Consider the following 288,358-nt stretch of genomic DNA (forward strand, 5'->3'; position numbering starts at 1 on the left):
TGGGCACACCAGTGTATGGCCATGGATAGTAAAATATTTAAAAAAATCGTTAAAAGAGTATTTTAAATGCAATTTTTGCTCATTTAATGGATCTAACTCATTACCTTAAAAGTCGGGTAGCGTAGCCCAGAATAACTAGATTTTTTAACTATTGAATGGTGGATAAACCTACTCAACATAATTGTAGTTTGGAATTCCGTGCCATTCCATAGTAACGCTCTTATTTTACACATCCCATAAAAACAAATTTTTCACATACTACTACGTTTCTTTATATGGCTAGAAACAACATGGAGAAAAATGACAGGAAATGTTTTTTTTTCTTTATGCGAATACTCCGTTGTCGACTTGTTTTAAAGTCAATCCCAAGATCGTTGAATATAGATAGGATTACAATTTTATTTCTGAATCAAAGTACTCATGAACTGAATCAATTTATATCAATCGTTTGAATTCTTATGCCTCAAATAATCGTCAAATTGAAACAAATAGGGTATAACAAGAAAGTTCGGAGATCAAATTTAAACGTATCTTACCACAACTTATCGTAAATGGTTAATATTATATTGAACTCTTTGATTTATTTTTAATTTAACCATGCTGACTACGAAGAACAATTTAAAGAAAAAAGAACACATAGCCAAAATAGCCAAATAGAATGAATATTACAAAAAGCAATATCACCAGACCACAGATTGACACAATATCTGATCCAGAACGGTGTTTTCGAAATTTCCATGCCATCGTTTAAGCAAAGTTCATTTTTAATTGTCTTCTCTGGGCTTCCGATGTTACGAGGTAGTAGCCGTAGTAAAAATACACAATACAGTGGGTGATGCATCAGGATGATTTCGGGTTATACCACTCTTTGGTTGAAAGTTTGGCAAAAATGATCGGCAAGTAATTCGAGCGTGTAGCCCTGCCTGGAACCTTCTTTTTTATAAGTTTCTTGGTCGGAACCACTGCCCGATTTTGTAAATATATGGATCCGCCAGGGCCTGTTCTTCCAGTTGGTACTCGGCATTCCTCTTTATATCTTATTTCTATGATCGATTACTATTTATAATCTCGCAGTGTTTTCATTTCTAGCTAAACATCAAATGGTTTGTTATGCGTCTTTAGCTAAGAATAAAACATTTGTATAGAGAACGTGAATTTATCGACAGCGAACGATTGGTTTATTCGGGTAGACACATAGAAATAAAGTACTGATAAGAGGTTAGATGTTTAATTGAATCGTTGTAAATACAAACTAAATTAATCAGCATATTTAGTTCGCAGTAAAAGTTGTTTATTGGGTTTGTTTATTACCGTAAATAACATCGAATTAAATATGATATATAAGAAATACATATGAAGTGGATCTAACTATCTGCATTTGAACCAAATAGGGTATGTCAATGGGACTATTTTCCTGCGATAGTGTAAGATAATTGTAGATGCTATCAGGCTTTACAAATCTAAAGGCTCTGGCGACTGCTATATCAATTCTGATCTTCAATCTCAATTGATATAAACCTAACATTAAAATAAAAATACTCGTATGCACCAGAAAATGTCTAATTCATGCTACTAAATCCTTATCAAGTCACGAGCAGACGACCTATAACAAGATCAGATATCTGGTGTGGAGTTCAGCCCACAGAAGGTAAGATTTTTCTAGCAAGACATTTTATACATAACTGCTGTCAGCAACCAGAAAGAAACAGATACTCTGAATTTCATATGGAAATTCTAAGTACCGTTTCTTTCAAAGGCCTAAGCAACATTTGCATTGTACCTTGTGAGACACTTATCTCAATAAATTTTTGTTGTTTTTATTATTTTTGCAGAAAATGAACCCACTTGGTATTACTGTTTTGGCGCTTCTAACTCCTTTCATTTGTGCGGAAACCTGTCAATCAAATCCATACATAAATGGGTGTAGCACGCCTCTTCATGTTCCTTTCTTCTACAAGACACACTTTACACCATCCTGCAACCTCCACGATATGTGCTACAAATGTGTAAGTAGACATCACGATATGTTCAACAATTTTGTGAGTAGACACAATTCAAACCATCCTGCAAAATTCACGACATGACCTACAAATGTGTACGTAAACGCGTTTTAGTCATCAGAGCTGGCACGTGCACATGCTGAACTGCAATCTTATTGCTAGGTAATGTCGAGGTAAAGTGCTTATGACGTCGCAGACACAATCGTAGATTATGACGTAGCAGACACCCTTGAGACATGACGTCATCAGACAAACACCATTATTTATAAAATAGAACGGGAGTAGGTATACATATGCCAGAGACAAGAGCCCCCGCACCTGGATGAAAATGTCAACCCAAAGCCACCTATTGGCCTTCGAGCTGCATCTGATTATACACGTGTACAGTGGAAGAGTTACTCCTATATACTCAAGTAACATCAAAATAAACTAAAGATGAAAACGAAACAAGACATACATAGGCCAGAAATTCTGACTTTAGACGGGCATTAAAATGCCGCGGAGTTTAAAGTGCTTTGGCGTGATCACATCACCCCTTTAAAATCTGGCCACTGTGGAAAATAAACACGCCTAAATCAATAAAAAATTTAAGTTCTGAGTCCCTTGTTACAACTGAATATAAATTTCACAAAACAATACACAAACTAAGGATTATTTAAAGCTACTAGCAGTTAACTGACATGCCAGCTCCAGACCAGTTTGAAGGTACAAAAAGTTATGTCCCCATGTTAAGTATGGATAACCTGCATTGTATACAAATAACAATGCAATCAAATGAAAAAAAAAACTTACTTGAAGTTGTATTTACACTAGTTGAAGAACTTTTAGTGTATTTACTATTTTTGTATTTAGGTTAATATATATCGTCACATGTTTTCCATTTTCCATTGACTTCTATTCACTTCAAGTACGATCTTGACGAGCCTGTCAGATGGAATTACTGGTAATTGTTTAAAGAGCCTCAGTAATAAATATACATAAATAGCGTGCCATTTGCAAATATTATAATTCTTCATGACGCGGTACAGCCTTCAAATAACGTCTTTTTTACTTACAATACCACAATTTCCGTGAAAATTACATCAAGTTACGATTTTCTAGCATTTTCAGAATAATGGGTTAATATTATCCGTTTTTTTTAGGGTTCAATGTACGGCAAAACAAAAGCTACTTGTGACACCGAATTCTACAACAGGATGAAAAAATCGTGTGACAGTGTGAAGAGGTTTTTACTGCCAGACCACGCCGGTTGTAAGGCGGCTGCACTTACTTTCTACGAGTCTGTTAAAGGATTTGGCTCGCTTTTCTTCCAGAAAACGTCGCCATCCTGGTGCGCACAATCTTGGGCAAGAAGTTGTGTTGTATAATCACGAATAAATGATTTCGGATTTTTTTTTGTCATTTTCGTTATGTTGTCCTTTGCTTTTTGTTTGTTTGTTTTGGGTTTTTTTATCAGATTGCCGGCTTTTAGAATGAAGTGAATATCTCATTAGTGAGAGACAATGGAACTTCAGTGAAAAAATAAAACGCCGCCAGGAGAAGAAAGAAAAATGTTTAAAGAGAAAGCAAGATAAACGTCTTTCAAACTGCCATCCTCGTAAATATTAGGTCGGACATTGTTTAGATGTCATAAAATGCAATGAGCATAGCGAGGCAGAAAACCAAAATCAAGGAGTAAGTTTTCTTAAAATGACTTATCAATCGATGGCAAACAAATTTTCCGTCTATTTGTAACGTATCGATGGGGTAATAGTTGGAACTTCCTAATGTATGTATAATGTATGATTAAGGACATTTTGTAGTTTGGCAGATTGGTGCCATGGGTAGGTCTTATATTTCACGGAAAGTGGACTAAAGAATGGGTCGGATCTCTCAGAAAACATAGAAACTAGTGGTAGTACAAGAAATTTTTTTTTTTGTGAAAACGACCAGAAGTTTATATATATATATATATATATATATATATATATATAGAAAGATCTGAAAAATTCCCAACGATGTTAGAACTCTCAAATTTGCGATGCAAATTTTTTGTCGTTCCCTCCGCGGGACTCGAACTCGTACTGCTGTGGCATCTATGGCAACACCGCCTGCACGAAGTCCAGCGCCCTAGACCACTCGGTCATTTTTTATATTTTTATATTTTTATATAGCCTAGCTGGCCGAGTGGTCTAGGGCGCTGGACTTCGTGCAGGCGGTGTTGCCACAGATGTTACAGCAGTACGAGTTCGAGTCCCGCGGAGGGAACGACAAAAAAATTTGCATCGCAAATTTGAGAGTTCTAACATCGTTGGGAATTTTTCAGACCTTTCTATACGTTTATATATCTTCCCTGTATCAATTTGATCCGATGGAGCAGTGTAGCAAATAGAGTCGTCACATTCTGAGACGTTATATATATATATATATATCCCACGATTTTGTGGCAACTTTTGTAAATCAACTATACTTTAAGATATAAGGTTATTCCGAGATAAGGTTTACAATGACCACAAGAACGAAAATAAGAATGTCATTACATCAGGATCAACAGAAATCCTAAAGTTCAGAGAGTTCGGACTTTATCACGACTTACTAGTTCTTATTTGGTCACATTTAAAAATAAATTTCCATAACAGAACATGGTGAGTATTAAATATATTATGATTTATAATGATACAAACTTCGGAAAAACGTAGTTTTTTCTATCGTGTATGCGGTAAATTCGCCTCATTAAAGAGGGTAAGAAGAGAGTCAAATCACTGATTTTCGTTTAAATATTTGTTTAATCTACATGTAGCTGGTAAATTACATGTATTATACTGGGAATAACTGATAACATATCTATAAACTGTTTTATCATATATACATATAGATATTTTAAATTATGTATATTTTACTCCACATTAGTTTGACCAACGAGGAAACAAATCTGTAAAATAACGTTTCAACTCGAATTGTTAACTTTCCATTTAATCGTCCCAGACAATTGGAACTCATCAGCCTTTCTCGTTGCACAAAAGAAAAAAAAAAAATTTTTTAGTGTAGCGGAAATGGCCGAGTAGTTCCGATTGCGCGCTTAGAAGTAACCTTTTTACACGGAAACATTGCATTCATATAAATAGTGCCAGCCTGAATATGATGTAAAGCAAGTTCAGCAAGTAAGAACAATGAGCACTACATTTTTGACCGCGAGCAATGGTTCGGACATCATTAGAACATGTACACATGTATGCTTTACAATTTGGATAGCAACAACAATGAAGCTTAAATTAAGACTTTAAATGAAGACAAGTAGCTTACAACAGAAAAATAATGCGTTTCCTTTTTTTTGTTTTAGCGAACCACTTCAGTACTAAATGCTGTACTGTTGTCTCTGTTGGTACAATGTACCGCGGCTGATAGATGCCAAACCAACCAATATGTTAATGGATGCAGCATCCCTCTTGGAATCCATTTCTTCTACCAAGACACATTCACACCTTCGTGTAACCGCCATGATATTTGTTATTACTGTGTATGTACATTTTATCCTTTTCAGCACACAATTCGCAAATTATCGCTTTATTTTTAGTTGTGAGACAAAAATAGTGTATATTTCCAACAAACTTAATATAAATCAAAGGTATGGTGTTTCTCATCCTCGTTTCGTTCAAATAACAGCCAAACCCAATCAACGATAAAACTTGTATTAGCTTTCTTCGTTATTGATATGAAACACAAGTAAGTCACATGACCCTGTGTATAGAAAAAAATTACAAATATGACACATACTTGTACTGATTTTTATAGATTTTCGATTATTTGCACCGATTTGGTGTTTTTTCTTTATAACATCAACGCCATTTTGATACTATACTATGGCTTCTAGGTGTTTAATGTAATTTGTATTTCTTTTTCAATTAATATAAATCTTACATGCTTTTGATGTCGTAAATTTAGAAGTTTCAGTGTCCTTTGATGTTGGAAGTGCTGAAAATATATTTTTATATCAAGTCGGTGTAAAAAAGAGTGCTTTCAACTTACCATGCTCGAAATCTTACTTCCATCATTAGCTTTTGTTACTATGTATGTATGATTTTAGTTACTTTATGTTCTTTGTTGTGTATGTCTGTTTTCCATGTCTGGTCTTTGTCCCTGGATTACAATCTTTTTGATTACTGCTAGAACCTTGGTTCCCTTGATTACTCTTCCTCTACCCCGGACTTGACTTTTTATGAGCAACTCGGCGGGTGTTTCTACAAAAGCAGAGGACGCTTACCCTACCGGTTCACCTGGTCCATGCTCCCAGTTTTTAGTGGAGTCCGACTTGCTCATTTACTTTTGTTACTTTGTATGTATTATTTTAGTTACTTTATATTCTTTGTCGTGTTTGTCTGTTTTCCATGTCTGGTCTTTGTCCCTGGATTACATTATTTTGATTACTGCTAGAACCTTGGTTTATTTGATTACTCTTAGAATCATTAGGGCAAATAAAAGGACAAAATCGACGCAAATGCCAAACGTCGATATCAAAGGCCCTTGTTTCTATCTATGTAGGGACACACTATCAAAAGGGGATTGGCTATCAATGGCCATGTACTAGTAATTGGTCGATATTCTTGATATCATGAAAAACAAACAAAACCCAGAGATTTAGCAAATATGCAAATACTATCCACAAAAAAAAGAAGAAGGAAAACAAACAACAGCTATTAATAAGCAATTGTGTCTATAAATTATAACATGTGTACCTCATTATTTTTTGTAGGCAGATTTTATCGGAAAAACAAAAGCAGATTGTGACCGTACCTTTTTAAACAATATGTACAGTGCATGTATCAATGCAAAGAAAAGATTTATTTTCCCCGACCATGCCGCTTGCAGAACCGCGGCACTGACTTATTATGAAGCTGTCAAAGGATTCGCTGGCTTCGCGTTCGAACAACCCTCTCCGTCATGGTGCTCCGAAAGTTGGACGAAATCTTGTATGTTCTTGAATTAAAGTTCAAAGAACGCTAGCTGGTTTGTTTATGAACTTTATATATCTTCTAAGAGTGTATATAATAGACTAGGTCCCAAACCTTTTTTTTTGTTAAATAAACATAAAATGGTCCTTTTACACATTGAAAGAAAAAAAAAAAAAAAAAAAAACTTTTTTCATCCAGAACCCAATGTCCATAAAATTCACGTACAAATTTATATTCTTTTCAAGTTTGATTCGTATTAGATGCTGCCGAAATTAAAGGAGTTTCTTTATTCCTAATATACGGATCATAGGACTAATGTAAACAAGCACTATCTTGCAAAAAAAAGATAGCTGACGGAGTAAAATAAAATGTGTTCGTTCTACTTATAATTTTCCACATTTCATTCAGGAAATATCACATTGCATGTAATTTCAATTTTCACTACAGTTTTTCCGATCGCTACTAAGTTATCAGTATTTGGCCAATCGGGAAACAGAATTACGATCAGGTGACTTGCGTTTCCACGGAAGAGCGTCTTTAAGGTCAGAGGGTAAAAAGCGAAACTATACCGAGTGTGTCGGGAAAAAGTTAGTCAAAATATTTTTGTATGGTAAAAGGTTATCTGGACTATCATTAGCCGCCTAATTTGGGTGAAACTATACTACCGATACCACTAAATTATACTCCTTCAATGATGCATTTAATGGAATAGGAACGGATGTTGTGAAACGCAACGAAACCTAAATCCAAAATAGAAAATATTGTCAGAAATTACCAGAAGCCAGGTCTTCAACAAGAGCTAATACACTGAAAGGCCCCGACAAAAAAACATTAAAATTAAAAATAAAGTCCACGGAAACAGAAAGATGACAATTTTTCCAAATCAAACTAAAAAGTAATATAAAGATATAGATACATTAATGACTAATATCTCCTGACTGTGGATAGACATCATTGGCACATACCAATAACTATAATGTGCGGAGTAAGAAGGGGCGGATGCAGGCGGGGCATGGCGGGTGTGCGCCACCCTAAAAATTGCAAAGCATGGGTTGTCGGGGGGGGGGGGGAAGATTTAGGCGGTTTTAGGTTGAAACTTTTATTTCAACAAACCTCATCAAACTCATCGACAAGCTCTGTTGTACAATGAACAATTTTCTGTTCATCTGTGGAGACATTCCATCCGCTATTGCGAATGAAATTTTTGTCTTAAATAAAATATATTTTAAATTCTGCTAGCAAACTCAAGCTGTTATAGTTCCACCGCTGAAATTATGTTCATCACCAGATTAGAGACCGATTCATTTGATTCTTTTCGTTTCTTTTCGTGAAAAAAAAAAATGGACATGGTACTAACAAATCAAATACGTACTGTTGCGAGACAAGCGATGCATGATGACATCCGGATTGTGTTCATTTGCTTTCAGTTTTCTATGACATTGTGTTCCTGTATATCGGTAGTTGTTTCTGTTCCATAATCTTCTGTCCAATGGATAATGCAAGCTCTTAATAGTAAGAGACACCATTCAAACATCGCTCATGCAAGGACCACTTTATTTCCGGGAAGGGGTGGGTAGTGGGTGAACGGGTGCAACTCTGTTTAAACATATTTTGATATTTTATTTGTATAAATCAAACATATGTACAAAATAGATCCACAAATTTTGACAAACGTAATTCGGAAACAAGCGCTATTAAGCTTTTATTAATACGTCTTCATATAAATACTGACAATAAATACATTTAAACATACAACAGGAATGTGCTTAGGAAATAAAAAAAAACATCATGTACATCAGGAACATGGAACTATTTGGAAATAAACCTCTAGATCTGAGAGAATAATCAAAGGAACCAAGGTTATAGCGGTAATCAAAAGAATGTAATCCAGGGACAAAGACCAGACATGGAAAACAGACCTACACAACAAATATCGATTTTCGTAAAAAAAAAAAAAAGGAAAAATGGTTTAATCAGCATCTGAAGCGTATATTAGAATTCCGAGGTTTCCACCAGCCCCCCCACAAAAAATCAAATTGCCTATGTCTTACGCGTTAACGACGAGTAGACTTTATTTTACCCCTTTAAGATGCAGATACGATAATTTTTATAATATATAACTTATAGCTATCCTGTGTTCGCTGGGAAAAATGATGCATATGTACAAGTGGTTGTATAGAATGAATACATTAATTCGTACAACGAATTAGTTTCAACCAAATTAACAAGATGCAAAAAAAAAAATGTATTCGATATAGATATAGATGCGATCGAATTCACATATTTTTATAACCATATTAGCGCAAACCTGGGAGCGCAGAATTCACACATTTTTTTATAACCATATTAGCGCAAACACACGAGCGCAACACTATTAATTTGCGTTAAGTATGCTTTTTCTAGTTGTGTTCATTTTTGTGCTCAGGTAGAACGAAAAGCAGGATTTTTTTTGCAATCACTGTGTAAATAACACGCAAAACCCATATTTATTTAGAGCAGTGAGGGCTAGGAGATAGTACCATTTGAATAAAAAAGTCACCCTTTGAGGCCAATATAGCAAAAATCTAAAAATAGAAATGATTATCATTCAAAGAAAATTTCGGCATCTCATCATGTTTAATATAGAAAATATTATTTTAACTTGCCATTTATTATTGCCGGACGTTCATATATGAGGCTTATTTGAATAACGGTACCTTAACCCGTACCCTGTCAGCTGTTCAGACCTTGACCTAATTTTGACCAAACATCGCACTGTTTACTTCGAAAGAAGCGTCCGGTAAGTTTATTTTCTTATAGTTTCTCAACACCATGAGTGAAAAGAAGTAGAAAATCAACTATCGTTAAGTTTTATAGTACATTACAGGAACAACAATGTTTGTGGTCGAGAATAATCGCTAGAACATGTTCGCCGCATGGTTCTGACTTTTTCAAACTTATGTCAGCCGGGCTGCCATTGTTACTCATAATTAGGCAACAAAATTAAGTTGGTTTGGACACACTTAACCTTTACATGGCTAAATATCCTCGTAAAAAGTTGAATATTGTGATTATCCAGTGAAAAATGGCCATATGTTGGTACATTTTCTGTGAAAATTTTACGTATTTCAGGCGACAAGGCGACACGTGTAAGTATATACTTTGAAATGCCGAGTGCAGTTTAGAAGCTGAAAACTCTCTGTACTTTGCTTGTCAGAGTTGTATGATAGTTTCAGCTAGTTTTCTGTTAGTGTGGCATATCACACATTGCGTTTATTGAAAAATAAATTTCTTTTTAAGTCTTCATGTTATTGGTTTCTTTGGTTTGTTGTTATTTTTCGGGAAAAGAGAGATTGCGCAGTGTCGTCAGAATTTTTGCGCATGGATTTTGAACAGAAACATGTGACCCTTGCTGAAGTGTACGACACGTCAGATGTAGTATTAAAAATAAATTATGAAAAATTTTTAACAATTTATTGCTTAAAATTATTTGAATTGTCTTCCTGTGAACTGTTTTCGTACTTAATGTCTCGATCAGCTGTGTTGAAATTGAAGTTGACACCTGTTATAAAGTGGTATTTTGATTGGTTAGTCTCTTTGATGGGGACCAATTGGGTATTAAGAAATCGACATAGTCATACTAACAAGCCAAAAAAAAAAAATACTTTGTTGCAACAACATTACCTTGTTATATTAAATAAGCTACATTGTAGAGAGGGAAAAAATAACATATTTGTACTATTGAGAGAAAAAGAATTGATATGGACTTGTATGTATGAAGTAAGAAATGGTTTTGAAATATGGGTGAGGATTTTGTAATTTGTGCATTAATCCTACAAATCCTTTGTAAATGCAAAAAAATTGTATTAAGATATAATAAAATGAAATACATGTTAAATAAAAAAAAATCAAAATCATACTTATTTTTTTTCAGTATTTATACAGAAATTACACTATTTAAAAAAAATAGCAGGCAGTTTGTGTTATTTTAGTTATAAAGTAACACTAAATAAATGTTCCTTGATAAGTAAAAAAAAATAAAAATATAGCTTAATTCTGTCACTATGAAAATTGAAACCAACTATCCTCAAAATAGAATTACATCATAAAGTGGTCCAGTTACGATCCATTTTAAAGTACCATACTAAACCTCATTGTTTACTATTCCAGTCATGGATGGGGATCCAGATCTTGACAAGAAGGATGTTCGACGCCCAATGAATGCCTTTTTGATTTTCTGTAAAAGGCACAGGACAATGGTAAGAGAAAGAAATCCACACCTTGATAACAGAAGTGTGACTAGAATACTTGGGGATTTGTGGGCCAATATTGGTGAAGAAGAAAAAGTACAGTATACAGATTTAGCCAAGCAGGTATGAAAGAATCATACATTAGATTATGATTAGATATTATATAATGAATTCATAGTTAAGCAAGTTGTGCATATCATATCTCAACCAAGTTACAAAAATACTTTTTTGATTTTTTTGGGGGCTAAAAACAAATGTATAATTCTAGTTTTAAAAGTACTCTGTATTTTTGTGTGAAATCCTTGGTTTTTTTTGCAATGTCTCTTGTGAAAAAAGGAAAAAAAGAAATTTATGATATTTAGTATTTAATACATTTTTGCTTTCCCTGGTTGCCATGAACATCAATTTTCCTACAAAAAAAAACATACGAACTTTACTTTTCAGTATAAAGATGCCTTCATGAGAGCCAACCCAGATTACAAATGGCACAACCCTGAGAGAATGAACCAATCAAATCAAGTTCCAGGTGTAGCCAAGGCAACCACCAAACCAACCAATGAAAGGCCACCCACAGTTGGTACTTGTCTTTCTGGTGATGGCAATCCAATTGTTCTTGGAAAACTTGCTGGTAAGAAAAAATGAACTTATGACTGAGCAGAAGTTTAAGAATTTAAATATTTTAATTCTTTCCTTGTGTATTGAAAACTGTCCTTTGAATTACACACGTTTAGTCAAGTATATTACAAGTTAGATAATTATGATTCAGTAAAAAAGTAACCAAAAAAGTAATTAAATTATGTTTTAGTTAAAGAATGACTTTATCTTTTTTATCTTCATCATTTTCACTTTTGATCATTACTTGAAGGAAATTAGGATGAAAAATTAATTTATTATTTATTCAAACAGATCCATCAAATATGGGAGGGCTAAGTTTATTGATGGAAGGAAACCAGGTGAAAAATCACCAGTTTATGACCAGCAAGGAACCAGACCAAACTAACAAGACAGTTATTTCCCCTAGTACTACAGGACAACCAATGTATCAATGGCCAACACACCAGGTAGGATTTCAGTAGAGAAAACTTATTGATCCCACTTAACCTGCTTACCTTTTAATATGACCCAAAAAAAATGCCATCATATGATGGTAATTGCTGTTACCAGTCTCATCCTGATTGTCCGACATCTGTAGGCAATTTGGTTCCAGACAGTAGCATAAATAAACGGTATCAATCTTTATTAAATTGTACCACAAGATGTCATACCACAAAAAAAATTGGACTGATTTTAGAGTTTGTGTCTTGAATTGATTTGGAATTATGGACCAAAAAGGGGACCAGAAACAAACACTTTACTGATGTCTGGATAATAATTTTAGTCAACTTGAATCAATCTCTTAGAAATTGTATGCCGAAGTGCCATATCCCCTCAAAGGAATGCTCAGATTTATATTAATGGTTATGACTGAAACCATGATGAGATTAGGAGCCAAAAAGGGCCACAGTGATTCTTATTAAATTCTTATATTGAGTCAAATATTAATCCCAATCCAAATTCAGAGCTGTATCCAACTAGAATGGCATGTCCATACTTGACTCAACTATTCAGTTTTTGAACTGTCTTGAGTTATACTGTGCTGCACCATGTGAATCATTTTATTTGATAAGGTTTGACATTACATATTATCATAAATAAACAATTTCTTGCATAAATGTGTTGGTGATAGACAACAGTACTGTAAAATGCAACTGCATGTAAGAATTTGACACTATTTTGATTGTTAAGGGCTCCTGAAAATTTTAAGAATAAATTATGCTGGAAAAATTGATTCTAAGGGTGGTTATAGTGTGTGTAGAATAAAATTACAATGATTTATATTTTATTGATATATTTTCAGGGATTGTCCATAGGAGTTGAGAAGCAATTATCTGTTGAAGAGAAGACAGTGAAGATAGAAGAAAATTTAGGTATGCCTAAGGCTAAGAAATTTAGCCCCTGTGAAACTGAGATTGGACAATGTCAATTTCAAACATAGTATAATTTTAATTATAATTATAATGCAACTGAAGTACACGGTTAGCTTGATATTTTTAAATTGCGTGGAAAGCTTGCAATTTCATTCTGATACTTCTTTTACTACTTTTGTGGGTTGCATAGGAATAGCTAATTACCAAACGAGTGAAGCACACATATTTTGGGGTTTAACTTGGGTTAAAATTTTCATTTTTTCTCCATTTTAGATGAAGAGAGTGAACATCCTGAGTCTTCCACTGAAAAAAATTAATATATGAAGGTACCATACTAATTATGGTAATTTAAATACTCTTTAAATGGAACTATAGCAAAGTGTTTTTATACTTATAGATGCAGCACAAAATTTGTCTGTGAGACAAACTTCAAAGATGGACAACATTGGATTGAGTCCAAACTTGCCTCCAGCTGTGCAAGGTAACCAGGATCAGTGTGTTGATGAGACTGATAATTCAATTTATTCCTGTGGAAAAATCGTCATGGACCATATTATAAACAAACTTTATCTATCCACATTTAAAAATGTGGAAGGGAACCAGACTACTATGCCACCAATGGACACAGGATTGAAAAAGCAGGAACCAGCAGAAGTCCTGCAAAAACCCCAAATGTCTTCTGCTAAATTTATTCCACCTTCTCAGGGCAAGAAGTCCTACCATACCAGCATTGCAGTAAGAAACCTATTGGAATTTACTCGAAAAGCTGCTGCACAACAAGAGGAAGCTAATATAAAAAGTTCTACTGCTGGGCAGATGCTTCTCCCTAAGACGGAGACTAAATTTTTATCTGAGACTAAACAGAGGTTAAAAGATTTCTGCCTGAAAAAGGAGAGTAGACCAAAAAGTCAAGCTGTTCATCCAAAGCCACCTGAATCTTGTGAGGTGAAAGAATACAAGAGGAAAAGATGTTACTCAGAGAGCATAGCTGAATTTTACAAAAGTCAAGAAAAAAGAATAAAAATAGAGTCTGACCAGTATGATAAAAATGGAGGAGAAAAAATGCTAAAAGATGAGGATTGTCAACCAACTAGAAAGTCTAGACGGCGTAACCGAGGACAGAAATACCAAGAGTTAATAAATGAAGGTATTATTCAACCATCTAAAGCAAGGCTGGCAGCCATGAAAACAGATACTGGGTTTAAAGGAATAAAGTAAGTTTTTTTTTTCATCCCAATGGTGTTGTTGTCTCTTTGACATATTCACAATATTCATTCTTGTTATATTATATACTCAGGCATTCATTCCCTTATTGAATATTTTTTAATGTTTCAAGTATTAACTGCTCTGTCTCTTATGAATATGCATTAGCACGTATTTGCATTCCTTGAAAATTTCTTTACTTCAGCTTAAAAAAAAATAAATGAAAAGCTTCCTGCCTGGTATATATTTTACAGCAGAAGTGTTTGAGACTAACAGTAAATTTTAATAAAAAAACATCTTCATTGTAAAATTGAATGTATGTTATAACATCAAAACGCATGTTATTTCTGTTGTGATGTCATTACTTATGATAAATTTTAAACTTACAACTTTTGTGAAATCCATGCTAGAACCCCAACAAAATATCTGTCTTAAAAATACGATAAAATTCAGTGATTAAACACTCTACTGTAATGACCACAAAATTTATGTATATCATGTTTGAAATACTTTCAGGTTTTGATCGTTTGATTATTTATGCCTTTTTTTATTCAGTTTTAAAGAATCTTTTCTGGGGAGGAGAGCTGAAGACCTTGGTGATGAAGTATTATCTGTGTACCCCCGACAGATTCGAAAGCGTACCATGTCAGAGTCTGAGAAAAACAGGACGACATTTGATGTATCGGCCAGGTACAGAACTGGGTAAGTAAATTGTATTGCATCATATGTACAGATAACAACATGTTGATTTGATGTATTGATTACAGATGTCGATATTATATCGCAAATGGTTTTATATTTTGCATACCCTTATTCTTGCCTTTTGTGATAGATACTGGGTCTCCAGTAATAAGTATCTGATGATAAACGAGTTTATGGTTACTGTGACAATAATTGCTATGACTCAAAAGAAATTTTTTAAATGGTATTCTTGCAATTATGAAGTTGTTGTATTGAATGCCCAGAAGTAGAGTTAAATGTACAGTGTATTTTTTAGAGATTTTGATCTAGAGGCTCATATAAAAACCCTTCCAGCTTGCTCTATAGACAAAGTGGTGAAACCAAAGAGAACTATTGGAAGGACCAGTTCAGAAAGTGAGCCCTGTTATTTTGGTCTGGAAAATTCATCATCAAAGTCAGGTATGCCATATCTACTCACAGTTTCTAAACAAACCATGTGTAATATGATGTGTACAATCATTTGTTCTTGAATTCACTGAAAAAAAATGATATTTTTACTTTTTCAGTTGCAAGTCTTTTTAAGCCTCACACAATGTACAAAACTTTACAGTAGTCAACACAAAGCCACTTGTTCTGACAGTTAATTACATAATCTATGCAATGTGAAATAATTTTGCAGGATTGAATTATAAGTTCTCTGCTGTGAATTGCAAATGTACAATTCGGGAATGGCTACTGGTAATTCTGTGTAGAAGATAATATCTCTGTGACATTCTTTTGGAAATTTCTTAATACAGTCAAACGTCGTTAAGTCGAAGTCGAAAGGACCATGCAAAAATGTTCGAGTTATCCGAGGTTCGAGTAATCCGAGGTCGAGAATAAACCGGAAATACCAGTAGTTTGGTCCATGATTGTTTCTGTATTTACATCATTTGTTATGCTTGTACATGTACATGTGCTTCACTTAACACGGTATTCGTAATGTCATGCGTTTCATATCGGCAGATATTTTTTTTGTATGTATATCATGTTCGAAATACTTAATGGCAGCGAGCGTTTTAGTGAAATTTCCTTTTTATTTTTTTCTATATTAAAAACTCCATAGTTCATGACATGCTGCTTTGTTTGATTCACAATCAGGAGTATCGTCAAACCATGTGCTCTACAATATTACGAAAAAATTTCAGATTCACTTGTAAAACGAGTGTAGTCTATGAAATACTCTTACTGTCATATATTTGATGTTTCATTAAATAGTCAGATACCCTTACAATTCATTTATTTAAAAAAAAAAATTCAAAATATCAAATTATGCGATATCACTGTTAGTGTAAATTCCGACGAGTCATTAATAAAATTTGTTTCTTTTAACAACACGCGCAATTTTAAATTAACTAAATAAACAAATCAAACAATAAAGAGTTTCAACAAATTAATTCAAATAGCCACGCTAATTGTTGTTAAAACACACTTCGATCATGGTTTGTAATAAAACAATCAGTTTTCCGACTAATTAGTTGACTTCGAGACATCAGGGTTAATTAACCTCGAAGTCCTATCGAGGGGACTGATTGATTACCTCGAGTTATCTGAGATTTCGATTCATCCGAGGTAAAATTGTATTGGAGTAAAGGGAGTTTTGTTGGGACTTCGTAAGTAGTTCGAGTTATCCGAGATTTCGACTAATCCGAGTTCGACACATCGAGGTTCGACTGTACTTCTACTGAAGTCAGATTTGATATAAAGTTTCTTGATTACTTCGTGATATTCTAGTGGATAGCCATTGCCATCCCCTTTTCTTTGAAATGACAGGATTGTTCTGTTTTACAATGAGTAATAGAGTTAGTCTTATCTTGATTGAATGACCCATTACATGATGAAATATCTTAGGTACCGGTAGTTAACTGGACAAATGACAAGAGGATTTTAACTTTTTACCATTTCAAATAGTAATTTTAGTCTACCTTTAGTAAAAGCTTCAACTCCTTTGTCAAATTTCCAATTAATTGTCTGAGGAAGTTCATCAAGTGTTATTTAGGAGTATCCCCAAAGGTTATATAGTTGCCATTATGTTTTTCAGAATTGTTGATATTGTAAATATACTTTCTCATGTTTGTTGTTAGAATATTAAAGCAGTTTAATATAAACTAGTATCACCTTCATGATAAATCTGTACCAATATATTTGAATTACGGTCAGTTATGGTTAACTGTACCTACAGGTAGTGCAAACTGCCCTTTCACATTAGAGGGTAGGTAAAATTTAAATATTAAGGTCAATATGTCAGCTAATCATTCTTGAAAGTCTGTCCAAAATATTGCACAGGTGTAGTAGGACACATTGGTATAATGTAGGAGGAAATTCTATTAAGAGAGCTATGCAAATTCTTCTGAGGCCCACTTGTATTTATTTTACCCCATGCAATGGAGGGTATAATGTATTTAATGTGTTCATTGTATTGAAAGAGGTATCAGTCCATTTCGAATTGCTATAATAACTGAGCATTGTTATTCATAGGTGCTAAGGAAATAAAGTTAACAGTCCCACCACATATTAAAGCTAAGTGTTCAGAGACAGGTGCTCCTATGGTTGGTAGTAAGAAAAGAAAAGCCAGGAAACACTCCATCACTCATTTACAGCCTGTCAAAACTGATACAAGTACAGGTAAGGTTAATAAGGATGGTTCAGAACTGTCAAAACTGATACAAGTATGGGTAAAGGTTGATAAGGCTCATCCAGAACTATCATAACTGATACAAGTACAGTTAAAGGTTGATAAGGATGGTTCAGAAGTGTCAAAATTGATACAAGTACTGGTAAAAGTTAATAAGGATGGTTCGGAACTGTCAAAACTGATTCAAGTATATACAGGTAAGGCTGATAAAGATGTTTCAAAACTGATACTAGTACAGGTAAGGTTGATAAGGCTGATCCAGAACTATCAAAACTGATACAAGTACAGGTAAGGTTGATAAGGATGATTCAGAACTGGCAAAACTGATACAAGTACTGGTAAAAGTTAATAAGGATGGTTCAGAACTTTCAAAACTGATACAAGTACTGATAAAAGTTGATAAGGATGATTCAGAACTGGCAAAACTGATACAAGTACAGATAAGATTGATAAGGATGATCCAGATCTGTTAAAATTGATTTTCACTGAAATCGCTCTAGGGGAGGGGACTTAGGGGAAAAATTAATGATTTAGGTTGTCACATGGATGAAACACAATTTTTTTTAAGGATTTTTTTCAAACTCAGGTGAATAGTTAGTAGCTACAAAAGCTTGGATGGGATTGACTTTCACAGATATCAGTTGAAAATCAAATGAGACCACTTTTTCATGGGAGGGGGGTTTAATCAATGATTAAGTCTTATCACCTGGATAATGCATAATTTTAAGATGGATTTTATTCGTACTTTGGTGAATGGTTAGTAGTTATTAAAGCTTGAATGTGATTGATTTCTGCAGAAATCTGTCAAGGGGCAACACTTTTTTGAGAGGTTGACATGGTGATTTTAGTGACACCTGGATAGTGCCTCCATTTTTTTATATAATTCCTTTACATTTTAGTGAATGGTTAGTAGCAATAAAAACTTGGATGGCTTTTATTTCACAGAAATTGGTTAAAGGGGGCACTTTTATTTGGGTACAGGGATTGAAGTTGTTCTAAGGCCTGCAAATGTGTGCTTGAGGTGTATTGTGAGGGTGCTCACTAAGATTCTTAATCCTCATGTTTTTCTTCAATACTTACCAGTAGTAGTAGTTATTTTTATAACCCTATAATATGAAGAAACCAATCTTTATTTTATATATTTTAGGAGTAGCTGCAACACTATTATCTGGAGTCATACACCAGAGATTAAGCACAGAAAAAATGGTAGAAGAATTCCTACCTGTGACCAAAGAAACCTGTGAAAAAACTGAAACTATTAACCGATCTTGCTTGTCATCAAGTGATGAGCCAGTAAAATCTGAACAAATTAAAAGGGATGATGCTTTTTGTATATACTCCAAAGATAAAGAGAGACTAAGTTGTGTGGATATAAATGTGGACAATTGTGATGTAAAAAATAAAACTTTTTTAAAAAATTTTGAGAGTGAGATAAGTTTTGATTACGGCAAAGGAGAATATGACAAATCTGAAAATAAAACTGAAAATGTTTCTTGCAAGGTGGAAGATGACAATTGTAAGGCTGACAATAGCCATAACAAAGTGGCAGATGCTTTTTGTGGAACAGGTAACAAGTCAAGTGCTACAAAGGGTTTTGATTCTAGAGACATTGAAGAGTCTGTGACACATTCTGCAGAAAATGACGACTCAGACACTCATTTCACGAAATTAAAAGAGTGTTCTTGTGATGAACTTGAAGACACTGATTCTTGTGAATCTGACAAAGGCTTTGAAAATGCTTCTTTGTCATGTGCAAGTTCTGATGAGGAAAAACATACATCAGACCCAGATGAAAACTTAAATGAAACAGATTTTGTTTGTAAGATTAAGACTGGTTCATCTGCAACAAATGTTTCTGATGGAGGAATTTCAGATTTTTCAGAAGAACTGCAAAACACATTTAGTGACAAAGAAAATTTTACCAAGGTTACTGCTGTTTCTGTTGCTGTCCCAATCTCTGAGGCAAACCAAAGTTCAGACAGAGAACCAGGAGTTCTACAAGTCACAGTATCATCTGTTTCTGACTGTTCATCTTCAGTTGCCATAACAACCATGCAACCATCCCTAACATGCCTTTGTTAATATTTTTTGTGCCAGGAGAAATATTCTCACTCATTTTTTTTCATAGCTTCTTTTATGTAGCCACACTACTATTGATGTTAAATGTTCTATTTTGCGCTGGCACACTATGAATAATCTGTTAGAAACACACTTGTATATTCCAACCGTAATTCAGCTGGATTGATATTACTTTATTTATTTGAGAATTTACAGACTTTTCTGTTATGAATATTGGTTTTGAGTAAGATTTTACCTCAAGGGTCTTCATCACCATCATACCCATGTATGGTGAGAATAAGATAAAAAATAAGTAAAATTCCTGAAACAAATCAAGATATTTCCAAATAAGCCAATACTATCCTTGTGATATCAACTGTGACTCACCATATATTCTTATTGCATGTGACAGCAAACACTTTTATTGCAATATTTTAGAAGTAGGGCAGCAGTAGCATGCATTAAGTTAAAATTCTTATTGCCATCAATGAACTGTTATTCATTTAACAGTCATATTATCAACCTTTACCAGTATGAGCTAGAAGTTTTTGAGATATGATTGATGAATAATGGCGTAGTGGTAACTTTAATGAAGACAAGATTGGTAGGTAGTGGCAAAGAAGCAATTTTTATTTTGTCTGGCCTATTACACAGCCATAAGCAAACATTATAGAGATCATGTGTTCCTCGATTCAAATGATACTATTGACATATGATATTTATATGTAAATAGTGGCTTACTAATATACATGTATGTTTATCATGTGATAATCATATGTAAACTGAAACATGTGAATCATTTCACACTCAGTGCATAGGATAATCATGTTGTACTTCATTTGATTTTCATGTGTAGTTACCATGTGTAGTTGGAAGAAACTATAAATCATTTTATTTTACTTTACTATGCAGGGTAAAGAAAATGCCTATTTCTGTTGGAAGGTGACATTTTTTATGTTTTACAGTTTTTACATTTTTTAGTATCTATTGTTGGTTGGTGCGTTTATTATTTATTGTTAAATATATATTATTTGTGCTGTCAGATGATACAGTACTGGTACATGTATATATTGTGAAAATTATATTTAATTCTAATCGTTTTGTTACAGTGAGTAGTAATGTTTACTTCATGGGTCTGGTCTTTATTTAAATGACCTTTACCTGATGAAATTTTATATTTTTTTAACTGGACAATTAACAGGATGATTTAAACTGTCTCTCCTTTCATTAGTAATATAGTTTCATTGTAAGTTTCAATCTTTTTGTCAATTGTCAAGTCAACTACCTAAGAAATATGAAAGTAGGAGATGTGGTATGACTGCCAATGAGACAGTCATCTCCCAAAAGCCAAGCAACAATTAAACTTCTATAGGTCACCACAGTCTTCAATGATGGACAAAACTCATACCATAAAGCAACAAAAACGACATAAATGTATTACAATGAACATAAAAAACATGGACAACCACTGGACCGTAGGATCATCATGTGATGGTCATTTTATCATGGGATGACCAACTCTATTCCCTGAAGTTAACAATATTACTTACTTGAAGAAGTTATTGGCAGGCCACTTCAAATTAAGTGTAGTATTGCAGAAACTTTAAAAATATATTTTTGTGACAAATACAGATATATTCACTGATATTACTTTTTACATCATCAAAGGGGATGACATGTATTTAAAGCTATGTGATGGTACTTTTTCATGCCTTTGGTTGCTTAAAATGTAGTAATACCACAAACATATTACATTTTCAGACTACATTTTTATATTTGAAATACTAGAAATTGTTATGCTAAAATGTTTTTAATCATACATTTATTGACCTTTTTTTTTCTTAGTAAAAATCCAGAATGATTCACATAGACAGTAGAATCTGGCATATACAATTACTGGTTTTGTTTAGTTTAAGCTGTTAAATTGATATTGTTATGTTACAGTGTATTTGGTGCATTGGAGTAAATGCAGATCTGTTGACATTGTTGAGTTTCTGATCCATTTTAATATCCTGTAATAAAAAATCACATTATTCATAACAAATTTCACAAAAGCAAATCCTGCAAATTGATTCTAAAGGGTGTCTAGTCTCATAGCAGCATTGTAATCTTAATGAAGTACATAATATACATTGTATAAAGTGACAACATTAGACTGGACCAAGTTTTGAAAAGACTTTGTTCCATTAAATTTGTTAATAGCTTATTATTGTGATGCAGAGTTGTGCTATTATTTATGATGTATAAAAATGAAATATTGAGGACTACTTGCAATAAAGGTAGATAGAAAATGACAATCCATTTTTAATTACAAAGTCCCCTTCCATGAGACATTTCTGTTGAAGAGGACAGAATGCAAACTTCATGCATAGCTTGTTAACAAAAACAATGGATTATTTTTCTAAGTCCAAGGATAATAATGACCTTGATCTATAACTTGTCAATGTACACAATGTACCAAATTTTAACAGCATTTCTGCAAACAAGGAAAAAGGTGCAGAAAGCTGAGTCATTGTGATAATTTTCTTAGACCAAATGCTATAACTCCACAAAAAAATCAAAGGACCATACATAATTCAAACTTGAACTGTAACTTGCCATTGTTAAACAATGTACCCAATATCAAGCATGACAAAAAAAAAACCCGTCAAAAACCGATTTGCTGGACTGACAGATGGAGAGCTAACCTAAAGTCCCCTTCAGCAAAAGTTGCTGGTAAAGGACTAATAAATATCATTTAGGATTAGAAAACCCAAAAATAAAAATCAACTTGATTTTCTAATTGTGTCTTTCACATACACATATATGCACTGAACTATGTTAAGATGAAGAATATCTGGGGTTTCGGTAATGCTGTCAGACAACATATTTAGTCATACTGAAAAGCAAAATTTTCCTTATAAACATAAATGCAGTAATGAACTCATGGAATTTAAAATTCACCCACCATGTAAACTGATACCACCAAACCCTAACACAGCATGATGTTATATTTCAATCTCGTAATTTGAGAGATTAAGGAGGTAGACCAAGGGTAAGGAACACAACTCTTCAAAATCATTCAAACATTTGTATTCAGCATTTTACATCAATCCTATGTAAGCATCTAATTAACTTGGATTCATTTTATGCTGCTTCAAACAAAAGTTTGTGAAGATTTGGTGAAATTGAATATAACACTAACATATCACTGATTTCATAAGTTATGTTCCTTACCCTAGATCTACGTCCTTAAGGGAGCATAAACTTTCTTTCTGACTGGATGAAAACAAGTTCTCAAAGGAAAGGGAAGATGCAATTATTTGTTAGCTTATCATCCATAAGCTTCCACTGAACAATAAACCAAATCTACATTACCTCAACATATTCTGGATCAAGTAGATGAACAGGTTTGTTAGGGAAGCAACTAAATGATTTTTTTCAAGACAACAAAAAATTTGCAGTCATGTTACACTGCTGACATTCACTGACACTTGGTGCCCATGGGCAATGGTAAAGATCTTTATGGAGTTAAACCACAAGGTGCCATACCCACAAAAAGGAGGATTGGATTGATTTACGGGGTTGTGACTTGAACTATTAAGGAAAGTGGGTGTTTTAAAAGAGTATCTAACATAAGGAACGGTGCTTAACCAAGAGGACATGATCTAATCATGACTCATTCTGACTCGGAACATAACTCGGATAATGTAAAGGTTCAAAAAGCTACAATACCAGATGTGTATGAAAGACTAATTTATTGTTTAGAACTGCCCTATAAATGCAGCTGTTATTTCACTTTTCATTTGAAATACATATGAGCAATAACAAACAATATAATCAATAAATAGGGATTCAAACAAAATCACTCCAGCAATTCAATAAATATCATGTGATCAATGTACATCTGATCATGTGACTTTGTATAATTTCTTTCAACTTACAAAAACTGTTCTTGCTAGAATAGTTCACAGAGTACACTATTTAGATTCTACTAAATCTGAACAACATCAACGAGTTAGAACCTCACTTGCAACAGTATGTATGCAATGAATAAGTTACACAAACCATAAAAAATTTTCATGGGACTAACTTAGGGTCTAACAGTGAAAATTGGAGACAGATTTAAATACTTAAAAATATACATTGTTGCAAGATTTACACTTGAATCTGAACAGGATAATAAGTGACTAAGATGCTCCTGGAACTTCCCAGCCACAACCATGAATAAAAAAATTAGTAATAAAAGTACATTCCATGATTGACATTTGTGTTAGTGTGAACTTAATTTAAATTGAAAACGAAGGTATGGCATATATAACAAATTTCACAACAAATGGACAGACATACAGACAACAAACTATCTGCCAAGCTTTTGCCTGTATAAAAAAAATTATTTCCTTATCATATTAAGCAGATTTTATACTTAATGACAATGGATATTTAAAAAAATACAATGGAAAACTAGGGGTGTCGTTCAATATTTTTTCCTTTAAAAAATAAAGAGTAAGTTTTTTTTTTCCTTTTTAAAATCATAAGATTTGATGATGGGCAAAATATTTTTACCAAAAAAGAAGGATGTCTCCCAGGATGAGAAAACCAAATAATATGTAGTACTATTCATCTCAATAGCATAATAAATCTACAAATGCTATCAATTTACAATTTCAGTTCTTTTCACACACACAAAAAAAAACCCAAACACGTCTGAACTAAGATAATATTTCTGAGTAGGGAGAAAAAATACGTCACTATTGATATGGAAAAGATTTTTTTAAAAGTTCTTAAAAATCAGGTAATTTGGTCAAACAAATTTATGTAAATTTACATACGATTCAAATGTCTACATTGCAGTTCCTGAGAAGAGTTTCACAAGAATCTATGCCAATCAATTGTTTTAAAAACAAATAATTGAACCATGAAAAGTATTCATATCCTGATTCCAATATATCATTCCTTTCTTTACATTACCTATCCATACAATGAAAAGCTTAAGTGTGTTATATGTGAGCCCTTTAGTGGCAAGAATCAATGATACAAGCTTTAACAATAAACAAAAATCTAAATTAAAAACAAATTGATTCAAGTAAAAAACAACTTAATTCCATTGGAACAGGTATAATAAATATGGCTTGTATTTACACAAATGCTTACGATTTAATTATTTACATATCACAGCTTTTGGTAAAACATTCATTTACAACCAGTAACCATTCAAATTTAATATAAAGTAGAAATAATATCTTAAAAAGTCACAACACTAATGGGGGAGCACTAACAACATTTTTAGGTAAGTTGATGTAACTTCTATCCTTTGTTTTTATACCATGCATATATATAACTTTAAATGGATGAAGAAAATGGTTCATACACATATATTACTGATTTCTGCCAATGCAATTTTCCAAATATAACTCTTTCAACAGTTATGCAAGTATAAATGTAACTGTACCCCCTCCCCCACCTTTCACATAAAAAAAGAAAGAATACTATGTGATTTTTTCACAAATCAAAATCCACATAAAATCTGCACAACACTACAGGTATAAAGCTAAAAATAGATTTACCTATGCTGGAGATCAATCAAGTACACCCTGGATTATACAAAATATCGATGGGTAAAACTTTCACAGCACTAAACTTTCCATTACAGTATAATCATCATAAATAGTTATAATTAATAAAATACATGATTTTTAACAATGCATAGTGTAATATCTCCTGAAATAATATATTAAATGCTGTGAAGGATTTCACTCTACCAATAATCAATTTACTACTAATACAAGTCTAGCCATTCACACTGCATGTTCATTCTACACACACATTCACATGTGAAACATTTGTAACTTTCAATACAGTGGGATGACAAGGAATTCTGTTATGTGAGGTAAGTTTAAAAAAAAATCATTTATTCTTCAAAGGAATGAAAGGGTTGATGAATTGTTGGTTGGTGCATAAACTTAAAATCCTACATAAATTTTCAATATTGTGTTTCTTTTTAAAAAATAGAAACAGTACTCCTCGGGGAGCTATACAAATTTGATGGTATGGAAAGAATGACTCTTTAAAGCTGCTGCCATTTACATCCATTCGTTGTTGTGAATATTTGGCCTTTTGACAAAAAAATTGGAACATTTTGCTTCACAATAGTTTAGGTATGAGCAATTTTCTATATATGCTAGCAGCAACAGGCTTAATACTGCAAGAAGGAGTGCAATGCAAATTCTTTTCCACAGCACGAAAATAACTTTACCTTGCCAAATATTGACCACACTTAAAAATATATCAACTTTCCAAAAAGTCACACAAGATTAACATGAAAATTGTTACAAAAGACTGTTATTATTTTTATTGAAATGACTTAGAATGAGTTATTTTTTAACAAAATGAACATATGTATACATCTCTCTGATTCAGAGGTAAACAGATTTCACATATTCTAATAAAATAAATGGCCAGGAAAAATGATTAAAAACATAATGAACATACCAATAGGCATATCACTTTGAAAAAAAAAATATGTATGATTTACAGAAAAAAAAACCATAAAACTGTGAAGTGTGATGGCAAAATAGAACTAAAATCAACAAATAAATATGTATATCCTGAATAAAAATTTATTTCAGCAAAGCTGGTTAAATACAAAATGTAATGAAACAAAACAAATTAATCATTTGAAAAAAATTCTTTCTTCAATGCCCTTTATAATTCAACACATTCAAACAACACATTTTCAAAATACAACAGTCATTGCCTATCATGTCTGACACATACTTAAAAAATTTGAATTGGAAGTATTCCTGCTCAAAACCAATCAATTTTCAGAATATACACGAATAACTGAACAAGTAGAGTATTGGGTGTATTAAATGGCTCGGATTTCACACACCAGACTGCCTATGTCTGAACACATAACCTAAGTACAAAATATAACAGACTATAGTTTAAATTAGTAAAATACTAAGTAAAACCGTATACAATGAACTACACAAAGACTGGGGATATAGTAATAAATAAACTAATATAATGACAGGTCTGTGAGAGTACTGACAATACTAAAAATAGCTTAACTGTCATAAATAATAGCAAGTTTGTATACAAACATTGTATATAACCATTAAACTACTTCATCATCATGAACAATGAAATCTGTCTAATTTCATTAACATCTTTTTACCAAAAAATTGTGTCCTGCAAACTTTACTACTTGGTTCTTATGCCCTCCCTCGTCTCTTCATTAGCCATTTTTTATGACAGGTTGTAAATAAGCAATGGGGTTTACTTTCAGGCCAACAGATAAACTGTCAGATTTCACTGACTTATTGGAGGTGTTGCCTAAGACAGATTCTACAGTACAGTGTCACAGTGAAGTGCTTGCAATACACAAGTGAGGAAATCTTCTTTAATGACTATACACTTTCAAATTCAATATTTTTCAACAATATTATTAGAACAAGATATAACATTCTATTAAATTGTAACATAATTAAAGCAGTTTAACAAATAACAACAACCCAATATGTTCTCGTAACAAAGGAATCAACCCTCACACCAACAATTTATCAATTACACATAACACACCGAATACACATTCACAACCATTTACACTTCTGATTTTTACACCATTTTTTCTAATTTTATTGACTATAATCTAGATGACTTGGGGGTGAGTTCATAAAATACCAAATAAGCTTCTGATGATACAGCACTTCGTATAGAAGAAGAAGAAGCCCTACAAAATAATTGAAAAAAAAAAAAAAACATTTTAGTAAACAAGCAATAATCCAAACACATTTTTTAAGATCAATTTGCCAAATTTAGAAAAGTGGCAACACAATGTTTATTTTCTAAATACATGTATGCAAGTCACTATTTCTTTTTTCACGCTCTTTCAAAGGAAGCAGCATATCTATTAATTAACCAGAGTTACTCACCAACACTATGTAATGATAACCTTTTTTTTCAGTTTAAATTTGGTATTTTTTATAGGGTTAAGTCAAGATCTGCGTAAAAACTATTAAGAGATTTGTGATTCAGCTACTTGTAGGTATTTGTTAAGAGATTTGTGATTCAGTTCTTGTAGATATTTCAATCTTCATTCCATTTAAAGGTGAAATTATTGCATGCAAGTAAGTTACACAGAAAATCAATTTGACCACAATTTCCAATAGCAGCATATTGCACCAGAAATCCACATGGACCATAATCAAGACATAATTACATGGGTTGTCATGTAAAGGTCAAATCATATAGCACAAAAACTGATAGCAACCCAAATCACATAAAATGTATGTCACATCTTTATAAAGCTACAAACAAATTACAAATCCATCCATCCAATAGGAGTAATGCAACGAAATTCACCCAGAGAGATGGACGGACAAGGTGATTTCAATATACCACCAACTATTCAGCTGATCATAAGTACTGCCACATACCTCTGATCATTAAACTGGAACCAGTCACCACTGTAAGGATGTTTACAGCAGGCTGTGTAATGACCCGAATGTACACTCCCTGAATGGTTACTGACTCCATACAGACTATATACAACCTTAGGACCTGAAACAACCAATAGTACATGGTAAATAGTTCTTATCAGTAAATTGTGACATTTTCCTTTGATGTGCACAGATCAATAATGCTCGTCATAGCGTACTGGCCCTGATACAAAAAAAAATAAAAAAACTAACAGGTCAGTTGAAAACCAGGCATGCATGAAAAATTGTAATGTCACAGTGGGGTTGAATGATGTTGGCTCATCCCAACAAAATAGGTCATTTGAAATTTTTCTTTTTCCAGGTCAAAATTTTGATTTTTGTATTTTATTAACATACAAAAAACGAAAATAAAATGTTACCTATAAATTACTGATGAACAGAATATAAGGCTATTGGTTTTTGATACCAGCTTTCTCACAGGAATTTCAGGCTTGCCCTAACGGGCTCAAGTTGAAATACCCTTGATAAAGCCAGTATCAAAAACTAATTGCCTAATATTCTGTATCAACAGAGAAGAAGGGTGTTAATAGCTACTATCTCTCTGCACTATTTATCAGAACTAAATGTCATATCTACAGTAATAAGTGTCACTTTGAAAACATGATTGTTTACAGTAGTATTAAAATGTGGTATATGCTATGTATTATTTCAAGCTAAAGATTTAAATGCCATTCATAAAGGAATAATTTTATGAGTGAACTTAACACACCAACATTTTGAAATGCCTGTACCAAGTCGGAACCATTGTGGTGGTTTTTCTAACTTTCCAGTTTTTGCCCTGATGTTGAAATTTCTTAAACATACTTTCATTTTAGACTATTCCTTTTGACTGCTGTCTAGATTTTATCAGTTCAGTAATTTTGTTAATACCCTTCAAGTAATTAATAAAAAATACATCCTACACAATTTTATTGGCTGAGGTATAATTATTTTTCCTTTTAATAGAATAATGAAGTTAATTTTAAAAAAATTGACAGTTAATAATATTTCTAGTGCAACAGTTTCATATTTGCCATCAAATGCATTGACAGTGCATTCACAAATAATATCCTAATTGAGTAAATAAGATTTGGAACCACTCCATGCAGACTATTGACACTGTATCACAAACCTCTCTCAGATGAGTATTCAGATAAATCTAGAGTTTCTGGGAAGTTAACACAAGTTGACACTTTCTGACTGTATCTTCCTTGACTAAACCTTTTAAAATGTATCACTAATATCTGTGGAAATCTTTGTATTGAGAAGCTCTTTGTGCAATCACTTCGTTTCTTACATTTAGAACAAGTCTGAAATTAGAAGAGTTCAATTAAATTAATATGAGGCAGATACAACTTGTAAGTGAATAAAGTTACATGCTAATGGGGCCATAATGATTTAAGTTGGGTGATGATCTAGGTCCTAGTAGACTTGGGATGACTTGTCTGTCAGTCAAGTTGACCAACTTTCATAATTGTATTACATAATTTGCAGCAGATCTACTCCTGCAAAATCAGCCCCTCATTGGACATAAGTTATATTCATATAACTTACCATTATGAGAACTTTTCTCTATAACAATGGATAAAAATAACCTCATATTTGGGTACATAAAATAGGCAGTAATTAAATTTTCTACAACCTGTTCAGAAACAAATCAGTTGTATTTTCCATTATATGGTTCATTCCACTTACGCCACAGATTTGTGTTCTATCAAACAACTTACCAGACCAAGGGGAAAAGTCAATATAAAACAACCCTGGCAACTTACAAACTGTACATAGGTATAAATGATGTAAAACTTTGATAACATTCTGAAGTTATAAACTTACTGGTCTCTCATCATGATCTAGCTGTTCTTCTTTCATAAACAAGCTGATACAGTTTGAAAGTGTAACATCTGATCTACTCTGCAAGAACAGAGAGAAAAGGGAATCAGTAAGCAACAAAACACATTAATAACAAAACAGGTGTCAAAAGTACTATTTACTGTTTTAATCAACTTTGAAATAAGTGTTTTATTAAAATAGCTATATACTTACAGTTATAAACAGGATCAATGAATTAACTAACCTTTGGTATAGGAACAGATAAATCCCAGAAGGGGTCAAAGGTCGTGGATGTATGTCCGCAATCTTTGTATTTCAGTGTACTTCGTAACTGGCCAACAAAAATATCTGTCAAAATAAATCATTCAATTGAACATGACCTATTTATATAACTGCATAAACCTTTTATTTATTCAAGCAACGATTCATTTAAAATTCAGACACTACCAATTGCAAGTAATTCTTGGTAAAAAAAAACACCAAACAAATAGTGCTTTTTGGTACTACATACACCATATTTTTATATCACTATAGCCTTCCTATATACAGATCTGTATTTAGCAAAAAACCATATTTATTTCCCACAAAATCAACCAAATTTTATGCACACAACCCGTACAATTTTTATCTAAAAATTGCAACAACCAAAAGAAACTGTTTTTAAATAAGAAATAAAAGTGAACTTAGTAAGTTTTAGACATCCATGAATCATCTGTGTGCTACCGTATATACTTGAGTATAAGTCGATCTACCTGTAAGTCGGAGCCCCCCCCCACTTTTTCGGTTCAAAATCACTGGAACCTAGCCTTGGCCCGCTTGTAAGTGAGACTGATTTCTGACAGCTGCATCCCTTTACAATGAGTTAACATGTTTGTTTTGATATCTTCAATAATTACAAGCCAGAGTTGTTTTTAAAGTTTCTTGACAAGCCATGTGGATTGTTTTGATACGGCCATTTTTTTCATTCATTCCAATTTTGGTACAACCAATAGACCAAATTAAATCATAAATATAGTGAACAACAAAGAATAAAACAGAAAGTTTATGATACTCTAAAAACTCATTTTTTAAGATATATCAGTAAATTAAGAGGTTTATACTCAAGGAAAAGGCAATTCATAAAAAGAATTTCCATAGCCAACTAAAATATTGATTACTTTTTTCATGAATTATGGTATGTTATCGGGTCATGTTTCTATTACACCTATGGATTTTTGGCTATATCAGTATTTGCAGGTAAAAATATCAGTGTACACAGGTAAAATCAACACACAAAATAGATGAGTGGGAAACACGAATAAAATCATAGAAGGTCAGTACTGTGGCAAAATAAAGACTAAACAGTAAGCATTCTTTTACTGCATCATATTTTAGCTGTAAAAAGTAAAAGATGAAGACAGTCTTCCTAAAACTGACATTTACAATTCAAAATTTTAAACATTGTGGTAAACAGCACTGGTCTGGCTGTTCAATATTGGTGTCAATTATCAAGCTTTTCACATTTTCAAGCTGAAAATTTCAGTTCATAAGCTAGATCTTGTCATAAAGTTGGAATCCTTTCCAGCAGTTAAAAATTTAGTCCCAAAAATCTGACTTATAGGTGAGTCTATAAGATACTCATAAAGAGACTTCTACTTCATTGTATCTTTTGACTAATACTCATTCCTTAATTCAACACCAATATATGTCATCGTATTCATGGACTGCTTTTCAGTTAAAATTCTAGCTTGAACTGGCCTGTAGTAAGCATGCGCACCATTTATGTGGCTAAAGTGTATTTTGTTACTGCAAAATGAATCTACAAATTTGTATACAAGCATAAAAAATAACTTACTCTAAGACTTATAATTAAAATACCCAACAGTGTACTGGTACTCACCAACAATATGACTCTTGTCATAAGTAAGGTAAACTCTCCAATATTCCTGTCCTTTATCTCGGTCACTGAAAACATATACAGGTAGATATTAATGTTTAAAAAGTTATAGCATGTCTAAAGTTTCAATATCATTATAGATTTGTTTTTTTTTGTAATGATTTAAAAATAATCTATCAAAAAATAATATCGAAATTCCACAAAAAAATGTTTTGCTGAAAGAAAAGATAAATTTATACAAGGCTGACTTTATTTGCTTTTGTGAAATGTAAGGAGATATATAAAAAATTGTAGGTACGTAAAAGGAAATGATCCTTATTAATCATTTAAAATAATAAAAAAAATTTTAAGTCAGTATATTTTAATAATTACTCCCATTGGAGAAGATGTCTAGACTCCATAAAAACCAACTGATCAGCTTAAAGGGGAAATTTACAGCTAGAATGTGATAAATGGCACATGGTCCCTTCTAATCCTAGTCACTGGAGGTCGGGGGTGTTCATTCACTGTCAAGAAGGTACTGGGTTCGATGAAAATTTACAGAAAGATCTAATAAGTGACAATTAAGTTCTTTTAAGATCTGTTTATATAATGGATGTTCCTGGATGTAAGAATTATCGTAAACTTCTGATCCTGTTTAATTTGGTCCCCTTCCAATAAGTTGTAAACTCACTTTTCGAAATCTTCATCTTTGATGACGGTTGGTTTTGGTTTCTTCGTTACACGATTAACATCTTCATGGAGACCTTCTAACAAGTAGCGTAAAAATTCTTGAGCATCTTGTTGGCTACAAATACAAAGTTAAAATAAGTTTGACAAAATGTCATTATGCTCTTTTTCAAAATACTTTGATTTTTGGTAACATACTTAAAGTTTTCCTAAAGAAATGTTCACTTTTTAAATTTCAATCAAATTAAAAAAAATCAACTACACAAATTGTGAGAAAAGACTATTGTTAACAAATAAAATGGAGATGGACAAAGATCAAAGATCAAAAGTATACAATAACAACAGGAATCATAACATTTAAACCAAGTCTTTAAAAAAGTGGCAGAAAATCAAGTTAATTATATGTACATACTATACCATTTCCTTGTGTCAGGATTTTATATGTTGTGTCGTTATCATTGATTAATTCATAGCAGTTGAAAGTAAAAAAAAAACCAAAAAAACTGACAAATATTTGAAAAAGAAAAAAAAAAAAAAGTTCTGTTTTCTTTTGTAAAATTAAGACTCAATCATTTTATACTGGTGACGATTTGCCACACCAGAAATTTTCTAAGTAAAATTCTCATGAAATAAAATGAGGCATTTGAAGTAATATATACTCACGCATAGCCCATAAAGCGTGGTGCAAATCTCTGAATTTGAGTCTTGAAAGAATTTGGTGAAACAGAGGAATCTTTGTCTTTCCACATTGATTCCATTAATTTGGCATAGGCTGTAAAAGACAACAAAAAATGTCAGAGTCAAGCTCAGAATCCAATTTACATCATGTACTTACATGTACCTCTGTAAATTTTATGAGAAAAAGTCAAATGGCAGAAACTTTCACACAATACACATAATTATTCACATGTATGATTGAACCATTGACACTAATCTATATCTCTGGTAGATGATTTACTAGATAACTGTATTGTCATTGAAGATTGAGAAGTGTCCATTGTGGATTTGATAGTGACAGTTTACTTAACAGTGCAGCCAATATCATAAATGTGTATTTGCTACCATCAAATCCAATGTCTGTGCATGCTTAAAAAATCAAGGTACATGTAGTCAATCAGGGAGTTAACATCCTAAAATTTACTATCTTATAAGATGAAAATTCAACATTACAATGAATGTCGCATTAGAATTCCAATCATAAAACTTATTCTTCTACAAATAAGGGGGTTATGTCTGAATACTCCAGGTTTAAAGACATTCAAGTTTAACCTACTCCACTTACAATGATTGGAGATGTTCAAACCAGAATATCATTGTCAGAACCTACTTCACAAAATTGTTCCCATTCAAAACTGAAAATTTAAGTTTCAATATAAGCTGTAAGTGAAAGCACCTGATCACTCACATTTACACTTCCAGCTATGTTCCATAAATGTATAATCAAAAATGCTTACCAACTATGGCATCATTCAGAATTTCAGACACCTTCTTACCTGTAATAAGTTGTCCTTTCATAGAACTTGTTGAGGTATTTTTATCATGTAAGTAATCTTCTTTTAGACAATACTCTAGTAGAGGCCTGGTATTGCTAAGGCACTGAAGAACACAATTCATAAAGCATGTGTTTCCTAGGTTACGGAGACCACATTTCCCGGACTGGTGAAACTTAGCACTTAAGTTCTGAAATTGAGAAAAGAAAAAAATGCACATGTAGGAATAAGTTTTAAAGCCTTATTCCTTTACCTTTAGCTTATAATTGTTGACCAGTAAAAGTACTTATTACTTTTTCCAATAAAATAAATTTCAACATTGCATTAAGAAATTTTCACTGAATTTCAAACAGGAATTTTTTTTACTACACTCATATGCATAGAGTAAAAATTATCACACATTTAATGCACAGTTCCATTTTGATAAAATTCATGATATGAATTGATTATTAATAATTTGATTTAATAAAATCCAGTTTTTTTTTACCCACAGTTCTTGCGCTTACTAAACTTACAGAAGACAGACTAGAACTAGAATTAGTTTCATGTAGCAGTTCTTGACTGCTATCTCGTCGTCGACCAGAGGGCGGTCTTCCATCATTCTTCAGTGAGCCATTCTCAAATACAGAGGTTTTAGTTGATCGTGAGGAAGTAGCAAAAAAATCATGACCTCCACTGTCATACACAGTTTCATTTTTAGACCCTCTAGATAAAGTCCTGTCTTTTGGCCTTGGAGTAATATAACTTTCCTCCCTTCCCCCATTTAGTTTCATGTCTCTTGTAGCATCATTTAAACTTGAAATACTTGATGATCTCCTTCTAAGTGAACTACTGGACATGGCTGATACACCATAATTTTCATTTTGTGGAGACCTTGCTTTTACTGATGTTCCATATGGAGTGTATGAAGTTCCATAAGAAGTAGAATAGTCAGCTTTAAGTGGTCCATTTGTGCGAAGAGTCGGGCTTGCCTTGTTACTGGTACTTCTAATTTTTAAGTCTGTTAGTTTTCTTCCATTAGCATCAAGAGGACCAGGACCACTAGGCAGAGGTCGAGAATTTGTTCTAGGCAGAGTTCTACTGCTGCCACTTGAGATGCTGGAGGTTAAGCTTGACTTTCTTCTGTCAAGACTTGCAGCTCTACTTGAGGGATTTGTTACACTAATATTTCCAGTGCGTCCAATTGTTGAAGTTAATCTAGATGTTCTTGTTTCTCCTGGCATGGTGTACCGAGTGGGACTATATCCTGTACATCTATGTAATGAAGTGACAGACATTGAATCTTACTCGACAAACTTTCTATTAAACATTATTCAAATATATAAACACTATGAATAAGGATGAGCTCATATATGGGATATGTACAACGTCTTATCTATATCTGGAACTCTGTCTCAACCAACATCTGAAAAGACATAAACAAATCTAAGTAAAACATTATATCTTTTTTAAACATTGTACAATGTATTATGCAGTTTTCAAAGATATTTATATAAAAGAAAAAATTAACAATTTTCAAAGGAACTCCATTGCAGGTTGGGCTCCGTCCTCATCATAATTTTTGTTGAATTGAATTGTCCAAGCCAATTTAGGTTAAATAGCCTTATTTTATAAAAGCACTTCTCTTTCTTATTCAAAATGTAAAAAAATTGTATTTATTTTTTGGTAGTCAGTGTCCGTATCAACAATAAATCTCTCTAAATATATGTGCATGTAGTCATTTGTACATGACTAACAGGTTTTTTCTATACGGTTGGTTTATGGTTTATTCACTCGGCTTGTATAGGGTACATTTATGCTAGTCTCTCAAGTGACTCCATGGTTTCATGAGAGTAGGTCCCAATGCATGGAGAATTATCATTAACTTAGTGTTGAGTTCAGTATTAAAAGCAAAAAAAAGTATCTAGTTCTACATAAAATATTGAGAAAAGCATAAAATAGATGATGTTGCAATGTAATGCAGTGTTTCCTGATCCCAGAAGTAAACAATAAAATGTGAAATGCAGATCTGGCTTCAGATTTCAATACTTTCCACATAAAAAATTCTGAAAATGAAAATGAAACGAGAACAAGACTAACTAACCCTATAATCATTATAGTGCTCAATTCTAAACTTGTCAGTGAATAGTTATTTTCATGAAGATGACTGAAACAATTTTCACTTCACAAATTTTCCTGTAGTAGTTGATTGGTTAGATTGAAATGACTTGACTTGGTTGTTTTTTTGTAAAACATCGACAAGTATTACTCAGTATTTCTGACAAAGAGTTACATGTACATGTGTACAATACTTTTATCTTTATTGGTGTTACATGAAATGGCATTCTTTCAATATTTCAAAATTAGCATGAAGTATGGTGAGATGGTTTAATTCTAATCTGAATTAAGTTCTTTCAAAGAGTTTTTAGGGAAAATAACAAAAAGAAGACATCTCACAAATGTAATTAGTATCTACATTTGTTATGCATCTTAGTGTGCCAAATGTGTATGATGCTAAATTGCTGATGGGTACATGGATTGAAATTTCTTGAACTGCACCTCCTTGATGGCACTTTCTTAATTCCTTGGATCAAATATATTTTGATATGCTGTACATGTGTTTCAAGGAGTAACCTCTCATCAGCAGCATTAGAATCAAATACATTAGGAAGATCAAAATCTGAAATTTAATTGTGTACCAGCAGGGGCTGCTCTGGCTTCCAAAATTCTGTCGCCAGACAAAATCACCAGCTGCCATTTTTTGTCATCAGTTTTCAGAAAGTAGAGCCAAAGGGTACCAAAAAAATTATACTTTTTAAAAAAAAGAGACAATATAAGTCCACTGATGAATTATCTTTGTCAATTCATCAAAGTAACCTCACCATTCATGACATATATGTACCCAAGATTCACTCTTGATGCATGTATAAAGTAGGTTTTTTACTCTAGTCTGTCACTTTCATATGCATAAAATAAAGAAGTACTACTCCAGAAACAGGTATTTTACTTCTATCAAAGACTTTATATTACTATTCTCATATAGTCAATGATTTTAAAACATGTTCACCTTTGTCCTTTATGGGCTAATTTATTCTAATACAATATTAGCTGCGAAACGTAGCTCTAACTATTTCTGTATTTTCTTAACGTTAGATCGCAAAATCAAAAAAAAAAAAAACTATCAAGAGCTACGATTTCGCAGGTAATACAATATAATTTTTTTATTTTTAACAAACTTGATTCTTTTTCTCAAGTGGTAAAATTTCTATCAAACTACATTTTGTACCATGGACCATTAACTGTGTCATTGTTTAATTATCTTGATATCTGAATAGCAGTTCTTTAATTAGATTTTGGGAATCCCCATTCTATTTGCTTACCAATTTTCCCGCCAAAAAAGTCAAATGGCAAAAAGTGTAAACAAATGTCATCCATTTTCTTTTACCAATTCTTTTATTTCAAAGTATTTAGACACTTCCTGATGGGATAATCATTGTTAATTGGATTTAATTTATTCTGTTATTAGGTAAGTCTGTTTCTGAATGTATTACATGGTTAAACAGGGCTGTGAAACTAGTGTGTAGCCACATGCACATGGCCTTAATTGTGTTTACCTTTGACCAGATGATGAGAGTTTTGATTGGCTCAATAATATATTTACATTTGATTGACACCTGCCATGAGGATATTGTCAGTCATGGTCGCCTGGTCTAATTACCTTTAATTGCCTTCTGTCTTAAATTGGTCATAGTCAATTAACTCTGACCAGGTGTCAACACAAAATTAGAGAGAATATCCGTTGCTGATAAACTTCCTGTCAATTTTAATATACAAAACCTAGGCGCCGAGAAAATCACCAACTGGCTTTTTTTGTTGCCAAATAAAATAGAAAATCACAAATTGCGACATTGGCGAAGCCCAGTGCGACCCCTGACAAGTACTCATTTCCAAAACTATCGAATATATGGAGCAAAAATCATCATCAAGAGGTTCTACCATGTGCAAGGATGAAGCTGCAGTATATTACACTATATAGGTATTATCAGATTTGTCATACTGCAAAATTTTCTTGGGATTTTTTTATAAGCATTTAATAAATACAGAAAATATTGAAGTATTCAGTTGTCATGAATGTTTATTTCTCGATATGGACAAACAACTTAGGCCCTTCAGGTAAGTATATGAGTAGTTTTTAAGGTTTTAGGATTTTTCTTCATTTCAAATTCATTTTGGGAAAGAAGAGGTTGCTTTCTGGGCCTGTGACGTACTCTTTGCCAAGTGCAAAATGAAAATGATATTTTCCAAGTGTGACTTTGAATGTTCTTGTTTTGGGTTCCAGTTTACCATCTAAGTATAGGTGATTAATTAATGGTGCATGCATTACCTATTATATCTTATGTTTTACTGTACTCTACCATTTACTAGTCAAATAATAGATCTCACTGTTTTTGAGAAAGAAGCAATTCTCGTCAATCTGCTCACCAAATATGCATTCATCAATGAAAATCGCTGTTAGTCCGAATTTCCTCTGACCCTGCAACCCTCCTCTTTTTTATTTGGATATTGATATGTTGGGTTGGGGTCAGAACGATGTGCCGTACAAAAAGTTGGAGATTTAGCGGTACCATGGAGTATTGCCCTTAACCGCTTGTAACGACTTTCAAGTTGAAATTGTGCATGTCACACCTACCTAGTTTGATTCCAGAATCATTTTCCTGTATGCTGATACCAAATTTGCTAGAAAGATAACATTTATTATTGAAGTTTCAAAACTTTCCACGAGAGACCCTGTTTTGTTGACATTTTGAATCGTAATAGAGAATAGGACGAGCTTGTTACTTTTGGAACGAAAGATAGCGGGCACGTAATTTTTCAATGGAATTTTGAAATATTCTGTTATATTCTGGTTTTAAAAATCGTTTCTGTTCCGTTCCGTTCCAAATGTAACAAGCTCCGCCTACTCTCTATTACGGTACAAAATGTCAACAAAACAGGGTCTCTCGTGCAAAATTATCGAAACTTCAATAATAAATGTTATCTTTCTAGCAAATTTGGTATCAGCATACAGGAAAATGATTCCGGAATCGAACTAGGTAGGTGTGACATGCACAATTTCAACTTGAAAGTCCTTACAAGCGGTTGAAGGGCGATACTCCGCGGTACCACTAAATCTCCAACTTTTTGTATGGCACATCATTCTGACCCCAACCTGACATATCAATATCTAAATAAAAAGGAGGAGGGTTGCAGGGTCAGAGGAAATTTGGACTAAATCACTGTATGATAGCTTATTTTGAGAGCAAATTATCGGCAATCTATTGGACATTTTTTCTTACATGAATTACTTTCTTACTAGTGGACGAAAAAATCAGTGGGTGAGAATCACTTGCTGGCAAGAACTACTTATAATCTAGTAAATCATATATACTGTGTTTGTGGTGAGTAGAAAACTTTCTTTAAATGTTTGATAGTGAAAAGGAGATAAAAGTTCAACAAAATATATAAAAATAGGCCTATTACAAGCCATTTCTTCTTAGCACACATTTCTTTTTAGTCTTAGTGCTAATAGTAATACCACACAGAATATATGTGGAATCTTGCCAAGTAACCAAATAATTTTCTGTAGAAATTGACGATCAATGGCCTAGAGAATGTCTAGTGTTTAGTTGCTAAATATTCAGATTTAGTTTACTTAATACAAAACAGCCAGAACAATCGAATTTACAATAAATATCCTTATATAGTCAACACACGGGTGTCAACAATCTCTCGAAGATGGAGAGCTCGCGATCAGCCTTTTCGATCTAAAGTTAAGCAGCGAAAATATTGCAACGAAATATACGACTTGTGTCTTTGTTGTACATGTTACATATAAATATAGTTATTTAGTGGAAAAGTAAATGCAAAACACCCAAAATAACCTCTAATTAACTTGAAACTGTCAAAACTTCTAGCCGATGGTCGCCATTTTGATTACGTGATTTCGGAAGTTGTCATAACAACTACATTGTTGACATCGATATTTGTGTTTGTATAAATAAAACGAAATGAAATATTCATATTCAACAAAATAAAATGTATTTCCTTTATTGCGCCGATTCTTGAAGTGATAGATATTTCTGCAAGAATAAAAAGATGTAAGTAGATGGAAAAACGTAGAGAACCTCGAATAAAATTTCGGGTTTCTTGTTTCTATACCCGCAGCTAACGTTGGTGTTAATTTTTACCCCCTTTGTTTTATTCGGACAATGCAGAGCGGTATAAAACATGGGGAACCATTGTTTTTGGACGAAATTGTACGTGATTCCACAAAATTGGATGGATGTTGCGTCAGAGTAAATGGAAGGTAGGTATTGAAAATAGTTTTTTTTCTGTATTATTTTCCCGCCAAAAACTTTTTTGGTACGTGGGTGTGTTTGCCATATTTCTCAACACCATTGACTTGATAAACTTTTGACGAGCAATACAACGAGTTCAGTGTTAATGGTCAAAAAATCTACTGCAATTTTTAATTGACTATATATATTCATATGTGTTTACTACATGTATATCATGGATATAGGCAGAGACGTATGGCAAGCCAAAGTGAACAAAAATGAGCATTTTCTAATGTTAAAAAATGATTTTTGAATATTACAAATTCATTGTCTAATATTACAAATTAGATTTCTTATATCACAAAACACTTTTTTTTATATTAAAAAGTCATTTTTAATATTAAAAATTCCATTGAATATTTAATATTAACAAACTATTTTTTGATATTAGAAATTGATTTTGTAATATTAAAAAATGTGACTGATTTTCTAATATTACAAATTCATTTTCTAATATTACAAATTCATTTTCTAATATTACAAATTCAATTTGTAATATTACAAAATGTGTGATATTTTATAATGTTACTGAATCAGGAATTTGTAATATTAGATAATGAATTTTTTAATATTACAAAATCAATTTCTAATATTAAAAAAATGATTTTGTAATATTAAAAATTCATTTTCTAATATTACAACATATTGATTTTTGTCCACTTTGGCTTGCCATAGAGACGTGTAATCATAACCCTGTAATCAGTTACAGACCTATTATATTATACACATGTATATTTTATGTTTCTGATATAGAGCCTATGGCCAGTATTTGAAAGTTCTTACTTGTGTTGTCCTTCGTTTTTTTTTTTTTTTTATGAAAAATGGCTGGGTCGTGGATTTTCTTTTTGATACGGGTTGCTAGACCACCAGGAGGCGTATCCAGACAGGTTCTAGGGTAAGGAGCCAGGGTTGCGTTTACAAGTAATCTCAGAGTGGAGCGAGACGCGAATTATTTTGGGTGTAACTAAAAATCCAAATTTCAATGGATTTTTTTCCATTTGGGGGGTGGGGGTATAGGTCGGGCAGGTGACTGACCTGTTGAATCTGCTCCTGATGTTTCATTATATAATTTCCCTGTTGAACTGCCTGACAACTTAACAGACAGGGACTCACAATTCTAATGCAATTCAGCAGGACTGAAATGAGCAACAATTTCTGTTATGACACATATAACGAGACACAGACGCGAGTTTGTTCCCAATGGTAAACATTTACAGGCGGTTTGACAGGGTTTCAAAATTCAAGGCGAATTGATGTCGGTAACCGTTATCTTTCGAAAGAACTTAAGCCGAGAACAACACATCTTACGTGCGTAATAGTCGGTGATTAAGCGTTAAATTTGTTAAACAAATATTTCAGTCGATCAAAGTTGCAGTTATATTTTTGCAGAAAAGGACGTGCGGATGTTATTGTGTTGTCTGTGAAGAGACCACAGAAGCGGCAAAATTAATATATGTTAACGACTTCTTGCACTTGTAATTTCAGTACTTGACATTCGCATTTGGTTTACATATTTATATATATTACTACTCCTCATTAAGCTGCTGATCGGAGCCGTGTTTACCGCCATAGCTTCACATTTCTAGCTTCATACGAGAGTACCTCTTAAATATCATACACACGTGTTCTACGTCTGTTTTTTGCTTGTATGAGAAAGGGAAATTTATCAGAATATAATAGCATTAAAACTTATGATTTTTCAACACTGTATGCTTCTATTCCACATACTCAGTTGAAATCCCGACTTAAAAACATTATACATCGTTGTTTTTCCAAAAAAGATGGTACACCTAGATACAAATGTATAGTTCTTGGTAGAGATTCCTCATACTTTGTAAGAAATAATTCCAAATCATCTTCCTAATATACAGAAGAAGATTTTTACAAAATGCTGGAATTTTTAATTGACAACATATTTGTCCAGTGTGGTGGACGCGTTTTTCAACAAACGGTCGGCTTTCCAATTGGAACAAATTGTGTACCTCTACTTGCTGACCTATTCCTTCACTCTTATGAGGCTGACTTTATAGCTAATCTGATCCGAAAGAAAGAATATCGTTTAGCTAGATCCTTTAATCTCAGTTTCCGCTATATAGATGACGTATTATCTTTAAACAATCCTAATTTTGGGGATTTGATACATCGCATCTATCCCAAAGAACTTGAGATAAAGGATACTTCAGACACTGTGAAGTCAGCCTCATATCTTGACCTACACTTAGAAATCGATGGTAAAGGAAAACTATTGACCAAACTTTACGACAAACGTGATGACTTTTCATTCAAAATTGTCAACTTTCCTTTCATCCGTGGCAACATCCCTTCAGCACCTGCGTATGGAGTGTTCATATCACAACTCATACATTATGCCAGAGCTTGCCGAGACTACGCCGACTTTTTGTATCGCGTTAGAGCTCTAACAAATAGGCTTCTGGAGCAGAGTTATGTTGCTACAAGATTGAAGTCATCACTACTTAAGTTTTATGGTCGTCATCATGAACTCATGGATCGTTATGGTGTATCCATCTACGCCATGAAAACGTATTCAACGTTTTCCTTTCCTCTTTCGTCTACCCCGGAATTGACTTTTATGAGCAAATCGGCGGGTGTTTCTAGAAAAGCATAGGACGCTTACCCTACCGATGAACCTGGTCCATGATCCCAGTTTTTAGTGGAGTCCGAGTTGCTCATTTGCTTTTGTTACTTTGTATGAATGATTTTAGTTACTTTATGTTCTTTGTTGTGTATGTCTGGTCTTTGTCCCTGGATTACATTCTTTTGATTACCGCTATAACCTTGGTTCCCTTGATTACTCTTACATTAAAAGATGAAATGATCGGTACGCATTGAACATTACCCAGTTTCTGATTCAGACACAGGGGCTCGTTACAATCGACTCTATAGGTCATATACATTATCAGGGCCCCGATATAGCCTTGGCAGTTTCACTGGTCAGTATCGTATGCGACCCAAAGATCGCTAAAAATTTTAGAGAAAATTGTAGAACGATAACATTACCCGCATTTCCTGGTCAGGGACGGGTGCAGGTGAGGGCGTTTCAAAGAAACAAAAAAACTATTGTAATAGCTTGATCTGGTTTCCTTTTACCGATTCTCGTAATTAAGCCTCCCTTTCATAAATCATGGATCCGCGCTTGCTGGTAACCGGTTGTTTTGATTGAAAAACAAGGGGAACCAAAATTCTAGCGGAGGTCACCCGATTTTGAGCATATCGCATTCGTGCCATTCCGGATGTTGAAAGCAAGCCAGAATCAGTAGCATAGAATGCTAAGTATTTTACAATTGGCGACTTTGGAGACTTCAGTCTTTCATTTTCTTTTTTCGCCAATCGACATACTAGTATAAAATATAAACAAGCCTGAGCCAGTCGAAAATTTAATAGCTTATTCCCTGTAACACGACAGCCTTGCTCTCACGGGCTTGCACTGTGGATTTATTTATAGTTGGATAGTGTAATATTTACCATTAAAAACTGCTTCTGATGTACAAGCATCGTAAAGTTTTGTTTTTAATACGTTTTGTATGTTTTTCACACGTATCTTGTTTTTTTTTTTACATTATCGGAGGTGACAATTCATTACTAGCCGAAAGGATTGTCATCCACGTATGTTAATATTTAGCGATTGAAATCCTTCTGACTTGACCATTATGCTACGGAAACACAAAGTTACACGTGATTTAGATTTGATTGCATAAGTTTTCTTTTTACACATATCCTGAAAATGACATTTAGGTACATGTAGTGTACAGAGTATATTGGAATGTTTTAGTCTTTAGAACCCAACCTTTTGTAAAGACATTTAAATGAAAAAAAAACCCTAGAATCCTTCACATTCTAATATATTACGCCGTGAAGGGAAAACTCACTTCAACTCTCTTCTAACTGTTTTAATAAGACAAGACTGTCCTTTTAATTTATTTTCAGACTAGAGCAGCACGACTTCGGAACTTGCCAAGCCGTCCTTACAGACCCGTCGACAGGGTGTTCCATAATAGTTAACACATCTTTGATAGAACCCTTAGAGGAAGTCGGCTCGTTGTTTCAGCTGATCGGAGAATTATCTTGTACAACGGGGGCGGCCATCTTGAATGCCCGTTTGATTAGATGTATTGACGGAATGGACCTTCTTCTTTACAGAAAAGCCCTAGAACTTCAAAGACAGTACTTTAAAGAAAGACCGAAACTATTATAATGACTATTTATGAAATTGTAGCTATTCGTTGAATGTTAACACATGAGATACGTAAATTATACATCTTTAACTTTGCTATATAGAATTTGGACTACAGATAGATATACAGGTCCAAATGTGTTGACTGAATGTATTTTGAAATGATTTTAACATATTTGTTTGATTTATGCAGTTCAACAACATTAAGTTGAACTGCTGAGCATGATTTGAATCTTTTCAATTAAGACAATCTATGTGACTGTGTTCTTTTAAGTCGTAATGCTGTTGACTTTATTTATTAAAAAATAATAAAGTAAAAAGTTCTCGTTCTCTACAACTAAACCTAACTTTTTCATGGGCATATTCAAATCAACCTTTTCATCCATCATCATATTTTGTGGAAACAAAACAATGAATGATGGACAGCGTAAGTGACAAGGATATAACTAACATGGTAGTGTCATTTTTTCATGTCTGTTATCATTCCTTCAGCGCCTGTGTATGGAGTTAAACATATCACAACTCTTACTTTGTGCCAGGGCCTGTCGAAGCTACATGAATTTTTTGTTCAACTACATGCAGACAAGCTATTCCAAATAGGAACGAGGTTATGTTGCTGGAAGACTTCAATCGTCACTTGAAAGGTTTTACAGTCGACACCATGAACTCATCCATGCTTGTTTTATGGTGTGGCCAGCTAACCATGGGGCCAGAATTTGTTTACAAATTAATGTTTTGTTTCTCTTTCGTTTCCAAACCCGAATATGACATGTGAGCGATTTGGATAGAGGGTTTCTAAAACGTGTTATTTACACAACCAGTGCGCCTGGCTATACTCGGGTTGCTCTCGGTATATTCCTTTGTGTGTGTTAATTCATTTGGTTAATTTGTGTTACATTCTATTTATATTGTGTTTCCTTTTTTCTTGGTCCAATCTGAACATCCTCTTTCTTACTCTAATTATAGTCTCCTTGTGTTTACTCCCAATGATAAGCTTGCCCTATATTACTGCATTGGTTTTTGTCACGTGCTTTTGATACTTATTATATGTTAAATGTTTGAAAAGAGTAAGAACAGGGGCCTTACAGTATTCGTCATAAAAATTTGGTCTGGGAAGAACCCGGGGTTAGACATGGTAAGGTATGCACATATTTTATAGTGACTGTTTTCAAAAGAGTCCAAGTAATAAATTTTTAAAATTCAAAGGTGAAAAAAAATATGCCAATTTTCCTCAACTTGAAGAAAGACATTTTTAGCAAACGCACTAAAAATACGTTCATTTTGAAAGTGCATTAAAATACCTGCTGAGTTCAGACGCTAAGTTTTGAGTTTTTGGTTACGATAATAACAATCATAGATGGGAATTTTCAGTATTTCATATTTTCTTCCAATTAACATGTTTGGCATTTGTTTTAATAAGCTCTATCCTTTTGGCAAAAATTTGAATCATTGGAAATATAATGCACCTGGAAATCATGATGTTGCGGGGTTGTGGTGTACAATGCAACCTCTAAGTCTATGCATAGGGACTTAATTCAAATTAAATAGAGGAACTGTATCGCTGCAATTGTCTTGTGACCTTTTTTGCTGACTATAGAAATGTATTTAGTTCTAATTCTATCAAATAGATCACAGGCCAGTATAAGCCTGTGAACTTATTGTTAAGGAGCAAGGTACACTCAAACTTAATGATTCACTTGATTGTGTCATCCAGTACTTTGAGTATTTGTCTCCATTTTTGTTTTTGTGATTGCCCAGCTAGTGTCAGGTAAACTTTTTGCTCAAAGGTTACCTATATCTTCTGGTCTAATCTCCCTTGTAGATGCATTTCTGTGATTTAAAACGGGTTAGTTCTTTCTATTTATCTACTCGAATAGCTTCCTTTTCACAGAAATTGAACTGATGGCCTCCTTATATTAATTCTTAAACAATCTTAAAGCAGCACAAATTTTAATTAAACAACTTTTGACAACATGTATAACAAAGTATTTCATGTACATACTTAAGGAAAGTAAAAAACACGGACACAATGCTTTGAAATGGTTTTCTCGTATAAAGGGGTTTACTTCAGTATTTGAGCTTGCATTGTATGTTAAGGCGAAATAAAATTATTAGGCACATGTTCGGGTTTCTTTGGCATACATAAGTCTCTGCATCGGTTTAAGTCTGAGCACAAATAGAGGGTAATACGATAGCGTATAACCTGTGGTATTGAGCATGCATGTCTTCCGGTTCAAGTAGTCTGTTCACCATTTGATATAAAGATTAAGATATACAAAATTCATTTTAATATACATTGGAACTATACGTACAGAAATGCCTGGCTTAACTGGTGTATATGTCATGAATGTTTGTGCCTTAATAAATGTTCTACGTTTTTTATCCTCTCTCTGGTAATAACAGTTTGGGTCAGAATCTATAAGATAAAGGACCAACCATTTGTAGAATTATTAAAGAATGAGAGTAATGGGTACTTCATTGGGCATTTCTTCCTTGGTGTTCTTGTGTTTTAGCCCTTTTAGTCTTTCTATCTCCGGTATAATCCCAACTCCACAAGTGAATTTGTGTTCTTTCTGTGTACCAGACCCTTGGTTGTTTGACTTTTTTTGTTCATGATTCGGTGTTTTGTTTAAATGCATTTCTGGTTCCTTTTTTGACCCGGAATCGCTTTTATCTAAGCCTAAATCTGGTATAAATCCTGCGTTTTCATAGGAATTGAATTTCAATGCCTTTTCTAAACCTGGGTTTTTTTTTCCAATCTTCCTCGAAGATATGTTATATTTAGCTTCCCAATTTTGAATAAGGTCTGCGTCTCGAATCTGTTCGTAGTTGTGCTCTTCGTCTGTTGTGTCGTCTGATTCGCTGTTTGATCGGTTCCAAGTTACGAGTTTTTGAGGACCTTTATTCGCCAATGCCGAGCTACTGATTAAATCTGTATAAATATTCTCAATTCTGTTCTTTAGAATGGGTCGAATCCTGACAGACGATCGCGGAAGTGTTGATGACTTTCGTGCAGCCTCTCTCTGAGAACCAGTTGTCCCTTCAGATATGTCTGGGTCGATGTTTTGTTGTGCTGAAACAGTTATTCTATCGAGAGTATGTCTCTTGTTTTTATTAGCAAGTATGCGGGTTCTGTCAAAATTTAACATTAGTCGTTTTGTTTCATTTTGTTTCACCGGCTCCTGGTCATCTTCATTCGGCATTGCTTCGTTTTCAGGGATCGTTTTGTAACACATGGGCAGACTTCCATATTTGAAGTTAGTAGGGATCTCTTCTTTTCCGACCTCTTTGTTGTTCGTTGCCTGGTTCTTGACATTTTCCAAAAGAGTCCATGGATAAATCATCTGGTTGTTTTTCAAGGCACCTGGGGATTTTATCTGGACTTCTGAATCAATACCATTGCATTCCCAGATCGTGTAATAGTCGGTCTCGGAATCAGACGAATTGCTTTCGTCATCACCAGTAAGCCACTTGCTCTCTGCATCAGTTGTTGACTCCCCAACGTGCATCCTTGGTAAAGTAATGCCACGTTCCTTCAGGTAATGGTGTTGGTTTTCCGACAGTTCATGCAAATGTCTTGAAGTCAGGTCAGTTCCGCGTAGACTACCAAACACTGGCAGTGGTTTCCGCTTAGGAGCAGCACGTTCTGGTTGCAGTGAGCTGAATCTGTTAGTAAAGGTCGGTCTCCCAGTAATCAAACCTGCTCTTTTTTGACGGAACGAAAAGTTATCCTGCTTTTGTGGTTTTGGTTGACCAAACGGCATCATAGAGGACATACAGCCACCAGGATATCCCGAAAGCTTAACATGGATGTGCAGGTCACGGTTGCAGCATGGTAATCCACATGTATGTCCCGGAGGACTGTGTGCAAATGGTACTGCATCTGAGAAGTAATAGTTGCTTTGGTGGAGTTTAGCTTCGAATTCTTTGGATTTTATCTGTTAATGATAAAAAATGATTAGATATGAGCAATTTTGTGACATGAAATAAGCGTTATTTATTTTATTTTCCTGGTGTTAATTCATTTCAAGAATTTACTAATCTTTTAAAAGATCGAAATATTTTCTCAAACTATCTTAATTCACAGTCAAAATTTCGACGTTAAACCATGCTGTTGACACTTTTTCAGACTGTGAATCACAAAACAGCCAAATAAAAGAATCATTTAAAGTACTGAACAAAATCTGTGATCAACATAAACCAAATTGAAATAAAATATGAAAACACACACATGCTTGTGCATAGAAAATAAAACTGACGAAGAATTAAACAAAATGCATGTACTCCAGTAGGAAATAAGCACATAACATTTTTTTTTCTGGAAACACCACAGCCTTGATATCTTAGAATGTATCAGTGGATATACTAGCCAATGAATGGCACCAGAGACACCATTAAGTGTCATGCCACGTGTATTCTCTATGTGAAGCAGATATGTTCGATTTGCCGTCCACCCGACTAAACTGTTTTCACTGGAAACCTAACTTCATTCCCATGTGTCTTTTAGGTCTTATGCTGGTTCACTGGCCATTCCTGTTCCGATTTCGTTTGATTGATTTACTTACTGTTTGGTAGGGTTGTCTTCTCTTTGACATTTTCCTCGTTTTATCAACCCAGTTCCTTCATTACTAGTTACCTGTCTTCCTATCGCGTATCAATATAAATAATATCTGTTCACATCAGTCTTATTTATCCTGTTTTTAAATGTTTTTTTTTTTTAAAGAAAAATATAAACTTCCTATTTTGATTATTTTTGGTATGTGTTTCATCCTTACTGAAGAAATACAGTACAGCTCTAACATATATCACCATTTCCACTCTACCACAGTTGACAATTTTTGTAATTCTTCCTTTCAGAGCTTTTTTGAAAGGTGTTTACTGTTGATGAATATGTTTTGGTGATTTCTATAAGTATGTACTATTTTTATGAAGATTATAAAATGGTGCTTTTGTTGTGTTTCAACATTCCTGTTCCTCTTTCTATTATCGAAGAAAGATAGTGCAGCTTTAGTGAGTACCACCATTTCCACTCTACCAGAGTGACCATTTTGTCTTTAAACAGTGATTTGAATGTCTCTAGACAGATTTTCATAATACCATTACCCACAAAATAGATCTAATTTCCAATACAAATCTTTATTTCAGAGTGTAGCACTGTGGATCTCGCATTACCAATCTTCCGTTACACAAGGGCTACCCATCTCTTATCCATTATTCCTCCTTCACTACTGAATGGAGAATTCAATGAAACTTTCACATAATCTTCATCACATATTCCCATTGTGCAGCTCCTATTTTAGATTTAGATCCATAATCAATGGGAGGTAAAAGGTGCATGTTATCAAATTGGGGAGTGTGGGTATCAAGTTAGTGAATATTGCTCATAGTTTTTTCTAGTTTTACCCTATCAGGTTAACATATAAGTCAGGAAATTAGAAAAAAAGGGGGTACACTGTATGACATTACATTCCTTTAAAGGCTTACGAAAATAATGTTCTTTTGTGTATAAATTTCCACCATAAAAAGAATTGCTGCATACCTAAAACCCCCAATAGTATCAAGTCTTTTTATTTAGTCCCCACCAGGAAGTTTTTTGAAATTGCACCGGTACATAAAACTATTTTTGTTGTGTTTGGGTACGAGAAACATTAAATAAAATGTACATGTATATATATTTTATTTCTTCTCAACAAATATTTTCGTATAAAAATTAATTATACACATATGCTAAACATTACAAATGAATATATAAAACAAGTAAATGTTTTGTTGATAAAATGATAACGTTTTGAAATATGAACTGTAAAAGTTAAAAATAAAAAGAACTTGAAAGTCAACAGTAAAAATTTTCAACAGACAAAGAATTAAATTGATAACTTTAAACATTTAAAACCTTAAAATATTTAAATTGATTTTTTAACAAACAACAATGTAATAATTTGTTCTAATTTTTCCAAAGATCTGAAATATAGAAATACCAAACTTGTATCAAAATTGTACATTTAATGAAATATAAAACCGAAGTATTTAATTAGTATTTAATTAGTATTAATTCCAAATTTTTTCTATCTCTTTAAAATTCCAAAAACTTGAATAATTGCCCTAATTTTTCATTCACAATATAAATTCATCATGACACTAATGCATTGTAAATGAAAAACTAAAGCAAGACATTTTTGCATGTTATCAGGTATTTCAACAAAACATGAAATTTTGATATCAGCTAATACTAGTATTCAATATTTCTAATTAATTTAACTATAGTCAGTACTCATTCAATAATCAGATACACAATACAACCAAATCATCTCCTCATCATTTTAAGCGACTGTCCATGTAGAAACCAGGTAGATCCTTTGATATGGGTGGTAGAGAGTAAATTTTATCCCACCAATATTTTTGTTCCTACAGAATGTTAACGAATTCTGATGTCATGATGAAAAAGGTTTTTTTAAATTGAAAGTGGATGAATCAGAATATATATTCTAAGTTCCTTGAAAAATTATCAACTAAGTTAACTAAATTATGAACATACCAAAGAGTTATTCCCCTCTGTTTTAAAGCTTCTAATAAATTCTTTGCAATTTCTTTCTTTATTGGCATTTCAGTAAATTACAAATCAACACTCATTTCTTAGAAAACACGAGTTTGTAATCTCTAATGGATGAAAATTTCTTTAAAACAAAATTTTGCATGTGTAACACATTGCCTGGGTCTTCAATGGACACCTTCTCAAACATAAAATTACTACAATAAATTAGTTGTAATAAATGAAAAGGAGAAAAACTTTTTTTTTACTTAAAAGCTAGTACCAATATGCACTGTAGCTGATATTTTTTTTGAATGCCAAAGCAAAATATACAATCGAGTGATCCACATGTTTAAATACAAGGTAGCAGGCGATAGCACTAATATTGAAGTAAATCAATCATGCCAAATTTGTATATCAACACTCAAAACCTATGTCGATAATTACTGAATTTAAATTAATACAAGAAAAGAATTTTCAACAATATTTCAAGTTTCTTTTAAATCCTTTAATAAAGGTTGAGTGTATTTTGATTCACCACCGATCCATACAGCATTTATCCACACACACTGCCAAACCAATTTAGTACTAGTTAAAATCAAAATTATTCCTGAGAGTTTAACATTCTATACACTCATTGTGTGTTTCATCTCTCATACAAGCTTTTTAAGCTCATGTACACTTATTCATAAGCAAGCATGCACATACATGAATTAAATTTTAATAATTAAACTATGAGACATTTAGGAAAATAATGTCATAAGACAGTTCAACAATAAGAAAAAAATAGGATTCAAAATAATATTTATGTGTGTTGGCTAAAAAAAAGAACACTGCAAACTGATTGTGAGCATTGTTTAGTCAATTTAGTTTGAAGTAATTTTCAGGTTTAGATAAGTGGAGACAGGTCACACTGAAACAATAATATTTATTCTAAATATATCAGCACCATAAAATCATCCAAACATCCAACACTCTCATACTTCATCTATAATCTCCATATACAAAGCACCAATACAATCCTTTGGATTCATTTTGTGCAGAACTATTATATGCAAATATGTGAGTCACATGATTCTGATAAATGCATGATGATATTCAAATGAGTTCACATGATGATAAAATGGTGTATTAGGCACATATTTTCCAAAGGAAAATGAATGCATATAGTTTTCTTTCTCTCCATGAACAGGTTTATATATTGCGTACAATTCAACATTTGTTCATTTGGAGATGACCATTCTATGGAAGAAACAGTCAATGTTTAAAATTGCACTAAAGGAAGCCTTGTAATCCATTGCACGACACTGCAGCATGAGTATCAACTCCATCATGCATTAGATTTGGATATTTTTGGCACCATTTCTTGTAGTCTTTTTGCCCTCCATTAGCATTTCATAAGTATGAAGTATCTAATGTTAATCTTGCCAGTGCAAACAACATGTAAGAGGCGCAATCAAAAACACAACAGATGAGAAAATGGCGCTTTAAATCCATAGAAAAGTTACGGAAATCAACATCCATGCCAAGAAAACGTGTAAAAGCTCACAATGTCAATGGTTTGGTCATGGATGGAAGACACTCCAAGAAGAAAAAATAACTGAAGTGTTGCAACAACATCAGTCAAGGGAGACAACTCTATACAACAACTTCATAAATAACCTTTTTCGGTTTTGGATGGTCTTGAGTATTATAACCACTTTCAGTCCCCATATCTCCAATCCTGTCGTCTGAAATATCTAAAAACTGTTTATCCTTTGTTGGTGATCTTGGTGAATTTGTAAATGAAAGATCTGAAAAATAAATATATATGCATTTATAGAAAGGTGTCTTCCACCTAAACCTTCATTTTCATCAAAACTTGATGATATTCAGTTTACAAAGACTCGTATGATTTTCAGTCATACCAAGCATTGCATGTGAGGCTAACGATATACATCTATTCAACTAGAATCAGGGAAGTGGATTCAATTGAAATAAATTGATTTAAAATTTAAACATGAAAACAAATTATTTGCAGCATCTGGATCCGGTATGCTTTATAATTTTTTCTACAATGGACAACCATTTATCTATCCTATCTTATCCCTTTCATCTATCGTACCTTTTTATCAATGACATAAAACATAAAAAGACGTATGATGCTGAGTTGTAGGCCTAACTCATATTAGCTTTTAACCACATATTTCAGTTTTTCACAGATCTGTTTAAGCTACTTAATGACAATGTTTTTTTTACCATATTTTATACAAACGAATCCTGAATTTTGTGATTATTAAACCTTGGTACTATGAAAAGATTTAAAATCCGTAACATGTAATTTGAAGTCAAAATGCATAAAAACTGATGGTGCAACAGACACCTGAAGTTTTGAAATTGACCATCTATATTTTCATTTTATATGGATTCTAAGCATATGGATTCACATATTAATGAAAAACCAAATTTATAACCCATAAAATGCAGTACTTTCACAGTAAAAGAAACATGACTGACATATTGTCACATTCGAATGATAAAGACATAAAAACTTAAGCACGGTAGTTAAGAGTCCACAGCACTAGATTTAGTAAGCTTACCTCCTTCTTTTTCATTAAAGTAGGATTTATCTGAAAGTTAACAAATTTGCAATATTAGTTGGGTTATTCTCACACAGTATAAGTCAACCTGAGCAAAACTAACACACAATAAAAAGGATCTTTCCAGGAAATGCTTACAAATAAAACGATTCCGTTCATTTTCCTTACATTTCTGTCAAATGTAGGACCAAAAAAAAAATATAAGAAAAAATAAATAAATAAAATTGTGAACGAATCCTGGAAAAAACCTAACTGTCATCAGGAGTGGATCCAGCTAGGTGCCAAGCTATCATTTGCTCATTTCTTCAAAGTTTTGCATAAAAATTAGGAAAATTTTCAAAAAAAGGGAGGGATTTTTATCCCCCACCTCCCAAACTTCCCCTGGATCCACCACTACTGTTAGACAATTAGTTCATAAAACCATGTTTTTCTATTTAAAGTTAATTTTTAAAAAGATTCAAAGATCCATGTTATTGCCAGGTGATGACAGATGTAAGGTGAAACTTGTTATTCTGTCCTATTTTCTGCACCTGTGTACAGTTAATAAAGCAGACAGTATGAATTCCCTATCCTTAGGAGGCTCTATGTGTGATATAATGTTTTTTTCTTTTTTTTTTTATATCAGACAAAATTTTAGGTATATCCTTTCTTAAATATGATTATTTTTCATGTTGAATCTTTGGTGTTATACACATGAGATGCAGTTTTGCATACTTTGTTCATCAGGCATATACAATATCAACTTAAGACAGAAACCAATGACAGCTGCTTAAAGCTATAATGTGATACTATGTACCAAAGGTGAAATATACACAACATTCAAACAGTGATGGTGATACAGGTACAAGAAAACAATACATTAACTAATTACCAAGAAAACATCAACTACAGAGATTAACAATAATCTAGGTCAATGATGAAGGATGATTCTAAATATGATATACCTGTACATGTACATGAAGAAGAAACCAAACCAAATAGTCTAAGAAACATGTAAATGTCTGTAACTGCTACAATAAGTCCTCTTACTGACAAAATGTGCTTGAACCATGCATCATAATCACCCCTCCCACTAATGCCCTTAAAATTTGAGAGATATTCACGTGCTTTACTTCAATAGTGTGCCACTGCAAATCAAACATCACACAGTGATAACCCTCTCCTAACTTGCCTTCATTAAGATTAACATAATCTACATTTTCATGTTCCTCGGGTATGTTTTCAAAGGTAGGAACTTGACCTAAAATACACATACTGACTTATGGAATAATTCCACTTTTCAAATTGGTTATGACTTAAAAGGCACACCTTTAAAACTTTATGCATTATTAACTAATGAAGAGGAACCAAAAAAATTAATAACAAACTAAAAAGAAGCAAGTCCTAAAAACATAAATGTAAACTTAAAAACGTTATAGCCCAACCGTAAAAACAGATGACCTTAGATAAAAGGAGCTGGTTCACATTTTAAAACAATTTTTACAAGTAAATCAGAATTCCCATGAACAATCAATAACTGAGTATTGTGACCTTAGTTATATATTGCAAGTGTGTGTATGAAACTTACTGGCATTTCGCCTATTCATTTCGTTTTCGTATTCTGGATCATAAGAGGTATCTAGGTCATGAGAGATGTTTCCATTGGGTCGAGAAAAATGTGGTAAGTATCCATTTCTTGACAGATCATCTGAAAACAGCACGATATTTATAGAACATCAGTTTTATCATGACTTGATGCCATATTCCTATTCAAAGGGGAATAACTCTAAATGCAAAAATTTGAATTACTTTGGTCTTTTCATTGAATTATACATGAAGTTGACAACTTAACTTCAAATGAAACAGAATGTTTGTGAATATGATAAAAAAAAATAAACAAAACAATGAAAGTGCCACAAACAAAAGAAAAAAACAACATAGTTCTGCATAATTTTTCTAAAAATGTTAAATGATAAAATAAAATATGATTGGATATATAAATGTGATGACTAATTTAAATGTGCTAAAATTGTGTTAATAAATATAAGAGTTCATGCTAATGTAAAACAACATACACAAAATTTCCTCTGTGTGGATTTTTAGTTGGATAGGGAAATGGGTTTATAAAATCTTCTCAGCGAGGTATTTTAAGTTGGATAGGGAAGGGGGTTTATAAAATCTTCTCAGAGAGGTATTTTAAGTTGGATAGGGAAGGGGGTTTATAAAATCTTCTCAGAGAGGTATTTTAAGTTGGATAGGGAAGGGGGTTTATAAAATCTTCTCAGAGAGGTATTTTAAGTTGGATAGGGAAGGGGGTATGCAAAATCCATACAACAGCATCAACAATGAAAGCTGTTCAATTCAACATCAAGGATCTATTCCAAGTGAAAAATGCATTGTTTCACAAATTATTATTTTGTGATCCAATGGTGTCTCTGATTAGACAAGCTTCAATGTCAGTCAATTTAGGCCTTTAAAAGTTCCAAAGGTTCAAATTTAAATTATTGGCAAAATTTTTATGATGCAAAAAATTACACATAGAGTTGCCCTCAAATACAAAACAAATATTTAAAAAAATACAGAATGTCAATTTTCAACTGTATGTTGTCATTAAATTGTAATTTGTTCCTCTTTCACATGGGTAAATACAAGAAAACTTGTCAAACCAGTCAAGCAAGCAAACTTTGTTGAAACTGAACAGACCTGGGGTAAAGTTACTAGTCTAAATGACACATTGAATAAGAAAAAAAAAACCATCCAAAATTAAGTAGCCCACACAGCAAGTTCTGTTTGACTTTGGATTTGCACATCAAGAAATTTTGCCATAGGCCAGTAAGAAATTTCTTATTTCTACCCCATATCTCATGTTTATGTGGTACACATTATGTTTCTCCATTATGAATCATCATATGACCACATGAACACTACCCCCCCACCCCAACCTCTAAGTATGTGCATACAGAAGGTTAGAAATGTGATTTTAGTCAGGGTTATGGAGATAAAGCTTCTAACACTACTCACTATCATGAGCATAAGACGGATTAATATATGCAACACCAGCATGCTGTCCATGAGTTTGTACTAAATCTAATCCTTGTATACCTGTGTTTTCTAACCGTGGTGGTTTCGTTGGAGGTGCATGCCCGTTGGCCGAAAGGTTTGTTGACCTGAAAATGAAATGGGTCCATTTGTAATGACAAAGACAATAAATGACATAGCCAGTAGAAGTGATAAGGGCTGTAGAATTTGATAAGGCTAATTATCAGCAGCAGTATTCAAATTACTTCAGCCATTTTAACTTCTACTGAAAGCGATTTCGCATGTAGGTCCATCAAGATGTAGAGGCTCTGTAATTCATATTGCTTCAACAAAACAAATCTATCCAGGAAGGTTCAAAGGAAGCAGATCATACCACAAGTGGACGAATTGCATCAAAAATGAACATAATGAGCAGCTACTAGACCTGCTGTCGCTGTTTGTGACACGGGGTAAAAAAAAAAAAGTTAAGTAACTTGATTTTCACATCTCAAAATTTTTTTTTTAAAGTCAAAGAAAAGCAGAATACAGGCATAAAAGAAAATTTAAATCTTTTAACAATTTTGAATTTGCAAAAACACTTTGAACTGAGTGAATAATAAGAACTATTTTGGTGATATATATAATTTGTTAGTTACAAGACTGTTAGCATGCTACATCAAAATGGACCATACATGTGCATCATCAATGAGTAAGGTCACGACAAGGTCATGACTTCCTGACATTTATAACAAGTACTAGACATCAGAAAGAGCTACCATGCACACACTTTATATGGGGCTTATTTCTGATGTCACATCTGTAGAAACAATATGTATATGTATATAAACCTATGCAAGAAAATACTTGAAATTAAAAACTATACATTCGACTACAAACTACAAAATAAGCATATGAAGGTTAAGTGCAGGATTTTTGTTGAGTACCTGTAGTCAGGCAAGTATTGAAAAGCCACAGTTTGGAATTTGTCATCACTTGCAAACCTCACAGAATGTCGCCTACAAAATAGCAGTTGGTCTTCCTATACAGTTTGTAAAGTTCAGAGATACAAGTCTCTTGAAATCTAGGTGGAGGCCAAGACAAAGGCCATTCTTATTTATATGGTCATTAGAAGAAAACATCTGCTTCTACAATATCTGATGCTTATTAGTTAGCAAAGCTATTAACCTTATAACTGTGGCTTTCAAAAAAAAAGTTTTAAGATTTGATGTGTTTTGAACGTAAGCAGCCATGAATAGCTTGTTCTGATTCAATTTATTGTTTTTCTGTGTAAGTTATAAGTGTTTCAAGTGAGATTTGAATAATGATGATAATCTTTTACACACAATTCCTGAATATTCTTTACAAAAAAAAACTTACGTTGGTGGCGGTATTTGTTTGGCTGTAATAGAAGAGAAAGAACAATTAAAACAAACGAATACAATGCATCATCAACTTCCTTTCAACAAACACTAAACAGTTTTACCAGAAATCTATTAATTTCTTTAGTGCCAGATCAGTTCTTTGTTCTGTGGATGATGTACTAAAACTTATACCCTTTCCTTTTCCTAAAAGGTCAACTGTTAAGGTCATGTGACATAACTTCAGCAGAATATACAGTGATATATGACTTACTAAATTATGTTTGGAGAGAAGATTTTGTATGATAATGGTAAATGGTTAACACTCGTTTAATGTTTGAAACTAAAATAAAGTGAATTAAAAGCATGATTGGTTAAAACAAGTACTTTGAAAAAATTGAAGAGTATGTTCAGGCAAGTTTCACTGCATGAATAGCCTACAGTTTGGTAAAGAAGGTTTTCCAGTAAAAGAGAAAGCAGATGCAGGTCAGAGAGCACTGTTCATTAAGACCATAGAAAATGCAATAATTGCCCTTGGTAACAATGCATGTCAATCTTCCAAGAAGATTCTTAGAAAAAGAAAAGGCGTTCATAAGTGAATCTGACAAAAACACCATTAGTGCCAAAAAGACTTTCTTAACCAGGAGAAGATCAAGCTATTTCTTAATTATACTCGACACCCACATTATTTACATCATCTCTTTTCACAAGAAAAATATCTCATTAACTTCAGAAGAATTCTGTTTACAAACAACTATGTCATAATGCAGCTGTCGATGAGATTATGTAGTTTGCATAATGTTTGCATGTGTAGAAAGTTTCATTTCTATGGGATAAACATAACAGATTTCATACACAGATTTTGGTCTGTCACAAAACTATGTCATAGTAAAAGACTATTTTACTTGCAATCTTTTGTTTGATATTAAAGAAGAAGACCACAAGTAAAATTCATTTCCAACACTTCATCCTTGTCAAATCTTAATCTGACATAAAATTTTTTGGTTTCCAGATTCAAGGGAAAGTTTCTTGGTTAGAAAGAAATTCTTGACACCGTGATTGTTATCCAATTCACCAGGTACAACATAAGATGAGTTTACAGTACAACAATGTAGTAACGGAAAAGGTTAAACAAAGTAAAGTACAGGTAAATGTCCTGTCAATCAGAGTTGGTTCTATACCACACAGCTGGTGTACATGTATCTAAACCCAAAATACAGTCATGTTAAATCCCAACCACTTTTAAAACTAGTTCCACCACTTCAACTGATCCAATCTTAAATTTAGGGAATTTAGTAAGACACAAATAACATCGGACATTGCCTGAAAATGTCTTTTGAGAATGAGGACATATACACCGACATCTTAATCACAAAAATACAAATATTTGAAGGTAAGTTGAATACTATCAGCTTTAACCACATATTTACCAATCAGGCATACTACATCAACATCAAAATGTAATAATTTTTTTATTCTAATACATGTAATTAATTCTGATTAGACACTTACCTAACTTCCGTCTCCTTATTATAATAATGACTAACACAATAAGTAAAGCTATCAGGATAGCAGCACAAACACAGCCGATAATGATGACTTCTGTTTCTGTAAGGTCTGGAGTACTGCTCATATCTGCAAGTAAAGAGGACAATGTAATACTAAGTGTTATCATTTTCTGTAGCACTGACGCATTCAACACGCAACAGATGAATAAAGTTTTCAAACATTAGACATCTTCTAGAATGGTCAAATGTGTGCCCAGTTATTCAAAACTATACCCACTGGATATAAATATTTATCCATGGGACAAGTTTGTCTTGTGGATAAATCTTTTGAAAAACAAGCCTTGATAAATATCAGATACCATGTTTCTCATAAAAATTTTGCTTGGTTGGCATTAAAATTCAGAATCAAGCAATTACAGTCTAGCATTGCAATAGCCTCAAAATACAAGAACAAATTATGCAAGTCTCTGAAGACAAAGGAAAAGTTGAAAACAGAAGAAAAAAAGCATCAAGATCTTAACAACCTTCTATAGTATCTATACAGAAACTGCAGTATAAATAATCCTACATCTATCCTCAGGAGTGTGCATTGTCTGTCACTGTCAAAATCAAACGTTTACACAAAAAAATGTCAACAAACCATTTCCCTAGGCTTCTTGACTTAAGTTCCAATTCAAATAGAATTAAAATCTTTAGACAATGTGAAGCCTCCTATGGGAGATTCTTTTATATCTAGAGAGTTGACTGAGTGCCAACATCATATGTTTTCTTTTGTATGTTTAAGACTTTAAAAGAATTTTCACCCATGTCCATTACTGATAGTTATATTGTGAGATTCTCAGATCTTTGGTTATACTTGATATCTAGTTGTAACTTGACCCATAAAAAATGATAGTGTACCAGTATTTCCTTTATTATATACAACACTACTCTGTTGTGCTCCATATGATTGCTTCAGACAGGACATTCATCCATCAAAAATATGCTCTATTTAAAAGTATATTTCAGCTTTTGTTTTGATTCATCCTTTCAAAAGTGTTTAACTTTTTTTGTAAACTCTGATATAAACAAAAGTAAAAAAATAAACTTAAGTAGATATATTTATGATTCTAATTAAAAAAGCAGATAACGATCCAAAGAGTTCTGCATTACAAATTCTCAAATGGGGTTTAATTTCATATGAATCCACAAACTTTATACCAAGTGTCCAATATCCTGAGTGGTCTGTGTAAATTGATACTATACTACTGGGAACAAAACTGTCCACTTTGTAAGCATGTTCACTAAGGAGAATTATAGCCTCATAAATTACTACATATTGAACATTTATGGTTTATTCCACACCTCAGGAACAATAGCCCTTAACAAAAGGGACATGAGAATGAAAAGAGGCACAATAAGGGGATGACATAATGATCAATATAAAAACATGTGGAGAATCAATTTACTTTACTAAAGAAAAATTGCCTCAAAAGATAGTTTCTGAAAACTGGGCAAAATAATTGGAAAGAGTCATTAAATCAAAACTCAATTTAAATGTACACTGTGACAATAACTTGAAAGGGGAATTGTGTGTGGGGTCCTTTAATATAATCATTGGAATGCAAGGAAGAGGCTAGTATCTCTAAACCATATAGAAATTACTGGCTGAAACAGGGTACTGAAGTGTCTTCCTGAAATATATACTCAGTTACTTTAAGTAATTTACAAGTTTGACATATCTTCAGAAAATTATTATTACATGTCTAGAACACTTTGGGGCTTGATCAAGGCTAGTAACCCAAGAAATACTCAGATACTCAAACAGTGATCTGTTTGAAACATTTATATCACACTAATACATGTACATGTATCTTTAATGGAAATGTACTCAACAAACCAATGAAACTAAAAACAGTTCCAATTCATTTAACAAAGACAAAGTTTCTTCACTGTTTAATACACTATGAAGTAACATTAAAATTTCATAACCTAATTCTGCCCTTTGATCCTTTCCCAAAACATTAAAATTACCTACATTTGCAATATTAAGTGACTTTTAAGTGCCTTGATAAGCATTTCTGCAAGATTAACCAAAACTGCCTTGTAAACCCAACATAAATTTAAATTTAACATTTTCAATTAACTTTCTCACAAAGGGCCCCGTAACTGACAGGTTAATTTGATGTAAACCTTTCAACGTGCAAATTGGGAATATAATTTTCCGAAAAGTAATCCTACACAATTTTAGAAAATTGCTTGTTGAAAGGGTAATGACCTCAGTTACCTCTATGTCTACAAAGTTCATAATATACATTTAGTAACTTAAAACACTGATGTGTATGGATATATTTTACAGCTTTATGAACTGTTCTTTAGATATTGGGTTCGAGAACATTTCTAGATATTTGTAGATAAACATGAACAACACCTACAGAAAAAAATAACACTTGTATAAATATAACGAGTATAGGTATGGTGAATATGTCAAATAAACAACAAACCCACCAGTATACATGTACAAAAAAATGTTAGGATTAATTTCTCATAGTCAATATAGTGCAATTATGACTAGTGACAAAGACATTAAAATATTGACAACAAAAACCTAACAAAGCACATGGTCAAAAGTCACATGATTCAAACAAAGGACAAAATGACAATGAAATGTACAAACTCACCAGAATTTTGGACATCATTTTCAGTTTGGTAGGCCATGTCTATTTCCAAAGTTTACATTGTTTTTTCACAATAATAATACCAGGGTAACAGCCATTTTACATAAAACTATGTAGTTTCCCATGAATGGTTCATGCATGATATGTTCTAATTTCAGGGGCTTCATAAGGGGAAAATATTCAATAAATCAAATTAAAGCAGCAAATTTCTCCTCCTGAGGTACAGTACAGGGACTAAATCTGATAAATCAATAAACCAAAATATTTCGAAATGTATGAGTACTAAACTTGTAAGTTGAGAAATAAATCAGCCCAGAGAACAACAAAGAACATGCAATATTCATCCCCAGGGGATCATTAAAAACTAGCCCCTGTCAAATTACATGTATGTAGTGAAACTCTTATTGTCAATATTTGAAGTATGTGCTAACTTCATTAACAGGTCCATTATGAGAAAAGTATGTAAACACACTAGTTAAACAATAGTGATTATTACAATAGAAAGCTGTCAAATTCTGCCATTTTACCAATATTTGTAATTAAGTAATCAATGAATCAGTGATTTCATGGGTTTTCCAGCCTAGGTTTGACAGTCAACTTAAAACTGTGATTCAAGCTTTTACAAGTTAACTTTTAGTTGTTAATACATACATGTATATACTAGTATGTACCTAATCAAGTATGTGATAACTACTTTGTCTATTGGTTCTTGGGTTCTGAACACACTTTTAGTTGTGAACAAACAATGCCATAGACTACTGGCAAATCTTACAGTAGCCATTAGTGTGTACTTTGACCTGTACTTGCACCTAGAGGAGAACAATTTGAAGATGCAGTGTAATTATCTCCAATTAACTTTATCATGAATAGACATACACCAGATACTATATATCTCTTAGACTTAAGTGAACAGGGCAAAGCCTCATTCAAAACTCACTTAAGAAGCTACTCAAGACACAGTGAACATGTATATCTTTCTTCTGTTGTTTTTTTTTAATTGTGTTTCCTGGTCCCTTTACTGAGCCCCAATGAAATTGATTTTGAGCTTCATGTTAAACATATGTTCAGTAATTACACACACAGCAGGGAGACCTTTTAGGTCACCATGTTAAGTAGATAAAAGCATTAAAATCACAGACAATTCTGTGAAGGAACATTGTTGGAATCTTTCATAACAACAACACCAGTACTTAGGAAATTTCAGTCTGTATATCACAACATAAATTATAGTGCTTCTGTGTGTGCGTCACATTCTTTCTTTAAACCTTTTTAAATTCAACAAATTTCTTACCATGAAATACATGTAATGCAAGAAGGCAAGTAGAGTGTACATATAGATATAAAATTCAATGTTCAATTCTTCAGACTTGCATACAACACGTAACCCTCTAGATGCCTTCGTCTGATAACATGTCACATTTTTCAAATGTTCCCTTTTGAATATATAGAATTAAACCATGCCTTATCCTTTTAACCTAATCCAAATGATTACCCTGACCCATGATAAAAATATTATATTAAGGAGAGTTACCATACAGGGACCATAAAATGTCATGGCATTTCATTACCCAGTCATAATGATTCACTTAACACCTACTGTTTATGGGAAGGATTGTAGTAAAGTTGGCCATTAAAGGAGAAAGTGTTTGTTATGGACATAAAATACTACATAAAATTATACCTGAATGTTCTCATGCTTTGGCATAGAATAAAGTATAGATTTTGGGACTGGTTCTGTTGGTCGGCCACAATCAAAGCTGATAAAATGCTGTACCAGTAACATCTAAAAGGAATTACACTCCTGGCCTTTCAAATGTACCTACATGATCTTAATTCTGGTGGGGACTAGCCAGAACTCCCTCAACCCCAGAAAAAAATTAGGTTCAATTATTTTTTTTATTGTTGTTGAAAGTATAATGCAGGGAAAGTAAAGAGAACTACTTTGTGCATGAACATGTATTACAATGCTATCATGTGGCTTAATGGTCCCAAGGAAGTTGTCAAAAATTCCATTGGTTTGTACAAATGTACATGTAACTCTTCCTGGGATCATGATGCTGCATTAAAGTTAATTCCATGAAGATTAAAATCTTGATGTCTGTTATGGTATGAAATTGCATTCATGAATTTTCAAATCTATAATTTTAATCCATCTCATCCTTATTGCAATTAATCCTACAATTTCATGCTTGTTGTAAAAGTGTATTACGTCAATGTTGTATAGGTTAAATCAGTTATTTCCTAAAAAGGAACAAAAACCAGAAGTATCATTTTTATACTCTTAAAGGAGTTTCTCACGTCATGTTGAGATTTATCCATCAATATTCCCACCCTTAAAATCAATTTTGGTAATGAAATAGAATATGGTTTCAATAGATAACAATTGTAGATTTATTGATTGGATTCTAAACATGTGCATGTCATGACTGAATAACACGACGAAGTAGGTAGATGTGACTAAACACCATTTACACATGTTGACGTAAAAATTGAACAGTCTTGACATGGCCTAAAGGGACCTATAGAACAACATGCAGGCCGTATATTCTTCTAATAAACTTTTTGAAGAATAAAAACAAAATACAGTCAAACCTGTTCAAGTGTCCACCCATAATCAGCATTAACCTGTCTCAAAAGGCTATGATTAAAGTATTTAAAAGTAGCGTATTCTATGTAAAAATAACTAGTATATAAAGTACTGGAACACCTGTCTTATGTGACCATGATTTTGTTCTCCATTGAAAGGTCACTTAATACAGGTTTGATTGTACGGAATACTGTCACTATATGAAAAGGCAGAGGACTGCTTTACTTTCTATATCTATGTATAAATTAATCAAGATCATCAGAAGTTTTACATTTGCTCCCTGAATTATAAAGAATACTGACTAACCAGAAAGAAATGTTTCATTTGTTTTCTGTATGATTGTTCAGCTCTGCTTTGTATGCTCCACCCTTTAAGATTTTATAGATGAAGCTTGCGGAAGAGAAGAAGTAATAAAATCCCCTCAATCTTCCTATTTATCACTAAGCTATTTTGTATTCTTTTGTTATAAAGTCAGATAAATTGTAGTGGTATATCTAAACAATCTCACACAACAAAACATTGGATGTCAACTTTTCTTCATCCAATAATTCAGGTTTTGACAAAAATCTACCTTTTCATGTGTTTACCTATTTGTAATGGGAGGATAAAGCAATACGAGATCAATCGTGTTATTTTTGGACGGTAGACGAAACAATGGGTGGGCACAAATACAAATAATTCCCTGGATTTTAAGTACAAAGCTTTACGCCTGAACAATCGGCACATAGCTACACAATAAGTTCACATATTCTATTTTGAGGTACGCTATTGGAAGAATGATTTGTGGTATACCCTATTGTTGGCGTCATTTGTTGATATTTTTTCTTTACAGCAAAGTGGTTTTTAAATCGTCTAAGGGGGAATTTTTATTTAAGCCTCGACCTTAAGAACAAAGTTGTATAGATTTATATGTAGTTTATCGCGTCGTGTTCAACATTTGAACAACTTATAAATGAATATTTCAGTTCCTTTCAAGACTGTAATTATGTGACATTACAGATTGTTATAATCAACCATTAAATAAGTTCAACAAATTTAATATGAATCATAATGAATTCATTGCTTGTATGAAAGTTTGCAAAATACATCTACTTGTAGCTTTCACCATTATAGATTTGAAATCTACATTTGTGTTGGAATGCACATTTAATTCCTGAATGAATCAGAGGTTAAAATGGAAGTCACTGGTCCACTTGAAGAAAATCAGATGTTCACAACAAAGTGTCAATAAACAAAAGATTGTAGGTCTAGGAGGAAATTTCAAAAGTCCAAGGTCAGAAGTTCAGGGGCCCTGACCTCAGGTTACCACTAATTTGAACCCCTGTGAATGATATTAGAACTGCTATGACAAATAACAAGGTCAATGGTCAAAATTAAAGTATTAAGGAATTTGATCAGCTAATATTAATACAGGACTGAAATTTAATGAGGCATTCAAACTGTATTGTTCACCCACAAATTAGAACGGTCTAAACCTTAGTCCATTTTACTAACAATAGACCAAGAATCCCAAATATATAGTCCATTTGTTTTTCAATTGTAAATAATTAAATGCATGAAAGGGAAAAACACCTTGTCCCCCCCTTTTTTATCGTCAGGATATCTTATATCCTTTAGTATGTACATAATAATGTATTTGGACAAAGGCCTAAATATCAAATCATTCTGTAATGTAATTGTTTATCTAACCTTTGGAAATAAAAATTTGCCAGTAGTTTGAATGTTTGAACAAACTTTCACTTACAAACTCATCCAGTAATTGTCGAGTTTTGCCAAACTTTTTCCTCATCTTAAGCCATTTAAAAGAACCCTATACTTCTTATTTTCAATTTTCAATGAAAAGTTAATTGAATTTTCACTGATAATGGTCATGTTATAGGGAGAATTCTAACCTTAGTACTACTATCAGTCACATGCTTCATTTAACAAATTTAAGTTTTTATCACTAACAAATTAAAAAGTGACAGTTTTATAGGTAGAAACCAAGGAATTTCCATGACCAGTATTGACAATCCAATATCTTAGTACTCCAGCTCCTCTTTGTTGTGTGATAAAATCTAGAGCCTCCCCCTTCAGGCTGTTTACATTTCGGACAGATCTGTATTAAGACTTCTTCTGATAAAGCATATAAGGAGAGTACTCTTGTTTTCTTTAGAGTTAAACCTATCTAGATTGGGTGATCTTCAATTTTCCTATGCCTAACGGTGAAATTTCAATGTTATGTTAAATTCCATCAGATCAGACTCTTTAAGTACACAATGTACTAGATTTTGCCATAATCAAGGTACATATACATGTACTCCTGACATAAGTAATGGACATTGTAGAATTCATTACCCAATCACAGTTTTTAAGTGAATTTGTACTGGTCTCACATTTTAAATGAAGACAAATGACTGAATAATAATTGTCCCATTTATAAGTAATCTTTTCCTATCAAGTCAGTGCTAAAACTTTTTCTTACAATTTTTTTCTGACTAGACCAAAAAGACAGCCATAATGACCAACACCTGTACTAGGCTGACTATGACCAGCAGACGACAAGAAGATGATATTGCCAATAAGAGTGATAATAAACCATTCAGGCCAAATGTTCCCCACAGCTATTTTCCGACACCAAATCATCATAGTGACCAGTGTTTTCCATTACAGTGGGATAACGTTAAATATTTCTACTATAAGTTGGGTTAATATGGACAAAATAAAATCTTGGTTTATTTGCTGTCAATTTTATAAATGCAAAAGTTAAATGGAGCCTTTGTATAACATGTACAGATTTTCTACAAAGTTTTAATCCACTCACTGAAAAGAGTGGTGCCATATGCAGTAACAAACTTCAGAACATTTCAAAAGTGTAGATGATCAAGAAATTTTGCTAAGCAAACCATCTGTAAGATAATGTACATTTGTACACTGTACATGTAAGTTTCCATTTATAACTTGGGTAATTCAGAACACTTTAAAAGTGACTAATCATTAGTTATAAATATTAAAATCATTCCAAGCCTTGGTAGAAAAATGCCTATGAAGAATCAATACTCACAAACACAGGCAGTGTTTAATTTGAACAGGTAAAAAAAAAAAATCTTAGCAGAAATCTTATTTACATGTATGGCATATTTGAGGGAAAAACCTTAAAATAGATGGAAAAGATGCTGTTGCCACTAGCAATAGAATAGGACAGAGTCTAAATGAAGACTTTTAGCACATACATAACCATGTGCAACTTATCTGTACAGAGCTTAAAACATTTCTACATTGGTGTAAATGATTGTGCAAAACAGAGAGATTTTCCCAAAATCGTTTCTGATATAAAATAGTCTATCTTACTCAATTCAAAAGACATTACGCCCCATTATGACAAGATTAAAAGTCTAATCCCTCTTTTCCTTATCCACAAGGATTAAATGTAATCATTCATGGTCTTGACTTACTTATTGATACTAAAGGATTACATCACAGGAGATTTAAATCTGGACCATACCCCCCTCTTTTAACATTCTTGGGAGGATTATACACTTAAAATTGTCAAAATACTCATCTATAATCCCTGAATTATGTCATTATAATTACAAAGCATGGTGTGTCTGACATAATTAGTATGTAAACATCAAGTTACCCAAGCTTAAAATAGAATGCTGGTAGGTGTACATTAGTAAACAGACATGTCTTGTATTTTACACGAACATTTGTAGATTTAAAGAATACTTGAATATGACAGGTCACGATAATGAAAACAGTGCATGCTCTCTGTCAGACTGTAAAGTTAAAACATCCTTCAAAGTCTTAATGCATAGAATCCATATTTTGTCTAAGAACAGTTATAGATTACATTGAGAAGTTGAGACAAGGAAAAAAAAAAACATTTAAGATGCCTCTTCCATGTGAATAATTAATATAATGAGGCAAAACTCTTACAATAACACCATATTTCTATACAATTGTATGTTACTATTAGGTACTGCATTATATTTGAATAAAACAGCTGATGTTTGTAAAAATCTTTGTGAAAGGTTCTGATGACTAATAAAAAAGTACACAGTAAAATTGATTGAACTGTAGACCAAGTAGAATTTTACCTACCTTATATGAAAAGATATGTTTTCTTTATTGATTAAAGGTAAATTTTCTCACCTGACATTGTGTACTGGCTTTGAATAATTCAATAAGCTTTGTGTGAGTTATCCTCAACAAAATCTCCAATAAATTCACTAAAAGTCTTTTTCACTTGATTTGAGTGTTAGATCCATGTAAAATAGTACATAAATTGTGTAAGATCATCATATCTGTTCAATAGTTGCTTCTAGTGTGAAACTAATATCTGTAATTACCCCTAAAATTAAATCCCAGAGGTCGAAAAGCAATATTGTTGAAAGGTTTTGTATAGAGATAGATCACAAAGTGAACAAATATGCTTTTCCTACTGGCTAGAATGAACATCAAGCCCAAATCTCCATGTTGTGTGTTTTTCTTCCACAGGAAACCACCACTAATTACTATCTCTCAAGGTGTACTGCTTTCCTCAGCACTAATTAGTGTCAGACTAAATTATCAAATACACAAAAGAAGGAAATTAAAAACTCCAGGAATTAATTTTCATCAAAAATAAAACTAAATTTCACTACCAGCTTGACACATACACACAGGTGACCTGGTTTACTTCAAGGTTGAGTGAAATCTACCCAATCAACAAACATTTCACAGGTGTAACCTTTCAACCCTATTTAGGACAATAGACTCTTCCTAGAGTTAATTGATTTAATTGTTTTGAGTTGGGTTGATGTTGACAAATAGGGGTGGTCAATAAATTTAATCTCCATAGGTAGCTGGTAGGCACTGTTAGAACTGTATAGGTGTGAAAACTTGATATGTCTTGAATTTTAATGGAAAATGTTTCATATTTCACACTATCATGAATTAATCAGAAAACAATCAATTCTTTCTGATAAAAATTAGTAGATAAGAGCATTTATTGGAATTGTTTCATAACCCAATGGCTCAATTTTAAACTAACTAAATCAACTATAAAGTAATAAAGCAGTGATGTAATTATCCTTTTTTTTTAAATTACTGTACATTCATCACTTTAAAAAAAATGTAAATACTGACTATTTTTCTCTAACAAAATCCACATTGAGGAGCTTGGGACAGAACAGTTCAATGGGCAATTCAATCTTTAGTTTCAGGAACATGTGTAATTTAAAACCTGCTTGTGGTACAGACTGATTTTCAAACAGTACATGTCAAATTTAACCTTTCCAAATAACATAGATCTGTATCAAACAAGAAAGTTTGATGTAAATAGAAAGTTAGTCTAAACATTTATCCAATCCCTGGATGTAATCACTCTCTGCTGGAGGCCATATGTATGTTTTATGTAACATAAACAAAACTATCTACAGTTGGGGGCACTTCTGGGGTAACTAAACAATAATAATGGCAGTCCCCCATTTACTCTTTGTACCAGGAACCCCCCAAACAAAAAAAAACAACAAAAAAAAAAGAAGAAAAAAACAGAAGTCAACATTTCTTCTATCATAAATTACTGATAATAGACAGTTAATAGTACATATTTCAGTCAATATCTTATCATAAATTCAAAATACTGCCTGAATTGTAAAATTGCTGTTTTAAATGACCCACTATATTTCTTTCCTTCTGTCCCAAGTAAGTTTACATCAAAGCAGAACACTGAAGTATGCTTTGTTAGAATATAGTAGGCCTTGGAGTTCTAAACCATATATTATAAAAGCCTAACTGATTGTCCTTTCAACTTCTTTGTTGACACACTTTAAATCGACTTATGCCTTATCCACTTGCAGAATGATGCATCAGGTATAGAAATGGAGATAAATTGCCCCCAAATCTCTTTGTGATTTAACTAATTCTTCTAAAATCTCTTAACCAAACAATAGTGGACGGTTCAATGGCTCAGGATGTTGCCATTGAGTCGAAACAATTTTTCTCTTGATCAGATTATAAATCGAATGGCCATATTAAAGGTGTGTTCCGGTGAGAGAACAACATCAATGGACTATTTATTTAGAATGGGAAGAAAATTGAATTTTATTACAAGTATGAGTAAAAAGAAAGCAGGGCCAAAGACGTAAACATGATTTCAAAATGTAACTTTGGACAATTTTAAACAGTTATGGACAATTAAAAAAATTTCTAGCTTCCAATTCAGAAATTAATACAGACTAAATCAACATGTTTCCCTCTCTATGAAAGAGGGGAGATCTCCCACCAATTGAATCAAGGTCCATTTCTACATGTCAGGGCACCACATCTTCTCCAACCCAATGGATATCGTCCAACCCTCTGTGTCAGGGCACCACCCCTCCTCCCATCCAATGGATATCATCCATCCCTCTGTGTCAGGGCACCACCACTTCTCCCATCTGATGGATATCATCCATCCCTCTGTGCCAGGGCACCAACCCTTATCACACCAAATGGAAAACAAGTCCATCTCTCCATGTCTGGGCATCATTTATCTCACCCAATGAAAACCAAGGCCATCCATTCATGTTAGGACAACCCCTCCACCCAAGCTGTCCCATACCTCCCATCCAGAAAGATTTTGCATTTAACTTTCTGAACATTTAGACAAATTGGCAAGTATGGTTTCTTCACTTGCATATCGTAACGTTTAATAAACTGATATTTCTCTCTTAATACCTATGCCAAGATATTAGACGAAGCAGTAAGTGTATGCCCAGAGAAAATGAGTAAAGCGGAAACTGACCTGTGTTGTAATCACACAGGTGTCTTTATTGTGGTTTTCTTAATCTGTTAACTTCCTTCCACAAAGTTAACAATACCATGTGGATCATAAAGTAACAAACATACATCTTTATATTTTATTTTTATAATAGAAGTTTAAAATACAAGATGACAGCTTCAATTTCATTTTCTTCATTTTTCTAGAGAGTATTTTCTCCCCTATTTCCTCCTATAAAAAGCTTTTTGTGAAACCATGTTAATATATAATGACACATTCATGTTTTTGTTACAGACAATGACAAATTGTTATTTCCTTACATGAAACATTTTCATTTTCAATTTTTCTTTATATTGATTGATAAATCATACCTTCTTCATGTCCATCACAGACTTAATATTTCCTCTAAATAAAAACAAGTAGAGGTTGGGGTTATATACAAGTATCGCATAATAATTTTTTCTATATCCATTTGAAAAATAAAAAATAGGGCATTAATAGAACATTATGTGACACCCCACCATGTAATGGTGGAAAAGGGGGGGGGGTGGCAAAATGTTCAAAATGGCCTAACTTGAAAACCACTTTGGATTTTGCCGAAAATTGAACTTAACTTGAATTTTATGATACTAAAATTGATCTTTTCTTAGGTTATCATCTGGAAACTGTGAGAGGGGGGGGGACAGATGGACACAGCAACTTTTTATAGGGTATCACATAAAAACTTGCCTCATCATGTAGCAGGTATAAAAATGATCACTTCCTACTAAGATAACGAAATTGAAATGGAGACATTTCCTTATCAATAGTGGGTTATTTTCTCAACTCTTCCTGCTATTCTTGCAGGAATACTAACCAATTAACTGCACTACCATGATATTTGTTATTTAATACCCCTATTTGTCTAATAAATCAGTCAGTTTTGTGATTTTTTAAAAATCTTTTTTTCTACAAAATGAAAACCAAACAATACATTCATTCAAAGTTAAAGTAAAGACAATTAGTACTTTTTTACATTTTATATGATTTTTTCCTTCATTTGGCAATTGCCAGATATAGTCATCTACACTTGCATTTACCATAATGTAGACCGACCCCCCCTCTTTTATTTTATTACAGAAATCATTGCACAACATGTAGATGTTAGGTAAAGGTGAAGTGAGTTAACTGTAACAAAGAAAGTTCATCTCATGATCATGCCCCATTATACTGATACTTCCTTGGAACAAGAGAAATAAAACTAGTCATTACAGCATTGTGTATTGATAATAGATCTGATTTCCAATATATAATCTCATCAAAACAAATCAGTGTCATTGATTTCTCATCGTTTTAATTGCAATTTTATTCTGAGAATCAACTGAGAACATATGAGAAACACCTACAAGGATGATATTGGTCTGTGAATATCTGTTTCATATTTTACATGAATAAATGATTATAAAGGGCTATCAAGATAAATGTTTCTTACATGGAACATACTGAATTTGAGACAGAAAATATCACCGTCTGCCAGATAGGGTTAGATGTGATGGTTTGTTGAGATGTTCAAAACTATAGTTATTGGTATTTTTGTTTATTGGTGACATCATGCTTCATTTGGCATATTTGAAAATTGTTGATATTTTTAGTATCACAACAATAGCCTGAGATAGAAAATATCAGACAGAAAGAAGAATTCAAAAACATAAGATATGTAAAAAGTAAATGTAGGAAAAATATGTGCATGAAAAAAAGCATAAAATATGTGCAACACTTCAAACTTAAACAAAATAACTTGCAGGATGTTTCGTATTGTTACTTCTTCATGTTAACAGAAAATAGCATGCTAAAAATGTTCACATTGAAAAACCATTGAAAACATGAAAATCCTATGGAAAATCCTCATAAATACAGATTATATTCCTTCATTTTCAACAGAAGTGAAAGAAATCCTGGATTTAAAGTCTAAGTATTTCACTTTCAAACCTTAATGTTACCCCCTCATTACATCAAAGCTACCACTAGGTCTGTTATAGACAATATATATACCTTAAGTGTCAGTCTCTGTAAGAATCAGGCAGTAGGTGAAACATGGTATGAAAAAAACCATCATTTGAAAGTTTAATTTGATTATTTGCATCATCAGAATCAAGAAAAAAAGACATTTTCCATTCATGTTGGTACTGAGTTATAATTTCATTGCAATGCACTGAAAATGAACAATTCAATGGCAGATAACTCTGTCAAAAACCTCATTTTTCTAACTTTCTATTGAAAAAATTCTGAGCAAAGCCAGTGATGCAGAGATTAAAGAATGGACTTTTCAAATAGAGAAAGTATCCCTGACTGGTATTACATTGTCAGATCGGTGGGGTTTTGACATGCATGTTTCTGATTTTTCCCATTTTGCCTGATTCTTACACTTACAGTTAACAATTTCTTTTTGAACCATGTCTACATACAGAATTAATTGTTTTTCCATTAACCAACCCTCGCTAATGATGGAGTCAATGAGCAGTTTAACTGAGTCATATTTCATTAATTACACTTCATTCTTCATCACATACTTCAAACATAAATTTCTGAGTAATAGTTTTTACCTAAGTAGCTTTTCATGCATGAGTAATGAAGAGAAGTTATAATCTGTTATTAAACATGCATCTAATTTGAGTAGTGTCACCTACATTGGTTTATTAGCATGTTATGTCATAAATTAAACCTTATTAAATATTAATTTATCATCACAGTCATGGGAAATGCTTTTGATATGCTTGGTTGAAATTCATTACTAAATTATCCTATGTAAGTATTTTTCACTTGTAACAGACAAGTGCGCTTACAAGACTGACAGAGTCATATCCCTTTCTTTACGAGGCTAATAGAGTTATCTCCAATATAAAGGAAAAATAAAAGGCTAAGTTCTAAGTCTTAAAGCCAGATAAAAGCAAAAACACAGCCAAGTTGGTGTAATTTTGGCCACACTTTTCGCCAGTTAGTGAGGTAAAGAAAAAAAAATCTTGAGTGAGTAGCCACCATGTAATGTTCAATAAAGATGTATTCATATCTTGGGTACATAGTGAAACTCACCAATGGCATCAAAAGTCACATTTCTGTCTGCTACAATTGTATTTGATAATTGATGGTTAATGTCTATTACTTAATAATCATTGCATTAAGAACATAAAGTTATACATTTTTTACTAGATTTATACAATAATATATACTGGTTCTACTTCAGAAACAGGAGATGGCATCTCAAGGCATAAATATGGACCATCTTCAGTTGACAATGGATTTGGAACAAATAATGTCTTAAAAAAGATGGCTAAAAAAAAGGAGTGTGGACATCATACCTTCTGTGGGTGATGCAACAAGAACAAACAAAAAATAAGCTTGTAATTGCAAAATAAAAAACTAAACTAATGAAAATGAAATTTTGAAGATAATATGACAATAAATTTGTTGCCTTTACTTCAATTAACCTAAAAATTAATATATTCCCCCTTAAAAGTTCAAGTCTGAGAACAGAGCTAATCAAAGTATGAACAAATTAAGATAAAATTGAATAAAATTCCATCTGAAGTCATATTACCTTTCCTTTTATTCAACAAGAACTTACTAATTTTAACAGAAACTGGGACACTGCAAACATCCTTTCTTTGGACAAGACAGAGAGAAACATTCATTCGATTAACTCCCTCTGTTGTAACAGCTATTCTAGCTGCATTAGCATCAAAACAATCAAGATTGCCTTCTGTGTATGTTTGCCACGAGTTTCCACCATTTGTGCTTAACTTGACCTTAACACAAAAGGTATTATTCACATTAAGATTGAGTTCGAGTTGTTTGCTTTGGTCTGAGTATTGAAGTGATCCTCCTATAATTGGGAATGTATAAGCTGAAAATAAAATATACCAGTAAGTGTATGAATATCATTTGTAGATATAAGGGTATGTTCAAGGGGGTTATCATATGTAGGAAAACTATTATACTTAACCTCTGCTCTTAAAGATACCATTTTTTTTTCACACTTTGGGGTTAAAGACATGGATTCAAACTGATAGAGCTTGAACTAGACAGTTTTATCTTAATGGTATTTCAAAAAGTGTCTTTTATGAAAATGAATAATTACTAGTTGTAAAAATAATCGCACAATTCTATCTATTATTGCTATTCCTCTGAAAGTATTCTTCAATATCAAATATGTTTGATGATCATGTAAATATAATGTTAAGTCCCCTTCCTCATTTCATGTACACATATTTAAGAGGATGCCCATGCACAAAACCAGGCCATGGGTGGCACTTGACAAATTTTGGTTTCAAAATTTTTTCATCCATTTCATTTCACAAATGCATCCTTTTCTCAAAGTTAAATGTTAGTTTTTGAATTAACTGCAATAATTAATGGGAAATAAATTACATAGAAAGCACTGAAATTCATTGAAAATGGAGATAATCCTTAATTTTGTGCAAAATTTGTTTGCTTCGTTTCGGCAACTTCAAAATCCTTTTCTGGGCTATCCATTGTTGATTAAAAAATTCATTGACATACTTTTTGAATGATATAAAATCATACATTCGAACCAAAAATTCATAGGGAAAAAAAATATGTTGTGCCACCCAGATCATAGGATTTGGCTGATCTTTACATGGGCAGTCTCGTAATCACTTCAGAAATATCAAGTTAAGGAAACAAGTAACTTATACTTTACTTAATAATATACATCCTTATTACACTAATGAATACTATTTACTTACAATCAGTTGAAACTGTAATAGACTCTGACATTTGACCGTTTCCAAGCTGGTTATGACCATATATTTGGAATATGTAAGTAGTACTTGGAATTAAGTCTGAAAAGAAAAGTTGATAAACATTTCATAAAGTAGTAGTCATACAGCCATAAAATGATTTTGCTGAGATTCTTTATCTTTGTAATTTTTTAACCAATCAAATTTAAGTGTGTGGTTATCAAAAGAAATTCTGACATTAATGGCACTAGTAGTATGTAGATGCATTACATTACATTTCATCTTTATAGATCTAAGGGGACAACTCAATCATTTCACTATTTGCAAAATCAAAATTAAGGGGAAATAACAAAGAGATACTTACTTGCAACAATGAATTGTGTGACATTTTCTGGTTGAACTGCAACAGTTTTTTCTATAGGATTTGGTGGATTGGTTCTGTATCTAATCATGAAATACTGCAGAGACCCACCGTCAAACCCTGGTGTCCAATGTAGAGTAATTGTGTCCCATGATTTTTTCAGCCAAATCAGATCGGTTGGTGCCTCAGGTTTGCCTACAAATGGAAAGGAACCATCCACAGGTTAATGGAATGCCATCAGACTTATAAATAAAAGAAAATTGAATTAATAAACATTATCAATATTCTTATTATGTAATTTTTTTATATGTAGAAGCTTGTACATATATTCTTTTCATCCAAGCTTTTAAAAGTAAAAAAAAAAAAAATGACTACCATGATTGTTCCAGATTGAGTATCATTTCCGTATCAGATAACTGAAGAACCAGCAAATTTTTAATCCTATCAAAACATAGACACAATTTTGGTAACACTTGAAATGATGCAATTATCTCCTTTGAATTATTTTTTTTTATCATCCCATGACATCTCTCAAAATATTATCTTTGAAAAAATCCCCTCCCCCTTTTTTGTCTGATTCTTCAATCCCTTATACTCCTGAAAATGATTAAATTACTCACCCATTAATGTGTTGAAGATGATAAAAATGCCGAAAAATTTCCGCATCCAGGACGGTGTAATAATTTAAATTAAACAATATATATAGAAATGCATGCAAAAAGAGGTCATTCATGAAGTGACTATGTAATGCGAGAAATAAAGGTTTTAACATGCAGTAAGAACTTTCAGGCATTTAATTATTATTTTAAAAAATGCAGTAAAATGCAGTTGGAAAATGTAATTGGCTTAATTGAAAGCTGCTTTTAGAATAGGATAAACTTCAGATTCATGCTTCTGTTACAAACATAAATATGTTTTAATCCTGAAAAGAAGTCTTTAGCAACAACATCATAAATTTGAGTGACATGCTTTGTTCAAAATAATATTGCAGCAATATACAATACCAAATAAATTATGATGTCCAATGGTTGCAATGCACACTCCTGTAAACCATCAATATTTGCCCTGAAAAACACTTATGCCAAGGGAAGCAACTACAGCTCACTACATCTACACAAAATATGAAAACAACACCTTGATACCCCAACACACATAATTTTAAAATGTCTTAACAACTACAGGCATGTCAACAATATGAATCTTATAAGTCCAAACTGAAAGTGACATCAAAATATTGATTAATCTATCTACTTACTTTTAACAGCAAGAGTCAAGGTTTTTGTTGTCTGTCCATACTGGTTTGCAATTTGGCATGTGTAATCTCCATAATCAGGGCTTTTGATTCTGTCAATCTGTAGAACACTCTCTGACTTCGTTACACTGATAAATTTTGGCGGGTGAATGATGAGACGGCCTCCTGATGAAATTATTGCATTATTCCTCCTCCATGTAAAAGATGGGACAGGGTAACCTTCTCCAATACACTTGAGTTGAGCAGTGCCGCCATCGACTGCTGGAACTTTCTCATGAGGGGAAATGGTTGGAGGGACTAAACAAGAATTAAAATATAATCTTCTTAAAAATATTTTATTTTTCAGTGAGTACTTAAATTAACTTCCCTCCTAAAATTCTCCAGTTTGACTGAGAATTTTTGCAATATAAGGGAGGTAACCTTAGTTTAACATGTATATAAAAAATATACAATAAATATTCAAACTAAGGCAGCTGCAAAAAAAAATTGACATCAATACACATTAGTACACAAAACAAAACCCTGAATGAGAAAAAAGTCACATAATAACCAACTACCTTCCATTTTTAACAAAGGTGGCTATTCATTTTGAATTTAATGATTGCTTAACACAGATAGTCTGGAGGATAAAGTCACTTACAGTATATAAAGAGTGCCATGGTATGTTCAATGTTGGCAGTCATTTCTTTACATGTATAGTTAGCAACATCTGAGATCTGAGGGTTGGTTGAACCATCTCTATTAGACCCTGAAAAAAAGATATTTCACAATTATTAACTCATGTCTGATGCATCTTACTGTTTCATTTCTACCATTGCTTTCTGTGAGATTCCATGTGATGACTTAAAGCATTGACAATGCTCAATATTAGTAGATTTTTAACAAAATTAAGAAGTCAAAGAGAATGTCAAATCTGCTGGAGTGACCAGTTCACGTTCTTTGTTTTTAGTGAGGGTTTAGATGCTACTAAAATTCAGCAGGTTTTCAATCAGTTACATCAATATGTATTGTTTCTATACCAGTCAATGTAATTAGACCTACTAAATGTTAAATTCAATCACTGCATGCAGCATCAAACAATACTCTACTTTCTGTTCAGACGACCTCTACAGAATCCTCAGGTTTTCACCTTTAAGGAGGTAGACCTAGGGTAAGGGACATAACTCCAGGAATCAGTGATATGTTTGTATTATATTCAATTTCACCAAAGCCTTTCAAGCTTTCCTTTCAAACAGAATGAAATCAGTCCAAGTTACTTTGATGGTTACATGAGATTGATGTAAAATGCTGAATACAAACGTTCCAACAATTTGTAAGAGTTGCGTCCCTTACCCTAGGTCTACCTCCTTAAATAAAGTGCTTTAACAATCATGATTATGATTGGCTGATCATAAAGACCACCTGAACAGAAAGTAGAAAGGAACAATAGGTAAATCTTAATTACCTTGTGTTCAAGTTCTAATGGTTTTGAGAACTATTTTTTTTTAAATGATTTCCTTGAGTACAATACTACAATACCTTCTAATAATATCTGACTGGTGACAAGATAACTGTAAACATCTGCAGGTTGTGTTGTTGTTTTCAGGGTATACATTGTTCCTGTTACATCCAATAGTTTCCCATCTTTATACCATTGAATCCTAGGGACAGGACGTCCTCGAATTCGACATTGCATCATATAAGTAGTCCTGTTGTTGGAGATGGTATCTTTGTCTGGGTGAACACCAACAAAGGCTGGTCTCTCTGTAAAGGAGAATTATATCTTGCAGTTATTTATATGTCTTTTTAATATCTACACAGAAAAATGCCTACTCTTTCAGTGAAGGAAGAACTAAGAACAGATTCACAGAGCTTTCTTTAAGATTAATTGTTAATTTTTATCTTTTACTTGACATTTTCATTTAATTAATGTTCAAGTATTTACTAAAAGTCAATTCAGCACTCTGTTATTGTAACTGCTAACGAGAGAAATTAGTTCTTCAGTTTATCATAATATTCAAGATTTTCAGTTGCTGCACAAAACCCAATCAAATCATGAATTCCTACCATTGACTTGCACCTCTACAATACTGGGAGCACCACTTCCCATAGAGTTTTTGGCTATACAGGAGTAGTTTCCGTTGTCCTGTAGTGTTACACCACTAATGACAAGCTGGGACTGACTGGTTGGCATCAGTTGGTTTGTTTCTACCTTTCTCCATTCATATGAAGGACTAGGGTAACCTAAAATAGAAAGTTTTGGAACATTATATCACAGCATCATTTTGATTGAAAGTGCAAAGTCAAGTCCCATTTCTACTGCAAGCAAGTTTTAAAGTATAATACTCATCTGGAGTTTAAACATTTAAATTCCACAGACCCAACTTTCTTTAAAAAGTAATGAAGGCCCAGCTAGATTTTCATTCATATAAGCAACTAAGCCCTCATCAAGTTTTAATCCGATCAGGGGAATCAAAGTTATCTTTCTTGGCACAGTTCACTAAGATAAATCTTTATTTACCTGGATCACTAACTGAGCACGAAACTTCTAATCGATCTCCAACATATACAGGGTTAACTGAACTTATGAAAGATGAACCTGGTGGATCTGTAAGTACAAACAAATCATAGTTTAAATTTCATCCAATTTTGTTTTTAGACTTATATATTTTTCCTGCCTCATTGCAGATTAGTCATAGTCAAACAATGCAACTCTACAGAAATAAATCATTATTAAAAAAAAAACAAAACAAAAAAACAACCAAATAACAATTATATGAGAAATTCCAATACCAGGTCCATAATATGTCAGATTTGGTTCAAGCATTGATTGCAACATTAAGCCCAATCTAAGACAAAAGAATTTGGATTAAAATTATTCATGAGGTACAAAAATATTTGAGATTCCAGACAACGCAATACACGACTTACAAAATTAGTATCATCACTAGTCAATACTTTGTCATTTAAAAGAACAAAGTTTGGTAAAATTCTATAAAATAGAATAAAGAAATTTACTAACATTAGACTTTAAACCATGAAATTATTAGCAAGACCTGAACATAGAAATTAAACTGTTGTCATAAATTGCATTAAAGAACATGATAATGCATCCTCCCAAGTCAGAATTTTGAGTCCACCTTCAATCCCTCAAACCCCTGATATCACTCATTCATATTTAGCAGGTATCGTCCAGCGCCTTCTAGTGAGTTACTTAAATTTAACCTGGATCCAAAATCCAATGTAATCACTCGTAATAGAAACTCTTCGATATAACTTACAAAGTGGCTACACATAACATCATTTTTTTTTCAGTAAAGACTCTAAACAGAATATACTGTTATCATTTTTGCTCATATTGCATCATTTGTGACATCATACAACTTTCATTTACTATATCGGATTGTCCATTACCTCGTATTATTGCTTACCTTTCCACAGACATTTTATGTTAAATCGATTTTCATTGGTGCTTCTCACCTGGAGAAGAAACCAATTGGAATTGGCTGGATGATACCCGCTAAATATGAATGAGTGATGTCAGGGGTTTAAGGGAGTGAGGGAGGACTCAAAACCCTGACTTGGGAGGATGATTATAATGTAATTGAAGAATGATTGCAAATAAAAAGCTGACAAAAAAAGATAGATTGCAGAAACTGCAATAAAAAGACAGCACAAAAATTTCCTGATTTACTCTATATAATTACACTTACATCGAACATGTATATATGTATACTTGATTGTTTCTTCAATGCGTTGGGTTTCACCTGACGGCTCAATGTAATTCCTAGAAACACATGAGTAGTTTCCCTTCTGTGAACGTTTAATGTTGTCTATTCGGAGACGGTTGTCGATGGATTCCATATTTCCAATTGTGTTCTGCCATCGTGTGTACCAGGCCGCAGGGTTAGCTTGGACATTACACACAATGTCTAATACTTCAGATTCATTCACTTCATAGGTTGACTGAATGTTGATGATGGGAGGATCTGGAAATATAGATGAATATTCATTACATAATTAATACATGGATATTCATTACATAATTAATACATGAATACTCATTTCATAGTAATCCTTAAATGAGGTTGGTTTGTTTCTTATTATTTAAACATTTACTGGTAAGGCTGCTCAGTAAATTTCTTAGTTTTATGGAGTGTGGCAATTTATAAATTTTCTAATGAATTTAGAAATACAACATTCATAGACACTAAGATCTGCATTATACAATTATTTTGTTCTTCCTATCATATTCCATTTCAACTTAACATATTTTTGGTGAATGAATTTACCATAAAATATACATATTACGTATTGAATACATTCCTCTTTTTGGTATGTTCCCATTGCAAATTTTTAATAGTAAGTATGACTTCATACCAAATATACATGAAATAATTTTTCAGAGAATAAGAACAAATAATTAAAGGTTAGTAGAACTTACAAATGACATTAACAGTAGCGGTCTCCGTTGTTGTTTTTGTTTGACCGTTAATGGTGTTGGATGTAGAACATGTGTAGGATCCACCGTTGGCTTTAGCCGCTGGTGAAAATTCTATACGAGTGTTGGATGCTGAAAACAAAATAATCTCATGTTAAACTAGACATTTCATTCTTTTTTGTAGATTTACTTAATACAGATGTATGTTTTAAATATATATTTAGTCTGGAAAAAAAAGGTTTTTTTATTGACTGCTTTCTACTAGGTATAAAAATTGAGAGGATCAATTTGAAAAAAAAAACAAAAAAAAACCAAAAAAAACATATTGATAGGAAACTTTATAAAAGCATCCTTACTATACAAAAGCCTAGTAGATCTTTCCTTTCAAAAATGTGTCATTAACAGTGCTAATACAGTAATGATCTTTTTTCACTACACTTCCCTTATTAATTGGTTTTAATGGTATTGATGGCAGGTTACTCTTTGAAACATGTTTACCAAGAATGGAATAATTTATCATGAAATTTACCATGAAAACTGATTGATTCAACGGGTCATAGTTTTCCTTCCCTCATTTGTCTACCCCGGACTTGACTTTTTATGAGCAACACGGCGGGTGTTTGTAGAAAAGCAGAGGACGCTTACCCTACCGGTGCACCTGGTCCATGCTCCCAGTTTTTAGTGGAGTCAGAGTTGCTCATTTACTTTTGTTACTTTGTATGTATGATTTTAGTTACTTTATGTTCTTTGTTGTGTATGTCTGTTTTCCATGTCTGGTCTTTGTCCCTGGATTACATTCTTTTGATTACCGCTATAACCTTAGTTCCCTTGATTACTCTTATCATTGATATTTTGGTATTTACTTACTTTGAAGAGGTTGTCCATCTTTTGTCCATGAAACAGATGAGACGGCAGGATTGGCACTGACGTTACATAATAAAGATCCAGGTTTTCCTAACTCTACTGACAAATCTTTGAAGGGACTAAATACAATATGCGGATGATCTGAAAAATAGAGTTAGCTCTCTTTATACATGTCAGTTTCAAATTTAATAAAGAATTGTAAAATCTTAATATTTTTTTGATAACTTGTATTCTGATATTTACATTTTCTAAAAATACAGTTTTTGGTGAACTTGTAAGATTTTTTTTCTATGAATGTGCATGTAGTTGTACTCAATGTTAACATCTTATAAATAAAGAGTTCAATTAGCTTTTCAGGCAACTTTTAATTTCATGGCTTATTATTAATTCACAAGTTTAAATCTTTCTGATGGTACACACAAGAAACAGAACCATAGCAAGTAGTTATAACCATTTAATTAATAATACAGTGGGTTCCTGTAAGTCACATGTCCTATTTGTCAGAAAAAAATATGCAATTAACAGGAACAGGCAGTTTAATAACAGAAATTGTCATTTTAAGAGAAAATAACAAATGTTTTCAATGATTAAGTAGAATATGTAAGTTAGTGTGTATTCAAAGGAAAAAGAAAATATGTTGTAAAAACAAATTTCTTTAAAAAAAAAAACTGATGGTTGGGATGTATTCTTGTTTCACCCATTTTTGTACTTTTTAAAGTAAATTTCCAATAATATCTATGTAATTAAATGTATTTTTTTCCATGGATCAGATGGGAAATGGTTTTGGTTTTTGACTTCCTATGCAATTAACAGGTATGCAATTAAATGGAATCCACTGTACTGTAATTGTACTTATCTTCAGGAATTTCATGATCAGTAATTATTGCCACAAAACAGTACCCACGATAATACCAAAAAATGGATATGGTGAATATGTCAAAGAGATAACAACCCCACCAGGATGAAAAATGTCAGCTCAATGCAAAAGTAAGTACAATTCAGTAATGATTAACAAGGAAAGTATACTTACATAGCACCGAGAATTGATATGAAACAGAAAATGGTTGATCCACATTGACGGTATTATGAACATTACACATATACATGGCTAAATTGTCACTAAAATCTAAATGTACAGTTAATTGACTAGAGGAATCTCCTTTTGGGACTTTTGTTTCAACAATGTTTGAATTGAGCACTAATCCATTTTTGGTCCATGTGAACGCTGGAGGTGGATTGCCTCCCTTTGATAAACAAGTCAACACTATCACATCATTTTCAACTTTTACTGACTGTGTGTTGTTGCTTGATATTACAGGCTGACCTGGTAATACTGTAAAAGAAAGAAAAGTACAAATTTACTTAAGATTCATTCAAGTTGAAATATTTAATCAGGATGTACACAAATTAGACAAAAAAAAAACTGTATGAAAAAACATTAATACACAACAAACAAAGACATTAGAAGTAAAAGAAAATTTTGTTAATTTAAACAATCCAAAATCTTTCTGCTTAAATATTTATAAAAAATTAATAAGTTAGCTCCCCTACACCATGATCATCCGTCCATCTCTCTTTTTTTTTCTAAGCATATTATACTTCCAGCAACTGTAAAACTAATTCATAAGCAAAGAAAAAAAACAATTTAAATACATGTAACATGTAAATCAATATCACTATTGATCTGTTTAATTCTATTTATCAAGATAGATGTGTACATTCTCTTTAATTTCATTTCAGGGCCATCAGAATGTGTTTCTCCTGTATAATTTCTAATAAATGTGAAATTAAAAATTACATACTTAGAACAGTTAAATGCACTGTCACCGCTTTCTCCGATTCTGGTGCAATGTTCTGTACGGTGCAGGTATAGTCTGCATCATCACTTTTCTGCAGATCGGTGATGATGAGGTTATATTTTGAAGCATTTGGAATGGATATTCTGTTTGTATCCCCAGATATAATATTGGTCCCTACTGCTAGCGTAACACCGTTTTTATTCCATGTAACGAAGCCTTCATCTCCAGCCACTCTACAAGCTAATGTCACGGTGCTACCGACAGCGGAGGATACGGCTGTTGGCCTCTGAACCCATGTCGCTCCTGTCACAACTGAAAAAGAAACAAGGTGTTTGCAATAATCTGTAGTGGATATCATGTTATTTTTTTTATATCTCTATGACACAAGATAAAAATTCATTATGACAAATTTTTTAAAAATCTTTCACCATTATAATAGACTCTTTAAAATTAAAGTATCCATTGTTATGACTTTTGATAGGATTATACATAGACATGGCAAAAAATGAGAAAAAAGTTTTAAAAAAAGGGGAGTTTAATAGAGAAAAAAAAAATACATGAAAAGTCAAAATAAGGACGGAAAATTTGATTCAATATTTTCAAAGCTAAAAATGATACTTTGTAAAAGTGAAATATCCATGCCCCCTTACAGCATATCAGTATAACTGGCAACATTTTGTTATCGTTGAGTCATAAATAAAACCCATAGTGTTTTTATAATACAAATCAAATTCCAAATTGCATGAATCTTAGCAAACATAAACTCAAAACACCCAGGACATAAGCTTATCGGAAATAAAACACTATCTAATGTCCAAACAAAACACTATCTATACTTTTGTTTACTAATCTGGACACAAGGGGCATAAGCTTGTTGATACTAAAACTTTATTTACAGTCTAAATCCAACACCAGCCATATTTTTACACTAAATCTAAGTGCCTAGAACATAAGCTTATCGGAAATAAAACACTTTTTAGTGGCCAAATAAAGATGTATTATGACAGTTCAAACTTGCATAACCCCACCTGGATTGAGTATCTTATCTTATCCTAAACCTTTATCTCTCTATATGGTCTTTGTCAACACAATATACTGATTGTCATGTCACAGGGAGGGGGACAATACATTGAGAAACTTCCTTTTGTCGAGAGGTAGCCCAGAGAAAAATCGTTAAAATCATCAGCAGGTGGTTACCTAGGTTTTACAATAAGGGGAAGAAAAATAAAGTATAATGGGAATTTTTAGGGTGATAATTTGGCTCAAATAATTTCCTGAACTTTTATGGGTAGCTGTGAATTTTCATCAAAATTACTCCATGATGAGATTTTGTCATTCAAGTTTCTTTTGTTCTTTTATTTACTTTTGGTAAATAATAAAAGTTTAAACGGAAATCATTAAATCAATGAGAATGAACTTGGAGATGTGACCATTGGAATTTAATTTAAATGGAGAAAGTTTACACTGAACAGCGGAGGTGTCCAAAGTCCGGCCATCATAAATCAAATCAATTCTGAGTAAATAGTATGTCATTAACGAGTCACACCTATTTTCACCTATCCTTAATCAGAAGTTAGAAAATCAATTAATTAACCCATGGATTGAATAACTGGGCACATGAGATTTTTTATAATGACCAAATATTCTTAGGTTTTTTGGGTTAAAAAAAAGAATAATCAATATACAAAAAAGTACTTTAATTCCTTTATGAATATTCATAGAATTAAATGTTCTAAAGGTCAGAAGATACATCCTTTTATAAAGGAACCTTTTCATTTTTTCTTGCTTGTGAAATTAACAAAAAATAAATTTGCAAAAATTAGTTGGTTTTCTGATAGGAACCATCAAGGACATTGTCTCGTTCATTTACAACATATCCACCATATTGTAAGCAATGAATTCACTATGCATGCCATGTCCCATAGAAATGCATTATGTGAACATTAATATAGAACATATGAAAGGACGAGAGTAAAATATTGATGAGAGACCTTCCTGAAACTACATTAGTTGATAAGTGCATACGGTCATAGTCGCATATAATATAAATACTACACTGAAGTACAGAAACAAAAGTACTACTTTAATATTTATAACATAATTTGAAGCCTTAAATGTAAGTATTTGTAAGAATCAGGCAAAATGGGAAAAGTCAGAAAGCATGTCAAAAACCCACCAATCTGACAATATAATTTCACTGAAGGATGTTTTCTCTATTTGATCACTGGATTTGCTCAGATATTGTTCAATAGAATTTTAGAAACATAACGTTCTACCCTTAAAATATTCATTTCCAGTGCACTTCAATGAAATCATAAAATGATATGAAATATCTTCTATTTCCTTGATTCTGGTGGTGCAGATGGTCAAATTTAACTTTCAAAATGATGTTTTTTTTTTATACAATGTTTCACCAACTGCCTGATTCTTACAGACTGACACTTAAAACCACCTACCAGACGAAAGAAACTATAAGTTCTAGTGCTTTTATACAGTACGTAAGAGAGTCAATAATTTCCTTTAGGTTACAATATGAGTTTTAACCTGACATACCAAAATGTTAAAATATTCAGTTCTCAGCTTTACACCGTTTCTCTCCCTGGATCCACAGAACCAGCAAGCCATAACACAAACATAAGCTTATTTAATGACAAACAGTACTTAATCAGCATTTTTAGGGTAGATTAACAACCAGAGAAAGATCAGTTTCAAGGTATGTTAGTACAGACTGTGCACTTAATTGTTATGCTTATAATACAGTTAAACCTGTTTTACTAGACCCCTGGCAATCAGGCTGAAGGATTAGTTCAGATAAAAATAAAACGAAACTAGGACAAAGCTCACCAAAGGATACCCCCTACTGCCCACCCCAAACCATATGGTCAAAATATAAGCAATTGTCAAAAAGGAGGTTCATGTTGCTGGACACTATAATTGTTTAAAAAATACTGGTATATAAAGCTTCTGTCAATGTATCAACTGGCTGAATGATGATAATGGCAGAAAAAACTGGATCGAAAAAGGTGCAAACAGACGAAAACCATGATCAAAGCTAACACAGGATCTTCATGTTCTGAACTTGATAAAAAAATGTCTAGTTTAGACAGGTTACCAGTTTTATCCAAGGTTCTGTTATTACAGATTTTACTGTACTACCCAAATTTCTTTCAGTAGACCAAGCCAAGGATGGAGAAATTCACTGAGGTTTAATTTGATACTTTTCTAATGAGTTTAATGGGATCATTTAAAGTTAAAATTCTACACTATGGCATTTTTGACAAGTGAACTAAAAACCGAAACACATGTTTATAACACATACATCAATGCAGACTGCTGTGGTCACCTACAGTTTGACAATGACCTTACATGCTGGACACTATTACTGAAACTGACCCATACCTACTGGAGCGGGGATTGTTAACTTGGTGTAATTTGATATTTGGTCATTGTGGTACTCCAGTTCATTTCATTTGTACATATATTACGAACAATTTTAAAGTTCGAAAATATTCAAACGAGCATTTTAAAATTTTTACAGTTACTCATTTATATGAGCACAATATCAGGCTTCACAAATGAAAATGAAAGTAAGATGACAATACAAAACTTTTAGTTCCTGATTGTGACTGTTTTGGAACAATTTGATGAGATGTTTCATTGTAAGATTGCATGGTTGTATCAAGTTCAGGAATGGGCAGTGTTAGAAACTGAATTTATTGTCAACATAAACCCATCATAGTTTTACATAGGCAGCACTGTACAACTTGGGTTAATTTCATCATAGACCTGCTTGATTTTACATAGACTTGTGTATGATGATTTCTTTCACTGAATGGGATGGTAAACAAGTCAAAGTCTATTTCACTTCCTTGAAAATTTGATAACAGTGTAAAGGACCTACGAGCAAGTTAGTAATAGCATAAAAGGACTAAAAAATATCACGATTATATAATGTACCACAGTAAACAGCGATTTAAGTAGAATTCTCCATCCCCAGTTTGCAGAGAAAATAATTCTGTTCTCCACTATAGGGTTTCTTTATGCTATATCTGATTTGTTCTAAATCTATTGTCTTTTTGAAGTTTCCAGCACTGTTTGGTCCACATTATCCCCTCATTATATATAGCTACTTTTTATTTCATGCCCTTTTGTTATCTGGATATTTTGTTACCTATCTACTATATCATATATAGGGTGATCTGTACATGTAGATAGGTAAGCCTAATCAAACCTTTATTTTACATTTATAACCCTCTAATAAATTTCAAATTTCAAACAAGTTGCCCCAAAGCAAACTTACAAGTTGGTACAAAGCAGGGGTCAATAAAAAGACAACAAATTAGATCACATCCAGATTAAAGTTGTTGCTAAATTGCTGGCATTTTAAGAAAAATAAAAGTTTAATTCATTCTATCATTAAAATTTAATCTATCTTTGCTGAATTTCATACCAGTTAGTCTAACTGGCCTAACAGATTCACCTTGAAAGGGTTCTATGTCAAACCTCAGTCAAATGTCGATAAAATCTTAAATTTCAACCCTCAATTTTACAGTTCAATACATACATGTAATGGTAAAAATGCAGCATTGTTGTAATTAAAGGTATTATTTTTCATAGATAACAAAAATTATGAATCAGTTTTAAAGAATTAAAATTCCCCAACTTTCAGTTTTTACAATATGTTTTCAAATGGGCCAATAATTAATAATTATTAAATCATGGGTCTGATTTAATTATTTCTAGATGAACCATGGTGGAATTATCAGGCAATAACAAACATATGAATATCAAACGATTTAAGTAACAGAACCTCCTATTCAAAAACATAACACAATAAACATTTTACTTTATTTTTAACTTTAATTTCGGTGAAATTTCACAAGCCCAAAAGAAGTTTAACTGGTCAGGTCCACTGGATATGTGGAAAGACAGCTAAATCATACAATAATTCACATACAGTGTGTTTCACAAATTCAAAATTATGAATTTATTAAACATTTGAAACATTAAAAAAATAAAAAAGAGGACAACTTAGGTACATAAGTCAAGCTTACATTTACACCAACAAAACCCTAAAACCCAACTTCCCCTAAGTAATATTTAATCCATTAACAAAACAGCACAAAATTCATCAACTAGCAAAAAGGACAAAGTTATCTCTCCTTGCTTGTACCTTTTTTACCTCTTTACAATGAAAACAAAAAAAGTTGTTTTAGATCAAACTCTTGAATTAAGTGGATAAATATGTTCTATTTATTTAAAATCTAACTTTATTTACAAAGCATCTTTAAATAATACCCTAATTTTTTATAACAAATTATTTTTTCCCACATGTCTACAAATATTTTGAAAGTATTATCTCCAAATTTCAATTAGAGGATTATCCAGTCTGAGAGGTGATATGAAGTTATATCTTTGACCAAAACAAAAAGATTAAGTTTAAGGATTAAGAGACCACCATTATCTGTATGACAGTTTTAGGCAGGCTAGAATATTCTCATGGTAGTATGTAGAAAAAAATTGCACATTGTTTACCGTTTCCACATTATTTCATGATTTACTTTCTCTATTTAAAGGCATTTGACCCAATATCTAAAGATCAAATTTTCAGTGGTACTGTTTGTATTACACTTAAATGGCTTTTACAAATTGTGAGAGTGATCTAAAGAGTTGGAGAAGAAGTGACAAGGACACTGCTGAGCTACCAGAAAACATAGAAATGTAGAAAGAAACTAATGTTTATAAAGTGTATGGACCTTATTTTTTGAAAACCAGGATTTGTAGCTATGTTTTTATTCTGTTGGATTATGGGAATATGCTACAGTTTCCTATATTTTTTTGCTTATTCTAAGTAATAAATATAAAAATAAATCTGAACTTTGACATTGAAGCCCAGAACTCACCTTCAAATATGAGCAGAAGTGACAATAATAGTAGAAAGACACAATTCCACATGTCATTGCCTAAAATGTTTGCTAAGTAACATTCATTTGTTGTCTGCTGTCAGCTTCAATTCCCTCCGAAAAAATCCAACAAAAATTTTTCCAGTGAAATGAAAAAAAAAAACACCTGGTGATATATTTATAAAGAAGAACTATAAATCCTCAAAACTGAAAACAAATTCACTAACTTCTTTCACAATGATTTTTTTCCTGATCAACTAATATTCAATCATTGAATGAAAGTTGAGAAATCCTCTCTAAAACTAGAATTAAATCACTTATTTCCAATCTTGTGAAAATCAAAGAAAATTTGTCACTTTAACGATCCACTTCTCCTTTCCACAAGAGACAATATTTCTTTGTCAATATCCTCTGTAGTTTATAGTTTATCTGGAACGAAAAATTATAAACATGAGGTTTAGGCAATAACTAGAGTTTACAGTTTACAACTTTACGACTAGATAATTGGGTAATAATTGATAAGGGTTTATCATCAGTTATCGTTTGTTCAACCTTTGTGACTTTATTTTACCTGTGTTTATTTGTGACTTATTGTACAATTTCTTACTGAGAACATATATCAAGATTTGCAGATACTCTAAGTCAGATTAATCAAAAACTTTGAATTCAGCTTGCAAGTTCTCTCCATGGAGGAATACACCATAATCTTTTTGTCTGTTGAAGTTTAACAAAAACTCTAAATAAACACCAAATTAAAAGTTAATCTTTTTCAACTTCATTTCCAGAAATTTAGAGGAACCAACATTATTTGGGAGAAGGGCAAAAAAAATTGAATTTGAGAAATTTTAAAGAAATTTAAAAGCAATTTTGTTTCACTACTAAATTAATTATTCAAATGATTAAAGAAACTCTGTCTATCCCAAATATTACGTTATTCCTATGAAACTTGTTTCAGAAAGTAAGCAAAATTTCAAGAAGTAAATAAAAGCAGGTAAAAAATTCCAGCTACTCCATTATAGGAAGTTAGCAGGTGTGAAGAAAATTAATCTTAATCCTTCAAAATTTACGATTGATGCTTTCATGACTTATCATCTGGTCAAGCAGACGGTCAGTGAATCTGACATAGTCTTATCAAGTTTTAGCCTCAGAATCTGCAGCTAAATTTATTATTCTGTCATTAACCACACACTAATTTATGTCTACTGCCAACTTTAATTTGTTCAAATGTAAATGATTTGTGAGTAAAATTTCAGACTAATTTTTCAATTGTTTCTCTTCATTGATTAAGTGTACAAAGCAACAAGATAAATGAACACATTCAGCTGATTTCAATAAACAGGTATTTTTACATACTCAAAATTTCACTTTAAGCCAATTCAATTTATCAAATCTTAAAGCAAAAAACAATGGCTAAATAAAACAAAGCAAAAATGAAATGACAAATGGGTTTCAATGATACCATTGGTTTATATTCAATTAAGCTGATCACTAGCAAAATGTCCAATATCACATACCATGTAATATCCCAAAAAGTTTTTTTTTAAAAATTCAACGATTTTTTCTTCCAAACATTGGATGATATCATACCAACTGTTGGATTGATCAATAACAATATCAATAAAAGTACATGTATACAAGCACATCTGTTATCAATGCAATGCACCACTGCATAACGAAGATCATTTTCTACTTCCATGAGCAGACCGGTTTTGTCAATTTGACGTCTGAAGCAGATTTGCATATTGACATAATATTTTGTACATTAAGGGTATAATGACTGTTATAGAAATCCATTTTTAATGACATAAGATTCTCTCACTCCTTTAAAGGTAAATGAAGCAAAACCATATCATTTAAGACATGAAAACTCTGAACTCACAGCTAAAGCTTATCAACGAGTAAGCTTAAGTAAATCTTAAAGTTTACACAAGAAGATTTTTAAGTATATTTCAAGCATAGAATGGATCTTAAACTATACTCTTTGTTGTAAAACTTTCCTGAACTGATTGCCATAGATCTTAAACTGTAACCTTATGGAAACCATACTTGAACTTAAATTTCCTGAACAGGTGACCTTCCTTACTTGTAAGTTTTTTTTTACAGTTTTCAGAGTTTCTTTAAATTAAATTCAATATATATAGACTTTTATGGATATTTCATAACCTGAATGGCTTAGACAAGTTTTTATTTATCATTTTATCATTATTGGGTACTTTAAAGGAACCATCTAAACCTTACTTGTCTTAGCTTTACAAATAAAAACAATACCCTGATGCAAAGACAAAATCATAAAGTTACTTTTAAATTATGTTGATAGTAAAAGAATAGGAAAACACACCTATGTTGTCCATAAAATATAGGAAAAAATATATGTCCACCCCATAATAAAGTATGAAATACACAGGGCTAATCACTGACTAGGTATGCATGAAATTGACATTGTTATAGATGAGAAATGGACAACAAGTGATTAAGTAGGTAATTTACAGACCGATGATCATGGCCAAGAAGTAAAAATGTCTCCAATCACCAATCATGTGGTATTTCACACTTGGTATGGAGGCCATTTTAATGTAAATATGTCTACTTCTTAGACTATTGGTCTGTTGCTTTTTGGGTGGCAGACCTTGGCTAGTTTTGACATTTATACTACAAGTCAATCTTTATTGCAGTAGGACTTATTCTGGCAGATAAGGACATTATTACTGTATTTCTATAAAGGCAGACCATTTTCTTTTTGAAGGGACCTGCTTCTTTTGTTGAGAAGGTTGTTTTTTTTTTTTTGTGCAACAGATTTTTTTTCCCAGTAGCAGTTGGAGATATATTTCTTTATTTGAAATTTGTTAAATAATGAGGAAATATTTAATATATTTTTCTGTCCATGACTCAGTAAATTAAAAAAAGAATTGTTAAATTTTGGAATCAATTAATTTCCACCACCCCCCCAAAAAAAAAAAAAATCCAAAGCCCCACCCCTAGCTAATAAAATGGTTTGGCACATTGTGTTACTTGTTAAGATTTGATCAAAAGATTTTTAACTGGTGGACAATAAATGATTTTAAGTAAAAAAAAATGTGCTTCGCAGAGTTAATGCTCTAAAGTCCACAATTATTGTTAGTTCTCCATATCAATTAATATGTTTGCATATAATATTCAATTTACAATAACTTTTCACTTTCTTTGTTCTCTTGTTCTAATTCTTATTTCCCATTACAAATTTCCATATTTAGAAATACACATCATCTTTCTATGTTAATACTTCATACAATCCAAAAAGTACAAATTTCTTACTTACCTTTAATTTTTAAATCCAAAACATTAAAAATCCCAAAATAATAGTTATCCTCCTTGAATTAAAGTTGCTCTTTTCTTTGGGTAGTTCATAAATCAATGTCACAGATAGACTGACAATCATTGCATAATAGCACAAAATTATTATTCATTTTTTGTCAAATTATCACTTCTTTTACAATAACTTGTTAATCTCCCTAATTTGTCTTTTAGATAAACTGCCAATCAAAATATTTACCTGCCTCAGGTAGACAAGAAATTGATTCCTACCTGCTGGACAGGTGTGCAACATGCTGAGCACAGTTTCTCAAGAGTTAAGTCCCTTGTTTTGATCCCTGGAAGCCATTAAAATCTTAAGATCATGCCATATTTATAGCCCTAAGCAATAAAATATAATTCAACTGAATTACTGATATGATAAATTGAACAAATATTGTTTTTCAAAATAAATAAATATTTTTCTAGAAAACAAAGAAGTTAAATATATCTGTTTTTATAAGGATTAAAAGGTCATCTACTTGATGTTTAAAATATAATGGATTACTATAAACACTAATAAAAAAGTTCCCACTCTAAAATCTGAGTTAAGTGTTCATAAAATAAGGACATTTAACTTGAAATGATTTAATATTAGGATGGTTGGAGATTATGAATTATTGTTCATTCCCACCTTAAAAAAAACAAAAAAAAAACACACACACACACACCCAAGGAGCTCTCAACATAGGGTTTCAAAATGCTATGTAGTATGTACCATCCCATAATGAAAAGCATGAGTTAATTTTGTCAGTTTTTAAAGAAAAAGAACTTCTGCTATAATGCCCAAAATTTCATTTTCAGAAATTTAATATGGAGTTTTTCCAGAAAAATATCTTGAACAAATATTAACTATTAAACTTTCAAAGAAATAAAAGATAAACATGACTAAAAATTCACCTAGAAAGTTACACATTCTTAATTAAGATAAAACCCAATTTTCTCAGAACTTTCAAGGGCAGATGATGTGCAGAAACATGCAGTAGTCTTGTCATCTGCAAACAACAAAAAAAAACAAATCTTGGGCAAAACTGTGAAAAACAAAAGAATTATCAAAAGAAAGACATAAGCAAATGATAGCACTTGCTAACATGCCCAATTAATTGATAATAGGTAACATGTGCAGATAACAACATCATAATTTCACCAACAGTTAGAATTACGATCAGGTAGAATAAATAATATAATGGATGTATTTTTGCAGTTGGATATGAATAATAAAATAGTGCATTATGATAATTACTCTATGTTGGTGAACTAACCATAAAATTAAAGTCCTCCCATGACTTTGCTAAATTAAAGTCAACTTAGTCTGTCAGCAATTATGAGTTCAAAATAACTTTTTTTTTCTTTAGAGAAATCCTTCTTGGTTGTTTCTCCATACTGATAAATATAGTGGAAAAAACTTGACTTTGTGTTGTTTTTTTTCCCAAATAAAAATATGTTTAATACATTTCTGATACAATTCATGGTTAGAGCTGTGAATAACAGAATATTTTTTCTTAAAAAATTAAATAAAATAACTGTTATTTTTTTATGTTTTATTCTTCTGAACTACCAGTATGTAAGGCTAAATATTTATGCCATGAAAAAGAAAAAAAAATTGATCAGTCAAAAACAACATTATCTATCAACGGTATATCTCTGACATATCTACTGGTCCCGAGGCTACGATGATTTCCGATGTTTACTAATCTACTATCAATCACGGCTGTCCGTATTTACTCAAGTACAAATTAAAATCAAATGACATATAAAGAAATAAGGAAATATGTAGAATGATACATGAAATCACCATGGTAAGAGATATATTCAACAAATAAGGGTAAAAATTATTGTGGGTGCAAAGTCCAGAGTCCCAAATTTTTTACCTCTGACCTTTGACATTACATTAACCTAGGTACTGTACCTTCAACTCTTTTCTTTGAGACTTAACTAATGACTTTTGGGATTCCCCAGGGTGACCACTTATTTGAAACTATGAAAAAAAAAACAGGCTTTCCATTCTTCAAAGTAATTTTTAAGCACTATTTACACTGAATATCTATGTAACTGGGTTTCATAACATCCATTGACTTTACAAATTGCTTTTAAAAAGTACAAAAATTTTGAAATTTGAAATTTTTGCCTCATAAATTACTTCAGCTATTTGCTTAAAATAGATCTATTTCTTAAAACTTTTTTAATCAAAAAGCAAAATTAGTTTTCATTAAAAATGAGACTTTTAAGAGTGTTGTTCAAAGACATTTGTCCATAGGCCTGTGACATCAAATTATCTAAAAACTATAAAATAAAACATCTTGGTGATCTTAAGTGTGGTCAACTGCTTCACACAAAAGCTTTAACGGATGGCTAAATGTCCTGATTTCTAATCTATCCCATCAAATAATGAGAAATTAACCATAATGTTCAATATTTTCATACTAACAAGGAGGTTGCCTTACCCCATAAACATAAAGATCCAATCACAAAAAAAGAAATCATAGAAAAAATTAACTTAGGACTTGATTAATCTTACATGGTCCTATCATGTGATAGAAGAACACCCACAAAACGAAAATTGAAATTTAAACTCATGAGAAGTTAAAACCATGACAAGGAAAACTGCAGTCCCATTTAGATAATTGTAGTGGGATTTATTTAGCTCCAAATTAAGCTACTTGTTTGGTTATGAAAGCCGAAACCTGGCAAAGAGTGCATCTAATTAGGTTTTTCAATTGCGTTTTAAATGGCAATCAATGTATTCAGAGATAAATAAATTCAAACACTTCTTGTGCTGATTGTGTAAACTCTCTGTGTATTATAAGCCCTATATGGATCATATGTATTGACATAAAGCTCTAAATAAGGTGTCTTGTCTAAAATTCAACACCGTCCAAAATCTTTTTTGTCAATACAATATTTCTGACAGTTCAAATGTTTATCGTTGCCTCAAGATGTGATAAAAAAATACAAAAAACTTGTGATCAAACAAAATTTAAATAGAAATCTGGCCTTGTCGGATCTGTTCTATTGACAGAAAAGCTTAAAGCAGGGATCTTTAAGCCTACTTGAGGAATCCTCATACCTTACTTGGGTTATTAGTCCTATTTAAATCTGGTTCTTGCTACTATAACAAACTAATTATATTTGGATGATATTGCAAATAGGTGTTCACTATCAGGTCTTGCACACAAGAAAACAACTTGAAGAGGCATTCAACTTATATTTTACTTTAACAGGTTGAAACCCAATGTATCAATTTGCCACTTCTACATTTAAATGTTACAAAAGAAAGTTTCTAAATAGCAAACACCATTTTATAGGGGAAGAGGGTGAGCCTATCCCTCCTAATTCCAACCTAGATAAGAAATACTGTACATTGGCTCAGGCTTCCTGCAATAACTAAAAAAGACCAAAATAAAAAAGATTCCAATAACATAGTTTGTATATTTACCAAAAAATTTTAATGTCTTGTGAAAAACAAAACCTTATAATGACTGCAGAAGAACTCTTCAAAAATATCTACAATAACCCCCCATTATAACCTATTTTCTGCTCTTCAGTCAATACAATATTGGTTCTAAGGGTTACTAACATCAACAGGTCTCAATTACTCATAGATTTCAGTATCAAGCCATCAATACTAAAATAATAATAATAAAGGGCTTCCAATCATCAGTCTATTTGTCCCAACAGTTTTAAGTTTAATGTTTATCATCAATATGGACCAAATACAAATTTCTACCATTCCCAATTGCTAATAGCAAAATAATTGTCTACAACACAACATGAAATATTGATGTCTTGCAAAGGCCCTTATTTTTTAAAGCGTCTTAGTACATATAATCGATTCTATTTAATTTTAAAAAAAGATTTTCACAGGCCTTCCGGAAAAAAAATCTAGGAATTGGTATTAAATAATTTGCCAGTTCAGTGGTCAATGCAAAACCAATTTCCAGAACTAGAGTTAGTTGTAACAAGCCTATTTTTTTTAATACAGAAGTCTTTTCACACACAAATACAACCAAAATAAATGTCGGACAATAAGTGCTACTTATAATGTAATTTTCCTTCAAAATCCGAGTTTTAATTTAGATAAAGTAATTTGTACCGATTTATACTCATAAATAACCTAATGCCACTTATCGTTATTGTGAAAATACATGCAATTTATTTGATAAATCATTTAAATCAAAATATCCTCAGCTTTACACAACGTTTAAATTCTGAGCCATCGGTTGTTTAAAACAAACAAATTTAACAATATTGAGTCATGTGTAAAATGTAAATTTTGATAAATTACTTCAATATTTTGATCGTATAATGCTTACAAACATGCGACAAACTTAGGATTAAAATGGCTGAAATGTAAACTTGGTACTTGAAATTTGTTTTCAACGATATTGTCAAAATGATCTTGGGGATGAACATGAAAAAGCAATTAAGTAAAAATTTCTGTAATAAGTTTAGGTTACATTTGACCCAATGATCCTCAAGGATAAAGTGAAGCTCCATCATATGATATTTATTAATAAATTTATAATAATTTCAATGTCATTTAATATCAGAGGAATTACCTAATAATATTGTTTCCAGCCCAAAAATAAAATTGAACTATTTATTAAAACCTACTGCAGAATTTCAAGACTAAGTTATAACTTGTTCAGCAGTTTTTCTTTAACAAACCCTTGATGACATCTACTAGAAAATGTCCTACAAGACACCATCTTGTTATGCAATAAAAAGAAACAAATGACAGTGCCATGCAACATGTCAGACAGTTACCACCCATGGTCAATCCTCTGATATGTGCATTTCTGAAGGTCAATAAAATGAAAATTAGTTCAGCTATCGAAAGACCAACACCCATATCATTGTGGTTCATAGAATTAAATGTTTTACATTTGACCTTAATAGAAAACCCTTCCTACATCATGTTATTAATTGCCGATCAGTTTATAATGAAATAATTATTTTTCAAGGCACATTGGCTGCGGTGTCCATTGACTAAAGTGTCATTTTTGTTAAAACTTTATACTTGACGTTTTTGACATAGTAATTAACTACTTGGGTCATGCAATCGTTTTGTGTATTGAACCCTCAGTCTGTGTCCCATTCACCTTTGATAGATGAGAGTTTAATACAGGGTTATATCAGTTTACAAACAAATCTTTGATTTCACATTAATTACAACCATACTAAAATATGTCAGAAGTGCACTCATTAAACTTCCCAATTTAAATCTTGGATACGGTCTGGGTCTCGGTCTCGTTCTGAATCCAGTAATGTAAAATTTAACTCTAGTTTCTTAAATACATGAAAATATTATGTAATAAAAGATTATTAAGCCATTCTTGTGCAAAAACTCTAACTTGTCCATGAAATGCAGCTTTTTCAGTTGAAACTGATGTTACCAAGTAATTCATGTTCTGGGATATTTCTGCACACCTACTGCATGCTAACCATAGAGGTATGGATTGCAATTCAAGCTTAAAAGTTACAAGGGTCTTATGCACAACAGGAATACATTGTACTATACAATCAAAATAAAAAGTTAAAATAAAAGTCTCCAAATCTAACAACATGACCGTAACCATTTCCATCTCTAAGCCTAATAATTTTAAAGAAAAACCACAAAAAAGTAAAGTAAGCAAAATTACAGAGCTGCAAAATCACCAAATAATTTCTTTTCATCTATTTCAAAAAGTTTCAAATGAAGTTTGTTATTCACACGGTTTATACATTACTAATCACACATTTAGCCTTCTATCATCCAATAAGACGAGATTTTACTTATTTTAAATTACGTGTTCAAACTATACTTTGCATGCAGTTAAAAACCGTCAACAGCTTTATCAATCTACGGGAGTGTATTAAATTCGTGTTTTTATGGTTGAATTATACGCTTTTGATGAAAGCTCCATGTTATTTGAATTGCAAATATAAATTTCCTTATACCCACTTATTATTGAGTAACTGACTAAAACCGAACTCATCATGCATGAAAAGACATCACTGAAAAGAAATGAAAAACTGTGGCTTTGATATCCATCTTGGTGAGGGAAGTACAGGCCAAAGTCGATCTATTGCAGTCACATGGTACTATTTCTTACCGGCTTAATAACATCAGGTGCTTCAATAATCGTCACCTGCGAAAGGCCATCCCACTCATTGAATATTAAACAAATTAGGTGTATACGAAACAAGTATAAGCACCTAATATTTACAATATTTTCTAAATAAAAATTCAATCAACGATGCAACAAATTTCAAATTATGCACAAATATAAAAGTTTTCATGACAACAACATGAGGTGAACAAGCAAGAAATTTATTCAAATATAGTCATTGGTATCAGCAGCTCTATAAAGCCATATTATTTAATCAAACATACCTAAGAAGTCCATAATTGAGGGTTAACTTGTATCATTAGTGACCATTAAACCACAAAAATCTCAGGGCCTATGACTAGTGATGTTCCCTTTAGATATCCCACAACTGGGCTTAGTTCACAACCATCATCATGAGTATCTTATGATACGATGAAAACCAAATAATGAATAAACCAAAAACTTGTCTAAATCTTTCAAGTACTGATATCCTTCCATATATACTGAACCAAAGCATAAAAACATACCAAGCATCACAAAAGTGAATTTTCAATTAAAACAGTCTTCCAACCTAACTACACAACCATTCAGCATTATTATATGGCAAAAGCCCCAAACAGCTGATCTAAAAGTCAGTTCTCCATAAGATAAAAATAGTGCCATTAGATAAGGATCTACCTGTCACACCATCAAACAAAGTATTATTTGAATTTGGAATTATTTTGGAATTTAGAAAATGGCCAAAAAAAAATTATTTGTGAAACTAAACCTTACTAAGGGGATTAGTCATGCCTAACAAAGTTAGTTAAACAAAAGTCAAGGAAAACTTCCTAACCCCTTTAGTCATGATGGCATGTGTAACCCCATTAGTATGGGTAAGTTTCATAAATAATTTTTTCACTTATTTTCTTAAATCCAAAATAATTCCAAATTCAAATAATACACAGTCTACATATAATATACTCCATATATATATTTTTTCTAATGAAGTAGGCACAGATTATGACAACTTAACTTTTTAAATGTTTTATGACGACTGAAAATTTAATTTGGAGCCTAAAAAAAGTTGTTATTTCATGTTCTAGTACAAAATAGTTTCCTGAACCTGCAGCAAAGTAACAAAATAAAAAAAGTTATGAGATTAATGACATTTTATTTTATTTCATTTGCAAAGGCATAAGCTAACCCTGCAAGATTAAATTTATATTACCTTAAATAAGCTTTCCATAACAATAAAATATGGATGTACATGAGCTATCACTCAATTATTTATTAAAGGATGTTTATATTTGTTAGAAGTAGTTGCTGTGTAAGAAGAATTCAATCAATTTGATCCAGATTCTTTTCTTTTTAATCAGAATTTACAACATAATAATCATACACTTTATAGTAAGTAAACATTTGGACACTTGAGAATACATGCAACTCTCCCAGTAAAAGTAAACATTTTGAAATGTTCAAAAGAAATAAAATGTATGAGAATTTGACTTGTTATACCCTCCCATATATTGGCTGATTTTGATAGTTGCTATACTTAAAATTTTAAAATTTCAAAGACAACACTCCAGTATCTCAAAAAGATGCCATTCTCTGTATGAAATAAATGAATGCTACAAGCCTAGACTACAAGCATTAGAGTCTGAAAGATTTTCACTTCTGAAATGACATGTAATAAATACCAAACCACTCAATATTTTTCCAAATTATCAAGTGAATGAACAGACTGACCAACAAAGCAGACATACAAGCACTGTTAGCTAAAGATACGTACCAGTTTCCCCACAATGAGTCTGGTCCCAGGTTACTGAAATGACAGAACAAAACAAACTTATTCATCTAGTCCTCCTAGAAACACATGGGTGCAACACCAAATATAAACATTTTAAATCTAAAATAAGACAGATGCATTCATTGATAACAACCGAAAAAGACATCACATATTAATATGGTCCAATGAATATCACCAAACCATGTCAATTACAAATTGTAACAATCATAATCATTCTAATCACTCTAATCAGTATAATCAAGTGTAAAACGAACACTCTGTGCTTTATTGTGGATGAAAAACTCATAAAATTTTACCAAATAAAGAAAACTAATCATCGCACAATCATAATGGTCGAACAAAAATTAATAGGAGTTTTATTAGGGAGAAATTGATGAAAAACCTGTTATCCCCTAAGTCCCAACTGTTCTGTATGATTGTAATTGTGAGGAATGATTCAGTTCAATTTTTCATTGTATTTAGTCTGAATAGCATTTTGATCATAGAGTGTGACTTGATGGTGAAGGAATTTTTATCTTCATTCAGAAAATTCAGATTTACCATATTTATAACAAAAGCCTGCATTTCCAAAATACAGTTCAACATGATTAAAACAAACCCTTTTAGACAGAAATTTTGTTTGTTCAGATTAAGCAGGTTTTTAAGTTAGAATCTGATTCATAATGTATAGAAACAGATACTTATTTTGGTATATCCGGATATCAATTCCATTTTTATTCATGGCTATTTATTCTCAAGATTTTTTCTTACTCATTAAATAAGCAAAAATAAATACCTTACTATGTCAGGTTGGTTGGTTGGTTGTTTACTAAAGCGTTTGAAAAATTCACAATGTAAAAAATCACACATTAACCCAAAGTTTTTATAATTTTGTGAGACCACTCACGTACACAGCTTAGCCATTTCTGAGATTGCTAAGAATATTGAAAACATGATAGGTTGTATATGGAATACTTTGTTATCATCCAAAGATCATCATGCTGGCATTTAATACAAATTCAAAATGATAAATTTTGATTTCCTTGCATTTGTGCAGGAAATGCACTTATCTTATCTCCACAAGAGATTATGGTTTATTTCAAACCCTATCAAATATACAATACAGTTGTCAGAAAAAACCATTTTGGAACAGAACTCTAAAAATCATGATGTAAATGTCTAACTTGTTTCAGATTTATTTCAGAGGTCTTTCATAAACATCTTAAGCTATCAAAAAGAGAAAATGTTATGATGATCTATATGACGAGAACAACCCACTTGTTTGAACAAGGGCAATAATTCTAAATTGGGCAGACCAGTAATCAACTCTAATGAACTAATACTAATATTACCTAAAATATATTTTGTTCCCAGTGACTTACTTTGTTTTGCAACAACCCTTTGTCACCATGGAATAAAATAGATTTGATGATAATTTACTCCCATTGATAAATATGGCAAAAATTATCTGGAGATAAAAATTAAATAAATCGCAGGAACAGTAAACACACAGCAATATGATACAGTTATAGAACCTAGTGGAATATGAATTTTAGATAAAAGTTAATGTTTTTATGATGATTTATCAATTCCCTGCAACACCCCTCTGTTTTGATAGCCGATATCACACTTCTAAAGCATTTATCACCAACAGGGATGCTGAAATTTCAATTAGGAATCAGTAGCAGATATTTGTAGAGCGAGTCAGGTGCACCCAGGCCAGGTAGCATCTATATATCATGATAGTGTTTTAAGTTGGAAACAATTAAAAAAGGAAATGGTTGAATTCATATACGCTAGAAAGTTTATTCATAATATTTCCTATTGGCAAAATATGAATAATTTCTCATATCACATTTTTAATTTTGGCTCAAAAATATTTTACTTTTATTTCAAGGTTACATCATGATTTCAAACCTTGAAAAAAAAAGGTACAGGTGTATCAAAGGAATCAAACTAGGGCATACTGTCTAAACAAAACAAAAAAATGTCATGACGATTGAAGATTTAATGGGAGATACACTCTGGGCATGAGATGTCAGGAGACAGAATGAAGAGAGACTGTCTGCTGAGAAACATCACCACTTTAAGGGATGTTAGAAATAATAATATTCATCAAGGCATCAAAGGCACTGATAAAAGGGAAAAATGATACTAAGGACATGATACTTCTAGGTCAGGGGTTAGGTCAGAAGGTCAAGGTGTCTGCTGAGAAACCAAATGCATTACTAATCTCAGTGGGAAGCTGAAACCTATGCAGTGATAAAAGTAGCTTATTTTACTGATGCTATGTCATTTTGCTACTAAACAGATCCTTGGATGAAGATACAACATAGGTCACACTAGGTCAAAGGGTTCAGACATGTAGGGTTAAGGACACCATCTACTGGGAGTCAAGCTTCAAACAAATGGATAAGTAAGAAATCATAAAATTCATTGATACTAAGTCATTATAACTGAAGAAACAAGTGTTTAAATGAAAAAAAATCTAAAATGCTGAGATAAGGATCAGGCATGCAGGGTCATAAGTGACGACTGCTAGGAGTTAGGTATCAAATCAATAGATATGAATAGAGTAGAAATCATCAACGCTAGGTCACCAAGAAAACCAAAAACTGGTAGAGGTTGGTAGTGGTTCAGACATGCAGTGTGATGGGTGAGGTCTGCTGGGAAAACAAATGAAATGCATTATCTCCTACTAAGGGTTGATGGCTGATATGACATACCAACACATTATATGTCAGAATTTTAATTGCTTTTGATTTCTTGTTTTTGCTTTTAATTTCATTGGAGTGTTGTGGTTTTTGTCAGTTAAATAAGTTGTAACTTTTAGTCAAATATTCCATTTATCATAGCAGGACTGTTTTTCCTCCCAGATTTGCCACTGTGCAATATATTTTGACAACATAAAACCTCTATTTTATCACCTAATGTAGCATTGTCTTGAATGAATATCTCATGAACTTAGATATGAAATTATCATTTTTTTCAATTACCAGTACAACCATAATTACATACATGTAAATTTTTAATGTCTGCTAAATTTCTTTTTCAGTGGTTCAAATTAGAGAAAGTCTAAGGACTGGTATCCTAAATTTCTGACCTAAGACCTTTAACATAACATTTACACTGATCATAAACCTTCAAACCTTACTGTAGTCTTTTGGTTTTCCTCAAGTTGAATATTGATTAGAAATTGGAAAAATTCTGAACTTTCAAATCAAGAAAGCAGGGGTTGAAAGTAAATTTAAACCTGCTTTCTACAATATTCCTGCATAAACCCTATGGGTACACCTGGTCCATGCTCCCAGTTTTCAGTGGAGTCCTAATTGCTCATGTAATTTTGTTGCTTTTTATGTATTATTTTGGTTATTCTGTGTTCTATGTTGTTTATCTGTTTTCAATGTCCCTGGATTACATTTTTTTAATTTCCGCTAGATTCTTGGATTCCTTGATTACATGTAAACACAATCTAAACAAAGTCATGTACATATATATAAAACACCACCAACAACAATTTATGAATTAAGGTTCTTCACTAGTTTCATCAGATTTATTTTTGGAACATGGAACCAACACTTGCAGGCCAAAGAACATTTCCTTTCCAAAGATTATGATAACACCTGAGGGTTACAAGTACACATTAACCATGAGTGTGTATTGCAGCCCAGGTGTCAAATCAAAGTTCATGTCAGTCATGTAATACATGTATACATATCACAATGTAAGGGAAGTCGATTATGATATTGTACAGAAAGTTATGACATTTGATCATGTGGTCAACCCAAAAGTCTTACCAAATCAGAACTTTTTGACAACTATTTGACAAACTAGATAACACTTGTCAAAGAAAGCATTTTTACCTCTAAAAAAGGAGATTTGAAATCTTTAAGAAAGTTAGATTGAAAATATCAAAGTGCCATTGAAAAGGATATCGAGATAGTTATAATAAGGTGAAAGAAGAAAATGCTGAGGAAATACTAAGCAATTTCTTTTATTGAAATATAAACAAATACATATCTATGCAATGGGGATGCAATTCAAGATCAGTTTAGCAAAGTATATGACCACAGATGTTATTGAAGCCATTTCCAATACAGTTCTACCTATTGTATTCCATAAACTGTAAAAAAAACCTTGATGAACATATACTTGAAAAAGCTAATCAAATACTGTATTGTGTTTACTATTAATCATTGATTGCCTTCTAATCTTTTTTTTAATATTGTATAAAATCCATGGCAATAACAATACACCTGAAATTAACCTCTTGATCGTGTGTAAGTTCCACAATGACAACCTCTGTATCTATTGTATTATTACATGTTCCATGGTCTTGATTGGCCATTGATTCCAATATGAAGATTCCAGAACAATTAATCCCTTTATCATGCCATCCAGCTAATTTTAAAACTTGACCTACTATGAATAGAAAGGTCTATTTTACAAGCAGTGCTACAGGACAGGAATCGTTTATCACCAAAAAGAGTGCCAGCAAGTAGTGCCTCACACTTTCACAGTAATATTGAAAAGCCTGATGATTAATAGTTTCAAGAATCTCACTCCAAATAATGGTCAGTTATTTCATTCCATTCTATACCTCTACATCTAACCATTTCCAGCTGTGTATACACCCTAAACTTCGCCTCTAACATGGACTAGGTCAAAAGTACATGAATTAAGTTATTGATGAGGGCTAATTTGCCTCTTTCAATAATGCATCATATTAGCCCTCAACTTTGCCTCCATCATACCCCACTTAAAGGAGAGATAATCAATCAGAGTTCTAAATGTATTTATATATCAAAAAAATTAATGTTTTAAATCATAATGACACTATGGCAACTTGTAAACAATGAAACTTTATGCTAAAAATATGTTATCATTATTTTCCTATAATATCTAATAAAACAGATAAGATGAGCTTCTCACAAGCACACATTTATTGATATTCATGTTTTAAATTTCATATTTTGGTCTCAATTATTGCATGGAATAAAATGTGTCCTGTGTAGGGTTACACCGACATGATACAGGATGTCACCAAGGTTTATTGAAACAAAAATGTGACTGGTAACTTTTATGATCCTTCATATGTCTTTATTATGATAAAAATCTACTAAATTATAGAAGAAGGGACAGGTGAAAGGAAGTTTAGTGTATTTTTATGGCAGCTCTGAATAATTGCCATAATCCTCTAAAATGGTTATACTCAGCTCTTTGGTTAGTTTAAGGCATATATACTATGCATCAAACAAGCAGTGCATTTCGTAACAATTTTTCATTTCATAGTAACTATCGGTATATAAATTAGATGCAAAATGATTGAATTAATTCTGTAACTAGCACCATGGCATTTATGTTGACAATGTGAGCCATGACTGATGTACAGTCATTTTCATGTACATTCATGTCAAGTACATTACAGAATATTGGTAATACAATGAGATAATGACCCTTGATAAGACTGGAATATTACAGAACCTTCTGTTGACATTACCACAATCCTTCCAGTAAATATCTGCAACATGCACTGATTGTATTTATTTAAAAGTACAGTGGCTGAATTGTCATTGAGTTACAAGCCTGTAATTTGTCTAAATTTATGATGTCACAATAGGGAGCATATTAACAACTGATTTTACACTTAAGACTTGTTATGAATTCAGAGACAACCTCTAAGGTTATGTAATAATCACGTCTGCAGCACAACCAAAAAAAAAGGAAATTCAATCCATTATTTGTTAATATGTTTACAGGTGCAGTGTATAGAATTTACAGAGGTGATGTCCCTTAACTTATACCCAGCCATCTGTACGCATCAATACCAAAATAAAGATATAACTTTTTACTGAGAAAGATCGAATTTCAAATAATTCTTTTTCAAGTCAGTGCATCTTTTACGGCTGTACTAGCAAGAGCCTCATACATCTGTATCATAATACATCATTTCCTTAATTTCACCGTTGGTACCAATGTTTGAAACTGTAGTAACAAGACAAGTCAGTACCTCCAATAAGGTTGACAATAATGAATGTATAGCCATGATGACACCAAGTTTCTCAGAAAACATCTATTTTACAATTTTATTACTTTTAAGGTGAATTAGGTTAAATATATTCGTCAAAATGATGTATCATAGCTAACATATTATTATTTTTCTTCCACTTTTGTTAAATGGGGAAAAATACTTAAAAAACAAAAATGTCACATTATAGATCATTGGTATACTAGTGAATGGCTTTTCTTTATATAGGAAAGCTTTGTTTCTGTTTTTGGAAGGAAAGTGATCAATTTATTTCATCTCCTCTGAGTGTAAAACACCTAGAGGTGTCACCATTTGAGAAATTAGCCCATAAACTTAAGTTACAGAAATCCCCCATTACAAAAGAAGAATATAATAGTATTTATGATGGATTAATACAAACATTACACACTGTTTATTTCCCTTTGTTTTTGGTACAACAGAAGATTTCTCTTTGAAAATAACAGATTAATAGTTCCCTTCTAACCTTTTATAACATCAAAAATGATTGATGACCAAAACTATATTATCTTGTTTCATTTCACTCTCTCACTTTCAGAAGACATAAGAATTACTGATTTCCCACCATTAAAAGAGAGGGTATATATTGCAACTTCTCAAAAGTAAACCTCATTTGGAAGTGTAACAGAGTTTTCACAATCAAAAAGAGGTTAGGGGGAGGGGTATATAACAGACTTCATGATAGGAGCTTGTTTAAGCCCCTTGATAAAGAATAAAATGGCAGTCCTGACTCATTTTCATTATATGCACCTGTACATCTTTCTAAAATAACTCTTCTCCTACTTTTTTTCAATCCCAATAAATTCCATCCAATATTGTTCTGCTACTAATCATTCACTAAAGTTTGAAGGAAATCCATCAAAAATGGAGGTGCTATCCATGCTGGCAACAAGTTGTGACTGATGAATGGATGGATGGGTCAAAGACATAATACACATGCAACTTCGTTTTGTGGGGTATAATAATTATTTATGGTATACTGTGTTTCTGCCTTTTGTCCCAAAAAAAGAAAAATCTACTACCTACAGGAAACTATGGTAAAACTATGAAAATTTAATGAGTTCTTGAAAGCTGACATAAAACTTCAATATAAAACAAACCCATGGTCCATAAAAAAGTGAAAAATAGTTACATGTACATAAATTTCAATTCACCATAATGATATCTATCTAATAATTCAGAGGATGTTTCCTTTCACCTGCCAAAGCCCATCAAATGATAAACACCAAGCTTGGAGTGAAACAAACACTGTGCATTAGATAAATTGGTGTAAATTTCATGTAAAAAATCAACAAAGATGGACAAGTGCCTTCTTTGTGTCAATAAATTAGGTTTTATCATTTGTTTGATAATGTTTTAGGAGTTGGCAGTCTTTGTTAGAACATTAGAATTCTGTGATTAGGGAGTTGGTAGTGTGTGTCAATTCCACAGAAACTTCTTTCTTCTATGGTTTATGAGATTGAAGCAACAGATGATAAAAATGATACTTAGGTAAAATTTTGACTAGATGAATCATTTTAGTTTTTTTTTCTTTATCAAAATTTGCTTCTGTTTTCTGTAGGATAACGCCTGCTTTTATGCTGATTCTTATATTCAGTGTACAAATCAAACACTTTACCAAGACAATAGTTTCCTGAATATGGACCCGCTGATTTAAGATGAAATTTATCCTTTGGCCAAAACAGTAAAAAATTGTGTGGAGTAACTGGAATTAAGACTTCAATACTATATTATGTCACACAGGAAACATTTCAAGCAGGGGAAGTTTTTTTTATGGTCATAGTTGAGCAGAATTTCCATTTTAGTGAAAAAGTTCCTCAATAAGGCCATTAAAACCATGTTACAATGAGTGTTTATCCAGTGCTCTTAATCTTCTTTTACAAGATGAAATGGTTAAGCAAGTTTTTCAACCAAGCATGTAAAAAAAACTCCTTGAATAGCAGGCATAAGTGTTCATTCAGTTCCAGTCACAGTTTAGAGATAACTAGATAATGCATCTCTTACAAAAATCCTGAAGCATGTCCTTCCAACCAGCAGACGTTGAACATCCATTTCAATACAAGTTCAATTTCAGCCGACGTTGAACATCCATTTCATTACAATTCAGACTAGATGATATGATAAGAGCGACCATTTAAGCCTACTAAACAATATTGATCAACAAACAAAACTCCTAGGCTTTAACAGACTCCATTTGCCAAACCTTAACAAAACTCCTAGGCTTTAACAGACTCCATTTGCCAAACCTTAACAAAACTCCTAGGCTTTAACAGACTCCATTTGCCAAACCTTAGCAAAACTTAACCAGCGCTGGCAATAAACCTGCTTCCTTTCTTCTTCTACTTTTATCTCTTGTATTGTTCTGCAAACAATACTCAGTAATTTATCCCATGATGCAACAATATAAGTATTAAAATTGAAGTACTATTACACTATCAGTTGGACAAACGAGACTTTTAATCGCTTAAAAGATGACACAATAATTTCTTACATAAAAATATGGCCCTGTTTTGAACAGAACAATTCTAGAAAATTGATGGCTAATTATTTATAAATCATTTGTCATAAGTAGATCAATATTATCTATAGACCAGAAACAAAATAATAAAAATCGTGACGATGTTTGTGTTTTCATAAATCAGTATCCATAGCAACCACAAACAGAAAGATGACACACTGCCATAATTAGACATCTTTAGCCAACAGGTAGAAAATCAACCTGTTCAAAGAAATTCAGACCATTTTTCCGCCAATGAGAACCTGGAATTATAATATTTGCTTTTATGAACGCTTATTTTCTGTCTAATGTAATGTAATTTTCATCTTCTTTTAAATATAGTTTGAGGAAGAATTAACACAACCTTGTCACAGATATTTTTTCTACATTTAATACATGCACATGTACAGAGGGTTGAAAAACATTCAATTCAACTAAGTAATGCATATGAAACATTCATTTAACTTAATATTATATAACTCTTTCCATCCGATTTCCATTTGTTTTGGGTTTTATAAAATGAAAGCGACAGTAAAATATGCTACCAGTAAATATTGAAACTTCAATGCAAAGAATTTTGATAAATTATTTTAGCATTCTGTAAAATGTAAAACAACACAATATTAACACACACAAAAAAAAATTTAAATAAACAAAAAATCATAATAACCCATCCTTGAAGGATGCGAACTCAGACATTAATCAGTCCAACCTATTTCCACCATTATTATTTTTTAATCATGATATAAAATTTAATTGTCCTTGCCTACATGGATTTAAAAACTTTTTTTTCTGAAAAGCTGTGTTATTATAGTCTTAGCATATCCTTATAAAGCCAACAGTGCCCTATCCTTTATTACAAAAATAAATGTAAACAAAACATGTGAAATTGACACCTGAAATTTAATTCTAACCCTTTACCTCTAAAAGCTATTCTTAATTTATTTTATAAGCAAATAAATTGATTTTTATAGTGGAAAATTACTTCTTTATGTGCTAAATTTGTATAAATGTTACAAATTCTATAGTAAAAATCCACTTTATTTGTTTTTTTATCTGAAAATGGCCATTCTGTGACCAGACTTTTAAACTTTCTATTCATGAGTCTCGCCACAACTTTCAATGGACAATACACTATCAGTATTAGTTTAATCGGACTATTCACACCAAATTTCATTGAAATCTTATCAGTAATATATACATCTAATGAAACTAGGACATTTTAGTTCACAACAAAAACTAAATCAATTATGGAACTTTATTTTTTTTATCATAATTTATAATATTGTATATTCTGAAATAATTGCTTGAAAATTATTTTCTATTTCACTATCTATGAGCAAACTTTTGGTTTTTGTAATTTTAGGAAAACCTAATTCCCTTTTACATATAAACTGAAAACTTCAAATTTCCAAATAAACTATAACACAGTCTATCATTAGCATATGTTCAATCTACATAGGACCTTATTTGTCCTTTAATTGTCATTGGCCCCCTAAACACCATGACAAATTGATCAAAAGTATGATCATAAAAATCATAATTACCTTAATCAATCACAATCAATTTAATAAGACATGAAACAATTAACACAGAGCCTTCCCGGACAGACTGTACCAGACTGGTTACCAGACTGGTCCAAGACTGATCTTGATGGATGATGTTGTATGGGGCCCCCTGATCTGCCCTTTATTGACAAATCGCCTGACAGATGATGTGTTGTTCTTACACCCAAAAATGTTCTCGAGACAATAGATCTTTCTTTAAAGTAAAGTGGGAGATATATGTTTTCAATGGTCTCCATAACTATTTTTCTAAAGTAGTCAATCAAATTTTCAATATCACATACATATTCTGAAGATAATGTTTTTTAAAAACAAAATATTTTTCAAAATTTTAATCCTTATTTTATCAAGGTTTATTTTTCTAAATCACTACTTGTATCAATCACCAAGCCTACAAAAGAGAATGGGAGAAGGTAAAAAATTTGTATGTTGGCTAAGTTGATGAAATTCTCCAGAATGTTACTGCTAAACAACGGCTTAGCTAAGTAACACGAAAATTTATTTAAAACTGTCAAATTCTGCAAATCAGAGGATAAGAGTGACATTTTCGTTTCTTTAAGAACATATTTCAACATTTAACACACTACCTTTTATAATAAAGCTTTTTACTGAATATTTTACCATTTTAAATACTGACATACCTTCAATGAAATGGAATACTGTCAATCTAACGAAATAAATTTCCAAAACTACTACCGATTTAAAAAGCCTACATAAATCTAAAGATATGATTTTCACCTATCAAAGGGACCATAGACATTTAAACGGTGTGCTTTAGCGGCCTAATAACTAACAGCGATTACTTTAAATGTTGAAATCTCTATCTCATACAGATAAATTATTTTCAAATAACATTCGGAAAATAACTTCAATAGCATGAAAAAGGAGAATCAAAACAGAAAGAAAATATTAGTAGAAATTTTATTGATCTTCATATTCTAAACATGGTTGAAAAAATACGAAAATGACACGATCTTGGTATGGCGAGAAAGAGTGTCATCTAAGTAAACAATATTTTATATCACTTAATGAAAAGCAAAAAAATATCATGACAATTCATGTTGAAATTAAAAGGACAAAACTTTGTCTCTTTATCCCTATGTTTAAAATGGAAATTGAAGCAAATTTTCCACTAGACGTAATGGACAGAACAAGACATTATGATAATGTGTTATAATAAAAACTTATTACTTGGCGTCATAAATGTCACCAATTTGACAATTCAACAACATGTACCTTGGCATTTTTACATGTTCCTACCAATTTATGGTCACTGATGTGGGTTCCCTGAACATGGTGTGAACATTATTGTAATTTGTCTTCAAGAGTAATAATAAGAGTTTTTTTTAAGATCCCACTCTTTCATCTTTCAATTTACATTTATTCTTCTAATTGCTATCAATTTTATACAAGACTTAAATTAAGTTAAAAAAATTCTGTTCTGTTATAGTTAAATCTGCTAAAAATAAGTCACACTTATTTCTTATAAATCTAGAAATATAAATTATTGTAACTTTTAACCCTTGTAGTTTCACTCCTCATAGGCAGCTTGTTATTTTTTCCTAATTTTTTTTATTAACTTTCATTCATTATTTTCATGTAAGTGCCACTGGATTACTTGCCTGAAAATATCTCCTCATTGCAAGTATCTACAAAAGGAAGTGCAATATCTTCAAAGGGGAAAATTCTACAGGGGTAATCAATGAACAATTATTCTGAAAGGAAATGACATGCCAAAAGACAGTTATATTATTATACCTTTCACCTTTGGCTTAAGGATGAAATATTTACTCTTATCGTAATCAAATCATATTTTTTCCATAATTATGCCATTCAGTAATCATGAAACTGCACTTTTTTTTTGTGAGAAACAATGTTTTTTCCTAACATACAATCCTGGTGTACTACTATAGAAAGCCTTCTACTGTAGTTTAATATTTCATTTCAACAATACAATATTTTAATTTTTTTCAAAAAACAACAAATATGCTATTCGTCATAACATAAACAGGGTTCACCCCACCTGTGAATTTTAAACTATCGATTTCAGCAGCCCATAGAAAAGAAATGGCTAAATACCAGTCATCCAGACTCCTGTATTTCAACTGATACAAGAAAACATTTCAAAAGAAGTTTTTTAAAATTCATATATATTTCATAAATGATTCATGTACCATTGAAAAATAAGTACGATATCAAAAATATATACAATGATATAAACTAATAGGGAAATAAAACCACTAACCTTGCATTGATAAATCCAAGTTTATAATAATCCTTTTTTCTTTGAAATTTCAAATTCTATATTTTCTGAAAATAAAAAAAAAATAATAATACACATTCTAATCCAAAATATCACTCAAAATGCAAAAAAATCCACAAATATGTTAACTTTTCAAATGAATGTGGAAAAAATAATAATTCCTCACAATTCTTACACCAAATTTAATAAATCCTCAAAATTCTTAGTTTACATCAATTCTACGGATTTGATAATAAAACATACAAGGGCTTTACATCCAGAGTTCAACAGATGTATTAGGAATAGATGTACTACCTGAAATTACCTGTAAATTGATTGATTGGAACATTCTAAATTCCTATTGAGGGTGGGCAGGTTCAATTTTACAGCCTTGTTTTGTATCACTGAAAGATGTCCAAGCTTATTAGTAGCGTAAAACAGCATGAAATCACCATCATCATGTCAGTTTTAAAATGTTGAACTTGTTAAGCGGTTAGAAGAGTATGTGTTTGTCTGTTCACCAAAAAATTTCTAAATCTTGTTTACTTGAACTTCAAATTTGTTTTCAGATGTATAAATTATGCATATTCTGACATATATGATAATCATGTTTTTATCAAATTATATCTAAGTTCATTATTACGCTCCTAAAACGAAGAGATGAGCATTTTACACAGGTATCAGTATCCTCATAAAATTGTCAATTTATTATTTTTATTATAGTAACAACATATAGACCAATTAACAGGCAAGGTGTTAATTAGATTATAAAAGTGAAGTGTAATACCCCATAATAAAAAGAAAGTAATTGTCAAAGTCTTATTTTCTTATTATGTTAAAAAGGAAGAATTATACTGACTGAGTATCTCCTTAACAATGGTCTTTTTTGATGAAACTTTCAAGAAAATATCAATGAAAAACTATACACTGTGCCATTAGCCAATAACCATGAAAAATACATACCATTTCACAAGCTTGAATCTTTTTTACTAAATGACATAGGCCAAATGTAACTGTTATTAAAAAGAAGGTGACAATCTGCATACTGTCCTTTGACTGTTCAGAAGGAAGTCAAAATACTAGTACAAATTGATAAAAAAATTATCTATTTATTCACCAGTTTTTGAAAAGTAACCTATTAATGTAAAAAATAAAAACTAAAAAAAAAATGTCCTTTAAATATTGACATGCTAGGTGAAACCTAAAACAATTACACTGTGACCCATCTAGGATAGTTCTTATAGTTCTTAAAGGCATGAAAACAGAAATTAAGAAGATGATTTAAGACGGGCTTAAAATTTAATCAAGGTTTCATTATTGGTTTATACAGTTAAACCTTTTTTAAGTGAGATTCTAAAGGAGAGCAAAATTATAGTCACATAAGACAGGTGTACTTTATATACCAGTTAATTGTTCAAAGAATACACTACATTTGGATATTCTAAATATTGTCTTTTAAGAGGTTATTTCTGAATAATCTCAGATGTAACATGCTTTCCGATTGGAAAAAAAAAATTTGTCCATCATCTCATGCAACTGTGATGCCATCAACAATTTTTGTCAATTTACTCATTAAATTTTGATACTAAATTTTCATTATAAGGAATGATTGTTATATTTTTTCAGTCTATTTGAAATAACCTCAATACCCATGTTGCACACTTTAAAAAAAAAACCTGCTAGCAAGTTATTTAGTGTGCACATGATTGAGGTTATTTCTTCACAGACCAAAAAAAAAATAATATAACAGTCATTCCTTAAATACAAGTGGATACTAAGACAGGTTTGATCGTAAATTAAAGAACCTTAGTGAGCGCACTCACATACCCCATGCCTCCTCATGTTGGATACTTGAGTAAATTTGTTCGTAACATAAATACATGTACCCCCATAAAAAACAGGAATAAGAGTGTTTTTTAGGCTTTAGACCTTTATCTTGTAACTAAATTCTGTTACTCAGAACTCCAGACTGATTTCTTTGAGTTTTAGTGAATCCAAAGTAAACATCTTCATAGCGGAACATTATCATGGTGAACTTATATACCAAAAATCATGATATAATCTACAAGCGTTTCGAAAAAAAAAAGTCTGAAAAACCGCCATTTCTGTGAATTTAGCTAAGTTCAAGGCCTGTAATTTTGGTAAAAATCATTGGAGTGGAACTAACTACAAACTACAAAAGAAAAAAGTCCGGAAAACTCTTATTTCTGTGAATTTTGCTGAGATCAAGGCCCGTAAATTTGGTAAAAATCATCAGAGTGAAACAGAAGTTAAACTTGACCTGTAGCTTATCATGGTGAAATTATATACCAAAAATCATATCAATATCTGCAAGTGGTTACAAAAAAAGTCCGGAAAACTGAAGATGGACTGACGGACTGACAGACTTCGTTGCATGGGGTATAATAATCTGGAGAAACTATGTAGTAATAGTATATATATATATAGACCCTTTGATTGACAATATAATCTGACAAATCTATATTACTACAATTACATGGTATTTAATTGTTTGAAAAATGAATGTCTTTTTATTGTATTGACAAAAGAAACTGTTACACTTTGTCAATTAATACTGATTACTTCATTAACTTAAGCAAGAAATGTGTAAATCATTTAATATTACATGTAATAGTTCGTAAATGTTCTATCTTAAATAGAAATCTGGCTGTACAATAGCACTCAAACATGCATTGATTTTCTTTGTAACAAGATTAGACTTACTACAATTATTTCATGGTTATTGATTAAAAATAGGCAGGGCATTAATTAACAATTAAAGAAATTGACTGTTAAGGAGATAATTTTGGGAGTTAATATTTGGAGCAACCATTTCTAGATGTGACAATAGATTACAAGGAAAGGAAAAAAATAATCATCATAAAATTTCATTGGCAACAGAAATTAAGAACATTAACAAGAAAATAGGTCATAAAGACACTAGTGTACTGGTCACTGTGAATCCACTGACGGAATCAGTTGCAGGTTTCCTACGATGGTCTGAATAATAACAGGACATGGCATATACATGTATTTATTAGAGATATTTTTCACAAGTTTCATAATAATGTGTGCTTTCATTTTCGAGGAAAAGGGTTACATTAAGACAGGGGCAGAATGACAGGTGATTGGAGTTTGAATCTAATGGATGGACTAAAAACCAATGGCACAAAATTACCGGAATAACAAATATCCTACAACTAAAAAACACCTATCATATTATCTACCAACACAGACCTGTCTGTATAGAACATCAATAAGTACCTGTTATACACCTGTATACAGAGACCACTCATCTCATCACAGAACATATATAAACCAAATTCTGATCATCGACAACATGAAAAAGTGTCACGTCTCTCATAGTGAAGTGCCATGACATACTAACTACCTTGTTAGTGCGTCTTTAAATATTCACCACATATCATCAGTTTATTATTGTGAATCTCAATGCTTGGTAAATTTCTCCTACCAGAGAGTAAAAATCTAATAAAACGCCTTGATTAAATAGCAATTGACACTTAAAATTTTCTCAATACAGGTTTTTTCACTTATTAAACTGGATGATCACAAGAGTTTTAAGCTGTTTTTTTTTACAGTACAGCAATGAATCTGAGCCAATTATGTATTCATTGAGTAATAAAAAGTTCTCACAACAGTAAAATTATGACATCTTCATTTTTGAACAATTACAAGTTGGAATTTTTATTACATTTTTATTTTCATAGATCTTCTTTCATCAATGCTTCTCCAAATTAAGTTTCTCCAAGTCAACCAAAGTATAATAAAATCATCCTAGGATGACATAACTGGGTTTCATAGCTCAATTCATTCCTTTTACAACAGACTTCAACCCAAAAAAGGCCAAAATCAAGTTTCAAAAAACAGATGAGTCAAGTAATCCCTTAGGCTTTATCATTGATACTTAGCTGTGTTGCTTACCCTACCAATGCACCTGATCATTCACTCCAGTTTTTAGTTCTCGAGTTGCTCATTTACTGTTGTTTCTTTGCAAATGTTACTTTGGTTATTTCATGCTCTTTGTTGTATGCACCTATCTTTATCATTGGAATATATTCTTTTGATTATTGCTCAAATCTTGGTTCCCTTGATTATTCTTCACAGAGTAAATGGCAAAATGTTAAAAGAAAAAGGAATTACAGATTATCTGACAGAAAAACTTGCATCTTCCCAAATTTAACCTAGAGTGTAATTGGAACATGACAGAATCTGTTGCACTGGTAAAATGTTCTTCTGTTTTGAAAATGCATGAAATATCTGTAAATGAATCAATAAAGTTGAATCCAAACAAATAAAGTCAGGCTATCCTAACCTGTCCAATCTAGCTAATTATCTGACCAGCATGCCATCATTAAAATCCCACTGATCATAACAGGAACAACCCTTCCCTTAAAGACCAAGACAACCCGAAACAATCAGAAAATGTTTGACAAATTTCAACAATCAAAGTTAACAGTGTTAGCCATTGTCCAGTACTTAAAGCTCATCAATTATACCCAGCCCATGAACATCACAGTTTCTATATTCCTCATACAAATGTGACAGGATTGTAGATGTTGTGTAACCCAAGTATGGACTCTGTCTCCAAACCAGGAGGGGGTAGTTTATTTCTCCCTGGAGAACTAGTCGTCAATGAAATGGATAACCTTTTAAAATGATCACATTAATTATGACTGTAGAAGGATGTTGAAAATAACAAAACAGAAAACACTTTGTTCAGGAGACTGGTATTGGTGTTGTCTAAATACAAAACTCCACTCAGAAAATATCTGATCATTTCTATGAAATATGAATGCTTCAGTCTCATAGTTAACATATATGTCTAACTAATTCCTTCCAAAAGACTTGATTGATTGATTGATTGATTGATTGTGGGGTTTAACGCCCGAGCAGCAATATTTCAGCTATATTCAGGCGATGAACATGAAAAGGGATGATAAAATGAACATAGAAAAAAATCAGACAAAAATAACTACAAGTAATGTACTAGTAAATAAAACCGATTTTCAACATGGAGCTACAACAATGAAGCTCCTTTGACATACTCAGTAAGAACTTATCAGTGCTGGGTTTGACTTCTTATTTCAATATTTTTGGTTCTGAGTACTTCTTGTAAACAATTTATTTTTGAATCTTCAACTTCTTAAAAAATTGGTACTAATGCTGTTGCTGATGAGAAGTTGAAACATGTACAGCATACTGAAATTGGCAGTATCTACTAGGAAAGTAGTATTGTTCCTGGGGTACCAATTTTCGTGGTTTTCAAGGGTAGTTCAAACCACAAAATTCAATTCCTACGAATAGTAGATTCCCATTGATGTGTATACTGAAAACTTAAAAACCATGAATTCAAGAATCCACAAACTTCCTGATCCACAAAAATTGGTATCCACAAATTAAAGTACTTTCACAGCATGATTTGGTTTTTTTTTTGGTATTTTCATGCATCCCTATAAATCTTTGAATCTTTGTATAAAATGTTGACAAACTTAAATAATCTGACATTCACATACAAATGGTACAAAGTACAAAATATTACCCCCCCTCAAAAAAAAAAAAAAAAAAAAAAAAAAAAAAAAAAAAAAAAAAAAAAAAAACAGTAAAAGAAAATGTGACAATACTTCTAAAAAGCACAACCACCTGCACAAAGACATACCGCTACTAAAGAAATAAAGACAACAGACAACATTGTTCCGACTTGACAATGATTCTTTGTTCTAAGCCTTTCTCCTTTCTTTTCTATGAATAACATGAGGCCACAGTTTTTAAGCTACACATGAACTCCAGACCAATATACTGTCTTTGTCATTGATTAAAAAATCATGTTTTTATGCATCCAAAAACTTTATAGCTGTACTAAAGATCAAAATTGAAAGAACTGCATTAAAATATGCCTATTTTTGTGACAATAAGATGATGGATTTATTGTCCTACTGAAAACCTGCTCCAAATAAAGTCATACTGCTATTTAAGAACTGAGCCATACAAAATGATAATAAATTCAATCTGACTGAGTTTTGTTCAGAATTTAAAAATGAATAATCAAAAATGCTCATAAAATTGTCATAAAAGAAAAGCTTATTTAAACATAACTTCCCTAGATAATTTCCAAGGATGTCAAGCCAACACAACAAAGAGAATGAAACAAACAAGAAAAAAATGGAATGTACTGGTCTTATTTCCTTTCACGTATTTCAAGCTAAGAAAAGAATATATACATAAAATGAAAATAAAAAATTGCCACTCTCCAATACATATTAACATATAAATGCACGTCCAACTTTGAAGTTAATAGGATTCCCGTTGAGACTTTGTATGACTCTCCAGAACGATACAAATTGCTCAACCGGTTGAACTATTTGTTTATTTATCTCTTACGCTATAGTGGAACTAGTGTATCATGCTCATCCACCGAAGACAATTTGATAAGATAGTTGAGCAATTTTTTTTCACACTTGGGTGTTTTAAATATAGATTCAATAATGTCCTCTGAATTCAAATTTTTGGTACAAAAAATCCACAAATTTTATATACAATTCATTAAGTGTATGACACACAAATATGAGAAATTGTTGAAGATTGGCTTCCTATCTCATTTTAAATTTGATTTCAGAGATGATATATGAGACTAATATCCACAGTGTGATGGAATATTATTCAAAATTGGTTTTTAAACTGTTGGTCATCTTAGGGGTGCCCAAGCATAAATCATCTTGCTCAGGTAATTTCAATTAAATTTTGAGTATTGAGTCACTTATGAGAATGTGGTGAAATAAGAAATATTGCCCATTGGAAGATAATTTATTACAAATTATCGAATTTGACCCTTATTCATGGCATATGGTTGAAAATTTTGAAAAGATTTCATTAACACTTGATAGCTATAAACAGTAAATGTTAAAATTTTAAATTCATATTTCATTCTTTTGATTGTGTAACAAATACCACCATAAGAGGAGAAGCAGAAAGTTAACTCCTATAACTCTTCAATAAAAATAAATATGATATTTGTACATCAGTCCTACACAGCTGTCTTACTGTCAACATCACAAATGTATGGGACATTTCTTTTTTGTTGAGGACCAAATTTCATGATTATACAAACTCATGAAAATCATGAAAGTTGGTATTCTAAGAATAACAAGAGGTTCCATGTGTTGTCTTGTTAGGCATAGCCCCACTCAAACAGGAAGTTGGTATTCTCAGAATTACAAGAGGTGCCATGTGTTGTCTTGTTAGGCATACCCCCACTCAAACAGAAAGTTGATAAAACGAGCAACCAAAATCTACCTCATCTTAATGAAGGCACACAATTCATTTGGAGCCGAAATTTTTGTAAGGAAAATTTTCTGTATTATTCCTTATAGTGGGAAACAGCAAAGTCCCACAAAACAGGAAATTGATAACAGACAGTATCCAAAATCATTTACAACATATGCCCTATCTATATAAAGCTGCATATCAAATTTGAAATCGATCTGTGCACCAGGAGCAACAATGAGATAATTGCGACAAAATTAAAATGGACAAGGTGATTCCAATACACTCAAGAAATCCAAATTTAGCACTATGAAAAAATATCAGGGTATGACATCACAGTAATTAGTCAATTTCCTTTGGGATATGAGCTAAGATATAGTTACTGAGACAACAATAAATATAAAGTATTCAACATCAAACTGTATTAAACAGCAAGCTATCTTTGATCCCTATAGCATATGAACAACTTCATGTCATAATTTAATTACTTTAAATTCAAAAAATCTATTATAGATACAAAAAAAAGTCAGAAATCAGAAATTTTGGCAAAATTACAAAATTTTTATAAAACAATTAAAAAGACAACAAAATTTAAATAAAGTATAAAAAATCTACTCACAGGAAAAACTTCCTTCCCCATCTGCAAATCTGGAGAATCTGAGACAAAATTCTATGATCTGTAAAAAATATCAAAAATTTTAATCTTGAACCTGTTACATCTGAAGTGATTGCATGATAACATCTTGGGCCATTAGGGAGATAAAAAAGCCTCTTGCAGAGAAATCTAAAATCTTGACTTCAAATGCTCAGTCACAGATAGAAAAGCAATTGTTTTCAAAACAGAAATAGAGGTTATATCATAAGGAAAATAAATTCTCATTTCTGAAAATCGAATTAAACAATAGGTATTTATAAATTATTTTAATGTAATATTAATGGTATTTAATAAGATACTTGATGAAAATATCAGGCATTCTGGTAGGATAAGGCATGCTGTAAAACTTACATGCAAATGCAAAAATCACTGTAGAAATTTGTGATAATATCGTGATAGTACTTTTATTCGTGGGTATGAAATTTTGCGGTTTAAGGAAATATCATAAAAATAGGAGATGTGGTATGACTACCAAGCAACTAACAATTGAACTTTTACAGGTCACCACATGGTCTTCAATGATGAGCAAAACCCATGCCATAAAGCATGCTATAAATGGCCCCAAAATAAATGATGTGTAACTATTCATAAAAGATGAAAACAGACCTAATCTAATGTCAGTTCTGAAATTCTTGAATTCATAAATTTGACAACTCCATCATATAAAAGAATGAGAAATTTCCATTTTATTGGAAATTGGCCAAAATCACAAAAATTAGAACCCCATAGACAATATTACTTCCACAGAAAATCTTTTTGTGTACAACTGATACCACCAGGCAACATTCAGAACTCTCCAGTTTCACAATGGATGTGTGTCAAAGGAATGGTTGAAAATAATGATACCAGACAAGGCAAGGCCAATTCAGAAACTTTAGCAAATTAGCAAAGCAAAAAAATCAATCCAATATTTTAAAGAACATGCATTCAGTTAACCAAAAAGACCGTGCCTTATTCTAGTCTGACATGGTGAGCTGGATTTTTATTTTGCTACCTCAGGGAAGCAACATCCGGCAGTAAGGTTTAAACCACTCAGACACACTCTTCTGACTTTTCAATTGACAAGTAGTCACTCTATCTTCAATTTGCTGTGTGCTTGAAAAAGAAGTATTGACCACTGAATTGTAAATTTTAAGTCTGGCATGTCCAAGGAGTGAAAACACAACCTCTGGCACTGGATAAGGGCCTGTTACCATGAGACCATCAAGGTATTAATACATAGTATTAATGGTTGTTGTCCTTTTTTCTACTAGTCAATATCAATATTGACTTATTTTCATAGTCGAAAAAAATATTTATACTGGTATTTAGGTGGGGCCATATGTTTCTAAGAAAAAAGATACAATTTCCAATTTTTTTTTCATATGGTAAGTCATCATGCAGAAGAATATTAGAAATGCAAAAGCAATACAGAATGATGTTGCCAAACATTGTTCAATGTCCACACAGAGGACTTGCATGGCAAAACAAACTACTGTAGACCATGAAATTTTCGCTGTTTTAGGGGTAAGTCATGTTATGCTTAAAAAATAAATTGTTGTAAACATTTTCTTCTAGAAACATTTTAATGTGATTCCGAAAACAATCGTGAATTTGAAGTTGCATTAAAGTAGATTAAACTCAAAAATCGTGAAAAAAAGACAGCACAAAAATTTCCTAGTCTATAGAATCATACAAGAACAAACCATTATAGACAAGTCCATTACTTAAAGCAAGCCTGCATCATACTTCATTTCTCATCAGCTGTTAAAAGAATCAGAAGCTTCCAAATCATCAAGAGATTTAATCAGTAAATATTTTCTGATAAGTTCATTTTTTACTTATTTCCCTCAGCTTTTATTGCATCACTCTCATAGCAGGAGATGCCTTTTATCGCATAAGCTTATCTCACAGCTTATCGCACAATCAAGTTCCAGCTTTTTCTGTGCAATCCTCAGAGTGCAATATGATTGAAACTACAAATGTTGTCAAAAACAACTTTATCTGCCAGTTAAAACAACTCATGCTTATCAAAAATCTTATCATTTTTTATCACATTAATTAATCAAGTGACATAACTTTCAGTGCTTCTGTTAAAAGGTAGAAAAAATATTTCCATGTGATAAGAGTCTTTAATGATACTAGGGTTCATTTATCATCAGAATCTTAAGTTCAGAAAAAAAAGAGACATACTTTGCTGTGTCAAATCATACTGCAAGAATTTCTTCTGAGAGATACAGATAATGATTATGCCATTAGGAAAACATTACAGGACTTGACTAGGGCAACTAGGTGAGTGTTTCTAGAATAATGGGACACTTTAACATATCAGAGAAGAAACAGAACCTATCACAGTAACTTGTTATGAACAACATTTTTCTCCTACACACATTATTTTTTTTTAATCTTAAGCACAAAGCCTAAAAAATACCCAAGACAGTATTTTAAAGAATTTTATAAGGAAGTATAAACACTGAAGAGCCAATAGAAAGGAGGATATTAAAAGAGGGGAATCCAAGGGCAAAAACATACTGGGAACACATAAACTGACCCAGACAAAAACAAGATCAAAGAGTAAAATACAGATAGAAACAAGCAGGACAAACCCAACCAAAACTATTGCTCAGATACTGTGGAGTAGATTTTGGCATGTATCTCAGCATTTGTTTGATAACATTGGAAACTACTGAAGTCCAAAAAGAAAAGTGGAAATTTTGAAGAACATATTTTAGGGTTATATTGGATATTTTTAAACCTACAAAACAAAAATTCAGGTGCCAAACTAAAGTTAAACTTCAAAATAAATTGGCTTTCCTACACTTTTTGTTAATTTGTCAATGTGCCTGTTCCAATCATATTTCCAAGTTTATAACAATTGACAAGGTGCCTGGTATAAGTTCTGCTTTTCATATTATCTATGTAACAATACAATACTTGAGGGAAGGAGTTAAGTTTTATGCCATTGCATCTCATAACTTAAATCTAATGGGCCATAACTCACATGTTTAACTGATCTGTGAAGAAATATGTCTTCACAATTTTATAATTAATATCTTATGTATCATGCATTTTCATTCCTGTTTCATACATTAAACTTTTCATAATTTCATGATAAGTCTATTAAGAAATGTAAGTAAAGGAAAATAAACCTACATAATGCCACAAAAGTCAAAAGTTGATCTAAATGTTAAAAGAATACTGAATGACTTCACTTAATTGTGAAAACATTACAACAAAACGAGTTTTGCCACCTGTGATATCAATTTCAAATTAATATCTTGGGTAAATTTCAGAAATTCAGAATAGTTAACATACAGCATAATATCAAAATAAATTATGAAAACTGACATTGTGTTCAATTACCAACATTTTCAATTTTAACAAGAAAACCCAGACAAAGCTGAACACAAACACCCAGAAATGCCTCACTGGCAAGAAATGAGGCCTGAAATTGTTTCATCAACTTTCTTCCTTTATTTGTTATTGTTGGTATGAAGAGTGAGTCAATTAAATTTTCTGGTTAGAAATGTTGATGCCTCCCTGAAGCTGTGATAATTATGTTGACAAGACACATGCCAAATTTGAAGATCAGATTCTACTCTTGCTATTTCCAACTAAAGTTGCCAATAAAAAGTCTGATAATGAGAATAAAAGTTAATTTAGCTTGAAATGGAGTTTTTAAATGATAGAAAACTTCATTTTTGTTCTAAAATTGATATTTAGGTTATCAACCCCGTAACATTTTAATGACATCTGGGCCCAGCTTCATAATTGGTTTTTGAATACTCTATAATTGACCAATCAGAACACTGGAAATTAAAGATGGGGATACATGGAGCAGCTCAATATAGACTGCTTTTAATGGGTCTATTGGAACAACTGATACCAGCTAATCTTTTAAATGAAAGACTGCTACACTTAACCAAATGACTCATTTTTTTAAATACCCTTCATCAACAAGAATGAACATAATTTAACAAACAATGCAGAGATATGCAATATTGATATTTGTAGAAAACTTTTCTAGTTGGTTGCTAAGGTTTGACTTACTGAAATAGAACCTAATAGGGAAGCTCAACTGTCACACACAAAAATGGAAGACCTTTTATCATATAACAAATAATCATGCTGTACTATAATTTGAACAATATTGTTACATTGAGACTTGTATGGGTAGTACAGAACTTTAAAATCCTCTTTTTGTAACCTTAATCAAGAAAGTGGAAACCAGATAATAATGAAACTGTGGGAAAAACTGTACACAAAAACAAACCAGCTTAAGGCCATCCATGGGCCTTCAATAAACTGTGAGAAGTTTCCAACACCTGTAGAATGTACCTTCAACTGGGTTCTGACAAATGTATCAGTTCAGCCAAATGGGCATCAACATACGAAAATAACAATGTGTAACTGCTGCAACAACAGCTTCACAATGCATTCTACATTTTATTGATTTGTTTGGAAGATCATACAGTAACTACACCTCTAACTTTCGTTTTAAACCAATTTTTATGGTTTTCATGTTTTAGTCAACCATCGATCAAAGTTTGAAGAAAAAAAAATGAACTGAAAAATTTCTGTTGAAAATACAGAAGCTACACTCCAATCCATAAATTCAAAACTTAACAGACTACCAAAACTTTGACAAACCATTAAAATTTTATTTTGAAATGCCTGTACCAAGTCAGGACCATTGCGGTGATTTCCAACTTTCAAGTTTTTCCCCTGATATTGCCATTTGTAATGCAGACATTCCTTTTGACAGTCTTGATTTTATCAGTTCGGTTTTTTTTTATATTCCTTCATGTATCCCAACAAATATAAGTACACTCACAGCATTTGAACCCAAACAGCACAAGAAGTAATACCGGTAGTACCTAAGTAAACTTAATTAAGTTGATTTTCCTCTTTTAAAGTTTCACTACATTTATTTTGAGGCATTTTCCAACTTTATGGTATGGGTTTTTTCAATCATTGAAGACCATGCAGTGACCTGTAGCAGTGTAATTGTTTGTTGCTTGTCTTTTGGTGGACGATTGTCGCATTGGCAATCATACCATATATCTTTTTTTATATTGTTAAATTTATGAAACAATTCAAGTCTAAACTGGTACTTTTAAACCATATGCAAATACTGTGAAGGAGAAAAGGAAAAAAAACATAAAACATAGAAAGCGTTTTTATCTATTTACACAAAATTTAAACTTTGTAAGATTAGCTAATTTTGAACCTTTTAAGAGGATTAGACCAGAAACTCTAAATACACACATCAAAAAGGTACCATAAACTGAACTAATTTTAAAAGGGGTTAAAAGTAAACAGAATTTGATTGAAAGATCCCTCCCTATCTTATCACCCCAAACAAGATAGCAAGTTTAAACTTTGGTCATGGTTGTTTCGTGATTGTTGACATAATTTGACAGCCAATAGATAATTGGTTCTCTATCAATAAATAAACATTGTGTTAAGTTATAGTACTCTCCAATAGTTTAAATTTTGATAACTCAATAGGGTTTTAAACACCTAAAGGCTTAGGCAATTTCCTGGTGACTTTTTAATATAAATCTTTATTGAATCTAAATACAGCTATGATGCTTGACCAATACTTCTCGTGGACTGGGCCAAGTATCCAAAGGTATGACAACTCTCTGGATCCTCAACTCTCACACAGGTTGTTACCTGTACTCACTTCAGTGAACAGTGTATTTTATATCAGAGGATCCTGGCTATACCAAATCCTAGTCAAAGTACTCATGTACTGAATTAATTTATATCGAACGTTTGAATTTTTAGGCCTCAAATAATCATCAAATTGCAAAAATTTGGAATAAAAGGAAAGTAAGGGGATCGACTTCAAACATATCGAAACATAACCTTCATGTTGTTAATAGTTAATGTTGAACTCTGATTCTTTTTTAAATTCACCATTCTGATTAGGAAGGATATCACAAAAAAAAAAATACACACAAATTTCATAATGAATTGTAGCAATGCGCCAGTTTGCGCAACATTCAGGTCCAATGTCTGTTTACACGGAACACCTAGATAAATGAACACAAAACTCTCCAATATGCTGCGTAATTGAGCTACAATCTACTAGTTGGCTTTCCCCAGTTTCTAAATATTATAAAGTCAAGATTTAATTTATCAACCTCCAGGTCGAATCTGTCTGTCAAACATTCTAACTTAAGCCGACACAAGAACTGAAATAAATCCTTAGATGCATTCCTCAGTTGATATAGCTTTATAGTTCAAGTGCTACAAGTTATCGCATAGTCACCTATGTTTCAATTAAAGTGCTTACTTTCTTAGGCTTATAGTTCCAGACACACGTGCATTAACATAAACGCCAATGTCTTAGAATACAATTTCAACATTTATGTATGGTACAGACAACACTAGCCATGCACTTTTAAGGCCCTGGAGCACCTGCAGCACACGCAGCTGTATTATGTTTACACATGGCCAAAGTAGCCCAATAAAATGATTATTACAAAAAGCAATATCACCAGACCAAAGACTGACACCATTCCCGAGAAATGCATTATCGAAATTCCTATGCCATCGTCTAAAAAAATATAATTGTTTGCCATCTCCAGGCTTCCGATGTCATGAGGCAGTAACTGTAATAAAAAGACACGATACAGTGAGTGATACATCGGGATGGTTTCGGGGGGTTTTGCTACCCTTTTGTAAAACATTTGGCAAAAATTAATGAGTGGCAAACGATAGCATTGGACCCCTTTCTTTATAGAAATTTCTCGATCGAATCCACTACCCCCTTTTTGTAAATATTTGGATCCGCCAGGGCCTGAAATCTCAGAAGACAGCTTTAGTATTCTGAGGTTTTCATTTCTACCTATATTATGCATCTAAAAATATATAGACAACTTGAATATATTGTATAGACATAAACAAGTACTGATCAGAGATTAGAGGTCAACTATTTTAATTAGGTCCTTGTTAATACAAATAAACAATCAGCAAATTAAGTCGAAGTAAAAGTTGTTTACTGGGTTTGTTTATTGGCGTAAATAAAATAGAATTAGATGTGTTATGTTAGAAATATCAATAAAATGGATTTAACTATCTGCATTTGAATCTATATGGGGTATGCCTGTGGGACTATTTTACTGTGGCAGTACAAGGTAATTGTAGATGCTAACAGGCTTTACAAATCTAAAGGCTCTGGTGACTGCTATATCATTTGTGATCTTCGATCTAAATTGATAATAATCTAAATATATGTCTGCATCAACCCCTGTATAAACAAAATACTGGTCTTAATCAACCCCTTAGTAATCAAAGTACCTCTATAAATCAAACCCTCAGTAATCAAAGTACCTCTCTAAATCAAACCCTCAATAATCAAAGTACCTCTCTAAATCAAACCCTCAATAATCAAAGTACCTCTCAAAATCAACCCCTTAGTAATCAAAGTACCTCTCTAAATCAAACCCTCAGTAATCAAAGTACCTCTCTAAATCAAACCTTAATATTCAAAGTACCTCTCTAAATCAACCCCTTAGTAATCAAAGTACCTCTCTAAATCAACCCCTTTGTAATCAAAGTACCTCTCTAAATCAAACCCTTAGTAATCAAAGTACCTCTCTAAATCGAACCCTTAGTAATCAAAGTACATGTCTTAATCAAACAATGCTAGAAAAACAAAATACCTGTCTAAAACAAACATGATCAAACCAAAATAACTGTCTAAAACAAACATGATCAAACCAAAATAACTGTCTAAGGCAAACATGCTCAAACCAAAATACCTGTCTAAAGCAAACATGATCAAACCAAAATACCTGTCTAAGGCAAAACATGATCAAACCAAAATAACTGTCCAAGGCAAACATGATCAAACCAAAATACCTGTCTAAAGCAAACATGATAAAACCAAAATACCTGTCTAAGGCAAACATGATCAAACCAAAATACCTGTCTAAGAAAAACATGATTAAACCAAAATACCTGTCTAAGGCAAACATGATCAAACCCAAATACCTGTCTAAGACAAATATGATCAAACCAAAATACCTGTCTAAAGCAAACATGGTCAAACCAAAATACCTGTTTAAAGCAAACATGATCAAACCAAAATACCTGTCTAAAGCAAACATGGTCAAACCAAAATACCTGTCTAAGGCAAAAATGATCAAACCAAAATACCTGTCTAAGACAAACATGATTAAACCAAAATACCTGTCTAAGACAAACATGATTAAACCAAAATACCTGCCTAAGACAAACATGATCAAACCAAAATAACTGTCTAAGGCAAAAATGATCAAACCAAAATAACTGTATAAGGCAAACATGATCAAACCAAAATAACTAAGGCAAACATGATCAAACCAAAATAACTGCCTAAGGCAAACATGATCAAACCAAAATACCTGTCTAAAGCAAACATGATCAAACCAAAATACCTGTCTAAGAAAAACATGATTAAACCAAAATACCTGTCTAAGGCAAACATGATCAAACCCAAATACCTGTCTAAGACAAACATGATCAAACCAAAATACCTGTCTAAAGCAAACATGGTCAAACCAAAATACCTGTCTAAGAAAAACATGATTAAACCAAAATACCTGTCTAAGGCAAACATGATCAAACCCAAATACCTGTCTAAGATAAACATGATCAAACCAAAATACCTGTCTAAAGCAAACATGGTCAAACCAAAATACCTGTTTAAAGCAAACATGATCAAACCAAAATACCTGTCTAAAGCAAACATGGTCAAACCAAAATACCTGTCTAAGAAAAACATGATTAAACCAAAATACCTGTCTAAGGCAAACATGATCAAACCCAAATACCTGTCTAAGACAAACATGATCAAACCAAAATAACTGTCTAAGGCAAACATGATCAAACCAAAATACCTGTTTAAAGCAAACATGATCAAACCAAAATACCTGTTTAAAGCAAACATGATCAAACCAAAATACCTGTCTAAGGCAAAAATGATCAAACCAAAATACCTGTCTAAGACAAAGATGATTAAACCAAAATACCTGTCTAAGACAAACATGATCAAACCAAAATAACTGTCTAAGGCAAAAATGATCAAACCAAAATACCTGTCTAAGACAAACATGATCAAACCAAAATGTCTGTCTATATCAAATACCGTAAAAACAAAGGACCTGTCTAAATCAAGCACTGTAAATGTCATAATCGAACACTGTTTAAAGGAAACACAACACAGGTCTTAAACAATCATGTTAAGAAGACCTATTATTGTTATTATTATATGCTGTAAACCTTACTATACTAAATCATATTTTTAATTGTAAAGAGGTTTGGAATCTTCAGGTTCAGCTGCCATGGAAAAATTGTTCAAATCATGAATACTTAAGCCTGCCTTCATATCTAAATTGTACCAGTATATACAAATACCCTTCTTTGCTCCACCAGCCACAGAAAGCATTCAAAAGGCAATTTAACAGAAGATCATATTTTTTTTCATATCTCAGACAAAATTTGTAGACAAAATAAATTTAAATGCACTATTAAGACTATTATGCATTTATGTGTACATTTCATTTTGATATCACCATATCATCTAGAAATCCTGTCCTTGTATAGAAGAGATCTCCTAGATTTTAAAGATATCATTTCAAATCTGACCCAGAATTATACAGAAAATGTTGATTGCTCTTACATTTAAACTCATTTCAATTGACAAAACAGACAAGACAGTTTTATGTCATTACAACTCTCCTAAATAGAGGTATAAAAAGTGTATAGATAAATCTTGATGACATCCATTCAAATGTGCAATAGTATGGCTGAATATAAAAGGAAATTTCTTCTCAAACAGAGTTTTAATTTCATGTTCAAAGGAACTTGATTTTAATTTGAAATTTAACCATTTAAATATTACCATTTTGAGAAATTAGAGTTGTTCTTTATTTAGCTCTGTGCAAAATCAAGCAGAAATTTGTAATAAATTTCTTTTCATCTTTTTCTCTGTTATATATGCTTAACAGTGGTTTGCAAAGATTGTGCTGGCATATCATGGCATTGCAAAAAGGGAGGTACAACTTTTAAGGTTTAAGAAAAGTTTGTTAATGGGTTTTGAGGAATTATAGCAAAGCTGAGAGAGCAATACAGATTTCTCTAATGAAGCTCTGCTGAGTTGGAAAATACTGAAATCACTCAGTGGTATCTGAGATCTCTCAGTTCTGCATTTTCTGATCGTGCTTTATTTTTATGTCACTTTGAAGTATACCAATGCAGATTGGCCCATTACCAAACTTCATAGAATATTGTCTTGTCACCTCACAAATGGTTAATGTTTTATCTGGACAAGTGAATGTGGTGATACCTTGTCTCAAAAAAACCCTATGTTACACCACATACTGTTCACCTGACCTCAGTCCAGTCTTCATCAAGTACCTGAAATATCATTCATTTTATTTTCTGGCTGAAATAGAATCAAATTGTAAAAAAGATCTTATTTCCATTTTAAAAACAACAAAACAAAAAAGATACCGTTGTAAAAGTGTAACATTCTAAACATACACAAAATAATTTTATTGTTTATTGTTGCCTTAGAAGGATTTACAGATTTTCTCTACCTATAGTTTTGAAACCATTTATATTCTAATTTAATTCATGATGATTCTGAATCTACAATCTGCCTTAAATGCCAGCTGCATTAAGAAAATTTACATTTTTCCAAATGTTGCTAAATATCTGCTAAGGGAAAATGACAGACATTTTCATAGAACAGAATACTTTAATTCTAGCTTTAAAATTTCTTAACAGATAGACTGGGTTAACATTTATGACAGGAAAATACATAATTAGCAAAACTTAAGTACAAGTCAAGATATGATAACTTTCAGATTGGGATATCAAATCTCAAAGCCAAGGATTCAAGTTTCACTTTTTATTGCTGCAACTTAACTACCCAGGTAGCCAGGTCTTTTCATCATTGGATATCATTTACAAGTCATATTTCAATAAAGGGAAGCCGTCTTGTAAATATAAAATAATTACATCTGAAAACTGAAATTAGGCAGATTCTAAGTATTTAACCATAGCCAAACATACTGGGTAAGGTCAGACGCTAACAATGAGATTTATTGCTTCAAAATGTCACCATGGACAGGAGGTGATGTTCAATTTTGGTGGAAATAATTACTGCATTCTTCCTGACCCTAAGCCTTACAAGTGAACAATGTTTACAATGAAGTTAAAGTGACCAGTGTGACAATTTGTCCCATTGGTGTACCAAATTGTTGGCAAATATTTACTGACATAGAAAACTACCCTTGAGAATGAACTTTATAATAAGTGACTCAAGACACTTACAAGTTATTCGCCATGTGAATTAAAAATGATTTGAGGTGTTACAAAAAATTTAGTTATATTCTGTAAATAAAGAAATTACATTTTATTTCATTGTAATGGCGTCTGTTTACAGTTTTTTTTCAAACTTTAAATTGGATTTTTATATTATCATAACATTGATAATATTGTAGTGCAGCTTGGACTATTTTTCCAAGATGCTAGGCATACAATTCATTTATTTTTGTATTTTGTGCTGTTCGACAGTTTTGTCAGTAAAATCATCCCAGAAAAGGGAAGTTGGAAAATGCAGACACAGAAGTCATATTCAAGTATCCAAAACTTATCTTACAGGAAGCCTTATTGCCATTTTAATAAAAAAAAAAACAGATATAAAGAGGAAGAAAATAGAACTTGAGGCCTGTTTTGGCATGAAAACAGTAAAAAACACCTTAAAATTTATATTTTTGAAATTTGTACTCTACTGAATAGCAATGTGCACCAAAAAAAATGTACATTTAATACTAGTATAGTAAAAAAGGTAAGATATTCATTCCAGCAGAGTCTACAGGGTTTGTAAGTCTTGTTTCGTTTTCCTATCTGAAATTTAGAAATGTAGAATGTCTTGAAATCCAAAGACTGATCTACATGTTATTGTTTCCTTCCAGGATCACGAAACACTGCATTTCAATCAATGCAAGATCTTCTACTTTATGATTTTTTATCAATATTTTTACACGAAAAACTGTTTTAATTTTAATACTGAACTCAGTGCTACGCTCATGATGAATCTCCAAGCATTTAAATGGTAGACAAGGACCCTTTCTCATGAAACCTTGACGAGACTTACACGACCTATTAAAAAATATGTAGCCCTTCTCTTTTAACAAGCTCAAAATGTAGGAAGTATTTCATAGCTTTAAACAAATGACATGAAGATAAAGAGGAAGATATAGAACTTATCATACATTGACATACCAGCTTCACTAAACTCCTTAAAACTGATACTTTAATTAATTACTGGGCTTGAGAATTTGCATCCCTCTTCATTTCAAGAGATTCAAACCATGACTGTTCAAGGACTTAAAATCCAAAATACAAACATAAAATGAAAGAAATAGAACTCTGTATGTACAGAAATGAATGATATGTTGACAGATACCAGCTTCACCAATCTGCTTAATTGGTGCAAGATTATGATCATCATGTACAAATGTTCATCTTCATACAAGGAAAGTAAATAAAAGATGAGGTGGGTATTCAAATAGTGTCATTACTTGAGATTATTATTAAAGACATTTTTAAGCTTCCTGGATGCACAAAAACTAAAAAACAAATTAACTTAATGCAAATACTGTGAAAAGCAGGTCATATGCTGCTATACAAATAAATGGACCTGATATGGGTATTGTAGTCAGTCAAGTGACTTAGTCATCACGAAGTCAGATTACCCAAGAAAATATAAAAAAAGTTCTTTTTTAACCAATGCGGTTCATGTACATCACGTCAGGTGACTTAACTGAAGCAGAAACTGCTGATCCTATCTAAGTACTGTTAAAGCACTTATATTCATGGGGTACGATTTTTTTCGTGGATTTCATGGTTGACTAAAACCACAACGTTAGGAGGTAGACCTAGGGTAAGGGACATAACTCTTGAAATCAGTGATATGTTTGTATCATATTCAATTTAACCAAAGCACATCAAGCTTTCCTTCGAAACAGAAGGAAATCAGTCCACGTTACTTTGATACTTACATAAGATTGATGTAAAATGCTGAATACAAACATTCCAATGATTTTTTAGAGTTGTGTTCCTTACCTTAGGTCTACCTCCTTCAATTCCTAAGGAAATTCATATTTCCATTTAGTTGTACTGTGGGAAATGTCAATCCATGAATTTAAGAATCCACAAACCAACGATTGTCTGTAATCCATGAAAATTAATATCCATGAAAAAAGGTACTTTCATAGTACTTGAGTTCATCAAAGGTTTTCAGTGAAGCATGTGCTATTAACTTTTGTGCCCAGTTTTTGGTTCTTTGGGGTCATAAGCAACTGGATTTTTATTGGTTGTCTTGGTGTTTTGTCCATGGAAATCCATTTGTTTTACACCAATACTATATTTTCTTACAAAAAACTAGACATGGATTCTGTGAAAATTGAAATAATTTTAAATAATCAAACATTTTAGTAATGGCAGAGGTGTGGATAATGGCACTGAAGTGAAATGCAGTTGTTATTTTGGTCAAATTCTGGTTTAAAAATAAACACTTAGAGATTTGAGTTTACTTTGCAATGCTTTTCACAGAATATACTAGAAACTTTGACACTCAACCCCTCTTATTCACACAATGGTGAGTCATATATATATTCAACAACCCTGTAACTTTGTAACAAGTTCATTCACAGACAACAGGTGTCCAAAATGTGCTAACCCTGAACAATACAAAACAATTTCCAAGGAATTTCACACCTAACACCTAACCATTCAGTTCAATACAGACTATGACCACATCAGAAGAATTACATTGGCTATTATCATACTTATACAAAAATTAAAAGGATTTAAATCTACTCCTTGACCATTTCAAGTTGTATTCAGAATCTTGTTAAATAAATAATTGAATTTTGATATCTATTACTGATGTAGATTTCAATGTGTCTGGGACATCCTATGCTAGTCCATTACAGGGAACCAGTTAGTGATTTATATGGTCAGCTTTTTGTTTTATTTAGGCTGTTCCTATATTTTTCAGATACCAGGGTTAAATTGTCTTGGCATAAAACTTTAAACCTAAAACAACTGCATGATCTACGAACAGAAAAAATACAGTAAAACCTGTGTAAACCAAACCCAGTGTAGAATTTGTTTGGTTTAGACAGGTGTTCAGTTTACTCAGGTTCAACACACATTTAACAAAGGGATAAAGAGAACTGTCCGGTGTAGAAAGGTATTTCGTTTTTTTTTCCAGAAATGTGTTAAAAAAGTTTTACTGTATGAAACATTTTTTTCAGTAAAAAACCTTGATCTCTATGCTCTGAACAATCTCATAATTTTTTAAAGAATTTCCAACTACATAAGATTTTACAACAGTTTTAATTTTAAAGCTTGGTTCAGTGTGTACTAATTGTCCTTGTAAGAATATCTACTGTCCTTGGTGGAGAAGGCCAGCACACCACTAAGGAAGCCCTTTGGATAGAGATAGGGATTAAACAAAGATTATCAATGCAAGTTAATTCCTACGCAGACTGCTTAGTAAAACTGTGAGCGAGAGACAAATTAAGTCAGGGTGATCTGAATTGGTGTACTTAACCAAATTATTCAGATTAAAAGTGAGAAGAAATAAACACCTTCAGACAATGCAAGACTGAGAATCTTACACACCCTTGGGTAAGATTTCAATATTCTCAAGCCTCTTTTAGAACTTGAGTTTTACCACTGTGTCAGAGAATTTTCAGTCTTGCGCTGTCAGTGTTTTAAATTTTCTTAATATCCTGAGTAGGAAAATTATAGGTAATATTTGCAACATAAAAAGATATTCGTAAAAATGGAGAGAACCAATTTTTTTTCACAGGCAATGATTAAGAATTATTTTGTGTGCTATTGATAAATACAAGTGAAGTATGTTAATATTAGGTTTTAAGGGCTCAAAGGAATAAGGTGAAAACTTCACACCAGTATATTCTTTGGATAGCTGCAATTTTGACACCATCGGCATTTGAATACTCTTAATTTGGGTGAAAATAATTGTGATCATATCTAACAGCTGATCTGGTTTAATCCCATCACAAAAAAAGATGGGAAATCCTTATCAGTCATAAAAGAAAAGGTCCCACCTATGAAATTCTGAACAAATAACAAAATAATCGTTACCAAAATACTTAATAATAGAGTAACACAACCAGCATGTACCTTCAGGCTTTCCAATTTGCGCAAATCATAAAAATTCAAATTTGAATTTTTGAACACAGTAGTATCTCTATGAAATTCAATTAGTATTACATTTTTTTCTCTTCTTCGTCACTATACCATGTTCTTTGACCTTAAAAGTTGTTTGACATATTAATTAAGTATCTTTTTTCCATAAAAGTATTGTAATCATTGTATCAAACAGGCCCCAGCTGGGATTTAAAAAAAGAGACACTATCTTCATTAGAATATTTTACAATGTATCAAAATTAATTATTTACCCATAATGCCTCTGGGTGTCCTTATACATCATGTGTCATTGATACCTCAGATACCTGTCTAAATCAAAGACAGTATGATTATAATAGGTGTCAAAATTTGGTTTAATTTTTCATTTTCAAAAACATTATTTAGATCCTTTCAAAAAAATGATTCATAGATGTTTGACTTTTATATCAAGTTTCACAGTCTCTAAACTTCTGTTCAGGTTTCTTCAAAGATCAGGTCAAATAAGGACAAGAAACAAACATTTGGAAGTTTTTAGTTGCTGTTTTTTTTAACATTTATTTACTTCTCTGTTGAATGTTAGCAGTAAAATTTTCTTGGTATCAGTTGAGCAAATCAGTTATTTTAAACGTATTCTTTGAGGTCTTTTTTATTCAAAGTGTCACGATGTAAAATTACAGTTAAGTCATGATGAAAATACATTCACTTTTGCTATCACAGCATACATTTCATGAGATCTAATCAGTCATCCATTTATAACAAACAACCCAGTTCTTACATTTATATAGCACTTCAGCGTACTTAAATGGATGGAAGATGACATTGTGTCATAGAAAAACTACTTAACTTGATCTGCTAATTAACCAAATTAGACCTGAAGTGGGGATACGATACCGATCACATGTCATTGAGATATGAATATCATATCATAAAGAAAGCCGAGCGTCTTCAAAAAGCAATGAAACTCTGACTGGACAAAAGATGACCACTGGACCTATTGTCCATAATCTCTTATTAAAGGATATGGTTGCTGGTCCAGGAATGATTGCTTTAATCACGGTCAGCCCCCGACCTGGTCAGGAGCTCATTAAGTACGTGACAGGTCAGTTTTTGAATGGCTGGAGGGCAGGACTATATCGTGTTCTTAGACAGATGGCTTGTGTCATCAGCCTGATTATTTGTTTTACAGTGCACTTTGGCTCCGCCAGATTTAATCTGGTCAATAATAGAATTGTGCTTAAGTGGGTGGGGCTAAATTATACATTCCAAGCCATAGAAGGTAAAAGAAAGATGCTGAAATTTTGCTCATTTAACAGATGAAAGCAAATATAAGTACAAGATCTTGACTAAGATGCTGCCATAATGTGAATGTTCATATTATTATATATGAAAGTTCAAAAAGATATCAAGCTCACGGATGATCGGGTACAACTACCTCTTTCCCTTAAAAAAAAAAAAAAAAAAACAACAACAAAAAGCCAGATGGCATTATTTTCAAAACGCAGTAGATTAACCCCTCTAAAATACAATTAACTTCATCAAATTCAAAGCTTCAAATACAAAAACCGTCAAACAGACATAACACCAGTCATTCTTCAAAATCTGTATCAATCAAAACAAGTCCGCTAATATCAATTCAAATTTCTTCAATATAAATCTTAAGGTAAACAAATAAGCTATGTCATTTTGTCCTGATTAATCCTACAATTCGGTAGTTATTTCCGATGTCATGTTGAACAAAATTCAGTCCTCAGGTATTTACAATACTTCTGAATCCTAGCGATGAAACCCAGAACAAATATGCAAGGTGTCAGTGTAAATAAACATATGTTTACAATGTCTACTCAAAAACAATGATGGCGTTTTGCTATGCATAAAAGCTTCCTTTGATCATCAGGAGACACAAATTATCTCTGATTGAAATGTTTAGCAAATAAAAATGTATCTTTTACATTATGATGTCCTAAAGTTTGACCTTTCATGTTCTATATGGGAAACGCTATAAGGAGCTATCGTTACTTCAATAGATAACAATTTGTGCATGTCTTATACAATCTTGCGAAAGATAGTCATTGTGTCTCATATCCCAGCACAAGGTTCAAGATTTAGCAAATGTTTGTCTCCTGCATTTAGACATTGTAACTCCTCCTTTAAACACTTAGGTTATGATTCTTACCATAATGCAATTTTCAAAATGAAATACATGTACACAAACTATTTAAATTGGTGTAAGAGGTAAATCTGCAAATTATCTAAGTCAAACTTCAATATTACGGTAGAGAGAGAAACATAAAATAAGAAGGTCCTCAAGTGACTGACTAGTCACTTATTTTTAATAGGGTGGAAGATCAAATAGCATAAATAGATCAAACATAACAGTCCAATATCTAAGTTGCATGATATATCACAAACTGAATCCAAGCAAGGGTTACCAGAAAACTCCTTCCAACTGCTTGCCTCCAGATACTAACCCAGAGCTATGGTCTAGAAATAGATTCAGTAAAATGATGTGTATTTTCACTGTTTTGTGCTAGAGAAATTATGTGTAGTTTTCCTGTTTTGGGCTCGTCAAATGGTATATTGTTTCCCATTTTTAGTGTATGGTCAGGTTAGTTCTAGAAAATTTCATTACTGCAATGAAACATCCTATAGTCAAGAATGTATACCTGCAGACACAAAGGTTGCCTTAACACATTCTGACACCTGAAGTCAAGGTTGGCTTAAATACAGCGTTGTTGTATACTTTCAGATTTGTAGCCAAATAAAAAGAATATCTATTAAGATCTCTTAAAAAATAATTTTTTCTTCATATGATATACAGTAATTTATCGTATCATTTTCTACTCTTATAAGTTGTCATGGTCATCAGATCTTATATACATGTATACTCCACCCTGTGGTAATTAAGTCACATCAACCATACTAATATTGTAATCTATTGTCAAAACCCAAACAGCGTGAAAAATATCGGAAAATGATTCCTAACATTGGAATGAAGTTGGCGGAAATTGAATAGAAATAAACAGAGCGACTTTGAAAGAAACTAAGACCAACAGCAGGTTGTCTGATTCAACATGAATAGGCCATGCTGTAATCCGTTAAAACATAATCAAAATGGCTTTGATCTGGTCGGGAGAAAGAAGGTTAATCCCACATGTGTCATTGTAAATCGAATTTAATAATTTCATGGCGATAATGTCAATATTTCTCATGTTTACTAATACAGGGGGATACAAGCGGCTTAACCATTTGACAGGGAGTCAGAAAACTTGATTATCAAGGTACTGAAGTGCTAATACAGAGAACTGGCTGATGAGATACCAAAACTACTAAATATAATGTGGAGTACTGATATAATGGCATTAATATCAATTTTTATTTTAATTATAAAGAACACAGTTTGTGACACCTAATGCAGGGGTCATTCTTTGATGTTCAACGAGATTCTTTGTTTCTAATACAATATGCCATCAAACATTAAAAGTATTTCCACAGTACCAACATAAGTTATTGTTTCCAAAAAATTGACATAAACCTAGATTTTATTCACCAAACCAACCTCACAAAAATGACCAGTTAAAACAAGATTCTCAGAGAATTATATAAGCAATATATGATACAATAAGGTTTGAACAACTGAAATTTATGACTAGCCAAATCTAAGGACCATACCATAACTATGTACCTAGATCCAATTATGATGTTCTTTATTTTATCTCAAATCTTAAGAACAACTGAATGATGTTGAATGACAGATGGACTGTCTAACTGATAGACTCAAGAATTGGCTGAATGGTTGATGGACTAACTGACTGGAGGACTGGCTGAATGGTTGATGGACTAACTGACTGGAGGACTGGCTGAATGGTTGATGGACTAACTGACTGAAGGACTGGCTGAATGGTTGATGGACTAGCTGACTAAATGAATGGCTGACTGACTGACTAATGTACAGAATGAAGGGCTAGCAGATTAACTAGTGGATGGACTGAATGAAAGATGGACTAATAGATTCTATGATCGACAGACAGACTGATGGAAGGACTGATGGACAGAGCCTTAAACTATGGGCATAGTGGAAGCAACCAAGGAATGTAGAAACTGATATGAAAGGCCTATTCATAACCTAAGCTTTTCCTTAGAAATTCTTCAATCATCATGTCTTTACTGGATCAATAAGGTGTGGCTATTTGTTTTATCTCAATAATTACAGACACTATAAATTTCACCAATAATAAAATTCTCAGATCAATATGTACACAGATCAGCTACCATATATAGTATTACACTATCTGTTTTGAACCATAAAGTTATGTAATATGGCTTAAAATCTTCCATTTATAATTAATTTGCAATTATGATTGACACCTTAAGCTGCTTTTGTCCATTTGGTTTCATCAGTTGTTTGAAGAATCTTTGTGGGATTAAGGGTTTTGACCAAAGCAGATGGGGTCTTAATTATTCCTTAAAAGTGCTGAATCAAGCTGATGAGAATCTAACCATGATTAGACTTGTACTTCTTTAAGGTGTTTTATCTTTGCTTAAAGCAGTCAATTTTTGAATACATGTAAAACAACCTTAAAATCTTTTATATTATGACCATCATCTTTACAAAGTTTTATGACAATTGTCTGTAATACACAGAAAACTCTTTTTAAAACATCTACCAATACTTTATTTACTATTTTCAGTTAGTTTTAACAACAATAATCAATTTGTACAGTTTATAAAAAACATATTTTAACCAACATCTTAACCAAGTTTTATGATAACTGATCTGATTAATATCAAGCATAAGGACAAACTTTCATAGACGAAAAAAAAAATTTGAAAAATATAAAATCCCCCTTGTTCAATTCAGGGTCAATATAAGCAGTAACATGGCAGGTGTGTGCCTTATATTGGTAAAGCAAGGATTGAAGTGGTTTAAAAATGGGAAAGCAAATTTTATGTAGTTGCATATGTGCAAACACCTGTACAATTATGCAGAATTGTCAAAAACATGTCTCCAATATTTTTTGTCTTCCTCTGCTTCCCTTCTTTAGTCATATAACTTCATTATACCTATGTTATTGTTTACCTGAATGGAACTGAAATACCAAATATTTAAAAGAAATTAAAAAAGTCCTTGATTCTAAATTAAGAAAAAAAAATTAACATTAAATGAACACAAAATCTAAATATACAATTTATATGCAAAATTTCTGTACTGAAAACAAAGCATAACTTCTCATAAATTATGTGTGGGAGGCAATATATCATTTATTTTTATATAAACTGCATCCAACAATTTACTAATACCAAGAAAGCCTCCAATATATATTTTTGATACACATGGAAGCTATTTTCTTTGATGAGATATGATATATTTATCAGATATTTTATATTATTTCAATAACAGATCAAGTTGGAAACTAATGAGCTAAATTATGACTATATTTCTAACACATGGTTGAACAAACTGTGGTGGCAAAATAAACAAACGACCTTGGATGCTTCATAAAGAGTCTAAATTATATTTATAATGATTTTAACAGTTGATATTCAGAAATATAATATTCTTATAGCCAAAATTAGTCTTGTCAGATGATTAACCTTTGTGGTTTTTCCAAACTCTTACAAATTAATAAGTTTGAATGACTTTCTGGTTAAGATAAAAAAGATAAGTCAGAAGAGAATGTTTTGTTTAGAGAAAAAGTACTAGCGGTTTGGTTGATTTGGAGTTAGAAAGAAGTCCTCCAATATACTGTGAAAGTACTATTGTTTGTTGGGTACCAATTTTCATGGTTTTTGTGGGTAGTCCAGACCATGAAATTTGGTTCCCAACGAAAAGGAGATTCCCATTAATGTGTATACTGAAAACCTCAAAACCACGAATTCAAGAATCCACGAATTAAAGTACTATCACAGAACTATACATGAAAATGTCTATGACTGAAAGGTCACTAATGTCAATAAACCCAGCAATATATTTAAGCAATTTGATATTTGAGGTAAAAGTGTAGTCAAGGACATGCAAACCCTTGAGTTTTAAGGTAAGGAAGTCTTGGAATTTAAAAGATCAAATTGTATAAATGCCACTGATGTCAAAATACTATTATGAATAAGCACATAGGCACAATTATGATAATGATCACTTTAGCATGATTAATCAGAATCAAAATGCCACATTTAATACTGGATATGCTGTTGGATTTTTTCCATATTAACAAGGTAATGCCTAAGAGCTCACAGGCAGTTTATGTGAAACACTGCATAATACCAGTAAACACAAGGACTATCTTTACTTCTTTCACGTAAGTGATAAATATCATACGAGCAAGATGCTACTAGTAAATGATTTCTTTTAAATCATGTCGAAATATGGGCAGTCTTTGTATTGTGCCTAGATTAAAATGTGAACTGTCATTTTTTTATTATGTGACTGGGAAATCTACTATGATTATCCCAGTGGTACATTTAGTCACATTACAGCCAGAAAGTTAAACAACAGCCCCACATATACCAAAGTGACATCGCCCACTGTATTTTGCAGACAGAAAATTCTCCTCTGAAACAAGTTACCTTTGTGTTGACAGTTCTATCAATAGACACATTAAACTAAATAAATATGTCATTAAAGTCTGTCTTGTTTGTCTTCAAAGACAATTAGTTGAGCAACAAGAAAGAATCAATCCCATAAACTCCACCAATTGAATCGGCTGCTTTAATCTAGCATGTTTCATCTCATTACAATCATTTTTTTTTCTCAAGTTTAAGTTCCAGCAAAGCCGAGATTAAGAAATTTTACTTGACTGAATGGAAAATTGATGACCTTATCATTTAGATAGTCATCAAAGTTATCTGCATTTTACCTGAAATTACCTGTAATTCTACCTGAAAAATTAGCACTGTGCAAATTATGTAATACTTTCAAAGTAGGTTAATTCACAAGTTGCATGTCAAGATTAAATATTAGAACACGACAGGCAGAATGAAATTGCAGCAGCAAAATGAAATCTCTTAAGTGTAACACACAATGCTGTTAACTTTAAGGCTTTAAACAGTCTGATTTGTAATCTGAAGTTCTAAAAATTAGCCTAATAACTGCAAACAAATTCTGCATATGATGGTACAATATAAAATTTAGAATGGAAAGATATAAGCAGTGGTTGAAAGAATTGATATGGCAATGGACTAATGGCTGATCCATCTATTGTTCTGATATTGTTTTCAATGTATTTTAGTAGAGTTTGAGTTGCTCATTTGCTTTTGTTACTTTGTATGTATGATTTAAGTTACTTTATGTTCTTTGTTTTGTATGTCTGTTTTCCATGTCTGGTCTTTGTCCCTGGATTACATTGTGATTATCACTATAACCTTGGTTCCCTTGATTACTCTTTGATTACCACTATAACCTTGGTTCCCTTGATTACTCTTTGATTACCACTATAACCTTGGTTCCCTTGATTACTCTTTGACTACCGCTATAACCTTGGTTCCCTTGATTACTGTTTGATTACTGCTATATCCTTGGTTCCCTTGTTTACTCTTTGATTACTGCTCTATCCTTGGTTCCCTTGATTACTCGTTGATTACCACTATAACCTTGGTTCCCTTGATTACTCTTTGATTACGACTATAACCTAGGTTCCCTAGATTACTCTTTGATATCTGATAAGTTTCTATTGTTTTCAATATATCGTCAAATATGACAAAATTTGTGACACTACAGTCTGATCTTGAGAGAACAGAAAGTTAAATTATAAACCAACTTAATGGTCTTACTAACCTCTCCTGTATCAGACAAATAAAGATTCCACATATGTTTAAGGTACCCAGAAGTAAAGATACATACTCTAATATAGCAATGTTTAGAATAGTAGTAATATGCTTAAAAAAACCTTCAGACAAAAAGATATGACACCCAAACCCACTGTCATATAGTCAGAGGAAGTAGAAATGACTTGTTCCCCCAGTATTTACAATGTTCCAAATCGACAGGAAACAATAAACAAATGTTTGCATGCATACTATTTATTGTTAGATTTTGTTTGACCAAGTCAATAGTAAACTTTATATACTAACTATAAATTTAAAAGGATAAAAGAAAAGCCGGTTAAATTGCACCAGCTTTTCCTTCGACATTATTGACATTGGATGAAACAATCAATTCAAGTTTTATTTCTATAAACAGTCCGATGGCTGGTCATTTTGAAGTGGCTGAATCGGGCAACTGTGACACAAAGACTTGCGACCTTTAGAAAACTGTAAGTTTTAAATGGAACAAAAACTATGAGATTGGTAAAATAAACAATTGTTTGAAAAAAAAATAAAACAATTCAAAATCTATAGATCCATGGTCTGGTCAATTATACATATAATATAAAGGTATAAATGTCTAAACAGATCTAATAAGGTCATAAAATGAGACTTAATATAATGGCTTCAGTTACATTTAAAAAAAATGAAGTCAGGTTTCGTGAACAAATCAAAGAAAACCAATCACAATAATAGTCTTGATTCAAATGTTAAAAAAATAAAATACTGAATTGAAAGTAGAGTGAGAAAAAAAAACAACACATACAGGCTGTGAGCAAAGCCCACTATAGAATACCTGAACTCCCCAGCCCAGTCACTATATGGTCAAAATATGAAGAAAGAAAAAGTTGTAGATGGACAGATAACATGATAACTATAGATCCTCCCACAAAGAGGAGATACTCAAGGATTTAACTCTTTGCAATAATAGTGCTTAGATTATAATCTGATGTTACAAATCAGCAAAAGTGTTAATTCAAGACATAAGTTGTCAAAATTATTTCTTTTTTCAGTGCATTCAAATCAAAAATTAACTTAAAAATAATTGATTCATACAATATCAATCTAATCCTGAAATTAACCACTTGTCATTAGATAGATACAAACTTCATGCAAATTAAATATTCTCATTTTCTCATATTTTTCTGTAAAAATAGAAAGCCTTAAATATAATTTATGGGAAAATGTACTAGATAACTTGAAATCATTTGGAGTGCAATTTCTAGATACATTTGTAGTGCACTCTAATCTTGTAATTTATTTTGAACATTACAGTAGATTTTTATTCACAATATCATTACTCATTGTCCTTCCTTCTCAATATGTATTTGTCTCAGGAATATATTTTAATTCACTTGAGAGTGACCTCCCCTTAAAGTAAGTTTTTTTATCCACCAAAATTAACACCTGGAATCTGTCAAACCATACAGGAATGAAATACATCAATATTAAAATTTTCTTAGTCCTTCTACATTTTATAACTCTACTTCAATTCTCAATTGAACTCATAATGGACCAAATTGTATGTAACACCACTTACAAAAGTTGTCTAGAAGTATTAAAACACAAGGAATAGTCCAATAATTTTCCTTAAAAAGTGACTAATTAGAATAACCCATCCCACAAAAGGACAACTGATACCAAAAATATCCAATCAATTTTTCAACAAAATGGTCCATTGTGAAAACTTTACTAAACACTGACCATTGTCTAAATTCTCTTTGATCTTTTCTCTGTATAAGATGTTAATTACGTAACAGTCAGGTAAAAATACCTGTTAATGAATCCTGTCAATATTGAAAATCAACATGATGTAGATTTCGCTCTGGGTGTTATTGACAAAGTCCTTCTAAATGGGTTTGTAAATAGAGTATTTATTGTTATTGTAAATAATAGTTGAATTAGATAATGTTATTTACTTATTAAACCTGTTATTTCTCACATGTCCTAATTGTTTGCACCTTCATAAAATTAACCACCTGGAACAAAAGTTTCCTAACTATATGTGAATATTGACAAACATTGAGTAATCTGCTTTCTGATATAATACAGATGAATCAAATTTTTTAAGGTGTAATATCTAACAGGGATTAAGATATCATTCTTTTAAGAAAACTAAAAACTGAATAGCTTCTCTCATAAACTGCAGAGACAAACTGGCACAAAAGTGAATTAAAAAGGACTCCAGCAATAAGAACAATACAAGTTGTTCATACATATAATACAGTAAAGGAACAATAGCAAAAAAAAACCACCAATAAAAGTGAGATAATTTTTGTAAGGATTGATGAAATCCTTCAAAGCCTCATCCAGTAATAGTCCTAAATGAGGTCATTCAAAGATCCAAGTCTGATATCTTGATGAGAGGGGTCTCTGTCAAAAAAATTGTGGAAGAAAATATTTTATTTTCAGAGAATTTAGTGCACTAAAGAAAAAGCTACAGTAAGAAGTTAAACAATCTAGAATTTCGACCTCTATTTGAAAGGGGCACTTTTTCTATTTCCCTTTAAAAGAAGAAAATGAGAGAAACCATAATACTGGTAAATATATTCTCACAACATGCTAATGAGAATATATGCTATGTATTTCTCCCAACTGCTTATCACTTAGACAATCTAATAACAATTAGTAAATAAGCACCAGTAATTACCTTTTAGCAAATGCAACAAACTTTCCCACAATTATAAAAATTTCTCACATCCGAAAACAAACACAGGTGCTCAAGTAACTATAAAAATCCTAATACACTTCTCATCATAGAAGTCCACTTTGTTTCATACATCTTCAAAATTCTTATCTATTTTACTTCTGGAATTGCAATCAAACTGAAGGATTATTTCAAAAAATATTCATCAGGAGCCAAAATTTGAGAGGAAATTTATCAGCAAAAAAATAAAGTTATCAAAGAAGCAACTGCCAGGTATGTCTGCTACTGACAAGCCAATGATAAGAGCAGACGGTTACATGGAGGGTGCACCTGATTACTAAATATTTAACATATCATCACATTGAAATAGGTATTAAATATATCTAGCAATGATGACTATCAAAAACATATCAACATGACCCAACAAAGTCACCACTTGACCTATGGCTGTGTTTTGAAAATAATAACCTTGAAAAATTAATTGTTTGCTCCAAAGCAACTATTTTTGACCTCACATCTAGAATTTTTCTCAAGCAAAAAGACATATTTTTTACCTCTACATCTTGACCACAGAACTTGACCTTGACCTCTGATGATTTTAAAAGAATACATTTCCCAAGAAGTTCATGCAGCAGTCTTCAGAATAAGCAGAATAACATTTCATTAAAGATATGAATATGGATTAACGTTTTTTTCTCAACATTGATTATCAGTTAAAAAATCATCAAAAAGTTTCAGATGCCAGTAAAGCAATTCCAGATATTGAAATCTTCCAAGTAACAGTACAGGTCTCCTCATTTACCACACAAAAAATTACGTCTGATTTCTGTATATTAAAAAATTATGGCAAACTATGTACTTAATTCTTAAAATAAAGACATCGGAGTACAGAAATACTGTAACAAACTGAGCTTTAAAGTCATAAAAATTCAAATAAAATATAATTACCAACAAATCAAACTTACTTGTTGATTTGGATGAAAAGATACTTTCATAATTTCTTCATATTTTAAAAGGAATTGTTTATCAATACATCTCCATTACATAAAATCACGGATCTGTTAAAAAGACATTTAAAAAAAAGCAACATAATTTCATGTACAGGCAATAAAATATCGTAACAGAGCAAGACACACATCATCTCTTATTGATAACTTCAGATTTTGATGCATCACAAGGTGTGAAATAATCGGCACATCAAAGAGCTGCCGCAGCTACAAGAGATGTACCATTGTGAGATGGGTAACTTCAATCGATAAAATAAAGTATTTAAACTTTCAGCTTATCACTTTCAAATACACTTTGATGTTTTTGACTAGTTTACTATTAAAACTATAAGTTAAAAATCTTAATTATGCATTATATGAAAAAATAAAATTAGCTTCCTTTCTAAATTACTGCAGATTATTGCCTTGGTTCTATTTTTAATTCAAATCACGAAATATTGGGTATTCTTTTAAGTGTATCATAGCAAACAGCAAAAGTATTTTTACTGATTCCATATACCAATATGCATATTTTTATTGACATTTTTGGTTGTTGCTTAAGTCATATGGTTTATCTGAATATAAAGGATTACTCAAAATGATTGGAATTCACATGGGAAACACCACTTAAAATATAGAGGAACCAACTGTCATTCATTTTTAAACTCGTCTCCAACTCCTAGGTAATGTTTAAATGTCCTCCACAACACCAAACAAATTTTGAAACTGGCACTTGTTTCAATTAAAAATCTTTTGAGTATATATTTTATTTCATCCATCTTTTTGACTAGCACTTTAATGGCACTGATATTTTCACTAAACCTAAGTATTGGTTGGAAAGTACTACTTTTTCATTTGGTAAGGTGTTTAAAAGTTCATTATTAATATTTGACAAAAAATAAGAATTTATATTGAAATTATTACTCTCTCATTAATGTATACAAGAGAGCTACAAATTCACAATTTGAACCAACACACAATATACTGCAGAAAACTATTTTTATGAGGTCACCAATTTTAGTGGATTTTGTGTTTTGTAAAACCATGAATTCAACTTTCCAAAGAAATAAAATCAAGAAATAAATCCTGGTAACTCCATTTTATCATTGTTTACCATGGGCTAGTCTTTTTATGTCGCATTGTTTTATCCTGAGCAATAGCAAGGGAAAAATAACGACATATATGGCAGGCCTGTAGTAAAACAATGCAAAAATAGGATTTTCCATGATTTATTTAGATTCTTATAGGACTAGTTTCTTCATATTTTTGAACAGATGCAGCCAATGTGTTGCAGGAAATGTTGGTATCACTTTTTTACCACAGCTGTCGTCTAAAGAGCTTTGAAGAATGTCATATTAGAATATCTGCTGAAGATACATAGGCTGTACCCTATAGTCATGAATATTAGCAGTTCTACTACAAAAGTGAACATATCTGAAGATTGTAACGAAAAAACTATTACAAAAATTAACACCTTACCAACATCACCAAAACTGAAAGTAGGGTTTATTAATTACTTATACATGGGGTCATTTTTTTTAGATCTGAACTTACCTTTATACATTACAACAGTGTGGTAAGGCATACACTGCCACATAAAATCCTTAATTGATAAACATGTGCAGAATTCTGACCATACCTGATTTCCCTAAGGAAAATATTTTCATTCATTAAGTGTTCAAAAACATTTGATTTGCAAATAATCTCAAAAACTTAGTTCTATTTAAGTAACAAAAACTTATCATTGTTTTATTCTATATTACCCTTCAGTTTACGAATTTTATAGCACTCAAGTACGTGTTCCTACAAACATGGACATAAATCATACAAGCTACCAATACAACTTGTATTTTAAATTTAATATCAATCAAAAGATTTGTCATTGGTACTTGAGAATCACTTAGACAACATCAAACGGGGAAGTTTTACAGGAGAAAGATTGAGAGTTATAGACTAGAGAACATTTCAGATAGACCTTGGACGGATCAAAAGCAGAAATGTTTGGGTCTGAGTCACATCAGCTTATCAATATTAAGGAGTGTTTTAATGCAACAGGAAGTGGTCTACAATTCTAAAATAGTCCCACTTTTAAAGCAGTTAACACAGGCACTGACTACCTCAAAAAGGGCAGTAGATTACTATGTGAAGGTTTAATGAAGAAAGAAGTGAATACAAGTTGGACCACTCTCACCAGATTTTCATAAAACTTAAACGATTCAATAAGTAAAGTGAAAATCCTGAAGTGCCAATAAAATGGAAATTAATGCAGTAATTTCACTCCTTAACATTGTCCTGCCAAAATTTCACAAAAGATTACAACATGTATATCAATATAGCAATGAATGATCGGGAAAATCTATACAATAAATAGGATAAACAATTTGTTATCCTGATTAACCATAATATGATCACGTGTGCCAAGAAAGCATTCAGATTTTACTCCCCACACTCTTTATCTACGCAATATTCTACACTTGTGACCATAATTCACTTATTCACTCATTCCAATTTATTATCCACTGAATTATAATCTTATAGCGCATTTGTAATTAATGTACTTTTTCCTAAAAAAGAAGCTGGAATAAGATCCAATATAGACTAATTGTATAATTGTATAAATATTATTACAAGTACATAATGCTTCCACTTGTAGAAAATTGGTGGCTAGGTTTTGGCCCAACATAGAAAGATTAACAGACAAACAGACTGAGAAAAGATTAAATTAATGGTATGTAAGTATGACAAGACATCCAAACAACTATTCCTACCAACAAAAGGTCTAGAGTACAATATCACTGGTGGTCCAAACAATCAATACAAAATAATGCAAATATACACAAGAAAAGCAAACATTGCATAATATCATCAGGTACTGTTAAAAGTGTATGTGAAGTACCAAAACAAAGCATAAATAGATAACATATGAAGCATACAGAGAATGTACTAAACCTTAGAGAGTGTGACAATGTGTTAAATCATGCACCCCACACCAAGAAGTTTTACCATTTAGAAGTTTCCTGTTTCTTCCTTCTATGGATTATTTTTTTCACTTCAAACCTGTTGATATAAAAATCTTTGTAAGTGAAAATACAACACCAGCAGGGGACATTACTTGCCATTCTTTGTCAATTGTAGTAGCAGGGAATCATTTATTACTTGTATTCAAGATGAAAATGGGACTGTATTAACATTTTAAGTAAAATCCTGTAACTTTAATGGGCCATTTTCATTTTTTGATGGGAATATGGCCCATGGCCCCTGCCTTTCCATATCCTTGTTTTAGACATGGAAATGACAAATTTTCCAATAAAAAGGAGAGGTACAACCCCCTGCACCACCCCCTGCTTTGGATATTCCATATATTTCAAAAAATCTTTTTGTTTTACTTATCTTACACATCAGGTAGATTATGATGTAACATTACAAACATTTTCAAATATTCCATAATATATACTTTTTAATATAACTTCTATGTACAAATTTCTATGCAGTTAAGGGCTCACTTTGCTCACATTTTAATTTTTTTTACCATACACCTGAAGGTACTTTGCAGCCGTAAATTGGTTTGAGACTGATTTCTTTTTCACTTCCTGTGCAACAGAGACTAGATTGTTTGTACCAAAAAAGTGGTTATGAGGTCTGCAGAGAAGATTAGCAACTCTTTTCATTCAGAAGGGAAAGAAATTTTAAATTTTATGATATTTACTTCTAGTTCTAACAAGTTACTTTTACTCACAACAGAACTAAATTCTACTGTACTATTAGAATATTCTCTTCAACATAATATGATATAATGTCATGTTCTAAAATACATCTACTTAAAATTAAAACCCTATCAATTTCACAGAAAAAGTCAACTTAGAGGTCACATAGACATTAAAAGACAATGACGTTCACCTTAAAGAGTAACACTGAAACATAAGTTACAAGACTTTAAACTTTTATCACTAATTGTATTCTTCAAGTTCAAAATTAGTATCTATTTCAAAGTCCATATTAACCAGCTAACATTTAAGAACTTTAAGTATCAGTCTTGAAGATAAATTGTAAAAAAATTTTTAACTGAATAAATGAAACTTGCTATAAGCTATAAATAGTAAAAAAGACCCTGTTTGATGTTCAGGCTTTTCTTTTCAGATCAAAGTAGACGACCGAAATTTGATTGATGACAAAAAATACTTTATACCAAAATTAGTTGTCTATTTGCTCCCTGTATTTGTTCTGCTAATATTTTTCTTGTTATTTGATGATGACAATGAGATAAAGCCAATCTACTTATGGACACTCCAAGACTTATCAGAACAAACAGATACCAGAAGTTCAGGTCAAAATCAATATACTTAAGCTACTAATTACCAGGTAAAACTACCAAAGTAAAGTTACCTGAGTCACTTTCTGGGAGAGAAAAAGTTTCTCCTTGTTGTGATTTACAATAAGTACCCACCTCCATGTACATCTACAATAAGTACCCACCTCCACGTACATCTACAATAAGTACCCACCTCCACGTACATCTACAATAAGTACCCACCTCCACGTACATCTACAATAAGTACCCACCTCCATGTACATCTACAATAAGTACCCATCTCCATGTACATCTACAATAAGTACCGTACCCACCTCCACGTACATCTACAGTAAGTACCCACCTCCATGTACATCTACATTAAGTACCCACCTCCATGTACATCTACAATAAGTACCCACCTCCACATACATCTACAATAAGTACCCACCTCCACGTACATCTACAATAAGTACCCACCTCCATGTACATCTACAATAAGTACCCACCTCCACGTACACCTACAATAAGTACCCACCTCCACGTACATCTACAATAAGTACCCACCTCCATGTACATCTACAATAAGTACCCACCTCAATGTACATCTACAATAAGTACCCACCTCCACATACATCTACAATAAGTACCCACCTCCATGTACATCTACAATAAGTACCCACCTCCACATACATCTACAATAAGTACCCACCTCCATGTACATCTACAAATGATGCCTAATCTTTCTATTAATTTTCATCAAGGTTCATCAGGCAGTACTTTCAAAATGGGAACATGCAAAAACCCTGACATTGGGAGATCTGACCATTGGATGAACAGACAATCAGACAGACATGGTGATTTTACTTTGGTTGCAGTGGGTATACATGTAACTACATGTGCTTTTCTTCTTTCCAGATTTCATTTCGACTTACGAATATTCAATAACCTAAGAAAAGGATAGTACTAATAAATATTTCAGAAATTTTGTCATGGCAACATTACTGCCAGTAACTGAACATAGCTAAAAGTTCAAAAGTGTACTATAACAAGTAACGGTTGAATGATTTTCTGCCTCATCATGTCATATACCCATCAAACGGGTGTAGATGTTACCGAACACTTCAACCAAAAAACCTAGAATCCACAAAAAAACAACAAATTATCATTTTAATCAGTGACATATCTATGACAAGATTGACATTACATCCCAAATCTATTTAATCGGTCTCATTTATACTTTGGTTGGTAGCAATTCCGGCAGGTTTCACATTTCATTTATTAGTAAAAACATGCTTGACAGTGAGTCCCTATAGATGACTGGGTAGGAGAATTTTTTGTTGAATAATGAAATCTGATACTGTTTAAATGTTAAAATATGGTTAAAATAGCCCATATTTTCAATTAGCTCCAATGAAAGTAATTTATATAGTGAAGTTTGATAGGACTGAAATTTTATTCTAAAGACCATGTAATGTGGCCCAATGGGGCGAGCCATCTGAATTTAACTTCACCTATGTAAGTCAGATGATATGAGAAACAAATAAAATCAGTCAGCAATTGGTCCTAAAACTGAAAGTGATCTCAACGAGTGATATCCCTCCTCCGCAGCAATATTTTAAATCCTAAAACTGTACAATTATCCTCTTAAAGCCTCTGATAATCATCCTTCATGTGCATCCACATATAAAACCCCAAAAAAGTCATGAATTTTTCCCTTGATGCAGCTATTAAGAAAGCTTACATAGAGCATTTACCTCTGCAGTCTTGGATATAAATGATAAATCATATAACCCCCTACCTATTATGGAAAGTTTCCTGCTTTTGTAAATAGGACATAGATGTGCAAAAGTACAGTACCTCATTTTTTTAGAATTTAAAAGCTACTACGCTCTCTAATTACATGTACCACAATAATATAAGTAGTCGGAAGGATTTCATCAAAATTAGAACAAAGGAATTGCAAACATTTTTTAATGATTTTCATTGAGTATTGAAGGTATATGCAAACCTTGCATTATGTCTCATGGATATCCATTGACAGTGAATTAATCTTAAATAGCTATATAGATGAAACATAACTTTAAATTCACTAATATTGATAAATTTTTTTCTTCATTATTTCATAACTTCATTGAAATCCATTTCAATGCTACCTCCCAATTGAAATAGGCATGTCAGTTTCAGTTTCAATATTGAAATGAACGATGCCAATCTAAAACTGTATCAAATTTACAAAGAATACAAAGAATTAATTATGAAACCATAAAAGGAACAAGTAAATGATGAATATACAGCAATTAATATTTGGTATCAACGTTTCCTCAAATCTATCCACTAATACATCAAATGATATTGATAGTCTTTATGGGGACTCTTTGTTAGGAAACATTTAGTTATCTTTTTCTATCATTTCATCAAAGAGCCCATTTAACTCAAAGTAAAATGAGTCAGATATTGTTCATACAGGGATATGAGTCACTCAACTTTTGATATGTACAATTTTTAGAACATTCTTATGGTGGGCTAATTCAAAACCTAAATGTTATAATTAGGAGTCTATACTATCAGGAATTCCTGGCCTCTGTCTATATTGTTTGGTTTTCACTTGCAGTTTACATTTTTATGCTGCTAATATATGTGAGGGCAAGTATTTTGTTGTACTTGGTATAATGTTGTTTTGCGGCCAACTGTAGCTTGCCCTGTGGTCATGCAGCCTGTCTTGTGGTGCAAGGTACATTGATGACCCATGGGTGGCCATGAGCTGACATTTTTCATCCCGGTGATGTTGTTGCCTTTTTGACATCTTCACCATACCCATTCTCATTATATATGTAGAGGTTCGCAAAAGACTATTATCAGATCCTCAGACATTAAAATTCGAGATGATCCAGGTATTAGTCTTTCTTGAGCTAACATGTCACTAGAGGGTAACTAGAAAATATCCAAAAAGTGGAAACATGACCACTACTGTACTAAATCCATATAGATCAAATCTACATATACAGCCAAAAGTGTGGTTTACAAAATGTAAGTATCATATGAATCAAGCATATGATAATCATATGTGACATACCATTATCACATGATTATCATATGAAATTTCATGCACAATAAACATATGTTTATCATATGTTTCTATGCAATGTATATGAGAATCATATGACTATGTTATGATGATCATGTGCATTGAGCACCATATGATTAATCACATGTGGCACATTTGGCTTCATACCAAATTGCACTAGTTATAAACAACCCCCATACAGTCGAACCTTGATGTGTCGAACTCGGATTAGTTGAAATGTCAGATAACTCGAAATAATTATAAAGTCCTAGCAAAACTCCCCTTACTCCAATACAATTTTACCACGGATGACTCGAACTCGGATGAATCGAAACCTCGGATAACTCGAGGTAATCAATCAGTCCTCTCAATAGCACTTCCAGGTTAATTAACCCTGAAGTCAACTAATTAGTCGGAGAACTGATTGCTTTATTACAAACCATGATCGAAGTGTGTTTTAACTATGATTAGCGTGGCTTTAAAAATTAATTTGTTGACACTCTTTATGGCTGGATTTGTGTATTTTATTAATTTAAAATTGCGCGTGAAGAGAAAAGAAATTAATTATGTTAATTACACGACGGAATTCACACTAACAGTGATATCAGATATTTTAATATTTTGATGAATTTTAAAAAAAAAATACAGATAAATTGTACTGGTATCTGACTTTTTAATGAAACACCAAACAGACCATAGTAAATGTATTTCAACAACTACATTTGTTTCGTTAGTGAATTAGAAATTTTATCGTAATAATGTACAGCACATGGTTTGACAATACTCCTGATTGTGTGTCAAACAAAGCAGCATTTTATGAACTACAATGTTTTCGATGTAGAAAAAAATAAAAAGGAAATATCACGAAAACACTCGGTGCCATTCAGGATTTCAAAAATGATATACAACATACAAAAAAATATCTTCCGATATGAAATGCAAGTCATTACGAAGTACCGTGTAAAGTGAAGTACATGTACAAGCACAACACATGATGTAAATCATTGACCAAAATCTCAGATGTATGGTCCCTTCCACTTAATGAGGTTCGACTGTAGTTCCCTGTTTATCTGATAGATCAGCACCATAAAAACTGATTTGCTCAATGTGTCATAGTTTTCCTTTCCTCTTTCAACTACCCCAGACTTGACTTTCTACAAGCAACTTTGGTGGGTGTTTCTAGAAAAGCAGAGGATGCTTACCCTACCAGTGCACCTGGTCCATGCTCCCAGTTTTTAGTGGAGTCCAAGTTGCTCATTTAGTTTTGTTAATTTGTATGTATTATTTTAGTTACTATATGATCTTTGTTGTGTTTGTCTGTTTTTCATGTCTGGTCTTTGTCCATGGATTACATTCTTTAGGTTCCCTTGATTACTCTTTGATTTCCAATAGAATCTTGGTTCCCTTGATTACTGTTTGCATAAAAAAAACACTCACCTGAAAATAGCTATTATGTTTCGTCTCTGTGTCAACATGTTGTTTCTAAGGTCTGAATGTCTGAATGCTTCTGGGTTAACTCATTTAATTTCAAACAAAGTCAGAAAACATTACAAGTCATTAAAGCACCCAAATATCTGAAAAACGATAAATACAAAAAGATAAAAATGTCTTTAAAAAAAAATTGATCAAAGACAAGGTCAAGAATATGGACAAAGCAGAGTACAGATACCAAAACCTAAACAAAATGTTCGGAATTTCCTAATACTGAAGTTTGTATAGTAGCTAAAATTAGCAACATTCTTATTTCATAACGATAGAAAAACTCTAGCTTATCTTCAATTACATTGAGTACCTTTGAAAATGTGCTACATGTATGTTATTTCTTTAATTTTGTCAATCACTATTTTTATATAATGTGACTTGGAAAGTGAAGGAACCCCCTACCCCTATATGACTGCCTTGGTATGTCCTTGGCTTGAATCACTGAGGTGAAATCCTAGTATTGATAATAATGTAGAACATAAAAACCATCAAAAAAATATTTATCTATTTATTAATTGTCGAGGGAATAAAATACTAGTTACAAAGAACAGACATACAGACATTTCACCAGCCTGGCAGGCTGGAAAAATTTATGAAAAAAAACCAAGTTGCCTAGTATAGGAGTGTGGATGCATAAATAGGATAGCTAATTGGAAAGAGTGAATAAAAGGATAATCATTTGGTGAGTGACTAAAATATTATCATAAAGAACACCTAGATTAGTGTGCGGAACTTGCTCAGCGCACGAGTTAAATCTTCAAGTGTTTGTTCTTGGCACGAGTGATTCACGATAACCAACTGATTATCCTACTTATTATATAGATTTTTTTCAGATTTTATTGATATTTTCAACATGAATTTTCAATTCTGTGATTGGTGGATTGATATCAAAGTTGTAATGTTTAAGCCGGAGAAAGTCAAAGAGAGAAATTACCAAATTTATTTCACAGTGTGAATTATCGAAATTTATAACACAGGGAACATTCGATAAAACACTGCTATCTCAATAAATATAGGAATTTATGTATCACAACTCATTCTTTTTTAAAAACTTGAAAGTTAATGAAGTGTAAGAATTTGACTTATGACCAATAATTACTGACAGATCTAATTTCTTTGTCATTATGGATGAAGTAAATTAAATCTGATGGCATCTGATCACAAAATATCATCACAACTTATCATATTTCTTTTCATTTCTCTAATTTCGCTTTCTCACCGAATGACAGGACACATTTGAGCTTAACAGGGACTGAAGCAAACTTTTAAAATTTTTTGTATATAAACAACAGTTATTTTATTGTCAAACTATTCACTATTGACTTTGGCTGAGCATACAGAGATTTTCTACAAAGGGGTATGTTTGGTTTACATCATATTCATCACTGAAAATAAACATGGGTCAAATCAATTAAGGATTTTGCAAAATTATACAGGACTAAAAATTTTTGTCATTCATCCATGCAAAACATAGAAACCTAGGAGCCAAATGTGTTCTGTAAATTGGACAAAACACTTGATTTCATAACGCATTTCATTGCAAGACATAGAAACCAAAGTGCAAAATGTGTTCTGTAAATTGGATAGAAACACTTGATTTCATGACATATTCCATTGCAGGACAAAGAAACCTAAGTGCAAAATGTGTTCTATAAATTGGACAAAAGCACTTAATTTCTTTACATATTTCATTGCAATATATATTGACCACAAGGGTCAACAACTCAAATATTCCAAAAAAGGAAAGCCTTGTGCAGCGAAACAAAGTTTCAAAACAATATTTAGTTGGTCAGAGCATGTGGCAAATATGTTAAGACTGAAGAACCACCTACAAACCTCCTAATTTATTGAAATTACTTGAAATTGCACATAAAAAAATCTTTGTGATGTCATTTTGTCAGTAAAGGTAACATTATATTTTTTTGTCCCGGCTTGTATTATTTGTTCACTTTACATTTCAAGATTCTATCTACATCCTTGAATTTATTACAACATGCAAGTTTTTGTTGATAAGATAAGCAATTCATGCTACCAGTGTAAACATACAATAACATATTTATTCCATTTTTTTGTCCATGAAATATTAAGAGACCACATGAGTTGAACACTCTATTCATTTATTAATGTTGATTCCACTATGGCAATCCATAGACAAGTAACCATCAACAGAGCATGATTAGAACAAGAAACAGGACAAAGACAAGACCAACAAGCAACTTGTAGCTATATGTACCCACCCCCACAAAAAAAGTTCAAGTGCAAAAGTCCAATAATGCATGTAAAATTTGTTGAATCAAAGTGGCGGCTCAATATGATCAACTACTAATGATGACTAACAATCCTACAAAATTTGAACAAAATCCTTCAACACGGTTTAAGAGGAGTTGCATCCACAAGTATTTCCATGTCCCCATCTGCATAACGAGGAGTGAAAAAAAACAAGACATAACCCAGATTCACTACTGAATATATAAGCAACCAGGACTCTACTAAAAACTGAGAACATGGATGAGGAATAAATGGAGTATGGAAGAGTAATCAAGGGAACCAAGATTCTAGCAGAAATCAAAAGAAAGCAATCCAGGGATAAAGACTTTGACAGGGAAACAGACACACACATCAAAGAACATGAAATACATAAATAACATGTACAAATACAGAAATGAATGAGCAACTCGGACTCCACTAAAAACTGGGAGCATGGACCAGGTGCACTGGTAGTGTAAATGTTTTGATGCTATGACCTTGAACATTGACCTATAAAATAGATTTCTAGATAAGCATAAGGATGGAATACCTACCAAATTTGGTCAAATTGTGTTGAAGGATGTTAATTGCAGTGTTTACAATTTGACAGATTGTGTTACCATGACACTTGCCACAGAATACAATGTACCTAGCAATTAATGACTGTGATGCTTAAATACAATGTATAACCTTTATCTTTAAACGTCAAATAGTTCTTTCTCCAATAAATAATAAAACTTAAGATTTAAACTCATTTTTCAAATAATGACCACTGACCAACATTCTACTTTCAAATTAAAGCAGTTTTAAAAAAATCATAATTACTAATTCTCAACAAAATTCCAAGGAAACCCAAGATACCAATAGTCAAATTATGGCAAATTATATGACTATTTCTGCAATTCTGAAAACTTCCCATAATTCATCATAGAGGACTGCCAGACAAGCCATATGGTCCCAGGTAAATCATGGATATGACAAGCTACCTATTAATTTTACTTTTCACCTTCAATGAAGTGAGTTTCATTCACTGCAGGTATCCATCACCTTTATTCCTATAATAATGAAGTTCAAAGCAACTCCAATGAGACAACATGCAATGAAATGACAAGTTTAGACAGACAGGGTGTTAGATTTGACATAACATATGGGCTAACATGTTCATTTTACTAGTATAGCCTTTGTTGACCTGAAACTTCTATGGAATATCCAAAACAATTGGTCACGATCAAATGAAGCTAATTATTCAAAATCAGAAAATTGACATGCTTCAATGTCTCATTTTTCTTTTTCATGCCACATTTGACTGGTACATTACATTCTTGCCATGATTTTACATTAATAATTTTTTTTTACAATTAGTCAGTTTATTCTACAATAATGTTCATTAGAGAGTAGTGTGTAATGGTAAAATATGACAACTAGTTAAATGATGAGATTCTTTCTCCATGACAGAATACATCAGACCAATATTTAAAGAAAGTGAACATTCTCAAATTAATTTGTAAGACAAAACTATCACTTTTTTTGTGAAAAAAAAACCCAATCTTTTTATTCAATATATCAGACAGATAATATGAGCTATTAGGTGAGGTTTAGTTCATTTTTTGTTCATTTTTTATACATTTGAAAATTGACCCTTTCAGAGTTTATATAGCCACATTTAATGGGACAAAATTTCAAAGTGAGGGTAAACATGATTGAATCATAAAGGGAAACAATTGAAATATAAAGGCTTGCTTAAAATCATGCATGAGTTTTCCAGTATTATCTCAACCACCTAAACGTCTGCCCTATTCATTATGACTCAAGCATCAATACCCACACATGGGTCTTCAAGTAGAGAAATAAAAAAAATGCCTACCTGCTTCCCCATCTTCAAAAGGGTAGGGTAGGCAAGCACACAACAAACATTTCTCAATAGTGGCCTTATCAGCTTTGTTAAGTATTAATTTCCCTACAAAATAACACTTCAAACTTACAAAAAACAAGAAATACACACACATTTTACTGTTGGCAAAAATTACCAATAACGGGCATTTTAGTTTGTTTCTGATATCAGCTTTAGCAAAACATGATTCAGGCTAAAATCAGAGCCCACTCAATTGAACCACTGGAAAAATATGTTTATGTTGTAAAATTTGCTTATTACAAATGTTCATCTGTGCACTTTAACCCTTTCATGTACATTTGATGATCAAAGATGATGGATGTACATATTTCTACCTTTAGTTGTACAGTAATGTGCTCATTTCATCATTTACACATCAATCCCTGAAACAAACAGAATCAATCATTTGGGGTCTATTTGATTAGTCATTTTACATAACTATGTGATTTGTTAAAATATATATATGTTCTATTTTGCAAAATAAACAAAATACATTTAAGTTTTGACAGAAATTGTAAGTTAGTCAAATTAAACAGCCTTGGGATATTGTCCACAAGATGGAGGTTCAAATGAGTGTGGGTCTAAGGTCCAAGGTCCTCAATTACTAACCAAGACCTTTTGTTTACCTATATCCTGTACCTTCAAACTCTTCTTAAGGTAAAGACTACAAGTAGGTTTTGGATTTTAAAAAAAAATGCTCTATTTTCAATCCCTACTTTAAAAACAAATAAGCACTTTATGACCACAATTCATTTTTAGTTCAAAATAAAATCTTATTTTTAAAGAGTTTTTTTGACATTTAAACAGATGAAATTGTGACATTGTCCATAGATCATAGAAACATAAATATTGCTGTTTTAAACATGTGCAAGAGACCACTTGACAGAAATAAAAGCATAAAAAATTGTCAAGAAGCAAAGTCAAGAGTTTAAGAAGGAAAAAGTTTAATTTACAGGCCATAATATTAGTTCAAAGGGCAGAGAAGGCAATATTGAGAGCACTTGAATATAAAAGAATTCCTTTAAAGGCAATTGTGTCACAAACAGTCATGTCTGGTATCATGGCTACCATTCAAATGCATATATTTTATGAGAGGTGGAACAAAAAATGGCATGAGTAAAATTGACATAGGTGCAAGATTTGAAGAACTCAATGAGATGTTTACATGAACTTACTTCAGTCCGAAGGGCACTCAACAGTGTGATGTTGTGAATGTCACCTTAGATGTCACTTCGTTTAGAAAAAAGAATTAAACCAAATTATGAGTGGGATTGGGTATTAGTTACCAAATCAGACTTCAGGTAGCTTCACAGAGAATGAAAGGTTTATTAATACAACATTAAAATTTTATTTCAACAATATTTGGGAACAACTTGCAGCAAGCTTTGTCAAGTTTTTGGAGATGGTTTTTAAAAAAAGCTCAACCAAGCTTGTTACCAAATCCTAGTTTTTTTGCAAATATTACAAGTAATATTGATGGAACTGCAATGTTGTACCTATTATTCACTTAATCAAGATCTCTTTACCATACCATCACATCTCTGATTCCCTTTACAAGTATCAATGTTTTCCAAAATAAAAATCACACAAATAGAACAACCTGTGCAAAGACTTTACTGAAATCGGTAAATGACATGGTCAAATAAAAATCTTGCTTATTTATGAGCATAATCTGTTTCATTTCGACTTTTCAAAGGATAAAAGTAGAAATGAAAATTGCTAATATGAAAAAATAATTGGTCACATAAAAAATAAATTTGACAGATCGTTAAAAAGCAATTCCCTTTCATGTTCATCTGATTTAAATTCATAGATTTGATTTTTTTTGTTTTTCCAGATAAGGACTGACGACACATCATTTCATAAATCCATACATTGCTTTATCGGCTACAAAATACAAACAAAAGTAACTGAAATGTGTTTTATTTTTTTCATGAGTTAGCTATAAATTTTGAATGAGCAAACTTAAGGGGGCAATAATAAAGATAGTTGTCAGAGATGGGTGTTTGCTTATGTGTAAAGATGAAATAAAATGAAATTTAATGATGACATTATTACTAATACAATCTGATAACAGGGATAAACTTTTACTTTTGGGAGGAAATGTAACTTATAAATAATCCAAAATTTCTGATTTCAATGTTGATATCAATTGATATAATTTTATATAAAAGTGAATTAGTTTGAACATATCGTAATGGTCATATAGAAGAGGGAAATTCAGAATTCTTAATTTCTGTGTACTAAGCCAGACCTTTAAATGTTATTTCAGAATTTTTTGAATTTAAATCCCTAACAATCTTTAATAGGCCCCATCAATGCTTTACTTGTTTAACTATAACCTGTGTAGGAGGTATAAAAATATATCTTATTAACCTGATAATCATATTTCTCTACCATCTATTATGTATAAATTGAGCCATATCACAGAAATCCATGATCAGGACCAAAATCAAAATTGAGTTTGTTTCCACTTAACCTAAAATGTACCTACCCATAAATATTGGCCCTACCAAGCAAGTTTATTGCCCATAACTGACAAGATTTCTTTTAATTCTCAAAGCAACATTTTCACTTCTTTGATCATGGTTTTACAGGATCATATGAAATTTTTGGGGAACAAATATTTTCCCTACCTACCTACCTACCCAAAACCAGGAGCTAGGGTCGGGTAAGTGATAACAAATGCTATTTTTAGTGTGATCCAATTCACTGGGTTTGGATCCATAAAAAATTTCCTAAACTTATACATGTAGGCATAGTAAAAAGTAAGTTAGTAAGGAAAAAATGCTTATCGTTAAATCATGAATTACTGTTTTATCATTGCAATATTGAAAATTTGTACTACAATATTATTAATAGAATTTTACTAAATATTGCAAAAACATAGAGCTCATTTTGGTGAAGTTCACAAATTGCAATACTGCACATGCCCATGAATGTTTCTGAATTTAAAATTCTGGTATAAGAAACACAGCAACACCTGAGTAGAAGAACTGATTGGTTTAAAAGCATTAATATGCAGGTGAGATCTGTATTGCAGCCTTAATGATGTTGAGAAGGACAATTATTCATGTATGGCACTTGATTCATCATCTGAACAAGACATCATTGTATGCATAACAGGAATAAAAGTGTTCATTCTAAAAAGTCGAAACTTCAAACATTGTCAATTTGAATGCAGCTTTCAAATATAAAATTCACAAAGCAACTAACTAAAATAAAGAATCAAAATTAATTTTAACATTGTCAAAACTTAACAGTGGCTTTTAAAGTTAAATTTCATCCATTCATCATGGTCAACTTTTAAAATGACCCTGATCATATTTATAAAAGCAAGTATCTGTGTTCTGGGGTCAAAGGTCAGAAGATCTTGTTCATACTATTGTAACCTTGTCTATTTTCAATTATGAACTATAAATCATAGTCATTTTTCAAATGGAGTAATATTGAATCAGTAGGGTATATAGATGGCAAAAATAACATTAGGGAGTGATTGTATTCTCTGACCAAAGACCATAACTATTCTTATCCACCTGTCATGAAAAATATGATTGGAATGGGATGATTTTAAATTTGTTTTATTATTCAAATTGGACTACCCCAATAATTATCAACTACCAAAGGATGTATTATTCTTAATTACACCTTATGTAAGAATACTGGATTCTGATTGGTTGATAGCAAGTGCTTTTTAAAAATATTTCATTCATTTTTACAGCTATTGGGAAATATGTCTAAAAATATACCTTTTTCCCTTAGCTACAGCATTTGCTAATACAAATATGTCTTTTTTTTCCCTTTCCAGCTCCATCAAACTAAAATTCATTCTAAGTATTTTTGTTTTATCTCTTAAAGTAACAGAATGTGATAAATCAATTATGAAAACAAATTGAAGTGTTCCAAGTATCAGTTATGTCAGATGACAATGCGACCGTGCGCCTGGTATTTTTTGCAAATACTCCTCCCTGCCATGATATATCCGTTCAGAATCCCTTTTACCAAATTATTTATGCCCCTTACCTCTATAAGTCCACTTCTACAATCACAGTAAGATCAATGTCATGGTTTTGAATTTCTTTTTCAAGTTCAAAATTCTATGCACCTTTAAGAAATAGTCTGTCTTGAAAATTGAAAGTGAAATTTTGAAAATGCTTTTATATTTTACTAAGTAATACATATTGTGCCCAGATAATTTTTGCAAGCAATTCATTTTCAAACTCCATCCAAAAGAAAAAATGTGAAATTTAATTGCTGTTAAAAAACATGTTCATGAATAAATAGTAATGAAAGGGAATTGGTATCCTGAAGTGCAGAAATAGCATTCATTTTTTTCAAGTGGCAGTTCGTGAAAGGGAGATAACTAACTTTTCCCCTATAATTCAATTGTAACGGAGCTGGTTTTCTGCATCCTCTGACACTTCTATGACAAATTAATTGTCAATTTGTCTTCAACAGACCATAAACTATGGGCCCACATTGTCAACTGTGTTTTTTCTCAAAATGATTATTTTTCAATTTTGTCTGAATCTTAGATTCCAGCATTCCATGTGCTAGCTCATGACAGCAACATTCAACAGGAAAGCATCTGCCATTCCACTAGGGACACCTTATTCTATTCTAAACCAACTACTAGTAACCAACCTACAAGCAAAGAACCTGAGAATTTAATGTTACAAGTTGGCAACATTATGCAATTAATGTACATGTATCATTAGGGAGTAATTAAATTTTCTTTACAGTGTCTTTTGTCTGTCAGCATACTTTTTTGCCACTAATAGATAAGATTTTCAAAACATCTTGACATGAAAAAGTTCATTCCAATAAATCTGACAGAACATGAGCTACTGCACATCAATTTCCCATCTTAGTCACTCTTATCTATAATTCATTATTTTATCAATTTAAGATTTCTAAATACATCCTGCCAGAAATTATGGAACCACTTGAAGACAAAGATTCTATTAAAAGCTAAATTTTCAAAGATTTGAATAAAATGGCTGATGGACTAAGATGATACTAGATAATACAGTAACATTTCGTTTATAAAAATAAAAGATTTTTTGATAAGAAAATAAAGGATTCATGCTTTAAAGACATGTAGGAATTTAATCACAAATCGAAATTGAAGGCAAAAATGTCTACAAATATGCTATCATGACAATATATTCACTGACAAGCAACATTATCTAATGCTACATGAAATCAATGAAATTCTCAAGTAAACAGCTGCACTAGATTTGATGATATCTTCATCCACCATTTTCTATATTTAAATTTCAATTTACTCTAAAACAAAACAAAAAACTTTATAATACAAAATAGAGCTTCCTCCAATAAAAACACGCACAATAAAAAAAATACAATCTCTGAAATATGTTTTTTGAGTTTTAATAGGAAGTGTGGACAGCCTCAATATGTTCATCAATACATGTACATCGTAGAGGCAAACTTTTATTATATATGAGAAGATTTTGTATGGTACTTCGAAAGACATAATAGGTAGCAGTCTTTATAAAAAAAAAACGATAAAAACCCATAGAATTCACCTTTATTTCTAATTCTGAAGCAGTTATAGACAACAGAACTGTCATCGTTTGTTATTTGGTTGTTACACTTTTGAGATAAAAAATTACATAGATTATCTATGAAACTAGCACTGTTCTTGATTATGTTTAATTTGGTTGATTCTGTATGTTTTTTTTCTCAAAAATACAGACCTGAATAAATAAAGGACTTTCGTTACATAACATATATATATAGACAAAGGCATCATTTGTTCTGTGGGTTTTCTACATCATGAATCACCTCTACCATAAGCAATGTCTGGATTGAATATGGATTTGTACTTAAAAGGTAATATAGTAACTAAAAAGGTCCAGTAGGTTACCTACTGGCCAACATACTGTATAGCTGGTCATTTTCGTGTGGTGCTAATTTTGGTGTTTTTTAGCAGTCTGAAAATGCCCAAAAAAATTCCGCAAAATATATATTTACTCTGGGCTCAAGTATTCTTTTCATATACATGTAAATGTACCTTTTTGCTTCAAAATTTTACACATGCAAAATAACCTGCCATACAATACCCCATAATTCCCATTCAAACCAGTATTTGACTGATATCAGCATATAATGGAACTGATAATCAAGATTATCTGCATTATTACAATATAAAAGGAAAATGATAATAGATATCTTCCTTGCACCCACTCTCAATACAATAATCCCCTAAATTTGCTTAAAACCACCCAAAAGTTGGCACAATACTTGTACCCAAAAGTTAATGGCCCTAAGTTTAAGACTACCTGACTTTATCAGAGGATTTAAGGGCAGCCAAGCAAGGCAAACATATGTGCAATATCTATCATTATGATATCTTAGCATCTATCCACACTTCTGTAAATGTGATGTAATTTATAATACATCAGATCCTGAGTGCAAAATGAATTTATACGTCTGATCCTTGGAGGTTCTCTTCTAACTGCATTTTCAGTCTTAATTTTAATAGTATTTGAGAATGATTAAGAAAAATTTCTGACTCTGACATAACAATTTAAGATTGCTTCACTTGCCGCAACATCAAATGATTCAAGTTAAATTATATGCAAATGAGCTGGATCAGGGTACTGATGCTGATGGTTATATATAAACTAATAAACTAATGATCATCAGGTAGGGTGAGGATGGGTAGGTGAGTTAATGCAGAATAATGGGTCTGTCACCCAAACATGTTCATTTTTGCCTGATGTGGAGCTCACCAGGGGTAACAGTTTAAAACAAGATCCCAAGTGCTTTTCTCCCAAAGCCTGTACCCTGTAAAGGCCATCAAAGCAAATTAAGGTCCATTGCAGTCATGAGTGGAAGGTCAGGGGTCATTCACGAGCAAAAAAGATATAAAATATACCTTAGTCTCATTAAAAGAATGTATGCTTGCAGATGAAAACATATTGTGCTTTCTTCAGCTAAAAATACACGTAACATTGCCAGAAGCCTTAAATTGAGAAACAGGTCAAGAATATATATGTGGCTGCATTATGTCAAGGGTTAAGAGTGAGTTTCTGGCTTTTGATATGAAAAAAACATGATTCTTAAATTTGTTTTGGCCTTTTTCTTTATTAACCAACCTTGTAAAACCCTGGAAAGATAGCAGGTAACTGATAAAAGTGGTTATGGCAAACATAACAATAGTCAATCCTTAATGTCCTTTTGGAGCAATGGAATAAGCAAGTTGACCTAAGTCCAGTTTAATCTCTTTTCAAGAGGGCATGAAAACCAATTACTAACTTCCCTAAATATTCAATTCTTTGATCCATTATTTTATCAAACATAAAACACAACCATATAATTCAAACTGAAAAACCAATCATAAAAACCTGAACATAAAGTGTTCACTTATCAAGTGGTAATCAAGGATTTAATTACAATCCTTTGTAAATCCAAATTTTACTACTTCAAATTCAGTATTGGGCTATTTTATCACATTAAAATTAACTTGAACCAGTCATAAATGCCTTGTAAATTTCACACTGAGTCAAAATTATTCATTTCACACTGACCTGTCAATTTGAACCACTTGTATCTAGAGGTCACTATAATGTACATGTCAAAATTTGGAGATTGGAGCTGATTTAGGGTTTACCTTAATTTTACAAGGTTTCATACCTTGTTAGTGGTCTTAAAAGATAATGTTACACAGTAGACAAAAACATGCCAACTTACCATACTGACATTGTAGAAGATTTACAAATTATTATATCTTTGGCAACTAAATACACTTTTTTTACTCTTTACAGTTGGTGTTTTTCAAGAGTTAAAAAAAAAGAAATGTGCCAGACCATAGTGGGATCTGCAAGTAGGCTATAGCATCAAACCAATAGCTAGGCACAACAAGGATATACTCTAACAAAAGAACTTGGTCAGGTATCCAGCAGGCTGGGTTCTGTCACCAACATAAATAACAGGTTACCAACTAACGATACTAAGGAAAAACCAGCAAGGATAGTCCAGACCATAAAACTCCCAATTTTCTAAGTTTTTTCACTTAAAAAGACCTAATTATTTGGAGCTTACTCAATTTATGACATTACATGTCAGATACCAGCAATAATTATATCCCTACATGTCAGAGACCAGCAATAATGATATTTCTACATGTCAGACCAGCAATAATGATATCCCAACATATCAGAGACCAGAAATAATGATATTCCTACATGTCAGAGACCAGAAATAATGATATTCCTACATATCAGAGACCAGAAATAATTATATCCCTACATATCAGAGACCAGCAATAATGATATTCCTACATATCAGAGACCAGTAATAATGATATTCCTACATATCAGAGACCAGTAATAATGATATCCCTATATATCAGAGACCAGTAATAATGATATCCCTATATATCAGAGACCAGCAATAATGATATTCCTACATGTCAGAGACCAGCAATAATGATATTCCTATATTTACTGTAAACATGCTAATTCTTCCAGTGTACTAATTTTTTTGCTATTTTTCAAGTGGAAAAAAGTGTCAAAAATAATACCAGCAAAAATGAGTTCTATCACAATATAACATTAATTACTTTTTAAACTGCAAATATTGATACTGGTGAATTTGTTTGACAGAATCCACGAAAATTAGCAACTGCGAAATTTAATACTGTATATTTACAGTATACTGCAAATCTTTAGGGATTATGCAATGTTCTGAAGTATTGTAGACTTACTACATTTCTCTCCTGTATCAAATGTATAGAAAAGATAGTAAAGGTAATAATGGTTTGAAGGTTGTAGCAAGTCAAGCTACTGGCATCTAGGGCAGATGCTATGAGCCTACTGTAAGATTATTTTATGACAGCAGAACAAAAGAAAATAAATCAAGGACTGAAGTCTTCAGTCACTAATGGTCAAATATTCTATGCCACAGATTTTGGCTTACTTTCAACATCCAGGCAAATTCAATGCTCTACTAAACTTAACTCCCAATCTATCAGTGATTTTCTCAATGTTTGGATGGTTCAGAATTTAAAAAATCACAAATTTTAAGGGGTTTTTAGGGCGATTGATAATATACAATCATGTTCTTTTCCATTTCACATCTTTTGACATATCGTGTATTTGTACAATTAATACTAATTGATGACCCAAATGTTTCTCTAACAAAACAACTCAGAGTTTCTTAGCTACAATGCTAACCAATCATTTCATCTTTTAATGAAAACTTTCCCCTCTCATACAAGTAAAAAACACATGCAGAACACATGTACATGTATGGTATTTAAGAGGTACATTTTGATCATGTATAAAGCTAGAATTGATGGTTCTAAGGCACTGATCAGCAGCATAAGGTGTGTAGTAAAATATAATTATGCAAATCATAAATTATGTATGCAAAAAGTTGCTAACAATATTAGCGACTTAAAAAAAGGTGTAGCAACCCTCTCGAAATATTAGAACGTCACCAGAACAAAATAAACATTGTTTGGAAAGCTATGCATATACATGTACTATGAACATTTACACTTATCCCAACCCAATAAAGGACAAGACTAATTGAAAGGCGTTACTGATTGGTAGTTTTTGTAACTAAGTTTCAATTCCATTATAGAATCTATACAATGGAATTGAAATGTTTAACTATGTTGTGAGACCTCTTTTTCATAAACCACTAGACACAATACCACTCAATTGATAATCGATTACGAGGACTCAATGAGCTCCGTCATTTCTTTTCAGAGAATGATAAAAACTTTCAATTGCCAAAAGAGCTCAGAAATATTATCAGAATTTAATATAAATGTTTGATAGAATCATATAAACCATTTACTGTAGAAATTGGGAGGTGATTACTGGCAGTACTTGGCGACAACTAATGACAAAAGACGTGAAATGTCAACAAGGCTTGAACATCCTCCAGTTATTCTTCAGAAAGAAAACAGCAAACAATCAACACAAAAGGCTTATCAGCTGATTATTTGCAAATTACACAAATTATATGCTATCTTTTCAATTGTATTTTTGTTCCCATGCAGGCACATGAATTTGTATAAACTCAATTTGAGTTGGATCATTTAATACTCAGCCTTCTTAAGGTCCTTTATACAAAAGAATTAAATTGTGCATATTAAAATTTCTAATGGTTGTCATAAGATCAAAACTTTTGCATTGATAAGCTGTTGCTGATTGCATCTAACAGAAGCTTCAAAGATCGTTTATAGTTAATAACCATATTTCAATGTCGCCATCATATGATCTAAAATTACAGCATGTTAATTTCACATTAAACTCTTGGGTAGTTAATGAAAAGGTATACATTATCCTCAATGCTGTAATTTGACAAAATACATGTTTTAAGAGTTTGGAAATTTTTTGATTTCATTTTTTTTCGAAGTTTGCTGTTTATATTTTTACAACTGGTACTTAACTGTAAAAAATAAACAGCTGCTTTGAAACTTCGGCATTGAACTTAATTTTTCAAATGTAAATAAACTAGTTCAACAGTTTACCTATACACCATTAAAGTACAAGTTCTAAATGAATTGCATGGCCTTTTACTTCAATGTTACTGCTTTATTTTTCAGCATGAAATCAATGCACAGACAGAATGCTCAATCATTCAATTTAGAAAAGTGATTACCATTAAAAGGCTTAGCCTCTTTAAATCCAAAGAATACAAAGCTTCAGATTTTTCCCCAAAATGAATACCCTATCACCTTATTGTAAAAAAAATCAAAATTACAAACTTTAAAATTGTTCATAACTTTACAAATTTGAGATATATAATAGGAAAATTTTCCTGCTGAGACAAAGAAATCAGTTGTTTCCTGCTATCGGTAAGAAAAAATAGGGTAGGTAGGAAGGGAAAAAATTTTATTTTCAAAAAAATTTTTTACAACATGTATATTGAGTTAATGGGGAAACAATATCGACTTTAACAGTGCTTCAGCCAAAATAGCAATACAATGTTTAGAGTAAGCACAAAAAAAAAATAGAGTATCAGGAAAAAGGCATAGAATTTTTTTTGCCTGATATGAAAAGGCCCATTCAAATACTAACAAAAAAGTACTTGTTCAAAGGACTGTAATAAAAGGCAATCTTTGGACAAAAACAGTAATAAGATCCTGGTAAATAATGTTACAAGTTCATAATTTTCCAAAAATTATAAAGCTCCATAAAAATTTTTGAATTAAATACATATAGACATCAAATCATACATGAAGTATTGTCACAAAGAAAAAAGATGGAAACTTCAAAATCCTGGGACTAAGACTAAAAGTTGCATATAAGGTGCAGCCCATTAAGATGATTTACGACCTCCATTAAACCTGTCAGTGTAAAGAAACACAAAATAATTGTTATCATCATAATTCTCATTTTATTTCCTTTCACTATCATGATGAAATGTAAATAAAATTAGCATAAAAGGAATATAAATATCATAAGTCATAAATAGGAAGAATTGGTGAATTGTACTCTCGACACAAAGGCTAACATGTCTATAATGGCCATATGAACCATGATGTAAGCTACTAGGCAGGTGCTACAGGCAGATATATACATGTATATATCTCATTCAGTTAAGTCTCCAGGGTTTGGGTGGATCCTTTTAAAACATTGCAGAAGAGAACTAGAGACCTGCATGTTCAATAAAAGAACTTCATCAAATATTCAGTTACAGTAGAACCACTTTTTTCTATATTTTGAACAGGTTTTCAATCTTAACAGATTTTATGACTACATGTACCTACAACATGCTTTTAGAGAAGAAATAAAATAAGATGGGTAACAGATTGCAGAGATATGGAAAGATGTCATTCTTAAAACTCTCGATGTTGTTTAAACTTAAGAAAATAAAAACCCAACACATAATAAGGGAGATAACACAAGCTTGACTCTGCATTGTGAAAAATGAGAGAAATTATTTTGTAAATACATGTATCATGATATAGTACTTGCCTCATCCAACTTGATGGAGTTTAATGTTCAAATATTGTTTAGTCAAATTAAACCTGCTCCAAATACATTCAATATTAAAATGTATTAATAAAAATAAGTATTCTGACTCTGACCTTTTTAAAAATAATCATTTTGATCTCGAACCTTTGAAATCACTCTGATGCACACAAAATGCTTTTTAGAAATATGAAAATAATTTGATTTGATACATGTTTAAAATAATTTCGATCAAAAGAAATCCATCAATCATCCCCTCAACATCAATTGGTTGTCCCCTTACATAGAATAGTCATGGCACTATGATAGCAGCAGGACAAGCTGCCGCAAAGACAGCAGTCAATGAATTCTAACTTATGATTGCCAGGGGCAGAAAAGACATTCCCTTGAAATCTTCTCTGCAAGTATAAAATAACATTGTCAAGAGATAAATTTAAATGTTTTTGTACCATTTGATCCACTCATTGAAAAAAATTTCAGTAAATATAAAGCTGTAAGTTATATATAAGGATCTTGTGAATCAGGTATTTGTCAAACCTCAAGAGAAATTACTGAAATGGGAAAATATTCTTGAATAAAAAGGAGCATAAATAATAGAATATTTTTTTAGCTGATAAATTGCAAGAAAACATATTTACTTGTTATAAAAGAGGTATTGAATGATATAATTGAATTACATTTGGACTATATTTTTGTGTAGTGTTCAGAAATAGTAGGTAAGTTCCAGTGATAGACCAGTGACATAAGGTATTTTGATCCTAAAGGATCAAAAACCCAAAAATCATTCAGTATAAATTGTTACTTAGGATATTGCAAATAAATTCTTTTCTATACAAGATCAAACTTAAAGCCACAAATTTATGTTCTTCCTGTGGCATGGAAGAAGGAACTTTAGAACATCTTTTTTATGATAGCCACATCACATATAACATTTGGCTGTCTTTCCAAAAAATATAAGAAATTATGATGCTGATTTTACCTTCTGCAAAAAACAGATTCTATTAGGAATTACTGAGAAAATTTAGTTAATCAATCTCATTTTTATAATAGCCAAATTTTTTTATATCGATGCAAATTGAAAGGGACTATTCCAACATTGATTGGATTGAAATCAAGGATTAAACAGTACCGTCCAATCCTATGAACTACTTGTTGCAAATAAACAGAATACTTTCAGAACTTATGATAAATTTCGGGCCCTTTGAAAAACACATTTCTGAATTAATTTTGTTGTATTATTTTTGTTTACATTTCTATTTATTTATAAATTCAATAAATATTTGTCAAGTACAGGTTTTTGATAGTACATGTGTATGTGTGTGGGGGGAGGGGGTTGTGTTATTTTCTTTTCAATCATTAATCTTTACATTGTATTAATAATTAAACTCTAATATGTAATGTAATGTGTAGTCTTGGATTATAGGTGTATGTGACTTGTCACCTCTCAACACCCAAGTCAGGTGGTGTTAGTGGGAGGATTGTTTTCAAAGTGTCTGGATCCGCCCCTGGCCCCTGCTGTACTACTACTAGTACTAGTAGTACTACTAGGCAAAATTTAAAAAAAAAAAAAAAAAGAGGAACTACAGTAGTTTTACAGCCTATTTTTATTTTTTTTAACTGTGACCATATCAGTAAATCGTTTAAATAAGCTTAAGGTCATTAATACTTACTGAAAGATTCATTGTTCAGTTTCAAAATGTTCAACCTAAAAATGTGGCGGGAAAACTAAAGGGGGATAATTGCTATTTTCGGAAATTTTTCCCGTCACCGGTCTTGTTTTATTTTTTATTGACAAAACTTTAATTATTAAAAAATATGTTCTGCTAAGCAGATAAAAAATAAAACTCTAAAACATACATAATTACTATTAATTTAAAGTTCTATTTTGTTTCTTAGCAATTTTTTGGGTCTCGTCAAGATGCATCGCCATAGCAACGATGTAAATGGTCGGCCATACTTGTTCACAAAATGTAGATCAACAAATACAAACAGAGGGTTTTTTCAGTTGATAACAGTTAATATCTGCCGCAATGGCAACACAAACGCAAACTTTACATAAGCATGGACTCCAGGCTTCAAGGAGGCATGATTATCTTTACGGTAAAAGAAAAACTACTTCTAAATAATGAGATAAAAACATGAAAACCATGACACTTGTTTATTAAATTTTGTTCGCGGCTTTCTTACATGTGTTACTTCAAATGTAGCTTTTGTATTGCTAGAGTTGTTGATGACAAAAAGTGTTATGGTAGTCTTCTACTTCCACAGTGCCTGCTGTGTTCGGTACACACTATACAGATAATGCCAGATTGACATCACCTGTTTACCAATATATAAGTGTAAAACAGTATTAGATTTGTCTCATGATCATGTTCTGTACTGTACATAGATAATCACTTGTGTGTCAATTATATACTCATCTCTAAATGTATTTAGAACAATTTTTTTTTAAATGAAACTCGAAAATTAAAAAAATTAGAGGCTTTGCATGTCATTTTCTTTTCTCTTTTGAGTTCTGCCAGAGGACAGAGGATTGTTGTTGGTGCACCATCCACTGTTACCAACATTTACTCTCCAGATTATTTTTTGGAGGCAAAAAAAGTATACTGTGGTTTTAAGAATGCATATAGAAAATAGTGCTAGTCAAGATTTTTTTCTTGCCACCAGATTTTTCATTATCTTTTTTGCAAGAACTTTTCACTCTAATTTTAAGATCTAAATAACAATACATATAGATTGCAGAAACCATATATCTTTTGAAATCAGCTTTCAATCATATAAAGACTATCATTAAGGATTAAAATTTTAATAACCACTTTTATGAAAAAATTTTTCTGTAATTTTTGTGTAATTGGTGAAATCTACTCTGATTAGTATACAGTACTCTACTATATGGTATATATTGCACACATTCATGAGACAGATGTAACTTTAATGCTGCTAAAGAAAATAAGTTAATTCCCCTACTTAGTAATGGAGCTGTTTGGTCTAATTGAATTTTGGTCAGAATTTTCATACGTTTTATTGTGATCTTGAATCATTATTTGACCAATTTTTATACAACCTAATATTTTGCCAATGCCATTTTTGAACTGTGCATATCTATGGTATATAATTGTCTACTTATTTATTTATATATTCATGGATTTTATTTCGATGTTTTACTTTTTACAGATCCCTTGTATGTAACCGCTAGTGAAAGAGATCATGCCAGGGCAACATTTAAATCCCACACCAGTGCTGACAGGGTTGTAAGTATTTATTCAAATTTTACTTGTTACATGAAACATTTTTTACAATTTTATATTAATTATATCATATCTAAATATTTTAAGATTTATGTAATAATATTATTGGTCTAAAACTAATATACATTGTAAATTACCTTTTACTATATACAGTCATCGTTTTAATAGTTACTCTTATCAATATTTTATCTGTAGAAACGAGTTCCTGTTTACCCTACAATGTTCAGTGAACTTCGACATCATCCAAGGTTTCAAATGCGTCTGGATGTTACTGACCCTGTCCCTAAGTTTATTTCTCGACAATGGAGAGGTTATCAAGATCAAGCAAGAGAGGCTATGATCAGACACACAACGTAAGATTTACACATATTAATTATAAGATTTCAGTAATTGCTTGCAACAAATGTTTTAGTCATTTAATGTAAGAGTTAAAGTGATTTGGTGAAAATTTATTACATACAAACATATTAGCCTCATATTATGAGACAAAAAATGATTTATGATATACATACATTATTTGAATATTTTTCTTCAGGTTCAACTATGACCCTGCAGTTCAAGTCCCTCCTAAACAGTACTCTTCTGCTGATGTTGGAGGTTCTGACAGATATAAGTTCTTCAAAAGGTACAAAAATACATTTGAATTTTATCTAATGCATTTACTAGAGTTTGAAAACCTTGTGTGATTTTCTTCTGAAAAAGTTTTTCCAAGTTGCCTTTTTCCAATACAGTCAAATCTCCATGTGTCAAACTCCGAAGAATTGAAATCTCAGATAACTCAAACTAATTTCAAAGTCCCTGTAAAACTCCCCTTACTCCAATACAATTTTACCTCAGATGACTCGAACTTGTATGAATCAAAATCTTGGATAATTTGAGGTTTGTCTCGAAGTCAACTAATTAGTCAGAAAACTGAAAAAGCTTTAATCCAAACCTTGATCGAAGTGTGTTTTTACAATGATTAATGTGGCTTTTAAAATTATTTGTTGATGCTTTTTATCACTTGATTTGTGTATTTGAATAATCCAAAGTAGTGCATGTAGTTAAAAGAAACAAATTTAATTAATCACATGTCGGAATTCACACTAACAGTGATAACAGATATTTTGATAAAAATTATGAAAATACTGATAAATTGTAATGGTATCTGAACATTTAATTAAAGACCAAACAGACAGATAAAAGTGTATTTCAATGACTTTATTCGTTTCGCTGGTGAATCTGAAATTTTATTGTAGTAAAATAGAACATGTGGTCTGACAATGTAGAAAAAATAAAAAGGAAATTTCATTAAAACACTCGGTGCCGTAGAGTATTTAAAACATTATATACAACACACAAAAAATATGTTCTGACACAACAAATGGTGTAAATGAAGGAACAATCGTCGACAAACTATTTCTGGGTTATACTTGACCTCAGATGTCTATTGAAATTTTTGCCTGGTCCCTTCGACTTCAACTTAAAGAAGTTTGACTGTATATATATATATATATATATATATTTTAAATTCAATGCTTATTTTTTTATGATCATAGTTTATGTGAAACATTTATTGAAATACAGTATAAGCTTTTTACTCCTAATTTTGTTAAATTTTAATCCGGCTTAAAATTGGGACTTGAAGCATGCCTTTTTCTGTTACTATTGTTTTTACACCCGCAAAAATTATGTGATACCCTCTGAAAAGTTATGTGCCCGTCTGTCTGTCCATCCCACGACAGTTTCCTAATGATAAATTGAGAACTCCTCTATCAATTTTTTAAGAACTTTCCACAGTTGTTTTGTACCATAAAATACAAGTTGCAGCAAAATCCAATATGTAGTTTTTGAACATTTTGTTATCCCCCTTTTTCATTTTTCACCATTATGTGGCGGGTATCACTGATTGTTTATTTAATGCCCTATTTTTTTCATTCAGTAGATGTCATGGCTAAAAACCCTTTTCTTGTTATTCAGCTATTCAATTTTCATACTTTTCTCTTTCATTTTCAGACCCATTATTCCATTCTTACAACAAATTCCACCAGAAGTTTTGCTTGCTACTGCCAGACAGGATCCACTAGCTGCCCAGGAACAGCTTAGAGTTGAGAGAGCTCCTACCCCAGCTACAAAGAACATGATGACACAGACTGATTACAGAGATTCAGAAGCCCAAACTGATCCATACACACCAGAGTATGTAGTCAGGCCAGGGTCTGCTCCAGAGTTACTTACCTTGGCTACACTCAGTTATGGTAAGTCGAAGTTGTTGAGTAAAAGTGTGTAATATTTAATATTTTTTGCCTATAAATGTTTTAAGATGTTTCTTACTTCTTATTAGACCAATAACATCTTTTTTTCAAATCTAATTTAGTTTTTCCTAATATACATTTTCCACCATATAGTAACAATTGTATGTGAGATAACAAAATCATATTTAAAAGAAAACTAATACAATTTCTCTACAAAGCATGAATTATTTTAGGCAGAGGATTACCTGCTGGTTTGGCTGAGGTTGAAATGATAGAAAGAGCCAGAGCTAAACGTGCATGGGAGGCAACTCTTCCTCCTTTGAGTGATGTTTCACAACTGGACAAAAGGCGAAAAATGATGGATGAAATGGAGAGGAAAGAATGGGCTCTCAGAGAACAAGAAATTGAAAAGTAAATTGTTTCAAATTCTGTATAAAAACATTGACATTGCAATAAAACTTAATAAGAATTTATCTAAGAATTGAAAATTCAAAGTGAAATTTGTTTGTGAAGGAAATAACTGTACAATCACCCTTTTACAGTATGATAATAAGTATCAATCCATATCAAATTTAGACGCTACTAATGGTGCAGAAAATCCCACTTAACAAACTATGCTTTTAAGGTCTATTTATGCTCTATTTTCATGTAATGATAGACCTTTCTGTGTTCAAATCTGTATTTTTGAGAAAATAATACATTCATCTCCCACTTAAATCAACCTAAATCATTGAAGGATGATAACTCTAACAAAGTGACAATTTCATACACAATCTTTATAGCTTTTAAAGTGCAACAACAGAATGAAAAACTATGACTGGTTATGTGGTCTGTTACTGTTTCTGAATTATATATTTCTGCATAAAAATATTTATGTTTTTGATTATCCTGTTCTCTATATACAATATTTTGTTTTTAGGTTACAAGAAGCAAGATTAGAAGTCTTGAAAGAACTTTTAAAGAAAAGAGAAGAAAACCACCAAGAATTGAACATTAAAAGACTAGATAAATTATGGTATGGACAAATTATCATCAACATATTTATTTTCTTGGTCCCTAATTAGCATGGTTTTCAGACTATTTTCAAGTGTGCGCCACAGTCAATGGGGTTATTTCAAATACACAAAAAATATTATCGACATTCATAATAATTTAATTTTAGTATAGAAATTAATGAGTAAATAAAATAAAAAGAGCTGATGATATCACTGTGACATATTGAAATATGTTTGTGAGATGGTAGACTGAATTATATTAGAAAATGTCTTTCTTCTGTAATTGAATTGTTATATATTTTTGTTTTATTATTATAGATGTCTAAGTTAGTATATTCTAAGAACTCAAAAAGTGAATAATTTATTTGTAGTGTACATATTTAAGTTGTATACATGTAAATGATTAGTTTATTGTTTATTTAGGTCTAAGAAACAGAAGGAAAAGGAAGCAAAGATAAAGAAAATTAGGAATGAGCACATTAAAAGTTTGTAATACTGTATAGATAAAAGTTGCTTTTATTCTCTTGATGACTTAACTTTTGTGAGGGAGGTTATGTGTACATTTAGTAGACATAATAATACCTAAAAAAAAGTAGATGTTATAACGAACAAAGATTTTTCAACCAAATATACCAACAACAAAAAAAGACAAAACAAAGCAAAGCTGGATTTATTACTTATGTATACAAGAAAAACATTCTTTTATTCACTCAACCTACACAGTTTTCCTTTGTTTTATAAAATTTAATAACCTACAATTTTAGTGCAGGATTATTTACCAAATCATTGTAAAACAACTTATTTCCACATTGGTGTTTGTTTTATACTATTATGACTGTCAATTACCTGTGGCAATTGTTCATTATCTTCTGGTCAGTTAAGATTAAAATTCAGTGGAGGAAATAAATTGATCTGGTCAGTTGCAGTGTTCTAGGTTTCCTATTTCCCGTTACCCGGGACAAGTGAAATTTGGGTCAGGGAAAGTTAGGTACTTAGTTACACTTTCCCGTGGCAAGTTGAAAACTTCATGTGCTGTAAGGATTTGTTTTGTTTGGAAAGCAAGTCATTGACTGTGGGAAAGTTGATTTTATATGGATTTTTCCCAGGAAAACCTCAATTTCTGAAAAATCCTAGAACACTGAATTGTAACAAAATTTTGATTGAATAATGAATGTAAATTGACTACTTTCCAGCAATCAGGAAACTAACAGGAAAGAGGAAGAAGGTCGAGGGTAAACTGGAACGACGGGATGTTATTAATGAATTCTCAAGCTTTGGTTCACAGACCTATGCACCTTTGACTAGAATAGGGATGTTTCTGGACAGGGGATCAGAACAATATGTGGTGAAAAGTAAACATCTAAATACTTATCAAGGTAATTATGTTATTATTGGATCTCTTGCAATTGCTTTTATGCTGTTTACAGTTTCAAGTTTGAAAAATGTGAAAATTGTTCTGTTGCAGGATTACAATGCAGCTACTATGTTCTTAATTCACAAAAACTTGTAGATTTGGTGGTGATTTTATACCTTAGGAAATGTTAAACATCCAAGATATAAATAATTTTGCTGTAATGTTGTTGTATGTGAAAAGTACCAGTTGTGTGCATGTATTAATACACTAGTAGATATAAAGTAACAGTTAACTCATTTTTTAAGTCTTATTCTTCAAATGATTCATTGGTCAAAAATGAAAACAAAAGTTGAATGTAATGTATTTCTTTCTTCAGGTCTGTTGGAACTTGAAGCATCTTTACCAGATTTTGTAACCAATCCCAGGATAAGAGCTCCCAAACCAAAGACAGGTGTAAGAGGTGGATTTATCAAGAGGAAAGATAGACAAGAAAATGAACTCAAAGATATGTATGAAGTAAGTTTTTTTTTCAGAATTCAGAAATTCAAAATTCAAAATCAGAAACATTTTACTGAGGTCATATATGTATTTTTTATATTAACTAAAAACAAAAAAATGATGAACTAGTTGAACATTTTATAAGTAAATCCTTGGTATGAATCCAGCTCAAAAACAAACAAACTCAATCTGGAAATAAAACTTAAAAACAATGTAAAAATCCTGAAATTAAATCCCCTTAAAAATTTAGAATTTTAACTGGCACTATGCAAAGTCCAATAAAATGAGTTCAGAACTCCACTAATTAATTTGAATTCATAAACTTGATTATGTAGATTATTTAGTGGAAAGCTGTAAAGGATATGTTTGAAATTTTTGTACAGTCCAATATAAAAATTGGAGATGTGGTATGACTGCCTATTAGACAGTCATCAAACCAAAAGCCAAGCAACCAACAATTAAACTTCTAGTGGTCACCACACAGTCTTCAATAAAGAGCATAACTCACACCATAAAGCAAGCCGTAAAAGGCCTCAAAGTAAATGAAATGAAACTATTCATAAAAGAAGAAAATCGACCTAATCTATAGAAAACATAAAACAAATGATAATGAGCATAAAAACAACAACCACTGGACTACAGGTTCCTGGCTTGGGACAAGCACATAAAGTATGTGGTGGGGTTAAATGTTTGTGAGCACTCAACCCTCCCTCAAACAGCAGTTTTCCCATTTGAACTTTAAACGATTTCAAAACACTATAATTTACAGTCAATCAAGAGAGAGCAGTCAAAGGGAGAAGAGGAACCAAAACCATTACGATTCCTTCAGAAGATTGAGAAACCTATACCACGTCCACCTACTCCATCTGTTGATGTACCTTCTCAGGTAGGTGGTATTCATATGAGATTTTGTTTGAACAATAAAAAATATAGTGAAAAGTCATAAATTACAGGAACAAGATAATAATGAAAAGAAGGCATTTGATTTTTAAACCAGATTTTTTGCTTCTTGTTTCACAATTTACTTTCTTGATTTCATGTTGCTGTTACGCAAATTTTAAATATCAGTATTGCAACTATTAAATTTTTTCATGTTTTTAGAAATTTTAAACAGGAATGAGAGGTGTGTTCTTAGAACATTGACACAACTACCAGTACTATAATTTGGGTATGGTTGATCTTAGTAGTTTGAATGTAATTATAAATATATTCTTTTTGATGAAGGATGAAGAGGAAAGAGAACTTGCTACCATATTCTTACAACAGGTCATCAGAGGTCGTGCTATACAGAATATGGTAAGGAAAAGTGTCATAGTTCATTAATGTTGGTAGAGAAAAAGGTCTTTTCTTAGATTTAATTTTTTTAGAAAATTATTGTTTAAAATATCTTTAAAAAAAAAGAAGAAAAAAACAGATCTATTCATTGATATATACCTTCCAAAAAAAGCAAATAAATGTAACCTCTTACAATAATAAATGACATGTTTAAATGCAGTTATATTACTTGAAAAAAATATTTTCATACAAATCACACCAGCTGGCTTCCATATTACTATTACTATTACCAATATATAACTGCTATACAAAACCATTAAACTTTTTTGATATGAAAAGATTTCCTTGTTCTTTTGATTTTGATAGATGTCTAAAATATACAATTTCTCTTTACTTCAGATCTTTGAAGGAAAAGAGAAAAGAATGGAGTTGATTAAGGAATTGAGAAGTACCCATGCCTTACAAGAAGCTGAACAGGCCATGAAATTACAGGAGAAACAAGCGACATTGGCTCTACAGAGGCAGAGAAGATTGCATGAACACAAGGTAAAACATTTTCTAGCAACTCTGGTTTGGGCTGTGTATATGCTCTTTAATCTGCTGTCTTCATTTCTCATGACTTCTTTCTAAAATGGCTCAGGCTGTGAACATGCTCTTTAATCTTCTTCCTGTCTTTCCGTCACTCCCTATGACTGATCTCAATTTTTTTTTTATTTATGTATACTCTATTCTCATGAAAGCTTAGAATCCCTTTTATTTTCAAGGTTGATTCTTTACACTGAAGGGATGCCATGCTTAATCTTGTCCATGATTTGTTGGTGTTGCCTCCCATTAATTTGATTTCAAATGATGTTGTTTTTCACAAGGCATCTGCTTTTCATTTTAAGACGACTAGGTCATGCAATGTCATTTATTATTCATGATTCAATTGCTTCCCTTAATTAAATAACCAGTCAAAATCAAATGATTTCTAGCAACAAACTACACCTTACTAGACTGCAATTCCTTGATTCTTGTGAAGAAATATTTTATTACAAGTAAATAACTTTCTTTTACAGACAGTTGTTATTAAACATGCAAAAAAATTCCTTTTCAGTCTGATGTGGGACTTCAAAAAACTACTTTTATACCACAACATCTTTTTTCCTAAGTTTATTTAAAGGCTGACTTGCAAGTTCTTTATTTCCATAATCAATTACAAACAAAATTTTGCAATGAAGGCACAGGGTTATATAATAAATAGGTATTGATTATTTTTTGCATGGTTAATTTAAACTGGTTGTAAATTACTTTGTGGTAGATTTGACTTTTCCACTTTTTTTTAATTTCAGGAATTCTTGGTAGATGAAGCACTTAGTCAGGTGGAGGGAGCCAGCCTTGGTGATATGGCTGATTTCCTCAGTAAGGAGTTAATCAGATTACAAGAGGAGAGGAGAATTCACGCTTTCTCCATGTTGGCTGAGAGACAGAGGAGGATCAGGGAGGCAGAGGAGAGTGGACGTCGCCAGGTTGAGGAGAGAAGAAGGAGGGAAGAGGATGAAATTTTCAAACAGGTCAGTTTTATATACATTTTTTTACGTATATTCTTAGACTGAAAATTTAGGATGAAATATTCAAACATATCAGTTTTATATACATTTTCTTACGTGTCTTAGCTTGAAAATTTAGGGTGAAATTTTCAAACAGGTCAGTTTTATATGCATTTTCTTACAAATCTTCATAGACTGAAAATTTAAGATGAAATTTTCAAACAGGTCAGTTTTATATACACTTTCTTGTGTATCTTCTTAGACTAAAAAAAATTGAATATATTCTACTTTTTACTTATTGCAAAAAATACTTGCAAAAAATAAGAAATTCACATTATTTTTTTTTTAAACATGGTTGAAGATTGCAAAAATTAATATCCCATAATGGAATGGTGTAATTAAATTGTGATTATAATTGCTCACTATCTAAATTATGGAGCTATGAACACATTTTGACTTCACAAAAAATTTCTATGTTGCATTTTATTAGACATTGACATACTTTATTTATGCCAAATTTTTTAAGTTAAGGACATTGTAATGTGAAAATAGAAATGCAGAAATCTTTAGTTTCAGAAGTGATGAAACCAGTTTTTGTTATTGTAGTAAGTATCACGTTTCTCACACAATCAAATGTGTTATTATCCACCTCTTTATTATACTTGGGTAATGTTATTAATGGAATTAGTTGTGAGTCATATTTTAAAAAAAATATGTGGACCATTGAATTATAACTAACTGTAAACGCAATGGAAAGAAAACATTCAGAAAGATATATTATGATCACAGAATATGTTTCTACTTGTAGGTTGTGAAGGTTCATCAAAACAGTGTACAGACCTATTTAGAGGATATTGTACTTGGATCTATTGACAATACAGCTGACTTACAGGCTAGGTCTGAAGTCATGGAAATGGCTGATAAGATTAATGATGTCGCTTATGAAATTGAAGACAAGTAAGTATGAAAAAGGCAAATGGGTAAAATACAAATCCAATAGAAAACCATCCACTCTGAAAGTGGGGTTTCAAAAGTTATACCACTGGAATTTAAAAATTGAGATAAAACTCACTTTGCAATTTTGCATGACAAAGATCAATTCGTATCCTGTTTTCAGGAATCTTTGATAACCTTTTCTGGTGTTGGCTACTTTGTAAGCATATATGTAAGTTTTATAGGGACATGCTTGCTTCAGATTAATATTTTTCCCAACCTTCAACAATAGACTGATTTTTCATATGATTCATGTCATTATAGGAGAACACAGTTAGATTCTGAGGAAATTGTAGCAGACCTTGTTCACTGTTTCTTAATACCTGAGGTACAAAAACAGACCATGAGAGAACGAGGTAAGATTGATTTAAAAATTTAGATTATCTCCCTTGGAGAATGCATTTATTTGTTATATGGTAGGGTTTTTTTTACCAAAATGTATAAGATTTCTCAGAATTTTAGAAGAGGCTTTCTTGTTATAAATGACTTAAGTTAGTGATGACTGGAAAAATATACAACAATCATCTTCATACAATATAGAATAGTACCAGGTCATTTTGGTCTTTCTCACATAAAATTTTCCCCATGTTTCAATTTTACAATAAATCATATTCTTTTACAGTGAAAAGAGGACAGAGAAAGTATTTGATGGCTGCACACAATGAAATTAACAAGGATGCTGAAAATACTATTAATATGAATGCCAAACCACCAAAATCTGCTCCTGAACAACCAAAATAAAACAAGACTAAATAGATAATGTGAAAATTATTTTCATTGTATTATGATATCCTGTTATTGCAGTTTGTGAGTAACAATGCAGGGTGCTTTTGTTCAAATATCTGTTTACAAACATAATTTGACTTCAAGAAAAACTTCACACATAGTTCAGCAACTTTCTTCAAAATCTGTTCATAATATTTAGCACCTAACCATTGAATTAATATATCTATGAATACTTTATTATGCACGAAGCAAAAGTACTTTTAGCATCATAGCAAGTGGGTAGTGTTGTCTCTAGGACTGCTACATAGTTGTGATATTAAGCACATGATATTTCATGAACTGAAAGCAGTGGATTAGGTCTGTTGAATGGTTGTGAGTGTGGATGTGATTTTTGTTTTGGGTACTTTATTTTTTTAACTTATGAGGTTGTTCACTGCCCCCAAAAATCATGCTAGTTGCTATTAAAACCAAGTTTAGAATATTTTGCAGTAATTTTTGGAACCACTTTATGTTTGGAAACTATTGTGATTGCTCCAGTTTAGAGTGGAATATTTTTCTTATTTTTGTGAAGTTAATTCTGTTTTGGTAATGATATTTCAAGATCTGAATAGTTTACAGTACTTGTATTGAGAAGTATTATATGTGGCTTTATATTGATATAATGTAACATTCCTTTTACCTGTAACACCTGAAAGCTTATTGTACTTAAAGCTGAAAGTCTCTTTGTCCCGTCCTGTTATGTTTTGTCTATAATTGTATGTTTATTACTGATCTGTCCAAAGTGTTGATTTTTTTAGTCACTTTGATGTTTGAATATACATGCAAGACTTTCCAGAGTCAAGTCAATTGATTAAAATGTTGAACTTTAGAAACTGAAAATTGTTGTCATTTTTTAAAATGTAGTAGTAAGGTCATATTTATCTTTCAGCTTATATATGTGGTTTAAAGGTTCAAACATCTTTATTTTATGATTCCACACAAAGCTTTGGACCAAGTATGATACCAAGTATGATGAACAAGATGTTTTAATGGTTCTTATAAATCTGTGATATTTTTATATATATTAATTATTTTGTCAATGATATGAAGATCTATTGTTCTTTTCATCATGAATATTTTTGTGATGAATAAAGATAAAACTTACTGCTATTTGTGTTATATAATTTTCTGCTTACTTCTGTAATGATTAAGAGTTCATGTGTGGTTGAAGTTGGTGACCAAAAAATGTAAAAGCAGGAAAACATGTGACAATGGTGACCTACCTAGCTCAATTCAAACAGTATATAAAATGGCATTTATTTCGTTATCATGAACTTGTGGATCGTTATGGTGTATCCATATGCACCATGAAAACTGATTTATTCAACGGTTCATAGTTTTCCTTTCCTCGTTTGTCTATCCTGGACTTGACTTTTTATGAGCAACTTGGCGGGTGTTTCTAGAAAAGCAGAGGACGCTTACCCTACCAGTGCACCTGGTCCATGCTCCCAGTTTTTAGTGGAGTCCGAGTTGCATATTTACTTTTGTTACTTTGTATGATTTTAGTTACTTTATGTCCTTTGTTTTGTATATCTGTTTTCCATGTCTGGTCTTTGTCCTTGGATTGCATTCTTTTGATTACCGCTATAACCTTGGTTCCCTTGATTACTCTTTCAGTAAAATTAGACTATGATGTACATTTTTACCAACTTTATGAAGATAATAGCTTATCTACAAGGGCAAAAATATAGCTTGGTGGCTGGGGGACAAATGAATAAAACCACCAACCAGAAATCTTCCATGACTCCTAACATCGAATTCACTTCTCATGATCAATTACTACACCAGATAGAAATAATGTGAGTGAGCTTGCAAAGAGAATACTTCCAGCTTTTAAACGAGTTGACTGTTAAACTCTTATAAAGTTGAACTGTCTCTCCTTTTGCAGTTCTCTAATAATAAATTTCTTTATGCACATCAACAAATGATCCCAAATCTTCCTTTAGAATTCAATCAAAACACCTTACAAGGTTTAGGAGGTTTTAACTTGTACAGCTGTTGAGCAGGATTATCTCCCTTTGGAGTCCTCTATCTGTACAATAATAATATTCCTTCATTCCCATCTACATATAATGCCAAAACTTTCTTTAAAAATGCAATCAAAGCCCTTTGAGTGGTCAGCGAGGAGTTTCACTCATGTGAAACCCTTAGTTGGATTATCTTACTTTAGAGTCTTAGGGACAATAAAAAAAATCCCTTGAGCAGCCTAGGAAAAGTGGCACTTATATGAAATGTGGTTTAACAAATGGACAGGCAGACAGGATGGTTCCTATATACATGTACCTCCCACAACTTAATTAAAGGTATAATGAAACTACAAACATTACAGTTTACTCATTCTATTTGACCACCTATAAGGTTCAGTGGTAGTGTGCTAGCCTCTAGAAATACTAGGCAAGTCATACTAAAGTCTTCAAAAAATAATTATCACGCCTCTACTTAGCATACAGCATTTAGGAGTTGGAAAAATGACTTGTTTGTTTGCAGTCAGAATAATGCATCTTGTGAGGGTTGATTTTTAAAGATGGTTGTCAGTGCTTTTCTGATCAAATCACAACATTTAGGAGTTAGTGTGACACCAGGTTGGTTTGAAGTTAGAATAATGTGTTTGAGTGAGGTAATATACCTTCTTGTGTATGCCAGTATGTTGATGATCCAGCTTAGAGTGTTGGACTAGTACAAAACAGGGTCAACTCCATTCATCAAATGTAAGAGTCTTGAAATGCATGAAATATCAGTCAGCAAACTAAAACCAGTTTATCAATTAATCATTCTGTTCTCTAATCAGAATCATTGCAAATGACTAAAGATGGTACCAGATATCCAGCTGTTTACCACATCAACAGAACATTTCTACTTACACAAAGTCCACTACTGAAGTCATCATTAATTTGATCCAAGTTTGTTGGTTAACCACATAGATTCTCCTCTGTTAAAAATTTTCGATATGCAAGCTTTAGCAAGCTTGTTAAAATCTTAATTCTACCATAGAGAGTTGAGAAATAATTTAAATCCAGAATAGGCTTAAGGAGAATTGATTATCCCATGAAATCTGTACACGTAATATCGGTAACCTGGGAAAATGTAAAATGGCAGGAAAACTCTCACAGAACTTAGAATGGGAGAATTAGCAGTTACATATTCTGATCTCTAGTTGCCAAAATTTTCTATTTCAGATCTGCTTAGGTGGGGTTCTTGTTCTTTGTTTTCATGAGACCTTTCATGTAAATATTTTGACAATTCCCTCAACAACAAACAGTTTAGATCATGTGATTTCCTGAAACTGAACTAAAGTAGCTGACTATTTAGCAGACTAACTTCTATCAACACACTTATGTAAGTTTCATTAAAAAAAAGAACCATGACAATCCTCAAAAGTGATGGTATAGACACGAAACTGTAAGTTATTAAGTATAGTTCTGTCTAAAAATCAGGCAGAGGGTGATTCATCATATCACAAGATAATCAATGAAAAAGTAACACCTTCGTTAGATCCTAAAATAAATTATTCCTACATTCGTTTCCTTTGACCTGTTATATATATCATGAAATAATTTTTGACTGGTTATAGAATAAAAATTCTAGTGGGAAATTTACCAGTACTTTTCTAAGAACAGCAAAACCAAGTTTTAAGTTTTTCCCAGTGGGAAACTTTTATTTGCACTTTTATTTTTGAATAGTTTCTTTGAGGCCTACTGAAAGATTTCCAATAAAAAATATTTGGGATTAAGAAATGCATGAATCACTAATCATAAACTTCTGCCTGGTTTTAAGGCAGAGCTGTACTTAATAATACAAATAGTTTCTACTTGAACTAAAGTTGGGCACACTCTTAGTCTAAAACATTAAAAGGCATAAATAGAAAAAAATAAATATCATTTATTGGACAAAATAGAGTAAAATGTTCCATTCCCACTTTGTGTCAGATCTGACAAAATATTTTTAATATCTTCGACCTCCTTTACATTTTTAGGTGGTTGTGTTGGTGAGGGTTTAGAGGCAGTAACCTGAGGAGGCATCAGAAGTTTTGGTGTCCTCCACACAGTAGGCATTAGACAGGTACCAGCTGGTCTTACAACCTGTAATGAAAAAAATATCAACTATCTTAAATGTCAGTGAAGAGTTTTCATGTTTTTAAACATGCAGCTGAGTTATAGACAAAATTTGAACTATTATGGTATTGAAATGTGCCAAATTGTCAATTTTTTTGGTCATGTGACAAACAGATATGATTTTGCTCAGGTGACAAACAAAAAAACAGAAATCCCCAATTGGAAAGGTTGAACACACTATAAATACAAGTTGTAATAGTAAAAGTCTTTCGTCATAATAGACAGGAAGTATTTTTTTTTCAAAAGCACCAGCAATACCATATAAGAGTATTTCTCTATGATTTGGTAGTGTTATCTACTTCTTGAATGGCCAGTATTTTATTTTATAAACTGATGACTTAAAATACAATGTAAATTGCCCCTTTAATACAACAGGAGGTTTTAGCAACCATAATTTATACAGGGCAATTGCCATGTATTAATTTAATACAGGGCACATGCCCTGTATTAATTCTGGCCCGGTATAAAAGTTAAACTTGTCCGCCATTTTGTTTGAAACAGACTATAGGAAATATGTCATACTGAGCTGTATTTAAAGGTTTGTACAGATAACTCCTGTTATTTTAAGTCATCAGTTAATAAAGGGATCTTTAAATGGTTATTTTCATATTAATCCTGTATTATGTCCAAGTACAGTCGTATTGGGTTTCGACCACTTGTATTGGCCCTCAGCTTCGCCTGGGGCCAATACAAGTGATCTCAACCCAATACGACTGTACTTGGACATAATACAGGATTAATATGAAAATAACCATTTAATAACCCTATAATATAACACCATTGACGATGTGATATCAATTACTGATATCAATAATAGTTGTTGTATGATTGTGTATCATTTTTTACAAACCAAACTGGTTGGAAGCAATAATGTGACATTTCTTACATTGTTCTCCCAACAACATTGGTGACATCATAGAAGGACAATTGCTAAAATTTCTGTCATGACAGATGCCTATGCCAAGCCACCAAAATATTCCAAAGGAATGATATAGAAAATGGTTTTACATCTCGTAATAGTGGACTACCACAAAATATCAACTTTAGTTATTTAATTTCAATACCAAGCAAGCCTTGGTGAGTTTGTTATGATGTTGAAATTAAATAAAGAAAGTTTTGAGGCAGTAATGTGAGGAGACTCTTTGTTATGATGTTGAAATAACTCAAGTTGATATTTTGCGATATTCAACTTTCACTCATTATGAAAACTATAATTGTCATCTCTACCATATTTGCCAGCTTTACTTACACACCATTACTTAAAATATCTAATTATAGATGGTTATGACTTATGGTCATAATGCATAGCCAAAAGATAATTTTTGTTGCATTTAAGCATTTTAAAGAATTTTAGGTTTCAATGGTAGAACTTAATGAAGACTAAATTTTCAACAATTAAAGTGTGCTTCCCAAACTTCTTTCAAGTTTTCTACTTGTCAATTTACAGGTGACAGGAACACTGATTTTCGGTGATTTTCCACAACTTTTCTCAAATGTATCATACCTTACCTTTACCGTTTAACATGAGAAAACAGCCATGTTACGATCTAATTAGTATGTATTGACCAAAATGAGACAAAAGCTTAGAAAATTGGTTTTAAACTAACAATAACTCTTTACCGTACAAAAGATATTTCCACTCTCTGAGAAATCAACTGAATATTGTTGTAGTGAAGTTGCAACCCCTTTCCTAAATTTTGCCTTTCCTTAAGTCTTTATATCCTATCTGACACCTCAACTTCTATTCCTTACCGCAGGTTCAGGTGACGTAGCTTTAGGATCTGTTCCATAAAGTTCCTCTCTGATCTTGCTGTAGACATCTTCCCCATGGTCCTTCTTTATATGGTTCATCAGGATGTATTTGTTGGAGTAACTTCTCTCACAATCATCTACTGGACATAGTTTTCTCTGGAAATGATAGAGTTTCAGTGTCAGTCTCTATACAAACCAGGGTGTGGATGAAACATGGTAAGTAAAAAAAAAAACAACATTTTAATTTGCCTATTTGCACCATTAGAATCAAGATAAAAGATGATTTTGCACATCACTATGATAAATTGAGTACATGTATTATGAAAAAGAACATTTCAAGGGCACACAGCTTGTCTAAAACCTTATTTTTCTAACATTCTATTGAAAATTTTCTGAGCAAATCATTGATACAGAGATCAAATAATGGTCTTTTCAAATAGAGAAAGCATTCTTGAATGAAATTATATTGTCACATCAGTGGGTTTTTGACATGCATGTTTCTGATTTTTCCCATTTTGCCTGATTCTTACAAAAACTTACAATTAAAGAAATATACTGAATCTTCCATAGCTAATCGAGATTCAGATAATTTTATTGTAAAGGGTTAGCAGCATACTGAAAGATAGGTCCATAACAAAAAATTAAGTTCTAAAAGATTCTGCCTTTTACAAGTTTAATTAATAAAGGATATGTAAATTATTCGTTTCAGACAACTACCAACATAGTAATTACCAGAGGAACAAATAACAAAATCTGTGGACAAATCAATGACAGGAACCCACTATTCATAAAAGGATAATTAAATGGAATGAATGAACAACCAAAATATTACCATGAGAGCTGAAGAACTCCTAGATTTAACAATTATGTGGAAAAGTTCCGAGTATCAGCTAAATCTAAATGTGTTCTAGGCACAAGTATCATATTTTCATTATTCACAATAACCAACTGATTATCCTATTAATTATATAGATTTCCTCCATTATTCATTGCTATTTTCAACATAAATTTTAAATTTGTGAACGGCAGATTGATATTCATGTTGTAACATTTTGTGACGTTTTGGCATGAGAAAGTGCAGGAGTTAAATTACCTAATTTATTTCACAGTGTGAACTATCAAAAAATTTCACTCTGAGAACATTGGATATCACTGCTAAACTATAATAAATACCCTTTTTACAATTTCTTTTTCTTGTTTTAAGACATCTTAAATATGATGTTTACCCTTACTTTTATAAAATTCTGTAAAAAATCCATTGAATGATCAAAGGGAAGTTTAGCATATTAGTTGTTAACAAGTAAAACAAAAACAAAAAGAGGATTATCTCCCTTTGAAGAAATGTTTCATGCACATCTACACATGATGTCAAATCTTCCTGTAAATTTTCATCATAATCAATAGAGTCGTTTAGAAGGAGTTTTCCTTGTAAAGTGTGTGGAGACTGACAAACCGAACCGATGAACAGACAAACAGGCAGGGTGATTTCAATACAACTACTTAGTGGGATATAAAAACAAACACGACAATGTGACACTGGAAAAATAAGCAACCGGAACACCAAGTATTGATCTGTGTTGATTCAATCATATCAAGCAGTGAAAACAAAACATTTACTGGTACATTGTATTCACAATTGAAAATATAAAAAAAAAACACTAAAAAGTCTATGTCTTCATTAATGATAAGTATTGTTGTTTGGAAAATTTGAACTCCAAAAATTTCAAATATACAAGATTAAACTACAATCATAAATGCAATCTGTTTTTGTTCATTAACCACTGGGGTCAGATATGTTCTAAAAATATACATATACTTTTAATAGTAATCTTTTGAAGAAGATCAGTCAAGCAGAAAACTCCCTTTCAATAGCATTCACATTTCAATGATTTTACCAATAAACAATGCAGACATATTATCTACGCCTTACAACTCACTTCACTGTAGTTTTCGTCATCATGGACTCGAACCATGTGTCTTTCCAATGCCAAAGAAGAAATAAATTTCCTATTGCAATCATCATCTGGACAAACAAAATGACTCTGAAAAATTAAAATTGATGTATTATGTAAATGCAGAATCAATATTACATTAACAGTGAGCTGTAACAGTAAACTATGCTGACTGATAGTGACTCCACCTTTTGCCATGTACACATTTATAATTTTTTTTAGAGGTTCAATTGTAAACCCAGAATTATAAATTATAGTGTAACTATGTAATGTGAATATATTCTGTAGGAATATTCCTCCTAGGGCATTAGGTGTTAGGAAGATAAGGAAAGTACCGACAAGTTCACATTAATCTCAAACTAATTACCATCTGGTAAGAATTGTCCTAAAACAATATAAAAAATAAAATAAGAGGCTCACCTGCTTAAATCTTTTAGCCTTTCAAGGTCAATAACTTTAACAAGGAGTTGCCCGACAATTTTGGCTCAAAGAAGAATTTGGTAGGATTTATCATAAGGATTATTTCATCAACTGAAAGTTTCTTTTTATCTATTATACCAGTAGTTCTCAAGATATTGGCTGAAAACTGTAAAAACGAACACAATTTTCTGGACAAAATTTACCCACAACAAATAGGGTTACCACAGAAACCATGCAAAAATATGCAAAAATTGGAGAAAAAGTTGATAAAATCAGGTTTAAAAATATCAAATTTCCCGCAAAATATCTGAAATTTTTATTTCATAACCTGAATCTGTCAAAACTTTTTCCTTGGAAAAGCCCTTGTCATATGGGCATCGCCGGTTAGATTTTTAGCTATTTCACTTTCTAATCCACTTATCAAATTAAGAATGGTAAAAAATTGACTTACTTTCACTTTCACAACTAAGTAAAATTGTCATTGAAAAAAGCCCCTTCAACATTGAAAATATATGAAACATTGCAAAATACTTTGAAAAGTCCCCTTTTTCAAAAAATGTTTTATCAACAATAGATTCTTCATTATTAATCACTATAGCAACCACCAGTTTCCATTAATGTCATATTTCATCCCTAGCCAAAAGTGTGAAACTAAACTAAACTGAGGAGTGCTGGCCAAGAACCAAATAATAAACAAAGATCAGGTTTTGTGGTCTGTAACCATTATTCAGGGACAAAAATCAGCAGTTGCCAGTGTCCCATAGCTACTAGACTTTGAACTGGGCTACCAAACTTTTGGGTAAAATTTAGTTGAACATATAGAAAATATCAAACAATAATATAGTCTGGGCTACCAGCTTGTATTTCCTCATTTTTTACCCCTGATTATTGAATAAGTGATAAAAAGTGAATTAGGTGAGTTTTTGACATGCATGAATCACCACTTGTTTGATTTTTTAAAAGATTAAATGGGGGAAAAATCTAATCCAAATCTTATTACCTCTTCATCCTCAGTGATAACAGACTCATCAGAGCTACTGTTGAATGATATAGTATCCAAGTCTGAGTCTAAGTTCAACATCCATTCAGTGTCTTCTACAAACTTTCTTCTTTTTGTAGCCAATTTATGCTTCTTTTTTCTGTTCTTATTACTGCATAATTTGTATGTATTTTCAGCAAAATATTTTTTCATTTCAAACATATCCTTGCAGACTTGTAAAATTCTTTTCCGTTTCCACGGTTTCTGGCTTATGTCCATCTTGCCATTGACTAGTTGGTCATAACATTTCGCATCATTTTTGTGCATAGTAAACAGGTAATTTGCATATTCAGTTTTGTATCCAGCTTTCATCTTATCACAAATAAACTGAATGTCATCATCATCAAATCTGAAAACTTTAACACTACATGGTTTTATCTGACAGCCATAATCCTCAAAAGTGACACCATCCAAAGACAAAGTCGGAAGTTTCTCATCTAATTCCGATGATTTTTCAGAATCTACAGTTATATGTGGCTCCATAACTTCAAGCTGTGGAGGCTCATCATCTGTTATATTTAGTTCTTGTGGATTACTTTGTGAAACTGCTTCATTGTGAACAGTGTTTTTACAATTAGAATTATATTTGCTTTTATTACTCTCAGTATTTTTAGGAACAATTTTTGATAAATTCATTTTATTCCCTTTAATAGAACTGTTAAGAATGGGTGACTTTTCTATCTTTCTACTAGGATTTCTGTCCATCATTTTTAACTTTTTTAATTTGTTAATATTCCAAGCCCTTGCAGTAGAGAAGTGAGGAAATTTTGAAGGTGAATGTTTTACAAAATTGGATTCATTGTTAACAGTTTTTGCATTTTGACATCCCTTGCCGAAAATTTTCATTCTCTTCTCAGTCCCTCCACCTCCAAGAACAGACTCCAAGTTACTTTTAATCATACCACTATTTTTTTCTAGTTTCTCTGGAATGTTTGTTTTGCTGAAGTTTTTTAATTTCGACCTATTTTCACCATTATTCCATTTTTCCATTAAACTGATTTTATTAGGTGCTTCCACTTTCTCGTCATTTTCACTTTCAAGTCTTCTTGGGATGTATTTGTCATCTAGATTTAGCACTTTTGTTTTATCATCATTTTGTTGCATTCTATAGAAAATATTTTTTTCGTCCTTTTCAATTTTTGCTTTTTCATGTTTGAATCCTGTATCACCCACTTCACAAATCATATGTTTGGTAACAACAGGCTTAAAATCACTGTTTTTAAAGGTAATACATTTTAATCTTTTTGTCGCATCACTTCTGTTGCTTTTTATAGAAGCCTGAACTGTCCTGTCTAGAATGGCAGTTTTTGTCTCAAGAACTTTTTTGTATTTCTCTCTTTTCACATTATCAAAATTTTTGGAATGTTGGATTTTGTTCGTTTGAACAACAGTACTATTTTCCATCTCTTTTGATACAGGAATTTTTGGTTTTGGACTACTCTCTATAGAATTTTCATCCCAGCTGAGAATCTCAGCTTCCATTGACTTATATCCTAGCACAGAAACATTAGCACTGCTGCTAGCCACCATGTCTAAACCCATTCCCTCATTTTCTTGATTACTCTTTTTGATCATGTCACCAGTTTCTGTGTCAGTTTCTAAATCCAATTCAATAATATCATCTTCTGAATCAGAAATAACCTTTCTCACATTTAAATCCTGAGACAATTGCTTCCTTTTCCGTTTCTTTCTTGGTTTATTGCAGATTTTCGACACATTGCCCAAATTAATATTTTTGCCTAATAATGAAGTAGCTTGAATATCATTAACATTATCAGAAAATTTTTCTAAAATTGTATCGACGTTGGCATATGAATCAGGAATAGAGATACAATGTCCAACATCGTCATCTGTCCACGCCTGTAAATGATCCTTTTTGTTAACTGCTTGGGGTGTTGTCTCTAACGTACTAGAACTACTTTCAACATTTTCTACTTTAACAATAACTGAAGTGTTTACAACATCAGTTGCAAAGTTGTCATTCACTTGAGTTCTAAAACCATCATCATCAGTCTCTATATTTGATTGTTCATGGCTAGTTTTGTACCTTTCTAAACTTTTATTTATAGCTTCATTTCCGATCACATCCCAATAGTTTTCAGATTTTATTGACAACTCATTTTTTATCCCCACAGGGTTTTTTAGGTTTTTTGATTCAGGTTCCAACATTTCATTATTATCATGCTCTTCTTGTGCCACTCTATATGTGGACTTTCTATTTTGTGTTTTACTATCTATGTTTTCACCATTTTCTACTGGTTTCGCATTTAAATCCATTTCATCTTGTTCTCCTGTTTTTATTGAATCTTCATCTACAGATAGTTCCTTATCATCATTGTTTGTAATAGAACTATCCTGACCACTAGGGGCATAGTCTGGGTCAGGTTTTCCATACAAAAAGACGAGATCTCCAACATCCATTTCTACGTCTTTTGGTTTGATATTGTCAACAATATCTTTGTCTGGCAAGTTATTGTCTGTTTCAGCAGCCAATGGGCTACTTAAAGGAATAATGTCATCTAAATCATCTTGTTTTTGCATTTGCGGGTTATCTCCCTTATTTACATCATCAATATAAACACAACATCCTGTCTCTTCATTATGAATGATAATGCCACCATCTAGCATACGACTTTTAACATTGTTAATATCAATGACAAAATCACCACCAGAACTTTTTACTTCTTTACAAAGATTTGAAACTGATATTTCTTTTTCAAATGATTCTAGGGTTTCGTATTTATCTTTGTCAAATGTTTCCTCTTTACGTTCCTCGTAATCACAACTCTCGCAGAATGAGGTAAAATGTTCAACAGAAGTAACTTGGAATCTTTGAAGTATATATGACCGGGAAAAGAAGTTTCTCATCTCCTTGAACGCTTCTTCATGATTGCGTTCTAATTTATCCTTGTTTTCTGTATGTATTTCCTTATTCTGTGTTGTTTTGACAAGCCACAGAGCACCATAGGTGTCCTGAAGATACAAAACATGACATCTTAATCAAAGTTTATAAACTAGGACTTCTTTATATGTATGTTTCAATGAACAGTCATCAATTATAAGGGAAGGAAATCACATAGGTGATCTACGATAGTTTTTGCTCATCATGATTGTGGAACATTTCAGATTTTTCTAGGTATGTACATGTAGATAGCTTTTGACAATAATAATGGAAACAATTTCACAAAAATCCTTGGATTTAAAAACTGTCTTTTATTCTCATAGAATACAGATAGTATTTTCAATTTTTCCTGTCAATAAGCCAATGATCATGAAGTTAGTTGAGATGGCAGTTTACACAAAAAACATTAAAATACATGAATTTGATGAAGCTTTTATGAGTCACAAGTTTTAGCTAAACAAAGCACAAACAAGATACATGTACATATATTTTGTTTTGGTAGTTACCAATAGGCATGTATTAGGATGAGCCAAAAAAACTGACAAACCATGAACACTTTTCAATAACTTTAAAATAAACAAAATGTACATAGGGTATGTCCATACTACTACAGCTCATACAGTGATCATGTTCATTTGACAGAATTGGTCTTCTGTTGATTCGATTGATTGATTGATTTTTGCTGATTTGATGAACTTCCTTAGGTAGTTAACAGAGCAATTAAGGAGACATTTAACTTTAACAGGCATACCAATGGATATTAATAAAAATTTGAAATTGTCCAGTTATATAGTCTGTTTGAGTTTTATAAATCTTGGGAAAAAATCCTATCAACAATTCAATTTTTAAACTGCACCAGCTTTTCTGTAGTGTATACATAATCTGAGAAAAATTTTCAGTTTTATCTCCACAGTTCTAAGAAACTCCACTAAGGCTTAATGTAATTTTGATTTTGTTTATTTGAATGTTGGAACAGCTATAGGAATATCAGTTCAGGCTACAAAACAAAGCTAGGTCACTTCAAGTTATTCGAATATCCATGGATGTCAATACAGGATTAGAAAGAATGTTTGTCAGAAATAATATACATTTTTGTGCTAACTGTGGGACATTCAATGAGCATACATAAAGCATGCTCAATATACACTTCTTTTGAGGAAAATCCTCTTGTTCTACCCGAGCCCTACCTTGTGGAAGTGTATATTAAGCATAGTCATCAACTTAACACAAAAGGGTCTAATGACATTTTCAGATATTCAAATAAGTTGATGTAGTATACTGAATATTCAAAAAGATATTTATAACATTGAAATTACATTAAGTCTAAAAGGAAAGTTAGAGATAAAAATCTGAAAATATTGAGTTCGTATGTACTATTGAAAAAGATCTGCAGTAGAAACATTAAAATATTTCGAAAAATGAATTTTGAAAATACATTTTTTTCAAAAATCTATAAAACTCTAATTAACTATACCTAGGCATTTTTTTCATCAGTTTATTTAATGCAGGGAAGACCAACTCCATTCCATATGCTGTGTAATGGTATGGATGATCAATTCAGACTAGAACAAAGTATTATATTACAGTCTTTATCAATCCTTTAGTCATGCACCAAGTATGTTATTACAAGTGTAATATTTTAAATTGCTGTGATGCTTTAGTTATTACAAATGTTAACACAAATTTGTGTAATTGCAGTTATCAGTACACTCATAATTTATTATTTGAATATGTCACCACAATGAAATTTTTTATATGATTTTTATCAAATTTGTTGTTTTTTCCAAAAGTAATAAAGCTGCATAAATAAGTTAAAATAAATGCCATCCAGTTGAACTTTGTTCACTAGGGGCAAGTGCAGGCACAATATTAGTTTTTGACACACTTTAACATAGAGACTTACTGTTCATTATGGAAACAACAAATGGTTTGGACACATATTTTAGCACAAAATTTGTATATTAACTGAGGGTGAAAATGTTCTGCTTTAAGGGTGCTTATCAAAGACCTTTGCCTTCATTCTCTGTAAGAGATGTAAATCTGATAGAATATTTTAGACAGGGACTTCCAGAAGTAATCCAAAAATTTTTAAAAATGATTCTTTTTTTATGCACGGCCTCCTTCGCCAACTTATAACTTGAAAACCATAAGAAATATCTGAAATCTGATTGAGAAACACAAGCAGGAATTTTAATTTGGAGTCCAATTAAAAAAATTCAAAATCAGATCAAAAATAAAAATGTCTTTAAAAGTTTCACACACTTCCTGGAAGATACATGTAATCATTACCACTTTTTAAAAAAATGCTTAATTTATCCTTTAGTGAGTGTTAAACATTGCACAGTAATCAATACATTTAACATTTTGAGATATTTTTACACTTCCTTAGACAGTTCAACCATGTTCATTACTTGAAGTGTACATTTTCAGATTTATATACCCATAGCTGGAAAGTCCAACAATGCCCATTGTTTTGAGTGTACATTTACAGATTTATATACCCATAGCTGGAAAGTCCAACAATGCCCATTGTTTTGAGTGTACATTTACAGATATGTATACCCATAGCTGGAAAGTCCAACAATGCCCATTGTTTTGAGTGTACATTTACAGATATGTATACCCATAGCTGGAAAGTCCAACAATGCCCATTGTTTTGAGTGTACATAGCTGGAAAGTCCAACAATGCCCATTGTTTTGAGTGTACATTTACAGATTTATATACCCATAGCTGGAAAGTCCAACAATGCCCGTTGTTTTGAGTGTACATTTACAGATTTATATACCCATAGCTGGAAAGTCCAACAATTCCCATTGTTTTGAGTGTACATTTACAGATTTATATACCCATAGCTGGAAAGTCCAACAATGCCCGTTGTTTTGAGTGTACATTTACAGATTTGTATACCCATAGCTGGAAAGTCCAACAATGCCCATTGTTTTGAGTGTACATTTACAGATTTGTATACCCATAGCTGGAAAGTCCAACAATGCCCATTGTTTTGAGTGTACATTTACAGATTTATATACCCATAGCTGGAAAGTCCAACAATGCCCATTGTTTTGAGTGTACATTTACAGATTTATATACCCATAGCTGGAAAGTCCAACAATGCCCATTGTTTTGAGTGTACATTTACAGATATGTATACCCTTCCTTCAATAGTCCATTAATGTTCATTGCTAAAGTGTACATTTACAGATATGTTTGAGATTGTTAGCTTCAATTTTAGGCTGATTAAGGAGATTTATGGCTCAATTCCTTTCATATTCAATCCACAGGTCTATTTAGAATACATCTTTGAGAGTGTGTCTGAATTGGAATTAAGTAGCCACAAAATTAAATTAACATTCTAAATTGTGAAAATAAGTATCTGCTAAAATAAATTGGTTGACTGTATTTTTCTATGGCAAGTTTTCACAAACCAATCTTTCAATTTCACATTCTTTAGTAATACAGCTCAATAGCTTTATCTAAACAGTCATTCAGGTAAAAAGAGAAGATAGGAGTCAACCCATATAAACAGTCATTCAGGTAACAAGAGAAGATAGGAGTCAACCCATATAAACAGTCATTCAGGTAACAAGAAGACAGGAGTCAACCCATATAAACAGTCATTCAAGGTACAAGAGAAGATAGGAGTCAACCCATATAAACAGTCATTCAGGTAAAAAGAGAAGATAGGAGTCAACCCATATAAACAGTCATTCAGGTAACAAGAGAAGATAGGAGTCAACCCATATAAACAGTCATTCAGGTAACAAGAAGACAGGAGTCAACCCATATAAACAGTCATTCAAGGTACAAGAGAAGATAGGAGTCAACCCATATAAACAGTCATTCAGGTAAAAAGAGAAGATAGGAGTCAACCCATATAAACAGTCATTCAGGTAACAAGAGAAGATAGGAGTCAACCCATATAAACAGTCATTCAGGTAACAAGAGAAGATAGGAGTCAACCCATATAAACAGTCATTCAGGTAACAAGAGAAGATAGGAGTCAACCCATATATACAGTCATTCAGGTAACAAGAAGATAGGAGTCAACCCATATATACAGTCATTCAGGTAACAAGAAGATAGGAGTCAACCCATATAAACAGTCATTCAAGGTACAAGAGAAGATAGGAGTAAACCCATATAAACAGTCATTCAGGTAACAAGAGAAGATAGGAGTCAACCCATATAAACAGTCATTCAGGTAACAAGAAGATAGGAGTCAACCCATATAAACAGTCATTCAAGGTACAAGAGAAGATAGGAGTCAACCCATATAAACAGTCATTCAAGGTACAAGAGAAGATAGGAGTCAACCCATATAAACAGTCATTCAAGGTACAAGAGAAGATAGGAGTCAACCCATATAAACAGTCATTCAGGTAAAAAGAGAAGATAGGAGTCAACCCATATAAACAGTCATTCAGGTAAAAAGAGAAGATAGGAGTCAACCCATATAAACAGTCATTCAGGTAACCAAAAGATAGGAGTCAACCCATATAAACAGTCATTCAGGTAACAAGAAGATAGGAGTCAACCCATATAAACAGTCATTCAGGTAACAAGAAGATAGGAGTCAACCCATATAAACAGTCATTCAAGGTACAAGAGAAGATAGGAGTCAACCCATATATACAGTCATTCAGGTAACAAGAGAAGATAGGAGTCAACCCATATATACAGTCATTCAGGTAACAAGAGAAGATAGGAGTCAACCCATATAAACAGTCATTCAAGGTACAAGAGAAGATAGGAGTCAACCCATATAAACAGTCATTCAGGTAACAAGAGAAGATAGGAGTCAACCCATATATACAGTCATTCAGGTAACAAGAGAAGATAGGAGTCAACCCATATAAACAGTCATTCAAGGTACAAGAGAAGATAGGAGTCAACCCATATAAACAGTCATTCAGGTAACAAGAGAAGATAGGAGTCAACCCATATAAACAGTCATTCAAGGTACAAGAGAAGATAGGAGTCAACCCATATAAACAGTCATTCAAGGTACAAGAGAAGATAGGAGTCAACCCATATAAACAGTCATTCAGGTAAAAAGAGAAGATAGGAGTAAACCCATATAAACAGTCATTCAGGTAACAAGAGAAGATAGGAGTAAACCCATATAAACAGTCATTCAGGTAACAAGAGAAGATAGGAGTAAACCCATATAAACAGTCATTCTATTTCTCTCTTCTAATGCTATATGTATAAACATGACCATGACCACAACCATGTAACATTTATTTAGAGATATAGCAGTTAATAGGTATTCAGTATATACCTATGTAACACGAACAACATTGATTTCAGATCTATTCAATATCCATTTAAGTAGCAGTCTTAGAAAAATCAGACAGGTGATTCATGCATGTAAAAAAAAACACTAAATTCAGTCAAGTTCTTTTTCAAAAACAAGTACAGACCACATAAACATTCTTAATATGTCTTTCAGTTTGTTGTGCTTTTGAGTTGAAAATTACATAAATTGTGCATGAACTTTTGCAGTTATTATCTTTCTTGATTTGATTGATTTATGTGGAAGATCAATGTCTGATTTTCTCCAAAATAAAGATCTGTATACAAAAAGGGCTCTAGTTACATAAAAATACAATGGATGTAGATATAAAAAGCATCATTTGTTTGGTGGGTTTTTTATTCATCATGATTCATTTTACCATCAACAGTATCTGAATTTTATATGTACTGGTACTTTATATGTATTGATACTAAAGGTATTAGTTATTAGATTTTTAACATTTGACATACATATATGTAACACATGCAGCATTGATTTTAGCTTTATTCGATATCTATGTAATACATCTTATCCTAGGGTAATGTCATTAAGGCCTATTTCAGGCACAACAATATTCAATATTTTCAGGAATTGTGATCAATATTTTTTTTTTCAAACCGAAGTGAATTAGCTAATATAAATAAAATAGTTAATTTTTAATGAAACAAACCACACTTCACATTTTGTACAACTTAACTTAATTGGTCAATTTTAGCCAGATCAACCATCCCACTAACATTCCATAAACCTTGAATGAGAGATACAGACAGTAATTGGAAATTCTTGATTTATTTTTTTCACTGACTCCAGTATGTGTGTTTAAATGAATGTGTAATGTGTATATGTAAATTGAAGTTATTTAACGTTTATCAATTACATTAATATGAAATAGTCAGAAATTATATTCTATACCAACTAGTGATATGAAAACTTCGCAATTGCAATGGTTTGTTGTGTGATTTTGTTTCATTTTCTATAAAACCAGATTGGTCAAAAGCATTGTTCTCCAAATATCATTGATGACAACACCAATGTCAATCGGCAAACATATTACAAAGAAATTATATAAAAAAAAGTTTTTAACTCATGAATTTGAATATTAAAAAATATCAACTACTGGTTTAATATGAACATCATAACTAACTTGTTGAAGCTAGCTTGTTGAGGCTAGCTTGTTAAATAAACAGATTTATAAAAGATAAAGCTTGTTTCCCAATCCCTTGCTTACATTGTATTTATGTTACTATACTATTGTTTGAATTTCTAAATAAAATATGTTATGTTTACACTAACTTGAATAGATATTCTACAATTATTATAGAAACTATGAATAAACTGAAACATATGATTATCATATCACTCAGGTTTCATATGATTATCATATCACTCAGGTTTCATATGATTATCATGGATGGCACCTTTTTGCTGTGTATGCAGGGTTATTGCCTTGACTACCAAAATTTGTAATTTTCTCTTGACCTGGTTAATTCTCCATTTCACTATCAACAAAGATACTAGAATTTTTTGCTAATTAAATTTCAAAAGACTTTGAAATGTTATTGAGTATGAGTATCACATTATATTTTTCTAATAGGAGGAACAGTTATAGGATTTTACAGTAAGTTATCACTCATAGAAGGAACAGTTATAGGACTTGATGGTGAGTTATCACTCATAGGAGGAACAGTTATAGGACTTAATGGTGAGTTATCACTCATATGAGGAACAGTTATAGGACTTAATGGTGAGTTATCACTCATATGAGAAACAGTTATAGTACTTTACGGTGAGTTATCACTCATAGGAGGAACAGTTATAGGACTTCACGGTGAGTTATCACTCATAGAAGGAACAGTTATAGGACTTTACGGTAAGTTATCACTCATAGGAGGAACAGTTATAGGATTTAACGGTGAGTTATCATTCATAGGAGGAACAGTTATAGGACTTTACAGTGAGTTATCACTCATAGGAGGAACAGTTATAGGATTTAATGATGAGTTGTCACTAATAGGAGGAACAGTTATAGGACTTAACCTTGAGTTATCACTCACAGGAGGAACAGTTAACGGTAAGTTATCACAAATACTAATACATCTGGCTCCAGCGCCACTTCAATGGTAGTTCCAATCAAAGTCTTTGAAACTGATGACGTCACAAACAGTTAAGATATTATTTAGACTAATTTTATTTCAAATTTTGTGGAGCCTCATGAAGTAAAAAGTCAGCAGATGATACAAAAACAGAGATTTATTACTATATTTTGTATATACTAACTTTTGGACTTATTTTCAAGAAACTATGAACACATTACAAGAACAACTTCTACATTTTTTATGTCAGAAAATAGGTACATAAGTCTCAATATTCTTACTTCAAAGAAAATATGGAAGAAATACTGACCTCAGTTTGTCAACACTTAGCCACAGCCATAGAGCTTTGAGAAATTATAATCAAAATAAATTTGAATGCTTTCACAACTGCTATATTTCGTTTAAAACCCAGATGAACAAGCATGCTTGTAACATATTGTTCTGCATAATTTATGAAAAAAATGTATATGTTTGTCAAATATATTGATGTAGAATTGTAGATAGAAATATAATATTTATAATACTTGCTTTGTGATGTAATCTGCATATTACAGGGTAATACTGAAAAAGCATAATCACGTTGAGATAGTATTAATTCCATATTAAAAACTTACCAGACAAATGTACCATTAGTTTTATAACATCGTACCATTTAAAAAAGTTATTGCAATGCAACAATGCTACTGAAAGGAACTTTAAAGTTAGTAACTTGCATCAATATTTTTTACAAGTTAAACGTTAAATGTATTGATTATTGTGCAATGCTTAACATCCACTTAAGGATTTTCATAAATCAACAAATTTTTTAAAATTAGTTTTTAAAAGGTAATGATTATCTTTCAGGAAGTGTGTGTAACCTTTGAAGACTTTTTATCTGAATGTCAACTGATACGCCTGCACTGGTACATCACTAATACAGGTTAAGTTTGTTGACATGTGATTAGGCCAAAGGAAAAAAAATATCTGTTTACATCAGAACAGTTTCTGACCAATCTGTGTTTTAAAAAGAAATTATTCATCAAAAATTTATCAAAACTGATTCTTCTCAAATTGGAGCATTACTTAGATTTTTTATTACATGGGGACAAACTCAAGAGTTAGGTGTAACTTACTGATAACCAGCACTTCTGGGAGTTATCAGTCCTAAAGTTGTTCTCTTTATCATGTTACCAATGATTTCTATCCCTAAATTTTAGCTGATCTGAAATGTCTACTGTAAACAGATTAATTTCTGTGGTTCTTCATTTTCAGGCAAGTGAACACATTCACAGATATCAATTTTTTAATTTAAAAAAATAATAAGGATTTCAAAGCATTAAGTTTAAGTTTTTTGTAAGAATCAGGCAAAATGAGAAAAATCAGAAACACGCATGTCAAAAACCCACCAATTTGATTATGTAATATCACTCAAGGATACTTTCTCTATTTGAAAATAACACTATTTAATCTCTGCATCATTGGCTTTGCTCAATAATTTTTCAATAGAACGTTAAAAAAATGAAGTTTTTGAAAGAGTTATCTGCCCTAGAAATGTTCATTTTCAGTGCATTTTAATGAAATTGTAACTCAATGGTCCAGCATGACATGGAAAATCTTATCTGTTTTCCTTGATTCTAATGAAGCAAATAGTCAAATTACAAGATCAAAATGATGGGTTTTTTTCATACAATGTTTCACCTACTGCCTGATTCTTACAGGGACTGACACTCAAAAATCAATTTTGCAGTTACTTTTTTTTCACTTATCTGTCCGTCACAAAAACAGAAAAAAATTATGATTACAATGTGTTGCAAAAAATCATTGAAAAAATGGACTGGACAAAGATCTGCTTTCACTATGAAACACTGTTCAAAATTAACTTTTATGAGAGAATTTTTTTACGCAATTTCTCCTTACACTATCTACAAGATCCTAATTTTCACTCAACCGCTGTATTTTCATGATAAAACCAAAACATTTCAGGGATTGGACAATGGCTACACATGTTATACACTTTCTTATGTTGTAATTGATCAGAAATTTAGGATTTCCAGATTTTAAATTGTTGGTAAGAATTCTTCACAAAACTTGCATTATTCATTGTAAGAATGCACCTTATTTCCAGGTGTGTGGTTTCTTGAAATTTTAATGAATTTGTATCAGTTTAGAAAGACAAATTTCACTGAAATCATTAACAAATCAAATAAACCCTAAATGTTTGTATGTATTAGGAATATCAACCTGTGCCAAATAAAATTGTTATTATTTACTTTAAATATTTGTCAAAAAGTGTCACCAGGCCAAATGGTTCAAAACACTCAGGTGACAATATATTCAAATCAACCATTCATACATGTACATGTATGAGGCAGCTGGACACAGTTTTTTTGACAGTCCCAATTTCAGTACCCCTCTTGAATTAAACGTTGTCTTTAATGCCTTACTGACGGTACCCCTTTTGGGTTAACTTTGTCTTTTTGGCTTATACAGAATGTACCCCTCTTAAGAGTCTTTTGGGACCTTTTTTGTGCCCTACAGACAGTGATCTTTAAGATGAATTGGTTTGACCAATAATGGCATTAAGAAGGTTGTTAAAACACTTAGGACTATACATACAATGTAAATTGGTATATTTTGGTTGTAGTTTTATTTTGGTTTTCGTTGGTGCCTCCTTTAAAAGTTCTGGAAGTAAATACATAAAAATGTAATGTACCTTGACTGGCAATATGTATTGGTGGATTATCATTGTTGAGTGAATGACAAACGATGTTTAGAGACAAATGCGTTGTTTGTTTGCCTGAAGTGACCCCCATTAAGTTTATTAAAAAAAGATTATAAATGTATTTATGATTAATTATTTTATCCAAAAAAACTAACTAACTTAATCTGTCACTGGCAGCATTAGAATTAGATTTGTTTTCTCTCTAATGCAAAGGCCAACATGAATGACACCAAATTTATACATGCAGGTTTTGACAGAAAACCACCAAATTATCATAATTTACGGTATAAAACTATGATTTTATCACTACATAAAAATTTACAATCAATTCCAAACTTTTATTCAATACTGGTTAACCAACTTGTATATTCAGTCTATTGTTTAATATATGTAAATGTTGTTATCTCTTTATATGTTTTAAGAATGGAAACCATGTGACAAAGGATCACTACTACAGAGAAAACAAAAGAAAGTCTATGGGCCTTCAATAGACCATGAGAAATTTCTTAACAAATTTTGAATTTTTTCTATATTTTCTACAAATGAAATGCTAAGACTTTCATTGACCTGTTCCAACATTTTTTTCAATTAAATTAGATGCTTTCACTTTCAACATAGACATTGTAGTTATATCCCCATTTTAAAACAATACCCTGTTAATCAATAAATCAATCACATGATTAGTTTATTTTCAAGATCTAGGCCATCAGACTTTTAAATATTCTCCATACCTAAAAGTTTGTTTTTTTAATACCAAGTACATGTATATCTTAGTTCTTGCTTTCAATTCAAGAGCCCTTCACCTTATGATTAAAATAGACATAAATACTGGCCCAAATTTATGGAATAAATTAATTTATCTGAATTAGTTTCATTGAAAATTATGTTGTAGAAATTAAAGGGATTTAAGGAAAAAATTAGGAATTGAAAAAAAAACCCTAGTCTATTCCTGTAATAAATTTTGTACGATTTGGAACAAAAATATGAGTCTAACATGCCTGGCCTTCTGCTGAAATATAAGTACAATGTACTACTTACTAAGTTGATATCTCAGGAAACAGTTAACCAGAATATTTGGTTCTATATATTCCTAAGCAGGTGTACTACTTGTCCCAATACAAGTACTAAGTTCATTGAAATCCCCAAAACGTATGAACCATGTGCTTCTCCTTTAGAATCAAGGTAATGAATGTGTAAATTCAGTTGTACCAATGGATTGATTGAAAAGGTTACCACAACCTAGGGTTCAAATCTCCTATATGTTATGAAACTTGAAATGGGAAGTAATAAATATTTCTTTAAATATTCAACTTACATAATTAGGCAAGTATGAAATACACGAGTGTTTCAGGTCTTTCTGCTTTTTTACAAAATTGTTATGATTTTTCAAAAGAATATATTATTACACTGCTATCAATATTATAATATTTTATTAGTTTTAGACAAATACCACTTTAGGCATGCATGCATTCTCAGAATCAACTTCAAATTAATAGATACTATACAAAAGCAGATTTTAATAACAAGATTATCCAACTTACAAAAATAAAAAAATCAACATTGCAGCAGCATGTAGAAATACAGTTCTTTAATGCAAATGAAATTTCAGTGCTTTTTCCCTACACCTGCCCATTTAACCAAGTACTTTCTGTAAATCTTCTAAAAAAATTACTTCGAATTAGGCTCAATTTCTTCTCCCGATAAATATTCTTAACATGTTAATGACATCACTGACTTGATACATTTTTTCCAGCTTTTGACTGTTTTTAGAAACTTTAATCCAAGCTTTATTTCATAAGTATTTTTTTTATTTCACAGTAACGATAGTACAGCCTTATTACCTGATGTCAAAATAAATGCAACTTTTGATATGGAATACAGGTAAATTTTATTGTCTTTGAAACTATTTAAAAAATTTGAAACTGTTTGAACAAGACAAACAGTTTACTGTAAATATATGCACTAACATATCTAAATTCATTTGATCAATTACTTTTAAAGCAACATTTGGATATATCTTGGTGCTAGGGAAGATCACGCAGACTTCCTGATTACCATAACAGTTTGAAACCCTCTCATAGGTGGGATATTCAATAAAAAATATCTCCTGAAAAATTGTTTACTTTACAACGCTTCAACCCAACTATACTACTTAATCTAATGATTTCTGTTCACCTAATAATGTTAAAACCAAAGAAACCTATAAATAAAACATATATACTTCATAGGGTACACTGAAAATTTTAGCCTTTCATGTCAATCATTGTTTGAAAATAATAAACATTTAGAATATTAATTACAATCTGATATGATTTTTTTTTAGTTTTATGAAAAAAAAACTACCTAATTATTATTATTGATGTGATATCTATATCCATACATATTGGTTAGCTATTCATTTTTTTTGCATGTACATACAAGTATAATAGTGTGAATAATAGAACTGAATGGAGGGATAAAATTTTCATGTCCAGTTTCCATTTAACTTTTTTTCTGTAGTGCCTTCTTTAAATGAATTATTCCTAGAAATAGGACCCAATCATATAATTATTTCCTAGTAATAACAAACCTCTGACATAATTAAGCAGATAAAATATGACCCAATCATATATTTAAACATTGAAAAATCTGGCCCATCCAATGATATATCTGTATATAACTTAGTACAAGAAGTTACACCCCCACCCCAATCCTGAGAATTGTACAGTCAGGAAAAATTTGGTCTAATTCCACAGGTTGTTCTATATGTATACATTGTAAGACTGTCTAACCATGGGTATAAAAATCTGAAAATGTACACTCATAGAAAGGAACATTGTTGGACTGTTGAAGCAAGGGTATAAAAATCTGAAAAGGTACAGTCATAGAAAGGAACATTGTTGGACTGTTGAAGCAAGGTATAAAAATCTGAAAATGTATAGTGCAATCAATGATCATTGTTGAACTGCTAAGAGACAAGGATATACAAATCTGAATTTATATACTGCAATCATTGATAAAGATGATGTTAAGAGACTAAGTTTACACACACTTCACTATATAAAAAGGTTCTATGCTGCAATAAACCAATTATAATGTATTTTTATGTTCAGGTTATGGATTACAGGTATATAAATACATGTACTTCTTCTTCTTGTGGTCTATGTAGAGAAATTTATTGGATTAAAGACAAATCAGGTAAACAAATAGTAACATTAGAACAAATAAAAAAGCTACTTAATGGCCTGTAAAAAACATTTAATGGTTCCAAGATAAACACTTGGCCTTGACTGATTTTTTTTTTTTTTTTTTTGAACAATTCAAATAAAGAATCAAACAGTTGACAAAACTGAGATGAAAAAGCTTCAAAGATGAATCCCTTTTGCATTTTGATTCATAATAACATTTTTTGTGTTAGCATATATAAAGTTTTCAGATATTTAAATGTGCATATTTTCTCCAACAAATCATCACACAAATAAAATAGAAAAACAAAGAAAAGCTTCTCTGAGTGCAGCATAATATGACTGCAGCCAGTTGAACACTTCAGACAAGAGTGGACACAATATCAGCTTTTGACACTCTTAAACATAGCAACTTACAATTATTTAAGAACACAACAACTGATTTGGCTGAAATATTGCACAATATTTTGAAATTCAATTTAAGTTAAAAGTTTTTCTTGCATGGATCATATTGTACCCATAATCTCAATAACCATTAATGAAAGAGTAAATTTGTAAGCATACTTCTTAAAGCCCTGGTAAAGAGGAACAATTTACAACAAAAAAATAACAATTATAATCAGGTGAAATTTTTTTTAAAATACAGCCTTTCAAAAAATTACATTTTTTTTTACCCCTTTGATCACTTGTTCCTGAAAAACAGTAAGAAATATTTCAATACTGATTAAGAGATACAGGCATTCAGATCAAAACTGAATTAAAAGGGTGCACCATGGTATTAATATGTAATAAAGATTATGTGTGAAGTTTCATTCAGTTCCATTTAGTTGTGTAGAATGAGTTAAAATAAGAGCTAAATACCCCACATGAAGGAATAATAAAGCCTATTTTGCTTATGTAAGACCTCAAAACACTTCAGATCAAAATCTCAAATAGTAAATCCACATATTCAATTTGAGCAAGTTTCATCATTCAGCATAGTAGGAGGGGTAACAGATAAGAGATGGATCCCCTTATGCCCCCATATTAATAAATAATAGTCCATGTTTTGTAAGTGAAACCCCAAACTGATTCTGATCAAAATCTAAAATAGGAGGTGCACAATGGGAACATGTAATAAAGATTCTGTCAAAGTTTCAATCAATTCCATTCAGCAATGTAAAAGCAGTAATGTCCCCATTTTTGCTATTTTGATACCCCAAATTGATTTGGATCACAATCTAAAATAGGAGATGCACAAGGAAATACAAACACATGTATGTTCATGTAATAAAGATTTTGTGAATGTATCTTTAAATTCCATTCAGTGGTGTAGAAGGAGTAATGGATAAGAGATATGTCTCTCTATGTGTAATGGAAGGAAGAGAGGACAGATACCCCTATCACCAGTGGGGGTATAAAATGTTAACTTTTAGGGTGTGGCTCAACTTAGGCCCCTTATGGACTGAAAATGCTAAAGCTATTTAAAATCTGTTAAAAATTCTTAAAACAGAATTTTTTTAGTTACAAACTTATAAAGGATACTGTATAGTGGATGGAATGGACAGAAAGAAGGAGGGAAAGGAAGAAATGAAGGATGGACACCTCTATCACTACATATACCCCACTTTACCATTGGGGGGGTATGATAAAAAAACATACTGTAGTAGTCATAACTGGAGTAGTATTTACACATATGTCAGCTATTGCAGAGAACAGTAAACTATCCTAATATTTTTGTAGTGAATTCTCCTTCAACTGAAAGACTATTGATATCACATTTATAATCCCATTATCTGTTTGAAGTCAAAAAGTCATTTAAAGGAAATTCTGGGGTCAATGGGAGCAAAATGTCAACTGAAAAATCAAGTACAAGTATTACTCCATGACACCATGATTATTTTTTGTAAATTAGTCATGCTCATTCATACATTAAAAAATGGCACTATGGAATTTTGCTACACATTTATGGCAAATAATGGCTCCAATACAGAATTTTGCATGAACCTCAATCAGCAGATTATTTACAGACACATGTACTATAAACCTGGATAAACCTAGATGGTTGAAAGATAATCAAAAATAAAAAAAAATGGGAATAATACATGTAGTAATTTGTCATTATGTCTTTAAAAATACTAAAGTACATTGAATAATGTATAATGAATAAATTACGTAACATATCTCTTTAATGGATACATTAGTGAGTTAGTCAACAGAAAACTGCTAATTGCTGTTATAAATTTAAAAAAAAAAACATACATATCTAGGAGTAAGTGAGTTTATAATCATGATATCCCTACTAATGTGGTACAATATTTCTCTTCAATTTACATAACTATCTTTTCTTTATAGCAAATTTCTGGTAAATTTTCTGGGATTTTTTTATATTAAAAACTAGTTTCTTTATGCAACTAAAAAAAAACAAGCAAAATATGTTTTAAAAATATGCACAGTGATCAGGATGATATCAAAGGAACATGTGGTGCTAAAGCAACCCAATGCTCCCACTGCATTAGTGCCAAGTCAAGGCTTGAACTCTAGAACTAATTAATGGCCTTATAGCCATGACCACTTGGGTTGATTATTGACCTCATCCCATGAATACTAGGGTTGATTATTGACCTCATCCCCAAGAAATAAGTTTTAGAGGCAAAATGGAAGGACAAAATGACTAAAGGTCAAACAAAGGTAAATTCATACATCTAATTAACTCATTAACTATCCAAACTCCATGGCGATAACTCTGTATTTTGCAAAATGGGAATAATAATTATGATTTAATATCATAGAATCAATGATTTTTTCAACTATACTCAGCACAGTTTTTGCAAACAATAAATCAATCTTCAATCTTGAAGCAACATAACCCTGTTCCAGAAGCACAATTGTAAGGAGTCTAGCATGATACCAAAAGTATATGGCAAGCTCTGGCATATTGTATGAGTTGTGATATGAAAACTCCATAAGCAGGTGCTGAAGGGATGTTGCCACAGATGAAAGGAAAGTTGAAAATACGGAATGAAATGTCATCACATTCATCATACATTTCAGTCAATAGTTTTTCTTTACCATTGTTCTACAAGGTAGGTCAAGATATGAGGCTGACTTCACAGTGTCTGTGGTATCCTTTATCTCAAGTTCCTTGGGGTAGATGTGATGTATCAAATCCCCAAAACTAGAATTGTTTAACGATAGTACATCATCTATATAGCGGAAACTAAGATTAAAGTAATCAACTTAAAATTTTAACTTAAAATTTCATGTTTGCAAAGTTCAAAAACCTCAAATTATGTACACAGAGGTGAATATACTAAATATATAGATAGTTTGATACTAATTTAAACTCAGTTTACAATCAAACATTGATAGATATCAAGATATTTACAAAAAAAATAATTTCTGGCTACTTAAAGATTTTTGGTTTTATCCTGTCCTTTTCTTTTTTAATCCCTTTCTGGAATTTTCCTGCTTTGTTCAATTTCTTTATTAAAGAAAACATATGGTATAGTAATAATAATTTATTATATTAATGAAATATTGGGCCATAATAAACATTATTCTAGATTATCATCCCCTCCCAATCCCATTTTTCACCCTCCTCAAAACTTTTATTTTGATTTTCTTCCCAATTAAGGCCAATTTCTTTAAAATTGACAGCATTTTGACTAACTTTAATAAAAAAAAATCTTTAAATTGTCATGTTAATATTATCTTTGTGACAGGAAATAGGAACAATGACACGAGTGGGACTATTTCATAATGTGACCAAATCTTCTACAAAGAAAAGTAAATACTAACATAAACCGTTAGGAGAACTGAGTTTCAGATGGATGAAAGAAGAAACAACTGGATAAACAGATAGACAGACACACAAAAACAAACATGCCCCTTCCCAAGCCCCCCTCCCATTTAAAAAATAACTTTTCAGACAGTAAATAAAACATTACCTCTGCCTGTATTCTATGTTCTAAATGAAATTCTTTAACATGTTGTTTCCTCAGCTTATGAGTTGGAAAAATCCTCTCACAGTTCCGGTATTGACATTTTTGGAACAAATAAACCTTGATATCTTTGGCATGGCACTCAACAATATGGTCCTTCAGTAATTTTATTGAGGTAAATTTCCCAAGGCAGTTTCCATACTTACAAGGAAAAATCTAAAAAAAAAAGTAACTAACTACTTAAATGTTCACAGTTGTATATACTTCCTTCAAATGTTATCAAGGATGTGGTCTGTTCTTCCCAATAGTAATTGATGTCATTTTTTTTTAAAACTTATTTCATTAAGTTTGATATTGCAAAACATCTTGAGGTAATTTGGTAATTGAACTTGTATCTAATTAGTGCCCAATTTTTTCAAGGCAACTTACCACTAGAATTACTGTGAGCATAGCTTGCAATAAGATACCCCCATTACAAAGGAAAAATTGCAACATATTTTTTCATATGTTTAGGACCACCATGAAAAACACATGATCAATACATGTTTATAGTTAAAATTTAAATATAAATATATGATACTCTCTCATTAAAATATAAATAGGTAAACAAATGTTTCCAAGGTGATTTCAATCATTAAAGGCAAATGTTTTCATTTGAATTGGAGCTTAATATGCTACTCATAAGTTTTTATGGGCAAAAATGGATATATTTCCATACCAGTCCAAAACATGTTTCCATGAAAACATATGTTGCAATTATTTCCTATTTATAGAATTCCTGGGAGGCTAGGATATATATGCATACATTTACTTTCTATAATTTTCATTTAAATCAAAGGTTTTAACATAAAATAAACATTTTCAAATCAGAATTTCAAATTAGATGTACAAAAACAATTAAAATGTACATATAAATGTTTGCAAGATACAAAATGGATACCTCACTGGAGTCATTGGCAACACAGTTAAACGACAGGAAATGCCATGTTCATTCAGATTGAAAATCAAAAGTGAATATGCACAGTGATGTTACCCAATAACCATTTTTTATTTTTTTTATAAAATACATCCAGTGGTTTAGGAGGAGATGCAGATACAAAATTGGTAGTCCTACTATCAATCTGAGTTTACACTAATGCCCAATGGTAACCCAAAATTCACTTAATTTAAAATAGTAAAATATCTAATACATGTAATAATTCCTAAAAGTTTCATGAAAATCCAAAATACAAAAACAAAATGGGTACTCTCTCATCCATCAGAAATGGGAACTCTCTCATCAATCAAAAATGGGTACTCTCTCATCCATCAGAAATGGATACTCTCTCATCCATCAGAAATGGGTACTCTCTCACCCATCAATGGGTACTCTCTCATCCATCAGAAATGGGTACTCTCTCATCGATCAATGGGTACTCTCTCATCCATCAGAAATGGGTACTCTCTCATCCATCAATGGGTACTCTCTCATCCATCAGAAATGAGTACTATCTTATCCATCAGAAATGGGTACTCTCTCATCGATCAATGGGTACTCTCTCATCCATCACAAATGGGTACTCTCTCATCGATCAATGGATACTCTCTCATTCATCATAAATGGGTACCGGTACTCTCTCATCCATCGGAAATGGGTACTCTCTCATCGATCAATGGGTACTTTCTCATCCATCAGAAATGGGTACTCTCTCATCCATCAGAGATGGGTACTCTCTCATCCTTCAGAATAAATAGTTAAGTACATGTTATGCTTATGGAAACCCCAAATGCATCTATATTAAGACATAAAATAGCAAGTCAAAATAGCATATTTTTATCATTATTCCAAGAAAGTTTCATAAAATCCACTCAGTGATTTAGAAGATGTGAAAGATGAACAGACAGGATGACAGTATGTATAATGGGCAGATGCTTCGAAATTCTGATCAATATATACTGCCCTGAACTAAAATCGGAAAGGGTAAAAGTAGACACATTCAGCAGATGAAAACATTTATCACTTCTGATTTTTCAAGTTACTCCACAAAATTTTTTCAACTTTTTCCGAAAAATATATTACAGAAACATTTAATAAATATACCAACTGTTAAAATTAATTATAAAATAGGACCATAAGGCATAATGTGACTAATTAAAGGAAAATATACTATAGTATTCAATTTAACAATGTTGATTTATATATCTGATTAGTGGGTTTATAATAATTAAAAACTCATTCCAATGGGTATATTTAATCTGAACAAAAACTGTGTGCAAATCAACACATGGATACCCCCTGCAAGTTCTTCCCAAGTCATAATCTAGGATGTACATTATAATTGTGTCATATACACACATAAGAATGTCAATATATTCATTATTTAAATGATTTATAAACTGAAACATTCTGGAAAGTTTCATACTTGCAAACTTTATAATGCATTTCTTTTCAATATGAATTTTTTTTTCTAATGCACATACATTTTTTTTAGAAATATACTAAGGCAAAGGAAATACATGTTTCATTCCAAAAAAACTGTAAATAGTTCCTTTGACATCTTGTAGAGGTACTCCAAATCTTGGGTTTAAGTAGAAATGCATGTATATATTGCATGCAAGCATTTAAGAAAGTTTCCCTCCATTATTTATTAAAATGATGAACATATTGATAATTTTATGTGTATATGTGCACATCCTAAATCTTGACTTGGGAAGAAACATAAGTTGGACTATCTATAAAACAACAGATCAACTATTTAGGGGCACAGTAAGTTCCCATCATGTTTCATGAAGATCGATAATACTCATAACAAACATGGACAGATATTTAAATGAACACAAACAGATTAACATGTACATACCTCACTCACTAACTGCACATATCAATAATCAAAATATCAATGACCTTTAATTGTGTGCATGTAGATATGCATAAAATATTCATGTCATACATACATACAGTACACTCCAGGTGGAATTCGTTTTTCCACTACACAGAGCATATTTAATGCACTTTTAATCTGCCAGAATTTTTTATAAATCTTAATTAAACATGCAGAGGATTATCCTATTTACATAAATAAATTGACAAGTGTGTACTTTTGCCTTTTTTCTTTTGTTTTTAATCTGTTTTTTTTTTATTGCCATAGGGTACCTATTTTGTGGCTTTTGTAATTTCCCAATAAAGACAAGATTTCCCATTAACAACTATAATGGACTTAAAGAAACCAAACATTTAAAAACACACAAACACACTTTCAAAACCTCTAACCAGGGCCTCTAATTAACAATCATTAGAGCAAGGTCCTGGATTTTACAAAGTTAGAAATCAGTGGCCCACTTAAGGAAAACAAAAAGTCCTCAATAAATTGTCAGTGAAAAGGACTGATGGTCCAAGACAAAAGCAAATGAAATTTTAAAGGGTCCCAGGTCAGGAATTTAAACCCCTGATATTGTTTCTGTAACAACTGCACAATTGTAGTTGATTAAAACAATGGGTAAAGTCATGAAGATGAGCAGAAATGATGTACTGTTGCTCCAATATCTCTCCAGAAAATCTAAAAGCTATTATTAACCGATGACCAAAATGATCAATCAGAAATATGCCACAATTACTTATTTCCTGACATAAACAAGCATCTTGTAGCTATATGTCCCCCACTGCCGCTCAAATAGTTGAAGACCCATAACTCCTGTATTTGTTGAATCAAAATGGCAACGCAATTAGACAAACTATAAATGCTGACTAACAAATGTTCAAACTTTGAACAAAATCCATCAAAAGGTTTTTGAGGAGTTGCTTTCAGAAATGTGATCTGACAGAGTGATGGACAGACACCACTATTTCTATGTCCCACTTCCATATAGTGGTGGGACAAAAAGTACTCCATATTCAAAAATCCTTATGTTGATTATATCAGTATTCATTTTCCTGAGCACAAATAAACAGAAACAGCATATACTATTTGCTCATTGTCTCCAGGGCCAAAACAATTCTTACCTTTTCCTGCAGGACAGGTATACAGTGATAGTTCACCAATTCTGTGTGCATTGTGAAATGAAACTGTGGTCCAGTAATGTTCCGCATAATATGGTGAAACTTGCAGACATGGTTCGCCATTGTGAAGCCATTAACGAATGGTGCCATCGCCTTCCCAAAAGACATACATGTATTGCATATAAGGTATGTTGATATTTGTTTTCCCTGTAAGAGTAATATACATGTATAAGTAGTGTGAACTTACTGAGCAATACAAACTTCACATTTGTCACAATTAAAACCTTTAACTTAGATAATCTCCCTTTTAAAGCATTCTGAGAGCACTGCATGGCAATAGAAAGTCCATTACTGGAAGAAATTTCTGTAGAAGCCAACTTCATGCAAAATTTGTTCACAAAAAATTGTGGAAATCAATTTTCTATGTTCAATGATCATAACTGAACAAAAACACAATGGACCTGAACAACTTAATCTGTAACTTGCCATGGTAAAACAATGTACCAAATATCAAATGAATATCTCCAAGCATGATGGAAAAAACTGATCTGCCTGACTAACAGAGTACAAATCTAAAGTCCCTTTTGATAAAAGTCACCGGTAGGAGACTAAAAAAGTGCAAACCTAAAGTCCCCTTTGGTAAAAGTCATCAGTAGGGAACTAAAAAAGTGCAAGTCAGCAAAGGGGACTAATAAATATCTTGCTTCATGCAGATGCCAATTTTCCATCTAAAGTTTCATCAAAATCTTAATAAACAGGCTAGGAAAATTGCACCTGCAAAGTTATTCGAAAGACGGATGGATGAGAGGATTCCTACATACTCTCTTAAGTTTGTTTAAAGGTAGTGGTATAATAAAGAATTTCCTATAAAACTCTAAAACCCTCACTTTTTTAAATGTGAAATTTCCTTATATCACACAAGGTTAAGATAGAACACATAATGTTTGTGAAGTCACAATAAACAATGTTGTGACATCATGTAAATATATGTACAAGGGAATTCTGGCAAGCAGGGCATTCTAAATTGGTGAACTAATCATGAAAAGAATCTTTAAAATGAGAAAAATCAAACACTGCTAGAAATTGCATGAATAACAAATCTCAAAAATTGATACCCATTCATAAATTTGCACTTTATACTTCACAAGTCAGTGATTAAATATTGCAACAGACATCATGTAAAATTGATCTTACCACAAAAATTGATACCCATTCATAACCAACCTAAAAAGTACATTACTGGAAATATTTATTACATAGGACATACAAGAAAATAGTAAAAAAAAATCAATTATTCAAATCCTTTGCATGTTTAACAACTAGAACATGAGTCACATATCTGTCAATTGAATTGATTACATAATATAACATTCCCATAACACTATAAATTATATTCCCATGGCATACCAAATAACATTCCCATGACATAATAAATAACATTCCCAGGACATACCAAATAACATTCTCATGACATAATAAATAACATCCCCATGACATACCAAATAAATAAATAACATTTCCATATACAAAATAACACTCCCATGACATATAAATAACATTCCCATAACACTATAAATTACATTCTCATGATGTACCATATAACATTCCCATGACATAACAAATAATATTCCCATGACATAATAAATACAGTCCCAGGACATACCAAATAACATTCTCATGACATATCAAGTAACATTCTCATGACATACCAAATAACATTCCCATTGACATAATAAATATCATTCTCTTAACATATGATAAAATTCCAATGGACAATTCTAAAGTTTTAGCCAGCAATAATTTTTTGGACAGATATAAAAATGGTTAGCAGTAATACCGGCAACTTAATGCCCTAGACTTCTAGAAATTGCAGTTTTAAAATAATACAGCAATTTCCCAATTAGAGCAGATTTCTTCATCCTTGTCCAAAGCTTCTTTGCTAGAAGTCTTTAATAGGAATAGATGTTAACTCTCAATATTTTACCACAACTTCAAGAACCTCTAGCTTCCTTGCCAGAAACGTAACACCAACTGCTTTTGTAATTTACTGTATTTTGGAATTTCATCATTCACACATCAGATGTGAAGAAAAGGGGAAGTGCGGAATCTCAGAAGTGAAATATTTCAGTTTTGGGCCAAATGACAGTTTTTTTGGGTTTTTTTAAAAAGAATTCCAATCTGATATTATAATGTATGAAGTTAAACTGTCACAAACTAAGCATAGTTTTATTACATAAAAAGTTGAAAGCTAAAATATGTTATGAAAATGACACTACATCAAATCTCCCACTATTAGAAAATTTTAAGACAAACAACTCCCTCTTTTGTTTCAAAAGGCCAACACCTATGTTAATCGGTCAAATAAACTAGTGTCACTAAGTTCCAATTTAAATATCTTCTCATAATTTTGCCATGGTTTTATTGATTTTACATATGCTGGGGACATAACTTTTTGTAGGTTTAAACTGGTCTGGAGTAGACATGTAAGTTAACTGCTAGTAAGTCCTTAGTTTGGACATTTGTGTAATTTATATTCTGTTTATTTTTGTGCTGTAACAAGGGAATCAGACCTTTTTGAACTGATTTTTAGGTGTGTTTAATTGTGTAATATTTTTTCCACAGTGGCAATATTTTAAAGGGGGAGAATTGCTATTACACCAAAATGCTTAAAACCTGTCACATTTTTTGCAGCTGTCCAAAGCAAGGAATTTCTGGCCTCTGTAGGTCTTTTTCTTTTTCACCTTTAGTTTATTTTTTATGTTACTTGAGTATATAGGGGTATCTATTTCAATGTACCTGTGTATAATGATGTATTGGGGTCAGCTGCAGCCTACTCTGTGTGGGTCTCCTTGTCGTTCATTGAAGACCAAAGAGTAGCCTTGGGCTGGTTGTTGTCTCTTTGACATATACACCATACCTATTCTCGTTGTATTGGATAATGCCTCAGTGTTTTTGCCACATATGCCACACTTTATACACATTTTGCCCGATTCTTAAACAGAGTAGTACTAAAATATCTTACAAGGAAGTTAGCTAACAAGGTATCAAGTGGCAAGATATAAAATAAAATAACAACTAACCTGTCCTTTGATGACATGTCCTCTAATGATTGGTTTAGGCTTGTTCTCATTCTGTTGGGCAAGTCGCATGGACTTGAACAAGTCTCTTCCTTCCCAATTAACTTGTGGGGTACCAATCCACTTCTCTGTTGATGGTGTAGGATTCAAACCAGATGTATCTGTTGTAGCAGAAACTGTACCTACTACAGTTTGACTAGATACTGGTTCTACTGGTTTCAGAGGAGGAGGCATGATGGTGTATGTATTAGGCTGGATTGAACCTAATTCTGGTTTGGCTAGACTTGAATTGGTTAGACTTGAATGATTCTGTTGGTTCATTACTTGTTGAACAGGTTGATTCTTTGAATATTGGTAAGTGGAATCCTTCCATAAGGTATTGGCTGGTTGAACTGCTGGATTACATGACTTTATTGGTTGAATAGTTTGGTTCATTGGAAGTCTAGGTGCAATTTTAACCAAATCTGTTCTGGTTTTAACTGGCATTGTTAGTGAACCTGGAACAACATATACTACTATAGGTTGTGCAGGAACCACACTAGCTGTATTGTTAGGTTGGATTCCTGGAGTTTTATGTCTGAAAGACAGAGGTTCTATTGGTCTGTGCAGCAGTGTAGGTACTGTTGGCATCAGAGGTTCATTTAATTTGCTCATATTTCCTATGACAATGCTTGAATACTGATAATCTGGCCTTGAATTGGCTCCTGGTTGCAATGGTATATTTCTAGACATTAAAGGAGGTGGAAATAAATTTTCAGGTCTAGGAGTCGATAAATTTGTTGGTACATCCATTGTTCCTTTGTACAGATCCTGCATATTTTTAATGTCACCCCCAGGTACATGTCTTCGTTTGGTTTGCTTTATAGGTCTTTTATCGACATTAGTAGGTTTAGACATCTGTTTAAAATCCATATAATACATTTTACTGTTGCTATTAAGAGTCTTTTCCATGGTCAAAACTAATGGTCTGTCAGAAGCATGACTTTTTGGTATGCTGAGATCCAGTGCTTCATTTAAGTCACTCAAATTGCTACTGATGTTGCTATGACTACACTGAGGTGACCATCTTCTACAATGTGAGAGTAGGGTGTCAGGTGGTTCTCGGTGTAATGATGTAAATTTTGGTCTGTATTTTTCAAAATGAGTACATTTAACTATGATGTCAGAATCGATCTTTTTGGGATATCTTGGATCAAGACACTCATGTTTATGTTCATCTTTATTTGCAGATTCATTTTCTGAGACAGACTTGATTATAATTATTTTATCATTTGTCAGGTGTACAGACTTTGTTTTATCCTTTGTCCTTTCAGTTTTGTCTTCTCTTTTGTCTTTAGTACAACTAAGTTTGGATTCTATTTGGTTATTAGTGTCCCCTAGTTTGATATTAGTTTGATCTTTAGTACATGTACCATCAACTTTGGTTTCTTTTAGGTCATAAGTCTTTTCTTGATTGGTTCTTATTAGTTCATTTGCTCTATCAATTATGGTTTCCAATTGGTCAGTTGCCCCATCAAGTTTTATTTGGTTAGTAGTCCTATTAAGTGCAAAATTTACTTGGTCCTTCTGTTCAGAAACTTCATTTTGTGATTGGTCATTTGTTCCACCGACACTTCTTTCATTATGATTATTAGTACTAACCAGTTCAATTTCTGTTTGGCAATCAGTTGTACCAATTTTGACTTCTCTTTGGTCATTAGTTGTACCAATTTTGACTTCTCTTTCGTCATTAGTTCTACTAAATGCATTTTGTGTTTGGTCATTTGTCTTTTTAAATTTGGTGTCTGTTTGGTTATCAACTCTACTGGCAATTTCTACACGACTTTCTTTCTTATTTATTTGTTCGAAATCTATTGATTTATTACTTTCACAATTAATTTCAATAACATCATGATCTTCTGCTGCAATGCTTTCCATTTCATTTTTTGTAAACCCAGCAGCATGGTCATTGGTTATATCAGAATTTTTGTCGTGGCTGCTTCTTACATCGGTTTCTTCTTGCCTGTTTCCATTTGTGTTTGCAAACACCTGTTTCTCAGTGGACTGCTCAGCCATCTGAAATAAGTTAACGATACTACCTAAATGAAACAAGGTGACTAAGGTCTACTTCTGGAATTGTTTAAAAAGTTAAGAATGGAAAAATGGTGAAAATAAAAGTAGATTGATATTGATAGGCTTCCAAAAGAACTCTGGAAAAACTGTTTAACAGGTAATTTATTAATTCTTATCTCAGGAACCTCAACTGGCACACCCACCCCTCCATTTCAAAGTGTCTGGATCTGGCCCGGGAAGTCTTATTCCATTTTTAAGACAGATACATGTACTTACTTTCAGTAGCATATTTTTCCAAACCAGAAATTTATAGTAAATACATCTGTGCCTTATTATTAGTCCCAAGCAAGGTTTTAAACTAAATTTCATGATTGAAAGGTCATGGAATGGAAGGGCCACCAGAAAAAAGTGAAAGGTCCTGAATGAGAGAAAACTTTTAACATGGTAGGTCCATGACCTCCATAAATGTAATTTACATTGTTCTGCATCAGAAAGGGTCCCATACCAGAACCTAGTGCTACTATAAACCCCAGACAAGTCAGTAACTTGATTGTTTATTGTCTTGTTTCCATTTGTAAAACCTGTCTAAAACAAACCATTTTTGTCCAGATTAGACAGGTGTTATGTTTATCCAGGTTAAAAACACATTGAAACTGATTTAAAACTGTCTTATTAAGATGGGTATTTAGTCATAGCTAGGCATACCCCAGTCATAAGTTAATATCAGAGAACAAGAAAGATGAAATGATTCCACATGATATCGATGTATCCTGATATGATACAATACAACTGACTGAGGTTTTGATATGATACAATACAGGTCAAAATACAACTTTCTTTTTCAAACAATTGATGAAATTACTATGCAAATAATAAATTTGGTATGTCTTGTGAGGAAAAATCCATTAATCTTTGTTGAGATCAAAGTTATAGACTCTAAGAATGAAACCTGGCTTCAACAAAATTCATCATTTGTAAATCTGTTGAATGTTTTTTATTCCAACTCAAAGATAACATATAAGACAACATGCTGCTGTGTATCACATCGTAATGTATCATCACCCTTGTATTACGATACATTTTGTATAATGAGGTAGGTGTATCGTTACTGACCAAGAGAGCAACCAAAATCACTTACAACATATGTCCCATCTATATGAGCCACACTCCAAATTTGAAATAAATTCATTCATATGGAGTTAAGATTTCTGTGATATAAATTTACCCTATCATTCCACATAGTAAAAAATTGAAAAACTCCCATGAAATAGAAAGTTTATATCAGACAGCACCCAAAATTGCTTACAACATATGCCCCATCAATATAAATTGAAATAAATCCATCCATTTGGAGCTAAATAATTGTGATGAAATTCAGACGGACAGACAGACAGATGGACAAACAAAATGAATAACAAATGAGTGAGGGCAAGGTAATTACCATATACCATCCTCTCATTGAGTGGGAGCATAAAAATTGCAAGTTTCAGATTATTATAAATAATTATGAATATAAATTTTGTCATAGTTCTAATCAATTTTTTTCATTGCCAAGATAATAAACTCTTCTCTTTGACCCTCTTAAACTTCTGAAACTTATTGATTTTTGTGGTTTGGCAATTGTTATAGATAGTTCATGGGATTTGACATCAGACCATGATTTTCATCTTCTTAGATCAAAGTTCATTTAAAGAAATTTTAAACAGCACATAAAAGACAGTTCCCATGTTTTGTCATTTAAAGTCCCACAACTCAGGATGAATTAAGTAAAACAATGAAAAATAAAACGAGCATCTTTTCATCAAGGCATACATCTGATATAATGTGAAAACAGAATGACATGTTCACAGTTGCAAATACTGATGAATAAAAAATCATACCAACTGGAGGCAAGATTTTTGTGATGAAAATCAATATAGTGAAAAAAGATAAAATCCAAAAAAGCAGAAAGTAAATATTGGACGGCACCCAAAATCACTTACAACGTATACCCCATCTATATGAAGTCACACACCAAATTTGAAATTAATTCATCCATTGGTGGGGGGAGGCAAGCTGATTCAAATATACCACTCACTTGTTAAGTGGAGTTTTGAAAAGGTGGACTATTCTAAGTCTGTCTTGGTAAATGCACATATCTCTGGAGAATTAGAGATGGCAGCATCTTTTTTTGTTCATGACAAATAATCACAAACAAGTGAGCCCTGTTTTAGTTTGAAGATCCTGCAAAAAAAAGAAAAAATAATTTTCATTCTGGTTGTTAAATGTTTAAACATTGTATAGTTTTAAGTACAATACAATCTACATCTAAATTTTTGGTAATTGTTTTAACATTTTATCTTATATAATGTATGTAAGGTTTTGTGGTTTTTTTTTGGCAGACCAGAAAATCCAAAGCCCTCCCTAGGTATTAGAATGGTTGGTGCCAAAAAATTCTGTTATCTGTCAACAAAAATCTATATTAACCAGTAATAAATTGAAAAACCAATCATTCATTTCTATTTTTAGTACAGGATTAAGTACTGAGTAATGGGTCCTGTTCAGAGGAAGAAACTCTACCTGCTACTCCCAAAATTTCTGATCAGTAGTAAAAGTAAAACTATATTTTTATGTTTACTTTTACTAGTTAGTATTCCAACTACACACTACCTATACAGTCAATAAATGACTGTTAATGAAGAAATAGTAGACAAATCAGGGTGATGTAATAGTTAATAAAACTCCCCGTATATATAATTATTTCAAACAGAAAAATGTTTTTGTTGCACTCAATTTGTATGATATGGTAAAATTTTGTCAAAATGGATACTTTCTAAGAATTCTAAATTTGTGACTTCCAAACCATACAATATGACAATCAGAGCCTCCGTGTTGTATTACAAATAGATCACAATCAGAAAACGGTCATATGTTTTCAATACAGAAATAACATGAAGTTTCTACTAGTGTTCCCCCAGAGTTTAGAAGGGTGCAGGTGCCTTTTTATATGGATTTTATGGATGCTTAACTCTTCTCTGTCAAATTTTCTTAAAAAGGTGTTAATGCTTGCATGATGTGCCTTCATAATTGTCTCTAATATTGTGCTTTTGACCTATCCTTACTATACAACAGAGTCAAACCTAGGTCTGAATGACCTATCCTTATACCACACTGAGTCAAACCTAGGTCTGAATGACCCATCCTTACTATACCACCAAGTCAAACCTAGTTCTAAATGACCTATCCTTACCATACCACCGAGTCAAACCTAGGTCTAAATGACGTATCCTTATTATACCACATTCAGTAAAACCTAAGTCTGAATGACATTTTTCTTTGAAACTGTAAGATAAAATTTTCTAACATCATCTTTCAGGAAGTAGATGTTGTCATATACTTACTTCAAAAAACTTTTTAAGTAATGCAAGTAAACTCCTACATTTTCAATAATAACTTATAAAGTACATGTAAACAACTTGTAAAGTGTATTTCCTAATTGACTCTCTTGTGCCAAGTCATCAAGATTCAGAAGGAGAATAAGTACTAATAAAGAGGGAAAGCAATAACTGACTGTGATGGGGAAGGAAAGAATATCAACTGTGTGTCATAGATAGAATTCCATTTGAAAACTTAGAACTGAAGAAATGATAAACTTTTAATCACTGTTAAGTTCAATATCAGACCAATAAAAAATATTATTTTAATAGAATGACATTAAAATGATGGAATATCATGAACTTTGTAGGAATAACCTCAATTTCTATTTTTTTCAAATAAAATTCGTTTATAATAGACAGCATTCTTTTTCAGGGTAATGTGAGGCTATTGATAGGCAATTACAGGTATAAATACAGTAAATATTGTCAGCACCTTTTGGGGAGAACAATTTGTCACGAAGTGAAGGCCAGTGGCCATGGGATTGAATATTATTTTTTCAATTTAATACAATTTGAAAGATATCTATTTTGCACTTCAAAATATGTCAGGTCTTCATTTTACATTTTTTTCACAGCACTTTAAACAGTGGTGAGGCTAAGGTAAAACATTAAGCACATTTTTACATTGTAAACAAACCATGGAAATGGCCAAAAAATGAAGCATGACCCTATGTTTTGAAAGTTGCAAAAGATAACTTGGCTTATGAACCTTAATGAGTAATACACTAACATTCTTGATTTCTAAAGGTCTATTCAAAAAGGTATAACTTAAATATGGGGTAATGCATTAAAGGCAATGGGTGTTTTACTGAATTTGTTCCTATAGTGCACTGACTTGACATAAACTGTTTTACTGATGAACGAAAAAGTTTTGGATGGACAAACGTGACCACTACATGTATAAAGGGAGACAAACAGACATAACATGAACAGATGGGTAGACACCGTGACCACTACATGTATAAAGGGAGACAAACGGACACAGCATGAACAGATGGCTAGACACCATGACCACTATATGTATAAAGGGAGACAAACGGACACAGCATGAACAGATGGGTCGACACCGCGACCACTATATGTACAAAGGGAGACAAACAGACACAACATGAACAGATGGCTAGACACCGTGACCACTACATGTATAAAGGGAGACAAACGGACACAACATGAACAGATGGGTAGACACTGTGACCCCACTACATGTATAAAGGGAGACAAACGGACACAACATGAACGGATGGGTAGACACCGTGACGACTATATGTATAAAGGGAGTATAAATATAAATATTACTCAAACTTGACATTCCATGTAACGATTTGACTTCAAAGTATCCATATATATGAAGCATCCAATTTAATTTTGTGTAATGAATATCCTACATATAAATATTGATTTAATGACAAAATCTAAAAACCTGGATTTCCTGACAATAACGAGAGAAAGCATGAGAAATTGATTACATGTATTTAAAAATTTCAGCAAAATATTTCACACAAGATTACTTAAATACACAAAAATCAAGTTGATTCATATATTGACAGCTATTTTACATCTATCTATACCAATTTTTTGTTTATGTGATACAGATGAAAACATTGAATTAATTGACTAGTTAGTGCTTTGTACTGTTCTGACTTTTGATTTTGCTTGATTGTGCTCTCCCACCATGTCACTCTACTCAGATACCTTTTTTTGAGTCAACTAGTCTTCCATAGAGAAGCAGCAAAAAACCTGATTAACAAGCATGTGTAAGTTGTTCTACGCTATATTAAAATGTTTAAAATTTGATTGCTTCTGTCATATCTTTCAAGGAAACAAGAGTCAATCACTTCTGAAGTTCTGTCATATCTTTCATGGAAACAAAAGTCAGTCAATGCTGAAGAGAAATCAACAAGACAAAAGCCAGTCACTGCTGAAGAGAAATCAACAAGACAAAAGTCAGTTACTGCTGAAGAGAAATCAACAAGACAAAAGTCATTCACTGCTGAAGAAAAAGAAACAAGACAAAAGCCAGTCACTGCTGAAGAGAAAGCAACAAGACAAAAGTCAGCCACTGCTGAAGAGAAATCAACAAGATAACCAATAAATAAAACAAAATTTTCACCATCAAAGACTTTACCTACAATTGAAGGAACATCAAAAAGCAGCCAGTGCTGTCTGGTCAGTGAGTAAGAGAGTATAGAACTTAACTGTCTGGTCAGTGAGCACAAGAGTATAGAACTTAATTGTCTGGTCAGTGAGCAAGAGAGTATAGAACTTAATTGTCTGGTCAGTGAGCACAAGAGTACAGAACAATTGTCTAGTCAGTGAGCAAGAGAGTATAGAACTTAATTGTCTGGTCAGTGAGCACAAGAGTATAGAACTTAATTGTCTGGTCAGTGAGTAAGAGAGTATAGAACTTAATTGTCGGGTCAGTGAGTAAGAAAGTATAGAACTTAATTGCCTGGTCAGTAAGCTCTAGAGTATAATACTTAACTGTATGGTCAGTAAGCACAGAAACATAGAATGTGCTGTTTTTAGGAACAAATGTATATTAATAGTTTCATTTATTATCTAGAGATATTATGCCTAGTCATTAGAAAGAACCATACTTAACTGTCTGGGCAAAGAGCACAAGAGTATAGTACTTAAGTGTCTGGTGAGTGAGCACAGGAGTCTAATACTTAAAGTGTCTGGTCAGTAATCACAAAAGCATAGTGCTAAACTGTTTGGTCAGTGAGCATGGGAGTATAATACTTTACTGTCTAGTCAGAGAGCATAGGGGTACTTAACCGTCTGGTCAGTGAGCACAGGAGTATAGTACTTAAGTACTTAACTGTCTGGTCAGTGAGCACAACAGTATAGTACTTAACTGTCTGGTGAGTGAGTATGGGAGAATAGTACTAAACAGTCTGGTCTGTGAGCATAGGAGCATAGTACTTGAACTGTATGGTCAATGAACACAAAAATATAGTACTTAACTGTCTGGTCAGTGAGCATGGGAGTATAATACTTTACTGTCTAGTCAGAGACCACAGGGGTACTTAACCGTCTGGTCAGTGAGCCCAGGAGTATAGTACTTAAGTACTTAACTGTCTGGTCAGTGAGCACAACAGAATAGTACTTAACTGTCTGGTGAGTGAGTATGGGAGAATAGTACTTAACTGTCTGGTGAGTGAGTATGGGAGAATAGTACTAAACAGTCTGGTCTGTGAGCATAGGAGCATAGTACTTGAACTGTATGGTCAGTGAACACAAAAATATAGTACTTAACTATCTGGTCAGTGAGCATGGGAGTATAATACTTTACTGTCTAGTCAGAGACCACAGGGGTACTTAACCGTCTGGTCAGTGAGCACAGGAGTATAGTACTTCAGTATTTAACTGTCCGGTCAGTGAGCACAAGAGAATAGTACTTAACTGTCTGGTGAGTGAGCACAGGAGTTTAATACTTTACTGTCTAGTCAGAGAGCACAGGGGTACTTAACCCATCTGGTCAGTGAGCACAGGAGTATAGTACTTAAGTACTTAACTGTCCAGTCAGTGAGCACAAGAGAATAGTACTTAACTGTCTGGTGAGTGAGCACAGGAGTCTAATACTTAAAGTGTCTGGTCAGTAATCACAAAAGCATAGTACTAAACTGTCTGGTCAGTGAGCATGGGAGTTTAATACTTTACTGTCTAGTCAGAGAGCACAGGGGTACTTAACCGTCTGGTCAGTGAGCACAGGAGTATAGTACTTAAGAACTTAACTGTCTGGTCAGTGAGCACAACAGAATAGTACATAACTGTCTCATCAGTGAGCACAGGGGTACTTAACCGTCTGGTCAGTAAGCACAGAAGTGTAGTACTTAAGTACTTAACTGTCTGGTCAGAGAGCACAGGATGTACATGTGTATAGTACTTAACTATCTAGTATAGAACTTACTTTATATAATTGTACATTCAAGTAAAAACAGCTTTCGTTAATTATGGTAAGGTGGAGTTATTGAGTATTAATTATAAATCTGGCCATGGTATGAATGAATCAAATTTCATTTCAAAGGAACACACGCAAGCCATGAGGTAGATAATATAGATTTGAATCAACTATAGCTTCCTATCAGTATGAGGCAAGAGTGGATCAAATACATGTATCACTTTGTACATAGGAGATACAGATTATAAAGTGAAGGATGGATAACTCTTAAAATTGCAAATTTGTTATGAAAAGTATTTGAATATCATAATATAAATACTTCTTATGTCCCAATCTATCAACAAAAACTGACCTATTTTCAAAACCATAAATGAATTATTATAGATTATTACATGGCATTACCCATATCGGCCCTGGTATCATCCCAACACCCCCATATCAGACATCGGGGATGATACCAGGGCCAATGATATGGATATGCCATGTAATGATCTATCTATCACATACATGTATTAAGAAAAAGGCATAATCAATTTAGTTTTTTTTTTTCATTGACAATGTTGAAATTGTTCTAATTCTAGTAGATCATTTGTTTATATCAGCCATGGATGATCTTGTAGTCACTTGTGGCTTTCCTTCTTGTGTTAGGCTTTTTATCAAGGAATCTATAAGTGTCCACTACATTCCTGCATTCAAGAACGTTGTGGACAAATTACAAGATCTAGTTTAAACAGATTGTTAATTTCTCTGAAGCCCCAGAAATCCTTCAGTCATGTCAGTCATATCATATTTAGGATTGCAGATGACTCAGGAAGTGTGTTATAACTGAGGTCCAATATACAGAGGTAAATTGGACATGAGGGCACAAGACTAATGTTCTAAGGATTTTCTATAGTAAATCCTTATCAGGTACTCATGAAATCCATATCAGCCTGGAGATATGGCATATACAGTCATGGTTATGTCAAAATTATACAAAATACTTTTAAATATATGATAAATTAGAAATAATGTCATCAAGCTCACAAAGAGAATACCATCACCCCGTTTCCATATCAAATGGAGTTCAATGTTTTTAACACATCAAGTTGGACAATGTCATTTTGGAAGAGTAATCAAGGGAACCAAGGTTATAGCGGTAATCAAAAGAATGTAATCCAGGGACAAAGACCAGACATGGGAAACAGACATACACAACAAAGAACATAAAGTTACTAAAATCATACATACAAAATAACAAAAGTAAATGAGCAACACGGATTCCTCCAACAATTATTATATTCCTTCACATGCATCATCACAGGATGTGCAACTTTCCTATAAATTTTCATAAAAATTCTTTGGTATGGAGGAGTTGGACATACAAGAAATGTGGACTGACAAATAAATAAATGAAAGAATGGACAGACAGATAGACAGACAAGGTGATTCTAGTATAGTCAAAAACTTTTGTTAGTAGAGGTGGAGTATAATGAGAAACAATAAAAGTCTTGAATATATTTTTAAGTGAATCACTAATGTTATGGGACACGTCTGGGATTTACTCTTGGCCACACCTATGGCTTCTTCTGTGTGCCATTGACATGCCTGGGTTTTACTCTAGGCCACACCTATGGCTTCTTGTGTGTGCCATTGACATGCCTGGGTTTTACCCTAGGCCACACCTATGGTTTCTTCTGTGTGCCATTGACATGCCTGGGTTTTACTCTAGGCCACACCTATGGCTTCTTGTGTGTGCCATTGACATGCCTGGGTTTTACTCTAGGCCACACCTATGGCTTCTTGTGTGTGCCATTGACATGCCTGGGTTTTACCCTAGGCCACACCTATGGTTTCTTCTGTGTGCCATTGACATGCCTGGGTTTTACCCTAGGCCACACCTATGGTTTCTTCTGTGTGCCATTGACATGCCTGGGTTTTACTCTAGGCCACACCTATGGCTTCTTGTGTGTGCCATTGACATGCCTGGGTTTTACTCTAGGCCACACCTATGGCTTCTTGTGTGTGCCATTGACATGCCTGGGTTTTACCCTAGGCCACACCTATGGCTTCTTGTGTGTGCCATTGACATGCCTGGGTTTTACCCTAGGCCACACCTTCTGTGTGTGCCATTGACATGGAAAACTTCTTTGAAAACCTAAGTATTCATCATATGAATAAAAACAATAATTTCAAATCACTGCTATTTTTATTCAGGATTTTGTAAAAAAAATTTGTAAGCATTTACTTTCTTGCTGATACATGTTTCACGATATTGACATTTACTATTATAATTTGTGCATTATACAACAGCTGAAATATTTATTTTCTAATCATATCTATACTGTATATATATAGATTTTATTTTTACTAAAGGCAAATATTACAAGGATGATGAATTTCATCTCAACACTATCAGCTACATCAAAATGACAGAATTTTTTTTCAAACATTCCCTTTTCATATAAAAAAAGACAAAAAATCATGAGCATATCTATTGAGAAATGCATTAGGAATTCTACAAACTTACTTTGTAAATTAGAATGAATAGGAACAATCACATATCATACGGTACATTAATTCATTTTGTGAAACAGGATCTTCAATCAACCACAATGAATTTTTCATGCTAAAGTGACAACAACAATAAAAAGGAGGTTAGAAATCAATATTTCTACAACAGATGTATTTAAATGTTGCTCATTTATAAGTCAGGCAAGTGTACTGGCTTCTAACATAAGTATCACAATGGTCAGGCAAGTCTTACTGGCTTCTAACATATGTATCACAATGGTCAGGCAAGTCTTACAGGCTCTCTAACATAAATATCACAATGGTCAGGCAAGTCTTACTGGCTTCTAACATAAGTATCACAATGGTCAGGCAAGTCTTACAGGCTCTCTAACATAAATATCACAATGGTCAGGCAAGTCTTACTGGCTTCTAACATAAGTATCACAATGGTCAGGCAAGTCTTACAGGCTCTCTAACATAAGTATCACAATGGTCAGGCAAGTCTTACTGGCTTCTAACATATGTATCACAATGGTCAGGCAAGTCTTACAGGCTCTCTAACATAAATATCACAATAGTCAGGCAAGTCCTACAGGCTCTCTAACATAAGTATCACAATGGTCAGGCAAGTCTTACTGGCTTCTAACATAAGTATCACAATGGTCAGGCAAGTCTTACAGGCTCTCTAACATAAATATCACAATGGTCAGGCAAGTCTTACAGGCTCTCTAACATAAATATCACAATAGTCAGGCAAGTCCTACAGGCTCTCTAACATAAGTATCACAATGGTCAGGCAAGTCTTACTGGCTTCTAACATAAGTATCACAATGGTCAGGCAAGTCTTACAGGCTCTCTAACATAAATATCACAATGGTCAGGCAAGTCTTACAGGCTCTCTAACATAAATATCACAATAGTCAGGCAAGTCCTACAGGCTCTCTAACATAAGTATCACAATGGTCAGGCAAGTCTTACTGGCTTCTAACATAAATATCACAATGGTCAGGCAAGTCTTACAGGCTCTTTAACATAAATATCACAATGGTCAGGCAAGTCTTACTGGCTTCTAACATAAGTATCACAATGGTCAGGCAAATCTTACAGGCTCTCTAACATAAATATCACAATGGTCAGGCAAGTCGTACTGGCTTCTAACATAAGTATCACAATTGTCAGGCAAGTCTTACAGGCTTCTAACATAAGTATCATAATGGTCAGGCAAGTCTTACAGGCTCTCTAACATAAATATCCCAATGGTCAGGCAATTCTTACAGGCTCTCTAACATAAATATCACAATGGTCAGGCAAGTCTTACAGGCTCTCTAACATAAATATCACAATGGTCAGGCAAGTCTTACTGGCTTCTAACATAAGTATCACAATGGTCAGGCAAATCTTACAGGCTCTCTAACATAAATATCACAATGGTCAGGCAAGTCGTACTGGCTTCTAACATAAGTATCACAATTGTCAGGCAAGTCTTACAGGCTTCTAACATAAGTATCACAATGGTCATGCAAGTCTTACAGGCTCTCTAACATAAATATCCCAATGGTCAGGCAATTCTTACAGGCTCTCTAACATAAATATCACAATGGTCAGGCAAGTCTTACTGGCTTCCAACATAAGTATCCCAATGGTCAGGCAAGTCTTACAGGCTCTCTAACATAAATATCACAATGGTCAGGCAAGTCTTACTGGCTTCTAACATAAGTACCCCAATGGTCAGGCAAGTCTTACTGGCTTCTAACATAAGTATCCCAATGATCAGGCAATTCTTATAGGCTCTCTAACATAAATATCACAATGGTCAGGCAAGTTTTACTGGCTTCTAACATAAGTACCCCAATGGTCAGGCAAGTCTTACAGGCTTTCTAACATAATAATCACAATGGTCAGGCAAGCCTTACTGGCTTCTAACATAAGTATCACAATAGTCAGGCAAGAGATGTTGTATCACTAGCTTATAACATCAACATTTCATAAGCCAGACAGGTCTTACTGTATCACTGGCTAATGACATAAATATGTCATTCACAGATCAGGTAATCCCCTAATTTATATTTTGCATTGGACAAGAATATCTCACTGGTCAGGTAATCAATGCTACATCTCTGCATATGACAAACTTTTCATTGGTCATGTTACCAGTTATCACTGCTACATCTCTGCATGTGACATGAACATCTCATTGGAAAGACAACCTTTTTTTTCTCTAGCATTGGACACAAATATTGCACTGATCACCTAAGTCTTGCAATATATCTATCAGCAAATATCTTGTCTCAATGATATCAGTGATGTGGTTATGCCACAATTGAAATGTGTAGAGGAAATGTCCTGTTTTGGTCAAATGACCAATAAGAGTTCCTGAGATAACACAAAGTGGGAAATTTTCGCAATGTTTTAATTTTTGTTATATTCATGAGGCTTTGAGAATAGCAAAAGTAAAAGCCTGCCAAACTTAAGTCCAGATATTTTATATATAATTTCCACTACACTTGTTCTGAAGGTGCAAAAAAAATGACCTGAAAAAATTTAATATCCCTATTCAAAGAGCAAATCTTGAAATTTGGCACCCACGAAAATTACCCACTATATGGTATCTAATATGTTACATCTCATTAAAGGCAGCACTGCAATACTAAATTCAATAACATCATATTATTTGCCTATTATTTTGGATTTTTGGAACTAAGTGAAAAAAAAACATTTATTTGGTACTTTTCTCTGCAAAGGAGAATAGTCATGCTGCAATAACGCAGAAGCTAAAAACTGGAAAAGAAACAAATCAAATAGAAGCATATCCATTACCACATCTATTTCAAATCCCTAAAAGTGTTTTTATCTGCCTTTTTGAGATGTCATACAATGCATGAACAGATATACAGCCACAGACAGTGATATCAAGAGACAATACCAAAGTCATCAAAGAACAGGAGCATAAAAAAGACATTTTATTTCCCATATTTAAACTCCTGCCTAGTTTTTGCCTGATTTTAATATGAACTCATCATCAAAAGACAACAGATGCATCAAGTACTAGTCATTGTAACAATTAGGCTGTGGGTTGAAATGACAAATATAATACAACCAAAAAAAAACATGTAAATTCAATATTCAATCTGCTGTAATTTAGATTTCTCAGTTTCTGAGAACTGAGTTATAATAGTTAGAATAAAATGCACTACAAATAAACTTTAAAAGAGCACAATCCTCAAAGTCTATTATGGTGTATCCATCCGCACCATGAAAACTGATTTGTTCAATGTGTCATAGTTTTCCTTTCCTCTTTCATCTAACCCAGACTTGACTTTTTATGATCAACTCGATGGGTGTTTCTAGAAAAGCAGAGGTCGCTTACCCTACCAGTGCACCTGGTCCATGCTCCTAGTTTTTGGTGGAGTCCCCGTTGCTCATTTACTTTTGTTACTTTGTATGTATTATTTTAGTTACTTTATGAACTTTGTGGTGATTGTCTGTTTTCCATGTTTGGTCTCTGCCCCTGGATTACATTCTTTTTGATTTCCACTAGAATCTTGGTTCCCTTGATTATTCTTTCTATTGAAATGCTTCTGAATTTTTGTGTCAGAGTTATCAAGATCAAATAGTGGTCATTTTGAATAAGAAAGACATGAATAAAGTTTTACTGGCAAATCAGAACCCTCCAAGTGGCAGATGTAATACAATACATACTTACATTGACATTACAAATCAAAGTACTCATGTACCGCATCAATTTATATATTGATTGTTTGAATTTTTATGTCTAAAATAATCATCAAATAGCAAAATTTTGGGACAAAAGGAAAGAACAGGGATCGAATTCAAACATATCTATAAATGAGCTTAATATAACTATCTGGTTTTTTAATTTTTTTAATTCGCCTTTCTTAACAAAAATGTGTTATACATTGTAGCAGTGGGCCAGTTTGGGTGATATTCAGGTTCGATATCGGTTTACATGGAACATCTAGATGAATGAATACAAAACTCTCGGATATAGTGCATAATTGAGCTACAAACTACTAGCTGACCATTCCAGTTTTTTTTTAATTTTCAGGTCAAAATTTAATTTATCGACCTCCAGGTCAAAACAGTCTGTTAAATCATTCAAACTTAATCCACGGTCATTGAAATAAATCATGTCCTTAGATATAAGTTCTCTCAACCAGCTACATTTCTCAGTTGATAAGCTTTATAGCTCAAGTACTACAAGTTATTATATAGACATCTATGTGTCATGTAAAAGCACTTAGTTCCTGGGCACCTAGCTCCAGAGACACATACAATTAACATAAACAATAATGTCTTATAATATAATTTCACCAATCGTGTCTGGTGCAGGAAACATTATAGCCATATACACTTTTAAGCCCTTGACCACCTACAGATCTATCATAATAACATACAAATGGCCAGAATAGCCAAATAGAATGATTATAGCAAAAAGCAATAACACCAGACCCAAAAATGACACAATTCCTGAGAAATGCATATCCAAATTCTATGCCATTGTCTATGCAGAAGTTTCATTTTTTTTGTCATCTGCAAGCTTCCCATGTCACAAGGTAACCATAATAAAAATACATGATACTGTGCGTGATATGTCAGGATGGTTTAAGGGGTTAATCTACCTTTCGTAAAAAAAATAATGGCTAAACAATGAGGGCAAGTAATAGCCTGAAACCCCTTTCTTCATACAAGTTTCTTGGTCGCAGAACCACTGCCCCTTTTATCTGCCAAGGCCTGCATAAAATACATGAAGACAGCTCCTTCAATTTGTACTCAGCATTTCTCTTTATATTTTAATATTATGATTGATGACTATTTATAATCTCGCAAGGTTTTCATTTCTAGCTACCGGTAAACATCAAACGGTTTATTATGTGTCTAAATATACATAAACAACTTAAATACACTAAACTTCTGGTTTAATCGGGTAGAAATAAACAGGTACAGTACTGATAGGAGGTGAGAGGTCAACTATTTTTAATAGGATCATTGTTCATACAAACCAAATAAATCAGCATATTTAGTTTGCAGTAAAGGTTGATTATTGGGTTTGTTTAGTGAATAACATAAATTTTGTATAATAGAAAAACCTACAAAGTGGATCTTCTTCTCTGAACCTTAATGGGGAATGCCAATGGGACTATTTTCCTGCGGTAGTGTAAGGTAATTGTAGATGCTATAAGGTTTTACAAAGGCACTGCTATATCAATTCTAATCTTCTTATTGTTTCCTCACTCTTACAATGGCTTATACTTCAAAGGTAAAGTGCCTATTATGTGTATTATCTTTTTTGTAACCTTACATATAAAAAAAAACATCATATTACTTAACAAGATGTTACTCAAAATTATTCTCATATTATTAAGTTACATTCGTATTGGTAAATATCTTCTATAAGAGGAAAATTATTCTAGTTGAAAATAATATTTCACAAAATATTTATTTTTATGGCAATTTAAAAATAAAAATACATTTTATAGTGTTTAGTCATTCACAAACAATAAAACAAAGAGCATCATAGTTAAGGTTTTGTGGACTTCCACAAGGAAATCCATTATAGAAGGTGCACATGTTAATTGTTTGATATTACCCAAAGCCTGAGGATTCAAACTTCTAAATTTAAGTCCTTTACGATTTGCTTTGAACTTTTCGTGAACTAGCCACAATCTACACTTGCAATGAAAAATATACACTATTACATTAGTCCAAAATTAAAACTACACATCATTTCACTAGCCCAAATTATCTTTTACTTTTTGGGTTAGCAGCTAAAGGTAAGCACAGAGGTGTGCATAAAAGGTATTTGATATTTTTCCAACGCTGTGGCCTCATATTTATAAATTTAAGAGGCTGTCCATGTAAAAATCTGGCAGATCCTATGATACAGGTAGCACAGGGTAATTTTTTTTCTCACTGAATTTTTTTTTATTCCATTGTAATGTATATATCATATATATGTCAAATAGTATAAAGATTGTTTTAATTCAAAAATGGATAGCTCAGAAATTAACTTTAAAATCCCCTAACAATGCAACAAAATTTGCTTTAATTAAAGAGCTATCTCCCCTTTTTCAATGAATTTCAAAGCTTTCTGTGTAATTTATTTCTCTTTAATACCTGAAGTTAATCAAAAACCAACTTTTAACTTTGAGAAAGGATGCATTTGTGATATGAAATGGGTGAAAAAAATTTGTGCCATCCACTGCCTGGTTTTAGCATAGACTCCATCTTAAATCATGTACACAGTAGCAAAATGTATGCTCTTGGAGTACTAATATTCAGTATTCATGATTAGAAAAACACATGAATTAAAAATCCCACCATGATCATATTACAGTATAAAATTTCTATTGCAAACATTAAAAATACACTCATGAAATCCACCTTATCAAATTTACAAACTCATGAAACTTCAAAAAAGCATCAACTAACTCACAGAAACATAATCCAGATCAAAATAACAAACTTCAGAGAGTTTGTATTCCAGATAAGTTTATGTAATATTTACTAATAAACATTTTATTGGTAATAGATACATTTTGTAATATATTATGTAATATATGTACTTTAAAGGGGTTATATATGTAAGTGTATACTGTTGTATGTAGGTTAAGATTTTTAAAATAGCCTCCAATTATGAAACAAGCCAAACAGGTACAATCATACAGATTGTCATAAATAGCAAAAAATTCCCAAAAGTGTATACATGCTGTAGAAGTTTTACAAAATAGTAATACCTGATTATTCGATAGTTCTATAGAGCTTATAATCATTCTTTTCTGTAAGGCCTAAACAAAATTCAGTGTTTCCAGTAACCCAACCAACCAAAAAATGTAACAAATGTTACCTTGAGCTGAAGTTATGTCATAATACAGGCAGCAAAATCGGTAGGTTTCAATGTCCTGCAAATCTATAAATTTTTTCAAAAAAAAAAAAACCTACCTACCGAACCTGATTTTGAAGAAGATGTTATTGGAAATACATAATTTTTATACATTTGCAGGACATTGAAACCTATGGATTTTGCTGCCTGTATTTTGACATAACTTCAGCTCAAGGTAACATTTGTAAAGTACATCTGGCCAGGTGTCAACAACTCATTCAACTGAAAGCAGCTTTCTTCCTCAAGTTCCGCTATTGTTTACACTATACGTTAATTTTAAAAGCAAAACAAGAGGCTCTCAAAGAGCCTGAATCACTCACCTGGCAAACCAAGCAAACTAATTAAGTAAAGGTATCATGCTTTGTTACCATGTTTAACAAAAAAATGCTGAAAAAAAGCATATACATGTGTATTGATAAATGCTGTACAACTGTAAGTGCAAAATGTTGGAAATGCCTTCAAAGTGCCTCCAGAAAAGAACTGGGGAGGGGTCCCCCATGCCCTGTTATTCAACTAGATCTGAGGGAGCATTATACATTTGCTGAAAAGGAACATAAAATGAAGTTAAACCATGGCTATTCAACATTTTCATTAACACCATTCAACTCAGGAGATCATGTTTACTATGTAAACCTAATGTCATTGAATCAAAGCAAGTAAAAAAATGAGTGGGAAAATGGCTGCCTAGATTAAGCTTTCGCCAACCCCACAATGTTTCCTTTAAAAAACAAAAATCATTGGAATCAGAGCAAATGGTGAAAATGGTTGCAAAATTGTAAAATAGTCTTTATAGCTTTCTAAAGCAAGACTCTTGACCTTACCATACTATTGTAACAAGAATCAATTAATCAATATAGAGCATCTTAGTTATGCAGCCAGTTTTCATATTATAAAATAAATCTCAAATAGGCATTTTTTACTCTTCAAGGGCAATTACTCCAATACTGAGCAACATGTCTTTATGAAAATTTTGACATAGGTTGGTCTCACCATGCTGATCAATTTTCATAGAAAATTAGGCTTAACCCTTTGATTTTTCAAGTAATTTCATCAAGTCATCAATTTTTAGTAGCGGTGGTCATGTTTTTGACAGATAAAAAATTGTTAAGGATATCCTAACAAACATTCATGCCATGTTTGGTTACAATCCAGGCTACAAGTTAGCTAAGAGGAGAAAATTTAAAAAAAAAAAATTGCAGGACCCATAACTCATTCATATTTCAATGGATCCTTCTGAAAATTTCTGCATTGGTCCATCCCATCATGTTAAACAATTTTACTTCTGTCAGATTTTAGCTAAACCTTACTGTTTTTGAGTTCTTTGCATCATTCTGCAATTTTGACCCCTATGGTCTAAAAAGTGGCCATGTTTTTTGTCAGATCAAAAATCCCCAAACAAGGATTGTTACAAATACCCTAAGGAACATTCATGCAAAGTTTGGTTACAATCTGCAGAGTAGTTTCAGAGGAGATGTTTGAATAAGTTAATGGACAACGACCATGATGGACAACAGACACATAGTGATGGCAAAAGCTCACATGGCCTTTCAGCCAGGTGAACTAAAAAAGCATTCTGACCCCATGTTCTACTTTAAGAAACAACGGCAATGTTTTTTCACCACTGAAAAATTTTAAATGATCAGTTTCTGCAGGATACCCTAAAAACAATTATGGCAACTTTCATTAAATTTTGTCATATGGTTTCAGAGAAGATATTCAAAGCTGAACACATGAAAAAGGACCAAAAAATCTGTTTGAGGGGCCATAACTCCTATATTGGGCAACAAACCATTTTGAAAATTTTGCCATATGTCCATCTTCTAATGGTGAATGGTATTACCCACCATCAGAATTTTGCTATATTCAACAGTTTTTGAGTTATTTGCAAAAAAAATATAATTTGACCATTATGTTCTATTTTCAGTAACAGCGGCCATGCTTTTTGACCTTTCAAAAATTTTAAACAATCAGTTTGTTCAACATACCCTAAGCAAGTTTCATTTGATTCTGAATAGTAGTTTCAGAAAAAAAGATTTTTGAAATAATAACATCAAAAATAGCAAAAAATGTCAAAAAAGGACAATAACTTCAACTTGGGTCAATAGATTTTCACCAAAACTGGACCACAGATTATCCGAGATAGCATGCTGAACACTAGTCATTATTTGGTTATACCTAATGGTTTTGGAGACATATGCAAAAAACCGCTGTCTGAACCCTATGTTCTATTTTTAGTAATGGTGGCCATATTTTTTGATCAAACAAAAATCTAGGCAGAACTTTTGTGCAGGACTACCAAAAGGAACAATCAAGCTGAGTTTCATTCAAATCCATCCAAAAGTTTAAAACAAAAGGAAAAGATGTTTGAAAAAATGTAATGACGACAGACACCAAGTGATGGCAATAGCTTAAATGTACATGGCCTACTGCCAGGTGAGCTATAAATTTTCAAGTTAATTCTGTGAAAAACTTCTACCCCCATCATATTATTCAATGATTTTGAACGCCTTATAAATCTTTTAATAGTATATGTAGTACATGTACTTTACTTTAACTTTTATCTCAGTCAAAATTAAATACAGTTTAGAAACCCAATTTATTTTTAACTTATGTTCATAAATGAAAAGTAAAATTGAGTTTTTTTCATCTTAACTTTAAACATGAATTTAAGGGATCATGCTTAGTGTTATTTTTTTAGATAACATATCATCTAAGGTTTTGGTCAAAATGTACATAAAAATAAAAACAAACCAAATAGACTCCATGCAGCACATCTCGATTAGTATGGCAGGGGTAATGACACACATCTTTGAACATGTCTTAATTACAATGTAATTACCAAGTTACTGTTTTTTTTACAAGAATTTCAGGAAATTATTGGTTCAATCCAGCAGTTCCTGCTGTATCAGGTGCTACACCCTACCATGCCATATTTGTTTCATGTATATTTATACACATGTATTTCTCCAAAAAAACAGATTACAAAATATTTGACTCAATAATGCTTGTTTAAAAACAATTAGTAAAACAAATGAAGGTAGTCAACCAGATCATGGTGACAATTATACTCTTGCTATATTTGCTTTTGTGTAAGGCCAGAGAAAAAAAAATACCCTACCTAAATGTACCCTATTTTTTTTCTGCCTACCCTAGCACATTTTATTGGCATAATTTTTTTTACAAAATGCTGCTACATTATATTTCTTTAGCTATATTAAACTCAAGGAATCCTCTCATAAGTGTCTAAATATATTTTAAAAAAATAAAATGATTGTACAATGTACCTACCTACCTACCATATTTTTTATGCAATGTAACCATAAAAAGACATACCGTATTTTCCAGTTTTTCTATTTTTGTGGAAAATAAGGACAACATCCACATATAAAGCGCACCCGAGTATAAAACGCACCCAAATTGACGATAAATGTGGCTATTTTCAGATACATATGATACTATTTACGTTTCTTTTTCATGTAATTTGACAAAAGGGAGTGGGAAAGTACAGGTTTATAGGGTTTTATTTTCAATAAAATTTGATATTGTGCATTATAATTGTCAATAAAATTATGATTTTCTCGTATATGTCGTCTTATTTGTTGTTTGAAGTTCACGATGTTGACTTTCACCCCACGCTGTACTCATCCAAGCTGTCGCCCATTTTGGGGTCGTTGAGTAATAAATTTGCTTTGTTTACATTTAAAAGGAATATGATGGCTTTCTATAGTTATTACAACAATTTGTCAGTGAGCTGATTAAAGGTTATTTGTTGTTTGAACATTGTGATATAAATAATTGTTTGTCACCCCACGCCGTCCTCACCCCAAGCTGTCAAGTTCGTTGTGTAATAAATTGTTTTGTTTACAGTTATGATTGAAAATACATCAATTAACGGTATTGGATGGGCTGATTAGAGGTTTCAATTTCTACAGGTGTCATGTTTTGAACAGGTATAGCCGGGGGAGAAATTTAGATTTTAACAACAGTGGAAAAATCTGTGCACACAATACCATACACAGTCGGCTTTATTCTGGGGAGGATTTCAAAATAACTTCAATAAAAGTTTTAAAAATACATAAACTTATGACCCTGAAGAGAATATTTTCGTTCTGTTTACTCAGTCTTTAATTAAGAAATTATGTTGATTTTTTTAAGGAAAGAAATAAATTTAATTCAATGTACGAATGTAGAAAATTATTGAAGATTTTGGAATGTCCCCCACTAATCTTGATTTTTAGAGAAGAGGCGTCCTTAGGGTATATTAGAATATCATGATGTGATCAATACATTTTATCGTATACATTTTATTCTTTTTAATCAAATAAGCAACAAAACAAAACATAAATATTTATTCAGATGAAAACAAGATGTATACATTGCAAGTTCCTGTCATAGTCGGCTGTTCAGATAAAATAATGTCAACAATGTAATTTCCAGTCAAAATCAGATCAGCTGATCTGGTCTGAACAAAAAAAAATACACATATAAAACGCACCTGTGTATAAAACGCAGGTAGAAGTCACCTGAAAAAAATAGCGGCTTATACACCGGAATATACGGTATATTTTTCTTGGCCTAAGCTCCTGAGCCCAACATGTATCTGGAACTATAGACCTATCATATATAATTAAATTGATAACAGATCTACACGAATGCTACTGCTGGAACATTGACTTTTGTAATCCATTTTGGTATTACTACAACAGTACTGATACCACTACAGAAGTTGTAGCTAACAAAACAATTTGCGAAAAAATCAGGAACCTGCCTACCTCTTGTAGACCCCTCCTCCATTAGGAGAACTTCTTCCAGTAAAGTTACTATTAGAACTGTCTTTTCAAAAAAAAATAGAGCAGAAGACTATAGCATAAGAAGGGACTGTTGAAAATATGGACACGAAAGTTGTCATTGAGTTAAGTTGAACTATAACATTATTTCGAAGGGATAAAAGTTAAGGCGCAAGGGCAGGTAACCTAAGGCTAAGGCTAAGCTGTATATGTGATGACACGACAGGAGACACTGATCCGCCTTTCAAAAAAAAATCTATAAATATTTACCTTTCAAATGCATTTTCAAATTAGCTTTCTTTAAGAGCACTACTGTTAGATTGCAGGCATGTCATTTCTGTTTTCAAGTTGACAACATCATCATCATTTCTCTCACACAAAATGAACGGGCCAAGTTTCCACAGTAAACAACCTGGGTGGGAACCAGTTTTCTCCTCGGGACCAAGTCGTACTAAAAGTTACTCGTATTAAAAATGGTAAAGTTAAATCGAGCACTGTTTAAATGTTCATTCCAGTGCTTTTTATTGGCTCCGAGAATTAAGATAGATTTTTCCTCTTCTTTTTCATCTTTAAAAAGTTATTTGCATAGCATACTAGCATTGTCTTCAAGCAGATACATACATACATAACGGGAAAAAAAAAAGAATGCAAACGTTTATTCATTTGTCAACTTTCCTTTCGTCTGTGGCAATATCCCTTCAGCACCTGCGTGTGGAGTTTTCATATCACAACTCATACATTATGCCTGAGCTTGCCGTAACTTCGCAGAATTGTTGTGCCTCACTACTAGACTTCTTACAATTAGGCTTCTGTAATAGAGTAATGTCGGCGAGCAGAGGACGCTTACCCTACCGATACACCTGGTCCATGCTCCCAGTTTTTAGTGCAGTCGTCCTGATTTTCTCGTTTACTTTTGTTGTTTTGTACGTATTATTTTTGTTATTTAATGTTCTTTGTTGTGCGTGTCTGTTTTCTCTCTCTGGTCTTTGTCCCTGGATTACATTCTTTTGATTTCCGCTAGAATCTTGGTTCCCTTGGTTACTTTTTAAGTGGAGCTTCACAATAGAATTGCAGTGGTTTCATCTTCACGGTTTTTCCATCAAGATAAATTTTAAAAGCATGAATTCATCTATAGAGACTATTATTTTTCATTTAGATATTATTTCAAAACATATTTAGAAAAGGATCTGCATTTTTTGCATCTAGATACTAAATTACTGAATTCAAACAATCTTTAAGATGAGTAGCGGGTCATATCAACTTGCTAGATGGTTCTTTTGTCTAGATTAAAAAAAACATAAATGAAAGTCGAAACGCAACCGACGCGTGATTGGAAAACATTTACATCAAAAATTTTACAAAAAGCATGACAGAAGACATTTTGTGAAATTACTATTTTAATGACGAGAGCGGTACATATCAAATTTATCTATAGATCATTATAACAAGGATCCAGATGAAAGTAATAAATATCGAAAAGCTTTAATTATATCTTGATGTTAAGAGAGGGGTACAGAAAAATGTAAATAGACCTACAGAATATATATTACTATTTGAGAGCCGATAGATACCTGTATGCGAAAGGTAGTATATGTTTCTTGAATATTCATGCTAATAAAAGTTTGGAGGTGAGTTCATAATCCACCAGCTAACATTTTTTTTTTTATATAAACCGCTCCTCGCTCTCTAGATATGAAACAGTACGTTTTTTCCCATCCCGATGAATCGTGAAAGCATCTAGATAGATCCTTGTAAAAACTATACCTATGTTCATTGTGTTACAATTTTCCACTTTCGTCTACCCCGGGCGAGAATTCGATAATTAATATAACTCGGCGGGTGTTTTTAGAAAGGCAGAGGATGCTTACCCTACCTATACACCTAGTCCATTCTCCATTTTTTTGTCGAGGACAGGTTAATTTTGTAATTTCATGTTATGCGCTGTACGGGTGTATCTAGTTTCCTTGTCTGTGGTCGTTATCGCTGTATTACATGAACATTTACTTTTGATTACCGTTCCGGTCCTGGTTCCATCTATGTCCCTTTCAATATATTTTCTTTAGTTGTTAGATGAGATGAAAGGATGGCGGATCCGGGGGTTAGCAACACCCGCTTTTATTGGAAATCTGTCATTTTGTAAAATTGAACAAAAACTGTCAAATAATGTCCTAACACACAGCCCCCCCCCCATTTTCTGAGAAACCTCGGCTGGCACTCCCATTTCAAAGTGTGTTGGTGATATTTGATAAAAGCATATGGATGTTTTCTTAATTTATTCGTCTAGATGGAAAACCATCCTTTTGAAAAAAAAAAATAATAAAAGATCGATTTCACAAACAAATAAAGTTCTGAGGCCTTTCAGTAATTTATCAAGTATAATATTGGATACAACCGAATGAATCTAAGATCGATCCCGGAGAATCTATGTAGCCGAATCGATTAGTACATTGAATACCGTGTGTATTCCAGGGATCTGATGATTGACCATGAAGGCATCGGAATCCATTGTGCTTTTAGTGTTTGGCTTTTTGCTCAGTTTGGTGGAAGGTAGGATTTGGTATAGTTTCCATGCATTTAGTGAAATTTTGTATATACATTTGTTTTAATAGCTACAATTTGTTTGTAATATGCAAAATAAAGTTTAAATTGAAAGGGTGCAGTTTGACCTTCAAAATAACCAGGAGGACGAAAAAAAACTTGCTCGTTTGGGCCTATTCTCTGAGAATGAATTTTGTCTGAAGAGACATGCGATTAATAAGCACAAAGTATCATGATACATTTATGTATCTTTAAACAAAAATTGTTAAGCCGATAAAAAAAAGAGTTAAATTAAACATTGTCCATGCGGACCAGTTCCGAAACAGATGCAGTGTTCACCACTATCCCAATTTCTTAACCTTCATAAAACTGATGTGACATATCTATCCATTGTATTGCATGATATGGTATATGTAACAGAGGCGATTTCACCCCACCCCCCACCACACACACACACAAACATCCGAACGCATCTCTGTCAACCCAAAGCACGAGAAGAACTTACGGCTTACATTTTTTGTATAGATTAGGTTGATTTATGCCTTTTCTTGTTTCAAGTCATTTATTTTGTGGCCTTTTACAGCTCGCTTTATAGTATGGGTTTTGCCAATCGTTGAGGACCATGTGGTGATCTGTAGAAGTTTTGTCGTCTGTTGCTTGGCATTTGGTGGGGGACTATCTCGTTGGCAACCACACCACATCTCCTTTTTTATATTACCTCAAGAACTACTATGCTTGAATCAACGAGATAAATTTGTTCAGTCGCCTTATAATTTTTTATTGTTTTATATGTCTATCAGAACTAAAGAATATCCACCAAAAATATACAAGTTATTGCGTCCAGCTAGCAGGCCCTTACCCACGTGGACCCCCCCCCCCCCCCAATATAAACTGGATCCTATAATCTGTAAATATGGATATCATGATCATTCAAGTGCAAATAAATGCAAAAATCTGGCATTTATATATAAAAAAGAAATAATAATAACAGATCAAGAGAATAATGATGATGTTTCGATTTCTTGCACTTTTGAAACAAACTTTGCTGATCCAGGATATTAACTGAAATGCATGGTAAATTTCCGTCATATCTTTTGTTTTCTCCATAGCAAGTCAAGCATTATTTTTTATAAACTCACTGGATTGTAGACTTCATATTCATTGCAATAAATAATTTAGAAATTTTTTTTATCGGTGTATTAGCAGCTAACCGATTCTTATGCGGAAAGGCACAACTAAATGTACCGATCAAGTACATCTTTGTTCCATCGATTCTTTTCACGATGTTATTGTATACTCTAAGGCTACACGATTGATAGAATCAGACTGATATCTTCGTTTCATATGGATTGGGCCAGGCGTACGCCCCCTATAATTTGGAGATTTTTTTCACAAATTCTACACTTCGCTCGGTCTTTAATTCTACTTACGCCCCACCCTTACCCCAAATCGCCACCGAAATTTGAAAAAAAAATGTGTGGTTGCTATATCCAATAAAATAAGGGCAACCCAAATGCAAATGCATGACCAAAGCACAAGTCGACATGGAATTTGACCAACACTGAACAGAACTCAGGCTAATATGAAGAGTGGACAGGGGGTACTTCATCCCCCCCCCCAAAAAAAAGAACTGCAGTCCCCATCCTCCTGACAACCGCTTCCCGACCCCTTTCAGATTACCCCCGGTTATTGTTCCCAACCATAATCCCCGTTCCCGTATTTTTCACTCCCGTTCAACGCTCCTTCAACCACCGTTCCCCGTACCCTCCACTACCGTTTCCCACCCCTGTCCACACTCCTTCATATGTATCGCGTCTAGAAGGCGAACACTCTTTCAAGCAAGTACCGAAGTTCAAAGAGTACACAAAATAACAGGAATCCTCGGAGTGGTAATAATTAGTATGAAATGTATTCCTATAATTTCAGGGAAGACGAAATGCTATGAATGTGATTCAAGGTTACATGTCGAATGTAAATCTACCTTCGGTTATACTGACCAACAGGCAGAACATTCTGGTATCATGACGACCTGTAATGATGGTCAAATGTGTAGAAAATTGACATTCACCGACTTCTCAGGTAGGTTGCTCAAGCCGACGCTCACTGTTGCTCGAGGTATAAGAGGTAGGGATGAACCAAATAGAAAACTTATTATAACCGAAGTTGAATTGGCAGTTCGTTAACATCTGTTCTAGTTTGAGTTTGATTAGGAACATAGTCAAAGCTAACATAAAACGGTCACAATCTATGCTAAACTGTTAGGTTAAAAGCGTCACGGATTTTTGCAGTGAAGTATCAACACTTTCAAGAGAGGAAAGCTTTTGTCTATGAAACAAAACTGGTTTACATGAAGTAACATGTCATCTGCTCAAGAGTATGACTTTTTGTCTATACTTACGAGCTTTTCTAGAAATTGCTACCGACACGTGGATTTTCTAGAAAGGGCTCAGTGGCTAATTAGGCAAGAACTAATAGGATATATAATATTGCCCGCCATAGATTAATTAAGGTCGTCACTCAGAATGATTTTTAACGATCATCGTTATTTCAATGTTTCCATTGTGTAAAAGTTGACCTCCATCTGTCACAAATATTACTCCGTCCCTCTTTTTCCCCGGACTGGACCCTAAACGAACAATGGGTGTCTTGCGGGAAAAGGAACTGCTCGCTGTTTCGGAGCACCAGGATTTGCCTTTTGATCAACATGGGTTCATGCTGTTCGTTTTTCTATGTGTACATTTTCGTTCATTTGTGTCATGCAACTTTGTTTTCGTTGTATGTTTGAATTCTCTACCGGCGCACCTGGTCTATGTTCTCAGTTATTAGTTGAGTCTGGATCGCTAATTTACTTTCGTTTCTTTGTACGTGTTATTTTGGTTATGTTATGTTCTTTGTTGTGAGTGTCAGTCTTAATCCTTAGAATAAGTTCTTTTGGTTACCGCTCGAATTTCGGTTCCCTTGATTACTCCGGCAGGAATACGCGTTTTTCAGTAACAACAATGACCATAGCACATTGTAATAAATTAACTACCGAATGAGAAAGGAATCGTATTCCCATTACTTGCCACTACATGATTTTGCTTTTCTGTTCTCTTCTTTTCAGGTAGTATAGTTGTACGAAAATGTGCCGACTCAGTTGTTGAAGGTTGTAGAGAACTCAGGAAAGAAGAGAGCGTGATATGTGATTGCCCAGGAAATTTCTGTAATGGTCAGGATATAACAACGAAGCCTTCGCTGCTTCTTTTTCCACTAATGATGACAATAGGATTCGTTGTATACTAGTAAATGAAATTCTGATACACTGATATGTTACTACGCCGAATTTCCATGTATTTTTCTGTATTTGTACTGTTGTGTTGCACTTTTTCTGTGTCCCAACATTTTTAGCAAATATGATAATCTGAAATGTCACAAATTCTGCACATCTTTTAAAAATATTCATTTTTGGATCATATTCATAATTGGAAAGGGCAATGGTGAACTAAGGTGCATTGATAGGGAAATCTTTTCTTTCATATCCATAAAGGTTTCTCATTGCTAGAAATTCTCCAAGTCCCATCCCCATATACCGGACATGATTGATTCCTGTTCACGTGTTAGTTTTATAGCTTTTAGCTTGAAGGAAGATCAACTTTTTTTTTAATGAACTACATTGTCATGAATTTTATAATCATATTTGTAACCCAACCCCCTATATAGATGTTGCTTTGAGAAAATCTACATTTTCTAGATATATAGATTTACACAGTGGTTCTTTCTGTATTGTATAAATGCAGTTTAATTAGTTACTAAAAATAAAATTTTGATAAAGTTGTATTAATTACTTACGAACTCTGAACAGTATACAATATATACTTTGGAAGAAATATCTTTGGCACGCTAATCGAAGAACTAATTCAATTCCTTAAATGTCCCAAAACAGAACAGTGTTCCTAGGACAGCTGGTGCACTAACTCACTGCAGTTTAATTCTCCTACCGAGATTTCCTCTTTTATATTTGATCAAATCAACACCAGTCTTTCCAAACGGCATTTGCGCTAGCTTTCCTGACCCTTTTCTGAACGCTTGCTGATATTGCTTTGTTAAGAATGTGCATGCTAAATGCAATAACCACAGTTACGTTTTTATTCTTCTAAATATCAATTTATTAATTTGTACTGCATTATCTTTCTCCAAAAAGTCTTGATTTAGCTTGCATGGATTATCTGAACAAGTTGTATGACATCTCGACTGGGATATACGAGACTTATTAGATTCACTGTGTTTGTGTATAATACAGGAAGAGTTAGTAATGGAAAAAGGAAACACAGATATCAATATGTGACAAGTGCACAGGTGTATGGGAAGAAGGGTGGGTGGTTAGTTACAATATGCCTTAAAAATTGAGTTGATAAAACAGTGTTAACCACTGTGGGTATTTACACTTCCCACCCTCTCAAAAAGCGCTGAATGAAACAAACACAATATTAAATATTAATATACATTTTACTTCAGCATCATGTGCCCACAATTTAAACTGTGATCAATGCAGTCACTTCAAATAGACATCAAATATCTTTCATAGTTCTAACATGCTGTTTATAAAATCTATCCTATGACATTAAATTAGCTTTCAATCAAAAGCCAGTAAACTTTTAAGGCCAACTACCAATTAATAAGGATTTGGGTGGTCTAGAATACATCTTAATTACAGATGAAGATAGAAAGGAATTTTAGTTTAAATGGGTATGTAAGTTAATTGAGCCTATGGGTATATGAAATAAATAAAGCAGAATCGTTTTCTATTGGAAATAAATGCCTATGACAATTGTCCAGTTATCTACCTTGGGAAGTTAACCAGTAATGGTCACTCAAACCAAAAAAAAAGAGAACAACTCTTATCCCCTGCAGTTAAGTGTTTAACTCTTTAACTGATATTGAAAATGAGTCCTCCCGATAATCAATAGCATTGGGTACATTTTTGTACCTGCAGTAAAGCATAACTTAATGATCTCCCCAAGATTTACATATAGCATACTAGAAACTCCCGAATTTCAATAAAGCATCTTGCATCTAAAAGTAATAGCATCACATTTGTATTAGACCCTATGAGAAGTTCTTTTGGGATAGCACTCTGGTAAAAATATAGCATCAAGGTAATGTGATGTATATGGCTCTGGGGAGATCACTATAAGGGGTTGTGATAATCAAGAATTGGATACATTTCTGTCCCTACAGAAAAGCAATACAAGTTAACTGATAAAGTGTATGGAACATTGAGCAAATTTCGTCCCCTGCAGAAAAAGCAAAAACTAAGTTCTTCATCATACATTCTAGAATATTGTCAAACCACGTACAAGCAAGAATAAGAGTAGTGTCAGGCTAATTTTTGGTCTTGAGATCTCCCCTTCACCACTTGTACATATAGCCAAGGACAAATATAAAAGCATTTAGGCAAACCCAGTGTTTTTAGAGATTCCCATTAATCTGAATAAACAATACACCTGAAGTTAAAAATTATGGTGGCAAATTTAATCATCTGTGAATTTACAACAATTTCTACCCACTATGGCTATCACAAATTACTTCTTTTCTGGGTACCTCATTACTTCAATGACATATCAATAAAATGAAAAAAAAAAAAAAAATTTCTTGCCATCAACAAGGTAAAACCCTTGATACTTTATGCAACAACAAAAAGGTAACAAAAGTCCCCTCATTTATTTGTTAGGCTGAAAATGACCTGAGAACCAAACAAAAAAAAAATTAAAATGTATGGCCTTAACTAACAAATGAACAACCTTCATGTGATATGATGAATATTCATGAAATTATTATCAAATTCAAGAAATGCTGAAATGCTTACATAGATTTTGTGAGAATTTAATATAATTAGTAACCCCTTCAATGAATCAGAGAGATAAAATGACAGTTCAGTTTCCAGGAGTTTTACAATAATCTAAAAATTGATTATAAATAGCATCATCCTTGTTAAACACAGTCATTCTTAAAGTAAATACTCGTATCATGCAATTTGATTGGTGAGCAAAAACCTGAGCTTATAACTGAACACAAGAATATAAAATCAGTTTAGGAATTAACCTACAAAATTTGTAGTCTTGACTCCACCCCACAATCTTTCAGAAAATACACGACTTAAGTCCCACTGTAAGAATAGCCGTACCTTCAGAGTAAATAATAGACATCTATAGACATAATGTAGCATGAAAGATATAAAATTGCATATTTAATGATAATAATAGGTGTTATGAAATTTGGTGTTGATCAAGTTGTGATGACAGTAATATAGAATATCATTTTAATAAAAAGTCATTAACTAACATTATTCTCTAGTAGCCAGAAGAATATACAGCATTTAACACTGACACCTATCTCAGTTCTTATGACATACAACTGAAAGATATATCCTTGGTGAATGGTTTGTATTTGGCTGTTTACGAGTTAATGATGCTCATCTTTGAAGTCTTTCACACACACACACAGATACACACAACTATTGTCAATATATTCTCACACAAATTTGTACAATAAGTAAAAATATTTCTAATAACTATGATCCTATAATTAGGCCTATACCAAACCGATATTGTGGTTTTTGAAAGTTACTTAAGTTGGCCATGGAACTCAAGGCAAAGGTAAATGGGAAAGGCAGCAGTTTTCTTTCCAGTGTTGCCTCTAAACCCCAGTTTGTATCTACACTCCCTGAAAAATAAAATCAACTGAATAGACTTGTGTAAACAACATTTCACAGGAACATCTTCATTATTTGTAATAATTGGACTTATCTATTCACTGAGTGATAGACAGTAACGGTAGGCATGTAATACATGTTCAAGTAGATTGATTATATTTCCAAACTGAAATATTCCAAGACTGATCCAAAAATATCCTTGATGATTAATGATTAGGTAGAGGTGTTTAGAAATTTAAGATTGAAAAAAGGGCTATTGTATATAGGTATTTTTTAGACAAGTACTTGTGTAAAAAAAAATACTGCAACTGAGTTTTTCAAGGTTCACGCTAACATATACATTTCACATTAAAAGTTTTACTCCAAAAATGCAGAAAAAATCTTTCCAGCTACTGTCAAGTTTTATTTAGTCTTTATTTGTATACTTTTTTACAAAATTTCAAGATTTCCCCTATGAAAAGTTTTCTTGGTTTCTGGCAATGACATCAACTAATGTCTCTACTATCTTCAATGAACTTAAACAAGTCAAACATTCCTTTCAAAACAATTCCACTATAACGTAACTGACCATTTCTGTAACTGTAATGCAGCAATGAAATATCTATTGAGATGTAAATGCTTCATTGGATCCAATAAATATTTAACAGCTAAACATACCTCTAAATGTGATAGAAGCCTCTGGTACTTCTAACTGGTATGCTAATCGACAGACACTTTCTTTTTGTGCTATGCTCGTTTCTATTTCTGCTCCTACATCCAACTCATCTGTGACCTTGTGATGGTAACAGAAGTGGGCACCACCAACCAATGGACTAATGTTTCCTGACAATGTCCATTTATCACCTGATGGAATAGAAGGTAAAAAGTGTATCATTTAAAAAAAAATGTTCTGAATTATTACCATATTTTTCGTACTTTAAGTCAATAAATACTTTTTTTCAGTAAAGTGTCAGCCTCAACTTATCATCCACATTGACTTATGAAGGACTTTTCAAGAAAAAATGTTCATCTACCATGCATTTTATTAGATTTGTCTTTTTCATTTTTGATTGCTTTCATTAAAAATTTTGGGTAAACAATCAATGAAAGCCGTAACTCAAACAGTCAAACGGGCGATCATATTCGCAGATTATTGGTCAGTGCCACTATACATTATGAATGAATACGATAATGTTAATATAAACTTTGAAACCATTAAACAAAGTCTAAAAGATATGTTAACAAAACTCTTTTTTTTTACTGGTAAGACATTATCAAGTGTTCAGGAGTTATCGGTCCTTTAATATGCAAATTTACACACCTGGGTGTCCACACTTGACATGTTTACGATTTTGTACTCCTGATGATCTACAGCTTCAGAACAATTGACATGCAATTCAATAAAAATAATTGAACTTGGGGACAAAGTGCACTTTAACAAAAATACAAATATTAATTCAATTCAGAAATAATATACAAGGTAACATCGCTGGAATAATATGCTGTGAAAAAACAAACAATCAACTCGGACCTCCGCTGACACCTACTATATAAATGCACATGTCTGACTCTTGACTTATCTTGCAAATTCAACTTATCAATGTTTTTTTTTTTCGTCGTTGTTGGTCAAAATTAGGCAAATTGACTTATACTCCACATGAACTAATAGTCCGAAAAATACGGTATACAAACTGGATGCATCTGGATACTTTTTTTTGTAAATTTTGCTGTAATAAAAACCAGGTAAATGAAAGGTATACCAACTGCAGCATGATAGGACTGTAACCAGTTGAACCCTCTTTACTTGGGGCAAGTGTGGACACAATATCAATTGTTGACACAGTTAAACATAGGGACAGTTCATTGTAGATGCAAACACTCATTTGGATACAATATTGTACAATATTTTAGAATTAAATATCAGTAAAAAGTTTGGCTTTCAGGGTGTATTCCTTGAAAAGAGGAACAATTTATGAAAAAACAATATTCATTAAAATAAGACGAAAAATAAAATAAATAAGACTTCCAAAAATTGATGTTTTATGCCCCTTCAACCACCAGTTACTCAAAAATGGTGAGAAATATTCAAATACTGACTGAAAAATGCAGATGTGGACTTCCTGAAGGAATCCAATGAAAAAAAAATTTCAAATAAGACAAAAAATAAAAAAGTTTATTTTTTTAGGTGTGGCCCCTCCGATTCCTTGTAAATGGAAAAGAGATACAAGAAATCTGATTGACAAATGCAAGCAGAGATTTTCATAAGGAATACAATATTTTTTTTTAAATCAGATCAAATTAAAACAAGTTGATTTTTAAGGTGTGGCCAAGGTGAGCAATGCATTATATTGAACTGTTATAGATATTCTTCAAAATGTACATGTCATTCATGGAGTCCTCATGGAGAATCACAATCAACACTTTAAAAAAAAAGGATGGACCTTGTTCGATTTTGATATTGAATTATGGCTTTAAAGTACCATCTATTTAAATTTCAATGGTCTTAAAATCCTGTTTTAAAATAGGCCCAGGTTGCTCATTTACTTTTTACTGTTAGTGTTCTCTGTCAAAATTATCCCAGCTCCCAATGAATGGATTTATTTTAAATTTGGTGTGTGGCTTGATATAAATGAGGCATATGTTGTAAACTTTTCTGGATGCTATCCGATATCAACTTCCAGTATGAGTGGGGGTATGCCTAGGATGATTTTGCGTGCAACTTTATGTTTGCCTCTGTCTCTGTTTTTTTCATAATCTTTGTCCCTTAACTTTAGAATTTTGAATATCATTCCAATAATAATTTCCTTTGATTCTATTTCTATTCTCATGAAATCAGATAAAGCATTAAACTTACCAGTATATTTAGTGGCTACAGATAACGCAGTGAATTCTCCACCAGGAACTTGAGGTCCATACTGACATACTAACTCAGCACCAAGTGACAACCGTGAAGTTATTTTCTGTAAATACTGTGTAACTGCTATACCTGATATAAAAAAAAATTTCAAGATGTATCAAAGGGTTAAGTATTTAGTAAATATGTTTTATATGGTCTTTCAATTCATTTTTGTTTAAATAGCTTCAGCCGTCATATTTGGAAGGGCAAGTAATGTTTTATTTTCCAAGACGGCTAGTACTAAGATTTAAAGGTCTATCCTAACATATAACATGAAAGCTATAGACTCACTCCATACCTGAGCTATTGATAATGTCAATATTTCCTAAGGTTAATGAAGCAGTAAAATCAGATCCTCTATAATCTACGGAACCTTGTGTTGCTACACATTTACTGTCTTGTATCTGAAAAATAAAGGTAGCTTATGAATTTGTCAGTCAGAAAAGGCTTCTCTAATATATTCTCATTTCACTGTTCCTGAAAAAAGTTTGATTTGTTGTTTTGGCTGGCAAACTTTTTTTTAAGAATACTTTCAATTATTTATTGGACATAAAAAATACTCAAATAGAGGAAAATACATTATTTTCAATAAACATTGTAAAGGCATTGAGATTTCAGACACTACTATATCAATGAAAAGTATAGTTACCATGAATAAATTGAAAGTTTCTGAGAAAAATAATAATGAATTTGAGTTGATATGGAATTTAAAGAAATGGGATTATGAGATTTCCCTATACCTCAAGTTTGGTGTACTTTTTGAAAAGTTCCAGGAAAAAAAATCTGAATCAGATTGAGTTTAAAGGTATTAAGTTAAAACATAATATTTAGTATACAAACCTGAGTTACAACTTTTGATCTTATTTTTGATGAAAATGCATGTATAATATTTGCATTCAGATTTCCATTAGCATCCATATCACCAAGGATAACAGGAAACATCTGTACATAGAAAGCAATTAACTTAATAAAGTCAAACAAACTTAAAGTTGTGCTTTACTTTCATGCATCTCTTTTTATATCATACTGTTAAACATGCAGTAAAAAAAATGAGCATTTGGTTCACACTACTAAACATAATAAAACTTACAACTTAGAAAACCAATTAATGTAAGATTCTTTATCACTTTGTCTGATTGCACAAAAATGAAGTACATGTACATACTTTATGCAGCTTTACATTTATAAAAAAAAAATAAATCAAGATATTATCAAACCTCCTGTGGTCCAATCTGTTTGCTGCCAACATAAGTAGCACCAAATCTGTACCCTGATGCTGCTGGATTCATTGTGCTAAGATTGACTGTGTGACTAACTTGAAAATGACTACTCAAACCTTTGGAAAATATAAATTTTCCTCCCTCAAAGCACTGTGGAAAAATATCTAAAATGGTGAATAAAAGAAGTATAAATTGCCAGAGCAAAATGCGTAAATAACTTTGTAAACTTATGTTTCATGTCCAAGTCTTCACAAAAGTTGAAACTTCTTGCAGGACATTTGGTACGGCACTTATAAAACTTTTGTCAGACCGAACACATCCATGTCGGACCAAACTTTTGGGGAAAATTAACAAATGCCATATGAGACAATGGTTGATACCTTTTGAGTAGACTTTCTACTATATTTTGTTCATATTTTCATTTGTTCGTTGTTACAGGTATGTTTTTATTTTGATTTTGATACAATGATGTACTTTAGGATCGAAACATGTGTCCTACATTGTTGACCTCTATTATATCTTTTCAAATTATCAAAAAGAGACATGGCTTGTTTACATTTTCATGTGGTGGTTCCCTATATATTCAGATGACACACCCATGTATATTGACTAAGTATCGCGTGATTTCATTGGATGATATTATCAAGAAACCAATCAAATCGTGTCATACAAATAGGAAAATCGTTCAGGTGTCGTATGAAACAATTGCTGAACATTCGGTCCGAAGGTAAAAATGGAACTATCAGACAGAAACAAATATTACCAGACTGGTCCGGCACGTGTATGAAGACAAATGTCCACATGCAAAGTGTTGAACAAAGTTTTCCCACAAGTATTACGAAAGTTTTAATGATTTTAAAAAATTTCAGATGTTAGGACACATCCCGCAGATGCATGATGTTTTAATTTGAAGCAGCCAGCAAGTTTTTCATGCCTCCAGGATGCATGTACGCCCCTTATCGAGAACCCAGAGTCCACATTGTATTTTGTTTAGAAAAAAATATAATCAACGTTTCCTGTTTCTATTAGCTTTAATCTAACATTGGGAACCAGTATTTTCATAATCTAGTTATTTCATATTCTGTTCATTTCGACCCAGACAATATTGTATCTGGCATTATAATCTCACTCGTTGGGAAGGAGATCTTTTTGTAAGGAAATATATCATGGCCTATCAAATCAATAAAAATAGTTTGGCATTTCATTGTTGAACTACATTGTAGGACAGTTATCAATATGTTATGACAAAATAATACAGGGTGTCTGAAGTCTAATTAACATTTATCCCTTAACATATCTCTGTATTTTTTGGTATATAATATGGGTCAGACAAAAAGTTGATATTTCTGGCAGAACTTGCTACTCTGTCAGCACCCATGTCGGACAGAAAAAAAAATTGTTTGCATCTCTGCAATGCAGTACAAAATATTACAAGTTTCACCAAGTGTTTAATAGACATTGACAAGGTAGAACTAAATTGATGTGGTTGAATTTATTTGAATGGTAAGTACTCATGCAATTGTACGTATTATCAATTTATGTAACAATCTGATATAGACAGTTACATGGAGACACTTTTTACATGTACCTTGATTCCTAATTTCCTATATTGGCTATAACAACGCAGTAAAATCATATCTGAATCAGACAAATATTAAGTTACAATAGCTTTTCGTAGGTTTGAAATTTTACCCAATGGTTTTGTTCACTTGCTTTTAAGGATATTGCTTTTCCCATAATGGCCATATTAAAAGAAAATGAAGATGAGTGGCCAAGGTCAGGGATTGAGAACAGAGGTGAGGGCATTACTGAAGTTTCATCATTAAAAACAAATATACTAGTTTTTGTTTGCTACCTTTGCAACTTCTATGAAGCTCTTCGAATGTACCAGGGTTGTTCTCATTTGGTGTTTGTTCAGTAGGTTTTTCTTGGTCAGGTAAACTTGGGGGTGGTTTCGGTACCAGAGGGGGTGGAGAGAGTGCCATCCCTGGTTCGGGTTGACCAGCAGCTAAAACGTTGCCCATTGTGTGTTACTTATTCAAATGTCACAATAAAATAAATTTGTTCAATGCTAAACAAGCGATATTATGTCATCTCTCTAGCCGGCAAATATCATGTGTTTGACTGCCATGTGCTCGCATGCGCTGAAATAAACGGAAATAGAGTATCAGCAAAAACTTTATCGGTAACATTTTTATTTCCGCAATTACTGATCACGTTATTCAAGTTTAGACATAATTAGAATATTGCATATGATAAAATATCAAAGAATATCCTTCAGTTGTAAATAAACAATTAATGCATATACATAGTTCGAATTATGCCTATGCATACATAATTTATTAAGAAAAATTTGAAATTAGCATATGCGCATAATTAAGCATAGGCAAAATTCGAATTATGCAGAAGATAAGACAGGATAAGATAATTTTATTCCAATTGAAGGCCTTTAGTTAGAGCATAGAATTACATCTGTATTGCTGAAGCTGCAATCAAGGGATTATGCTAACTCCTTTTTATTGTGATAAAGAGACGACCATTTGATTATGAGGTGGGGCTGGCCGTTTTGGGAAATTAATATTCTGAAAAAAAAAGTTGAAAATAAATTATATTATGACATTAACCTTCCTACATTGAAATGGAAATACAGGAATGTCAGGCCTTCAAGATGCATATACGTGAGAATTTGCAAAAAAAAATAAAAATCAAAGAAAAATTCCGCTTATAATCAGTTTGCATGGCTATCGAGTTGCATGGGGTTAATGTAATTAATATTTTGACTAGTGATTTAAGGTGCACTAGGTTGTGAGTGTGGAGGAACGGAATTCAAACCTCTTACATTGTAGGAGTAATTCTGCCCCTATCAAAACTGCCACTGCCTGGCAAGCTTGGCACCAAGTCAGAGAAAAACTTCTACAACCTTCTATAACCTTGGTTCCCTTGATTACTCTTCTAGCAGACAACCTCTAGCATTGCTTGAGTAGGACAGATATTTATTTTCAAAAATTTGCAAATCAGACAAATTATTTTCTAATGTTATACGGTTAGATTGTTTATTTTCTTTATACAGTGACTGTGCAGTAAAATATGGAGGCCAGAACATGTATTTCTTTTATTTTCTATGTAGTGGAAGCCAGGATATTTATTTCCTAATTTTTCCAGGCAAAGATATTTATTAAAAAACTGCCAGCCTGCCACTCAGAATCAAATTGTCGTCCTCTATTAATAATACGGTATACTCACAGACTAATGTAACCACAGAGACTTACGGTCATGAGTTATATCCCTAAAATGGACAAAAAATGTACTAAAATGTTGTTTTGACTATTTTTGACATTTTAATACCCATGGCCATACACTAAAAAGCACTGATAAGTGTGTTCAATGAAATATACTAAATATTAATGATTCTTGACACAATACTGCAAGAACTAAATTCCCTAAATGCAAATTTATTGCTAAACATCTTCCAAGGTAAAAAGGGAAGTCCCTCAAATCTACAGGTGAAGACACCAGTAGATCTTGATTTTATATGCAGAAATAATAAAATATCATTTAAAAGTTTTTTTTATTCTGAAGGATAAAAAAACCCAAAATTAATACTTCTGATTTTGTGCTGATCAGGACCACTGACGAGTTTCTGACACCAATGTTTTATTGAATTAGAGAGACGTTTACATTGTAACGCTACGAGTCCCAATCTGATAGATTTTACATGTACGAGTCCGTGATTGTGTTGTTACGATTTATAAGTTACCACTGCACAGTATTGTTTTTAGATGGCTGCATCGTATTATTATTCAGACGTCTGTATTGTAAAGTTATCGAGACTATAAAAAGTATCAAAATTGAAAGAATTACTTAACCCGCTATATCACATGACTGCTGAGATTACTTTCTATATAATTAACAAGACCACCCTATGAATATTTATATGAATATGAAGTGTTGCCGGCACAGCTGATCTTTTATAGAGATGTCTGCATTATGTAATAGCAGTCAGACAACGGCATACTAAACCATCACTAAAGTACGAAGACCTCTGGGTTATTTAATGACCGAGTCCACCGTATTGTCTAATTATTAAGACCATCATATAGTATAAATAATGAGACTTCTGTGTTATCCAAAGACTGAGACCATTGTATTTATATTGTTACGAGACCATCATATTAATCAATGAGACTTCTGTGTTACCTAGTGATTAAGATCACTGTATTGTATAATTATTAAGTTGACTGTATTGAATAATTACTGTGACCATATGTATGAAATAATTACCGATACCATCATATTGTATAAACAATGAGACTTCTGTGTTACCTATTAACTCAGATCACTGTTTTGTATAATTACTGAAATTACTGTATTGTATAATTATCGATACCATCATATTGTAAAATCAATGAGACTTCTGTGTTACCTAGTAACTGAGATCACTGTATTTCATAATCAATGAGACTTCAGTATTATCCAATGACTGAGACCATTGTATTATGTAATTACTGAGAACATTGTATTGTTTAAACATTGAGACTTTTGTGATCTCTAGTGAATGAGATCAATGTATTATAAAATTACTGAGATCACTGTATTGTATAATTACTGTATTGTATAATTTCTGAGAACATCATATTAAATAAACACATATTGTATAATCAGTGAAGACTTCTGTGTTACCTAATGACTGAGACAACTGTATTAAATTGTATAATAACTATGACCATGATATAAAATAATCAATGAGACTTCTGTGTTACCTAGTAACTGAGACCACTGTATTGTATAATTACTGAGACCATCATATTGTATAAACAATGAGGCTTTTGTGTGATCTAACGACTGAGACCACTGTACTGCATAATTACTGAGACAATCATATGGTATAAAAAATGAGACTTTTGTGTTATCCGAAGACTGAGACCACTGTATTGTATAATTACTGAGACCATCATATTGTGTAAACAATGAGACTTGTGTTGCTTACTGACTGAGACCACTGTACTGTATAATTAATAAAATATGACCAAAATACTATACTTTATAATGTTGTTTAAATACCATTTATCAACTGTAACCTAAATAGTTGGAGCATAAACCCCAATATCAATCACAACATTCTTTTTGTGATGATCAGAACTTGTGTTAAAATTTCATACAGATCCATTCACCTTAACTCAAGTTACTGACCAAAAATCAACAGCTTATGGGTCAAGAATACATTGTCATAAAATTTTATAAAATAATTACCCAGTTATGGCAATTAGTAAGATAGTCATTGACAAGAAGTTATAAAATTAGAATTAATGAATTCTATGTTTCCAGTAATGGTCAGTGAAAGAGAAGAATTTTATTTTTTAATTTTATTTGCAATGTTCTGTTTAAAATGAACAAATACTGAAAATAAAATTCTAAGAGTATTGCACTTAGAAATACATTAAGAAATACTTTTTTTTCTCTACAAGGTACAAAAATGATAGTGGAAAGAATAAAAAGAGAAATCTCATAATGTATCAATTAAGTAAAAATTCAAACTAATTCAGTAACTACAAAACCAATGTCTATTAAAAAATTCAAACCAATGCTTGTAAAAACTAATGGTCCAATATCTAAAACTTTCATGAAAATATTTAAACCCTGATTTAACCACAACTAAAATATACAGAATGACAGAAGACCAAACTGACAAATATAACCAAAAGCTCTAAGTGCCTCTGGTTTAGGAGACTAAAAATCTAAATAACCAACATTTCAATCAATTTTATTTTCAAATTTACAACTAAGTCTACTCTTCTTCTAGAGCAAATTCAATAGATGGCTCACTAAAATCAAAAATAGTTTCATCAAAATATTCCTCAGCTATTGGTCCATCAGCATCCTCTGGGTAAAATGTTGGCATCAGAGGAGGTGGACTCTTCCTCTTTTTTCTCCGTAATGATAAAGATGTGTCCATAAGTCTGACATAGCAGTGGTTTGGACCTGGCATTGAACCCTTGACATAAAGTACATTGTACTTTGTGTTAATTCTGATCACCTGAAAAGAAGAAAACTTATCAATTAGACCACTTATTTAACTCTACTCTTGTTATGAATGTTAATTTCAGACCTCTTTAAGTTCTGTTCACATTCTACCTTAAATAGCATTGATTTTTATGTTTATCTCTGAACACTTCAAGTTATACTATTGATCTACCTTAAAAAGGATTGGATATAGTTGATTTGCATTGTTAATTTCAGAACACTTCAAGTTCTACTCTTGTTCTACCAAAAAAAAATTATTCAATTTCAGTTGCAAAAATTTTAAAAACAGATAGAAAAACTGTTTGGATCAGTACTGAGAACTGAGAATCAAGAAAACTTTAGTAATATTTTTTAGTCAAATGCAATAGAAAAAAGATCAGATCAGGCTTATCCTTAAATTTTTTAACACAACAAAATCAAAGTGCTGTTAGCACTGAAGGTTTTTGAATATTGTTAAAATAGCTGCATACACAGTCAATTTCAAAGACTTTATGATATAAAGTAAAAATAATCATAAATTTGCATTTCCCATATAATTTAAAACTTTTTTCCCTAAAAGTTCAAACTGAATGTTAATCTTTAATATTGATTTCAGAGATATGCATACCTGTTTACCTTTGGAACAATCTAAGTGGGAAATTATCCCCCATTGACACTGTTGCATGAGGGAAATTTTTACATAAAAGAAAATTTTATTTGTAAAATTCAATTATATTGTATTTTTCACAAAATGAAGTATTTTTTAACCAAAAACCTCCCACAAATCTTACATTTATGTTGGAGATTCTAAATTTTTCATTGATTTTGTGAGTCACCTCCTAATGTGGAGGATTTACAGGCATAGATATAATTTGTAGATCAATAGTTAAACAGTATCCAACTTAACACACATTTACATCAATATCCTAAACCTGTCTGAAAATGAATTTGCAATCACATTCAAAAACTCTGCTTCAGAAAATAATTTCCTAGATGTCCTAACTATCTACAAAGAGTAATGAAATTTGGTACAGTAGCTGTGTTTATAAAAGTGTGATGGACAGACAGAAAGGGCAAAAACAATATGTCTCCCCACCAAAAGGGGGACATAATAAGCTACAGTTCATTTGGGATACACTGGACAAAAACATGGTTTACAATAACAGACTGACTGACCTTAAGTCCCTTTGCAGTAGCCCAATTAGCTCCCATGTGCCCAGGCATCTTTTTACCCTTCCATATCTTTGCTGTGTCCTGTTTCAACAAAAAAATCTTATTAAGAATCAAGTCAGCTAATGAACAGAAGGATTCTTATAATTATTTTTATGGTCCATCCAAATTTATCAACAGATTGTTGTACTTGGAGATGAAAGAATCAAAAATGTAATTTTAGAGCATCCACTGCTGCAAAATAATAAAATCAAAGTAAAAACTGTAAACATTTACATAAGAGTAGATATATGAAAACAAAATGTTGTCTATTCTCTGTTTATATTTAAAACACCATAAAATACTCTCATTTAAGCTTTGTTGTCTTTTCTCTCCTCAGAGGTGTTTCTTAAAAGCAGAGGACCTTACCGATGCACCTGTTCAGTACCAGAGTTGCTCATTTATTTTGTTTTAATTTTCTGTGTGTATTCTTCCATTTAAGGAGGTAGACCTAAGGTAAGGGACACAACTCTTACAAATAACTGGAAAATTTGTATTCAGCATTTGACATATATCTCATGTAAGCATCAAAGTAACTTGGATTGATTTCATTCTCTTTCAAATGAAAGCTTGATAGGCTTTGTTGAAATTGAATATGATACAAATATATCATTGATTTCAAGAGCTATGTCCCTTACCCTGGATCTATCTCCTTAACCTTTATCATTTATGGTGTTATGTCTATTCTTTTGATCATGAATTTTCTGTTCCAAATTTTAACCATGGTCTCTTTGCTTTCACATATAAATTGATCAGCCTTCAAACACTCATAATAGCTTACCCCTCCACCTCCTAAGGAGCCAATTCTCCTTTTGTTCTTTGTAGCCCCATGAGAGCCCCAGCCTCCCTTCATACCCCATCTTTTCACCACACCTTGGAAACCCCAATCAATACTGAAATAAAAATTACAATGATTGATTCAACCACTTCAAATCTTGTCTTTCTAAAGTATCAACAGAATGTGACTTGAAGTACATGAAGTTATAATGAAGAAAGAGAAAAAGTGATTTAAAAAAGATGAGTAATGCCTCTGCATTCAGCACCTAATTGTACTGCATAAAGGTGTTTAGGCTCTGATTTTATTTGCATTTCAAATCATCAGAAATTTTTCATAAGCATGGTAACCAATTCTATAGCATTTATATTACATTGTAATAAATTAGGAACATTTTTTGTCAAGATATTCTTTTTACATAATCTTTACTTCTCCAATGAAAGCCATTGTAAGTCCATTTAAGCAAATCAAGCTTAAATGTTCAGAAAAGAACTTTCCAGAATCTCTAGCATGGCAGGAGTACCACAGCAATTTAAGGTTATTCCCTCACTAACTTACGTTTTAGCCTGTGCATCAATATAATCTCCTACTTTAAAATGCATGGCTGTTAGAGGTAAACCTGAAAAAGGAAGACATTGTCAAGGGCTTATCTAAAGAATCTTAGTACTCAAAATTGTAGCCTGAAATTTTTTTATGGGATTTGGAGGGGATTATCTGGACAAAATTATGTCAACTTAAAAGTGTTTAATAAGTCATTTCATGCTCCTATTTAACAGTTTTTAATGCTACTGTGAATCCAAGGGATGGGGTGTTCAACCCTTTGACTATATTTCTGGTACTGGTGGGTTAAGTGGCACTTCATCAATAAGTTAGCTTAGAGCTACACATGGATTTCTTGTCTAACTAATGTTTTATTTTCATACATATAAATAGCCTGTTACGACAAGAGCCTTTGTACCCTACAACATGTTTATTGCTTGAATAACCATTAAAAAAAAAGTGTAATTTGACCATTTGCACCATCAGGAACAAAGAAAAAAGACAAGGTTTGTTAAATTGAGATATATCTTTATTAAAATGCACTGAGAATAAACATCTCAAGGGCAGATAACTCTGCCAAAAACCTCATTTACTAACATTCTATTGAAAAACATCAAGTGATGCAGAGATCAAATAATGCCCTCTTTAAATAAAGAAAGCATCCTTGAGTGAAATTAAATTGTCCAATCAGTGGGATTTTGACTTGCATGTTTCTGATATTTTCCTCTTTGCCTGTTTCTTACAAATACTAACACTTAAGGTGATGCACAGGACATTATCGTCATGTTGTGAAAGTTTGGTCTAAATTCACCAAATTGTTTTGAAAAGTTTCAGGCTGTATAAGTATGTTACCTTGTGTAGTAAATCCAATGTCAATTCCAGAGAATGCAACATACGACACAAAAAAAGGAAGATGCACTATGTCTTAAACAATCCATCAAAAATCCATAGAATGTAGTAAATTATGTAAGAAAACATCCAAATCTGAACAAATGAATGACTGGATTGACAAGATTTGCAATTATAAATAATTCTCTACTTTTCAAGCATCAAGAACAAAAACATTTTATTTCTCTTACCAGGTTGAATTGCAGCCTCAGGAGTAACAAGAAATCTAGTTAGTTTTCTCTTTGGAGGCACACCAGCTTCAGAGAACAAATTATTGTATTCCTTTGTAAACTACAACAATAAATTTATGACTATGAGAACTTTGTTAAATCTGGGCGCAGCATTGAAGTACAAAATGGTCCATGTAAACTATCTTTTTTGAGATCTAAAAATAATTAAAGTTCTGAAACTCCTACAATATTGTTTGTGTTAAATTTGGGACATATTATGCACATCTACATTTCATTCAAATACACCCTCCCAAATATGGAAACAATTTGCCAAAAGGTTTAAGAGATGTGACCACACGGACATGTACAATTGAATAGGTGTTAAATCTCCCGCATTTGGCGTAAGCTTACCCAATTTCATAAAAATTTCAACAGTCTCCTGTTTACATGCCAAAATTACGGTTGGAGATTAAGCAGCATTTGTAAATTTCTTCCATCTTTTTTGAATTTTTGGAATAAAATCGTAATAAATTACTTAAATTCTTGTCAAAAGAAATTGATCTTGAACCTGTGATAAAGACAATTAATTTACTACATGCATATCATTGTAATACATTTTTGTATAGAGAAACATTGTGTGTAAGAGGAGGTTATTTCATGCAAAATGGTCATAGTGAAATGGAAATTAAATTCAAATACGGCCTGTTGCTAAACATAAAGCACATCAACAAAAAAAACCCTCTGCAAATCTCCCACATTTGAATTTTCTAAGGTTAATATTTATGACAATTGAGAAATGTTGAAAACACAGGAAGTCCCATTAGTCCACGGGCTGGGAGGGTCCACCGTGCTCCCCCACTCATCAACTTCATGGTGATTTTTAGGTACCTTTATACCTCCCATTACCGAATTAATTTGTCGCCAAGGAATGTTCTCAGATTCTTTTTCAGTATTAGCCTATATTTGTACCCCACTGGGTCAAAAAGCCAAGATTTTTGTGACTTAATTGTTTGAGTGTCTAAGCCTTCCTGGGATAGCATGTATGAACAAACTAAACAAATTTAGGTATCACTGTATAGCCCAATGTCTCAGCTTTGCAATGGTACCATGAAAGTTGCGATTACTTTTAGGGTTTTGCGGTAAAATGAACAAATATACCCCTACCCTGCCGAAATATCACTTAAATTGACATATTTTTCAATGTCAAAACCCCTAAAGTATTTATGCTTCAGTAAAAAATGGTTTATTTGGTATTTTCTGTTTACTATTATTACAATTTATACTTCTGGGGTTCTTTTGATGAATTTTGGCGATTTTCGTAGTCAGATTTTATCCAAAAATGTGAAAAACAGAATTTTTGATTTTTCGGTCAAAAGTCACATATATTTGACTATACAAGTTATTACTCAAATAAAACATCTCAAATTTGGTATCATTCGATAGATAATTTAATTTCCTACATACAATTTTCAAGAAAGGACTTTCTAAATTTTTTTAAAAATATTACCCCTACACCTAGAAAACTGGTCTCAGTATCAAACAGAATTCTCATTCACAGCATACTGACATTGTAGAACTCATATCTTAGCCATTCATGATTAAGATAATGATGTACCTAACATATCTGATCAATTCTGGTGCTTAGATTTTCCTTTTTGGGTGACATTACTATAAAATCAGAACAAAGGGAATTTTCAGAATACTGTAGTTTAAACAAGTTTTTGTGTGGTATGGTTCATTAATATAAAGTCTTAGCTTCAAAAGGAGCCCAGGTAATAAATATTTGAACTTTTTCAAGTCAAGTTAGGTGGAAAATTGCCACCCCTACCCATGATAAAAAATGCCTCAACATGAACTAAAATGTTAATTTTTGTCATATAAATGGTATACAGTAGACATGTTGAGTACTATTGTTTTAATTATCGATGTATTCAACATATTTTCTCATTTCAGGGATGTATTTTTCAGTTTTAATGTGACAAAAATGAGTTTTTCATAAAAAGGGGAATTTTTAGAATTTCATATTTCCTTCAATTTCACCTATAATTTGCAATGTCTTTCAAATACAATACTTCAAACAAACTTTTGTACATGCAAATACAATTATATAGTGTCTTAGCTTTCTAATGAGCCCAAGTAATAAATATTTGAACTTTTTCAAGTCCAAATAGGTGGAAAATTGTCTTCCCTACCCATGATTAAAAAAATGCCTTAACATGAACTAAAATGTTAATTTTTGGTATATTAACGTTGTACAATAGACATGTTGTATTCTAGTATTTTAATTATTTATGTATTCAACATACCTGCTCATTTCAGGTGCATATTTTTGAGTTTCAATATGACAAGGACAAGTTCTTCAAAATAAGGGAAATTTTCGGATTTTCATAATTTCTTCCATTTCAACGGTGATTTGGCATTTTTTTTCAAGTACCCTACTTCAAACAAACTTTTGTGTATATAAACACATCTATGTAGCATCTAGGCTTTCTAATGAGACAAGGCATCGTATACTTTAATGTATCCAAAGCCATAAAGGCCAAAGAATGGTACCCCATATCACTAAAATTTCAGTGAAAAACCCAGAATAGGTATGTGGTAGATTAGCATTTTTTGGTGTTGGATATGTATATGCCAATCAATCATCATAGCTGCTCTTTGAAACTTTATATGTATAAAAATAATGATAGCAAACAAAATCAAATCATGTGAAAACTATGATATTTTAAACAAAAATTATACAATTTACGTGCTAAACTGCGTAATAATCTGTTTTTTTTCTCTTAAATTTCCCCTTTTTGTAATATTTTGTCGTCTTTAGGACAATAAAAACATAACTTTGCTTGACAATGTGATTGATACAAGATCAGACAGACATTGCATACAGTTCGTGTATGCTATAAACGATCATTTTCTTTCACATGGGGGCAGATTCTTTCGCCCCAAATGGCCTCAAATATGTTTAATTGTGCATTGCCTTGGCTCATTAAGGTAAGATACTACATAAATGTGTTTGAATATACAAAAGCTTGTTTGAAATAGGGTACTTGAAAAACATTGCCCATTACAGGCGAAATGGAAGAAAATATTAAAATAAGAAAATTCCCAATTTTATGAAAACTTGTTATTGTCAGCTCAAAACTGAAAATAACTCGCCTGAAACGAGGAGATATGTTGAATACATCGATAATTAAAACAATAGTACCCAACATGTCTTTTTTTATTAACATTTTGATTCATGTTTAGGTATTCTTCTAATGGGTGGGGTGGCAATTTTTCACCTAATTGGAAAAGTTCAAATATTTATTACATGGGTTCATTACAAAGCCAAGACACTATGTAATTGTATTTGAATATACAAAAGCTTATTTGAAGCACAGTATTTGAAAAATAAATGCAAATTATAGGTGAAATGGAAGGAAATATGAAATTCTAAAAATTCCCCTTTCAATGAAAAACTTATTTTTGTCACATTAAAATTGAAAAAAAATCCCCTGAAATGGGAAAATATGTTGGATACATTGATAATTAAAACAATAGTACCCAACATGTCTATTGTACACCGTTTATATATTAATTATTAACATCTGGGTTCATGCTGAGGCATTTTTTCCATGGGTAGGGGTGGCAATTTTTCACCTAACTTGACTTAGAAAAGTGCAAATATTTATTACCTGGGCTCATTTTGAAGATACAACACTATACTAATGTACTGTATCACACCAAACCTTGTTTAAACTATGGTATTCTGAAAAAAGGGAAATAACGGGTGATATAGAAGAAATTTTGAAATTCTGAAAATTTCTCTTTTTCCTAATTTATAGTAATTGTCACCCCAAAAAGAAACTCTAAGCATCTGAATTGACCAGGTATGTTGGGTACATCATTAACTTAATTATGAATGCCAAAAATATGAGTTCTACCGTGTCAGTATGCTGTAAATGATAATTCTGTTTGATACTGAGAACAGTTTTGTGGGTGTAGGGATATTATTTTTAACATTTTCTTTAAAAAATCATTCTTAAAATTAGTTTTTCTGATTTATTTATGTAGAAAATTAATTTATCTATCAAATGATACCAAATTTGAGATGTTTTATTTGAGTAATAACTTGTAAAGTCAAATTTATGTGACTTTTGACCGAAAAATCGAAAATATCATTTTTCGCATTTTTTGATAAATTCTGACTATGAAAATTGCTAAAATTCATCAAAAGAACCCCCAAAGTATAAATTGTGATAATACTAAACAGAAATACCAAATAAACCATTTTTTACTGAAGCATAAATACTAGGGGTTTTGACATTGAAAAATAATTCAATTTAAGCAATTTGTCAGCGGGGTAGGGGTACATTTTTTTTCATTTTACCGCAAAATTCTAAGTGTTACCGCAACTTTCTTGGTACCATTGTAAAGCTGAGACATTGGGCTATATGATGATACACACATATTGTCAGTTTTCTTCGTTCTGTACAAAAAAAATCGATTTTTGCCTCAACAAGGTATAAAAAGTAGCCAAAAAATACAAAAATGCTTCAGTTTTATTTTTTGGTGACATAAAGATTCATAAATGGGAGGTTTAAGGGTACCTGAAAATCATATTTTGGTCGATGAGTGGAGGCGGTTCCCGGGGGAGGGGGGGATGGTATCTTAGCCCACATACTACATAACTCCTACAAAATTTGTTGAATTGAAATGGTAGTCAGTAAGTATATTTTCCCTTCATAAGATATATCCTCCAAAATGAGAAAATAATCTGACAAAGGATTTCGGAGAAGATGTGTCCACAAAGTGTATAGGACAGAAACAATAACCATGTCTCTCCGTGGTTTTGTGGTGAGGTTCATTACAATAAATGTAAAATGGAAAAGATACTTCAATTTTGAGTGATTTTACTGACTTACCACAGGATGTATTATTATGAAATTGGGTTGCAGTTACAACTACCAAGTATACTCACCAAATGAGGTTCACAGCTTAAAGCACCAACAACCACACTACCATACTTCCTATGCCACCATGGTTTCCATCCAGCTGACTTGACAAACTCCTCTGGAGGTGTGTATCTGATCACATGGTTATCTATCACCTATAAACAATCCAAAAAACAAAATAAACAATATGTTGCACACATTGTCATGTAATGTATACTTCCACTCATACAGTACAATGAACCAAAATCAGTGACAATGTATGGCTCATCTGTAAAAAAAAACTTACCAAAATTTGAAACCAATTTATCCATTGGGAGTTGAGATAATTGTGATAAAATTGATCGATTGTATGTTGGTGTTTAACACCCATGCAGAAATATTTCAGCTATACCAGGGCAACAAACATGAAATGGAGAATAAAATGAACAGAAAATGATGATGAAATGAAAAATGGGATCAGACAAAAGGATAATAGGGTGGACAAATTTTGATTGCCACTGGAAATGTGGAGGGGTAGGTTTGGGCTATTTAGCCTCCTGCAGTGGAGCACCAAGGTTCCTACTCCTATAGAATACCACAGCAGGATGGAATGGGGGACAGATGGACTGACTCCAAGTAAATAAACATTTTAATTATGTTATATTGTTTTTATATGTAAAATTTGTTACTTTCCAAATGATATTCATTAATACATTTTTTTTTAAATCAGTTGAAAATTATGCAGATGTAAGACTTTGAGATTGTCAAAAAGTTCTTTCAGTTTTACATATCTAATTGCATAATATCCCTTATACAAACCTGCAACATTGTAGTTAAAACATTTTCTCCATCTTTTGTCCACTGTGGAATTACCCCCAACTTCATTGCAAGAACACCAACTCTCTTGGTTCTGAAACAAAAATCTAAAGATATCATTCATAGATTTTTAAAAAAATTGAACAATTTAGCAGCATTATGTCAATACTAATTACATTAGGTTAAAGCAATGAAAATCACCATAAAACATGTGCCACTTATCAATTATTTGTTGAAAACTTATGTCTTTTTGTCATACAGTCAGGTCTTGATTAAAAAAAATAAACTTGGAAATTAATACCACATTTCTGTGGTAGTCTTTCTCACAGTGATTCTATACTTATTACTTTAACTGGCAAAATTTAAAAATTCTAAAGGAATTCATAACATTAATCCTATGCCCACTTCATTCTGCTCAAATGAGGTATAAATGCTAAAATTTTCTTTCAAATAGCAAACTTAAACAGTAAAATTTCAAGCAAAACTTTTGCGGATGCCAAATTTGTGATTTTCTATATGAAAAAGGGTGTTAAATTTCCATGGTCTTTACTTTCATATCTTCAGATTTAATGGAATGGAATGGGAGCTTTATTTTTGTGATTTCATGAATATAGCAAAAATTATTTCCCACTATACAGTCATGTAATTATATATGGTATACCTTATCCTTTAAGTACATCAAAACAAATATCAAAGTACTGTACCATGACTAATCTCTGACATGGTGGTACACCACTCTATTAGTGGTAACCCACAGTTTTTTTTATCCAAATAGATAGTTCCCAATTTTTAAAAAAATTTTGAATGGTAGGTTATTCCCAAAAACTTCCAAAAGATTTTGTAAGAAATCTAAAGAAATAATAATGTTATTGGCTACCACTACCAGGGTGGTGTACAGTTGGTGATCAGTCATGGTATGTCTCTTTCTATATTGTATCATGGAACTCAGACTATCCATCATTTACAGGATTGATGAAATCTTACTTTAAATTCCATGTTCCTCTTTCTAATGGTTCTTCTTTCAATGGACTACTGGAGGGTTTATACTGTTCAACAACAAGATCTTTAATGAACTGTTTGTTTTCAGGTGTCAGTCCTTCGTCATATGATTTTTTCTTTCGTGGAACAAACCATTCTGGATTTTTTGAGCTCCTTTTGTTATGTCTGACAGGTTGATAACAGGTCAACACTCTGTAAGAGGTAACTTAGAAATTAATATCACTTGAGACTTAAGCGATAATAAATATTTTTACAAAGAAACACTCAGAACTGGGAATAATTTAAAACAAATGCTCAGGTGTCTTAATTTGCATGATTTGAGCTGTCAATACTCATTTAATAACTGGAACATTTTATTCTTTCGTAATTACTCAGTTCACATAAAGCTGCTCAATAAGGGTTGCACAGAGTGAAAGTGAGTGCACGTGAAATTGTCACTCTAATGTGATGAGTTGAGACACATTACATTTAAGCTGGAAATGTCCCGTTAAAATCAGAAATATTTACCAAGACTCTTAATGAATGGCCATTTGAAATTCTCAAGATCATTCAAATTGGCCCATTCCCAAAATGTTAATCGCAGTCACTGCATATGTACAAAATCTTCTTCCCACCAAGTTTATGGTAATCTGTAAGATCTTTGCATCTCTGAACGTAAGATTCAGTATGGATGGGAGTGTAAATTATTGCACACATACACCCTTGTTTAAAGCAGGTATGTTACATCTGCATGTATAAAAATAGGTTAAGCTAGACAAAATCTAGGACATAACTTATACCAAATTATTTTAATTTAAAATTGTAACAGAGTATATTTACTATAATTCTTAAACTTTCATTGTTTGCATTATGTCTCTTGAAATTCAAGGTACAAAAATGACTGGCATTCATAAATACTTCATTTTTGTTTTAGTGACAAACTGATTAATAGATGGGAGGTAAAAGGGTACCAAAAATCATAATTGAGTTGATAGATAGAAAACAGTGTCTCTCACATTCTAATGATCAAGGTTTTGAGTACATTGTAAATGTACTTAGAATGATAAAAATTTATGCCTTCTGTACTTCCAAATTTGACAACATTCTTCTTTTAATTCTCCACATTTGTACCTACACAAGGGAAGTGACCAGCAAAATAAAAGTTAGCATTCCAAGACAGTGTAACTATTTGGACTTCCAACACCAGTATGTATAGCAGTCAGTAGAATAGTTGCTGAGGTGTTGTAGGCACCTGCTCGTACAGAACAATACAAAATGAGCGTGACCACAAGAAGACTTAGATAATCTACATCAGTGGGAATATGATTGGATAAGCTTCAATCCATACAAATGCGAAGTAATCAGTATAACCAACAAATGAAAAACTCACAAAAGCTGACAACGCCATCAATGACCAGACTCCACAGGTTACAGACCAGGCTAAATACAATAGACAGCAAAATCTCCTTGGGCCAATATATTAACAACATAACCAAACTAGAGGCTCTAAAGAGCCTGCATAGCTCACGTGGGTTGATAAGCAACATTTCATTTTTTATAAAAGTGGCCATGTGTTTTCTTAAATAAAAATTCCTATCACTCATATCTAAAGTACAATCATGTCAACTTTCATTGAATTCAGTCCAGTAATAGAATTGGAAATAGCAAAAAAAAAAAAAAAAAAAAAAAATCTAGAAAAGGGCAATATCGCAAATATCAGATCACAAATTTTCACAAGAATTAATGTACCGGTAGATCTCACCATTCTGCTAAGTTTCATAAAATTTCCCTCAGTGGTTTAAGAGGAGAAGATTTATGAAAATTATAACATCAAAAATTGCAAAAAATATATGATGATGTGCAAATTTTCTCCACAGGAGTCCTGCACAGTACAGGAAGAAGAACTTAGAAAGAAGAGACAGGGATATCCATAATTGATTTAACCACATTTCAGTCGTCAAAATGTTGAGCCTTCAATAAAATTCAGAAACAATAATAGATGGACTCATTTTGTTCCTGTACATGTAGTCTGGATATTTTTATACTAAATGGGGAAATAAATACCATGATTGTGAACACCAACTTACTTAACAAATGAATGAATGACAAGGGTCATTGGTCACCATTTTTGTTTAGGGTAAACCTGGTTCTAGTGCAAAGGTGAAAAATAGTTTTTTGGTCATGCACGCAATTAATTATCATCTGACTTTCATTAGGTAATCTGACAGACATGACAGACAATTAATCAAATATGTTTATATTATTGTAGGTTAATGATCAATCTTTAAATAAAGAGTGAACAGTAAATCACAATGGCAAACTTATAAGATGTATGGAATTACGTTAAACTGATATACATACATTAGTGTAACGGTAGAGCAAGATTTGATGTGCAAAATTATGCCTCTAAATTTTTTTTAGGCGCAGAAATTGACCTCACCTTTTCGCAAGCAGCTTCTGAGTGTTAAAGATGCTGTATCAGAAAAATAGGTTTAATGCAATGCAGGGATTGAATTTCAGATATTTATCCACTATCTGAATTTAGCAAGTACTGAAAGTTTACACTCGTTAAATTCATGATTTTTTGGTTATTTCTGGACTTTACCTGTATTACACATAGAATTCCACTAGCAAATTTTAGCAAGTGGATATAATAGCAAAATTGAATTTAAACTTGCATTTAGCAAGTATTTCACCTGAAATTCGATCACTGCAATGAAAGGTTAGATTTTATACAATCTTCAGACAAAAATAAAAATCCACTTTCCAAAGGCCTGTTTTTTTCTCTGTCTAGAAAACAGATAACTACTGTGATACAGTGAGACCCCAGTATACATGTACAATTCAGATAGGCCATCCTGTCAATTAGAAAACACCTATTAACCTGACCATGATGATGAATGATATGATCCAGAATGCCTATGCACCTGTTCTTCATTACAAAAAATTGCAATTGCACAGGAATAAAGTATTCACAGGAAAGAGTAGAAAAGAGTATATCATGCATTCATCTATTCTTGATAGTCATGAGTTCTTGATGGCAATGCGCACAGGCATTATGACATAAAAGGCGCATGTCATCTATTCATTAAGAATTAACCTACTGAACACTTCCTTGCTTCTATTGGGCTTTGATTTAGCCATGTTGCTTATAAAGGTATGTATAATACCAATAAACTTTAGTACCCATTTATTTTACCTTTTTCTTAAACCCCAAAAAGTTCATATTTTAGGTGCCCACCTCTCCAAACACACATCTTGAATGTTAACAAATTTTATTGAAAGTGGTAGGTTGTATATTCAGCAGTCATGTGCAGTCAAGATATAGGCATGGCTTTGTCAGTAAAAGAAATTGTATGGTGCACAGTACTGGTCATTTCTTATCATTTCTTACCAGAAAACATTAAAAATGTCGTGACATTATCAATGTTTTAATATGAAATATCGATGAAAATATATTGAATTATTTATTTTCTTTATTTTCACTTTCTAAGTATGCATCTCATGCCCTCCATACAGAGAGTCATATCCCTATCGAGAACTACTAGGTCACCACACTAAAATGTGTTTTTCTCACAATGAAGACATGTAATCTCACCAATCTTCTGGGAAACTAACAAAAGATTGTTGATATAATGACTTGAAAATTGTAACTATTTAATAAGTAGTTCAACAATAAACAATATTGTTATGCTATTGAGAACCGATAACAGCAGGATACATGTAGGATGTACTTGTACTTGTGGCATTGGATGTTGTAGGTTTGGCCCAGGACTTAATGAAAATATTCTTTAAAGTATGATAACATAAATGAAACCTTGAAATGGTAAAGGCATCCCGAAACAGAATATTCTGTGCACAATTATTTGCACAAACTAAAGCCCTTGATGACATTTTTTCAGGTTTTCTCCATGGATGGTAGGTGAAGTGTTCATTCTATACAGCGGGGGAAATATAATCAACCTGCTTCCCTAAAGTTAAAAAAAAAAGAAATAGTCTTATTATATATATATTAATGAATTTAATTATATAAAATCTATTGAAAGATTTATTCACCACAAGCAGAAAGATCTAAATCTGAAAGTCTAATATCCAGAGATGAACACTTGTAAGTAGAAAATAATAGTAAACAACCGAAATTAAAGAGTTCCTTTAATCATATAAATTAATTTTTTTTTGTGAATATATAGCTTTTATGAGATATTTATATAGAAAATTCAATATTCACCTCAGAATTTTAAATTAAGAGCGGAAATTAGACATGTTTTATACTTTTATACCATTTGGTTACATCAAAACAAAATGAAAAGCACGGAACTGGTTGACATAAATTGTTAAGACCATTTTCTATCACCAGGAAATTGGTCATGTCAAACTTTTTGTAAAATCATGAAATAGAGTCTAGTTAAAAGTGTCATATATTTCTAATGTGATACTGTTTTAAAAGATATGAGACTCAAATTTATCAGACACAGTGTCTTTTTACTTAATGTTTTTTTTGCAATAAGAGTAAATTCAAGTACCTTTGAGGATGTAACTTCATCAGTGCTTGGTTCTCATCATGGTTTAGTTGCTGCCTTTGGTGACTTCAATGCTAACAAGAATACAGATATCTTTACAATATCGGATACAGGTATTCTATTATTTATAGTATGGTCCAAGGATTTGGAAACAGTCAAAAGTACTGGTCATTGACTGACAAATTTTGCAAATGACCGACAACTATTTTCCAATATCAGTTATAAAAAATTGTCAACCCTTATCAATTACAGTTTGTGTGGTTTTATTAGTGTCTAATTGTTTATTTGAAACTAATTGACAGATGTGTGTCAATAATAGCTGATATGCAGCCACCTGTGACTGTGATTTACCTGTAGCTGATTAGTTGATTGCGTAATTAAATTAACACTACAAGTGCAACACCATTGCATATATGAATGAATTGAAGTGACTCTCAGAATTTTGATACATTTGTTACTTAAATTTACTTGGATTTATTGAATTAAGACTAAGATTTACAAATCCATCATTTTCCTGCCGATCTTTTAGAGGTAACGAAAGCATGTGGTGCTGATACTGTGAATCAGTCATAGTTAGTAATTATTTATCGTTTGAATCCTTGAACACATAAGTCAACAACCTATTTAAATCAGTATACAAAATGTAGTTGCGATTTTCTTTTATTTATCAACATTTTTTCATCACTCAGAAGTTTTCGGCTGTTTGCTGATGTGATGAAAAAGTCAGAGAGATACAATGTTTTGTTTACAAGTTAGAATGTGCATGTGTGATCGAAACCGTATTTGTTCACTCATGCAGATATTTTGTGACAGACAAAGTATGTAATGAAATAACACAAATTCCATTATTTATCTACAAATAACTACAAAAAAGTTGTTTTTTTTTTTTTTAAGTTTCTTCTCATTCTGAGCATGCTAAAGACCAACACAAATGTCTGCTGGCGTTTGATAAAATGACCGACATGGGCTGTCAAAATTTCTGAATCCTTGGTATGATCAAACAGTTTCTTCTCTTATTGTATGTCTATGTTATGGATTAGTGGCTGTTTAGCAAGTGGAGATGAACACTGTCCCAATGGACCGATTTAGAAACTGTATGGAATTCTGGAATTACTAATGCTCATGACAACCCTGTTTGGTCAAGACACATTTTATGAGTACGCTTCCGTGACACGACATTGTTTATGCTGATGTAATTTGAATTTCTGAATTGGTCTATATTTCTAATTTCTACTGATCCCGCTATTTTCAAGACAGAAGCAATTCTCACCAATCTGCTCACCAAAATTTTATTCCTAAATGAAAATCGTTGTATCATAGTTCATTTTATAGAGCAAACATCAGCAATCTGTTAGACATTTTTTCATAAATTTTTGGCATGAAATTGTTTCACACGAGAGGACGAAAATTGGCTGGCGAGAATTATTTGCTGTTGAGAACTACTTATTTACCAGTATTTGTAAGAATTTCTAAAAATAAAATTTTCTTGGATTTCCTTTACATGGAGTATGAATAACAGAAGTGCAATAGTGCAGTTTTTTAGCACTTTGTAAAAGACTTTCCCATCAGTACATTGATGATACATTAAGACTATTAAAATACATTTTGTAACTTTTAAAACCTTCAGTTCAGAACAGTAGTTTTGTAAAATTCTTGTATGAAGAATGCATATACACTTTATTGTCTTAAAGTACTTGTACGAGTCAAGTAAAGACAAATATGTGATATGATTTGTCCTGTTTACGTGGCAGGTTGGGACTTGAGGAAAATACATGTAGACAAAATACATTATATTACAGTACAGCTCACAGCATAGTCTGATAAATACCTGGCACACCTCATACCTGGCATCCAATGCCAGGTATTTATTGCTTATTGGCTCCTAATTAACAGGACCCCCATTCCCCACCATCACCTGTATCCAATATACGAAAGGAATTAACTAATTAAGTAAACAGGTACATGGACCTACTAGTGGTTTTACCTGTACAGTTAATTATCTCACACAGGTGGCTAACCTCAGTATTTTGAAATTGATATAAAAGTAGAAAAGTTAAAAAAAATTTGTTAAAAGCAAGTTTTTTTTTTTTGTGATTTTCATATTTTACAAAATTTTAAATATGTAACATGACATTATTTTCTAAATGATTGAATTTGATTTAATATTTTGCATTTTAAAAGTGAATATTGTTTTTTTCTTAATTAAAAAAAGCAAATTTTGAATGTGCAATCACAGTGTGTATTGGGCTCCATAACATTATACTGACTTCTTTCCTACATATTTTGGTAACATTTCGAGGTCATTAGATTTACTAATAAAACATTTAATCTCTAGTTAAAATTAGAGTTTTGTTATTTTCTTTTAATTTACTGTTTAATATTTACATGTATAACTGTGAAACTAATTAACTGTGTGTTCAAACTTCTGACTTGAAAACCTTACATTTTAAGATTAAGCCTTGAGGCCTGAATAATATACACCATATCTATTCTGTTTATGTTGTTATATTTGGATGCTAAAATTTAACCAAAATCAAGAAAGAAAATTTTAAGTTATTTATTTTTTGTATAACAGATTTAAGATTTTTCTTAACCAGTTTTATTGCAGTAAAAGAAATTGTTAAGATTTTAAACATATCATTAAATTAACTAGTTGAAAATGTATGAAAATTCAGATTCTGTCCTTTAGTTATTAAACATACATCCAGTGTTTTTGTAATTGATATTTGTAACCGGGATGACAGGATGTGGAAAAGGTAATAAAACACCAAGCCTGGCACTGGTTACTCAGAATGAACCTGAGGGCAAATTAAAAACTTTAAACATCAGGTGCTACTGCTTTATAGACCTATCAATTTATTTTACTTACTTGTGTACCTACTATTTAATAATTTTATAATACTGCATTTAAAAAAAAAAAAATCTTATATTGCTTTTTTAAAAAATCTAAGTCTTAACTCCTGAGAAGAAAAAAGATTTGCTACACTTCAAGTGGTCAAAATATTCTTGTTCTCCTCATTAATTTTCAGATATACATGTATGCAAGTGCAGTCAACCACTTTTGTGAAAAAAAAATCTTTAAAATCTTTTGCCAATCCTTCAGTCAGTTCGCCAATTGCCCAATTAAAAAGCAAAAAATAATATAAGTCAAAACTCTTTGATTTGAAAACCTAACACTGTAACACTGATGTCTTCATTTAATTGTAGTTTTTTTGTTTTATGTTAATTCATTTTTTAAAAATTTTATTCTTGTTAACTTTTTCAATTTCAATTTAAGTACAAATTTGAAAACCATAACTGTAACATTTGTAACTTTTTAACTCACTTTTTACTTTTCCCCTTTGAAGTTGTAAAAATAAAAGCATTTTTCTGCATTGGAAGAAAAGGAAAATAACAACTTTTTTCCATTTTATGCACTACTTTATTAAAGGAATAACCAGTCTCTTGAGTAGAAATATATAGATTTATTCTTATAAGACTAAACTCTGATAAACCAATAAATTAATTACCTCAAGAAAATACTGATCATAACTCAATAATTCACTAAATACCTATTTAACGTAGCTACTTGTACCTGTTCAGGTGAACAGGCAAAATTTACATGGGATACCAAAAAATACTTTCAATTAATTGCTGAGTTGTACATTAGAAATTACAGAGGTAAACTTCGAAGGAATGTGCCAGGTATGCCAGGTATTGAAGGTATACCTGGCATTTATCAGACTATGCTGTGAGCTGTACTGTAATTGCTAGTGGTTCTAGTTTATAGTTATGCAATTTAACAATAGGTAAATGTAACATTATGTCAGTGGTTTTTAGCTACTCCAATATTTTATTATTCAGAGATATTTTACTTTTTTCTTGTCTATGTTTTGTAGGGTCAAGTATCAAATTTTTCAAAGCAGAAAAAGAAGTGACCTCTGCAGAGACAAAGTATAGTATTGTCACATTATTAGATAAGAAGAGTGCCAATGGGTCTATCATTACAAGTGTTGTTCCTGCAGATTTTGATGGAGATAACCAAATGGATGTGATGGTCACACGGAAGAGGACTGGTTTATCTCATCTCATAGTTCAGATTTATTGGGGATCAAAGGGATCAAAATTATTAGGTACATGTACATGAACAGTTCATGTCATGGTCTTTGATGATCAAGCAAAAACATTGTGCTGCACTTACGATGTTAGTGTTTTAAAAACCTTTACTGATTTGATGTTTCACATCAGCATGTTCGAGTAAATAATTGTGTAAATCAAGTATAAAAAAAACCATAACTAAACAGGTACTTAAAAGATAACAGATATGGTGCAATGCAACATGTACATACATGTATAAGGGTATATTAACCTAAACCGAAATAGTGAATACCTTCAGAGATCACTGAAAGGCTTCAACAAGTTTAAACACACCTTTATGTAAGCTCTGGAAGGCTGACAACAAAAGTAATAAAATCCATGGTCACCCAACAATGATATTTTTTCAAAATCATTTTAAAAAGTAATACGTGTATATTGTATAAAGACACAGAGACACATTAATTAAAGTTCTGAAGCATTTACACATTTGTACAATCATATGGTACTTATAGCTTTATTCTAAGACTATGTTGTAATTCATGATTGAAAAGCAGGTAAATAATTTAAATGTTTGTACAGAGAGTTTCATATGGTTGGAGTAATTACATGTATTTTAAAAATATGTTGCCTTTCCAAACAACAATGTTAATAATTTCTGCCTTTTTGTAGATGAAGTACCATTAGACATTGCTGGAGGGTTAAAAGATCAACCTCTGGTGTTAGAGTGAGTGAAATGAAAATGTATTCAATGAAAAATAAGTCTTTGATCTGCAATTGTATGGTACATTTTTTAAAAATAAGAGTTTCCAATAGATATTCTGTTTTATCAAAAAAACTATAAGTTGGTTGACTAACATATTGTATAGAATAATACTCAAAGTTAACTTACTCATTCTGAATTAAATTTGAAATATATTTGTCACCTAAAAGAATTAATCTTTTCATTTACTAATGGTTTTGATACATTTTAAAACAGAGTGTACATAGAGAATGAGGTTGCTCTCCAGATATTTTGAACTTTATCTTACAGTGCAAATGGAGACATGATACCGGATTTACTTGGAGAAACTCCAACTGGTAATAAAAGACAGTTTTATATATTCAGGTGTGTAAGGGAAGGACCATGTTTCTTTTAATATAATAAAAAACAATACAAACATGCACTATAAAAAAGTAAAAAAGAAAAACTGGTAGATTTTATTTGGAAAAGTATTGTTTTTTTTAAATTGTCAAAACAATAAAATTATTACGTAATCTTGATAATATCAGAAGAAAGGGATACTCCTGAATTTTCAAATAAAACAAAAACAAATGAATTTAACTAACATTTGGAAAAAAGAGGGTGTAAAGGAAGATAATTTAACTCAGAAACAACTAGGTCTTTACATATACCTTTTAAAAAGGAAGTAATATTCACTACTCTTTCCTTGCAGTAAAGGACACAGAAACTACACAATCTTAGATATAGCCTCTTCATCTCCATTGAAGTCCCCCCAAAACAGTGCCTTCTTAGATTTAGATGGTGACCTCACTGCAGGTAAGATTATGTTAGTTCAATATTGAATGGCTGAGGTTTCAAAGAAAAAAATCTCAATGTTGAGATTTTCTTCACCTCTTGAATTTGTTTATGTATTAACTGTGGATGAGGAAAGAGAATTGTATACAAGATGAATTTCTCAAGAAAGATTTTTAGTTTGAATTGCATTTGTGAAAAGAATAAATGACATTCTTAGAATATCTGTAAAGTAAAAGTTTATGTAAAAATCTTTATAAAAAATTTTACCATAAAAGTACATGTAACATTGAATGATAAAAAACATACTAGTTCTTATAGTTTCTATGTGAAACATTGCTGTGCTTTAATTTCATAACACTCTTTATCAAAGTGAAGAGAGTTAATAAATTAAAAAAAAATCTGTATGAGTTATCTGTTCTTGACTTTTTTAAAGATTGAACATGATTTGAAGGGTGTTATTTCATTGAATATAAACATTTTCAGATTTGTGTATAGTATCTATAGATAAGAATAATAAACCACAGCTGGAGTATTGGTATAATAAGGTAACAATACAATTTATTTCATGATTTTTCTCTCTACCCAGAAAAAAAAATATTGATGAAGTTCAGCAGTGTTTAAATAAGTGAGGGTCAAAGGTTCATAATTTTCAACTTCTGACCTTTGACCTTTAAAATTTTGTATATTTAGGTTTTTGACATTCAACCCTTTTTATTCAAAATTTTATTGAGGAAGTTCGTTTTTCCTCAAGTGGACTATTAATTTGGAACTTGCAAAAAGTCCAGGACCTTCCATTCTTAAAGTTAAATTTGAACCCATATCATAAAAAAAGTTATTGACGCTTGAACATTGATTTTTCTTACCATCAGGAAGTCAAACTAAATAATTTTGTGTTGATTTGTATTTCATATCCATAATGACTGTTTACTTCATTTACGTACCTTAAATCAAATATTTTAGGAGGAAAGCTTTGTTTTCAATTTTTACTAGAAAATTTTTTCCTTTGGAATGGAGATTTTTCTTTGGTTACAAAAATACTACAATAGTATGGCTGAACCAATTTATTATAAAGACATATTTTTAAATGGCATCTTCAATTAAATTACCATTTGATGATCCTTAAATTGTATGTATGTATGTTACAGAATGGAAACCTGACATTTGAAAAGACCATTCCTTTTCCTACAAATGCCTCAATATTTGGACAGATAACTTTTATGGATATAGGTGCTAATAAAGGTAGGATATATTGTACACACCTTTATCAACAGATTCTCTAATCTATAAATATTTCTTCTTCTGGGACTTGTCACTAATTTTTACAGGAGTAGAGTCTATTACTGCTTCATGTGTGTTATGTGTGATAATCATGCTCCAGGATATTCCTTGAGCTTGTAATAGAAATAAGTCAGAATTTTTTTCTAAATTGATTGAAATGTATTGTTCAAACTGAAATGCAAGTGCAGTTTATAAGTCCTGACATACACAGCTTTTCCTTTTAATGGCAAAGTTTTGAACATACAGGGGAACATACATCCATTGGCAGCAGTTCTAAAACCATGTATTATTTTCTAGTGGAAGGAAACCATGTGTATGGTATATTACCAGCTTGTACTGATGATAAATGTACTGAAAGTCTCCTGTATGTCTTGACAGATTCCCAGGACAAGGTTTGTAGTCTCATTACATGTTAATACACTGATTAGGCCATCATGGTCTCCTTTTTGTGGCAAAATACAATGTAAGGCCCTTCTGTTTCAAAATTCTTGCATGTAAAGTTGTCTCCCTTTGCTAAGATAGCTCTATACTTTTGTTTTTCAGTCAGTGTGAGTTTACCACAGTC

The 288,358-nt window shown here is 32.2% G+C and overlaps 12 protein-coding genes and 2 long non-coding RNA genes across 39 annotated transcripts in view; 8 read left to right on the forward strand and 6 right to left on the reverse strand.

The window, feature by feature from the left end:
- Positions 1–4,483: 4,483 nt before the first annotated feature.
- On the forward strand, positions 4,484–6,979 carry LOC148618021 (conodipine-P3-like). The gene is made up of 3 exons (XM_088581675.1): positions 4,484–4,624; positions 5,320–5,496; positions 6,730–6,979. Exons 1-3 carry the CDS (start codon positions 4,622–4,624, stop codon positions 6,961–6,963), a joined length of 414 nt encoding a protein of 137 aa, XP_088437801.1. The 5' UTR covers positions 4,484–4,621; the 3' UTR covers positions 6,964–6,979.
- A 2,586-nt stretch (positions 6,980–9,565) lies between these two features.
- Positions 9,566–22,037, forward strand: LOC148618022 (uncharacterized). Of its 2 annotated transcripts, none has more exons than XM_088585821.1 (10): positions 9,566–9,707; positions 11,078–11,280; positions 11,602–11,785; positions 12,064–12,218; positions 13,055–13,124; positions 13,522–14,338; positions 14,883–15,029; positions 15,325–15,467; positions 17,526–17,672; positions 18,830–22,037. In XM_088585821.1, exons 2-10 carry the CDS (start codon positions 11,080–11,082, stop codon positions 19,762–19,764), a joined length of 2,799 nt encoding a protein of 932 aa, XP_088441947.1. In that variant the 5' UTR covers positions 9,566–9,707; positions 11,078–11,079; the 3' UTR covers positions 19,765–22,037. The 2 variants fall into 2 exon arrangements, with proteins under 2 accessions (XP_088441947.1, XP_088441946.1); XM_088585820.1 differs by lacking the exon at positions 9,566–9,707 and adding an exon at positions 9,921–10,056.
- A 1,423-nt stretch (positions 22,038–23,460) lies between these two features.
- On the reverse strand, positions 23,461–40,039 carry LOC148618023 (ubiquitin carboxyl-terminal hydrolase 2-like). Its single transcript, XM_088585822.1, has 11 exons — positions 39,968–40,039; positions 34,583–35,472; positions 34,071–34,257; positions 33,241–33,349; positions 32,582–32,695; positions 31,912–31,976; positions 30,277–30,380; positions 30,036–30,113; positions 29,335–29,512; positions 28,161–28,284; positions 23,461–27,454 (listed from the first exon to the last, which is right to left on the reverse strand). The coding sequence occupies exons 2-11, from the start codon at positions 35,342–35,344 to the stop codon at positions 27,367–27,369; spliced, it is 1,809 nt and encodes a 602-aa protein (XP_088441948.1). The 5' UTR covers positions 35,345–35,472; positions 39,968–40,039; the 3' UTR covers positions 23,461–27,366.
- A 160-nt stretch (positions 40,040–40,199) lies between these two features.
- LOC148618024 (uncharacterized) lies at positions 40,200–44,774 on the forward strand. 2 transcript variants are annotated; one of them, XM_088585823.1, is made up of 2 exons: positions 40,200–40,392; positions 44,369–44,774. In XM_088585823.1, exons 1-2 carry the CDS (start codon positions 40,295–40,297, stop codon positions 44,634–44,636), a joined length of 366 nt encoding a protein of 121 aa, XP_088441949.1. In that variant the 5' UTR covers positions 40,200–40,294; the 3' UTR covers positions 44,637–44,774. The 2 variants fall into 2 exon arrangements, with proteins under 2 accessions (XP_088441949.1, XP_088441950.1); XM_088585824.1 differs by lacking the exon at positions 40,200–40,392 and adding an exon at positions 41,126–41,318.
- A 1,825-nt stretch (positions 44,775–46,599) lies between these two features.
- LOC148618025 (uncharacterized) lies at positions 46,600–49,260 on the reverse strand. Its single transcript, XM_088585825.1, has 2 exons — positions 49,181–49,260; positions 46,600–48,553 (listed from the first exon to the last, which is right to left on the reverse strand). Exons 1-2 carry the CDS (start codon positions 49,208–49,210, stop codon positions 47,066–47,068), a joined length of 1,518 nt encoding a protein of 505 aa, XP_088441951.1. The 5' UTR covers positions 49,211–49,260; the 3' UTR covers positions 46,600–47,065.
- A 1,015-nt stretch (positions 49,261–50,275) lies between these two features.
- Positions 50,276–175,682, reverse strand: LOC148618026 (hemicentin-1-like). 21 transcript variants are annotated; one of them, XM_088585828.1, is made up of 28 exons: positions 175,608–175,682; positions 157,795–157,931; positions 122,327–122,384; positions 114,430–114,494; positions 102,080–102,112; positions 90,890–91,318; positions 84,990–85,298; positions 84,218–84,520; positions 83,191–83,328; positions 82,327–82,455; positions 81,596–81,871; positions 80,404–80,490; positions 79,950–80,126; positions 79,422–79,646; positions 78,544–78,651; positions 77,907–78,200; positions 76,655–76,846; positions 76,297–76,392; positions 75,156–75,434; positions 74,624–74,653; positions 59,591–59,713; positions 58,098–58,119; positions 57,665–57,736; positions 56,724–56,869; positions 55,291–55,410; positions 54,895–54,963; positions 53,724–53,753; positions 50,276–52,937 (listed from the first exon to the last, which is right to left on the reverse strand). In XM_088585828.1, the coding sequence occupies exons 6-28, from the start codon at positions 90,939–90,941 to the stop codon at positions 52,783–52,785; spliced, it is 3,432 nt and encodes a 1,143-aa protein (XP_088441954.1). In that variant the 5' UTR covers positions 90,942–91,318; positions 102,080–102,112; positions 114,430–114,494; positions 122,327–122,384; positions 157,795–157,931; positions 175,608–175,682; the 3' UTR covers positions 50,276–52,782. The 21 variants fall into 21 exon arrangements, with proteins under 21 accessions (XP_088441954.1, XP_088441957.1, XP_088441956.1 ...); XM_088585831.1 differs by lacking the exons at positions 157,795–157,931; positions 175,608–175,682 and adding an exon at positions 148,020–148,092; XM_088585830.1 differs by lacking the exons at positions 122,327–122,384; positions 157,795–157,931; positions 175,608–175,682 and adding an exon at positions 114,752–114,806.
- Positions 59,310–85,049, forward strand: LOC148618027 (uncharacterized). Of its 2 annotated transcripts, XR_015922613.1 has the most exons (3): positions 59,310–59,471; positions 84,050–84,174; positions 84,928–85,049. It is a non-coding gene; the product is annotated as an uncharacterized LOC148618027 (long non-coding RNA). The 2 variants fall into 2 exon arrangements; XR_015922612.1 differs by lacking the exons at positions 84,050–84,174; positions 84,928–85,049 and adding an exon at positions 74,775–75,146.
- On the forward strand, positions 149,783–154,171 carry LOC148618028 (uncharacterized). Its single transcript, XR_015922614.1, has 3 exons — positions 149,783–149,860; positions 151,656–151,730; positions 154,055–154,171. It is a non-coding gene; the product is annotated as an uncharacterized LOC148618028 (long non-coding RNA).
- A 183-nt stretch (positions 175,683–175,865) lies between the features above and the next one.
- Positions 175,866–187,932, forward strand: LOC148618029 (cilia- and flagella-associated protein 91-like). Its single transcript, XM_088585850.1, has 17 exons — positions 175,866–176,037; positions 177,112–177,188; positions 177,381–177,538; positions 177,721–177,810; positions 179,181–179,422; positions 179,653–179,830; positions 180,339–180,434; positions 180,838–180,899; positions 181,608–181,790; positions 182,145–182,284; positions 183,036–183,152; positions 183,491–183,562; positions 183,941–184,087; positions 184,873–185,094; positions 185,879–186,027; positions 186,328–186,419; positions 186,686–187,932. Exons 1-17 carry the CDS (start codon positions 175,968–175,970, stop codon positions 186,802–186,804), a joined length of 2,214 nt encoding a protein of 737 aa, XP_088441976.1. The 5' UTR covers positions 175,866–175,967; the 3' UTR covers positions 186,805–187,932.
- A 2,755-nt stretch (positions 187,933–190,687) lies between these two features.
- Positions 190,688–247,197, reverse strand: LOC148618030 (uncharacterized). 2 transcript variants are annotated; one of them, XM_088585851.1, is made up of 9 exons: positions 247,060–247,197; positions 227,366–227,511; positions 223,240–225,291; positions 220,163–220,366; positions 216,190–216,399; positions 196,065–199,076; positions 194,630–194,734; positions 192,693–192,848; positions 190,688–190,907 (listed from the first exon to the last, which is right to left on the reverse strand). In XM_088585851.1, exons 3-9 carry the CDS (start codon positions 225,289–225,291, stop codon positions 190,704–190,706), a joined length of 5,943 nt encoding a protein of 1,980 aa, XP_088441977.1. In that variant the 5' UTR covers positions 227,366–227,511; positions 247,060–247,197; the 3' UTR covers positions 190,688–190,703. The 2 variants fall into 2 exon arrangements, with proteins under 2 accessions (XP_088441977.1, XP_088441978.1); XM_088585852.1 differs by lacking the exon at positions 227,366–227,511.
- Positions 247,198–249,176: 1,979 nt separating this feature from the next.
- On the forward strand, positions 249,177–253,143 carry LOC148618031 (uncharacterized). The gene is made up of 3 exons (XM_088585855.1): positions 249,177–249,336; positions 251,254–251,406; positions 252,431–253,143. The coding sequence occupies exons 1-3, from the start codon at positions 249,276–249,278 to the stop codon at positions 252,607–252,609; spliced, it is 393 nt and encodes a 130-aa protein (XP_088441981.1). The 5' UTR covers positions 249,177–249,275; the 3' UTR covers positions 252,610–253,143.
- Positions 253,144–253,793: 650 nt separating this feature from the next.
- LOC148618032 (mitochondrial import receptor subunit TOM40 homolog 1-like) lies at positions 253,794–262,269 on the reverse strand. Its single transcript, XM_088585853.1, has 7 exons — positions 261,969–262,269; positions 260,111–260,277; positions 259,734–259,835; positions 259,192–259,297; positions 258,852–258,983; positions 256,676–256,861; positions 253,794–256,029 (listed from the first exon to the last, which is right to left on the reverse strand). The coding sequence occupies exons 1-7, from the start codon at positions 262,135–262,137 to the stop codon at positions 255,878–255,880; spliced, it is 1,014 nt and encodes a 337-aa protein (XP_088441979.1). The 5' UTR covers positions 262,138–262,269; the 3' UTR covers positions 253,794–255,877.
- Positions 262,270–265,858: 3,589 nt separating this feature from the next.
- Positions 265,859–280,336, reverse strand: LOC148618033 (large ribosomal subunit protein uL3m-like). The gene is made up of 9 exons (XM_088585856.1): positions 280,220–280,336; positions 276,409–276,615; positions 275,428–275,518; positions 274,656–274,784; positions 269,717–269,816; positions 268,656–268,716; positions 268,104–268,215; positions 267,290–267,367; positions 265,859–266,147 (listed from the first exon to the last, which is right to left on the reverse strand). Exons 1-9 carry the CDS (start codon positions 280,294–280,296, stop codon positions 265,899–265,901), a joined length of 1,104 nt encoding a protein of 367 aa, XP_088441982.1. The 5' UTR covers positions 280,297–280,336; the 3' UTR covers positions 265,859–265,898.
- A 389-nt stretch (positions 280,337–280,725) lies between these two features.
- The window catches only part of LOC148618034 (T-cell immunomodulatory protein-like), a 16,621-nt gene continuing 8,988 nt past the window's right edge, over positions 280,726–288,358 (forward strand). The window contains exons 1-8 of one of the 2 annotated variants that reach the window (XM_088585857.1): positions 280,726–281,035; positions 284,801–285,034; positions 285,669–285,723; positions 286,030–286,104; positions 286,433–286,536; positions 286,999–287,060; positions 287,661–287,754; positions 288,091–288,185. In XM_088585857.1, coding sequence (XP_088441983.1) covers positions 280,852–281,035; positions 284,801–285,034; positions 285,669–285,723; positions 286,030–286,104; positions 286,433–286,536; positions 286,999–287,060; positions 287,661–287,754; positions 288,091–288,185 — 903 coding nt within the window. In that variant the 5' untranslated portion in view covers positions 280,726–280,851. The remainder of the gene's footprint in view (positions 281,036–284,800; positions 285,035–285,668; positions 285,724–286,029; positions 286,105–286,432; positions 286,537–286,998; positions 287,061–287,660; positions 287,755–288,090; positions 288,186–288,358) is intronic. The other variant, XM_088585858.1, reaches the window with a different exon arrangement.

This window comes from Perna viridis, chromosome 5 (genome assembly GCF_037379345.1).
Source record: "Perna viridis isolate PV_CMFRI_1.1 ecotype Kerala chromosome 5, ASM3737934v1, whole genome shotgun sequence".
Taxonomy (NCBI): Eukaryota; Metazoa; Mollusca; class Bivalvia; order Mytilida; family Mytilidae; genus Perna; species Perna viridis.

What these genes read in the sequence shown, in the direction of transcription:
- LOC148618021 (XM_088581675.1), top strand. An exon ending in ATGATATTTGTTATTACTGT is followed by an intron (nt 5,497 to 6,729) that starts GTATGTACATTT and finishes TATTTTTTGTAG; the next exon opens with GCAGATTTTATCGGAAAAAC.
- LOC148618022 (XM_088585820.1), top strand. Translation starts at nt 9,993, where the DNA reads ATGGCCATATGTTGGTACATTTTCTGTGAAAATTTTACGTATTTCAGG. An exon ending in CAGGCGACAAGGCGACACGT is followed by an intron (nt 10,057 to 11,077) that starts GTAAGTATATAC and finishes TTACTATTCCAG; the next exon opens with TCATGGATGGGGATCCAGAT. An exon ending in ATCAATGGCCAACACACCAG is followed by an intron (nt 12,219 to 13,054) that starts GTAGGATTTCAG and finishes ATATATTTTCAG; the next exon opens with GGATTGTCCATAGGAGTTGA.
- LOC148618023 (XM_088585822.1), bottom strand. Translation starts at nt 35,344, where the DNA reads ATGTCTGTCACTTCATTACATAGATGTACAGGATATAGTCCCACTCGG. An exon ending in CCACGCTTTATGGGCTATGC is followed by an intron (nt 32,696 to 33,240) that starts GTGAGTATATAT and finishes TTGTATTTGTAG; the next exon opens with CCAACAAGATGCTCAAGAAT. An exon ending in TGACAAGAGTCATATTGTTG is followed by an intron (nt 30,381 to 31,911) that starts GTGAGTACCAGT and finishes TTATTTTGACAG; the next exon opens with ATATTTTTGTTGGCCAGTTA.
- LOC148618024 (XM_088585823.1), top strand. Translation starts at nt 40,295, where the DNA reads ATGCAGAGCGGTATAAAACATGGGGAACCATTGTTTTTGGACGAAATT. An exon ending in TGCGTCAGAGTAAATGGAAG is followed by an intron (nt 40,393 to 44,368) that starts GTAGGTATTGAA and finishes ATTTATTTTCAG; the next exon opens with ACTAGAGCAGCACGACTTCG.
- LOC148618025 (XM_088585825.1), bottom strand. Translation starts at nt 49,210, where the DNA reads ATGTCAAAGAGAAGACAACCCTACCAAACA. An exon ending in GAAGACAACCCTACCAAACA is followed by an intron (nt 48,554 to 49,180) that starts GTAAGTAAATCA and finishes TATCATTAACAG; the next exon opens with ATAAAATCCAAAGAATTCGA.
- LOC148618026 (XM_088585828.1), bottom strand. Translation starts at nt 90,941, where the DNA reads ATGTGGAATTGTGTCTTTCTACTATTATTGTCACTTCTGCTCATATTT. An exon ending in TATTACAGTTTCAACTGATT is followed by an intron (nt 75,435 to 76,296) that starts GTAAGTAAATAG and finishes TTTTATTTTCAG; the next exon opens with CTTATACATTCCCAATTATA. An exon ending in CTTTAATGAAAAAGAAGGAG is followed by an intron (nt 52,938 to 53,723) that starts GTAAGCTTACTA and finishes TTTATTTTTCAG; the next exon opens with ATCTTTCATTTACAAATTCA.
- LOC148618029 (XM_088585850.1), top strand. Translation starts at nt 175,968, where the DNA reads ATGGCAACACAAACGCAAACTTTACATAAGCATGGACTCCAGGCTTCA. An exon ending in ACATCTAAATACTTATCAAG is followed by an intron (nt 181,791 to 182,144) that starts GTAATTATGTTA and finishes TTCTTTCTTCAG; the next exon opens with GTCTGTTGGAACTTGAAGCA. An exon ending in ACAGACCATGAGAGAACGAG is followed by an intron (nt 186,420 to 186,685) that starts GTAAGATTGATT and finishes ATTCTTTTACAG; the next exon opens with TGAAAAGAGGACAGAGAAAG.
- LOC148618030 (XM_088585852.1), bottom strand. Translation starts at nt 225,291, where the DNA reads ATGGCTGAGCAGTCCACTGAGAAACAGGTGTTTGCAAACACAAATGGA. An exon ending in AACATAGAATACAGGCAGAG is followed by an intron (nt 199,077 to 216,189) that starts GTAATGTTTTAT and finishes TTGTATCTTCAG; the next exon opens with GACACCTATGGTGCTCTGTG. An exon ending in ATGACGAAAACTACAGTGAA is followed by an intron (nt 192,849 to 194,629) that starts GTGAGTTGTAAG and finishes TATCATTTCCAG; the next exon opens with AGAAAACTATGTCCAGTAGA.
- LOC148618031 (XM_088585855.1), top strand. Translation starts at nt 249,276, where the DNA reads ATGAAGGCATCGGAATCCATTGTGCTTTTAGTGTTTGGCTTTTTGCTC. An exon ending in TTTGCTCAGTTTGGTGGAAG is followed by an intron (nt 249,337 to 251,253) that starts GTAGGATTTGGT and finishes CTATAATTTCAG; the next exon opens with GGAAGACGAAATGCTATGAA. An exon ending in GACATTCACCGACTTCTCAG is followed by an intron (nt 251,407 to 252,430) that starts GTAGGTTGCTCA and finishes TCTTCTTTTCAG; the next exon opens with GTAGTATAGTTGTACGAAAA.
- LOC148618032 (XM_088585853.1), bottom strand. Translation starts at nt 262,137, where the DNA reads ATGGGCAACGTTTTAGCTGCTGGTCAACCCGAACCAGGGATGGCACTC. An exon ending in GCTTCATAGAAGTTGCAAAG is followed by an intron (nt 260,278 to 261,968) that starts GTAGCAAACAAA and finishes TCACCATTTTAG; the next exon opens with ATATTTTTCCACAGTGCTTT. An exon ending in TGTAGCCACTAAATATACTG is followed by an intron (nt 256,862 to 258,851) that starts GTAAGTTTAATG and finishes CTATTCCATCAG; the next exon opens with GTGATAAATGGACATTGTCA.
- LOC148618033 (XM_088585856.1), bottom strand. Translation starts at nt 280,296, where the DNA reads ATGTCATCAAGGGCTTTAGTTTGTGCAAATAATTGTGCACAGAATATT. An exon ending in AGAGGAACATGGAATTTAAA is followed by an intron (nt 275,519 to 276,408) that starts GTAAGATTTCAT and finishes TTTTTGTTTCAG; the next exon opens with AACCAAGAGAGTTGGTGTTC. An exon ending in TTTTAACTACAATGTTGCAG is followed by an intron (nt 274,785 to 275,427) that starts GTTTGTATAAGG and finishes GATTGTTTATAG; the next exon opens with GTGATAGATAACCATGTGAT.